The sequence below is a fragment of the Ammospiza caudacuta genome, chromosome 1 (assembly GCF_027887145.1).
Source record: "Ammospiza caudacuta isolate bAmmCau1 chromosome 1, bAmmCau1.pri, whole genome shotgun sequence".
Lineage (NCBI taxonomy): Eukaryota > Metazoa > Chordata > Aves > Passeriformes > Passerellidae > Ammospiza > Ammospiza caudacuta.
This window is the reverse complement of record NC_080593.1, coordinates 84,425,306-84,713,663: the sequence shown is the minus strand read 5'-3', so window position 1 is coordinate 84,713,663 and position 288,358 is coordinate 84,425,306. Positions and strand designations below refer to the sequence as shown.

At 37.9% G+C, this 288,358-nt stretch overlaps 4 protein-coding genes across 7 annotated transcripts; all 4 read right to left on the bottom strand.

The window, feature by feature from the left end:
• Positions 1-65,531: 65,531 nt before the first annotated feature.
• Positions 65,532-241,239, bottom strand: ABCA13 (ATP binding cassette subfamily A member 13). Its single transcript, XM_058813952.1, has 56 exons — positions 241,006-241,239; positions 234,971-235,343; positions 230,423-230,516; positions 229,203-229,326; positions 220,435-220,583; positions 218,781-218,809; positions 217,558-217,721; positions 215,291-215,406; positions 214,044-214,177; positions 212,104-212,268; positions 210,423-210,622; positions 203,815-208,527; positions 202,517-202,623; positions 200,572-200,690; positions 199,116-199,288; positions 197,846-197,922; positions 197,501-197,622; positions 194,784-194,978; positions 192,821-192,985; positions 187,107-187,284; positions 184,769-184,908; positions 181,637-181,750; positions 180,893-180,983; positions 175,052-175,228; positions 172,353-172,653; positions 171,417-171,531; positions 169,894-170,223; positions 168,891-168,960; positions 167,727-167,861; positions 166,194-166,331; positions 163,285-163,474; positions 162,235-162,453; positions 159,909-160,105; positions 159,017-159,174; positions 158,396-158,626; positions 152,396-152,486; positions 135,820-136,066; positions 134,805-134,894; positions 134,146-134,218; positions 132,481-132,599; positions 131,458-131,545; positions 125,027-125,135; positions 115,359-115,413; positions 114,557-114,734; positions 111,842-111,957; positions 107,288-107,444; positions 106,112-106,365; positions 105,633-105,825; positions 103,832-103,941; positions 93,760-93,910; positions 86,271-86,405; positions 83,843-83,946; positions 81,547-81,639; positions 68,217-68,322; positions 67,216-67,353; positions 65,532-65,723 (listed from the first exon to the last, which is right to left on the bottom strand). The coding sequence occupies exons 2-56, from the start codon at positions 235,037-235,039 to the stop codon at positions 65,634-65,636; spliced, it is 12,396 nt and encodes a 4,131-aa protein (XP_058669935.1). The 5' UTR covers positions 235,040-235,343; positions 241,006-241,239; the 3' UTR covers positions 65,532-65,633.
• A 1,269-nt stretch (positions 241,240-242,508) lies between these two features.
• On the bottom strand, positions 242,509-254,177 carry UPP1 (uridine phosphorylase 1). Its single transcript, XM_058815224.1, has 9 exons — positions 254,139-254,177; positions 253,201-253,283; positions 251,465-251,530; positions 248,567-248,684; positions 247,921-248,079; positions 246,797-246,911; positions 246,134-246,343; positions 244,562-244,708; positions 242,509-243,129 (listed from the first exon to the last, which is right to left on the bottom strand). The coding sequence occupies exons 3-9, from the start codon at positions 251,515-251,517 to the stop codon at positions 242,990-242,992; spliced, it is 942 nt and encodes a 313-aa protein (XP_058671207.1). The 5' UTR covers positions 251,518-251,530; positions 253,201-253,283; positions 254,139-254,177; the 3' UTR covers positions 242,509-242,989.
• A 6,195-nt stretch (positions 254,178-260,372) lies between these two features.
• C1H7orf57 (chromosome 1 C7orf57 homolog) lies at positions 260,373-269,897 on the bottom strand. Its single transcript, XM_058819365.1, has 6 exons — positions 269,732-269,897; positions 269,387-269,495; positions 269,098-269,260; positions 263,779-263,891; positions 262,566-262,702; positions 260,373-260,437 (listed from the first exon to the last, which is right to left on the bottom strand). Exons 1-6 carry the CDS (start codon positions 269,895-269,897, stop codon positions 260,373-260,375), a joined length of 753 nt encoding a protein of 250 aa, XP_058675348.1.
• Positions 269,898-273,159: 3,262 nt separating this feature from the next.
• On the bottom strand, positions 273,160-286,505 carry LOC131557860 (myosin-6-like). Of its 4 annotated transcripts, none has more exons than XM_058805333.1 (38): positions 286,305-286,505; positions 285,656-285,799; positions 284,917-285,073; positions 284,721-284,748; positions 284,516-284,624; positions 284,342-284,434; positions 284,156-284,219; positions 283,560-283,658; positions 283,314-283,417; positions 282,521-282,659; positions 282,153-282,421; positions 281,794-281,964; positions 281,347-281,656; positions 281,169-281,242; positions 280,944-281,031; positions 280,742-280,859; positions 280,531-280,654; positions 280,196-280,332; positions 279,980-280,106; positions 279,743-279,871; positions 279,412-279,654; positions 279,002-279,178; positions 278,756-278,901; positions 278,589-278,679; positions 277,926-278,315; positions 277,710-277,836; positions 277,490-277,608; positions 276,887-277,083; positions 276,506-276,689; positions 276,265-276,430; positions 276,059-276,183; positions 275,669-275,977; positions 275,387-275,590; positions 275,058-275,183; positions 274,680-274,955; positions 274,156-274,251; positions 273,262-273,396; positions 273,160-273,180 (listed from the first exon to the last, which is right to left on the bottom strand). In XM_058805333.1, exons 1-38 carry the CDS (start codon positions 286,503-286,505, stop codon positions 273,160-273,162), a joined length of 5,817 nt encoding a protein of 1,938 aa, XP_058661316.1. The 4 variants fall into 4 exon arrangements, with proteins under 4 accessions (XP_058661316.1, XP_058661324.1, XP_058661332.1 ...); XM_058805341.1 differs by having other exon boundaries at positions 273,160-273,177; XM_058805349.1 differs by having other exon boundaries at positions 281,169-281,230.
• Between the last annotated feature and the right edge of the window lie 1,853 nt (positions 286,506-288,358).

Sequence of the window (288,358 nt, the reverse complement as noted above, 5' to 3'; positions counted from 1 at the left end):
TCCATTTTTAATGTATACATTTCTCTTTCTTCTCCATAGCCTGGGTGATTTTGATTTATAAGCACTGTAGGTCAACTATAAAAAAGGTTTTGATTTTCTGAGATCTCTCTTTTAAAATGAAATGGCCCTTTTGAGGAGTAAATCTCGGCATAGAGCAGAGAAAAAAGTGGAGCACATATAAATAAAAATATCCTTGTAGCCATAGAAGGATGATGATGAGGGTTATCAAAACTATATATGACCTTTATTCCCTCTGCTTCTGGCAGTTTCTGAAAACCAGAAGACTTTGCTGTGGTAACAGCTGAAACCCCTAAGGCATATATATGAGTATTATGGTTCCCATACTGAAATGTTCCAAAGCTAGAGAAGTTTTTATTGAGCTGAAATTTTAGAATTAAATCTAAGAAAAAATAAGGCCTACACACCAAAGATCTCAAAGAAACATAACAGGTATTGACAATTAATACACTGTAATTTTGGCAGATGTCATCCTTAGCTGTTTATGGGCATGACACAATGAACCAATGATTATGACTGTGAGATGTCTCAAAATAAATAATGATTATGTTATGTGTAATTGGGCCAGAGTGCATGCAATGAACATTTCAAAGGCCTGTTGAGCCAGGAGAATATTTTCTGAGCTTTTTAGCCTTCTTAAATGTTTCACAATTCCTCCAGTAATTTTCTCTAAATTTTTAACTAGTTTTATTTTCATTTTGGATTAGGCTATTCTAAACAAAATTTCATTTAAAACACTGAGTCTAAGCAGCTTTTAACATATTTGAAACATTTCTTAAGCGAAAAAATAAAGCCAGAATACATGCAGTGGTGTTCATCAGACCTTGTTTTCCACATTACAAAGCTCAATATATTATCTTAATGACTTGGGAATTATTTCTACCAAAACTTCTTATTTTAAAAGAAGTTAAATATTCCTTGTTAGGATTTATTGATCTATCCATTGTAGATTTCTGTGGAGAGCCTGGTTCAAGCATGGCTTAAAGAAAGAGGCCATGAAGGTATACAGCTGATGGAAAAGTAAAAGGCAGCTGTAAAGCAGCAGTTCCCAGGCTTGATTTTGTAAATAACTAGGTTCTCAGGCACCTTTTCTATAAACAGCAGGATTCTCAGACAGTCTTCTCATAACAGTCCTTGGCTGCTCTGGGAACAGATATGAAGGTTTTGAGAACAGATATGAAGGTTTTGAGAAGTTTTCATATCACAGTGAGAACACTAATTTTGGTTTCAATAAACAACCATGGGTATTGTAAACAAAAGGAGGGGTTAGAGTTTTCTCTGTAACCTATCGTGAGCTCGGATTTTGTAATATGCATGAAGTTAATTAACACTATTATAAAAGATGACTGATTTGATCAATAAATTGGAGTCGATGCTGATCAACAACAAGATGGGTCGTCTCCCTTCGCTTTCAACAGATTTCGTTCTTTAATGTTAAACTGTAACTGTATTCTGGGGCATAACTTTATTATATGTTCATTTACTTGCTTTGCTGAGGTGCTGTCTATTATTTTCTAAACAGTGATTTTATGTTTGAATTTTCTAAGCACAGCAGAAAAGCTCTGAGTAGATAAGGAAGTGCTCTGCTCCCACTTTTGCTCTCCATTCCACAGGGATGCTATGACTAGCAAGGGAGAAGGAAAGAAAAAGCTGCCATTTCAGCTGGAAGAGTCCTTTTTCTTCCTACTGTCTCCTCTAAGAGCTAAAATTTAAGTATATAAACAATGTTTTGTGACCTGCATTGTTTTGTGGCTTAGCTGTTCTCTTCTGAGAGGAAAAAAAGCCAAATTAGACAGAATTAATTTTGCTATGTTTCGATGGAATTACATAAACTAGAAAGAAAGTATAAGCAATCTGTATTTTGTCTGTGTAAGGACTGCTGAATCCATGATACTCCATTACTTTTTGGGTGATCTACCTGTTGAATATAAAGTTGGTTGCCTAGTTTGCAGAAAACAGTAAGAAAGGGTTTTGAAGAAATCAAAATCAAACACACTATGTTGTAAAATAGAAAGTAACACAGGAAGAAATTAAAGAAAACCAAGAATGAAGATTAGCCTAAATTGTATGAGCTGCAGCAGAAAAAGCATAGCAGCCATGAACTGTAGGAGGAAGACACCTTTCTTAGTACAGAAACAAAAGTCATCAGTCTCAGAGATAAGGCAAAAAAGCAACATAGAGTTAATAACTAGTCATTGAAAACCTCAACTGAGCAAAGTCTCAACAGGCCTATTCTGAACCCACGTCTTACAGAAAAAGTACAGAATTCTTGACCTTCCAGGAAATTGTTGCATGCAAATGTATTATCCCTGCAACAAATGAGAAATTTCACCAATGGTTTCCTGCATTTTCTCCCCATGCTGTTTGACCACTGCTAATTACAATTTTCTCCAAGTCTACAGATCATTTTCCTGAACATATTCTTTGAATATATTCTCTTTGAATTTAGCAGGATTTTGTGAAAAACCATAATTTATATTTCTGCAAATGAAATAGATTTCATTTTCTTGGTAAATATAGGATGACTAATCAAACCTAAGTCCTCTGTTATACTGTAAAAATATAACTAAATATCGACATCTAACTTAAAGGAAAAATTAAGACAGAGCAATAATGACATATTGTCTTGTATCTGCAGATATTAACGTGACACCATTTTTGCAGCATCTGAGCTCCACCTACTTCTCACATCAGTCATATATTGTTATCTCCTCTGCTAAAAAAAAAAGATTCTCCCATTAAACTACAAAAGAGTGCAGAAAATGATAATTGTGAAAAAATTATATCTCTTAAAAGTAGTTTCACTCTATTAAAAAAAAGAGCATAACATGCTATCCACATCCTACCATGCTCTATAAATTGTCCAAAATGACTTATGAGCCTCTCTTACTGAGCTGGAGGGAATGTGGAAGCACAAGACACTTTTATGCATATTTGGAAGCAACATCCTTAAAAGAAACCATGCTGGCAAGAGATCAGGTAAATTGGCTATAAGATGTGAGGGAAAAAGTAAATAAAAAGGGAGCCTTTTGCTTCAGAGAGTGTTCAGCTTTCACAGTGTGCAGCAATCTGTCCCTTTGTGTACACAGGACATCTGATGAGTCATCCTACATCTCTGCTGGCAGTGAGAAACAATCTTGCTCTGTATTGAAGATCAAAACCACACACATGTGTGGGCTATAGTGAAGATAAAAAACAACCAGCCTTGAAAGGAAACCGGAGTAATTATGCTATTAAAAATAATAATGCATATTAATTATACTGCTGTAAAAGGCATGTGTCTTTCAAGTTTGGTGAAGGCTTTTGCAATTTCAGTGGAGTCTATCTCTATTGGAATTCTTTCCCCAATGTAATTATAGCAGCATAGAGATTTGTGTTTGGTTTGCACTGTGTAGAACTCATCCTTTTTATTTGTACAGTTTAAAGAGAACAGATTTTTTCTTTTAGTAGGACAGAGAAGTATAATCAGTACTTCCCTGCACAGTTTCCAATTCAGTTGAATGAAAGGAAGGTTTGTTGGCAGTAGGGAAGGGTTAGTGAGTACTCTCAAACTGTCACAGCCTTCCCAGCCTTATTCTACAGTCATCCCTACCAAAGACCCTTTCCTGAGGATGCTAAACCAGACAGATATCTGATTGAAGAATCCAAATCCTTGCATCACACATATCATCAATATCAGCTTACACTGAACCCAGCACAGGGCTTTGTGGTTGCACAAGCAATGAAAAAGTTATTTGTTTTCAACTCCAGAAGAGTCAATTTTATAAAGAACAAATATAGTATATAAAAATATTTTTATTCATTTACACATTAAAGTAAAAAAGCCCCAACAAATAAAACCCACCTCTGCAGCTGCTTTAGGACATGGCATTGAACACTCCCCTCCCCCGTTGATATTAGAACTGGTTAAGAAACAAACTTGTTTCAAACAGATTGGAACATATAATTAATTTTTACTTCTACATTGAATAGGTCCTCATAGAGGAGGTAATAAGTGTTCCAACACCAGCAGCTTCTTATTCTGCTTTTCATAGAGATTTATAAACATGATCAAGAGAGAAGCATTCTAGATAAGAATCTAGACTGATCCTTTTAAGATCTTTCACACACAGTCAGAACGGAACACTAGAGAGGAAAACATCACTTGTGCAAGTACACACTGAAATTACCTTAGCCCAGTTTGGATTCCTCTTTTCCCAGGTTAATATTTGTTTCTGCCAAACACTTTCTCCCTTTCCTCTGCAGTTCTGCAGTCTGCTCTAAAATATGACAGAAGTTCATCATATGGCATGCAAATTTGGGGATGTCACTGAAACTGGACTCTGGCTCTTGTCTGTAGATGCAGGCAAGTCCACAAAGGCAGTTGAGCTATGAAGAGGATGAAGAGCATTCCTCAGGATCCACTTCCTCCCATTGACTAGAGGGAGCACCCACAGTGATTAAACACTAACTATAGTACTTCAGCTGTGCAGGGCTGATGCAAACAGTTTATTTACTTACTTAAAATAAAAGGCCCATTTCTCTTCATTGAATATATCTATATATATGCTTGGCTTAAAATTTTTTGAAGTATGATTATTTTTCAAGTTGGAATGATAACTTGAGGTGCATATTTTGGGGTGCTAAATTTGGGTAGGAAAATAAGCAGGGCTATGGAAAATCAGGATGCAAAGGAGAAAATGCCACCAGAGGAGGTCTCATTAACTTTTGTTTTATCCAAATCTGCAGCGAAAAGTTTTCTTTCTGTACAGAATATCACTAGTCTTATCAACATCTGAACAGCTGAGCAACTAAAATTAAAATCAGCTCAGCTTCAGTTCTATTTGCCCTCACAGAACTGCTACTCAGCTCAATTTAATACAAACAAAATTGACACTGCCTTTTTATGAGGGCACAACTGAGAATCTGTACCTTCAAACTACCCCTTTACCTGTGAAACAAATTCACAAAACATCAAAACTACAGCAAAATGCAATTTCCTCTGAACAGCAGCCTATGAAAGAAGAAGGGAATTTGATTAATAGAGACAAAGAGATGAGGTGTCAGTTCCCATTTTGAAATGAGCTATCAAGAGGCACCACTTAAGGAGAGAGATTGAATAAGCATATTTCAGTTCTAACAGCTTTACTCCCTGCAATGTCACTAAACAATAATTATAATGCATTGTAAGTGATCCAGGGAGGTCCTGCATAAAGAGAAAAAAAAACAGTTTAAAAGGGGCAGGAGCTAATGCCTTCTTCAGTTACTGTAATTTGTGTCAGTAGAGGGCTTCCTAACTTGTGTGTTACATAGCTCAGACACCTGAAAATTAAACACTGCAAAATCAGGATTAGATCATGACAAGTTTAATTTGCAAATGCCCTGTCTTTGTTGTCCATTATAGTTACCATTAAAAAAAAAATCATATTATATTTTAGTTTTCTTTTGCCACTTCACAGTAAAGCTTTTATAGTGACAGATGTGCTATTCTGGCAATCTGCAAATGTGGCTCAGCACTTTCATCACTAAGACCCATTCCAAGGGATTCATAACACAGCTTGGAAATAAAAGCTTTTCTGTATACAGGACTCCATCTCAAACTGAAAGGAAAAAAAACCAAACACAAAAGAAGACAATTTTTTTTTCCTGTCTTTCAGAACTGCATGAGATAGAACAAAGTGGATGGAGGCTTTCTCTGAAATATTTAAAAACATGTCTTTGTTTTCTCTACTGTCATGAAATAAAAGACATCTGATCAGGAAAAAGCAATGCACCAGTGATTTTTTCCTTGAACTCATGCACTCGACTCATGTACTTCTTATAGGCTAAACATTCATTAGCATAAAATATGACCCTTGTAAGTAGCAAGGAACCTAACAACTGGCTTAGAAGTCAGGTTTCTTCCTCCTTTCTCCTTCTTGCTGCGAACAGTACCTCTTCCATCTATAATTTATGTGGGATCACAATAACCAATTTAATTATCTTTTATTAAACATGCACAACTCTTTAGAGTGAAAAATAGATGAGAATTTCTTTGGTGTAATACTATAAGACAGGACATTTTTGTGCCCATTCACGCATCTACTTTTGATTTATATGTTTCATTTTGTGCTTTTGAATAGTCACATGCTCTTTAAATTGCAATCACTTTGCTATGGTACCTTTCAGTTTTCCCGTTATGCACAGAAAAAGCAATCCAAATAATAAGATTACTCACACACAGAAATAGCTTACATGACTAAGCAATAAGTGAACAGAGCAATGTAAGCTAACAGTCCATCAGAAAACAGACTTCTAGCTAAAACTCTTTTGAACAATTGGTTAATTACAATTAAGGATACCGAATATTCAAACTTTGAAGCCAAAAATTATATTAAGATTTCCTTGAAAATAATAAAAAAAAATTACTGAAATCTATTGAAACAATTTTTTCAATGAGGGAAGAGAGAGTAAAATCCTGATCAATTTGGTCTGATTTCACAACTGCCCCTGCTTTGAACAAGTTGCATTAGAGTTTTTCTATAGTTCTGTGGAGAAAGGTGCCATCACATAAAATACTAACCAGAATTTCACTTAGACAGTTCTCAAGGTATGGAATCAAAAATTACAAATTGGATATACAAGAGAGAGAAGTTGTTATTCCAGCAGACTCACATTTGATCTTCAGAGAACTAAAAATCACACCATTAAAAAATCACAGCATAAGTTGTAACTTGTGCCAGTTTAAATCACCAGGGGAGAAACCTCTGTGGCCACACATTTGCTCTGTACTGAAATCTTGGCACAATTTATGTCAGAAAGAGTTGCATGAACAATAATAGTGAAGCCGATGGACAAATTTAAGAAGACACAGTGCACTGGATAAATTCCAATGTAATATAGCCTTTAGCAAGAGGAAAGGAGATACCAGAGAAAGATAGATATATTTGAAAACTAATGTTCATTTTTGTGGAAATGGTTTTGGTAATGATGTTCACTTTCAGAGAGTTCAGACAAGTTCTCATTTAAAAGCAAACACAAGACTTTCATAGAGAAATGACAAGATACTTTTTTGGTATTTTGTAAAAATATTTTGGTGAGAATACTTTGTATTCTTTTACATGAACTGGCAGAAAAATGGATCCTTATCTGAGAAGCTCAAATAACCACCATGCAACAACATACATTGTTAGAACAATCTTTTTTAACCTAACCAGAGAGAATATGTCCCTCCTCCCACCTCCCAAAAATACACTCAAAACAAGACAAAATTTCTGAGGAGACAGCACTTCTGTCCCCTTTTTTGCACTGAGCTCCAGACAGTACTTTTCAGAGGACCACAAGTAAGCTGCTATAAATTTAAGCATTCACAGCTTGATCTAAGTTGATTTTTTATTAAAATTTATTTCCATTTTCTTCTTGAAGTTCTGGGATATTTGAAGTTTCTTATGCTGACCTGGTGCTTTGTTTTCAGTAGATTTTTATCACATTACCTCATAGTGAATTTTTCCAAAAAAATATGGCATAAAAAGTATTGTTTCAGCATTACAAAAATAACCAGGATTTTATTTGAATACATTTGAATATTTGAAACATGACCATTGTTGTTTTCAAAGATTTTCTAAAATTACTTGTAACTGAGCAATGATAAAAGATCGAAGAGCATCATGGCATCTGAGTCCCGATTTCTTTCTTTAGTCTGTAGCCTAGAAGAAAATCTCGGTAACATTACAGTCTTTTATATAACACTTACAAATGATGCTCAGCATGAATATTTCCACTTTTCCCTTATGCTTCTTTTTGCTTTGAGACTCTCATCAAATGCACTGATTGGCTTTATTTTGAGAACTAGAACAGAAGTGATATAACTATAAAAATTTCATGTGTATATTTCCACTTTATAGGATGGAACTTTCCATCTTAAAACATTTCAGCTTAGCATTAGTGAGATCATTTTTCACTCCCTTTTTTATTCAGTTGTTTGTTTGGAACCATTCCCCTTGATATGGAAAACAAACTGTTTAAATAGGGAGAACAGTGTCAGTCTGGTAATCAGACTGTGAATTTCTTGCTCTGTCTAAACCACAGGACAGTCATGTCCTTAAGCATTGTCTTATTCCAGCATTACATCAGTTATGGGAAAGTTATTGCCAAACCATTAGATGGCAACTGGGGTTGGTGATTTAAACTGAGAACAGAGGCACAGGGATGCTTCTGAAGAGGCACCTCCTTGCTCTTGAGGAGAGGAAAAAGTGGGGATCTGCTGCTGATTGCCACCAGTGAATTTGAGGTCTTTGCTCTCTGTCCTTGTCTCTGTGATGATGCTCAAATACAGCCTGAGCTGCCCAGATGCTGCAGGACACTGCTGAAGAATGATGCTGTATTTCTACCAGGAAAGCAGTATTAAATCCACACTTTTGCATGTGCTTAAACTTTCCTTTATGTGGACCAGTAGGCAAATAAAAGAAAAACCAGACTAATTTCCTGGCAATTAAAGGAAATTTACATGTGTTCTCACCTATAATTCTGGGGCAATTAACCAAAACCATAAGTATGTCAATATTAAATCGAATAAAAACTATCTATTTTGATAAATCTGAGAAAATTTTGAAGCAATTTGTGAGTATTTGGGAAAAAAAGCAAGAAATGTGTGATAAGTATCGCAGTAATAAAGAACTCATGTCAAACCAAACTATTTGCTTCTCTTGCAGACAGTGGAGAAACCATAAATCTCAACTAAAGGTTTTGAAACTGCTTCAAGGTGGCTTTCTGAAAAAAATAATTGGGTTGATGAGATTTCTAGATTATGGAGCTCAAACTTCCCAGAGCAGCTGAAGTGTAAGACAGGCCAGGCAAATGGGCTGAGGCAGAAGGACAGAGGGAGAGGCATGGAGGGAGCCTTCTGCTTCATTCAGCCTTGGAATGGCTTCGAGCATGGAGGCTTTGTTCCAGGCCAGATACAAAGCTTTGTGTTTGCACAAGCAGAATAGAACTGAAAAATAAATCAGAAGAAGGGAAAGTATTGCCACCAGTATTTTTGAAAGACAAAATAAATATACAAGTCATTACAGTCCTGAAGCATTCAAACTACAGCAAAAAGGGGAGAAAACTTTAAAATTACCATATCTATCACAAATATAATAATCCATCATAAAGCAAATGCACAACACTTTTCCATAAAATCATGCAGAAAAAGGGGAAATAAGATTAAACTAGTAGGAGAAATTCCATATGAATAAAAATAAGTACTTTATACAACAGGCTGTGACCTTCTGGAACTTTATGCCCCAGGAGATTGAGGAGGCACCTGTCAGCGGCACTCTGAAAGGAGGATGAGAGAAATATATAACCAGACAACAAAAGTACCAAACTCTTTAGGAGATTGCAGAATTAGGCATGTACACTCTAGCAGGTGTGGGTGCTGATGAAGTACAAGGGCACAAAAAGCCTAGATGCTGCTGTGCTCTCCCTAAGAAGCATTTCTCTCACAAAGAAATAATTTTCTCTCATGATGCGAGGCATTTCTTACCTTTTCAGGGCGTGTGGGACAAGAAAAATTTATTGAGCAGCCACTCCTTCCAATTACATGTTCTTAGAGTAAAATCTGTAAAACATTAGAACACACAATTTTGATAATTAGGTAAGAAAATTATATTAATTAAATAAAAGAAGTAGAGTTAATTCTGCTTTAAAACCATGTGTGTTTCAAACCTGTGGTGCAGAACCAGAAATATCTTAGGTTGTATTTCACCAAACATGTGCCCAGGGTGACAATTTATGCTGCTTACCAGTCAGTTTAGCAAATAGTTTACCAGTTCAGGATCTGGCTGTACTTTAGAAAGCTAGAATCCTTGGATCTCCCATTGTCTTGCTGTCCAGATTTCTGCTGCTGCAAAATTAGCATTGGCTTAAACAACAAGCTTGCAGGCCTTATGAACAGAAGTGTAGTTTTATTCTAAACTGTATTTGACATTGAAGACAAAAGGAAATTACAGAGAAATCCACAGATATTTAGCCTGAATTTGAACACCATCTTCAATTCCCTGTCAAAAGTTCAGTCAGTGAGGATAGTAGAAACATTTATGCAGATTATCTTGATATCTTGAAGAGAGCTGGGGGCACCAGAGAAATATGATGCTAGTTTAGACACTCTGGTGTGTTACCAGCCAACCCATAACAGTTACCAGCAGCTATAACCACTGTAAAGGCACAATATGTTAGTGCTATAATCCATTTGTATACAGCAAAGTGAGGGAGGATACATTCAGGATACTTAGTTCTAAGAAAATGTAGAAAATAGTTTTATATTTTGCAAGAATAGCATCTTTTTGATGTGAATATATAATATTAATTAAAATCCAAAAGCTTAGCAAGGTGTATCTAAAGCAGTCTGATTCTTGAATGGCCTTGAAAGTAAAGGGAGGAAGCAGTTGATGAATTCATGCTGTCCTTCTTTAGTGCAGAAATTCCAATAAGTTTAGAGAAATTGGCCTAATGACTCAATGAATAACACATTGACTCAATGACTCAATGAATAGCACGTTTCCTACTTCATCTGGCAATGAATATGTAACTCATTGATGCATCAGGTTCCCTAAAGTGTTTTATATATATTTTATTTAAAGCCCCTTAAGAAAAAGTAAAATGCCAACATCATTTGCTACTCTGCTACTGACCATGAGTCTCCACTGACTCTTTGCTCCTTAGAAGATATTTCCACCATAGATTAAGTTAGGGTAGAGTATTACTTTTTTCATTCTGGATACAGTATGTCTTTGGATGAGCTCTCAGTCCCTTTGAAGCTAAGACTAGACAGGGATTTAATTTTGCAATTTTAAGAGTAAAATAGGGTATTGATCACCAGCTTAGCATAGGATATTTAAACAATTAACAGGAGACTGTATATTTATAGGTAACTAACCTCTCCTAAAAGTAGTACTACTTACTGCAGTTAGAGTCATATATGCAATTCCTAACTCTTTATTCCACTTCTGTTTCACAGAAAATTATATATGTGGTAATTTTAAAGAATTAGCTTCTTTTAAACAGTAAAAAAAAATGTTTTACAGCAAAAAAAAAAAAAAAAAAAAAAATTCAAAATTGTAATTACCACATCAACACTGCAAGTTACTTGGGTTGTCTAAATAAAAACCAGAAGGACTGTGTCATCTATATTAAGTACCTGGGCTACTGTATGGCAAATGCAACTTTACTGCAGGTAAATGTGTACAATTTTCAGAACAGATTCAGTGTTGTAATAAATCTATATGCAAAGGTTCAAGAGAGAAAATATAAATTACACGAAATGGAAGAACGATACAGCATAAAGACTTAAAAAAGGCCTCCAGCACCTCAATCAGCTATGTAATCTGTTTCATTTTCCCTGCCTACAATTCCCCATGCAATTTCAAATGTCTGATATTTATCTTCACTTCTTCACTTAAGCTCTTTCAACCAAAGTTTGGGAAATAGGTAATTCACACGTTTCTAAGGACTGAACACCTCATGAGCAAACAGATTCCACCTGAAAATATTTAATTATTCAACAAGTACAGTTTTCTCCAGTTTAGGAAAGCATTCAAAACGTTAACACAGATGAGGAAAATTACAAGCATAAGGGATACATTTTCCTTACTAATATATTCTGAGCAAGACCTGAGTAGAATTTGGAGTCAGCAAAGCTTTGCAGGGCAGAGCACAGCAGAGACACAGATGCCCAGGAATTTCCCTCTATACATTGAATGGCTATGCTGCTTATCATAGAGCAAAAATTCATTTCAGCCCAGTACAATGTCAAGCAGATTTGTCAGAAAACTTCTTGAGCTAAAAGGCTAAGTGGTGGCTTCTGACACTGCCCTTACCTTAAACCTCAGTGAAAGGAATTATGGTTAGCCCACTTTACCTCATGAATGTGATGGTAATTCATAAAAAAACAAGGCCTTCCTCCAGCTGTTCAGTCCAAAGAGTTAAGAGGCCAGGGTGAAACTGTCAATTTATCATGTTTTAACAGATATCACATGTGGCAGTTGCACTCACACTTAAGTCTTTCTGTGAGACTTTTCTTCTTATTTAATGAGAGATGAAAAATGCAAATACTTGCTGAATAGCATTCCCATCATTTATCATTGGTGCTTCCTTCAACAATGTGATAGGACCTCCAATACCCAGAGACAAGATGAAGAGGTTTTTTTTGAGATAAAGGGTGTGCTGGAAAGCAGAATTACGGTGAAATATAACTTTAATCAACATTTATTAGGCATTTGAGAATAGATGGTATTGCTAGAACAAAATGTTAAAGGTTTAACATCAAAAATATTGTGAACCAGTCATAACAGAATGCTTTTTCTACCCATGCAATCGCAGAAATGCAGAAAAAGGAAATACTTTTCAGGTGTGCAAAATAGCATCCTGTATTTTAGTCTCTTGCCCATTGTCATTACTCACTGCTACTCGAGAAAAGACAAATGCTTTGCAGTAGGATTGTAAATCAATTGTTAGTCTGAGAGACGTGATAACCATGGACACATAATAATTACAAGGGAAAATCTTGGAGAGCAGACCTATATCCTGTTAAGGAAAGCTGAAAATGTTTATGTCTTCAACTCATTTGCATTCCAAGTTATCAGCGGCAATAATGACAAAGACCTTAGTGACTTAAAGGAAGTAATAACATAAAATCCAAGGCCTGGTCTAATTTTCTCTTTCCACATACATTCCCCACACCTCAGTTTTCTGCCTAATAGGTTTGGTTATTGCTCCAGAAACAGTTATGTATAAAACTAATGCAGCTTTGGCTTGCTTCTGTCATTTGTTCCTTACAAAACGTTGTGTTACAGGGGGGAGGACCCTCAACTTAGCAGGACTAAATAAGTATTTTTTTCTTCTGTAAATATTTTTTCAGTTACCTTAGCATTTTGCTTCCTTTCCCAGTAGAAAGTAGTTCTTTTACTTCCTCACTTTCATTTTGTATCAGACCAAAATAGAAGTTTCAACTGTGGCATTGGCAGGTCATTTTTAGAAACGAATTTTTAAGAAATGAATTTTTTAGAAATGAATTTGTGATTCAATATCATCTTCATTATACCTATTGTCAATACTTACTGCTGTTTTTCACAAACTTTTCTTTGTATACTTCAATAAACTCTTCGCACGTCTCTACTAAAGAAACATATCCATATCATATTAGAATGCCTTTGAAATAAAGAACTGTTGGCAATGCCCTTCTTCAGTTCAAAAGTAGATTATCAGGTGAGGAAACAGGAGGCTCTCTCTGTCTCAAGACATGAGTCTGTACCAGACTTCTCAAGTGACCATGGGGACATCATCTATGATGGATAGGGATCTTGTCCCTAGGGCTATGTCCATATCAGCCTTCTGTGATTTTTGTGACAAGGATTTCTTTATGCTGACTCTGTTTTCTACTTTTAAACACAGGTATGGCTCACCAGCCTTTGAAAAATACAGATAAGCAATGCAGTGTAAATACCCAAACAAATTATTTTAATTCTTGGTTTCTTGCAATATTTTCTTTTCTGGCATTTTACCAGTGCTTTATCTACATGGTTGTCCATCATCCAGGAGTAGCTGACATACATTTTTCTCAGAAATGAGCAAAAACTCTTCTTGGATATCTGTTTCTTTCAGAGGTAAGATATACATTTGGTAGAAATACAGCCCAGGGAAAAATCACTTTTATTGATGGAAATACTCTTTTTTATGGAAGAAGTTTGTGTAAGTATTGTTTATGATATAAATTCAGCTGAAGTAGTATAAGGGAAACACACCTTTTTGAGTATGAGTGGCTATTTAAAACACATTTTAAGGGTTTTGAATTTTAAAACTCTTCTATAAAAACAGACAAACAGTGAAACATCTGAGATGCATGTTTCTTGGAGAACTTAAGGGTTCTCATGAGGGGCTGTCCTTAAGTCTCACTTGTGACCATCATATGGCAGCAGGATACAGAGACATTAATTTTAGGCTGATCAATGCTACTATAGCAGTCCATCTGTGACAAAACACTTTAAACAGGTCTGTGATCTGGTAAATCCATTAACCTGTTAGTTGTTTAAGCCAGTCTACATTAATGGGGTTTTCCTGTTAATGGGACCTAAGCTGCCTGGCACTGTGTAGCCTTCACAGGACTAGTGGGCAGTACCTTGAGCATTTCCAAGCCACTGAGGCAGGGTCTTGTAGCAGTTTTCTATTGATGGAGATCTTTTTGCCGGGGGCAGCAACAAAGATCATGTCTAATAGCTCTCTTAGTGAATTAAAAGTCTTGTGCATTTCAGTTTCTGATGTACATATTTTTCTCTCTTGCCTTCCAGTCCCTTCAAATCTCTTCAGAAGAAGTCTGGTTCTTTCATCTGGAAAAAGGAGAAACATCTGTTCATGTTACATAAACAAAAAGTCTCAAACAGTTGTAAATACATCAGGACCGTGATTACTGACTCTACTTCCAGAAATCGAATAATATGACACCTTGGTGTAAACTCACAAGTCACTAACTCCCACTCAGAACATACTGACCAATGGCTGAGTCTAACTCAAGAGATATGTTTTAAATTAGGTAATTTCCCATGGCATGTGAATATTTTTCGTGAAGTCTAGCTCCTATTTTCAAGTTACCATGGTAAAAAGTCAAGATTTCTTTAATCTAAAAATATGTTTTCTCACCAGAACTGCAGAACAAGTAAGAGCAACCATATCTCTGTTGCTCCTTTAAAAATAATAATCTTTTATGAATCTTATAATGTCATCATTTATGGAAACACTTTAAGTATTTTAGATTGCATGGGCCTGAATCAACAAACACAATTATTTTATATAAAGCTCATTAAACAGAATAACAGAATAACATTAAACAGAATAATAGTTGTTATTTTTATGATTTCAGCAAGCAGTAGAATTCTGTGAAAGTGTTATCTACCTTTAAAAACACCTTCATTTTCCTTGTACAATTATATAAATTTTCAAATATTACTGCTAAGAAAAAATGGCAAGTGGATTTGATAATAAAAATAGTATTATAGCTGAGCTATATGATCTTCTGTCACATACTTACTGTATAGCAATGCCAAGAAGAAATCTGAAGGGAAATGAGTGAATAGTTTGGGGGCAGGGAAAATGCATCTCTTTCTAAGGACAGAGAGAAAAAATATATCATCAAAGCTAGAATAATTTTTAATTTTTATTCCAAACAGTCATTGTAAGGAGTATTACAATTATGCTCTTATTATCTCTCATGTAAAAAGCAATATAATATATACAAACTACACAGATTTTTGAGGATTCATTCTACCAGTTGTCTACCTCTATAACAAAATGGGAAATGAAGCTTGATTCAAGAACACTTGATATCAAACTGTAACAAATTAGAATCAGAAACAAAATATATCATATTTTGCATTCTCAGACAAATTACCTACTATTTTGCAGCACTGAAAAGTAGGGCTGTGCTGCAGATTTTCTAAATCTGATTTCACAATTCTGAAATAAACAGATAAATTTCCTTGCAAGTCTTGTCGAGAGCAAGTCCAAACAAGATAGAAATTATGTGCATTTTTATTATATATCAGTTTAGATCCTATATTTTTTTAGAAATTATGTTTAACATATCATACCCCACTTTTGGAGTCACTTTTTTCTAAGTTTCTCTAAGAGTATCAGCCTATGATGTAAAGAATGTTTAGATATAGTGTTAATTTTCATTTGTATGCTTACATGATTTGATATTAATTATAAAAAGGAAGAAAAGCAGAAAGCATGTATTGTTTACCTGGGAACAATCCTGTAGATTGTTCTTGAATAACATCTAGAACGTAATGAGGGAAAGATAAGAGCATATATTTCCTAGAGAAATTAGAACGTAGTAATATAACAAGATATTAATAAATCTCATCTAATAGAAGTAAAGATTGTTTTCATTGTAATTCTAGAATAAAATTAAAGATTATCTATTTTGATTACAACTCTCCTTTGAAAATAAAAAATAAATCCTGTTTATTGTTTTCTTTGTTTATTACCACCCACCAATTGATTTCTCCACTGAAAAATGCTCATTCCACATAAAAAATCATATTTCCTAACTTCAAACACTCTTTATATGCAGTAATTTTTTCAGTCCAAATATTGCTGTTATTAGTGCAGATACAGATCAAAGGGTGAACAACACTTGAGAAAATCTCATAAAGCTCATCAGAAAAAACTTCTGTGAATGTAGTGATATTGGCTTTACACATCTTACATCAACAGTCATTTAATTTCATTCTGTACACAAGAGCAGTAGCCTTGAGTGGGAAAATCAGACAATGTTCAATTCCTAATCTAAGGCATGAGTATAGTTTTTTTCTTTCTGTCAACTATAGACTCAAAAAAAAAAGAAATTCCTGGTACTAATTTGGTTAAAAAAATTAAAATAATCCAATTAGCAATACTGTTAAGGGAAAAGACGTGTTGAAACCTGGTTCAGTTTCAACTTTATTTTTTTTTGGCTTTTTGTTTGTCTTTTTTTAAGCAAAAGACTAACCATTCATTTCTGAGAATATAGATTTGCAAATTCATTAAACAAGGAAAAAACTGGTGCTTTTAAATGTGTGAGCATGACATTTGGTGCACACTTTCTGTAAACTCTAACACACTGTCAAACTGGGTGACCTTTCATGAGCATTGATGCAAGATAGGCTTCTTCCATAAAAAAAAGGCTATTCAGTATATTTTAAAAATTTCTGTTTAAATATTGCCAAATTCAATTAAATTTAAATAGTTCTTATAATTAGAAGCTATATTCCTTCAAAAGGCAGAACTTTAATATATTATTGGATGATTCATGAGAACAACACTATTATATATAAATGCAGTAGTGAATCTTTTACAGCCTAATGTTCTTGACTGGTTTTTGAGATAATTGAGTTTGCAGTTAGCTTCAGTCTTGATCTCACTTGAAAAATTACCACAACTGTTCGGAACTAGTTAGATAAAAGGTATGTTAATTTTCTCATTTAAGTTTGCAATATTATCCAGAATATCTAAAACTAGTAACAACATTTTTAAAAGTAGAATTAAATTTCTTTTTTCTGCTATATTTTAAAACCATTTTTCCTGGTTTTGGTTTAAACATATTAAGAGATTAATTCTAGAGATTAATTCCTCACCAATGATTCAGATGGAATGCTTCTGGAGTAAAAGAAGGCTAAAGAGGAAGGATGTATTTAATTTGAACTTTAAGTGAACTGGACTGCTGGCTTTAAAGACAAAAATCTTGCAAGTGAACTTTTAAACTGACGATTGGGGAAAAGCTGAGGTGTATAACAGAGCATGTCTTTCACACAGAACACCAAACATGACTTTTTTGGTGTATGACTTGTGAAAGATAAGAAACAGTCCATTAAGAAATGACAGAATGCCATTTAAATGGGATGCTCAGGGAACCAAAACATGATTTTACAGCTTTGCTAAAAATCTAGGAAATAAGACAGCAGAAAAGGAAAGCTGAGAATGAATAAGCATGCTGGAAACTTGGTGGAATAAAAACACCGTCACTCAGAAATAATCAAAGTACAAGCAAATTGAGAGAGTGGTCTGTACTGGTGATGGAACCCTGGATCTTTAAAAGGCTGCTCCTATTATGACATGAGGACAGAGTGTATCTTTGTGCTTATTTATACATGTAATCACATCTGAGGTTAAAATGAGAGAAGGGCTACAAGATACAGAGTGGCTGCTGGGTGAGAAAGAAGTAAATTGGGACTCTTTAAACTGGACAAGTAACAACAGAGTTTAGCACAGTCAGAAGAGGTAGGAAGCATGTCATAGGATGGGCCTACTGTTTGTGCCCTCTTCAAGGACAAGAACTGAGAGCTAGCAGCCAGGTTCAAATCTAGCAGAAAGATTAAATGCTTCATGCAACAGGATGTTAGATAGAGAATATATAGGCTCATGTTCACAGAAATAAATTAATAAGAGCTACTGCATGGATACAGATTACAAGGTAATCAATCCAGATGACTATTAAATGAAACATGCCTGCCTAATCTTACTTTTCCTCTCTGAGATGCTCATGACCTCAGTTAGAATACACAGTTAGAGCATTCTAACAGTGGGACAGAGGGACATGATCATTTGGCACAGTCTAGTAGAGCTATTTTTCCAATTGTGATTTGAGGAACATTGTATTCACAATTAAGTACTTGCTATGTATTCTTCATAATCCACTTCACAGAGGGTATTGCCTCTGCTTAGCAGATATGGTTCAGACCTGAAGGGGTAAAAAGTTAAACCCTATGAAGTCTGCTTTTAAGCTGTAATTCAAGTATAACTGCAAATATACGTACATACATTACTATAAGCAAAAAATTGGTCCCAGAAGGAACAGGTGTGCCCACAATGAGAAAAGAAATAAGTTTGTGCACCTCTGGCATGTGTAATTTTTTTTAAGAAAGTCTTATTCTGTTGACATTTTGATCTGTTTCTATTCCTCTGAAACCTACTCCATGACAGAAAAGAGGGTGAAAAATAAACCAGTCAGAAATAAATGTCCTTTTCATTTGTACTAAAATTAATTTATTATCACTAGATATAAGAAAACTGGAATATAGGACCAAGTGACTGTACTTGTCTTCACTCTTCCTGAACCTATTTAACCTACACCTGATTTAGCAAAATCAGTGTTTATTACACTATTGGGCATTCCACACAATAGCTCAAATCTTTGAAGGATATAAAGGAAATTTGATGCTCTGAAGGCTGTATGAATCAGAAGAAAGTTGTTAAAATCTTCTCTTTTTTAAAAAAAACCAAAAAGTTGTAATCTATTAGGCTCATGCAAAAGTATTTTTCTCTTATTTTAGGATTAAATACAAACAGCAATGATACAACAATTATCCTGTCAGAGATTGATTGTTTAATTTTACTGACTATATAAGCGACTTCCATAAAGGAGTCGCTAAAAGAGACATCAAGCATGCTTTTTATAGTCTCTAGGTCCCATATATTTAGGTAAATAGTATTATCTATAAGGGTTGCAGAAGCACTAAATGTTGACACCAAATATTGTTATGGTCTCAAGACAAAACAATGTTGTTGTTTAGCTCCACACAGCAACCAAGGCCCATTCAGCTGCTCACACCCTCCCCTACCAGTGGGGCTGGGCAGAGAATCAGCAAGTGAAAAGTTTGAGAACTTGTGGGTTGAGATAATGGCAGTGAACTGACAGATAACAGCAAATAACTAACAGTTTAATAGGGAAAGCAACATCCACACACAAGCAAAGCAAATCAAAGAATTCACTGCTTCCCATTAGTAGGCACATGTTCAATCACCTCTAGGAGAACAGCACATGTAATGCTTAATTAGGAAGGCAAGATCACTCCAAATGTCCTCCCTTTTCCTCCTCCTTCCCCCCACTTTCTATACTGAGCATGATGTCACATGATCTGGAATATCCCTTTGGTCAGTTTGTGTCACCAGTCCTGGCTGTGTCACCTCCCAGCCCTCCATGCACCCATGCCAGCCCCCTCAACAATGTGGCAGTACAAAAAGCAGAAAAAGCCTTGGCTCTGTCTAAGCCTTGCTCAGCAATAACAGAAAACATCTCTTTATCATCAACCCGGTGTTCTGCAAAAATCCAAAACATAGCACCGTCCCTACCAGTGCAAAGAAAACTAACTCTATGACAGCCAAATCCAGCACAAACCCAAGAATCTCAAGGATCAAAATTATCCAACTGGAAGATCAGCAGCTGAGGTTAGATAGATGCCATCTCTTCCATTTCCTTTATATTTGTTATTTGATGTAAGAGGGTGTGTAGTCACAAGCCACAAAGTGTCAACTTCAACCTGTCAAGAAAATATGTGCATGAAAATAAAAACATTAGATGGTCAAAGGGTGAAAGAAAGTGATATATCAAGTTTTTGGTCCTGAAGCTCCACCTGGAAAGTCCATATCTGTCACAATCCTGAAAGGTGGAGGAAGACTATAGAGTTTTGACAGGGTCATTCGGAAATATCAAGTAACATGAGAAACATCCTCACTGCACGTATATCTGATACTGTTCTGCCTCTTTGAGTTTGCAACACCAGCAAAGAATATTCATTAGTCTCCCTGAGACACCTTGAGGTGTACTAGTGTTTCCTGAATAACTGTCTTCAATATTCCAGTTACTGAAGCTTTAAAACAAAAAAAAAAAAAAATTAAACCAAAATCTTCTAAAACACAACCTCATACAGCCAGGCCACCGAGCTAGCAAATAATACATCCTTCCACACCGTGACTTCAGATACTTTGTGTCAAGTGTCTCCTTTACATGAAAACCAAACTATAACCCCCATCTTCTTTTTAGTTTGACTCCATCAATATTTCCTGCTTGCATGTTAGTTTTCCTCGATGAATTTATACTTCAACAATCATAGGGAAGAAGGGATACAATTATCCCACTTATTATTTTCTCAGACTTTTCCTGAGTCCTTCCTTATAAGCATCCTTAAATTTTCCTTGCATCTGCCATTCATAGTTACTGAGACTTTGATACAATCATGATTTTGATACTGAGACTTTGATACAATCTTCTGAATTTCAAAGAAAAATAATAACTCCAGCACAGTAAGTGCCAAGCTTTCAATCACAGGTCCAGCTACCCATATGCCCCTGGTATGTTTTGATCATCATAAACCATAGTTAGTGTTGGTTTAACATCTATTCCCCTAGAAAACTATTTCTGAAGACACTCCTGAAAGCCAAGAGAAAGTGGTAGAACACTATGAATAGGAGGATTAAGAGGGGGCACTGAAATATAAACTGTACTAATAATGATACAAATCAAAATAATGCAATTCTGGCTTTGACACTGAGGTATTAAAAGAGGTAAATTCCCTCTAAGTCGCTATAATGGGGCAAATGCATCAACATCATCTTGTTCCTACTGTACAATCACCCACAGAAATAACTGCATACCATTTACTTCTCCAACTCTTCTAACTCCTCAGTATAAAAGCCCTGTGTTTTCACCCTTTCCAGACTCGGTTCTTGACTGCTGTTCTACACATGACTTATTCTCTCTCTTTCTGTAACACAGTCTTTTATTTATATGCAAGAGGCTCTATTACAACAACTTGGAACAAAGCCTGATTTTGTCAAGTAGTTGATTTAAAGGATTTGCATTTCTAAACATTCTGTATGCATTTTAATGCACTTAAATAAGAAAACCATCTGTGCATTTCTTTCTTTATTTGAAACTATGCTTGGCAAACAATCATTACAATTATAAGTAGCATACCATTAAGCATATGGTTAAATGATAATGTATTTGCTTATTTCAAGATCAACTGTCTTGAAAGCACTGCTTTACTTAATATTGAAATTCATAAATCAGAGTTTTATTGTTATAAAAGACATACACCTATAAAATAATGCTGCTTTGCCTCGGGAGTAAATGCATGACCATTGTGTCTAGAGGTTTAGAGCTGTACATAAAGTTAGGTTGTTGGCACAGTTCAACATCCCACTTGGCCTCCTGCTCAAGGAAACATTTGTTAAATTCTGACAATCTCAGACACGGGGCCTGGAAAATATTTACCACTTTTATACGAACTTAAGGAGACCTCATCTGAGCTGCAATATGTATTACTGCAGTTCTTGCCAGCCCCTAATGAAATGTCACATGCCCCAAAAGAAAGATACTGTATGATTATTTGCAATATCCCACTGCCTCACAGTCATCTTGGACTCCCAGGATACAAGACAAATAAAAGGCAGAAGATCAGGCCTTATTTATAAAAAGGAACTCATATGCAAAATTAATCAATTTAGAGGTATAGGTCCCCTTTAACATTTATTCCTTCTCACTTTATGCTGTGGAAGATGGTAAAGTTTGTCTGTGAATGCCCACACAAAAAGCATAATTGCGCATTATCTCTCAAGTCATGAAAATAACTGCTTTAATTTGAATTAAAAATGTGATTCCATGAAGCTGTTTGACCTGCAAATTCAGTCTGGGATGTGACATTTAGACTACTTTTTTTCTTGCTCCGGTATCACTCCCAGGCTAATATGTTAAAAAATTGAATGAAAAGTGGAATGTCTCCAATACATTGTCTCAACAATAAATTTACTCAACTGAATGAACATGGAAAAATATGGAAGCAAGAGAGAAAAATGGGTATATGGCTGTCTGGTCTCAATCACATGTATAGGATGGTGTTGTATTCTCTTAATTGCACTCTTTACATGTAAAAATTAAATTAATAAAATTATAAGCAGTCATGTTACCTTTGGATAGTGCTGAAGAAATTCCTCTGTAAAACAGCTCATTCTGTTTTACCAGTGAAGGTGTGTAGTCACAAACCACAAGGTGTCAGCTTCAACCTGGCAAGAAAATACTTACCTGAAAATAAAAATATTAGATGGTTAAAGAGTAAGAGAAAGTTATATATCTGAGTTTTTTAGTCCTCAAAAACTCCACTTTGAACATACATACCTGCCATATTTCTAAAAGATGTCGGAAGTCTATGGAGGGTTGTCTGGAGACATCAAGTAACATGAGAAACATGATTATTTGTTTATTAGTAACTAGAAATAAAAGCAGATTGAGTCCTGTTCTCCTTTTGTATAATTTGCCACAGGATAATGAGCAGCTGATGTAAAGCCGAGGTAATGCTCTGAACATTTAAGATTTAAAATCTAGTGTGGTGAAGGACAGTAACAGTTTTCCATCAACTCGATGAACAGGAGCAACATAGGGCACAAAGAGATCTCTCATGAGGAGGTGTTTTGTGCGCAGAAAGCAAGAGAAAACATTTTCCAAGATCAATGCATGAGAGGTTAGGCGAGTCAGCTCTGCTCCTTCAAGTTTATCATGCAGCTTTTTTCCTTTCACTTTCTCTCTCTGTGCTTTTCATCAGAAGAACAGGTATTTTGGTCCTCTTCATTCCTGCCCTGACCAATCTTTTAAACTAACTCCATAAGGAAAACGGATTTTTTGTTTGTCACAGGATGAAGCCAGGATATTAACTAAATCTATTTCTCCTCCTTTCTTGTCCTCTGAAAATGCATTTATTTTTATCAGTGGAATACTCTCAGTAGGAGAGCTCAAAAACCACCCTCTATAGTTTGCTATAACTACCAGATTAGAGCCTTACTCTCACATGTAAACCATGGGTTCACACTCCTTATCAAATCCACTAGACATCCTAACTAAAACAGAACTCCAGTATGATGGATGTTTAGAGCTCTATTTTATTAACAACTGCAAAAGGACAATAAGTTAATTCTACAATATTTGGCCTGTTTTCTCTGTAATTTTTTTCTCTTAACCCACTGTAGCCTAACAATTGTTCTATGCTGCTTTTCACTGTCCTGTCCGCTTTTTTACCATGGCCTCTTTCAAAAAACCTTAGAAGAAATACTGTCTCAGTTCTGAAGCCTTGAAGTTTTTCATTAGTACTAAATTACTAAATGCTTCTGCCTCACTGGTCACAAAATCATTCACAGGACTGCATACACAACTAGTGTCATACGGCATATTTTTCCTGATCTCTCAAGTACATACCATGTAATGGTATGCTTTATCATTCCTTCCATCTTTTCTAATTCACTACTGTGATGTTTTAATTTCTTTCATCAGTGAATTCTGAGGGCTTTTTCACCTAAAAAGTAGTCTTGTCTATGTTTCTATATGTCTAATTTTAGTTCTCTTCTAATGCATTCTTCTTTTTATAGCATTCAGTATTTTGTTTAAATTCTTTTCATGATTTATGTCTTCTGTTGTTGCTTACACTGTTCACATAGCTGTTGACTTTTATTCTTGTCTAAATCAGTCTAGTGATTTTATACTATATTTAGTCAGGATTTTTTTTATGCTGAATAGATATTTATATAAACTAGGATATTTATTACGGAGTCCTTCATATTTCACTCAAGTTCACTTCAGTCCAATAAGAACTTTCAGGTGCTTGTTATGTAAAGGAAGTAAAGGAAGAATACTAATGTCTTGAATCCAGGAAATTATCCAGAGGTACCATCTTCCCCATCCCAATTCTGTTTTCTTAGTATTCATCATTTCACTTTCTACTCTGAACTAACTTAAAATTTTTTCAACATTTATTGTTTCATCATCTCCAAGAAGGATAAATAGCAATATTGTGTCCTTTGGATGAGCCAGGCAGGAGAAGTAGCCTTCAGAACTGTCCCTGACATAAGCTCAACTCTCCAATGTAGGATGCAGGGAGCAGGAGATTTGTAACAATTCAAATGTTTGTTCTGCCTTTTGTGCCACGGGCATGATTATGGGGAACTTGGAGCCAACAAAGATGCTCCATATCCAGAATTATTCTCTGCACAGCCAGAATAAAAGGCTTTTAAATGAACAATGGATCAGGCCTTGAGGGACGATTTTATGTAAACTGTAAATTATAACAGTTTAGACTCTTTCAGGCTGATATTTGATGTTGACCATTAGTCCTTTTCTGCTGTAATGTGAGCCATAATAGTTACATTCACTTTGCTCTTTTAATTATACACATCTAATGAATATTATGAGGCTTTGTTTCCCTGTTGTATTCTGTCTTTTTGAAATATCGTGTGACCTGAACTTAAGACCTAAATAATGGATCTTTAATGATCCATAGGTAATGACCCTGATAACTCTCCCTGCCAAATAAGCTTTCATTTCAGGCAATTTTGTTACTCCTTAGCAATATAAACACAAGTACACCTTTTTTGTTTATGAAAGCTTCCATTCTTGGTGTTTTATCCATCCCTTGCCCATTTAATTTCTACATCTATCACAGATTTTGCAGTTTAAATACCCAGCTAGGACGCCCTTTAGGATACCTTACACAAAGAACAATTGAACTGGCCACTCACTGCTGTCTCATGCAGGGTATTAAGAAGCAAAGGGTATGTGAATGATGATTTAAACTGCTTAAAATCATCTTGCATTGAAATGACCATGTCAGTATCTGGTCTTAGCTGGTGTTAGGGTTTCTGTGCTCCCAAAAAAGAGCAAAGACCTTCATTTACCTCTGCACATTTGGCACTTCTACAGTTCTTTCCTCAGCATGTCTCAGGCTGGGAAAGGCTAGTGCCCTACTAGAGTCTCCTTTTTGCAGTTAGTTTGTTCCCTTTCCCATCCAAAGCACACACTGGTAACACAGGTCTTGGGAACTTGGCTTCACCCTCCATTAACTGGGAAAAAATTGTGATTAGAACAGGCAGAGCATAAAAAACAAACAGAAGTCTACTGCTGAACCACAGAGGGAGGAGGAAACATCAAGCATTTCTGTTGATTGACAATTTTAGTTAAGGCTGATAGGTGTGTTGAACATTCAGCAGGAAATCAGTGCTCCAGCCACACTGTGAGTCATAGTGATGGATACCATTTTATATTTGCCACAGGACTCACTAAGGCTTTTAATGATGCCAGACATTGGATCCATGCATCAGTAGAACATGTGGGCTCCCAGAATCATAGAATATAATCATAGAATATAATCAAAGAATATAAGCAAAGAATATTCCAGGTTGGAAGAGACCTTTAAGATTATCAAGTCCAACCACCAATCCAGCACCAGCACCATAACCCCTAAATCACTAAACCACGTTATCCAGCACCTCAAATGCCTCTTAAACCAGGAACAGCAACTCCACCACCTACCTGGGAAATATATTCCAATGCATGACCACTCTAACAGTGAATATTTTTTTGACAGGATGATTTTCTCTGTCATTTCAATATAAACTAATGACACAAATGCAAGTTCTGGTCCCAGGTGCAATATTCCATCTCACCTGCTCCAGGACGTTAGCTTTTGTGGTTAACTTGTCCCATAGTCAGCTATACTACTGACAAAATATAATATCCATACTAACAGAACTTAGAATTTTTCTTTGCAGCTATTCTGTGCAATCATGCAAAAGAATTACAGGGTATACTCATAGCTTCTTAAAAGGGCAGAGAAGGTAATAACCAGCCATCTCTCTAAGTTCTATAAACAGATCTTTGAAAACAATAAAAATCTCCCACAGTTCAATTACAGAAACAATCTTTACTGAGTGTATCTGTCCACAGAAACCTAAGAAAAGACTTAAGAATATTTGCAACAGCCCCTGCTCTCTTTACAATGGAAGATTGCAGTACTGACTTTCCTGAGCATCAATATATGAATAATACAGAAAAAAAAGGGAGCAACAAATGTAGAAATAGTGCTGACTTGCTATTGCCAGATGTCAGGTTTGTTCTACTAGATAGGGAACAAAGAAAACAAGCAGAAAAATGTCTTTGATATATCTTGATTGCTTAACAGTTTGTTCCTGTCAGCAACCTCTTAGAAACTTCATTGCAGTGAAGAAGCTGTACCCCAGGGATAGATGGTAATATGTTTATTTGGTTGCGAATCACAAAGATTTTTGTACTGGAGCTGTGTGCTGTCATCCATTAGAGGAACTGCAGGACTGTCACAGCCTACTGTTTGCTCTGATTACACCTGCAGCCCTGACTCCAAAATGCTCTGCGGTGTCTCCAACACAGCCCTCTTTGATCTATGCTGCTGTAGGAAGGTACAGAAGTATGGTAAAAATTCACATCAAAAAATGTACCAATACCCAGGGTATTGGCACAATCTGATATCAATGCCCATGAATAGAACTGCTGCCTCCTTTTGGGTGATGAATATCTGTTAGGTTAAAATTGTACCTGATTTATACATGCTATATGAGAATTTTTTTACAAAAGAAAACACTGACTGAAAATCATAACAAATCATGATAAAGTGAAATCAAAGAGAAGATAGGAGGACAACACATGGCTTTGAGGCACAATTGTTTGTCTAGTAGCAAAATCAGCCATAAATTTTGGTCACAAATAAAACTGGGACTTTTTATACCATCATCATCGATGAATCATATTTTTCATATTTATCAGACAGTACTATATCATGCATATGCATGCAAGGTATTTTATTAAATTATTCTTTTCATTATTAAACATATAAATAATATGTTTGCATATTTAGATAGAAATCTACAGCTTCATAGAGAAAGGCTAACTTATCTGTGGGGGAAGAAGATCTACTTATTGTAGTTGTTATTCTTTTACAAAAAATTGTGAAATACAGGAATACTATTAGACCCACAATGAAGGTTAGTAGGATGCACTGTTGCCTGTTACCTTCTTTTACAAGTTCACTAAAGCTTAAACTACTATACTACCTTTTCTTCACACCCCTCTTTACTATCTACTGCTTAATAAAGAAGTTTAGTAAACAAGAAACTCATTCTTAGACATCTAGGTGAGCAAGTTTTTGGAGATATCATCAATCCAGTCAGGCAACTACAAAAAACTTTGTGCATACTCTTAACTGATTGGATGAGAACAGACTTTCCCTTATCTCTAACATCAGCATTATCACTCCATTCCACCTTACTTTAGGAGCACATACTGAGGGCTGAAGTGATAGATACATTTAATCACTTGAATTTAGAGTCACCTCTTCTAGCAGACTCCAACAATTCATATAGGTAGGAATCAGACTTCAGCCAGCTCAACCTCAACCCTTTCAAAAGCTTTGTAAATAAACCTGAGATATTTACTCTGGGACTGATCCTCTATGCAAGACAAACATTCCTCTGAATGTCACCACTATCCTGAAAACACTACTGCTGTAGATTTCACATGAATTTTTACATAGGATATCAATCCCTGGAAGTGCTCAAGGACAGACTGGATGGGGCTTTGAGCAACCTGGTCTAGTGGAAGTTGTACCTGCCAAGAGCAGGGAGGGTGGAACTAGATGAACTTCTCGGCTGCTCCCCTTTCAGATATTTATAGATAAAGATTTAAGAGAGAGTAGTCACCATCTCCATCATTCCTCTTTTTGTACATGATGTTAAATGTGTAGGTGTCCAGACTTCTTTCATTCAGTACTCTCAAATCTGATTTTAAAGTATTTTACTTCAGAGCTGTGTGCCCTCTCCTATTACTTACAACAGGATTAGTACAGAAATGTGTGTCATCTTTTACCACTTATCCCTATGAAATCCCTTTTCTTTACCGAAAAGTATTACTGGCACTTTCTCATTCAAGGAGATTATTCTCAAGCATCACTGTCAGATCTCAGTTGAACAAAATAACCTTTGCAATTTGTGCTACCAGAAAAAAAAAAGTGTATTCTGACATATTTTTAGTGAGATAAAAATGCAATATAATTTTTATAGATGACACAAGAGAAAGAGCTTTAATTTAAAATTTTTAAAAAAATCTGTAACATATAACCTGAAAAATTATATTTTTCAGACAACAGCATTGTCTTCAAGAACATAAATCTGGAATTAACAACGCTTTTATTTGATCTTTCTAGTTCACTTTTATGACAAATTTTTGAACCAGCAATTAGTGAAGTGCAACAACTACTCTGATTACTTGCAGACATCATCTACTGGGAGATGTAGTGATTTTCATGAATGTTGTCTCATGTGGAAAAGAACATTCTTTTGACTGAACGGTCTCCTGTGAAAATCTTATTAAAATTTCTTTTAAAGATAACCCACTAAAATGATTAAGTATCTTGTATGGATAAAAAGCACTTAAATTGTCTAGAAAAACATTTTTCAACTATTAGCTGAATTGTTTCTTGCACATGAAAGTAAAGCTCTGGCCTGGATAATTTCACAGAATCAGAGAATGTTAATAGGTTGGAAGGGATCTTAAAGATCATTTAGTCCCAAATTCCCTAAAATGGACTGAGACACACTTACTGGACCAGTTTGGCCTTATCCAGTCTGGTTTTGAACTCCGCCAGAGATGGGATATTTACAACCAGGGTAACTTGCTCCAGTGTTCCATCATCCCCACAATAAAAAAATTTCTTCCTTATCTAACCTAAATTTTTCCTCTTTTAATTTGTACCCACTACTCCTTGTCCTATCACTTCTATTCTTGATGAAGTATCTCTCTCCAACTCCCCTGCAGGCTCTGTTTGAATACTGAAAGATTGCTGTGAGGTCTCCACACAACCTTCTCTTCTCCAGGCTGAACAGGCCCCACTTTCTCAACCTGTTTTCATAGTGGAGGTGCTCCAGTGCTCTGGTCAACTTCATGGCCCTTGTCTCAACCTCCTCCTACAGTTCCATGTCCTTCTTATGCTGGGAGCATTTTTTTCAACTTTTTGACTTTACATGGAGAACCTGATATTACCTTACATACCTTTTGATGCAGTATTTTCACAACCTCTGTTATACAAACCACAAGCCACAAGTGACCAATTAAATATTTCTACTTTAATCACATATGGGAGAAGCATTCACACCATAACTGCTGCTAAAAATTCAATCTTCAGTATGAGTTTCTAGGCCAGTAGCACCTGACATTACACTTGAATAAGGCACTTCAAGACAACGTGGACACTGAAGGGATTAGGAGCCAAGCAGGACATTAGCTTAAGAAGCATTTCTGCTGCTTTCAATTGCAGTAAGCATTGAAAATCCAGTACTTCCCCACAACCTTTATCTGTGCTGTATGACAGCTCTCAGAGGTTGTCTGCCTTAAATTAATCAGCAACTCATAAAGTTGTTGAAAAGAAACAGGAGCCACTGCAAAGTGCTCACTCCCTCCCATGAGAAACCAAATAATCGCAAAAGAAGCTTCTTAAATTCTCTTTTCAAGCTGTAGACAGCTACAATCAGACCTGCACATGGAGGGCAGAGAATGCAACAAAACCTCCAACAAATTCCCTGTAAATTCAGAAATCCTCAGATTCTATTCCACTAGGGGATACAAAAAAAAAACCCTAGTGACATGAATCTGCTCAGTTGTTCATGGATTAGCATGCTCTCACTGAAAACAAAACAATGGTAGGAAAAAAGATTAATAGCTACTGAAAATTTTCAAAGCACTGAAGTCAGATCTAGCTTCATGGAGATGTCAGACTGTCCAATTGAAAGAGATAGGGGCAAGTTGAAAACATGAGCCATATTTAGCTGTCAGTTTTTCAGTGATGAAAGTGGAATTTTCTTGTGTGCCCTTGGGAAGCTGCTGATAGTTATTAAAGCACATTTTCTTTCCTGTATAACTCACTTGTGCAGGAACACAATATGTGAAAATGCTCTGATAAAAATCTACTGCTTCACCAACATTCTTTTAGATTTAAAAGTTTTGTTAATTCATCAAACTGAGGATGTCCAAAGTTCAAACTACTCTTCAAAATTCTGAAAAACCAACAGTGACATTTTTTCCTGCTCAGAATAAGCCAGCTCTCTGGAGCAACAATTCATCGCACACTCCATAAATTCTATGTTAATAATGATCATAATTGCCAACAAGAACACAGGGGCTGTGCATTGCTGACTTTCAGGCTTGCAACTCTTCTTTTATGAAAGACTACGGTGCTGTTAAAACTGTTTCTTTGTGTATAAATTATTCCACCCTCCCTTTTGATGCAGAGGTTTGATTCTCCTTTGCTTTCACAATATCAAAACTCAAAATTGAGTTTAGAGACACTCTAGAAAACAATGGTGTGAATATTTAAGGCCATGAGCTCCGCAGTCGACATAAACCAAGCAAAATAAAAGCTAGAGAAACCTTCAGTGAGCTGATGCATGTATAATGGTTGCAGTTTGCTGATGCCCTTTAACTGCTTCATTGAAAGAAAGAAAAGTTCTTGTAAAAATGCAAATTGCGCCTTTCTTTTTGCTTCTTAATGCACTGGAACATCTGTATCTAAGGTATCAGTCTACAAGCAAAGACTGAATTGAATAACAAAGTGTCAGATCAGGGACATAAACCTGAGATTATTTAGAAGGTTGTTTTGAACAGTCAGACCTGTGCTATGTCTGAGTTCAAAGCTGATTTAGCTGCAGTGTTTATTACTGTGAAATTGAAGCAGGTGGTATCTTCAGAGATAAAAATATACAAAAATTGTTGTTATCAACAAATTGGAAAAGATATTTGTCATATAACATCCCCTGTTACATGATCCCAAGAGACACACAAGCCCAAAGCTGTTTCAGAGGTAGTAATGGCATAAAACATCATCCTGAGAGATGATTAATCAGAACATCTTATTCCTGTTCTAGGTATCACTAGTTATTCCTGATTTCATCACCAACGGAGACATCCATGTTTCCTCTCTCACTGTATGGTCCTGGGATTTTCAATCTTTTCTAATACAGCAGTTTTTTCAGGTTTTGGGGTTTTTTTTTTTTAAATGTCTGGTTTTCAAATTCCTGTATTCCTAATGTTTTTGTTTATTATGCTTTCCCTCCTTTTTAAGAAGGACTGTTACAGAAGGCAGTTGTTACAGGGCTTACAAGGGTTTTTCAGGGTGAAGAGATGAGAATGTTGACCTCATGTTCAGAAGGCTTGATTTATTATTTTATGATATATATTACATTATAACTATACTAAAAGGAATAGGGAAAAAGTTCTCAGAATGCTAACTAATCTAAGAATAGAAAAGAAAGAATAACAAAGTTCTGTGTCCCAGCAGAGAGCACAACCTAGCTCTGCCGTGAGTGGTCAGTAAATCCAAACATCCACCCGAGACCAATCACGGATCCACCTGTTGCATTCCACAGCAGCAGATAACCATTGTTTACATTCTTTTTCTGGGGCTTCAGCTTCCCAGAAGGAAAAATCCTAAAGAAAGGATTTTTATGAAAAGATGTCTGTGACAGGCAGTAGCTGCAGGAGGGCAATCCTGCCTATGCTTTGCCTATAATGGCAGCCTACCAGTCTGATTTTGACCTGTTGCATTATGTTATATTTAGGCGCCAAACTCATACAGGTTGAGTCCAATTGCCCGGTCCACAAGAGTGCATCTGTCCTCTAGCTGCCCAAGGTGGGACTGCAGCCTGGGCAGGTATAACACGTCTGAACCTGTAGATGTGCAGTTTTGGGTGAGGAAAGGAGAGTGGTACAGCAGAAGCTATAAAGCCCTCCTGAGAAGCCTTGCTTCTGTATATTTAGGCAATCAGGCTAGGCCTCACTGCTTCTAAGTGCACTTTGCTGGCTCATGTCCAGCCTCTCATCCACCAGCAGCCCCAAGTCCTTCTCAGCAGGGCTGCTGTGGAACCGCTAGGGAACTTACTGATGCTTAGGAGCTTACCCCCCACATATAGCAGGAGGGTCCCAGACTGCCTACACTCACCATGACACTTTTCCAGTGAACATCAGGGTGGTTGGAGCCCCCCAGCAGGACAGGAGCCTGGGAGCGCAATGCCTCCTGTAGCTGGAGCAGGGTGGCTTTGTCAATAGGCCCCCTTTATCAGGCAGCCTGCAGCAGATACCAGTCATGAGGTTCCCTTTGCTATATCAGCCCCTGATTCTTACCCACAGGCTTTCAACCCTTTCATGGCTAGTCTTCAGACACATCCTCCCAACTGCCCATGCCCAAAACTCAGAAGAAACTCATCAGGGTTTGTGCAGGAATTTCATTAGTTGTCCCCTTTGTGTTTCAAAAGATAACACTAACGACACAGTGATTGATACTGCACAATTTCGCTTGCTTTGAATTAAATTGAGACGGATAGAAAATGTCTGATTTTGTTTTGGTTTAGTACCTTTTGCATTCAAAGAGTAAGAGCTGCCATTTTCAAGTATAAGAAGCACAATGAGGATACAATTTCTATTTTAAAAATGACAAAAAATTTCCCTTCTTTTATATCATTGTTTTGAACTGCTAGTTTAGGAAGTAAGCCTTGATGATGCAATAATAAACAAAGCCTTCAAGCTTAAAAGATGTCTTCATCTTGTGTTGAACAAAGCACAAACTGAATTTTAAAACAAAAGGGATGGGGATATACAGTTGTATTGGCAACAAATCTAATTTCCAAGCTGCCCTTTGGCATCAACAGCAAAAGAATATTTGAAAGGACTGTGCAGGGGATTATTGTTTGATCCCTGTTTCAAGCTCAGAATTTGCACTGTGCTCCATTCTCTGATGAAGAACATCTCAGCTTTCATAGGCAAAGCCAGGCACTTTGCCTCACAACTCCAAATGCCTTCCTGGAGATTAGGTGAGCTTGCAGGGGCCAGGATGCAGCTCAGAGGATGTCAAGCCATGGAAGAGAAATAAACACTTTTGTGCTATGGTTTTTTGGTTGTTTTGGGTTTTTGTTTTTGTTTTTTGGTTTGTTTTTGTTTTGTTTTGTTTTGGGGGCTTTTTTTGTTATTATTTCAACTCCAACTACCATGGAGTTGAACATGTAGTGTGAGAACAATAGCAAGTCAGTTTACGTAACATTCCTGCATTTAAAAACAGGGCAAATTTACATTTAGGGAAGGAGTGTCTGAGATACAAGGTTTATACCTAATTCCATGTCTTTCGGAGCTATTTGCTTTTGTAAATTTTCTACTATTCATAATATATCTCTATTACTTCCATTATACCTTTTACCTCTCTTTTGTGTTCATCAGGAAATGAAATATTTCCTCACCAAAACTGGTGCAAAGGGAAGGGAAAGAAGTGGGGTGCTGGTCATCTTTGCAACATATAAAACTGTTTGTTTTTGTTTTTTTTTGTAAAGGATTCCTTTAGTACTTCAATTTCAAATATTAGGGGAGACAGTGAAAAACTTTACAATTTTCAGATCAATCCCATGATAATAGTTTTCAGGGGAAAATTAGTTAGTTACAGAAAAAATAGAACACTAATGAGAAGTTAAGCCTGTAAAATTTTCATACATTGTACAGAAGCAATTTTCCAGAAAACATACAAATTATTTTCCTTTTTCCTGCTTATTTTTAACATGTTTGGGGTTTTATATATTTTAATTTCATGCATAATTTTGCTTCACACATGTGTTTGAGATCTAGATTAAAACAATGCTACTTTTTTGCCCTAGGAATTAATCTTAACAAGAGTAATCAATCAATTAATAATTTTTGGTGATGATTAAAAATTTTTCTATAGTTTACTACAGTACTTACCTGTAATGCAATTTGAACTCAGACACCTACGGATATCAAATCAAGATTTCAGGACTTAACATTTAAGAATGATGAGAAAAAGAATCCAGTGAATAATTTTCACTTTCCATGTTATGTTTAAAATGGAAGTACATGAATTGGCCAGAGATTACCAAAATTGTCCCTTGTTCAGAAAAATAAGTCTGTTTATTAACCTCAGGTTATATTTCAGCATTGTGCCATGCTAAGTCAAAATCCTAAAGGTTATCTGTTCTCTCCAGCAGTATACAAACATTTTTGACTTATGCATACAAGCATGCACATACATGCATACATCCATTGTGAGCTCTATTGCTAACTGGAAGATAGAAGGGGAAGTAAAGACTTTAAAGACTGTTCTCAACTTTCACTTTAAACAGAAAAATTCTCTCAGCAGCTGTTGCTACTCATTGAAAAACACTATTCATAGCAGTGAAAAGAAGTACTGTTCCTTACTGGACATTCAAGAGAATTTCTTTGTAGAAAATAGAATTGGCTTGTGACAAAAGGGGAAAGCTTGCAGTGAAAAGAAATGGTGAAGGCACAAGCAGGGTCTCCAGTAGCTTTCAGAGGCTCTAATGATTAAAATTATTTAAAATGACGCATACTTTCTTCTCCCCAAGTGAGCTAGGTCCAATAATTCTAGGCTTACTGAGAAGATAGGCTTCATATTTTGTCCAAGAACAAAATAGGATTCCTATAATAATCCAACTTCATGGCACAGAGAGGAAAAAAATAGTCTGGACAGAAAAAAATTCCTATATTAAAGGACTTTCAAAGCTAACATAAGCCTATCCACAATGGATACAAACTTCACTGGCAACTCGAGGTGACAGTCACTGTAATTGAAGAGATACAGGTTAGAATCAATGATGGAACTTTAAAGTGCTAATCAGAGCTATAGTGCTCATCAATTTTGAACAATTTTAACCCTACTTATCAAATTACCTGGACTGACAATTAAGTAAAATGTTAAAATAATGAGTTCAGGAAGAAAGACATGGTATTGATTGGAGACTGGAAGGGGAAACAGAGAAGAAAAGACAGAACACAGGAATTTCAGAAATGTTTATTTCTTAGGTGAATGAAATACAAGTTCATTACTGCCTAAATATGGACAATAAACAAAAGCTTAATTAGAAAAAAAAAAAAGCTGCATTAAGTTTAGATGGGTGCTGTAATAGAAGAGTGGCAATGAGTATTATTCATCCTGAATAATGTATTCAGAATTAATAAATGTTTTTGTCTGAACATAAATTATCCAAGAAGAGTGCATACATACAGACATTAGCTAGGTATTTTTAGACTCAGAAGCCTTTAGAGCTCTGCAGTGATATTTTCATGAGTTTTTTTTATATCTTTGACCACCTGTAGTTCGCTGCTCCTATTGGGCAAACACCATGCTTCCAACATATTTTCCTGTGCAAAGGGAACTCTGAGGACCAAGATCTGTCCCAGAAAAATGTACTGCCATTTTGCATTACTAAAGTAGCTCTAAGCAACTGCAACCATAAAGATGGGGAATTGCCTTGACTTCCATACCCAAAGAAAAAGTAAAGGTATGTTAAGCAAACATCTATCAGAGACAATACAAACAAGTAATGACATATGAATGCACATGGAGATAAGCTTAAACTAGAACCACTGAAACTGTTCAAGTGGTAAATGTGCAGATTAGGACACTTTCTGTCAAACTGATGCATGTCCACTTAACACAATGCCCTGACTGATGTTGTCCTTTCAAACAATAGGCTGTGAATACAAATAATCCCTAAATAGCAGAGGGTCTGGATTCTGGCACAGATTCTAAATGCTTGCAAACTTGAGAATGATGTTTAAAAATATAACCTTAAACCCAAATTAACACCCATGAGTCACCCCTGTCTGTTCCAGCTAAAAACAGAAGCCACCAGCAGCTTTGAGAAAAAGATTTTCAAAACCTGCAGCAGCACTACCACACCATATGAATTGCATCATCCTAATAAAACTCATTTTACAGATGACCAGACCAGCTATTTGTGGACAAACACCAACACAACTGCACTTTTTTCATCATATATATGGGAAAGACAAGAGGAGAACAAATGGTCCAACAAGCTATGGTCCAACAAGCTGTACTCTGAATGTTTCCTCTTGTTGCAGTTTCAGACTCTTGACTGCAGCACATATTGCCCTTTTTTATCTCTCTGAAATACAAACAGGCTCCCAACCACTCAATGCTTCTTCCAGTTTCAGCTCTATTTTTTGCTGGCTTTGTAGGATAAAGCTCTTCATGGGAATGACAGAGCCTTTAGTACATGCATCAGTTATTCTCTGGCTGCATCAGTAGAATCATTCCTGACCTACTTTCCTTTATTTCTTTGCATCTGCACTTTTGATTATGTTCCTATTTACAGGACTGCCACTTGATGCCTTCCATTTCCTGTTTGAAAATGTCTCATATATGGGAACAATTCTCCACTACTGACCTTTCCAGATTTGATTACTTTGAGACTTCCCTACCTGTTGTGACAAATAATCATGCTGCTTAGGCTAGTGATTAATAGCAAACTCAGAACAGGACAGCCCTGTAACAGTCTATAAAACAGAAACAGAAAATATACAGCTGACAAGTCTGAAGATTTAGATATCAAGGCACAACAGAAAAAATTCCCTTTAATATCCTATTTCAAAAGGAGGGGATTATAGCTTAACCAAATGGAATACTGTGGGCAAGTTGTTCAGTGCCCCTCTGATGGTGCGAAATGTTCTGAAGCATCTAAAAAGAGACATTAGCCTAAAGAGCAGGAACTAGTGGTAGATGCTGAATGGCACTTTCCATAAATTGATGGTAAATATGCTTCCAGAATTAATGCCTTGTTTTTCTTTTTTTCTTTCACATATCATTGAAATTTGAAACCACAGAGCTCCTTTTTCAGAATTCAGAAATCTTAATAAGTGCTCAAAAAAAAAAAAAAAAAAACAAAACAAAAAACCACCATTTTACAAAGTCAATAAAGGTAGATAGTCACTACAGACAGAATTTGGTTAAGTCAGTTTTCCCTTTCCAGTCTGAATTAATCATTTAGGCTTCATTTAGAGATGACAGAAACATTCTGCACCTTTCTAGAGGTTGATTAATCCTCCCTGTTTTATGATGGGAAGCAGGCATCTAGAGATACAATTTACTACAGAGAAAAATAGCGTGACTAAAAGAATTTGCATATTCAGAAAATAAGGCAAATAAAAGGGAGAGATCCATAGATTATACTGGCAGAAACAACAAACACACAAAAAAGCCCCAATGCAACAACACCCATGGGAAAAATAAATAACTTTAGGAGTATTCTTGGAATATGGCATAGCCAATAACAACATCCCAATTTTTGTTTGCATATTCATTTAACACATAATGCAAAATCATCAGCTGTTATAAACCATAATTTTCCCATTAAAGTCAATAGGACTTCATTAATTTACACTAGTAGGATGTTTGCTTAATAAAATTTACAATCAAAGGAAAAATTAGAGCAGATGGGAGACAGAAACTAAGAGATTTTAACTAAAGTAGAGAACATGAAGATGTAATGTCTTTATTCTTTGGAAAATAAACAAATGGACCTCATTCAGAAAATGCTGAAGGAGCAGGGACAAATGTTTCAACATCATTAGAAAACTGTCTCATGAAAGAACTCAGGGTAAAGACTGAAACCTAAGGAACGGTATAGACTGAAACATAATATCAGAAAAGCACACTTTCCTTCAGGGAACCATGCAGAATTCAAGTATATACTTGAGCAAATTTATACAGACTCTTCTTCAGCTGATTCCCATAACCCATAAGCTCCCTGTCCTTTTTTAACCCTGACATGACTGCTACTGTACTTTCATGGGACACCCTGGAATTTAGGTTGCTGTTTCAATACCAGGAATATTTACTGAAGAATAATTGTACACTTCAGTATGATGCACCTTAAAACTGGAGAAAGCTAAGTGCTACACTGCCAAACAGTCTTTACAAGCAAATTACTGTGCAAACGTTTTGGCTCTCAACGTGTCTTTGTAAAAATTTGTACAGTAGGAATTATTTTACTTGAAGAACATAAGAGAGTATGAATCTGTGTATCAGGAAATATAAATAGTTCCAGGACCAGATATTGGCATTCTTGAAATACTTGTAACTGCATTTACAAGAATAAAGCATTGTCACGTGTATTTACAACTAGCTGTGATTTTGTGTACTCTAACAAAGCTCTGTGTGAAAATTTGCTTTGAAAGGCATATAAGAAAGCTAAAACATTAAGAGTGCTTTGCTCCCCTGGGGACATAGTCTATTCTCTTCCATTTTAGCTGTAAATTACAGCAGTCAGCTTGTCAAATATTCTTCAGACATACCAGCAAAGTTTTTATGCAGCTATGCATATCTGACAAACAAGAAGTGTCTTTATCATCAGTCTATTACACCAGACTTTTCAAGGGATCGCTGAAATACTGAGGAGTTTTAGTGGTATGCATGCATGCATGCCTGGGGCACAGATGTGGGCATAGTTACACAAGTACTTTTTTGGTCTAACTCAGAAAAACTCAATAGACTTGATATTTGAAATGAATTTTAGGTTTGCAGATTGTTATTACTCAGAACAGTGCTGATTATGCTAAAATTAGATGGACTTAGGCTACACTGTATTTATCAACCTTTGCATTTAAACTATTACGGACCCTCTTATTAAATCCCACAATACAGAAGTTAAGACTTTTGCATATCTCTTTGCTTTTTAATATATTACAGAATCACAGAATAAGCTGAGTCGTAATCACAAGGCTCATCAGTGTAACTCCTGGCCCTGCACAGCACCATCCTACCATGTGCCCAAGACCATTGTCCAAATGTTTCTTGAGCTCTGTCAAGCTTGGTGTTGTGACCACTTCCCTGGAGAGCCTGTTCCAGTGCCCAACGACCTTCTGAGGGAAGAACCTTTTTCTAATATCCAATCTACACTTCCCTTGACACATTTTCAGGACCTATATCTTCCCTCTTTCTTGTGCTCATTACATACATGATGTGTAAATACATGTATATATATATGAAAGTTTCATATGTATATGAAAGTTACAAAAGGTTTTGTACGTACACTTCTCTCCTACAAAGAAAAGCCCCCAACCCACAGTACTACTCACACCAAGCTCCCCATGCTGCATGGCAAGGCTTCCACCTAGAGAAAGGGAGGAGTGTTGACCTCTGCAGATCATGAAGTGCATCAGGAGTGAGGAGCAAAGAGAAACAGCATTCTCAGACCCTTCCCTTTTTAGGTTCCTGAAAAATCTTTGTATTCTGTCTTTAATTTTCTTTAGACATTCCCCAAGTAAAGATAGCAACATAGCAATAATCACTCAAAACTGGGTCTCAAAACGCTGTGTCTTCACAGGTTTTCTTTGGGTGTCACTTCCTAACATCAATTCTGTCTTTCTGAGTCTTCACATCTTCTCTGTTTGTTTGGCAAACAAGACAAGACAATACGATGTTTGTCTCTGTGTACTGGATAAAAGCTTCCCACTTCCCCTTCTGTCCAATGGTGATGTAGCTACTCAAAACACACTTTCAAGATGAAAAACCCAGAGAAAGCCAGCACACACTATAGAATTTCTGTTCTGTTGCTGACTACAAAATATAAGTCATAGCAAGCAGCAAGCTGCATGCAGACGCTCTGCAGTTGCAGAGAGAGTTTCCCTCGCCGGATCATATATCACAATAGCATTTTGTGGATCTGATTAAATTCAGCCAATTATTGTGTACTCTCAATGTGCCAACAGCTCTGTAAAGTATTCTTTAAATGTTCAGAATTAATTGCCACTGGTTTTGCATATGCAAAAAATTAAACTTATAAAAATCTGTTATTAACTACCTTAAGTAGTATTCCACAGTGACAAACAGAAAATCTGAAGTAGAAAATGTCCCTAAGAATTACTCATAGACCATGCCAAAAAAAAAATCCAATGCAGTAAAATCTGCCAGTTGTAGCATAAGATTGTATGTCATATGACAAAGAGTTGAAGAAATGGTTTAAAAGAAGATAAAGGTTCTCATTACTTGTAGATGGACTTTTCACTGGACTGAAAGAAAGAAGTATAAGAGAAATAAAGGAGGATTCTTCTGTTACCTATAAGGTTTCTTGAGAACATATAAAAGCACCTAAACTGACAAGAAAGGTAGCTGAATGTTTATCAATTACACATTTGTCAGAACAGCTAGCAGAAGAAGCAGGATATTCATCCATATTCTATCCTATAACATTGTGGTCCAATCTGATGTCACATGGTTTCTTCCCTCTCTTTCATGATGAACTCTCAAGTGCCCTTTTCAGAACCAGATACTAAGGCAAAAAGGAATCAGCAATTTCCATTTTAGAAGCATCCCTCCACGTCAGAGGTAGCAAAAACACAGAAATACTTCTGTTTGCAGAAAAGTATGGAGGGCCAGTACAGAATGAATTTACAATTAAAGTCTTTGTGACATCTCTTTCCTCACCTTAGTATTCTCATAGTTTCTAAATACGCTATTGGCAATACTGGGATAAGGCCATAAAAGCATTATATTTAAAAATAAAAATTTATTTACTATCAGAATACAGCAAAAAAAAAAAAAAGAAAGTTGCTTTCTCACATTGAATCACTTCAAGAGGAAGAGATTATACCACTTAATAGAGCAACTGAGAACTGAGGAACACACAGGCAACCCTCAATGCCAGGGGCATAGCTGCTGCCAGCAGAGTTCTAATGAAAACATTTCCTGAGATTTTTCACTCCTTAACATTAGAATTTCTTTAACTTCATTTAAAGGAATAAATGAGGAAAATACAACTATGTCTTAGTGTCTCTTCCTTTCCTAAGTACAGCTGTAAAGAGAAAATAAAGAGCAATGTTCAAAATCAGCCCAGAGGGAGGATGATTAGCTGAGTGAAAAAAATTACCACCACTAAAGCTAAGCTGAACTCATTCAGTTTTCAATTTAGAGACTTTCTTTGTCATGTTGTGGGTATATAGCCTGACTCCACTGGTGCACTTTATGAGAAATATTATGCTTTCAAGTAGTGCTATGGAATTCGTTAAAATTTAGAATTTTTTAGGCTTATCTTGGAGTTCAAGTATAAAAAACTAATAATGCCCAGTGGTAGCTACTTGTATGTTACCATCACAAATATTTTTGTAAAAAGCTCTCCTATGTTCACAAGGGGACAGCTGTTTGCAGCGTCTCTTGTGCTCTTCCAGTAAGGGATAACACAGGAATTCTGTTAAGAAGATAGCACTGCTAAAGGACTACTAATCAAGTGTTCTTGCACTGAAAATTGTTGGGGCTTATGCAAGGAGGATTAAGGGTTCTGTAGGGACTTGTTTTTGTTGGTTTGTTGTTTGTTTTTTCTTTGTCCAAGTAATTCAGAGATGTGCAGCAGCAAATAGAGAAACAGCATGTATATTAGATTCACTTGTGTTCTATGAAAGTATAGGGCAGTGTCAGATCTTGTTCTATAAAAACCATTATTTTGTCTTTACATGACAACAAAAGTTACTCTATACATAAATATCACAACTTGCATTATAGCTGTGGCTTAAACTAGCAAGAAGAGAAAGAACTATTTGCTGTATTTCATTTAACAGTCCCACAAAAGCATACTGCATATGACATTTAACATGCTCTTGCTTTCTTTTTGAATTCCTTTTGAATTCAGAAGCGCAGCTTATCACAGCATTAGGAGAACTGGACAGGAAAAAGCAATGGAACCAAATTAGAGAAAAAACAGCTTGCATGAGGTTGGGAAAAATTCACTATTAGTAGTTGAGTAAAGAGATGCAGTGTCTGAGAATGAAGGCACAGAGCTGACCTTATGAATTCTCTTAATGCTTTTCTGCAGATTCTGTGTGGGATTTATCATAAAGAGCTTAATACTGCTAGACTTTAATACATGTAGCATCAATATCCTGAAAATAACAGCACTTCTGTACCTCAAAAAGATATGAGAGCTGAATGCTGGGTGATAATGTGCAGAACACTGGATATTCTTTTGCATCTCCTGTTTCCTTTATTCCTACATTAGAACAGACCTGTTCTGTCTGTAATTACTTGTGAAACAAGTAACACCCAGAGACTGCAGTTAATGTCAGCCTTGCCCTACAATGATACACCAAGCATGAAAAGATGAGCACACATGCCAAAGATAACTTCACCAGTTCAGGAGATGTTTGCACTCCACCTAAAGCCTTCTCATGTAAAACTTTTCTGCATGTAAGTGCTGTCATTTTCCCTTGCCTGGGGCAGGTTGTAAGACAATTTTCTTCTTGTGTAGGCCCCCTCTTAAAGGATTTCCCTCCAGCTGTATTTAATAGTCTTCTGTAATAAATATCTTACCTATTCCTTACTGTCATTGGTTTCTGCATTAAATGCCATGCAAATAGAAATTATATACCTCTAAAAAGGGTCTATGTCTAAATAAGTCTGGCTGTCTGCAGAACCAAACAATACCTGAAGGTCCATTGATCCATTTTAAGTTGTTATCTTTGTTTCCACTCATCTCTGAAGACCAAAGCAAAGCAATGGGAAGCCAAGGAGATTTGCTGAATTTGGTGTGCTGAAGTAGTACCTTTGGGGCTCCTGATATCACCTTTTGGCCAATCATAGCTGTGCAATAGCTCTTGATTTGAACATTTTTGAAATTTATGAGCATTGAATGGCTTCCATCCAGAAATTCATTAAAACAACAGAAAATTTAAAGTTTCTCAATCAACCTTTTGCCTATCAAAATAGAACTCCCCCCACCACACTTCTTTCAAGAACACACTAAAAGGATTGGAAAAAAATCCTAAATTTTTCAAGGGTCTGAAAGTGGGTGAAATAATTTGTAAAAGTCTATTTGGAACAATGTTTGCCCAAGACTGGATGAAAACATGGACAGACATGTTTGCTTTAGTGAGACAATAATGTAGGAGCCTAACTGTCCCAAACTCCATATATTAGCAACAGACAGACAAACAGAAATGGGCTGAATCATTCCTGGGATGTGCTTATCTCTTCATATTAATTGAAAGACATTCTGTGGCAATCACACCTCTAACTCGAGCTTTACAGCTGAGTGTGTCAAATTAGATTAGGGAAATCTGTGGCAGAGTGAGGAAAGATGTCAGGTTTTCTGATATCACCTGACTAGTACACAATCAAGAGGCAGGTAGAAATCCATATCAAATGTTTCTGATGTGTGTAGTCATGTGGAGCATAGGCTCTGCTCCTGGTAATGAGCATCCTTTTGGTCAAGTGATTTAAAGCTGTACAAGCTGTGGAATACATAAGCATGTGTAGGGTGAATTTACCCTTTTCTTTGCACTAAAGATTACATTAAACTCCTTGGTCATGTAGCGAAGACAGCATGTCTCTTTAGGAATGTGTTAGCACACATTTTAAATATAATTTGAAATAGCATATGAGAATCAAATTTAAACAACAGGGAGAAAAGAGAATACACAACAAAAAGAAAGGATTACTTTATCAGTCAACAAAACAGAGCGCTTATTTACCTTGCTGACGTGCAACACTGCTTTTTGCTCTTGCATTAGGCTATGTGGTCTCAAGTTCATTATTCAAGGACTGAAAATTTTAGTAAAACAAAAAAGACAGGAAAGGTAAACATATACAATTCTTTCAGGACTCCTGCTGAAATCATCTTGAAGGTTAGGTCAGGTTTGACCCTCAAGCTGTCTCCTACCTACTGAGCTAAAATCCTTTAGTCTGAGTTTCAAGGCACAGCTATTCTCCTAGCTATTATGCACTAAAGGCAGAGCTCTTTATGGTTAGCTCATAATGCCTTCCACATCATACAAACTTCAATTCAAGTGTGTCTGGGTGATAGCAGCTCCCAGGGCAAGACATCCTTCTTTATTATTGTTTGGCCTATGAGTTCTGTCTAAAAATCCAACGAAACAAAAAAATCCTGTCCTCAGTCTTAAACTATTATTAACTCAGACTTTTTATTAACAAACAAGCCCATTTCTACTTTACAGCTAGGAGCTGTTTCCACTGAAATAGCTGCTAAAACTCCCACTGACTTGAAATATTCAATATCTTGTTCTTCACAGGAATGAAAATTGCCATCCAGTTTCACTGACTCGGTGGAAGGCCAACCCAAGTTTCAAAAGGACCAGGTTCACCTTCATCATTACAGGTACACATTCTCATGTCTGTGAATGAGAAGGTGATTCAAAACAAGCAGCATGGATTTACTAAGTGCAAATGACACCTGACCAACCTTCTGTCTTCTTCAGGCTGTCTTCTATGTTAAATTTGCTGCAGCCACCATTTAGTCAGACTGCTACCAACACTCTGACACTGACAGAATATCAAGTTGTATTCTGAATCTGTCAGTGTTTTTGTAATGCTGTATTTTATTTTAATTTTCCTGTTAAATTATAGTTCTAACTTAGTATCTCCCACTGGCCTGCTTTCAAACCAGCAGAGTGAACTAGTGGATCAATAAAAAATATCTGAGTGATCAGGCTAAGAGTGCCACGATTAATGGATTATATGGAGCCAGACAGCCAGAAAAAATTGTCATGGTTAAGGAATAGTATCTCCCAACTTAGTGCTGCCTCTGAAACTGCTCCAGCACTCGCTCTTCATTTGCCCTACAGTTGGAAGCAAAAAGTTAAAGATCACAGGTGGAGATAAGAATTTACTGGGAATAGCAATGAGATGAGAGAACAAACAGCAACAGCAACAATACTAATAGCAAAAGTGTAAAAATAGAGGGTGATTTACATGCAAAATGCTCACCAATTGCAGAACAATAAAAATAATGATGGACAGACTCTCTGCACTCCATGCTTTCTCTTCAATGGGAAAGGGTCACCCTTTCTTTCCGGAAAATAAAGAATCCTTTTCCCTGTCCCTGGCTATGATGTAAGGGTGGTATAGAATAACATCAGGGTATTGGTCATGTTCACACAGCTCTGGGCTGTGGCTATGGGATGTAGTGCTGAAAGGAAAGCAGTGAAAATGTGAATTGGCTGCAGTGCTGAACCAACAGCTCCTATGCAGACACTGCCATGGGGAAAGGAACAGCTGGGAATGAACAACCTGGCCAAATCTGTGGATCCCAGTGGAAGGAAGCTCAGCCGAACCCAGCTGAACTGACCAACAGGAGTGCAGCAGAATGGAAAGCAGCAACAGCAGGACTGACCTCCAGCACAGCAGAGCCATAGAAGAAGCAGTTGAGGACCCTGTGGAGACTGGAGCCCAGTGAAGTGGCAATGGGATCCAATCGGATGAGCAGCTTTTGTGGAGTTTGTTTGTCACTGATTTTCATTGTTTTTGGCTAGTGGGGTGGGAAACACTATCCATGGAAGCAACCTTGCCATCTTGCCTTTTCTCTCTACTGTCACATGGGTGGCACATGGGAACAGTCACCCTATTTTCTTTATCTGGGGAAACCATGGACATGACCTGCAGCGACCATACACCATCTCATTTTTGTTCCCAGTGGTGAATACTTTTCTGGGGATAAAACACCTCTCTTTGCAAACTTTTGGTATTATTTTTGTTGTTAATGTGCATTTCTTATTCCATAAGTTTTTGTTTTCAGTAAACTTTTACCTCAACCCATAGTCTCTGCTTTTGTCCCTCCATATCAGAAGGAAGGAAATAGGAAGCAGCTTACTCTTTTTAACCATTTCCTCAAAACTCTCTAACTTTATGAATCCCAGCAATTTCCCTTGGTGTTAAACCACCACCTGGCTTCAGTGAGGAGGATATCCCAGTATCTACAGGGAGGTCATCCAGGAAACAAACCCAGGCTCTTGATGACAGTGTGTACTGCAAGGAAAAGACACATCAGGCACAAATTTAAATAAGAAAGGCTCAAATTGCCCATAAGGAAAAGCTTTTTCACAGTGAGAACACTCAGATGTTAGAGCAGGGTGTACAGAGAGGCTTTTCAAACTTCATCCCTGGAGGTTTTCAAGTCCTGACCAAAATAGTCTTAAGTAACCTGGCCAGACCTACCTGGTTCTGCTTTGATCAGGAGATTGGGCTGGAGACATCCTGAGGTCTTTTTCAACCCAAATTAGGTCCTGAAATATGGATGCAGAAAAACAAGAATAGACGAAGCAGGATAGAAGGAATTGCATGTCAAAATAAAGCAAAGTTAGAGCAGTAAAAACATAGGCAAGAAGGCATTTATTAGACATTCTTTAGAAATCAGGCATACAAGACTCATCTTCATAGGCCATGTTTCAAAGTTTTCTCTCTTGCACACATAAAAGGCTTCCCCCTCCCAAACCTTCCTTCTTCCACTACCAGGGATGCCCCCTTGACAATCAAAGGATTACAGAGAGCCTAACAGCTATGATACTTTCTGACAAATTGTCTTCCTACTGATATGCACCAATCAGTAATTTTATCAAAAGTTAAGTTTCTCATTATAGTAGGAACTGTCTTTCCAAATATTTCATGACAAAATCCCCTGAAAACTATTCTGCAAGATCCCTGCATAGGACAGGCAGCAAATCAATTACACATAAAGTTACTATAAGAAAAACATCTTTAAGGCATTAGACCTGAACAGTGCTTCCAAGCCTTACCTTTTTGAGGTTTGATCTCTGTTAACTCAATTCATACATGCAAGTGAAATTGCTGTCACAAAGGAACTGTCCTTTGATTCCTCAGTGCTTTGCTTTGCAATCATAAAACTGTTTCAAATGTGGAAGATAAACAAAGTCACAGAATGAAACAGGTTGGAAAGGACCACAGTGAAATCTGTGGTCCAGCCTCCATGCTCAAGCAGGGTCATCCCCACACACATGGCACAGAATTGCATCCAGACAGTTCTTGAATATCTCCAGTGAGGGAGCCTCCACAACCTCTCTGGGCAGTCTGCTCCAGTGCTTGGTCATCTGCACAGTAAAATAGATCTTCTTTATCTTCAGGTGAAACTTCCTGTGCATCATTTTCTGCCTGTTGCCTCCTGTCCTATTGCTTGGCACCACTGAGCAGAGCCTGGATCCACCCTCTTGACCTCTCTACCCCTCAGACACTGACGGACACTGATGAGGTCCTCTCACAGGCATCTCTTCTTGAGACTGCACAGCCCAAGTTCCCTCAGGCTCTCCTCAGAAAAGGGATGCTCCAGTCCCCCATTCATCTTTGTAGTCCTCTGCTGGAGCGATTCAATGAACTCCATGTCTCTCTTGGCCTGAGGAGCTCAGAACTGGACACAGCACTCCAGATGTGGCCTCGTGGGGGCTGGGAAGAGGGGCAGGATCATCGCTCTTTACCTGTGGGGAATGCTCTTCTTATTGCACCCCATTGCATGCAGAGCTGGACTCTGCTGGAGCCAGTGAAGGACCCAAGCAAAGGGATGGTCCTTGGGATCATCCCTGCTCATGTCTGTCTCACACATTGGAGGACAGAAAGACAATGCTATCAGACTTAACCCTGCAAGGACTCACGCAGCATCAGTCAGGCTTCGTAGAATTTTTGTGAGTGCCATCTCTCTTAAAATATTTTGCTTATAGAGAACAGCAATGACCCTCTTGAAATGGACAAGCCAGAGTGCATCCATGCCTGTCAGAATTGGTACTTTTCAGAGAGGACAGAAAATTACTCTTTTCTTAGCCATCTTGTCCCATTATGGAGGCAAGATACTTGAAAAACACTTTGACAGGGAAAACAATTTCATATCTTGCAACTATCTTCATGTTATTGGATCTTTTTTGGTATTATCCTGCATTTTTTCTTTCATATGCTGGGATGGTTTAATTTCTAGTCTTTTAAAAGTTTATTTCTTTATTTATTTTCAAATCACTTCTACATACAAACTCCTATAAAAACTTCACAATATTCTGTTTACTATAGAAACAGATAACTTTTTAAATTGAAATTATAATGGTTTATCCCAAAAAGCTCTTTCAAGCTCCCACTTCACCTTTCTTCAATTTATCTCTGAGTTTTTTCAATTATTCTGCCTTGAAATTATGATCAATAAAATTCTCTTATAAAAAGTTTGAATTGCACTTCTAAGGTTTCTTTTCTTTTATAATAACAGCAAGAAAAATACTCTTAAAAGTAGAATAGTCCATTTGATCATCTCTGATATCAAGGTGTTTTCTATGTTGTGTGTTGCAATACAGTTCACTTAGTTGCTCCTTCACTATGTCTGTATCATACCCTTGACAAAGAATTTAGAGATGCAGCAAAATGTCTTCATCATCTACACAGCGTTAAACAGATGGCAAAGTTTCATGAATTCCAGGTAGCTGTTGCAAAATAAAAAATCATGGGTGATTTCCATGCCATACATTGTTGAGTAACTTTGGTGCATTTCAGATTCTAAGATCTGAAATCTAAGATTTGAAGAGAACAAGTAGGTGCTTGGATGGAGTATGTAGGTAGTCAGACATCAGTATGCAGGTGTTTTAGTTGAAGGCAATTAACCCATCTGAATATTCCCACAATGTTGTATTAGTTTTTTACAACACTGCTAATCCCAGGAAGGTATTTTTGTTTCAAGACATATCTAGGTATGAGGATGACTATTCTCAGAAATAAAGGTATATAAATGTGAAGAAATAGTTCATGTCCTTTATCCAACTCATTCACATATGAAAACACAAAAAGGAATCGTGCCCATAACTATTGCAGATTATTTAACAGAGGGATCAATGTATATTTTAAAGGTATGAAGTAATTTTTTTTAATCTCTAAAACTCTAAGCACAGGCAAGCAAAACTAAGTAAGTGCAAGTCCATATTCATCTCTCCTATGTAGACCTGAATTCTTCATAGCTCTTCATACCTGTTGATGCCTAAATGCACCAAAACCCTTAATTGTAAAAATCCCTAACAGGTAAAGTAGTGAGCCAGAGAAAGCTTACAGGAGAAGAGCCAGGAATCTGCTCTTCTAATCTGGGCACTCCGTGGCACTTTATTAAGGTTGACTGAAATCCGCGATTATGTTTAATATCTTCAGAATATGATTCTTGGTGTTATAATCATCAGGGAGTGATTCTCAAATTCATTACTCCAACCCATCTGAAAAGCCTTTTCTGGGCACAGTCTGTAGGCAGCAAGCTGATACATGAGCATGTACTTGATTATCAAAATTCACATGTTCTTGATCATCAAAATTCAAGATGCTCAGTTTAGCTTTAATTAAGTCCCACATTTCATTGTAGCAGATGCAAATGTGTTGCTACTGGTCAGTGAGGGCACAAAGAATTTCAGATTTGCTCTGATATGCTGGTGAAAAATCTGGAAGGATTTACTCTTCTAGTTACTCACATGCCTTCAGTGTAGCTACTGCAACCCTTGCTAGAATAACTGGAGAGAGAAAAAAAGAGTCTATTGGGAACTCTGATCTGATTTACTAAACCACTGAAAAAAAAAAAAGAAAGTATGGTTTCACTTTCCATTGGAGGGCTGTCCACTACAAACTATGGTAAAAATAAGCACAAAATCACATTCCAAGAACACTGATGTCACTTTAAGCTATCTACAAGCAGCGATACTATCACTTCTTTTCTACACATTTATAAAACACATCCTTTTTCAATTACAGCTAGGCTACTAATCAATTATATGCAAAGCAAACTTTTGCCTTCAACTATAATCTTAAGATTCCAGGCATCTTCTTTTTTGAGAAGCCTGTTTTTTAAAATCATGCATGAAAATATTTAAAAAAACCCTCACACTCTGGGTTGTCATTTTCATTGCAATCATTAAAGTAAACTCAAATTATGCCAACTGGATGAACTTTGTGATGAACATTAACAGATCAAAGGTGTTAGCAACTATCTTTAGCATAAGTGGAAAAAAACCCCATTAACTATCTTGGTAGAATTGAAACTTTTATTTTGTTAAAAACACTTCAGACTGTGCCTTATTTGATGTCAAAATCAGAGTTCAGGAAAAAATTGCTAGTTACCTTTTTTGTCAAGGTAATTGGTACATATTGTTTACAAAATATTTATCAATGCTTCCATTGTTCAATGTACCATCATGAGAGAGAGAACATACAAAATATAATATACATTACCAGCAATTTCGAGGAGTTGTGTTTGCACTAGATAAAAAATAGGCTATTACACAACAGCAAAATAAGTATAATATATGAAAATCCTTGCCTACACCTACTAATCTTCATAGCTGCTGGAAAAACACAGCACCCAGACCTGACTCACTCAGAGGTCCAGCTGGGTAGGTAAAGCTTTTCTTTGTGCAGCTGAAACACTTCACTCCCACTTTGCAGAAGCTTTTCACCGGGGTATGTCCATTTGCACCTTGGGCCTTGAACATCTCATTCCACTTGGGCATGCTGGCAGAGCTTAGAGGCTAAAAACATATATAAAACACCTGAAATGTGATCCAAATAAACCCAAAGCTCAGCTGTTTCCTATGATAAATAGTACAAATCTGCAGTAATGGCTGACACAGCATCTGAAAGCTAAAGTAGTTCCATGCTTTATAATGTGGGTATTGCACGGACAAAATGTTCTTTTGACATTTTGTGAACAGCTTAAACACTACAGCCCACATTATCCTGTGACTGGTACAGATGAGGCATGTATTTAATTTCCATGAGCTCAGCTGACCAGAGAGGTCTCTGCATTTCAAATGAGAAGCAAAGCTCTCTCTTCAGGGTGCTGTGTGCTGAATATCTCAGCCTCTCACTCACTTCCACTCACTCCCTTCATATATCAAAAAGAGGGACAGCAAGTAAACTAAAATTTTAAAATATATGCTCAGCTATTGCCTCAAACAACAAGAGAGCACATAGAATACTTACCTTGAGCAACTTCCTTAAGTAAAAAGGTATCCATTTTCCAGCTTGTCAAAAGCAAGTGCACAAGAAGGCACTATTTCTGACAGCAAATATTCAAGCAGAACTAAGCTAATCCTGTCTACGGCTACCTATATGCATACCAAAGAAATCAAGAGCTAGCTCTTTCTCTTTCAATAAGTTAAAAGAAAGGGCACTGGGCTGGATCATTGAAGTTTGTTGCAAAACTTTATTCAATATCACATAGTGGTAAAAAGGCTGAGCATGTACCTTTTTTGACCACAGATGAATTGCCTGATTTTAGTAAGTGCTAAACACCTGCAGCTTTTATACAAGTGGAGATTGTCTCTGACAATATGATGCATAATTATCAAAACAGCAGCATATCTGGCATATGAATATGATGAGCTTAAATGCTGCCCAATTTTAAGAAGCCACATTCACTTAATCATTGCTCTGTAAGTACATACAAGGATTACAAAAATCAAGATGTTATTTACCCAGTAGATCCATTTCACTTATTGCTTCTGTGGCTCCTTAGCCCAAGCAGGGAAGCAATAAATTGAAGGCATGTGAGCAATTTCCACGACTTTCAATAAAAAAAGTTTCTTCTTCTCACAACAATTCTTCTTTTATTTTCAGACTTTTCCAGTCTTCAACTTTATGTAAATGCAGAATTACTCCAGAGTTAGTAGCTATGAGTTCGTATCAGGATAACTGAAAACTTTTCTGTTTTTCTTTTATAATCAGAATATATGAAAGTAAAATGTAGTTCTTTTTTTCCTATATAAGAAATATATAATTTTTAAAGCCCTGCACTTATGAAAAAATATGCAATTAAAATTATAATGAAAATACATAAAGAAAATGTATTCTCTGGCTTTGAAAAAAGTATGAGAGTCTGTAAGTATATTCAAGTAGGGTGCCATTCATTATTACCCTGGATAATACACAAATATTGAGACCTGTTTCATCTAAGGCTTTCAATCATTTCATTCAGAAAACTGCTGGGAAGCTAAGATATATTTTATAGCAAAAACATATGCAGTACACAAGTATTTATAGAGGCTGCCTCCTAGAATGGCTGCAATTCCAGAAACCTTTACAAAAGGGAAAAGAAACTAAAAATAATGCAAATGAAAATTCTTATCATTTTAGCTGCATCGAGATCGCTGCCTTCCATTCCAGTAAGAATGAAAGGCAGCAAAAAAAATACCCCAAACAAGCAGAAAACTTAGACACATTCAGAGCCTATGTTAAGCTGGTCATTTGAGCACAGATGGTAATTCAAGATGGAGAGAGCTCGACAGCTTGTCTGATCCTTCACTCCTACTCACGGGACGGTCAGACAGTTTCTTTAGCCCATGTCCTTCTCTGACTCAAAAAATTACTATGGGCTTGGAGTGAAAGTTGAGCTCTGACCTAGAGAAGCTAGATGATATGATCAGAACAGTCTAAAAACCACTACCCAGCCTATGAACATGGGGCAGCTTTAGTCTCTTACTCTGAGGAGTGTTTGGCTTCAGAAGGAGACAAAGGATGGGAGTTAATGTCTCTAGAACCTTGCATCCAGCTAGATAACTGTCCAAAGATGGATTAATGCCTTCCTCATTCAATGAAACATTTTAAGTACATGTTAAATTCCAGACATGCGTGAAATTGTCATTGATCTCAGTGAGATTTAAAATTGTTATTGAATGTTGCTTTCAGTGCTGTCTTCAGGAGGGACATTTTCTTAACTTGGGATATGAAGTGACCAAGTACCCTGGTTCTGGCCAGGAGAGGATTAATTTTTTGCAGTAACCAGGATGAGGGCATGGCAAGGACATGAGGGTTGTTCTGTCCTCATTCACTCATTTTCCAGGAAGGGGGGAAAGGGTCACTTTGGTTCAGGACAACATGGTAGAGTGAGTGGTCAGGTACTGCAGGTGGTTTCTGCAGAGTGAGAAATAATATTTCTTTTCTTATACACTCAGTCATGAGTATTGTTGCTGTTACTGCTCATTTTCTTATCTCATTGTTGTTTCCAGTAAATTGCTCTTACCTTTTGTGCCCCCAGTTTCCCTCTGCAGCTGCCACAAGGGAGTAGAGTGGAGGCATGAGGTGAGAGAGATGGGGCAGAGTGAGTGAGCAGCACGTGGTTCAAGGTGGCTTCAGTGGGAGCACTAAATTGGAGAATACAGTTCCTAACACTAAGTTAATCTTTAGGGGCAGTGTTGTATTCCTTGACACACTGCAGAGGAATGTGCTTCTGTACAAAACTTTTGTTAAGTGTTAACAGTAATGCTGTTTGGATAAGTAGCAACAGTAATTATTGTGGCTTTATCTTCTCAGAAAAACAACCCTTATTCCAAAATAGCTTAAGCCTCAAATTAAGCTTCAAAAGCCTTCTTGATACCTAACCTGCCGCAGATACCACAGATTTGATTTTGGAATAAAATTTTATTTTCATAAATAAGGGTACTAAGAAATAAATATTGACGCATTAGTAGAGGAAAGTTAAGGATGTCCACCAAAAGTTTGGGCATCAGGAAAAGTCCTGTAGACTGAATTTCCAGCTCAAGGGAAGAACTCTGTTTACAGGGATGGTCCTGTCACTATAGCAGCTCTCGCTCTGCAGCAGGAGTCACTGAGCACAGGTCAGCACCCTATTCACTATATCACTGCTTCACCCAATCCTGGGGTGAGCTACAGTAAAATCAGAGCACTGGTATAAATGGACCTATTTCTGGACCTATTTCTATTTGTTGTAAAAACAATAGCAAAGAAAACTGGGATGTAACAGTGATATTAGCAAATATAATCCAGAAATAAACTGAAAGTTTTACAAAAGGTTGGCACTTCTTTAATTGTAAAGGGAGAATATAATTGCAAGGCAGAAGATATTATAACAAAACTACAAAAGGTGCACAAATATTGAAGTAAAATGTGCTATCTATGTGGAAGATGGAACTATTAAAGAAAGCTCCACATCTCACTGCACACTGGTTTTTCATGTCACCATTGTACCTGTGGTTGGGAGGTGCCACTGCTGCCTGACATCTTGTTGGTATATTTAGAGGAAATATTGCAAGGCAAAGGCCAAAACAGTCAACATGGAAGTCTTGAAGTGGCTATGCCTGCGTACATAAACCAGGTGAAAGAAAACAGGCACTGAGTTTCTTCCCACTTCACCTTCAGAAGAGGCAACTGCATATTGGAACTTGTCTTGCCTCTTGCTGACAGTGTTATAAAGCACAAACAAAGCCTCTCTTGGCAAGCTGGGAGAGACAGAATTCCAGCTCTCAGTACTGGGAACCTCCTGCTACACACACTCTGCCTCTAAGAGCATTCCTCTAGCAAGGGCTGCTGCCACCTGCCTGTCCACAGCTCCCCCTAAGCCTTAGGGGCAAGTGTCACCTCACACTGTCCTCAGGCTGCGCAGATGTCCTGGGTCAAGCATTTCCAAACTTATCCTGCTCTTATTTATACAAAGCAGTGCTTAAAGTTTCCAAGAAACACAAAGGAGAGCAGGAAAGAGAACATTTAAATTATTTACCACCATGATGCTTGTGGTGTCTCATAAAAAACAGGCTTTTTCAGCACTGTAGAATTGTATTTAAAATTCATTGTACTGGCATTGCTGTTCACAAATCCCAGGAGGAATCAGCCAGTAATATCCAACACACTAAGATGAGAATATTCCCCCAAATGTCTGATTTTCCAAAGCTACTGGCAGATTATAATTGAGACAAACATGCAAGTGGGCTAATCCACTTGGGTAAAACATCTATTTATTGGCTCGGGGTCAGTTCTGCATATAACCAAAATGAAATGCTGTGCTCACCAGAATGTATTATTTTATTCTAGAAACAGTTAATATGACTGGGCAGGGGGGACACTAGGGAAAATATTCTCTCATCTGCAATAGCACTCATTGCATATAATTTCTTTTTTTAGTTTTCTTTTTTTTTTGTTTCCTTAGGACAGAAAGATTTAGGTCAGGAAATATTTTTCGTGGAAAACAACTAGTTCATTTGCAAATCCTCCTTGGAAGGCACATGCTCTTGGCAGGTTAACATTTGCCTAAAGGGGTCTCTGATGAGGAGAAACAAGGACTTCTGGTTCAGTCAGACCCAGCCCTTAGCAGCAGCCTAGATCAACACACACTCGGCATTCAGAGATATGAAAACAAAAGCATCCCCTCAAAACAACAAACAAAAAGGGAAGGGGGTGGGGAGGAGAAGGAGAAGAATGATATTAGCGTGCGTACGTGGGAGTTAAAAACAATAATAGGACAAAATATTACAAATTAACAAAATTCCTAAAACCAATGTAAAATATCACTTCAGTTTTGATAATGCTTTGTGTTTTGTTGGGGGATTTTTAATGGTGTATTAGTTTTATTTACCTGCATGGTAGGGTAGACTTCTACCCTAAGGATTTAACCTCCAAATAAGCATTTGCATTTTTGAGAACTTTTACCTTCTTGCTCCCTCTAGTGCTCCAAGAAACCCTGCACAATTTTACATAGTTCTAACAAGACTTTCCTCATTATTTTCTCTCCTATTGCAAGCAATCAAAGTAACTTGATAGGAAAGGACCAAGACTGAATTTATTTTGGCAATAATTTTAAATATAAGCCTTCACTTGGCATGCTGCTATGTAATCCAAATTGTAGTGAGGTCCTTTCCATTGCTCAGATTATTATGGTTTATCATTTGTAGACAAAGCAATATTCAGATTTGAGGTAAGAAGTACAAATATGCACATCCCTACAATTGCTTTTGAACACTTCTTGATGTTGATGGCATAGACCCAAGCTGTGATCATCAATTAAACTTTCCTATTACCAAAAGGAAAAGAATCGTCTGCACGTTGTACTTTGGAACTCGTCTGCATCATGGTGCAGAGCCATAAAGCTAGCCACTCTCAGCTTCAAGCAAACATGTGAAATAAGTTTCTATGCTTAAAGGAAAAGCCAACCTCTACTAGCTGTCACCATGAACATTTGCCACCCTACAGACTGCTAGAGCTGGCAACAAGCCTGAACTACTTGATTATACATGAGAAGCAGCACTGCTACATTTGCACAGGACAGCAGGTAGCAAATTCATCCTATTCCCCAAACACCACTGCTTCTACATTTAAAGAAGTTCACCTTTTATATTTTTTTATTTTAAAGATAAGTTATAAACTTTGGATCTGAAACATGAGCACAGCACAACACACTTACTGCCCATAACTGCAATTGGCCTAAGACAACACTACTTCCAAGCACCTCAGTGGAGAAAGTTAAAGTCTGAAATGCCAAGTTAGCAAGACAAGACAGAGATAATTAGCTTCCTAAGGAGTAGAAGTACTTACACTATAGACATCTACACAATTTTCTGTGGAAAACATTGTTCTGTGATCTAGACATGGGCAGAGCCTAGAAAACTACTACTTGTTTTTCTAGTCTGACTTTTGCCAGTAGCCATCTAGAAATGTCCTCACTGCAATAAAGCATAATGAGACCAAATCTTCTGCTGTAGCAGCACAATCCTCTGCCACTGTGTAAATTAGAGATGGGGAACAGCAAAGCCCTTGATTCTCTTAGTTATTAAACACATTTTTTAAAGCTGTTTTGGCTACACACAGGAATAGAATGGATCAGAACAATATTAAAATAAAACATTATCTTCTTTTTTCTTAAATATCTACAGATTACTGTGTCAATCTTGCATAGACAACAAGGGTCTTAATATATAAATATTGCTTCAACTTTCCATGTCAAATAAACTGTCATATCCTTTAATGATACATCAGGAGGCCAACATATTTTGCTTGCATGACTTCAGTTGAAACTTTGTGTTCTTCACTATACAATGTGCCCAAGTCCTTGAAGGAAGACTTAAGCCAACTGCTATGTAGAAGGAAAAACTATAATATAGCAATGAATACTGGAGAAAGTTTTAGTTACATGTCTAAAGCTGATACAATGGCAGATGCATTTGAGTATCTGCCACAGGTGTACTTTCTGAGAAATCAACTCAAAACACTTTAAATGATACATATAATTCAAAGTCATACTCCTTTCTTTAGAAAATCAATTCAATGTGAACCAAGAAAATGAGTCATCCTTGTTTCCTCTAAGTCTTTAATGTTTCTGGCTGCTCAGAGTTTGGTTTCAGATCAAAGCAAGATAAAAGTGAATTAAAGATTCTTCTAATCTGTTATTCATATCTGATTAAAATATATTTCTTTTTCCTATTGCATAATATGTCATATATTTTGTTTTACTGTGTTTTGGCAAGAAAATGAAATACAATATGTTTGAGGAAAATGAAGTTTTATTTAAATTTAGTAAATCCTTTATCTGCACTTATATCAAAACATAAAATCTCTACGGAGGTAAGTAAATAAGTTAGAACAATCATTAACATATCTGCCACCAAAATAAATAAATAAATGTTTATAATTAGTTGATCAAGATTTGTATGGTAAAAAATAATAAAATTTTCAAAAGAATCTAAGTGATTAAATGTCATTTAGGAGGCTGAAAAAAGAAAAGTATAGGCTTAAGATAATTTTAAAAGATCTACTATTTCACTTGAAAAATTCTAGAGCCATAAGTATTTTCTTTATCCACTTCTGCTCCCGGCTATTAACTTTTCTGCATGAAAAAAAGAAGATAAAAAACTCTATGCAAATCTTACACAAAACAATATGTTTTGTTACCACCCAATTAAAAAAAACCCCAAGTGAAACATTAAAAACCCACAAATCAAAACAAAACAAACAAACAAGACACACACACACTCAAGAAACCCAAAATATGGAAAGAGGAATAACAAGCAAAACCAAGAAGAATTGCTTGTATTTCCCTAGTCTCTTATCAAAGACTATTTGCTATTCTTAGTAAAAGATAACTGTTGATGCTTTTGAGTAGATAAAATTCCACAATTGCAGCAAGATGTCCCTATAAAAAGAACTTACTTTAACAGATGGAAAGTCCATGTAAGGATTTTTTGTTTCCCCAAACCAAACAATAGGGAAAAAGCTCTGTTGTTTCCTCAGTTACAGTACTATCTTTGCAATGCTGCCAGTTGACATAAATGCTTCTGCTGGAAGAAACTGGCTGAAAGGCCAGGTCCTTGGTTTCTCATGCTCCCTGGTACACTGCCCTTGTTATCAGGCATTCCTCTGTCTATGCTACACCTACCAGAGTGGCTTTTCTGGGCAGGTATTGTCTTTGAGATGGCTCTTGCCATCGACTTTGTCTTCATAACATAATTAACTTGGACTGCTGCACCCATTCTGGGCTTCATTAATGCCAAAGGGCAAGATGTAAACATACTATCTGCTTTTATGACACTTTATATTATTGTGATCTAAATTAGTGCCATAACTGTTTTGTATGCTTCTTGGCAACAGAGGCAGGAACTTCAAAACTGGGGTCACCTTGCAGAATTTTGTACATGTCTCCATGTCCCATTCAGTTCAGAAGGAAAGAGTGGACCTGAGGACAACATTCAGAAGTCAGACTGGCAACTGCAGCCTCACTATACTAGTATCAGAAGATTCAAACATTGAACAGAACAAAAAAATTGTATTGATTTCTCAACTCAGTTTGGACCCATTGAAAAAGCCCTAAAACCTGACCATTACTTTTGAGACAGTTTTACTATTTGGACCCTTGATTGTGTCAACAAGGATTGTGGATTTTTCACCACTTTCAAAATGACATGAAGAAAGTGGTACAGCTTTCTTCAGTGAACATGGTAGTCAAGCTGATATTTTTCTCTAGCGCATGAAACCAACTAAAACTCTAATTTCTAGAGTCAATGAAAATTAGTTGCCAAAAACCTTCCATAACTTTCTGCAATTACTGAGGAAGCATGTTCAAACCTGTTCAAAACTGATTAGGCACATAGAGAAAATCTCACTCCCACCCTTGAATACTGAATGTTGACCCAAATAGAATAAAAAATGCTTTCTTTATTATTATCTAATGTTTTAAGCAGTTGTTCTTGTGAACACAGCAGCTAGGAAACATTTTTTAATACATAGACCCCCCCACACACACATATTTTTGTAAGGGGTACAGAGTGTCTCTTTTCCTTAAGGTCTTCCTGAACCAGGTATTTTTTACCTGACACCTACAGATGCACTCTCTGATGGAAGACATGGAACTGTTGGACCAAGTCCAGAGGAGATCCACAAAGTTGTTTAAAAGACTAGAGAATCTCCTCTACAAAGACAAGCTGTTCAGCTTGCAGGAGAGAAAGTTGTGTGGAGACCTCAAGGCAACCTTCCAGTACCTGAAGGGGCCTACAAGGGGCTACTCTTCATTAGAAGTGGAATGATGGACTAAGAGGGAATGGTTTCAGACTAAAAGAATAAGTTTAGTTTAGGTATTCAGAAGAAATTCTTTACAGTGAGGATGGTGAGGCACTGGAATAAATTGCCCAAAGAAGCCACAGATTCCTGCAGGTGTTCAAGGCCAGGTTGGTTAGGGCTCTGAGCCATCTGGTCTAGTGAAAGGTGTCCCTGTCCATGGCAGGGGGGCTGGAACTAGATGATATTTAAGGTCTCTTCCAAATCATTCTATGATTCTAAGATGCCAGGTAAGTGCAAGTGTGAGTTCTGGTACCAAGCAGAATATAGGCAAGACATTGTTGGTGTCTTTGAACTTGCTGAGAGTAGTACATTTATTTAGAGAAATTGCTCCCATGTTTTAGCAGAAGTGAAACAGAAAAATTCCCAGCTTTTCAGTACTCTCTAAAGTGACAGTTTTAGGGAAGCTTTTCACGTCCAAGATCTGGCAACCAATATAGTGAGCAAAAGACAAAACATCTACCAAGGGAAACATTTTCCTCAGACACTAAAATTTTTTCTGCTGGGGTGTATTTAAAGACCTGTATAACACCACAGTATCAAAAAACCCACAAAGCCAGCTGTCACATTACAAAATATGGTAAAATCCAAAGCCTGAAAACACTGATTGCTAACTAAGAACACTAAAATCTACTAAAAGAAGAATAATCTTGAGCAAAGTCATTGCAAATGGAACCTTGGTACAGACAAAAATCTCATCCTTCCTGAAAACTTGTGGCAGTTTCTCTGCCACATATAGATGGGATGGATAGATGTGCAGTCACAGGTATTTATAAGGAAGGAAGGCCTGCAACAGGAAGTTTTTTCAGTTCTTCCTGCAGTCAATACCATGAAGTGGTTAAAAAGAGGGCTCTTCACACTTTGCAGAGACATGCACCCTCCAGTTACAGAGTTACAGAGTCTGTGGTCAGTCTCCATCCCTGAGTTCAGACACGTAGTAGATCTTCAGTGCTCCCGCTCTTCTCAGCTCAAGGTTGTGGGTTAAAGCTATATCCATTCCGCAATTAGAAGCATATAATTATGGACATCTTTATTTGCACTTAGATTTAAAGTAGAAATCTATATTGTATATGCAGAGAAAAACTCAATATTCTCAAACATTTCCGCAAAGACTCTTCTCAAAATTTACTTAACATTTTTATATATAGAAATATTTAAATACTTCTATTTTACTCAGTTGCTAGACACCCAGAAAATCAATTTTTAATTGTGCAGTTTGCAAAGACCTCAGAATATAATTTTATGTATTAAATTTAATTGCCAGTTTGTCTACAACATGCAGGTAGTAAAAAAAAAAAGAAGAGACTACTAATTGATCAGCATGTAAACAGCCTCAGCTCTGGGCCACAAATAAGCATTTTCAGTGTGTAGCTGGCCACTGACAAGTGCCACTTCTAATCACTTCGTTAACTTTGAAAGGGAAAATAAACCCCAACAATACAACACTTCAACGTGCTGTGTGTGACCTTGATTCTTACCTTTCACATTCTGCAAATCCTCTTTTAGCTATATTCAATCTGTTTTGTATTCACACATTGCTAACAGAATTATTTATGATAGCAGACTTCTAAGAAAACAATTTCAGGTTCTTCTTATTAGACAATTATCATTAGCTACAAAGTATCAGGAGACTACAACTCCTCAGCAAGAGCATTACATGCATATTCCATTTGGTTCAGCATAAATGTCACATGCTCCTTCACTCACACACTCAGCTATAATTACATAAGTTTTAAGGACAAGTTCTCAAAAAATCTAAGGTAAAATAACTCCAAAAGCTTTCACATTTTGTGAACATTGAATCACATTTCAAAATATTTTAGTCTCAGGGAAGCACTGAAGTCTTTTGGGGGTCTGGTTACTGCATATAGTAACATAAGTAGAACAGGAATTAAGAATGATGTAAAAATGTTATATGGAATAAAGTTTGCATTTCCCTGTTTCAGCACCTGCTAAGGACAAAAGTGTTTCTAATACTTTTCTCAAATTACATGCATTCCACTTTATTATTAACCAGCATTTATTGCCTCATTAAGAGGGTTAGAAGATTCCTGTTTGATCTTACCTTAGGGGATCCTACATTTTTCTGCTGGGCACATTAGAAGATCTTACATTTTTCTGCTGAGCACCTCATAGCCCATTAATCCCTAGGCACTTTTTAAATTGCCCATGGCATGCACAGGCAGTAAAATTACGTATGTGTAGTGTTCTATAGCTGGAATTAGTCAGTTGCACATGGAAATCTCACCTATTGGTTTTGCTTATATAGCCTATAGTTCCTCTTTCTCCAGCTGTATATCATAAAAAGCAGATATGAGCCATGGTGCTTTGATCAGCCTAAGCTAAAGATGTGCATACACCTCTACAGTGCAGACTCTGATCATGGCTTCTACAGGGCCATTGTGAAAGGAGTCAGAATTTATCACAGCACATGGCTCCATGTAGCAGTAAGCATGAGAGCACTGCTGGAACAATATTAGTACGTGACAGAAAAATTTAATAAAGAAGAAAGATGCTTTGATTTGTTTCAGTGACCCCTATCATTATTCAGCACAGAGAACTCATCGGCTAAAACATTCAGCAGTACCTGGCCCGTTGATAGCAGCAGATTGCTGCTTTCTGTGCAAGAATGAGACAGCTGTGATTTCTGCTCTCTACCTGCTGCCCACCCCCATTGCACCTGCAACAGCATCACTTCTACTTGTAATGTAAGGATCTAATACACAACTCAGGAAACATTTTCTCTTTAGCTGTTGTAGGTCTGAGCCAGTCAGCTCTCAATCACTCTAAGTAAGATCTTTTTGCTGCTAGCTTTGATCTCCCTATTCTTAAGAAAGAAAAATTGAAAGCGCTGACATAAAAAGATTAGATCATATTAAACTGAATCAAAGAAAGTGTCAGCTTTACTACTTACTAGGAAAAGACCAGGAAAGCAATATCCTTACCTAAATTGGTTTTAGACAGATCTGGAAGTTGAGCAGCTCCAGTAAGAGTTCGATTCTGCTTCCAAATGTATGTGATTTCAGACCCCAGTGATTCAAATTTCACAAGGACAAGCAAGCTTAAAAGGCACCCAATTCCTTTGCTGAAAATCATGTTATATGTCTACCCTGGGCAAAATTTATCATCCGTGGTCATGACTGAACCAAACCAGAGAAATAAGTTCTTTCTTTCCAGAAGAAAAAAAATCTGTAATTTTTTAAGAAGAAAAAATTTCTATAATCAGAAATTTAATATGCAGCCATATTCAAAGAGGTAATTTGTGAGTTTTGACATCCTGTCTATCACCCTTCCACCCCCACTGAATTTGTGATACTTTGAATTAAAGTTCAGACCTACTGTTTATTTTGGTCACATCATTCTATTCTATTACTGTATGAGAATAAAGAGAGGGCCTGAAACAATCTGCTTAAAGGTTGGCCAAAGCCCTTCTTTTGACTTGGGCTGTGGAATAGTCCCTTAAAAATATGACTATCATCTTCTCAGTTTTAGTGTTGAGTATTTCAGTTATTCAGTTGATTTCATAACTTTGAGCTTAACTCTAGTTTATTGCTCAGGGTGAAGGGCTTGCTTTCACAGTCAGAGAAATTTCCAGCTGAAATAAAATGAAACTTTTCTAACATGAACCACAGAAGAGAAGTATTGTTAAAATCCTCAGCTGTGTTTGATTCCAAATCCACAGGTGTTATATTTCTTAATGAATTATGAATTCAAGGATTCTTTCATCATTAATGTATAATTGACCTTTTCTGTCCAGACTCCTAGTTTAGTGATTTATTTTGATAAATAAATAAATTAATGAAACAAAAATCTTCAAAATACTTGTGTTGAAACTTGCATACATTAGGAATGCCACAAGTTAAAGAAAGGGAGACAGAATCTGGTACAATGGCACTCAATTAGATTTTGACCTTCTTTACCTATAAAGGATTGGTAGACAGACATTGTTTGCTACTTGCCTGAATTAAATTGGGTCTCCTGAGATGCATATGAAGTAATTTAAAAAAAGAAAACCACTGTTAACTAAATTTACTCAACCATCAGTCTGAAGCAAACCTTATTTACTGTACTTACCTATTAAACTAATATAATCTTTCATATTTTAATCAGAAAAAAGTGACATTTAATTAGTGTTACACAGCTAAGCCTTGAAGAAGCTCCCCTATCTGAGCATTCAGCTAGGCTATCATTTTTCAGTCTCACCACAATGAGTCTTGTGCTTTTATGCTTCCCTTGGTCAAAACAGACTGCAGGACTTTGACCAAGGGAAGCAAACTGCAGGAATTTGACCAAGGGAAGCTGTTTTATTAATTCAGCTGCCTGACACCCTTCCTCAGCAGGAATAAGCGCTCTTTTCACAATTTCATACAAATCACATATTTTGGCTCAACTGCCTTACACTGCAAGGATTGGAACCATCTACTTTCTCAAATCCTTAAATTTCCTAGAGTACATTTCATCATTATTTCAAGGACTTGTGGTGGTCGAGACAGAGATATCAGTTTATAAAAACAAAAAAAAAAACCCAACAAACAAACACAAAGCAAATCAATCAGTAATAATATCAGCGACCTACAGGTCTAGACACACCAACAAAAATAAAAGAAAAAAGCCAAAAGCCCTGTGCACCTGACTGCCATACTTTCCCTTCTACTTTTTTCAGTTAAGAGCTAGAGAAATGTTCTTCTGTTGAGTGGTTACAGACTATGGCTCAGAGATCCTTGGCTGTTCCTTGAATGCTCAGGTTCTTCCATCCTGAGGTGCTGAAATTAAGCAGGTTACTTCAATAATGGCATATTTCTGCTTCTGCCCAAATTTCCTGCATCTGCTTTCCTTGTCCTTTGATGTCCACTACTTCTCTCATGCTCTGCTTTGTATAATAGACTGTTTTTTGTTCTAATTGGGGACCTTAGAAACCTTCCACTCCCACCCTCATGAAGAGATTAAAGATAACAGTTTTCACATCAAACCTGGACACCCCATTGTGCTGTGGCACTTCTACCAGGGTGGTGCCTGTGGGGGTTTAATGGCCCCTAGGTCCTTTGGGCCTTGAGTAGCTTGGCAGAGTTCTGATATTATACCAATCCATTCTAATGATAAAGCACTTTCATAAGCTCACTCACTCTGACCCATATGCACATGCAGCAAAAGCCTGTAAATATTTAGGATTTTATTTATTTTTCAAGGACCTAATTTCATCTTTTTAAATAGGCACCCTGAATTCCTGATTTTAACAAAGCATAATGGGCCAAAGCAACATGAACAAATCAAGCCTCAATAAACAGTCTTCTGAGTCAGCTTGCAAAGCATAAAACACAAATATATATATATATTTAATATTTTATCATTGTACAGCAGGGGATTATAGCAGCAGCTCTGCAATATTGGCCATTTAAAATCAAATTCTCCCATCTCAAAGTGAACTTCCCTCACCACTGCACACCCAAAATCATATTGCAGCAAATAACTTCTAAGTCACTGGTTCTACAATTTCAGCTATTTGACGATGTAGTTCAATAAAATGGCACGAGCTAATTTCATAGAAGCTTCAAAGATTTGTTTTGGAAGAGGCAGCCATTTACTAAAAAAAAAAAAATTCACACATTTTTTTCTCCAAGCACAATATACAAGGAGTTTTTATCCATTAAATGTTCACTTATTTTGCACAAGTACCAGCTGAAGACTGTGGCCTTATCTGAAGTATCTAGCATCATAATATATTTATTGAGAAGTTTATTGATCACAGTCTGAATTTTTATCTTATTTTCCTTTAACATTCCCATTAAACAGCATTTTGACATTCTTTTTGAAGAAAAAGGAAACAAAAAAATGACAAAAACAAACTAGGTCATTAAAAAGGTACTTGAGAATACTTCCAGCAGCAACCCACAGGCTTAGGCTCATTGTCAAGTATGATTTATGCAAACTTATTAAATTTACTTAAGATAACTGGGAGGCAGGCTAGGCTAGTACACTAATAACCTCTTTAACATAAAGCCTTATGGAATACAGTGCATCCTTTATACAACAAAAAGGTTAATTTAGCTTGTCACAACACAGAACTGAATTAACAGGAAAATTGAAAGGCTCTCAATTTGTGTGATTAAATAAAAATACTGGGTGATAGCCAAGCTATTGCTACCATTCAATTGTTTTTTCTTGCCTTATCATGTAAAAGTTAGATATTAAGTGTGCATGCAAGAAAGTACTATAGTCAAATGAATGCAGAGCTATCACAAAAAAAAAAAATCTACTACACACTGACATTTCAGATCAGCCCTTTTTTTTTTCCTATATTAATTGGGCTATCTGTATTTTAAAATTCCAGTTAAATTAAGAAAATCTACTTTTTGGCAGATTTTTTGGTCCTCATAATCAGTTTCTTGCTTAACCAAGAACTGGTACCATTCCTTTGGGCCTACAGATAAAAACTCACCTCTGGTTTTACTATTTGTTTCTCATACACAAATTGCTCACAGTTGAAAAGTTATTGCATGTAGCTTGTGTGTACATATATGCAAACACACACACACACACTCATATGTTATGTTGAAGCTGCATCCTGTTCTGAGCCTAGACTGGGAGATGATCATGATGAACAACAGGAGATCCTTGTGAAGAATGTGGGACTCCCTGTTGCTGTGTCGCAAAATTAATGAATACCTGTAAGACATGATAAAAAGTAGGATTTTCAAAATAAAAGTAATTGAATTCAGACTTTGGGGATATAGATGATGGCATTTCTTACCTGCTCTCCTTAGCTTTTTTTGACAAAATAATTAATAACTCAGGTTGAGGGAACACCTCTAAAAACATGTTTTATAAATTCTAGAAATAACCCCTCTTCCCCTCTCCAGCTAAGACAAGGGTTGATAAATTATAAAAATTATGATAAAATAAGTTACCAGGATTTGAAAAAGACATTTTATGTACAAGTAAATATGAAACAATGGTTTTAATTGTCTTTGAATGACATACCTAAAGAATTTGAGTCTGTTGTCTCTGCCAATAAATATTACTGAGGAGGGTGCAAATATTTCAAGGTGAAAGCACACTTCTGATTCAAAAACTAATGCGCCTCCTTGAATTGGTTTGGGTTTTTTTAAACACAGATCTTACTACATAAAGATTTGTTTCATTTTTAACCACACAAGCATTTCACAGTAAGGCAAGTAGAGGGGAAAATGGCTCTTCTTTATTCAAATGATCCTCTTCACATGCAAGCAAACTTGGGGTGCATTTAAAGTGTGTTTGTTACTGTGAAGAGCTATTTTCCTGTTTAAAACTGACAGTCAGGGAGAGGAAGAGGTGGTAGGTGACTGAGGTGATGCATCACCATGAAAAATGGAGAGGAAGTAAACCTGAGTGAACAATGCCTGAAGAAACAGGTTGAAATTACCTTATATGCAGTCACTCAGTGAATAGATCATTTACAAGTAGTTAGTAGACCAGCACAGAGGAGAATACTTCAATAATGATTTGCACATGGGAAAAAGGAACAAATTCACACCATCAATCACAGAAAATTAATATTTTGACAAGATATGCCTCTCAGTTTGCAGAATGAATAACAAGCAGCTGCCTATGAAGATGATGTGACACACCACAATCACCCAGAAATCCCATGCTTGCCATCAATGTGTTCTTCTTTTTGTCACAATAAGATTTCACAATCTTTAGCAGCTGGGTCTCTTCTGTCTGTTTGTGCATTTAAAATTCTCACAGGAGAATGTTCTGAAGGTCTAAGGTTTACCACGATTTACAGAGACCAATTCAGCCTATTCAAGGACATTGGTAAGATCCCAACTTTTGGACTGTGGAGGTGGCAGTTCACAGTCCTATTTTGTTGTCCCACACAGCTCCAGATTCATCTAAGCAAAGATTATGTTTGTGCACACTACAAGTATCTGGCTTGCTGTGATGCCTTTACTGGCTGTGATGCTTTTACTGTGCTCACCTCCAGCATAAAAGCAGTGTGGCACATGGAATCACTGTGTGACCTGAGATGGCCTGAAACTGCTGGAGTATTGCATACATTTGGGTAACCCAGCAAATGATACAGTATTCTACTACATCAATAACTACAATACACAACACAATTAGGCAAATAAAAAAAAGGGGGAGGGAAAGAGAAGAAAGACAAATGATAAAATACCTGCTCTAATGTAGTTTGGCTAATGGAGTAGTGTTTGATTTGGAGAAAAGTTTTGTGATTCTCTAGGACTCTGAAGAGCTCTGCTAAGCATCCCTGACTTCTTGGTACATGGTACTCAAGCAGGTTAAGATGCTGTCCCTGAAAACAAGCAAAAATTATGAAAACACATAAAAGTGAATGTACTTTGTCATGAAGCTACACTTGCTTACAATCAGTCTACTTTCAATAGGCTCTTATTGCAGATTAATCTGGAAAATATGAGCTTTTAAAAAATAACATATTTTGTCTACATTCATAGAACAAAGAGTAGCTCATACTGAGAGTACAGATTTTGTGAGATGAAATCATGTTAATCTCATAAAAGATATAAAACTTTAAAAAAATTTGAATCTAACAGACTAGGGCTGTTACAATGCAGTCTGGAAAAAGGCTGAACATGCACAGACACACAGCTGTCTGAGCACAATACAGACTTTTACCCACAAAGAGGTTCATATCTAAGACATTGTTTCCCATTATTCTTTTCCTGTACACAGTTAAAGTAAAAGCCTTTGAGAGTGTTGTTTATTGAAATGTAATTGCTATAAGTCTTTTATAAGTCTTTGTATTAAATCAAAGAATCACAGTAAAGGCTGACACTTATCAACTCTGGGCTTTGAAAGCAATCAAAACAAATACTCTTAGTGACTACACTGTAGTCCTGCTTCAGGTGAACACAGATTTGAGTTCAACTTCAATAATAAAAGCTAAAGGAAATTTTCAGTCAGAGAAAAGACCTTTTTATTTACATTGTCTAAATGCCTGTTTGGAGTTGATTCAACCAACATCACAAGTCAAATTTTTATGAATTGCTTAATAGAAAAATGAAAGGTATATTTATATGTACTTTTCCCAAGAAGATAAATATATCCAAATGTTTAAATATTCAAACATGTGCATACTGTTCTTACAAGTCCCAAATTAATCTTGCCATATACTGCAACATGGAGTTTTATATGTACCTTAAACTGTGTTCCAGGAAAATGCATTTGTAGACAGTCCAAAATCATTCTTCCATAACTTATTTCTTTGCTAAGACAAACCTTGACAGAATAACCCTCTCCAAACCTGGGAATGAGACACAGAAACATAAATTCATGAGGACACCATGAAGAAAAGGAGAACACTTGGTTCAATTGATTTTCCTACAGTTATATCAAATATCATGCATTCCTACTGCATATCACTGTGATTTTACTATAATGCTATAGAACGACAGAACTTCAATGAGAAAGTTTTAAAATTAATAATAACAGAGACAATAAACATGTTATGCCAAATTATTTTAGTTACTATTGTGTTTCACTACTTAATATACATGAACTTTTGTTAAGTAAACTATGCTTTAATTGCTGGATTGCTTTGAGTGGTCAGTATAAAACTATGAAGATTACATCACATATACAGAAAAAGAAAAAAAAGTCCTTCAACTTTTCTGATGAGAAAAATGGGCATGTAGCACTATTTTTCAAATCTTTTAACAAAGATGCACCTTCAAAAGAAGATTTCAGCAATGTGAACACAGTGGTGTTTTAAAGATATGCAAAGGCAAGTGCAGGGATATTTAGGGAGATGCAGAAGTTAACAAATTTTCTTTGACTTCTATGACTATTCAATCTCTCTCAGAATAATTTAGGAAATGAACTTCTCTTTCTCAACACAAGTGTGATAAAAGTTAAGTACAGGCAATCTAACCAACACTATCTTTTTTATTAGCCTTATTCACTGCTGATGGTTATTTGGGAAAGTTGCAATAAACCAGTGAATATTGAAATGACAGCTATGTTCTTATGCACATTTCTTAAGCAATGGAGGTTGTGTTGCACCAGTCCCCAGACTGGGGTGCACTGACAGAGCTCAGCAGAGACATGGGACACAAAGGTGCTGGGCTGCACCCTTTCCCTCCTTTGCAGCTACATATCCTCCTTCCTTTGGGTTGTCCTTCTTGGTAAATTGCTAGGGGAAAACACCAGCAGGAGCCACAGCAGACGACCTTTCCACTGCCACAGCTCTTCCCTGTTGCCAGTGAGCAAGGGAAAGGCAGAGCTGAAAGGGGGACAGGGAGCTTGTGCAGCACTGCCCATGTCTCCTCAGAAATCTGTCACTTCCACTCACCACTAGTACCACATCCTTCATTGCAGCATAACTCTCTTTTCTTCCTTCTCCAGTGTGGCAATTGCTCATTGCCAAACCCTTTATTACAGTGGTTTAGTTCCTAGTGATCACCTCTGTAACAAGCCCTTGTGCCAAAATTCTCCTCTCTCGTGCCTTTCCTGTGCACAGCTCACAATTCAGGGCAGCAGCTGGCTTAATTGGGTCTGACTGGTGAGAGGCACAATTTCATGTCATCAAAGCAGAGCATATATCACAGCACACTCTACAATGCTGCCCTATATCAATACATTAAAAAATGACTACAGATTATCAATCAAAAGGTAAAAATGATAGAAAGAACTATTTTGAGATAAATGTCCACTTTAATCAGTGCATGACTGATTCCCAGCAAAATAGCCCACAAGAAACACCACATGTTCCTCACTTATAATAAGTACACAGCAATGTAAGGGCTTTAACTTTTATTTTGCAGTGGGCCAGAAACTCTGTTGTTATAAAGGAAAAATCGGCATCAATTTAAGAGCAATGCAAGTTTTCACAATGAAAAAAATAGACTGCAGATTTGATTCTATTAAGAATTTCACATGAATTCAAAATACAATTTCCAGGGATCTCAAACAAAAATCCTAACTTTTTATGCAGCACAAAACAGTGGCAGCTTTTGCATAAAAATGAAAAGCTCCATCACAGATAAATGAGCATAGGTTTTTTAGCCTTTGGTTGATTGTGGGGTTTTTTGTGGGTTGTTTTTTTTTTTGTTGCTGGGTCTTTTCTTTGTTGGGTTAATTTCTTGGAGTAAGATGCAGTGTCCTGTCTGTTGGTTCCTGAAGGATGTTTCATGAGCTAAATTGTATTGAGTCCAGAGAGTAGGGTACTAAATATTTACTGGAGAGTGTAGCCTGACAGACAAGCAGTGCTGATTCATCAGAGATCCAGAATTAGGTGGAATCCAAAGCAGTGTCTGGCAGATTTGCTGTGCAATGATTTACTATGCTTTAAATAGATCTCTAATTAAATGTTTTAAATGCATAGCATCATCCCTGAAAAAAATACATGCGACAATAAAAAAAGTTGTTACAAAGATGGATATAGCTAACAAGGGTATTCAATTTAGTTGACAGCTAACCTGAGGCAACATTTTACAAGAGATCATTGATTCTGATCAGTTTTTTTGGCATTTCTATACAACGACCATTGAATTACAGTTTGAAAAATGCTGGTTTATGGAGACATTCAACAGTCTCATAAAATGAAATTGTGGTATGCGATGAAGTTTCCAAAGAAAATGAATCAAAATTCTGATTAGCAAAGACAGAGGAGTCTGTGCAACTTTGGTTTAGTTCTAAATTGTAAACGGCATAAGTGCCAGCATAGCACCAATAAAAAAACATTAAAAGATTTTCATCTTTTGGCTAGTTGAGTTATGATGCTTCTATACCTTGATTTTATACTTTGTTTTAGTATGAGAGCTCCCCATATAGAGTGAGATGATCAGCAATAAACATTTCCCCCTGCTATAATCAGCAAGCTGCTTTTGGCAGTGCACTGAGGAAATGGAAACTGAGCTGACCATTTTGCTCTCTGATTCAGACAATTCAATTAATTCAGAAACACAAAGTGGAATTACAGAGGAAACCACAATTTGGTTTGATTAGCACTGTTAGCACCAAACCTTTAGCACCTGAGAGCTCAAGGCCTAAAGAGGAAGACATAATCATTAGAATGGCCTAAGTTGAGCTTGCAGATTCATTCAGCAGCCATCTGCTGCAAAAGATTCTTCATTTCTTCAAAGCTATTCAACAGAGAATGCATTGCGCACTGCCATGTTACTTTAACTACAGCTGCACTTCTATTTTTATATAAACAAACACACAAAACCACATGTTCAAACAAAATGAAATATTTTTCTTCTCTCTATCCTTACAGTTCTTCCTCAGTCAAACTCCTAGTTCATGCTCGACTTTCACCTCATTAGTGGTTCTGGGAGTACAACTTATTGAGTGTTTTTCTGTTAAAATGCCAATATGAGACTGAAGCTAAAATATAAATTCTCAAATTGACTGTAAACTTATTAACTTGACTATTTAAAAAGCATCAGCTGCAGAAGCAGGAGCTTAGCAAAAACTACAAGTCCACACTTCTAATTTATATAGGTCCTCAAGGTATCTGAGCACTCAGATAACAAGGGAGCAAAAGGAACATAAAAAGGTCACAAGAAATGGAAATATTTCCATGCCAGGAATTACTAAATAGGCTAAAACTTTTCATCGTGAAAGAAAGATGACAAGGCAGTCAAAGATATTTTTAGAGAACCCAGAATCATGACTAAGCAATGAAAATAAGAAATAACTCTTCGCTCATATGTTTCTCATGCAAGAGCAAGGGTCATAGTGTTAAATTATAGGAAAAGATACACCAAGTCAGTAAGATGAAGTAATCTTCCTTACACTATGTAGGAAAACTCATTGACATAGGATGTGCTAGATGTCAGAACTTGACAGGAGTAGAATAAGAGACCAGAAAAACTCATGATGGGGATCCACCAAAATCAAAGAGACCAGAAAAACTCATGGTGAGGATCCACTAAAATCACTTCTGACTTAAGAACTGTCTAAAAAAGAAACTGCTGAAGGCAGTTGAGTAATGTGGTAAAGTAAGTTCATGTGCTTATCGTGTTCCTGTACTTTTCCCTCTTGATCACTTTCAGAGAGAGAATACTGTGCTAGCTGGTGTATAATCTGATCTCAGGCTTCTTTTGGTATAAATATCCCCAAGAGGAGGTCAGCCTGGGTAAATCACCTGAATGGTTCCTCTGTTCTTGGAAGTTTTGCAGCCCCACAGCCACACTACCAGCAGTACAAAAATAGTTTATGTAAATCGACTTCAGATATGTATCTACACAATCTCCAGTCACACACTGAAATAAAGTGTAACCAAATCTATACTGAGGGAGTCCCCTGGATGCTTTCCTGATCCTCTTTTAACCTTGCAGTGGTAATGGAAGTGGATTTAGTGGCCCAAAGGCTGAAAATTCTCACAAATATCAAGGAAAGGAGCTGCCACATGGAGCAGGGTAGCTTCTCCATGTTCCCTTCTGCCCATTCCTTGGGGGTCCTGGTTCAGAGGTTTGCATGGGGACGAGAGTCCCCGTTGAAACACAGCTGAGCCAGCATTTGGTCACAAGGAGTCCCTAGAGGATATAACCCAATAGATTTTCTTAAGCTTGACCCATGAAAACCTGTTTTGTGTGAAAGAATGTACATTATCATCAGACTTCTATTTGCTTAAAAAATAAAAAATCTATATTTTCATTTAAAAAGCTTAAGAGTTTGTTCAAATGAACAAAACCAAACTTGGAAACCACTGTTTTAAGTTACAGCAGGTCCAGCATAAACAGTTCATCAAATCACACTCTTCCCAAAGCCTATTTACCAACTCTTCTATCCCCCAGTAAAATTTACTGAATGTAAATTCAGGAAATGAAGAACATGGCCCCATTTCCTAAACTTTGAGGAAAAAGAAGAGCATCTAATCACCCATATGCTTTTCTTTCCCACTAATCAAAGAGTACATTTCCTGGACAATGTTGTGATATATTTATACATATATTCACAGCAAAAAATTTCAGCTCACAGAAAGTTTACTGATTGAAATATAATGTGCATACTTTGTGTATGCACTAGTTCAATCAAAGGACTGCTTCAAAATAACATTATATAAAAAAAATAAAAATAGTAAAGAGAACATTGGCACTTAGTGTCTGCAAGGAACTGCATCTTTTAGAATATGTGCCATAAATCAAAGAGAGGGAATAACATTCTACTGTGCTGTTTATCCCTCTGCTTTGGTTTACACTCATTTGCAGGCAGATATGGTTCTACTTCCCCTAAGTGAATAGAATCACAGAATCGTTTAAGCTAAAATAAGCCTCATCTAGGCAAGGTAACTTAGTTACACCAGTATAATTGCTGAAGCATGGGATACACATCCAAGTCATTCCTCTCATAGCTTTAGACACAAATACAATTTACAAACAGAACAAATCTTGAACAACATTGAAAACAAGGCACTTTGAAAAACATAGTGAAAAAAGAAAATAAAATTTTAAAAAATTATTAAAACAAATTAATCACACTTTAAGATAATTTTAAATCACACAATGTATTTAATTGTTTCATCTATTAAAAAACAAGCAAAGACAATATCAAGGAAAAAAGGTAATTAATTTTTAAATACTTGTATTTTTAATGCTAAAAATTGTATTTGTACTTGTATTTACAATACAATTTTAATACTTGTATTTTTAAATGCTAAAATCAAATGCAAATACCCTGTCACTTTTAAAATGGGATTTCCTTCTGCATTTATTCAGCACCTCAGCCTTGCTGAACAGATAAACTTGATTAGATGCAAACAAACAGACATAAATAAATTATAAAGTCTCTCTTCCATGTACTATTCATAGAGTTTGTTTCATCATTTTTAAGTAATCGTGACTTTTCCAGGGTAACAATAGAAACACAAAAACAGTTATTAAAATGATGACTAACACTTGTTCAGGTATATTGTACATGAACTATTTGTTCACACACACTCAGGCTTTCATATGAACCCATCTAAAGTTAATTTCTGTATTCAATATTATAATTGTCATAACAGTGACAGTCCCAGATTATGAGCAGTGCAGGGTGCAAAATTGCCTTGCTCTCTGTGCTCTTGTAAATTCTTAGATGTGATTTCCAAATATGTGGTGAAACCCTAAAAAAATCTCGATAATTGTTTAAACAGGTGCACACATCTTTCCATATTTGTGCTTGTTTGTCTGCGCATACTGCCAAGTATCAGGAATTTTTTTATTCTTGCATTATTTATATATTTCACTGCCAGAGAAACAAGAGCAGCAGTGCTGTAATCCTGTGTAAAGCTGATGGTACAGCCTATAAAGAACCCAAACTGTTTCCTCAAATCACCTTATGGGGCTCAACAGTGAAAAAGACAGGAGTAAGTAACATTATCATTGTGTTTCTATGACTGGGTTTGGGTGTACTGATTTTAATAACATAATAATCATGATATATGTACTGATTTTTAATAATATAATAATCATAATAATCATGATACACACTGAAATATCTACTAAAAGACCTTATCAACACCTCAAGGTCAAATCTCAACCTAAAGAGTGTTTACATCAATTAGGTCATCACGCAGCACCTTGTAATGAAATCCCTATTGTGAATGCCTGACAACATACACTGGATGTACCTGCTCAGACAACTGGCTTTGTGTACTGCAATGCCTAGAAAATGTTGCAAATGAGACAGCAGATTGATGAGAGAAAGGACGAGAAAGGGAAGAGAGTGCCTCATGGTTCTGGAACACCCTGGGAAACCAAATCTTACCCCTTCATCCTCATACACCTGTGTGGTCTGTGGTGGCTCACTTATAGCACACCTTTCTTTAGTGCTTTCCTGTCTTCTTAGGGGCCTACCTGGAAACCAAGGGCTCCAGTTGGCAGGGAGAATTCACAGTGCCTTCTGGAACACCCACAGCTACAGCTGAAGTTAACTGGAGTTTTGCTTTGAATGCAATGTTGAACAAAGGTAAAATATTTAGTCATAAACTGTTCAGATGGGCTACCCAAACCCTTTTAACTTTAGCACCAATCTTTGGTTACTCCTCTATAAAAACGGGAGTAACTATTTGAAATCAAGTTTCCCAGAAGTGCTGTGGAAAACAAAGATGTTGATGCTTGTGAAGTCCTGATCCAATAAATGCTAATAATACTGTATTTTAGAACAGGTTTGAAAAACTCCTAGGAAAACACATACTAGGGAAAGAGGAGAATATGAAATCTTAAGTAGCTGCTGCTGATTTAATGACTTATTTAGAGATACAATGCACCATCCTGTGAAAAACAGCATAAAAATGCCAAAATAAAAGCATTCTAATGCACATGCACAGTAAGGCTGAATAAATACTGTACAAAGTTTTAGGAGAGTCAAAAGATATTGTTCATTCCTGAGCTCTTAATCTGTGTGGTTTTTAAGTTTTAAGAGCTCTTTCCTTCAAACTTTCCTCTTGAAAGACAAACTAATAGCTATGTTACAAGATTACACATCCACTGCTTGAATACATTTTTCATGTACAACAGAAAGAATTTTTTTGGTCAAGAAGAATGATAATTATATTAATTTTTATATTTTATAGTATATATTAAGCTTATTGCTAGTATGCCAACTAATAACACTGTGTCCACCAAAGGCTGAAATATTGATAAGAACTTTAATTTTAATCCTCTCTTTTCCATATAAGAAAACTGCATGTGTAGGTTTGAGGAAAGCAATAAAATATTCTCAATCAGCCTTTTAAAAAAGGGTAAAATATGAATAGTCTGCCAACATATTTTCCATTCTAAGTCTTTAAGTGCACAGATAAGACTTGCAGACCCCTGTAATTCTCCTTGGGCTGAGAGAAAAGGACAGAGTGAGGACACGTAGAGGAACAACATGAAGACACCAAGGTCAGTGAAGAGAGAGTCAAGTCCCATATAGGAGGGATGAGGAGATGCCTTGACTTTGGGGCTGAAATCCTCTTGTAAAGCTATGGAGAAGAATGTAACTGACACATCAGACTCTTTTCCCCTGTAACTTGTTGAAAGTATGGGGAGATGAAGAGTTCAAATTGTAGATATGAGAAAAGGCATCTATGCTAAAGTAAGCAGATGTTGACTTTGTAGCTGTGATCCCAAGAGATGTTTGAGCAGAGAGAGAGAGAAGAGTGATGAAGACCCTTTGCCCCCAAGGAGAGAAGATCTCTGTTCTCAGACATGATCTCAGAAATAGATAAAGAGAATCTTCGCTCTTGAACAGATCACCTTTAAAATAGAACCCCATAAGTTGACATGGCCTGTAAATGCAGCTGTGGGAAAGCTGTGAAAGATTGAAGGATCTTCACAATTTCAGATTTCCATGTGGCTGCTATTAGTGGAAATTAAAAGCCATGAGAGAATTGTTTTCCTGTGGAGACGTCTCCATAAATTGACAAGAGGGACTCCTCTCCCTCTTCACTCGGGACTCCAAGCTGAATAAAAACTATTCTAGAGATGATAAACTGACTGAATTGTTTCTGCACATCATTAGAGGGAAAGAAAGAAGTTGTGGGGCTGAAGGGGAGGGTAAGTGTTCTGAAGATTTTATTCTATTTCTTATTATTTCTGTTTCTGTTAATAAAGTTTTCTTTGTATCCTTTTAAAATTTTGAGCCTACTTTGCCTTCTTCCTATCTCACAGCAGAAAATGAAGAAGTGTATTCTAGTGAGTGCACTGTTGTTTCGCTGGCACTGAACCCACCACATTAATTGGTGCATTGGCCAGGAAACCTCAAATTGGCAAATCGAAACCACTACACAGCTATAGCAAATGAATTAATTGTTGGGTAATTTAATAAGATGGCTTGCTGATAAAATTTGAGAAAAGACTTGATGTCCAGCGCCTGACAAATTGGTATGGGTTTTTCTGATATGAGAAGTCTGTCCAGATGGCCCTAGAATGAAGGATAATATTCAAAATGTTGTTCTCAGAGAACTGGCCAGCTGTATCTCACATGAAAATGCTTTTGTGAATTTTTTAAAAAAGCATAAAGTATAATGGAGAATACTGAAGAGAGCATTTAAATGTAATCCATTCACAATTTAGAGTAATTGACTCTGTTGGCAGGAGTTGTCTGAAATTAGGCTTTAATGGGCACAACTGTTAACACATCAATCTCAGACAAACTACATCTAGAACTAAGAAGCTAACTTTTGAAAATTGCCCTTCAGTTTGTTCTTCTACCCAATACATTTCTTTATATTTTTTTATAAATTTGCCACCTATAATAAAAAACCTTTATATAGAAATTTTACCCTTATTATTCTGCTGATAAACTTCTGTAGATACTTTAAATCTGTTTAAACATATATAAATATAGTCAAGGTTCAGCAGCTGGGAGCAGAAACCCAAACACCGACATTTGTATTGAGAAGACATTTTGGGAAGAACATTTTCTGACAGGCTTGCAGAAGGTCTGCAAAAATGGATCAAGTCTCACACATTAGAAGCAGCATCACTTTTTATATCCCTATGAAGCATTTATGTCTCACATTAGCATCTTCCTGGAGTTCACCCATACCCTTCATAGCAGAATTTTGTCCTGCCATCTGACAAAGCTGTACTCAGTCCACAATTATGATCTTTCACATCTGCCAAGGGCTGGAAGTGTAGGCAGAGAGAATGAGCTGAATCCTTGAACTCCCCAGCAAAGCAAAGAAGCAAATTTAACAGGGCCCCAAAGAAGACCCATTAAACCTTCATCACATATCCATCAAAAAGGTGATCATAATCTGGACTCTATAGGCTGGAGTGGTACTAAAGAATAAACAAATGAAACAATTTTGAGGACTTCATCAAGACAGAATTCACCAAGAATGGAAGAAAAATGTCATTTTAGTATATGTCCCTACATTTAGAAGAGGAAGAAATTACTTGAGATATAGTAATGGAATCACGTGTAATATCAAAATATGCTTCTATTTCTTACAGTAAAGGATTTAGTCTTTTATAAATAAAAGCTGTATCAAAGTTTTCTTTGGTTTAAGGATTCATATAGTGTTTATATTTATCTCCTTGCAATCTTCAAAGCCAGATCAGAACATGTGTTGATTTCAAAATATTTGCTCAATTTGATTTCTAGAAACAAATTGAAAACAGATTTAAGGATGTCAAGAACAGCTTATAAATAAGAACAATTTTTAAAAAACAAGCTGTAAAATCTTACAAAGAAACCATGATAATCTATAACTCTCACGCCATTAATTTATTTTAGTACCATTCTTTCCTGTTAATATGAATGTGTATATTACTAGCCTGATTCATTCACACACAGCACAAAAAAACACTATCCAAAAATACAAACTTTTAGAGTATTGGTAATTAAATTGAATCAGATGCAACAAAATCAGTTTTGTTTATGCTTTCCTTATATTATTTCATGGAACATTTTTTTTAAACAAAATATAAGAGGTGATGGGTTTTTTACTGTGAGATGGCGCATGGGACAAATATAATAGTGCTAATTGCATAAAAACACTGACAAACTAGGAAAAGATTGGTGATTATATCAGTAGAGCTGGCCGTTAAGGAAAACATCCTTCCTTCCAGGTAGATATTTCCTAATAGCAGCTTAGATTTATTAGTTCTTGTGGTCTACACTTTAGAAGAAACAGTATTTTATTCTGTATGGCAATGAGAATGATAGGGCTATTAAATTGTAGGAAAACTGGAAGGAATCACTCAGTACTCTTCCAAGTCCTGGAATCTTTTCAGGATGTTCACAGGTGGAGCAGAAAGTGAGAAAATGAAGATTTTAAAATTATTTAAAGCTTAATTGTTTCAATGGATTTCTTTGGAATTCTGCTTCTCTGCCCCCTCCCCACCTCATGTAGATGCAGGAATCCTCCATAAGGTAGCATACCAGGAAATGTCTTCAAGTAAGTTTGGAACTTTAGAAAACATTGTAGATTCTGTGCAATTAATCTCCTAACAATTACTTTAAGTGTTAAGTATGTCATAGCCTGGGTTTTATGATAAAGAATCATATTGGCATGTGATGGAGGGATGTTTGGAAGCTAGATTAAGCCAGCAACATAACACAAGTAATGGAACAGTCTTTGACATCTTTCTAGCACTTGTCAAAAGATTTCCAAAGAAAACACAGAAATGTCTTTTCTGAAAGCTTTAGCAGCTGCATGTGTGACACTTTAAGACTGTGCTCTCTACAGTGGTTTTGTTTTTCCAGCCAAGGAAATGTATCAGGCAGTCAGAAAAAATTCAGAAAATTGTATGATTTTAATTAAGTCCTTTGATAAAGCTCACAGGTTTTTTTTCTTAATAAAGGGTTCTAAAATTTTAAAAACATTCAATAGGTTCCTGAAGAGTTAGCATGGAAAACTGGGAGACCAAGTCAATCAATAAGCTAGGAATTAAAGTTCTGCCTTAAATGAAAAATCTTCGGGCAGCTTGAGCTACACAGTTTGTGTAGAAAGTCTCAGCAATATTTATCTCAAGTGCACATATTTTCCCATGTGAAGGTCACTGATGGACATATATTAAAAACTGCCATGGAACACAAACCTGCTGACAGTATGAAATATTCTTAATATAGAGAAGGTGTGCTTTTTACAAAGTTACAACAATTTAAAAAAATAATTGCTATGAACATGACTGCCAAATATTTTTTTATGACCTTGCTTTAGAGAATTTGAAAGAGGCACTCATAAAGCCTTGATTCTGGAATGGCTGATCTGTGAGTATCTCTACAGTAATAACAGTACCAGTATCATCTCAATAAGAAGTAATATGATGATGACACTTCCAGCAGGATACTTCTGCATTGATTTACTAACTGTGATCTGAAAGAAGTTTATCTACAGAGGCAGTGCAGCAAATTGAGAAATGACTGCCTTATTTATATGAATAAGTGCAGACTTATGAGTATGCTTTTGATGTCTTGTTTCCATAGGAGGGAAGATAGAAAGATGCTGCTAAAGGAAACATCAGAAGTGTCAAAAAAATTACAAAGTCACTGATAAGATAAAGGGGAAGGTAGCCTTTGTGGACTGTCTGATTTTGCCCTCTCAAGGTCAAGCTGACAAGACAGAGATATGTACTCAATCCAGAGCTTCTGAAACATAAGTGAAGACTCACATTCCTCCCAGCTAACTTTATACACTCAGCTGAAGTGCCCAAGTAATACCATTTTTCCTGAGTGGGAGGACACGCATCTTCAAATAGCATTTTCACCTGTCTAAGATCTGAACTGTCCTTTACATACTGAGTTACACCATCCTCTACGTATGATCTGTTTCTCATACAAATGAAATAAAGGATGCCTTCACACTCACTAATCTACTCCAGCCAGTGAGATAACAGGCCACCCTATGCTAGGAAATTTGGGAAGAGACAAGATGGCAAAGGCAAAGACCTAGATATGAAAGAGGAACAAACTGCTGCCAATAAACTGACTTCTCACGCCGGCAGAAATTGAAGCAAATAGGCACTGAAAGTTGTGCAAACATGAAAAAAAAAGGTTACAGTCACACAGAATCACCAGAATTAGAGATGCAGATATCAATGTTTTTTTTCAATATCTGGATTGTAATATCTCTAACTGAAAGTTTGCCTCCATGAAAAAAACTTGAAAGGAGGGAGCTAGTGTGAGTCAGGCCCATCTTGTTAATGCAGCTGTGGAGCAAGGATCTATGGTTCTACCCAAAGAGAAGGCCAGAAAGCCAAAAGGCTTGTCATAGCACAAGTAGTTGTCCCAAGCACGTAACTTCTGCCTTATAAGCATGGCAGACAGCAATTCCAAAGCATTTCTGTAGAGCTTGTTCCCAGTATCAAGTGCATCTGCACTTAAGAGAACTAAGTGCTGAGCTAGTACAAAGCAGTGTAGCTTTGCTGCTTGTAAATGAGCTGTATCATCTTACATAGCTGACTGTCCTAACAATTACATTTGCAACTGAATGTAAATGTTCTAGCTATAAGTTGCAGCAACATTCCCCTCAGCTTCCGATCCTGTTTCCTTTATGGTGGTTTGAGCACATCCTCTGAATTAAACATTCTCATTAATAGATATTAAATTAACTCATGAGCAGAGTTCAAACAGAAAAGAGGCTTATGCACATCAGGAAAAGGATGTAGAAAACAGCATAAATATCTGCAATTGTCAGTGAATTTGGTAGGGAGCAGAGAGAGTTCAAAGTAGATGTTTGTACTGGCTGCTGACCTGTTAAAAATGCTTCTTTCTGCTATGAAAAACCCTCAGAAGGAACCAAATTGTATTTCATTGCCATGTTGTAGCCTCACAATGTATTCTTTAGATTATGTGCAGAAGTGCTTCATTTTAGATGCAGATCTGTCTCTTTCAATTACCAATGCAGACTACAAAGCATTTTAGCAATGTCATATGTCAATTTAGCTTGCTAAGTTATCCTAATTGGCTCTTTTTTAAATTCAGTGACAGCAGGAAAAAGATGTTCTTAGCAGTCATAAGTGCCTATGCCTTAGCACTACTAAAGCATCTAGCCAGCTCTTAGATTGAATAAAGATGCAGAAGTTTTGATGTTGATGCATAATACCTGTTTTTAATGTGCTGGGGAGAGCCAAGACACTTGAAAGCTCCATTGACCATAATAGCAAGCCTTGAACAGAGAGCTTCACATTCTTCCATACTGCAAAATAAATCGAGAGGAAAAAACCAAATAATTAGTAGTGAAATCAGAGAACATTTTTTATACCTAACTTCAGTTGAAGTGCAAGAATTTGGACAGATGTAAAACAGGTACACAAAACCTTTGGCTTCAAAGGGTGATAGTCAAAGTTATAACCCTAATCAGTATGTACCAAAAGCTGTTACCACATGACAGCTAGAAGAGAGCCTTAAACCATCATTTATATTTTAGTCCATACCTTATTGGACAATTCTGGTCAGAATATAATCATTCCTGAGATTGCTTATGAGGCGTTTGCCTGTGGTAATGATACTACAGGCAAATGCCTCATAAGCAATCTCAGGAATGCCACTGATGGAGACATGAACTCTGTTATTCTCTTTAATACAGGTTCGTGGTTATTCTGAGCTAAAGGATAAAGGGAGAAGAAGGAAAAGCTTGCTCAGCCTTTCTTTTGCATAGCACATGGCCTTGAAAAAAACAAACACTGGCAATTAAGTTCTGCCCTAGGAACAATTTGCTTATAACATGACAAGGCTGTGGTGAGAACTGTGATGTCTGAGACAGACAGGGAGAGAGCTGACACATCTTCCCACAAATCAGGAAATTCACTGAATGATTCCTAATGCTCCTCTTGGCATAATGCTCCCCAGCTGTGGCAAAATTACACAAATTTAGGGCTCTAGGGACAGTTGATAAAACCTCACTCCTGCCCAGTTAAAACAGAAGCTTTGTCTCAGATTTGTAAGTAAAACATTGTCTCAGAAAAGTAGGTGAACAGCCCTCAAAACCTGATTTTTACACAGCAAACCCTCTCTATACCTTACACATGTATTTGCTGACATGTATGAAAGTTTACTTCATACGTAAAATTCCTGTACTTATACAAGTAAATAATCTCAAAGCCCCAATGGCCTTCAGAAAATAGTATAAATAGTATAAAATAATTTCTCCTTCCTTCACCCTGGCACAACAATGTGAACAGTAACATTGTACTTATGGTCTACTTCAAGTCATTCATTTGTAGAGTTAAATGTATGGTTAGTACAATTTGATGGATTTTGTTTGTTAACAACATATTAGTAATGAGATCACAGGTCTCTTCTATTTAGCTGGTGTTTGACAACTAGAGGTTCTTAATCTGGGCTAAAAAATCAAAGCATATTTTTTCCTGAAAATCACAGAGCTGAATTCACAATGTATAACCCAATTTCTCTAAATGAGTGTGCTGGTAAGCACTTGGCCATCAAACCCAGGTACATGAATTTTAAAATTCAGCTTCTGTAAATAAAACACTAAAAAATTTTTGGAAAATTTTTCCATCAATCATGGACTGGGACAACAAATTCATCTTAACAATATCTAAAAAAAATATGAAAATATAAAACATTGGAGGAAGTTTGGCCACATTCCTTTATTAATTCATCTGTACTTCAAATCTCATTTGTCAAATGGTTCATTGCTGTTCTGATAATTGAATTTTCTCTTCTCTGAACATGTTTTCATGATCTTTCCCTCATTTAAAGGAATTTTTAATATAATTATACATACCATATATATATTTATATACATTACCTGAGGGAACATTTAATTGATTTCATTTCACTATAGATGTTACAAAACAGTATTGATGTTTCCTCCATTAAACCAATATGCCAGTGACCATATCAGAGAACTGACAAGGTATTTAATGTAGATGGACTCTTCTAAGAGGATGGTTCTCTCCTACCATTTCCAGTAATGCATAAGAGAATAGCTGATGCATCCATTTTGAGGATGCCATGGCTTACTCTTTTCACATACTGATGCAAATCAGAAAATTAATAAAATCACAAAATTTTTCACTCACGCCTCCTTTTGTAAGGATTTTTAAGGTAGCCAAATACAAAAAGTAACCTGATGTTCCAAGCAAGAAGAGAAACTACAACACTGAGTAAAAAGAGCATGGAAAAAGAAGAATTACTTACTTAATTACTTATTAATCAGTTTTTCTGTGCCTGCAGCCCCTTGAGCAACACTCTATTTTTAAAAAATTAACTATGAAAAATATTTGGGATCTAAATAGGTTTCTTTTTCATTAATAGGAAAGAATTGCCATAAAATTTCAAGAATTAATCTGTGTTTCACAAAAGAGTGAGCAGGTTTTCAGAATATACTCTTCTGCAGCACAGGACTATGCTGGCTGCTGGGATAAGGGTCTTACCTGTGGGATGTCAGCACAGCTGCACAGCCATCCTGAACTTCCTTCAGGATAGCTTTCCAAAGGTACCGTTTAGAGCAGGGATCCATCCCAGAGCTGGGCTCATCCTACAGGAAAAATGAAAATGACACAGCAGCATGGAAAAAGCAGACCACAGGTTCTGCCCAGCATGAAGAATTAACACAATTCATAATAAAATAATATGTTTTTAAATGTCACATTTTCAGAGGGCCACTTAAGTGACACCCTGATCAAAGTTTTGCTTTAACACATACAGTTTAATGTCTAAGTTTATGGAAGGCACATTTTAGTAAAGAAGTATGTATATATATAAACAATATTTAAATATAATCTAGGTGTACTTATAAATGCTGATAATATATATAAATGCTGATAATATATATATTTTTTATATATCATATATGTATAGCTATAAGTATTTATTAATCTGTTTAATTATATGCATATACTCGTTTTTAAAAGACAGACTTGGAAGTAGTTCTTCTCATTTTCTGGAAGGATTTGGTGACTGTTTCTGACCTGCATATACATCTGCCATGAGCACAAACAACTGGAGAAGTCCTATAGCTCCCAGATGTCTACACTGCCCATCCGACATTCAGGTGTTTGATAAGATGTTTGGATTTGACATCTTATGCCAGTTCTTCCCACAGCCCTTTTAAGAGGAATTTTTAACCACAAGGGAGAGAATTCACAGGATAAAATAACATTAACTCAGTGCAAAGAAACTGGCCAATTTCCCACTTGGATGGCTTTCAAAATCTACATTGCCCCTTCTTATCTATTCCTGCTTTCGTCCGTAAATTTTTAACTTCATCCATTCATAGAAACAAAAGGAATTATATTTGGTTGATAAATCCAGTCTCTGTCACTACAAAACTAGGAAGAAGGAAGCTCTTCCAGTTGCTTTAATCCAGCGGAATTCCATGGGGAGTGTCAGCACCTGGTAGACAAGTATGGCTTTGCCCAGAGTATTTTCAGCAAGGAATCCCAGCTGAAACCTGGAAGCAAAGTTTTCAAGAAACAAAGCAAACAAAACATCCAGTTTGAAGCTAATTTTAGTGCTTCACTGCCAATGTCAGAGGTTAAAGAATTTAGTTCAGTCTTCCATTATCTGTGGATTGCTAACAAAGAAAACATAAAACACAATAAACATGAAGCAACCTACAGTGTTGCTCAAATTAATAGCTATGATCCTGGATGCAATTTAAAAGCAGATTCAGTAGTTTATATTGCTGTCTTTGCTTTCAGATGAAATAATAAAAAACCCCCTCCTTTTAAAATATTGAAAAACTCTTTTAGCTTTCTAAAGCCAGCAAATGTTTTGAAGAATTTTACATGTTTAGATATCTTTCTTTCCTCTTTTCATTATGTATGCAACAGTCTGTGCCCTGCAGCAAAAAGTAGGCTGAAATGGATACTTGCAGTAGTCATAAAGACATTCAAAACCAGTTGGAGCATTTCCTAAGATCAGGAATAAAACACTGATTTAAGATAATCTCCTCCTTTTACTAGCTGAACAAGGGCCAGTTAAAGCAAAAAATGCAAATAAAATGTCTTCTCTTAGAAATGAGGCAACAATAGGCAGTTAGAAGCAGCAAAATATGTCTAATCTTCTGAAACACAAACCCTGGAGAACAACTATTTTATCTGGCTCTGGTTTACCTGCGATCTTTTCCTGGAAGCCCAGGAATCCCCCTGAATTCTGAGGAGCAGCTTTCCTACCCCTGACTGTTTTGAAAGGTTTACTGCACTGGTTTAGCTCTTCCCAGCCAAGTTTTAAGAAAGTGAGGTTCAATATTCTCTAGTGAAACAACAGGCAATGGCATGAAAGAGAATGTAGTGCATTACAATGCAGTTCTCAAAGCTTTGTAGCTCCCTCATCTTCAATACAGAAGGCATTGTTTATGCTGGAGGGGCCAGCATCAGGCGTAAATGGGCAGTAGTATGCAAGAACCAAAACAACCTGGGATAAATAATTCAAATTAATATAATTCAGAAGTATTGCTTGATTGGGTGACTTCTAAATGCAACAAAATGTAAGAACTAGTCAGATTTATGAAATAAATCCAACCTAGTAAGAATTAGGAGTCTCCTGAAAGAGCATGGGTCAATTAAACACGTATTTGCACCGTGGAATACTACAATTGTATTTGTGTTGATGGCTTTTTTTTCTGCTCATCCAATTGCTCCAAGGAAGAATAAAATAAGAAAAGACAAACAATTTCACTTTCTATTTTTGGGAGCACTGGAGAATAAAATTAAAGCCATTAATACAGCAGAACAAAGAAGATAGTTGTACATTAATTACTCACCGACTGATCAGGAAAACACCTGATGTTCCTTAGAGCAACATACACGACAACAAAATTCAATGTAGCCCATTTTTCATAACCACTGTATTACTCACCAGTAAAAGTATTTGGGGTTTACCAACTAAAGCCACAGCAGTAGAGAGCTTCCTCTTTGTGCCAGCACTGTACGTTCTCACCAGTTTGTCAGCATGTGCGTTGAGGCATAACCTGTTAACAAGGTCCTCTGCAACCTGTGGGTTGCAAATTTGAAGGCCAACAAAAATGAGACAGATTACATAGCATTTGTGCATAGATTGAAAGAACATTCTGTTCATGCATGTTAAGAAAATGTCCATGTTGTTTCCTTATTTATCCACACTTGCTGCACATTATTACTTTTGAATCTTAAACATGGGCAAAAAACTGCCCTGGGGCCCCTTTGTTCTTCAAAAATGATAAGGATTTTCTCATATAGAAGTCTGGCTTTGTCACTGCTCAGCACAGTCATTTGTATTTGGTTTATGTCCATGGGTCAATGATCTAAAATGCCTCTCATTTCAATGTATTCTCTTCTATTTATTTGATCAAATACCTGAGTAATTGAAAATTCAAGAAAAAAATCTCCATCAGCTACAAAAAAAGATGAAAATGTCAGAAAACCAAGTCACAGTTGTAGATTTAGAGCTTCTTTAAGACAAAATGTAACAGGATCAAATTAATATAACTTTTTAATAACTGGGTGGGGTAAATTGATCCTAGCTGGATTGGTTTTAATTGCTTCAACAAGAATTTATGATCTGAGCAAGCTGGGAAGGCATGTGAGCATAGCTGGAGACGACGCTCATGCTGTCCCCTATGGCCTTTTTCTTTACCCTGTGTCAGAGACAATCCTGACATACAAGGTTCCCTAAAATACTGGTGCTAGAGAATATTAAATGCAGCAATAATCTTAATCCATCCATATCAGCTACTACTGCTAGACTGTCCATGGAGATACAGCTCAAAACCATGAGGGACACAGCAGAAACTTTTCTGCTTGCTGCCGCCAAATGCAAAGCAGCAGGTGTTTGGCATGGACTCCTGGGGGGGGGCTGTGTCATCAAGGAGTGATCAACCCTATAACAGAGCAAGTGTGTCTTCTACCTGCACGTAGGACAGGTGGAAGATTGTTGTAAAACAAGGAGTTGCATGGTGCTCTTATTGCCCAACATTAACTGCCAGAGCACCCGTGGTAGTATGGTTCATTCTCTTTGCTTCCTCTACATTGCCTTCAGCAAAAAGCAAGGAGGAACTTGAAAGCTTAGTTATATCACATGGACAGTCTCCATTTAATTCAAAATTCCAATTGAAAAACAATTCAAAAGCCAATATTGTGAATTAATATTCACTATCCAACATAAACAAACTGCCACAAGCGTAATAATACTTTCTTATTAGATTTTTATGCAAGCATCTTTGGAAATGATCAAAATATTCATGACCCTTTAAGCAAGATTTTTCAGTTAAACTTATAAAAGTAAGAGACATCTCTGAGAGAAATTTGTCTGTAAGAAGGAACAATGCTGCAGAGGTGAGAATCTGCATATTCTTGTGATGATCCTTGGACTGGTATCCATAGTCACTGTGTTTGGGGTACCTGGATGTATAACCTGACAGTAGTGCATATTCTCATACAAAACCCACATTTCAGAAATATTGCTCTGTCTACTTTAGATGCTAAGAGGTTTAAAAAAATGAAATTATAACTGTTAAATTAGCCACAGGTAATATTATACTGAAAAGTTCAAGGCTTCTGCTGTATCTAAGTTAATTCACAGTAGATTACTTCCAATTAGAGGTTGTAGCTGTGGCTTTAAGAATGGTTAATCACCTAAGCTATATTCTAAGATAAGATAGCTGAGCTTTTTTTTGTTGTGGTTTTTTTTTTTTTCACTTCCAAATACAGGTCTTATTATACACCAAAGCAACACACAAAGTGAAGTCTTCTAAAGCATGTCATAGTCACCTTATCCTGTCTACAAAACTGACTTGACAGCTACTATTGGGAATGTATAAATACTAGTGACTAAAGGATTATCCTCCTAAATATTCACCAACAGTCACACAAATTACACAGAAGATCTCATAAGAATTTAAGAACAGAATGTGAAAAAATATGCAAGCCCATGTTTACATCAAATATACATTTTAAACTTCAATAAGCTTCAAGAGTAATTGAGGACCATGAATCAGGGCTGAAACATAGTCAAAACTATTCTTTAGCTATGACTAGAATCATTCTTTCTGACTGCTTTGAAGTGTCACCTAAAGTCAGCAAAATGCCTTTTATTTTTGTTTTGGAGAGACAACAAATGCTGCATGGGGAAGAATTTGGAAGGTCAAAGAATAGTGCCAGATAAAGAAGAAAGTAACTATTCAGTTAGATGGATCTTGTAGTCTGTAGCCCCCAAGGAGACTCAATCATGTCAGGTGTGAACACAAAGCTCTTTGTAGGGAGCAGCATTAAAATGAACTAACTTTGCAAAATTTGTAATTCCTCACATTGAATTGTCCTCTCTCTGGTGTGTGCTCAAGCATTCAGCATGACTCCACAATCTCCTATTTCCTACAAGGAAGTAAAGCCTGGCAAGCATCCTGCTATAGAAATTTTTAAGACAAGGTTTAAAAGCTAAATAGGTAAAAGAAGAGGGGTGGGAATCATTTCATAGTACCCACTTTGCTGCTGCATTAAATGTGGAGGCCTTCCAAGAAAAACCTTGCATGTCACCACAGTGCACAACACAGTCTGGCCTCATATCCAGGTACACTTCTTTGGTGCAAAACATCAAATTAGAACTGTTTTGGAACTGAATCACATCAGCAACATAAAGGCAGAAGGAAGGGCCAACTTTCTTATTCCTAAGTACTTCCCAGTTTCACTTAAAAAAAAGTCTCCTATTCCTGCTACCTCCCTCAAATCTTATATTTCAAAAGAGCACCGCAGACTATGGTTCAGCAAATATGAGAATATAGAGCTCAATCTTCTTTCAAGAGATGACCCCAGGATTTTTTTCTTTAATGCATATTATAAGATTTCTAGTAATGTTTCAGCTTCATCAATAATACCTAAGCAACAACAAAACAGCAATTTGAATGAAATTAGAAATATATATTAGCTATATTGTAGAGGAGCTTGAATATCTCCATTACAACTTCATTTGTCTGTATAGCCAGTGCTTTTTATCATACTACACTGTAATGTAAATACAAAAATTCCCCTTAAACAACTTTAAATGAAAGTCAGAATTGAGCATGTGATCAATCTGCAGATACAGATACACATTTAGGCAAGAGAATTACAGTTCTAATGATTTCCTTTCTGTAGTGAATGTGAGATATATACACAAGCACCTTCTCTCCTTCCTTGTCATATTCATCATGATGCTCTATTTGAATAATATTTCATTGACCTTCAGCAGCAAAGAGTGAGGAAATACATCAATTTATTTAGTGAGCTGGTAACATTGAGGCCAAATCAAACGCTACAGTTGTATACAAATATATACATTGTAAGCACACTCGAACCATGAAAATATTTTATGTCTATTCATGGCTGTAATAATGTACTTAAATTGTTTCCTTCCTTCCTTCCTCCCCACACCAGCAGTAAAAATTATCACAGACTTCACATCTATCAGCTAGCAATTTCCCAATTTTCCAATATTTCTCAAAATTTTCTTATTTTCTTATCAGTTCTAATATACTTAGCAACAGATTTTCCCCAAAGTTAATTTGGGCTAGTCCACCTAGTTTTAGAATAGGCATTGGAATGAGCCCTTCAATCTGCAGCATCTAAACAAAATTCCCCAATACTTTGTGGAGTTCCTGAAGACAATATTTATTCCAGAAGAGGCAATAATGAGATAATTTTACACACATGCCAATATCTGTGGGAGTAATGGTCAAAACAAGCATGGCCTCCTCCATCCACCAGGGAACTAAGAGATCCATTCCACTGAAAAGCAGTAATTGTGTAACCACTAATGCCTATGGGCTTCCACTCCCTTTAAAAATTACCTCCAATAGTCATGTAAATGATTAAGTTGTGCTATGGACTTTCAGTGTGTGTGTCTTGCAGAAAAACTGGGAGTTATCAATCTATTGAAAGACTAGAATCAATCTATTCAAAGACTAGAAACATAATGGTGTATCAATCTTGAGTTGAAAGGTTGTATCCATCAGTGTATTAGTTTTCATAATTTCTGACGCAACAAATAAAATGGATAACTTCTTGCTTTATTTAAACAAATCCTTGTAAAGCAAATCTGATTCAATACTGAAAATGTGTATCATACCCAGTTGAAATGATAAGAAACATGGATTGAATTTTAGAGTCATCTGAAAAATAACTTTACATGTCCAAAGTAGTAATTCAAAGTTTGAGGCTCTGAGTAAGTGGATACAGTGTAGTTTGAACATCCTTAACATTCATCCTAAGCAATCATTCATCAATTCCACACAAAAAAATATTTATTTGGCTCTTAAGTAAACTTAGAGTTGTTTATTTCTTATATTTGGAAAGTGTATATCCATGGTCAAGTTTCTGGGGAAGAGTGTTTTTTATCCCAAAATCTCATAAAACTGTACACACTAATTCTGCTTGTGGTCTGAAAATAAGTAAACATACAAAGAATGGATGAATTTACAGATTCCCATTTCCAGCACCTATAGAATAAAACGTGTAAGGAAATCATTGAGATTCTAGAATCAGAGAAAAATCTTCCTGGAGAGTAATGAAAAGAGAGAGCATACTGGCACTCCAAAAATGTTACCTCAGAAGACCCGATAAAGCTTCTTTTGAGATTTGCAACAGAAGTTTTAATGCTAATGAGGGATGCCATTTGATGCTATGATAATAATTTTAAATTTTTAACAAGATGAGTACTGTATTTTGGAACATATTGAGATCTAGGAAGTTGATATATTAAAGAAATAAAAATTAAAAGTACTATGCTTAATCAATATCCTTCTAAATAACATAAAAGTTTTACTATAATTTTTCCAATTTTGAACAAAAATAAACTTTCAGAGCAGATTTGTGAAGTATAAAAATTCACATTACATGTGAAGCTTAACACTGATAGTAAATGACCCATTTTTCTCCTCCTTTCCCATTCATTTAATTACTGTTTTGGAACATTAAGTGCACTCAACTTTATGTCAGGCACTTAACTCCTGCTGCTGATAAATTTGTCTAGCAAAGGATTTGGTCCTTGACGTTAGTGCTTCAATAGACAACTTCAGCAGCAGCACAACCTGTGAGTCACCTTCCTGCTCACCAATTTCTTAAAAAACAAATTGAATATATGTTTCTTTTGTTATCAAACCAATGCACTCTCTAGACTATATGTGTCTGTGCATATTAGTGTAATTAGTCACTGGTAAATATTCAGAGGCAGGCCTGGAGTGCTGTATCATAGGAGGAGGGAATGATGAGAAAATAACAGCTTATGTTTCCATACAACTGCTCCTCTAAAGCATTCCAAAGCCTTATTTTCTTTATAGGCAGCTAAAATGCTCACTTTCTCCAGGCACCAGCCATTTCTGAGTTGAAGCACAGCAGCTGTTGAGTGCTTGACAGACGTGCCACACAATCAGGAGGGCTCACTGACAAAAACATTTGTTTTCCTCTGAGAAAGCTGCATTTCAGTTTTTGGTGGAGGAAAACCAGAGCAGCTAAATGTTACTTGCAGGAGCGCTTTGATGCCTTGATCACAAGCATATGGCAACAAAGTCTGCTCTGCAATCCATGCAGGCAAAAAATTAGGATAACTGAAAAGAAGGATGATCTTTCGTTCACAAATGTGATGCTAAGGCACAGAAGGCTGACTATAAAGAATACTCTAAGCACATACCTAGATCATCTGAGGTGCAGGAAGGTTAATGTTTGTCTTCTCTCAGCGCACACAGTAACATAACTCATATCTAAATGAATTATTTTCATCCATTTGAAGTGGGAAGTGTATTTGATGTACCACACCACTTCAGGAACTCTTCCCTAACTGCTATGGAGGAGCTGACACTTCATGGAGAAAACAGGTAATTAATTATAGTTGAGGGCTTTAGTGCAAAAATAGCAGCCATGACTTAATATATTTCTTTTAGATCAAGGGAAATAGTTTCAATACTCTGCTAGTAGTCTGAAGTAAAAATTAACATAATAAATTATCAAGGGTAAACAATCAAACAAAAGACTGTATGACAATTTCTGAGCAGTCTGCAAGTAGCATGTTAAAACAAGTAAAAGTCCAGGCTTTGCCCTGGACAATGGATACTGCCAAAGACAAGAGGCAAAGGCTTGCAAGAATTACTTATTTTGCCCAGAAATACCCAAATTATCAGCTTAAAACAGTAAAAATTCAAAATATTGCCTGTCCTAATGAATACTCAATGACCCTTACAGGAATCCTACTTTTTTTCTGAAACAGCACCTTTCTGCTGAGGAAAAAGAAAGACTACAGAGAATCAGAAAGCAGCCATCTCACATACAGTCAAGGAATTGGTTGCAAACCACTAATGGGACCCTGAGGCAACAGCCAGAAATGCACTGAGTAGTAGGAAAAAACCAAAAAAGCTATTTCAGTTCATGCAGTTTTGCTTCTGGAAAAATGAAAGGAAAACAACAGGCACTATTTTGGAGGTTACAAGGGCAGTGCTACAGCAATATCTACTACTTGGGACCAATCTATACAGCAGGAATTGAAAGATACCAATTTCATGTCACACTACATGTTTTCTCATGTTAATAGAGATGCAATTAAGCAGACAAGACTGAGCAGTTAAAGTCAGGTTGTATTGTAAACTTCCATTTGCTGATCTGGGAAAAAACCCCATATTTTACCCAGTATCTGTTTCATACTTAATTTCTGTATCTGCTGACTTGTTGCCTCATTACTTAAAAAAGTTCAGTCTGCTGATCAGCACAGCTACACCTCTATCTGTAAATCCAAGCTCCCAGTGATATTCCTAGATATTGTCAACTTGTATGCTAGTAAGTTCTCAAAGCATTTTCTTTGGCCTGTTCTCCCTGGACAATCCAAGCTTTGTTTGGCAGCTAGAGCATTTAAGAGACTGCTCCCATCTTGAGAAGTTTAAGACAGCAGAATGCTGACAGCTCCTATCCCAGCACCCAGGTGTTCATTTATTTATAAGAATCATAAAACAATTTTTAGTTCCTTCAAAGTTAAATGGTATCTCTGAAGAAAAGAGTTTTTCAGAGGTACAAGACTCAAAGCATGGTGTTCTCTAACAGTTCCTCATGTGTGATAGTGAAGGCATTGAACCATTTATAAATTTAATTTCTTTAAGGGGTTTTGTGCCCAAGAATTCATTTGCAATAATGTTATTTTACTATCTGCAGTGATGTTATTGTGTTTTGAACTGCCATAACAAACAGAAAAAATCCAAATTATTTAAATAAAATTGTGGCAATGAAAAACCTTATTACTGAAGTCGTTAAGATGAAATATTAGACAGTTTCTCATGTTCAAAAGGTACAATTGTTCTATAAACCCCACAGTGTAGCCAGACTATAGCTCCCCCTGCAAATCTGTTCTGGATAGTTACCTTATGGATATCTTGCTTTGGAATTCCACGCAGTGTGCAGTAATAATAAAGGTGCTCCCAGCCTGTTAAGAGTTCATCCAGGGCATCTTGTTGTGGACAATATCCAATAAGAATACCTTCAGAGCTAGCAGAGAGTATATCCATTTCAGAACTGTTCAAAGAAAAAGAAAAAGATTCAAATGTTGTTGAACAAATCCCATGGCCCTGGGTTCCACACTTGGGATACAAGACAAACACACATAACGTGAAGTCTGCAGATAAAGGAGTTTGAGTCTCTTTGCCCTGGTTACTTAGTGCAGCACCACCCACACACAATGCACACTTTTGGTCCCTTTTGGGTTAGCACAGCCACCGGCATGTCACTGTTGTGACAGCATGTGTATCAAGGTCAACAGATCAACATGTGAAGAGACGTCCATGAGAATTAATGCTCACCAGTTTTACTTCTCTTATCTTTTTGGGTAGTACCTGCTTTAAAGAGACACATTTCAAACCATGCATTGCTCATATTGGATATTATACTATATACAATATTATATTCATATCAATCTCATTGAATGTTGAAGAGGAAGGACTTGAGAGAGAGGGAAATTTTGCTGGGTATTCTTTGTGTATCTATGACCACACACATGCATGCATGCATTCTCTAAATAACAACAGCAAAACAAAACACAGGATATTAAAGCCTAGTAACTTAAAAGACAATACAGGAAAAAGTATAAAATTATCCTGATTTCAGAGACTTTGGCCTTCACTTTGTAGCTCTACAGCATTACTTGAAATTACATTCATTGCTAAGAAGCAAGCTTGATTGCAAGGGTGTCTCATTACCCATAATGACACTAAATCTATCCTATTTATTCTAGCATCTAATTCAACACTCAACGATGCTGATTTACATGTACAGAAAGACCTATCAAAATGAAGATACTTAATAATAAAAAAATCTGAGCTTTGAAGGAAAAAAGTTTTCAAAAGATTCTGAGTAACAGAATATTTTTCCTCTAAGTGGTTTTCTACATTTCTGATTAAAAGAACATAATATATGATTAATCATTTAGACACAAAGTAAATGTGTTAACTGCAGGATCTACAAATACTAGCACTAGCAAAAATATAAATATGTATCTCCTGTTAACAAGATTCAGGAGTCTGGGGAGAAAAAAAAAACTGCATTTTTCCTAATGAACCACAGCATGAAAATATATTTTAATGCTATCAAAAGATAAATTGACATGATTATTACAAACCTTGCCATAGACTAATTAGAATGGTCCTTTGCTGTTAATGGTAAACTTACAAAATCAGGGTATCTTGGCTGGTTTGGATGGTGCTACATAAATTATCTGCCTATAGACACCTCTCTAAATAATGAGTTAGCAAAAAATAGAAGGTGATAGGGGAAAGAGGATAACAGGAGTGTTCCTCATTAATTTTTATCCATCTATAGGACATTTTCAATGGAGTATATCCAGAATTTTTACTGTCTCAGTTTCCAATAGTACATATGGCAAATTAAACCCTTTTTCTACAGTCATGTTTACCATAAGATGTGGATTGAATAATGCTGATCTTATATAACCAGTCAGAAGCAGTGGATTCCTTATTTAGTTAATTCTAACATAGCGAAATACTATTCGCAGTGAACTGTTAACTAACTAGATGCTGTTGAACATAGAGAGATGTGTCTGAGGTTTGTTTTGCTGGGAAGATTCACACACAGGGTATTCTTTTGGTGCAGCTGATGTCTTTTGAGAAAAAAGAGTCTGGGCTTTTGATAATATGCCAAGTTCAGTCAGAAGAGAACAAATCTCACTCAGGGGTAATTTCAGGGACATTTACTCAGCATGAACTCTGGAGCTGGATAGAAACATCTCGTCTGAAATGGGCCCCTACCATGAAGAACAAAAAGTTAAATATGGACAGCTGCAAAATAACCACAGACATCTAATGTTCTTTGGCTAGAACTATATTAGAGCCTCCTTGTCCAGTTTGCATCAGGAAATAAAAAGTGTCCTCAGTGCTAATTGTACACACAGGATTCTAGTGCTCTGCCCATCTAATGCACCCAGTCTTGGGTGAACAGTATCCCAGCCACCGACCTTTAGCTTTCATAAAGTGAGGGCAAAGGGAGAATGCATCATTTAATATTCTTACTCAGTTTGATCCCCTATCTTGCAACTTTATCCATTAGTGCTGACCCTGAACACTTCAAGACTTCCCATTAATGCAGAGATTCTATGGCACTCACTAAAGAACTCATGGACCTTTCCACCTCACTCCTCCCCCTCATCTCTCTATCTGTCAACTCAAAAATAATCCAACCAGAAGACAAAAAAAAAAAAAAGCCATATTAGGATACTTTTTTTTTTTAATGTGCAGTATAATGCCTTGTCTTCCCTTATCAATATCACAGAGTAAATTTCCAAATCAAAATTCTGGGCATTATCATTCCATTTTGTTTAGCCAGGTCCTACATTTTTTCTGAAAGTATAAACAAGATAAATAAAAAATAGATGAGAGAAAAACACATTATCATTTTTAATTAGAGTAGATATTGTACAACAGAAAACAAGCTCCTGTCTTAGCAAATTGATTTTCCTTGAAATTCAATTAATCTGTCAGATTTCATTTTTATGGGTCTGAATTAAATGACCATTTCAAATAGTGATGGCTTGATACCAGAAAATCTTCTCAGTAAATGATATACTGTAAATTTTTTTCCCTTTTTAAAAAAAAATTCTGATTTGATTCATTTAACTAATTATAATGCTTTTCTTCCTTAACAAACATCATCATATATGCTATTATCAGAATCAAATTCAAAAGATATATTTTTAATATTTTCTAAAATATAGATTAGCATGCAGCAAAATGCTGATTCTTTTTTATTCTCAAGCCAGAGAAAAACAGCCATTTGTTTTCTGCCCTATTATTATCAGGATGCCATAATTTTTCACTAAACTGTTCCCATTAAAAACAAGACATACAGGAGGAAAAAATCAGCTCATTTTATAAATAGAGAGAAAGAATATTTAAGAATGAATTCCAACCTCTCTCAGGCTTTTGTCCATAGTACAGTAAACACAATGAAATCTAATGTAATATCTAAAACTATGGGGAGTAAAACACTTTTACACTAAGCTTTTACACTACTACACAACTTTCTGTATCTTTATTATAACACAGCATACTTGTTATCTATAAATTGTTAGTAATTTTGATTGCATCATCTGATCAAGATATAAAACATATTTTCTTCATTTTTCTACTTCATTTTTAGACCACATCCTTATGTTCAGTCAATACTTCCCCTCGTTAGTTAAACTTTCCTTTAGAGTGAACAGCTGCAACAAATGACATCACTGGAATATTTCCAGAAATCTTTATATTTTAAATATAGTCTTAAAGTTGCAGAATTTCATTTCTAGAGCTCCTTTAGAAATGGTCAACAGAACACCTGGCATCCTCAAGAAAAATAGTGGAGTCTAGCACTTGAAGCAGGGAAGATTTTCTATTTTATCCCTGTCTAAGTATTTTGGTGAGAATCATGATATTTTGGTGCAAGACATCCTGAGAAAATGTCCAGGACTCAATAAGACTTTCCTCACTATGGAATGTTCACCTTATAGGTTTATACTATTGAGGAAAGAAACTTGACACGTTTTCAAGATACTGAGATCATAAACCAAAATCAGAGTATAGAAAATTTTTGATTCTGAATTGTTCCTCCACAGACCATTGCAAGGCTTTTTATATTGATCTATTTATTCTGAGTGCTTAAAGAAAGGCCTGCAATCTGATTACAGGTTACATGGCGGTGGCATGGGGCACTCCAGTCAGACGCCTTTGCTGACACTGAAAGGAGACACAACCACTGGGATGAGTGAATATGATCTTGGACAAAACCTGTTTCCTTCTCCTGTAAAAACAGGACCTGCAGTTTCCAGAAGGCAAGTGTGGCTATTGCAGAACTAGATTTGGATCTTGGTTTTCACAATGGTTACTACCAACATTGCTTATAGGTGGTGATGGGCTGTAATTCAAAGGTAAGCCTCAGTGCTGCGTTTCCAGAGACAACTCAGTATCCTGAAATCAGTCTTATGGCTGGTTTTGCCAAAATTCTTTCCCTTTGGGCTCTGCTGTGCACTTTGTTTCACTTTTATATGCTTTTTCTGCAGTTTTTCAATGCAATTAAAAGCAGTGATATATTTGGTACTTACAATACCACATATATATATCTGCTTCTACAGAGAGATAAATTCCATTAATTAGTCAAAATGAAATATAAATTTACAAATTGCAAAAGTACTTAGACATTTCATTGTACTCATAACTGCACATTCAATTCAGTGCATACTAATGCTCAATTAACATTACAAAAATCAAGGTGAAAATATAATTAATGTAACTATAGCTTCATTATAATTAGACTAATTATACTGATATACAGTGTAAAAACAGCCATTTCAGCCATTATATTTATGTAAATTTATTCTTCCTTTCAAGTTAAGCTATTTGAACTACATTTTAATTATTTATCAAGCTGATATCATACCTATCAAAAGAGTTGAAGTTCTAGCTGTAAAGAAATATTTTACTTTTCCTTCTTTGTAGAGCAGTTCTTTGCTCCTATGACTTTGTAATCCAACAGCTGAGATGACTGACACAATTCAAATAGGATGGGGAATTGCTGTCGTGGAAGATCTCGGTGCAGAAGGAAGATGAAAATTCATGGGAGATAAATTAATTACACGACGAAGACTGCCAAATGCTTCAGTCTTTGATGGAGCAACTTATGAATAAGATGTTACCTGGTTTATCTATTTTTTTGCATATGCATCCCACTACACTCTAAGTATGAACTTGAAGTCATCTCCATTCAGCAAAGTACAACAGAAAAGATTGCAAAATAGAGGGCACCAAAAAGGCAAACAAACCACCAGTCACAAATTCATTATTTTACATTGACCTTGCCATGACACATAAAAGGATTTTGATATTTTCTCTTCAAAGCTATGTTTAGTGCTCTTCACTTTAGAGAGCCTTTATGACAGTGTCACTAAGGAGGGTTTAAACACAAGTATAGAAAGGGGAAGAAAACAAAGCTTGGCCAAAGAACACACGAACACAAAAAAGCAAATGTACAGTATCTGCTGATACATTAGCCCAGCAGACATTCAAAGGCTATGAAGACTCATTTTGTTCTCTTTTGTTATAACACTTTGTTAAGTGTCAGCTTTTCTTTGTACATATTCAATGCAGACCTTACTTCTTCAAGCTGTTTAACAAAAATGTAACGACAAAAATGTTTACAGTTTCATTCACTACCTTTCATTTAGACAGCTCCTACACTGCTGACAATCTAGTTATGGCAGTAGAGCCAAGCATGAGATAATTTTAGTCCATTTTTACTCTTGTAGAGCAACAGCTGTGCTACAGAGAACACAAAGAACTCCTCTAATTGTCAGGCAGATCATGCAGTTAATTATTAAACATATTTAAGCTTTGCAACTCTTTAAAAGCCTGTTGGTCTCTTAATGTCTTATACAACCATACTTTCTAAGTACAAGTAAACAAACCTTATTCAAATATTCTATTTTCTAGTAATTATTGGTTTTACTTTTGATATTTTCACCCTTTATGAGAGGTACTCCTGATACTTTGCTATCATTATTTTGTTTCCAAGCCTTCTGAACTAACTGTTTCAATGCTGCTCATTTCTTTGTCACTCTTCAATATTGAGGGGGCAAATATCCCTAATATGGAGACACACTCTCTGGGAGCTAACTACTTTTCTCTTTCTTTTGCACAGATATGTCACTGATAACAGTGATATTAATGAGGTACACAAAACAATTAAAAAGTAAAATCCCCTGTGAAAGGCATTATATTCACATGATTGGCTGTGGTTGGTCATAAATTCCTATTACTTCTCTGACTATTTTAATCACATAAGACTAACAACTAGAATGGTCCTACAAAGGTTATATAAGTAGCCTAAAACATTTTCTGCAGAGGTATATGAAAACTAGAAAAAAACAGGGTTTTTGTAGACTGCTCAGCTTGTATGTTATAAATGTGTGCTGGTCACACAAATTGCAAGATACACAGTTCAGGCATACAGTGCATTTAAAATATCTACTTAATTTGTAGTGTGTAAAAAAGAGAAAACCCCAATTAAAACAGATCAGAAGCTTTCCCTCCCCCAAAATCATTTCCCCACCAAAGAAGTCCTGTAAAAACCAATTTTCAGAAAAGATGAAGTTGGCTTTAGTTTTTCACAAATATTCCCACTTAATGACGCTCTGACTTATGAATCCCCGTGATACTGAAAATTAACATACATAATACCTATCTTCTATGGATTTTATTAGCTTTTGTTATGAAAACAGACATAGATCTCTCTCAGATTCTTAGGAATAAGCTTTTTTTTTTGGTGGTATTAAGCATTCAGCAAACAACCAACCTAGCGGACAACAAATCTTTAAAAGTACTTGAAGATGTTGTGAATCTGCTCTTATGTCCTGTTAAAAAGGAAATTATTTCTCAGAAGATTATTTTAAAAATTTCTTTGAGACTGTAGCAGAAGCTCCTTGAATACAAGTTGATTATTGGTGTTTGAGGTTCTTTCTCTATAAACCCCTGCACTTTTAAGATGTTCTAGGTGGACCTTTCAAAAATTCTTCTTTGTGTTCAACTTATACCTTTGGAAAATCCCATCTTCCATTTCTAGAGTTCATGTTGTTCCAAGGTGCAACTGCTGTCTAATAAAATTCAAGGTCATTATCAATGCACCTGCCTCAAAAAGACACTCCTGACTTCATTTCAAATTCTGTATCAAGCAGGAAAAGGCATGCATGGATTTGTTTGGTTTTTTGTTTGGTTTCTTTGTTTTTTAATTTCTTTTTAAACCAAAAACTTTGAAGCATAGTTGTTCAAGGAAATGGAATCTGTTATGAATTAGGGATTTTCTACACGGAATAAAATTAGTTACGTTCTCCAATGTTTATAATAGTTATTTTACATACTCATTTAATTATTTGATCATGAAGAATACATCATCAAGGTGAGGTTAGATTAGATGTTAGGAAGAAATTCTTTACTATGAGGATGGTGAGTCACAGGAACAGGTTGCCCTGGGAAGCCATGGATGCCGCATCCCTGGAAGTGTTCAAGGTTAGATGTAGCTATGATTAAACGGGTCGAGTGGAGAGTGTCCCTGCCCAGGGAGGGGGGTTGGAACTACATGACCTTAAAGGTCCTTTCCAACCCAAACCATGTTATGATTCTTTGAAGGATCCATCGAAGTACAATGTCTCATCCTCTCGTAGTAACAGAGGACAAAAGATGTATTCCTTCCCATCAAACCCAAAAGAGGTGGGATCTACATCTAAGCTCTATTATTCATCAGGAATAGGTATCAGAGATAATTTTTTTTATCAAATCTCCTTCATGATGTAAATTTTAAACAAAAACTTAATTCTGCTGAACAAGGAATGTTTTGCAGCTGTGATCAGCAGCTGCTTTCTTCTGCTGACTGTAGTCTCTGTGCCAGGAGCAGCAGGCTTCTGAGTACACTACCAGAGCAAAAAAAGGACAAGCCTTCTTACCATACTTTCCTTCATTTATCTGAGACATAAATGAAAATAAATCCACCTAAAATTCCCTGCAAATAGTCATTTTGGTCATTCTTAGCTGCTGAGGAATGGCTCTCCAGACCTGTTGTGGTTACCATCTCACCTCTAGAAGAGCCAGCAAACTTGCCTCTTAAGTGATTTTCAGGAGTACAGCAACACAATGCACCATGATCTGCTCAACAGCAGTTTCCAAAATAATGAAGCAAGGAACAAAGTCAGGAGGGACATAAATTTCTTCTCACAGTCTCAAATAATTTGTTTCTCTAAGTTCAGCTACTGTGTAATAGCAGCTCTTACTTAAGGTTGCCTTCTTGAATTAGCATTAAGTTTTGAAATCTTGGGAATATGGGATTTACACTCACTTCAGCCCCTGCAAACACAAAAAATCCATAAACTCGATTGACACCACCATAATACAAGGCAATAATTAATGTTGTCAAGAGTATTTTGGACACAGAAATTCAATTGTCTAAGGCTTTCTCTCAAGCCTCCTAAAGCGTGTCAAATTTCATTACCTATGTTTTAGTATATGGTAAATAAAATTGCATCTTAATATATGCTTTCATGTTGGATTTATAAAACACAATATGGGAAATGAAAGTGACACACGCGGTGTCCGGGGACAGCATTTAGCCTATTGTCAAAAGCCAGTAGCTGGCTAGTTGACCTCAGAAGCATTTTTAGCCATTTAACCACAGGTACATAGCAACACAACTGATAAAAAGAATCTAGGCACTAGTGAAATGTTTTGTAATTTTTTAAAATTATTTTTGGGGGTTCTAAAAAAACATGTAGCAGTCAGCAAACATACTGTAAGTGTCAATATATATAATAATGAATTGCATTCTTATAACTGTATATTTGCTTTCAAGCGGATGTTAAAATTTTGCAATTTTCCCACCAGATCAAATCGTTTGCCCAAATCCAGATCTGCAACAACATTGCACAGGGATAGTCATATGTGACCCATGAATGCACAGGTAAGAGCCAAGACAACCCCTATTAAAATCTACAGCTAAGTACTGCTCAGAATCAAAACAAAACATGGGATCTTAAATGTCCTGATGCCCTAATGGAGATATTTTATTTAAAAAATATATATTACAGATAATTTCCTTTTTCCAAATCTCAAATCCTCTTCAGACTCATGCTATAAACTTCTGACTTCCATCATATTGTGTACCAGGAGGTAAAATGCCATTCATCAGTTCCAAAGAATAACAAATGTTGATTTTTATTCAATTTTTAATCATTTCTCTTATTTTAAATTTTGATCAAGATCTGAAAAATTCTGTCTTCTGTTTAAGAAAAAAAATTATTTAAAAAAAATTCTGGAAAATTATAAGTGAAAACAACCATCTAAAAGTCTCTCTAACCGTTTTAAAGTCTCACTCACACCACTTCTTCTCTTAAGAATACTTTTTTCAAAATCCGTTTTTTAAAAATCATTTCTGCTTTATGATCTACATTTTGTGTGATTTGCTATAACAGATAATGAGAAAACACTTTGAATTAAAATTATGTTATATATTGGTGATATTGTCCATTTCAAAAGTGCAAATTTTCCAGAAAACTGAATTTTGAAATGACTGAAGCTTCTTATCTTTGAAGTTAAATCTGATGATCATTATCTCTGTAAAGAAGTAAGGAAACACTGACCTATGAAAGTATTTGATTTCTAGGCCAAACAAATGTAACTTGCCATTTTGAAAATTCAAAAATTCTTCTTTTAGAAATTTCTTAATGAAACACTTGACCTATCCTTGTCCAAAAAAGATTTTGAAATGTACATTATTTAGGAAAAGAAAAGAGCCCAAAAGACATTTACGTATGTGTATATACATATTTACTACTGACTGAAAAAAATAACTTTCTTTTCCCTTCAATTTTGCTGAGAAAAATTAAAATTATTGTTTACATCTGACCTAAAGTCCATTATTCTTTTATCAGTCCATCAGAATGATAAATCTCACCAACACTACCTCTTATCCTAATACATAGCATATTGATCAAGTAATTAATTAATGACTCATTAGTGTAAGAAAATATTTTAAAATTACCCACTTGAAGCACTGCTCATCTACCTAAGCCTGGAAAACTCTCAGTGCAGAACTTGTAGGGGGATATATGTCCATGCATTTTAACATATGTTAAGCTTTTTTTAAAAGTTTTAAAAGGATGTATATTAAGCTTTCTTAGAGTTTCTTTTTTGCTAGTAGACAAGTTTATTCTCAATTAACACAGCTGTCAAACAGAATTAAATAATGCTAAAAAGCTTTTCCACAGAGATTTAACAGCAACAAAGCAATATACATTTAAAAGAGAACAAAATGGGTCCCTAGAGTACAGTATAAAAGACTGAAGACATGCTGAGTCTTTGATCATGTGCATTATCAATTAGCACTATTCTGATCAAACCCTGTGTTATTTACCCAGTAGGAGTCCTGATAACAGCACGTCCTGCAGATGGGATGATGTCTCCGGTCAGCATCTTAAATGTTGTGCTTTTCCCAGCTCCATTTGTTCCCAGGAGTCCAAAACACTGTCACAGATATTGGGGAAAAAAAATCAATATGCTATATTGAAAAAATAAATATTACTTCTTCAAATTTCTCCCCTTTCCATGTTTCCTATTATATGTCTGTAAGAAACTATATATGGGTATAATGTGTGTGCTAATTACCAAAAGTGACTTATTTAGCATTCTAGCCCTCCTCTTTAAACCCTGCCCAACAATCCAAACCATTATTTATCCATATTATTAGTAAATGCTACGTTTGAACAGGAGGATTTTAGGAATTGCTTCCAAACTCTGGGTATCAGTCCATAGAGTGAATATTTCTGAGCTTGTCATGAGCTGCTTCACTCTGTACGACTGAATATCTAACATCCAAGAGACACACACATTTTGAACACTTATTTCAGGCCCCTAGCTGAAATAACTTATTGCTTAAGCTAGGATAGGATTCATATTAAGTCTACACATAGCCCTTTATGATTTATAAATACTTTTTTTTGTGAACTTTCTTATTGATTTATAGGCTTTTAATCAACAATAATATCCTCCTGGTTACCTCAGTTACCCAACAGCTAATCAGTAAGTAGCAGGAACATCACTGCACCTGTACTGCCATGTGCAAGTTTCTCAGATTTTCCAATTTCATATTAGCAACCAAGAAAAGAATTTTCTTTCTCAGTAGTTTACAAATTAATATCTGCAATTCCCCAAACCATCCAAATAATGAATAAAGCCCCCAAACACAAACTTGCTCAGCACTAAATTTTGATTTATTGAAATAGTTTATTTGTATATGTTATATTCAAAGGTACTGTTGATAGTAAAAGGTTTTAAAATCATAAAATTCGGGGAATTAGAAAGAAGCTAGATCTAGTGGAGCCCTGGAAAAATGTTAAAAATAGACTCTGAAAATGTTAGGCTTTGTGTTTGCCGGATCATGTGAAACTGCACCTGCGTAAGCAGTATATGATAAATGATATAATTGTTAGATGTGATGATTGTTTAGTAATTAAGTATAATTATTGTTTAATCGTAAGAAGAATCATGAGAAACTACGTTAGAAGTTTGAGGGGGACCATGAGGAGCCTATGCTTGGATGAAATCTATGTATACAATAGAACAATATAAGTTTAATAATTAACATGAAAGTTATATAAAGATAGAATATAAACCATGTTCATCCCAAACCCATGTTGGGGTCAGATTTGGGTTTGTACCTCTGACACCCAGAGCTCTTCAATAAAAGCACCTGCATATAATCACTCTCGTGATAAGTGTTTCTGAATGCTAACACTGTGATGATTTCAGCATGGGAACCAAAAATGTGCTATGGTAACAAATTCAGGATGCAGTCCATAGTTTGCTATTGAGTTGGGTATTCTGTTTTCTCTTTGAACACTAAACTGCTATGCTACATTACTTATGTTACCTTAAAGTAGAGTAATTTGGTAAAGATAAGCAAGAAGTAAAAAATTAAGACTCTGATGAATGTTTAACTAAAAAATAAACGAACAGTTCTTCTTCAGCACCACCAGAGTTTCTTCTTTTATCCAGTTTGCAATTTTCCAATTTTCAGAAATTACTGCAACTGAATCAACTGAATTTTTTCTGCTGCTATCTACTGGCCCTTCACTGTAGACACACTGAATATGTCTCAACAATTGCTCAGAATAAAGTGTTACTTTATAAAAGGGGAAAAAGAAAGACTCCTTTACCTCTCCCCTTGGTATGCCCAAGCTTATGTTTTCCACAGCTGTGTTCTTCTTACTGAAACCTCCATAACACTTCCTGAGGTTGTACAGAAGTAGAACATCATTACCAGTTCTTCCACCAAAGAGTCTCTGTCGCTCCATTTCCACATCAACATCTTCTGAAGGGCTGTCCATGCTGTTAACTGAGCAATGACCCCTACAGCAGAGGATGATAATGAGTGATACATGGAAAATTGGTCATAATTTGCTGCATTCTGTATAACTCTTATTTTCCTGGTTGTAATCCCTTAGCACTTGGTGACCAATTCTCATCAGAACTCAAGGGAAAAACTACTACTTGTATTTTTTCTGTAGTTTACATTAATTCAGGTACACCATGTTATCAGAAGTATTTATCTTCAGTTGTTCAAAGGATCACACCATTTTCTTTCTCCGAAAATTAGTTCAGTGCCCACTGTGGCAGAATACAAATGATAACAAACCTTGATTTCCAGAGGAGATCCCAATGAAGGAAAAGACGTAACAGAAGTAGTAGTGTTCCCTGGAGGGACATTGCCACAAAGATCCAGCCCAGGAAGTCCATCTCAAAGGGGCTCACGTAAGAATCTATTCCAAAGTTCCTGGTCAGGTCAAACTTGATCTGATTGTATGAAAGCTCTATTAAGCCCTGGCCTAGGCAGAATTGTGGGAATATGATGAATGCCCATTTGAGGATATTGTAGATGTTCTGAAAACTCTGTATTAAGACACGGGAAGGATGAAGGAGAATAAAGACAAAAGAGAAAAAAATTAGTTTCCTCCAACAGCCTAATGAGCAGACTTGCAAAACTGGATACTGCATTCAAATCTCACTCATGGTAAACTGAATTCTAAAGTGAACGTATTATGAACTATTTTAGGGTTCAGGGTTATATAATATTGCATTTTAGACTTTCTACAGCCATGGCATTCTGATCAGTTAAAGTTCATAGACAGCATCAAAACACATGTAACCATGATTCTTCTATTTCCTTAACATTTCTATATTTGAATAATATCAAATTTAAATCACGAACTTATACCCAAGTGATTACTGAATTTGCTTACACACTTGCATGACAGATTATCCAGATTTGACTTTAAACATCAAATTTTTGACCTGTACATGAATAGAGTCATACTCATTCTGGAAGTCCTTTCCATCAAGTTGTTTAAATACTGTTATGACTAATTAAAAACATATATATGGAGTGAGAATGTGCTGTATAAATTACTATTCATACATTTCATTAGTGATCCTAGGAATATGCAGCTTATCTCTTATGTCAATATTATTCAAACACATTTTACAATGCATATAATCTATTTAATCGACCAGAACAGCTCCCATTATGTGCCAATTACAACTTAATGGTCTAGAAAATGTCAAAGTTTCAATTAACACTGTTTTTTCATTATTACAGCATGCTTTTTTGGGTTATATACAAGTTAAAATTCAAGATGGTAACAATCAATACAGAAAAATCATGAATATATAAGAACCGTATGTTTTTCTTCAGGAGAAATCTTATCTGTATAAATATATAAACACACACGAACATTCCCAAATATATATATGCCTTTATCTGTGTGTATACATGTCAGTTTTGAAAAAGGTAAACCAAAGATTTGATACTGACCTGCACTTTGGAAATTATAGCTAACAAGCGAGGCAAGAGAGTCACCAGCATGGTACACAGGCCAAACACAAAATTTAAGGAGATATAGGAAATAAAAGCTACATCTGAACTGGAGAAGAATCTGGATGCAAGATACATCCAAGGTAAAGTTGCATATCTGAAAGTTAAAAGAAAAAAAACTGTCACAAATAAGTTATGCTTTTAAAGAAACAAAATTGTCACAAATAAGTTATGTTTTTGCCCCCAAAAAAGTCAGTTATCATACTAGAAAAAAATCACAATTTTTGTTCCTTATTTTTAAGACAGGCGAACAGCTCTTCAGAACAAGTGATTTAAAAAAGGGACCAATTTGGGGTACATATTATTTTAAAAATTGGCTTATACTTCCATAGATGTACACATATTTACTGCCATGTTATGTGCACATATGATCCATTTGTGTGTGTATCAGCTGTAGATATTTACTTTGACTGTTCCAGAAAGCTTGCAATCCTAATTTCTGAATGACTGCAAATCCATGCACCTTATCAAGCCTCTTACACAGATATAGAATAAAATCAAATATTTAAAGCATAAATTGTGGATGCTGAGCCACAATCTTTTCTGAGAGGCTTTCATAGAAAATAAAAAAAAAAAAAAAAAAAAAAAAAAAAGAAAAACGAGGTAGTGAGAAAAGAAAGCAAAGAAAAATAAATAAAAACCCAATAATTTTCAAACTGGAACTAGTATTTGTGCTGGTGATATGTGAGAACTGAAAAATCCTACAGACCATGTTATTACCTTAAGCAGGTTGTCAGTAGAGTAATAGCTGTCAAAAATGAGTCCATAACACTATGAGGATAAGACAGCATGTCCATGGTTACATCATCTTCAATGAGAATGTTTAAAGGAAGGAGGAAGGCACATCCACCATGACAAATCAAATTATGCCTATTCAGAATGGAGCACGTACATGTTTTTTATTTATAAAGAGATGTTTATAATCTCTTTAAAATAAGATTAAAATAAGGTCTAGGCAATCAGCACATGCATGCCATGTAAAGAAAATTTATTTTCCATTCAACTTAGTGCAAGATATATCTGTCAAAAAAGCAGTATACAGACTGCAGGAGCATATGTATCAGCATACACTATCGTACAACAATAAGTATATATGTAGCGTATATATAAATACTTCCTGTATAATATTATATGTAACTGCTTTAATAGTGAGCTCAGTGCAAGAGCAACTAGCCAAAAGTCTGTGAATTCACTTCTTCATTGCCCTAAAGTATAGTTTAGATTACTAAACTAAGTCATAAAAGTCATTTTATTAAAGGACTTTAAATACTAAACTAAGTCATTCCCTCTTGAATTCAGTATTCTGTACTTTATAGATGAATCTTTTGCATTGAAGAATGCCAAAATCCTTTACCTTAAAAAACAGACTTGCAAACTCTGCTGGGAAGTAATATAATGTTATCTTCAGTTTACAGGAAGATAAAGGTTAAATGACTCAATGTTTGGGTCTCAAATGAAATTGTAAGTATTCAAGTTCCCACTATACTTTTCAGCATCCTTTCTCCAGTCTTAATCACACAATCTTTTCTTCCCTTGATGCGCATACCAAAATCATTGTTCTCAGAATAACAATGTCATAAATACAAGTCCATCCTTGGAAACAGCTCAGGAAATAGACATGATTTACAGTGTTGCTGCTCTGCTGTAAATGAAAGCAAAATTTGATTTTTTTGCTTATAACTGCTAAGAAACTAGTAAGACTTTCAGACTCCAAAAGTTATATGATGTTCAAATGCAGTCTTTAAATTTGGGGCCAGTTACACCTACATTTCTGTCCTCTTTCTCTTCCCTCAGCTGCAGTTGCAATTTAGTATTTTCTAAGTATAAAAGACAGAACAGTTTGGACTGCTTAAGCATTTAGACTAGAAAACACCTCTGCAATCATCTAAAAGAGAAAAAGATGCAGTTTAGTTTTATTTTTAAAGGAGGTCACTTTTAAAGTAGCACACTAAGAAACTTGATTATTCTTTTGGACACACCCTCTTCTCTTTAACTTTTTTGTATATAACTGGGCTATTTTTATCTTTGTTCTAGATTAGAAAATAAAATTTTAAAGGAAAAAAACACAGATGGTGATGGCATGCAGATGAAAGAGTATTATATGCCAGTACTGGGGAAGAATAAAATGGCCACAATAGGCTTCATCATATTTTTGGTGTAGTTAGGCTGAATAAAGGGTAGATTAGGAAGAGTGGAAACTGTGAAGTTTATCAATGTCCTTGAGACACGTTAAACTTACAGACAGCTATTGGATCTTTAATATATGTTAATACACAGTGAATACACAGATTTTCTTGTTAAAAATCACTGCAACATCTGTTATGTCAGCCAAAGCTGAACAGTACAGGAGGGATTATATTGAGCTGATTAAGCTGCATCTGCAGTCAACAAAATAAGACCCATTTTCATTCATTGACCTTTTTTTTTCTGAAATATTCAAAGTTTAACTCAACCCTTTGGTTAAAACAATGCCAATATAACTGGCACTTGATAGTACACTGTGGGCAGGGCCAAAACCCATGGCACCCCAGGAAAAACCCTGAAAATACTTCAGTAGACCTACAGCTCTGTACTGTGTGCTTCAATTGCTACTTGGCTAGGGTTTCTATAGAAGCCTATGCCTGGCTAATATGACAGCAACTGGATCACAAGAAGGACTCAGTGGTTGTAAAGCTAATAAAAAAAAAGGTGTGAGAATTCACCTTTTTTTTATTATTCATAGTGTGAAATCTTTGCACTAAGATTGGTTAGAATTTGCACCCTTAACTTGAAGGAATCACTTGATGTAAGTGCAGAAGGAAGGAAGTGAGAGTGGTACACAAGAAAGATACAGAGATGAGGAAATTATGAACTTTGGATGTTTCATACAAGTTATTTACAAAATCCTAGCATCATGACCTCTAGAATAGTTCATGCTAGTTTGGCTATTCACATCCAGGAAATAGGAGCCCAATTATAAGGAAAAATGATAAATAGAATTATGCAAGGAATTTGGAGGTTTTAAGGTTTTACAAGAGAGGACTTGGCTTGTTTTGGTTTGCAAAAGGTGTTTGATGAAGGACAATTATGAATTATGGTTCTGAATAAACTTTGGCTAGAATTTTCAAGAAAACATCCAGATTTGAGGATACCTGAACAGTTTCTAAAAAATGAGTTGCTGGAGGCACAAAACCTTGAAAACAGTTTTCAAGGAGCAATATAGTAAATTTGGGGTTTTTTGAAGGGTTTATCTGAGAGTCTTCCTGGAATAGAACATGACCTGATCTTGTAGAAGGTCCTTTCTTCTTTCCTTGCCTACCATTCTTGTATCTATATTTCATTATCTAAACACCTGTCTTGTAAGATATGCACTCTCCCTTATAAGGGTAGCAACAATTAGTTGCTTGAAATAAGTAATAAAATTCTCAGAAGCCTTTTCCTTTAACAATTAATGTTCAGCATTTCTAACATCACCTTAGTCAGCACATGGGAAGAGTTATGAGTCCCACTATGAGTTGAGTCCCAGTATGTTTCAACAGACCTGGGGCTTCTGTCTTTGTATAAATAAATAACTTCAAAATCAAACTCTGTCAGAAATCTTACCCTGAAATCGTGGTGTATTACAGAAGCTGTACATGTACAGCAAAACAACTTTCATTCTGCCCCTCAAGTGACACAACAGAACACACTATTAATATAATTGATCCCAGGGCTGAACAGACTTACTTTTATAGAAACATCAATTCTTTATTGAACCAGTTATTTTAACCTTCTATTACAGAATTGCTTTTGGTTGTTTTTTGTTTTGTTTTGGTTTTTTTTTCTCTGTTTGTTGCTTTAGGGTTTTTTGGTTTTTTTCTGGGTTTTTTTGTTTGGTTGGGTTTTTTTGTTGTTGGTTTTGGGTTTTGTGGTTTTTTGGTAGGTTTGCTTTTGGTTTTGGGGTTTTTTTCTGTTGTTTTTCATGTTAAACTAAGAAAGAGAGCATGGTAGAACTTTCCTCTCTCACAGTTCTATTGGGAGACAAAACTATCCACCTCAGTACTTCACATTGGACAGACTTCTCATTGGAAATGTAAATTCTTGGAGCTATGTAGAATTACAGAAAATGGTTAGAGCTTTAATAAAAGCTGTTTCTTACTTTCTTGATGATAGTCTGCACAGCTAAGCACTGAAATTCTGACCTATGTTAATATTCCCTCATTTTCTGGAAGATAATATACAATCAATTTCTAACAGTAAACTACTGTTATACAGGCTTAGTATCTTCTAAGATAGTTGCACTCCCTTTTTTTTTTTTTTTTTTTTTTTTTTAATGTGTGAATAAATCTCCCTCCACCTTTTTTGTTTAATTTTCAAACTCAAGTTTCAGTCTGTTTTCTCACTGTGCTCTGGTGAATCATAATCAGCTACAAAGACAGAAAACCATGCATCCAGCAGCAGGTGCAAGCTACATCTAAAGATTTATGTTTGTTTCTTGGAACCTGTAATTCCATAGTAGCATTTCCAATCACATACCCAAAGAGTATCAGCAGGAGAACTGTGGCTGCCAAGTTCTTTCGGAAAGTGAAGGCTGATAGCTGGAAGGCACTAATAACACCAACACACAGGGTGACTGGAATCATGTAAAACACCTAGAAACAGAAGGAAAAAAAAAATTGAGCAGGTGAGCATCTCTTACTGGTCTTGCCTAAATTGCATAGGAGGGTTTTACAAATTAACTTCTCCATACTTTCAGTACAATTATACTATAAATTAGGAGGAAATAGGCAGAAGAGCTTGGAGATTTGATAGTCTGCACTTGCTATGAAACTGCCCCCTACACATGAAACAACCTGACAAGATAAAATCTGACTACAGAATATCCCCTTTAATCCTATTTTTATTGACCTTTTCAATACATCCATTTAACAAGCTGACTCTTCCAGATAATGAGTCCATGTGGGGCCATTGCTCCAAAACATCAAATTACACTGTGAATACAGAAGCTTGGTTTCAGAAACAGCAGTTTTACTGATTGGTGCTGCATTCATGTGGGAGAATAATAATGATGCAATTTTAAAAGAGATTTTAATGAAGGACCATGTGTGCTGATGAAGCAAATTACATATTTTATTTGGAATGTTAAAAATATGTAAAAGCATTACAGCCACTAGGCAACAGGGAAAACAGTTTCTCTCTTTAATCTCTTGACATAATGGTGACCAATACTTAGGGGTGACAAGGTGGGATTGGTACAGAAGATTCATATCCAAGTATTTAAGAGAGAGGGATTCTGCTTGCAAATAGCAATGTCAGGATGTGAAGATCTGTGCTCAGCTCCATTTTCAGTGTCTTCCTGCTCTGTGCACTGAACCTGAGCTCACTAGGTGCTGACTGCCTCCATTTCTGCTTATGTAATATTAGCTTTATAGCTTTAACCTAATAGAACTGAGATTCTGAGATACTACTGCAATAGAGGCAACAAATCAAGGTCTACCTAAATATTCAGTGTAGAAGAACAACATGCTGCAAAAATTATACTTTCATACCGAAGTACAGGGAAAACCTGTTCCAAATTAAACCAGAGGCCATCATGTCTTTGCTACTGGGAAAACATACATTTTTTTTAAGAGAAGGGCAATGGAGTAAAATGTAGATGGATGCAATGTTGTCATTCACAGTGTAGCTTTTCTTTGCTATATACAAGTATCATAGCATACCACCCATAGATATATGTTTCAGTTATCCTGAAGCTGTTTAAAAATATTTTAGAGAAGTCACAATGCATTTGAGTCCCAGTACTTTTCAATAGACCTGGGGCTTCTGTCGAGAAATAACTCAATAACTTTAAAATCAAATTCATTTGGAAATCTTACCCTGAAATCATGGTATATTACAGAAGTTGTGCATGTACAACAAAACAGCTTTTATTTTGCCCCTCTAGTGACACAAGCTTAATCTGAACAAAATGTCTTTATTTCTCTTCGAATTTTCCTAGCACTTACATTTTTCCATTTGTTGAACATAGTAATGAATACCATTCATGCCTATAAATACAGTAAGAACAGCCTGATTCTCATGAGAGCAATATCATAAATCAAATACTTCTGCAGGCCTAGTAAAGATTGTGCTACCAGTAATACAGGACACAGCCAGTAATATTTAAAATACGTAGAGGGATTTAAAATTTGACAGTTCGTATATTCATGTGTTCAGTGTCCCTAAATGATCTGTGGCACAATTAGCATTTAAAGCAGTGTCTATTCTTTCCCACATCATGATTGATCATGCAGTACTGTGTTGAATTTGTGAGAACATTTTGAGAGATTGGCAGAAAATAATGAGGAGTTGACTTTGCTCACAAGGAGAAAGTGAATGATGAAGGACTGTTTTTAACCAAGCCTTCTTATCTGAAGAAGCAGCAAAAAGAAATACCAAGACTGACTGCCCAAGTAAATAACACTTGGAAAAATGTGCTCTTACCACAAGATTGCTCCAGTGTGAAAATTCTGATTTCAAGCATGGATGGGTGAAGATCTAATGTTTCAGAATTAGAACAGTCTAAATGAAAACAAGGTGTTCCAAAAATTTCTGTTCCTGACCAGGGTTCATAAAATCCAACCTAAATGTTGGAAAGGACCTTAAGAACATCAGGTCCAGCCATTAATCCAGCACTGCCAAATCCACCGCTAAATCATGTCCCTCAGCGCCTTATCTACATGGCTTTTAAATACCTCCAGGGATGGTGACTCCACCACTTCCTTGAGCTGCCTCTTCCAGTGTTTGACACAAATAAAAGGAACTAATCATAAGTATCTATCATATTATCCACAACAACACATAACACAATTATGCCTTAAAGTGGCTGACTACTGTATTCAGTTTTCTCCACTAATTTGTCTGGTTTGCCAGTGCATGGCAAAATTCAAAGCATAGAAATTCCTGCTATGAGCTGCTATGTGGAAGATTCTGTCTAGGCTGATTAGCCAATTTCCTTTTATTTGTAAAATAGTGCACATAGCTAAAGCTAGCAAATCATTTACAATTCAACGTTGGGAAGCAAGGAACACAATCCCTGTGCACATTAAAGTAGGAATGGTGGCTTAATGTTTGTTAGCATGTCAGAATGGAGCTGTCACTGCACAATTCAAATCTCATTCATTATCTTGTGATCATAACTCCTTTAACTCATTTATAGGAAACTAGGATAAAGTGCACAGCCGAGCACATGCTGCCTCACACAATACATACCATGTCACAGCAGAAGTTAGCAAGCCAGTAAGTTTTGTAACCCAGGCCTGTGATGTGTTGCAAGCGTTTTGTCCCAGATACTCTGTCCCTCACTATGGCAGTTCCAATGGATGCAGTGAGGATGGAGAATCCCAGCATGATGCACAGCGCTACCCCACACTGACGAACATTCTCCATTCTAGGGTAAAAAGCAAAATAGTGCAATGAAAACACAATGGGGGAAAACCCCTCAAATGCTAGCATTTTGCAGGCCAACCTCTCACCACAACACTAGACATTAGGACTTTAATCCTGATTGCAAACACCATAGAATCACAGAATGGGTTGGAAGGGACTTTAAAGATCATCTACATTCTAACACCCTGCAATGAGCAGGGACACAACGTCTCTTCACTATCAACATCTAATTAAAGAACAGGAACAAGATGTGTTAAGTTACGAAACTATAGGTGAGTTACAGAGCACAGCATGTGTCTGAGTTGTAAAGAGAAGCTTATGCAAATATTTCCCCTTTAAAGAAAACTATAATTTAAACCCTCAAAATCATTTGAAACAGTTACTCTGTTTAAAACTTATGACACAATCAGCATAAATTCAGTATTTTTCTTTACAAAATACTGCAACTATTTTTGGTATAAACAGTGGACTTTACAGACATTTAATAAAAAATTATTCACTCAGTAAAACTGAATTGTGTCTTTCAATTCACAGCATCTATTCCAGGAAACATATATTCTTATTTAATTGATAGTTTTGATTGTCTGCTGATTGCTGCTGTGAAACATTTTAAGAGTTTGCTCACATTTTGTCCTCATCCAACAAGGCTCCTCCATATGGTTGGCTGTAGAGCGTTATCCCTGTGAAAAGAAAAATAAATCATGAAATGTTAAATCTTATTAAGGACTTCAAGTTCTGGAGTATGCTGTTAACACTTGCTACATGTATGAATAAAAAGGCTAAATACTTAGTAACCAACAGAAAGAGGTCAAATACCAGTCTGCAAAACCATACCCATTGAATGAATTCCAGTGTCTGGAACCACTAAAAACTAATGAATAAACATAAGTAGTAGTGCTTCTCTGTGTTCTGAAGTTGGGAAATTGGTTCAGGCTTGTATATTGCTACAGAATCTACATCACAGAAGAGACCAAATACAAAACCTAAAGTAGAATTTGTTCATACACATAATCTTCTGAGTAAGGTAGATTGTTACTGCAATTTATACACTTGATTTAGATTTTAGATTAGATATTTCAGCAATTTTTAGATTACTGGTGTTTTGCTGAGAAAATCTGTTTAGCTAAATTCACAAAAGAAACAAAAGTCACACCTTTGATTGAAGTTGTAGAGCTCTACATTAAAAACCTGCCTAGTTTGGGAGACCTTGAAATGTCCTGAGCAGGTAATGAATTCTTAGGCTTATTTTGGTTCTTGGTGCAATCTAACAAAATTAACTTTGGAATTGGAAGGTAGTTTATGAACAAACACTGTGTCTTTTTGCTTCTTTTCAAGCAAAAAAAGTAAAATTGTGGAGGTTGAAGGTACAAAAATATGGTTGCTGCAAAAGTTGCTGTTCCACTGGACTTGATGCTGCTTGTGACTTATCTCTGCAGGTGTGCCTGACAGATGTGCCAGCTGTGCTGTTTTTGTGCTGGATTGAGTTAATTTTCTCCACAGTAGCTGGTATGGGGGTACATTTTAGGTTTGTGCTGGAAAAAACGTAGATAACACAGGGATGTTTGTGCTGCTATTGGTGAGCAGCACTTGGAGCCAAGATATTTTCTGCTCCTCCCCCATTCCACCAGTGAGGAGAGTGGGGGGTGCACAGGGGGCTGGGAGGGGTCACAGTGGGACAGCTGACCCTGACTGACCAAAGGGACATTCCAGACCATATGGCATCAGGCTCACCCTGTAACATGGGGGAAGAATGAGGAATGGGAGGGATGTTTGGAGGGATGGTGTTTGCCTTCCTAAATCAGTGTTAGGCATGATGAGGCCCTGCTCTGCTGGGAACAGCTGAACACCTTCCTGACCACAGGAAAGGGTGAATTCATTCCTTGCTTTGCTTGTGTGTGTATGTGGCTTTTTTCCTACTTATTAAACTGCCTTTATCTCAACCCATGAGTTTTATCACTTCTAATATTCTCTCTCACACACCACTGGGGGAGACTGAGGAAATGGCTGTGTGAGCGGGCCTTAAGTTAAACCACGACATCAGCATTATTTGATCAGTGTCTAAATAAATCTATGTCATTCCAAATTAAAACAAAGAAACAAACTTAATCCTAACAGCAATTATAATATTTCCAGTAACTTTGATAAAGATATAAATTATTGGTAGCCTTACATTGACTCTGAGGGGCACCACTTAATTGAATTTATTAAAGTCCAGTTGCATAAAGACAAAAAAAATATTCTTCATTCTAGTAACAGGTGAAATTTGACTAAGCATACATTTATTTTGCCCCTTTAATTTTTCATTTCTCATCTTCAAGCCAAAGTAATCTAAACATCACTAAGTCACTGCATGGTAAAAAGCTGAAAAACAGGATGATTAACTCACACATAATTTTTTTACAAAGTAAAGATTTTTCAAATAACAGCTAAATGCAGTACACTGAAGCCCAATGGTAGTTAGAAAAACAAAAGATTGAAGCCAATAACATTTTGATGTATCCCTAACAGATACCTTGCTATTTGTAGAAGTCTTTCATGTCATTTACCTTCAGGGACTGTTTAAAATTTTCCTTTGTTTTTCTTTTAAAGCATTAATTTTTTAAACAATTGCTGCTATTTGTTCTGAAGCAAAACAGGCATATCAAAGAAAAAATTTTTTTCCCACTGGAACCATGGAATTTCCATTTATGTAAAGTAGAAGTAGCATGACAGAAAAAAGTTTTGATTAGTTCCCAGGAAGTTTTTCTAGGCTTTTCTAATGCTTGAATAAAAGTGGGCATATTAGAAGAAATAATCATAAAATATGCAGAATTGGACAGGACCCACCAGGATCACCAGATCCAAGTCCTGACCCTACACAGGACACCCCAAGAGTCACACCATGTGCTTGAGATCATTGTCCAAACACTCCTTGAACTCCCTCAGGCTGGTGCTGTGACCACTTCCCTGGGGAGCCTGTTCAGTGCCCACCCACTCTCTTTTCCTTTAGGATATCCAACCTAAACCTTTCCTGGGTCAACTTCAGGGAATTCCTCAAGTCCTGTCACTGGTCACAAGAGTGAAGGGATCAGTACCTGCCTCTCCACTTCCCCCTGTGAGCATGCTGAAGACTGCAATGAGGTTTCCCTTCAATTTCCTCTTCTCCAGGCTGAACAAACCAAGTGACCTCATCTGGTTCTCATAACGCATCCCCTCCAAGCCCTTCACCATCCTTGTGGCCCTCCTTTGGGTGCTCTCTAACAGCTTAATGTCTTTTAGGTACTGTGGCACCCAAAACTGTATACAGCATTTAAGGTGAGGCCACTTCAGTGCAGAGCAGAGCAGGACAATTCCCTTCCTTGCCTGGCAGCAAGATCTCAGGGGGGAACTAACAAAACTTTCAGATTACTGCATTGGTGTTAAACAAAAGTCTACAGCAGCTGACTTGGGTTCCACATGCAGAACTGCACTGCTTTAACTTTCTTTTCTATTAACATACAGAATAAAGGGAAACCGTGAAAAAGAGGTAATTGCAGGGGAAAATAAAAACCCACGACATTAAACAGAATAATGCTCTTTGCAGTATTGTATCATACAATACCAATCAAAAGTCTGTTACACTGAATTAACTTCCTTCTATGGAATAGTCACAAAAACTAATCACACATCTTAAGAGCAGCAAACATTTTTGACAGTCAATTTCCATTCAAATCATGTAGATGAAGCAAAGGATTACATTTTCTTTTAATTTACACTCACAACTGAAATTAAATTTCACAATGTTGTGGATTACAAGTAAGAAAAGTATGACTGTGCTAAACTAAGTTCAGTTGTGTGCAGAATTCAAAATTCTACCATTGCATTAAATGTGTAAATACTTTCATTCAGTATTTTAAGTTTCTTCAATTAGTCTGGGGCATGAAAATCTCCGAATTTTATACCTTTTTAGTATAATGATTTCTTCATCCCATTGGCAAAAAAAAGATGATTTTTAGATAGAGCCAACAAACTGGCCTGTAATTCATGGAGGAAAAAAGTTCCCTTGAACTCAAGATATAAGTTATTATTTATCTTCCAATACCAGAACAAACCAACAGAGTTAATATATGGTATTTGCTAGTATACATATTTTTTATTTAAAAAACTCTTCCATGTACTTTTATAACCTCTATCTCTTCCTACATTTCTTCTAACCACCTAGATATTTTTTTACACATATCTGTCCCAATACAGCTGTTAAAATGATGCAAAATGTACTTATTTATACTTTCTTGCCTTTATATGCCTTCTTACTATGCAAAGCTGCTATAATGAGGCTCATTAAGTTGAAAACTATCTGCCATGTTTGAGGACTTAAAAACTATAAATGACAGATAAACTAAGAAGTTCTAAATTATAAAGCTACTATAAAACAGATGCTTCTGGTGTTTATGCAAGGATTTTTTTTAAGGACTGTACTTACAAGCCTTGTGTGAGCAGCCCTCAGGGCAAATTTTACCATATCAGTATTCACAAGGGAAAAGCAAGCCAGGCAATAACACCAAATATGATATTATTCAGCACTAACTCTGTCTGCTCCTTTTAATAAATTTCTCAGTATAAAAATCATTACTTCCACATCTGCGGATTGGCGTTGTATTCTCCTGACTTAATCACATCAAAAACTTTCTTCATCGTCCTAAAACATCCTTCATCTATGTCCTCAGCATGCAGTTGGTCACCTTCTTTTTACAGTGATCACTTAGGCTTTTTTATGGGCAGAGGTAAAAAATTGTAACAGACATACATTCCAACTTTTCCAATACCAAGCAAATGCAATTCAGGAATGGGAATATATTTTCTCAGCTTTTTTTCAGCTATGAAGCTTCTCTTTCTTTCTTTTCTCTGTTATTTGTCATCTATAGAGTTAACTACATTTTTGGTGTGTCTTTTTCTTTTTTCCTCATTTTTGTCTTTCATTAATTTAAACGGCCCAGTTGTCATCTCTTGTATTGCTCAATGAAAGACTGTTTTTTTTATACAACTGAGAACAAGGACATTTTTATCAGTCCCGCAAGTCACATTACTATGGAAAAAAGAGATGGGAAGTAGTCAGAATTTTACAGTTTAACTATAAATCTCAGGAGTAGCACAGCTGGGACCTAGGCAGGAGAGTGTATTTACTTTGAAAATGACACTAGGAGCCCCATGCTACATACTTAATAGTAGAGGAAGCAGTAAACTATTCATTGTACCCCCTTCAGCTTCTCTATGATTTCCCTTTTGTATTCTCCCTACCAGGTGGAACAAACCTCCTCCTTTCCTTACATTGCTCTTGATTAAACAAATCTTAGATTCTAATTTGTTAAAAACACATTCCTAACCTAGTGAAATAAATTCTCCATAAAATATTAGAATGATTGTAACGTTTTGTTCAATAAAATATTATACTTCTTCGTTCTGGATAGGAAAGCTCACAGGAAAAAGGAAAATGAGTTCACATTAGACAAGCTTCCTGTGAACATTCTGCATCCTGCCCTGTTGCCATTCAGGAGCTGCATAACTCAGGACACCTTCCCCTATGTAAACATCTTATTAAGAGTCTTCAATCTGTGCCTTCAACAGAAAGTGCTCTAGAACTTTTACCTCACATCTACACCCGCTGACCCTCTGTCAGTAAATAAAGGCACGCAAAATTTGGCATAACTTTAGATGTTTAGATGTTACAGATGTTTCCATACTGTACATGATAAAGAACAGAAGACACTGGTAGTCCAGTCCACCCCACTTGGATGCAACTTTCCATATAAATACACTTCAAAATCCGTGTTTTTTCAGTAAAAATTAGGAAAGTGATATGAAGCCAGCAATACTTTTTCAGTATCAGTTGGAGAAATCCAAATGAAAAAACCCCTAAAGGTCTTGGTCTTCAAGCTTGCACGCCATCACTGTAGATTAGTTAGGGCTGTCCTTAGGTATGTTTTCTGGTTCTGCCATGTATTTTGGGTGTGTCTCTTGGTCCTCTTTTGTAAACTGCCTGTTATGTCAAGCTGAATCTTGCGTGCATAGATCTGTTTAGATCTGTGCTACTGATTCTAAATACCATGATTGTGGCAGACTTGAATAGAAGGCCAATCTAGCTTTCTTTATTCAAGACATTTTATTTCAGATTAATTAAAATATTATGTATTAGAAAAAATTGAGGTAGTGCATGTATATATATATATATATATATATATGAGAATTACAATTTATATGGAGAATTTCACAGGCAGCACCATGATTAATGGTTTCTTTTAGTTTCCCTCACTAACTAGACATGGTTAAGAAGGTTACATCCAAAGGCCATTGCACAGTTTCCTTTGTAATAAGGTTTAAAGTTATAATTTGCAAAGCATTCAGGAAGCTAGGAAGCTTTACAGCCACTTTCCACCAAAATTCAGTTGAAAATTACTCCCTTGATCCCTTCTGCTCTTTTGAAAAATTGAATCTGAAATAAATGAGGATGCTACATGAAAGCTACAATGAATCCTAGTATGAAAGCTTTTTTAAAAAATCAATGACTTCGGTATGAATCCTAAGATGGGGAAGCTGCATTGCAAAAAGCCCTTCTATACTGAGACATTTTGTTCTTTGAACAATGATGTAAGAACATTTTTGACTGCTCTACAGGCAAAATTATAGATGACAACCACTCCTTTTTTCTTTATATAGCCTTACCCTAAGAGTGAGGTTATAGTCCTTCTCCTATACTCCAGCATAATAACCACATTCTGACTCAATATTATACAACTAGGTGTGAAAAATAACATTTTTACTTGATCAAAATTTCTTTCTTAAGCTTAAGCAAAAAATATTGCCTTTTAGTTTTTTTATTCTTCTTACTTCATTATTACATTTTTATTTGCTCACAATTACATTACTTAGTTGCAACAATGCAGCATTTCAGAAAAAAGATCAGAAAACATAATTTATATAAGCTTGAATAACAGTCAGAGGTGAAGAGTTTGGACAAAAATCCAGCACACCTTACTTTCATTGTTGAAGAGTATTACTAATTTTTTTAAAAACTATTTATTAACATATTCATTTTTATCATCTGTCACTGAACTTATAACCCTCTAGAAAACAGAATGCATTTGATTTCTTCCACAGTTGAGATAGATTTTTTTCCCACAGTGGGATCAAAGACTTACATGATGATAAAGGCAGGGGTGAATATCCACATGATAGAGAAAATGACATATTTTTATACAAGAAGTATTACTGAACTGCTGTTCCAAAAGAGACATCTGATCCATCTACTACACTAAACTGACATAAACTGATTGGGCCAATTTCAGTTTCTCCATCTAGTTATGGGCCCTCCAGCTGGGCAACACATTTTCTTCAACAGACACATCACTATTTACGTGAAAATTACAGGAAACAAACATTGTAACTTTCCAAGCATCCTCACAGAGAAATTTACTGATAATCCCAAATTGTTAAGAGACAGGGCTGAGGAGAAATCTCTATACTTGCAGAGAAAGTACTTGAAGATCAGATTACACAATAGCAAAAAGGACTGATATTTTTAATCACGAAATAGATAGAATTTCCTGCTGCTGCATGCTGAAGACTCAGTAACTTGGACTGAGAGAACAAAAAGTAATAATTTTTTTCAAAGATTTTTGAACGTGTATAAATCCCTAGAGATTTAAACCAGCGTAACTCAGCATATGTTCTCTATGCTCTTAGGTAAAATTTTTTCCTTCAAACTTTCACACCAAATCATAAGTCGATATTCTCTGTATCCTCATGACTGCAGAAAACACATTAGATAAAAGCAATTAGCCTCCTGCTCAGCTCCTTTTTATCAAAACCTTTCACAAGCTTGGACTAGCGCCACTGATCTCCATTGAAAGTTACTGGATCTGTCCTTGTGGGCAAAGCAGGTAGAACTCAGCATGTGGCCTGTAATGGCTCTTCCCTCCTCCAAAGATCTTGGGAGAGCTCCTACCGGGGTCATTTTCAAGAAATACACATAGGATATCAATGCAAAGTGAAAGGGCTAAGAAAGTTTCTTAGCTTTTGTATGAGCACTTAAGTGGTTGATCTTGTTGACTTCGCTCAATATTGTTTCAATATCATAGTTGCTGCTGCTGTTTACATCCACGGCAATGCTCTACTCTATTGTAGTAAGCTTCTTTCTGTAAAGCAATATTATTTTTTTTGTGAAGGAAGAAAGGACTTTGTCCTTAGAGTCCCTTTTAAAGCACTAAATTATTTTTATATCACTTAAAAGTAATGTAGAAGCGTTCTGTTGACAGGAAAAAAGTTGTTCTGTGAAATAGCATGTCATTAATGCGAGGCAGAACAACAAAGCCATGTCTCTGCAACATCTTAACAAGCTTCCTCACAGCAATTTCCAACAATATTCTAGAACTGACCTTGCCAATAAACAGAGTTTGGAAGAAGGAAAAAGAAAATCAAAAAGAATAGATTTCAGTCTTGGAGCACAGTATGTGGTTTTCCGACTGCTGACTTACAGGACTGCATATAACAATTTGAATAACAAAAGCATATTAATAGTTCTTCTCTGTTAGAGCAGTATCCTTAAATAAGAGAAAGTTAAACATAAAAGTGAACTGAGTTCAGGTGGTCCATGCAGCACTGGAAAACTGGTTTTTAGAAATAAAATATACATATATATTGGTCTCCAAAAGCGTATACATGTGTGTACACACACAAACATGAGTACACAAACAAACACATATACACAGACATCTAGGTAGGTAACTTGACCTATCTTCCCAAGATTTCTGTCACACCTCCCTCCGCATTATACCTCCAGAGCATGACCAGTCCATCTTCATTGCACTTCTCCAATAGATGAAGAAATAAATAAATTGTTTTCTAGTTCTTAAGCTCTGCTTCTGCAGGCAGCTAACATATTCTGCCACAAGATTATACAATGAGCCCATACTTGTACAGATGTCAGTAACAGACTTGCATTTCTAGAGCGCAGTTGTGCTGGCTGTGTTTCTGTGCCATGCAATAGCAAAAATTAAATCATTCCCACAATCTTTGGGATGGCTATAATTTTCTCTGAGTTCAAGCAAGACAGCAAACCCTGATCCTCCATGATTGATATAAAAGTAAGGGTACACAACATTTAAGTTCCAGAATGAGATATCTAATGGTATAGAAAAAAAAGCTAGCATCAGTAAGACTCAGGAAGTGCAGGGAAAGTTGATTAAAAATTGATTTCTATTAAAAATTTGTTAAAATATCTGATTTCATTCCATTCAAAGTTTCTGTGTAAACATGTTACCTTTGATCCATTCTCATTTTAGAAAATCCATTCATTTTTAGAAAAATGAAACCCCAGCCATCATGAAAGCAAGCCATTACTCTTTTTTCTTTGACACGCCAGAAAGTTTTCTTAACGAATCTCTGGTTTTAGATTTTCAGGATTCCTTCCCCATTTTCATTGTTTTTGTCTTCTTTCTTCATTATAAAAACACTTAAAATAATTTTCCACTACAGAAAACCACCCTAATTTAACAAGAACTCTTAAAATTTGGTCAAAAGCTCTTTTTAAGTTTCCCTAAACCAAATTCCTATTTAACAGAATTTTTAAGAATGAAAGGAACTAGAATGAATAGACGTTAACACATATTTGTGAAGTTAATCAAGCCCAGATTTCAAACTAGATTTCCACACCCACATCATCAATGTTAACAGCTGAGTCTTTGGCAGCAGTCATTTTTTCAGATGTCAGTTCATAAAATTTTTACTTTAACAATTTTTTTATAAAGTTCAGGATATCTGAATCAGAGAATTCACATGCCAGATATATTAATTGCTCTTTTGTTTTGTACAATAATGATATACAGTATCCTTGAGTAACAGAATAATGTGAAACATCACATTGTTCTGTGAATTTACAGGCTAATCTGGATTTACTCTAGATATTTATTTAAGGAGATATAGCAAAGTGCCAAAGAAATTATAAATCCATAGTCTGTTGTGCCTTAGCCATGCTATTTAAGTAAGCCCTAGCTGCAGTTTCAGAGGGACTAACATCCTAAACCAATTTACACTTGCTTATTTCACAGGAATGTCTTTGTAAGGAACTCACATGACATGCTGAGCTTTAAATTAAAATTTTACCTTACTGTGTACTATATTTTCCACAAAAACTTTCTTTATAAAATGTTCATTTTACAGTCCTCCAGAGAAATTGAACTCTGAAATCCTACTGTTAATAAAAAAAATTTCATACTTATTATAGTTTATTTAAAACCTACTTTCCAACACATACGAATATATACAAAGGAAAACTATTACCATACTGTCTCCAATCCACATTAGAAGGTAAATTCAGCCACAGAATGAAGTTATTGAGCTCATTTAAGTAGGATGGCAGTGAATGGAAACCTTTTTGGTTATACCACACCTGGAAGAAAGAATGGATAATGTCAATCAAAAATTAGTTCAATCTGCATGCTGATCTGAAAGTTCACATACCTTTAAGAATTGCTTGAAGGATATCTAACTCTTTTGTTATGACATTTATTTATAGAAGAAAGTCAACCAGGCAGAACAGAATTGCTTGATTTGCATATGTCTTTCAACAGCATGCAGCAGTTTTCTATTGTTGGAGCTGTACACATATGTTTATTACTAAATTGAGATTCTCTGATTTAATGGAACACTATGCCTCTCTTCCTTTACACACATGTGGTTGAACAACGAGAGGGATAAAAATGTGAAAATAACACCTGCCAGTTTGATTAAAAATGCAAAAAGACAAGTAAAAGTATTGCTTAAATTGGAAGAATCACTGAAATTCCAAAGAGACTTTTCTAAATAATACCTACATATGACACACAGCATAAAGTATCTAGGAACAGAATATTCTAGAAAGAGGGAGAAAGAAAGAATCAAGGAAGAACTGTTTACAAGGTATGAAGCTGTTCCATAGACAGAGCTGTTCACTTTGCCTTATGATTCAGAATTCAGCATCAGTGGCTTGTTAAACATGGAGGAAATTGATGCAGACAAACCTTAAGGCAGACAAAACAAGCCAGTCTCTCTGAGGAACAGGGAAACAATTCTGTTGTAACATATACTTTATCTTCAGATCATTCAGATTCACTCTGACTTGATAAAGTACTCTTAATCCACACTTCTACTTGCTAAAACTATTGCTGAGAGCTTGTTATGTCCCAAACCCAAATATACTGAGGTTTGAGTTTCCTCTGCAGTTAGAAACTGATTCTTATCAGCCATTACTGTTAATCATAGTGCCTTAGAATCTATATTATCCATAATGAAAACTTAGTCAAATTATTATGGATGTGTATTTTCAATCTCAGTGACATTTAAAACCATCTGACTACTATCATAGCATCCTTTCTTCTCCCCTTTTTTTAAACAGTTGAAAAACTCCTAACCTTTCTGTCTTCGATATCAACTGTTTGTACTCTGTATTTTGTACATCATAGGTAGGGCAATTCTCATTGTCTCTCTGGACTCTGAATAATAATGCAAAGTGAACAGGGTTTAATATGCATCCTTTTTGTCTTAAAACTCCTCTTCTAAGGCTTCAGTTTTCTTAATTTCATCATTTCTAGACTTGCCATCTATACAGTTACATCTTAGGAACTTCCCTAAAGATTCTCTTATCATTCTTCGATGCTTTTATCATTTACTTGCAGATGATTCTGCCTTTTTTTTTTCTTTTTTCTTATACTATCCAACTACAATCCTTTCTTGGACCCTAGCTCCCAACTCTGACTGTTTTTTCTGACACAGTCTCCTCTATGTCTCCCAGGGTAGGCTGCCTTATCTTCAGTTCTGTTTCCCTCTCTTAATAATTTTCTTCTGATTAATTTTCCTGACTACCTGCTTGTTTGAATCTCCATATTTTTGTGAGGTGAGGTTTACAGTACTCTGAGTCTGTTTTATTTCCACCCATCTATCCTAGATCATAATTCCGAGAACCACTCTGAGGTACACTGTCATTTCTTCTCTCACCATTTAATCTTCTTTGCCACAAGCTCTGTTAGCCATTTTGTAAAAAATTAACAGCTTTGATCTGCCATTCTGCTTGCCTGCCTTATCTTTCACATTTTCTACTCTTCTTTATGTGGCATTCCCAGTTGCTTGAAATCTCAACAGTATCATCAAATCATCAAGGATGGAAGAGTCCTTCAACATAACCAAGTCCAACCACTAACCCAGCACTGCCACTGTAACTCCTAGAACACTAAACACCACCCAACATCAGATCCAAACACTTCCAGGGATGACTCCACCAACTCCCTGGGAAAACTATTCCAATTCCTGACCCCCATAACAGTGATTTTGATATCTAATCTCAATCTCACCTGTTTCAGCTCAAGACAATTTTCTTTCATTCTCTCTGCAGGTGCAGCAGAAGAGACCAGCCACTACTTCACTACACCATTCCTTTAGGGTGTTGTAGAGAGGAATGAGGTGCCCCCTGAGCTTCTTGTTCTCAAGACTAAACAAACCCATTTCTCATAAGACATTCTCTCTACACCCTTCACAAGCCTTTTTACCCTTCTTTGGATATGCTTCAGCACCTCAAGTGAGATGCCCAGAACTGAACACATTACTTGAGGTACCACTTCACCAATGCTGAATATAAGGTGAAAATCACTGCCCTGGTCCTGCTGGCTACCCTTGATACAGGCCAAGATGTCACTACCTGGGCACACATTGGCTCATATTCAGCTGGTGGTCAACCAGGACCCTCAGGCCCCTTTTCTGCCAAAAAGCTCTTAAGCCACGTCTCCACCAGCTGTAGTGCTGCATGGGGCTGCTGGGACACAAGTGCTGGACACAGCATTTCACCCTATGGAACCTTGTGCAGTTGTCCTCTGCTCAATGACCGAGTCTGTGCAAGTCTCTCTGAAAAGCTTTCCTACCTTCAAGCAGATCAACACCTCCATACAGTTTAGTGTCATCTGCATATTTACTGAGGATGCACTCATCCCCACATCCAGATCATCAACAAAGATGTGAAGTAGGACCAACCCCAAAACGGAGCCCTGGGGAACACAGCTAGTGACCAGCCACCAAGAAGATGTAGCACCACAACTCCCTTGCCCAGCCATACAGTCAGATTTTTAGCCATAAGAGTCAGCCATCCAAGCTACAAGAAGCCTGTTTCACAAGGAGCATGATGTAGGAGACAGTGTCAAATGTTTTACTGAGGTCTGGATAGACAACACCCACAGCCTTTCCCTCACCTGGTAGGCAGGCCACTTCATAGAAGGGCAGGTTAACCACGCAGGACCTGCCTTTCATAAATCCACACAGGCTGGGCCTCATTCCCTGGATATCTTCCATGTGCCGTGTAATGTAATGGCACATGGTACTCAAATGCCTCAAACCCCTATGTCCCCATATTTAAAGAAAAGAAAAAAGAACAAAACCTAATGTCTTCTTCTCTTTGCAAAGTCATGAAGTTCCTTTGCTCTTCTCTAGTTCAGTTCCCACAAATTATTCCACAAACTAAATCTCCCATTCATTAATCAACAAGAGCGGTCTTTAACAAAAGGTAGCAAAAGAAAACCTAAGATTCATGAGGAAAACTGAAAATCTTTGCAATGCAGGACCTCCTGTGCAAGTAGCAATCAGGACAAAAGGACAGAAACAAGTGATCAAGGGTAACCTGTCTTTTTCGCAGCCCCATACACCCATCTCCAATTCTATCATTTTTTGAAAGGTAAAAGGTGAAAGGTTTTCATAGAATAGAAAGTTTTACATACATACATACATACATAATGAAACTCCACTGCAATTGTGTCTGTTGTATTGGAAAAAAAAAAAGGCAATAAAAAAAAGAAAAATTCTGACAACACATCCTCATTTAATTTAGGCAAGGGAAAAGCCACAAATGTTCAGAGAGCACCTTTGAAATAAATTAATGCAACCAGTATTGAAATGAATACCACAATAGAGCATTCTGTGTAAGAATATATTTCAATATCCAACATGTTAATTGGAATTATCCTCCAAGCTGCATTATCTAACTGAATCAAACCATGAGGAAATAACCAAATGGATATTTAATTTATTATAAACAGGAAAAAAAGACATTTAAAGTTGTTCATTTCACCAGAAGTTATATTTAAGGTCTTTTTTCTAATGACTTGTTTCTTATTCAAAATTATTAGCAAAGGTAAAATATAAAAAAAAGAAAATGTACTAGCTCTAGCTGAAACATCTTTCATATTTCTTTTGTGCCACACAGGTAATTATTTACAGAGGACAGAAAATAGCTGAGGAATAGAAAACCATAAACAAAATATAATTAATTTTTACTTTATGCATAGTTAGCAAAATTCTTTCCCAAGGAAAAACACAACCCCTCACCACATCAGATTGAAGTTCTATGAAGACATGTTTTACATTATTACATAATCTTTTACTTGCCATTAATATTCCAGAATAAAGTTAGACTTACATTTCAGCTAACATATGGCCTATCAAGAAAATAGGATGAGAAGGAGCAGAGAAGTCCCTCAGCATTGCTGGACCAGATTAATGATTGATATTGAGCTAGAAACATGTAATTTTTTCCTCTAGACACTTAAACAATTACTGTACTGTAAAGCCTCAAGCCCCAACCTTTGGGATTGGAAAAATATACTCTTCCAAATGACATGTGAACAGAACAATTTGCCTTTTGGCAGTATTTAAAATTACCACATGTTCTTCCTATATTTCATTATGTTATAAAAAACAGCAACTCTGAAGCTATTATGGAACAATTTTTTGGCCATGTTACCAAAGGAAGCCAAAGAATCTAAAGTCAAGAATATTAAAAAAATTTGAGAAGTTGTTCTTTTGCTATGTAGCACTGATCATCAATGAATGCCAATAATCAATGTTTTTAATCAGCCCTATTTGTCATGTCATAGATACAGTCTCTCTCCTGTATGCACATACACACATTCCTCATGTGCATGCATATACCATGTATGTATTATACACAGCACAGTATGATTAGGTACAATAAAATAGTTACTAAATAAATATTTTTAATTTGAACAAGAAAAATTGTTGACTTCTCAAGGACTGATAAAGAATGTATAAAGATTCAGAAGTTTTCTAAAATAAAGTAAATCATTCTCTTCTAATGCAAATTTCTCATTTTCTTTCATACCAGGCTATGTAAATGGTACATTCACTGTCTCATGAACAGACCTAAAAGGTCAAAGTAAAAATCTGGTCATTAGTTACTGAAAGGTTAATGCAATAACTTGACATTGCATCCTTTGAAAGACATTTCCAGGAGATGCTTTAGATAACACAGTGCCCTTTATAAATTTACTCCACTATTTGCTTTGGGTCTGAAATATGAAGCTTACTTACTAAGAGTATAACTATAATTTATCCCTGTCCTGATGGCAGGTAGTGCTCTATACCAAACACACTAAAAAAGGACCACAGTGCAAGCATGTCAAAACAAGAATCTAAAATGATTAAAGATACACAGGAAAAATTGGAAGTCAGACAAAAGATATTGCTGGAAACTTTCAGGTCTCTCATGGAGGAATGATGGAACTGGAGTTCAAACCTGTAAAATATATGGGACTAAAAGCGAGATTACGAATGACCAAAATGAAAATCTGTATATGTTCGGATTTGTATATATAATAGGGAGATTTCTAGCAAATTGTATGGAAAAAGCATTAGAAACAGGAAGTTATTTTGCAAAACTAAGCATAAAATTACATTGGACTGGAGAAAATCTGTATTTTTTCCTTACAATTTGTCTCAAAATGGATTTAGGGATGGCGCTTATGTATGCTGTTCCTTGTTTTCTTTTTTTTAAAGACCAAATAAAATCTATATTTACATTAAAATATTTAAAGGCAGAAACATCTTTCTTTCATATCCTAATCTAGAATCTGGAAAATGCACAGGTTCCTTTTAAGAAATCTTGTTTGCCTCAAATTCAAAAACAGAGACGTCTCACTGACATGCATCAATACTTCTCCAAGACTGCTTCTCCTCTACTTGTAATGCATCTACATTTGAACGAATCCCAAAAATCAAAGAAAGATTATTTTAAGCACAATTGAAATAAAGGGCTTTTCCTTAGGGCCTTTTGGTATGCAGTGCCCATGAGAGGTACAGTATCTCCATATTGTGAAAACTTAGGATGAGACCCGGAGGCTAACCATTACTTACCAATGCAGAGCATTTTATCTCCCTTAGAACAATTTTAGAAAGGCTCTTTTGAGAAAAGAATAGTAAGTTTGTTATGCAGAAGGAACTGCTCCTGGAAGATGACTTTACTCTTAGGGGGAGGGTGGTGAGAGAAATGAAGCAAAGTATCCCTTGTAGGCATGAAAAGCATCAACAGCAACCCATTACTGTGATGCTCAATGCGCTTTGGCCAATTCTGACATTGGCTTTTTGCAGAATACAAAAAATTATTATTTGACTGACTTTCTAAAAGCAAGTTTTAAACTTAGATTCTAAAATGAGTTCACTGGGAGAAAAAAACCAAGGTATATCAATTGACTAATTTAAAACAGTTTATCAAATGCAGGAGATTACTTCAAGGTTTATGAACAGAGTTAGATGATAAAAGACAAAGGATTTTTTCCCAATTATTCAAGAGCAAGGATTTCATGTAATGATTTTTTATTTGCTAAGTGCTATGATGTCTGAAGCCTGAAAAAGTAATCAATATATACATACAGATGTGCACACATACATGTAACTCTTACCTTAGCCAGAGGCTGAGATTTAGTGTTATTCAATTTTTTATCTTGAAGTTCAAATGCTTTCATCCCTCCAAAAGACCAACCACCATATCTGATAGTAGAAATTAAAGTAACAAAAAGTTATCTGCCTTAAGCTCTGCAGTTTTCTTGCAAGGGTACAGTTGAGATAGCTGCAATAATGCTTTATTTTTCAACTGAAAGTAAAACTTCACCCCTCACAAATGCCTTCCTTGTTAAAAAGAAGGGGGACAATGTAGTTTTTAATCAGGTGAATATTACTGGCTTTTTTCTGGCAAAGGTATTGCCTTAGATAAGAATTTTTTGCTTTCTGAAAGCTGAAATCTTTGAGCAGCAGGAAGGGGTGTGAGCAAGTGAGAAGCATCTTAAACAGCTTTATTTCTTCCTACATCATTCACATATTAGCTCAAATCGTTCATCCAAAGATGCTTACCTCTATTTAAATCAAATCAGATGTACCTTCTTTTAATATATGAATGGCTAACACTTTCTTCTCCTCAATAAAATCATACATGGTCTAATATTTCCACTTACATTATCAGCAGTGGTTGAGTTGTAAAGGCACATAAATAAACTTCAAAATACAGCAGATAACCTCTGTTGCAGATATCACAGAATATGAAGTATTGCCAGGGGCACACCAGCCCTTTTTACTTCAAAGAAAATATTAATTGGAGCATGTCCACCTCTGTTTGATTGAGTCTCTGAGGAATGGAAATTATTTTGTTCACCTGGTTTAGATATGCATCTCTGAGATGCTGAAATAACTCACTACCTGTAAGAAACACCAGAGTATGCCTAGAGGTGATCGTCATGCAGCTTCTGGAGGGAGTTCTGAGATGTGACCATTGAGGATCTTTCATGTTACCTTGAATTTCAGCCTAACTCTACACCTTGATAACAATCACCAGATAAAGACAATGACCCTTTATATTCTCAGTGACAAATATCTATGCTTTGGATCAGGAGGGACAGAGGAAAAAGAAAGGCTAGACATTTTAAAATTACCTTGTTTTGTTGGAAGACCTCACTAAATACTCTTCCACAGGGAACCCTGAAAGATTATATAAAATATGTCCTTTCTTATTCTTCACATAGGAAGCAGAAGTATTGAAAGTTGGGCACATCTGAAAAAAAGTATATATAAAGTAAGTAAAGCACTTTTTAAAAGCAGTGGCACTACATTTAGCCTTATTTTTGGATTTTGATGTAGATTTTATAGCGTTTCTTTTTAACTTGATTTGTCTTTCCCAGCTTTAACAGATTTTCAATAAATTATGAATATTTTTATGTTTATAAGGCAACTCAAATGATTGTGCCACCTACACATTAGAAATCCCTTTGATTTCTCTTGCAGCCCTGTCAGTCAGTTTGTTTTGAAAACATCAGAACTTGTATATAAGCTTAGGAATGTTTACGGCACTGAAAATGGCAAGACTGCTTTTTACTTGTTTTTCCTGAGAAGAAATACAAAATTGGCACCAGATAAATATGAGATGAAAGCAAAATTCTAATTAATGTTATAAGCTTCTAAAAACTTCATTGATGAGCTGAAGAGAAGAATAAAGGAAGATGTCTTCTAATGATTCAGTGGGACATTCTCACAACCAAGAAAAAGGTGACAAGTATTAGACTCAATTATCTCAGAAGCTTTACAAAGTACTTTATGGCAATCAACTGAAAAATTTTAATGCTTTACATCTCAAACCTACAAAAATAAAAATTCACTCTCAGAGATTGCTCTTACATAGCTCACAGATAAAAGTTCTGCCTCCACTGTCAAGTGACTTTTTTCAGTTTTCATGGTTAATAGACCTCTCCCTGTAAAAGTTTCCCATTTGTATTTTATTCAACCTTCTTTTAATTCCCTTGAGTATTAGAGGCAAACTTATTCCTCGTCCAGAAAAGTAAAAAATAAGTTTCCTCCTTCCATTTTCCCCAAAACTGTATTGCTATATTTCATATGCAACTCTTATTCTAAATAATTATATCTTTATAAACAAAAGAAACTTTTTTTGTAGGATATTCCTTTTTGGGGAAATACATTTGTCACCTCAGTCAGTTTCATATTTTTGTTTATTACTCAACTCAGAGCAAGTCAGCAGGAAAAATAATTCATTAAGAAGATCAGAAATTCATTATGCTTTTCAAAATCCTTCATTTCTTGAAGCCTGTTGTATTTTGAAATCCAAAATCCAAACCACAAGCAAACTCTAACAATTAAATCTCATTCATGTGTAAATTCCCTGGTGGGTTCTACCAGCTAGGCTCACCCACCTTTTCCTCTGAAAGTAGGTGGTCTTCCAGATGTTATGGAAGTGTTATGTTTTAGCCCTGTTTTACATGGAGGTTTTTCTTAATCAGAATCCTATAACGTATTTAAAGTAAGTTGCATCTGCTGAAAATAGTTCAGCTGTCTCTGATCCTGTTATTTCAGATCAATCTATAGCCATTTCTAGTGCACATATATGTTCAAATACATATAAACCAGGAAATTGTGTACAATTTCATTAGGTGAAAGAGAAGTAAACCTTCAATCATAACAAAGTCAGACCTGTGAGGATTTATTTCCTCATGACTTTCACCAGCCCTTCAAAAACAGCAGCCAAGGAATTAGAAGTAATATACACACATACATTTTTTACATATGTAAGTAAATAAAAAATTACATACCTCTTGTTCAGACACACATCTGCATGAATCCTGAGGTGACATAGATTCTGTCTGCCAGCATGAATTATTTTTTCTAATAGGAATAAATGTAATAAAAATTATAACTAGGAAATGAGAGGAATACGTCACTTAACAGAAGAAACCCAGAGACTAATGGGCAGGCCTGGCATGCTTACACCTTCTTAGCATTTGATCACAGCAGCAGCTGTGTCTAGAGTGATACAAATTTTATTCACTTTTATCAAAGTTTATTTATTAAAAATATTTATATAGGCATCAAAATAGCTTCATGTCTCATATTTACAGCAATTATTAAAGCATTGTCGCCACTTCATTCCTGAATTTGGAAATCTAGAATGCTTCCTAACAAATACTTTCTTTATTGTCTGTCCATCCTTCATATGGACACCAGGCTTGATCAAAATCATCCTGAAATTAATCGGAAAACTGCCACTTACTTTTAAGATGTATGGATCAGACCTTTAACAGTAAAGCCTACTTTCCTCTTCACCTGGATGTCAGCTCCTTTATCAGAAACAATTTGTCACTAACACCATGCTGCCAAAAAAAGGCTAAGATAATCCATTACACAGAAAGAAAAAAAAAAATGAAATGCTCAATATTTAAATGAAGGAAATAGTTATATTAGTTACAATTACCCGTGTTGTGAATGCCTGCATCTGTGGTCCCAATCAGAGAAATATCCCAACAGAACCTGAGAAAGTTTTCCTAGGCTATCATCTTCAGTGCTGTTCAAAGAGGACCATAGGGGTATAAGGGATGATGGGGAAAGAAAAATTAAAAAAGAAAAGAAATAAAGACATGTTAATATGGCTCCATTGGCCTTCAGTCTGAAGGTCCTATGTATTTTCCAAGAAATTAAAGGACTATTAAATCCATGCATGGGATACATACCCCAATAATCTCATTTCAAAATACTCAATATGAACATGTAAAGAAAATTCATTGCAATTATGGCTAAACAAATCTCAACATCTACCCATGGGCATTCTTCTTCTTATAGTCATGCATTTCTAACTATTGGCATTGCTAAAGTGTTTTTATGCTTATAAAATAAATTTATATTATATCTATAAATTCAAACAGCATCTTGCTATCTTCATCTGTATATTTGCACCTGTATATGTGATTAGCACTCTATATTGATTGAGTCTATTGATACTGCACATTAAATATAAATAAATAAACAAATAGTTTAGTTGGTTTCAAAGCTGAACATACAGAAATTAGGTTGAGTAAGACGAGCAGCAGGCTTTGTAAATACTGTGTGGTATTTTGAAACCCAAGAATTGTTTCAAGAAAATAACTTCAGACCTAAATAATTTTTTTAAAATGAAGCGTGCAAAGGCTCGTTTAAATACACTTGTTCATTTACATATAAATGGTCATGGCTGGTATTGATTTGAGTTCAATCTTCTCCAAAGTCTTTGCCCTTTCCTCCAGAAAATCCTTCACACAAAGCTTTTCTAATTTTATCTTTCACTTACAATAATCTATAAAAGTGTACTAAACATCTAAAAAAACTGCCAAATAACTATTGTAAAAAGTAATCTATCATTCTTTCTAGAATACAAGAAGGTCTTTACAATAGGAGAACTCAAGGGTAAAGGTCCCAGAGCCCTGGATATTGATGATGATGGATGAGCCCTTTACCTAAAGAAGGATTCTGCATTGCCATAAAGTCTTGGTGTCAGCTGGAGAGAAGGATAATCGATAGCCAGAGGTTTCACACTAAACAAGGCCATTGCCAGTGCAACAAAGAGGATGGGCAGCAGCACATTTGACAGGCTTCCTCTCCAGTCTCTCCTTGTGTGGTGAAATCTCTTCATCACAAGGGCAATAATCTGTGTGAGAACAAGGCGGGCTCCATGCACACTCGAGGCTCCAGCAAGTGAAATACCTAAGTGAGACAAAGAAAACAACCTGTTGACAAACAAGGAAAACCAAACTGAACTTTCACATGTTACTTTGTCAAATGTAGATCATGACAGTCTTTTAGCTGTAATAAAATCAAACTACATAAGCCTGGCATGCTCTCCTGAATGGAATAGTGTAGCCCCATACCACATCACTTCCAAGCATAAGCAATTAACTAATAAACTCTTCCTGCGAGGGAAAACAGATATTCAGTTAACACATCTCTATAGGTTCCCATGCGCAGGTAATGGTTTACTGAATATTATTTTCCCTAGGCACTCCCTGTGATCCTGTCATGGTTCGACCATTCATTGTGCATTATCACCTTTGTTCCTGGACAAATTACTCTGACAAACATGGCCTGTATTCACACTAATGTCTTGATCCACCTTGACTGGAATTAACAGCAACTTTCCCACAGAAATTTCAATGGATCCTCTTCAGAGCATCACAGTTGACAGGCACATGGATTCTCATAAAAGTATTCCCTTCACTTCCCTGCTCATATGGGACTGATAGATTTTTCATATTTGTTAGTCAATTCAGCTTTCAGAGCTCATGGGCTGTCCTTCAGATTCATATGGGAGTGTGTCCACAGCTTATTCAATCAATCAGTTTCCTGATAGACCTTCCCTTAATTTTATTTGATCATTCTCTCTCTGACACTTGTGAATCACACCAATCACTCTGCCTCCGTTTTAGCCCCTAATGCCTTCTTGGTATGTGCAGGCTCTTATCAAACCCTCTTGCCTGAGGCCTTGCCCAATTGAATGTCCTTCAGCCTCTTTCCTTCCTCACAGCATAGCAGAGTGTCTGACAGATTTACCACCACAGGTATTTGTACCGTAGCAAGACTGAATAGCCTGTTTATTACAGTGCTCAAAGTCATGCTATATTTTATCAACACTTGTGATTTGCCTCTTTATTGCCTTCCCTTCTGCTTATTGACAGCACTCTAACCAGCATCTCCACATTTCCTGTTTAAACAATTATGTGTATGGAAGTTCCCAAGTAACCTCAAATTAATTGTCCTTAGAACAGGTTTTTTTTTGAGTTAACAGAATTTTAATCCCAGACCCTTTGCATTGTTCTAACAGAGTATTTTTAGCCAACTGAGGCAAAGAGGGAGAAAAATTAATCAGATAATAAGCCAAACTTCTGACAATGGTCATTGAACAAACAGCTCAAATTCTGCACTCATTACTCCAGGTAAATACAGGTTAATCACCCTCAGTGCCTGGGAAGGTCACATGTCAAATCCTCCAGAAAATGATTCCCAGGATACGAAAAACAAGTAATGACCAGGAATAAACTTGATACATTTGAACTGTGTCACCTGAGAGCTCATCATGAATACAGGACTGGTTTGGTGAAGGATGAGCAGAGTGCACTATTTATTTTGATTTAACAAAGCCTGTGACGTGGTCTCCCACAGTGGTATGGGCTGTGGAGGACAAGGCCCACTGTTGGACTGACAGGCACCACCCTGAAGTCTGGGAACAGGGATACTGGATCCAGCTGAGGAGCAGGTGATTAGCTGGGATGCCCCTTGGGGGCAAAGATGAGCAAAACACTGGCTAAGAGTACCTTTTAACACAGATGTGTGTGCATATCTGCACCTGGAGGGGATCCACTCTGTTTGGAATCACTTTTCTGTCAGGCACTGGGGACAAGGAGAACCTCCTGGCAGCAGGAGCAGCTCTCTGGCAGCATCTAAGAACCCTAGTGATATCAGAGAGCAAAATCTCTGCTCAGGGTAAGGACAAGCTACAACAGGCACCAGCTGGCACCTGGAAAATTCTGATATCATAAATTAGAAAAAGAAATTTCACTGTGAAGAAAACAATCAAAACTCAAGACTGGCCTGAACATGGCACTAGATAACTTGCTCTTGACCTGCTTGACCTGCATTCTCAACATTAATTTCTCTGATTTTAACAGACTATAATTAATTAATTTGGGGGTTATTTTGGGGGGAGGGCAAGGGGGGAAACTCCAATATTTGTTACTTTAACTCTGCAACTGAATTTTATATCTTTTTACCCCAGAAAATCCCACTGAGCAGAAATTCTCTCTTTAAGACATTCTAATCAGTTATAGCTTGCTAATTTGACAGTTAACACAAATGGAATTGAAGATTTTGAATCTGTGGAGAGAAAAAGTACCTTCTGAATTCCAATTCTGATTCAGCTTTCAAGTGCTCTGATCAAGAAGGGTTACATTTTAGGCTTGGAATTTTTTGTTCCGTAAATTGGAGTAGGAGGAGGAGACACTCTTCTTAAGAAATTTTTTTTTGAAGGAAATTTCTTAGGAATGTATTAAGTTCTTCATATTATCATGGTAAGACTCCCAATAGTTGTTACAACACAGAAATTGAGACACTCAGAGGCAGAAAAAATTTCAAGGTAGGAGTGTTTTCAGACTAAAACACACCCAGGAAGTGCTTCCAGCTTAACATCTCTGAAATTGTAAAGTGTTCCATCTCTCATTCATCTAAGTAGTAAAATGCCAGAATATAAGAACAGAATTTGATATTTTCTGTAGTCCCAGATCTCATAAACATGACATGTGAATGAAAGAGTCTTCAATATATTTGACCCTTTGAATCTCTGAAAGGCAACTATGACATCTACTTTCTGGGGACAGAAAGGGAAATCGGAGCTGTCAACCATTCTTTTTTTTTTTTACAAACAGAGCAGAGAGAAATTATAACAATTTAATTCAGATTGCCAAAGGAACGGAAACTGTCATCATGATTATAAATAATTGTCCATTTTGTCCAATATCCTGACTCTTACTCAATATTCATAATGCCAATGAGCCAAGACACACCACAAGAAGATGCAATAAACCATTATAAGTGGAAGTATGTTTGACAATTTAACTGAGGCACTTTAAAGTGATTTATCTTTTCTAAAACCTCATATGTTTATTGTTTAAAATTCGAATTGAAAAGGGTGCCAAATACCTTTCTGAATTATCTTAAATTACCATTTTTGCAACTTTGAATTTTGTCATTTCTTTGTGTCTCAGGTGCAAAACAAAATTCTTGTATACTTGTTTTGGATTTTTTCCATTTGATGATACTGGATGGGTTCTTAAATCTTGCTTTAGGAGACAGGTTACAGAAGTTTTCAATCCATTTTCTGCATAAATAATCCCATCCTTTCACTCTCCTCTTATAAAAATCTTTATAGTCCTAATCAACCTTGCTGCTTGTCTCAAATCCTCTTATATTGACACTGTATCAGTCTCAAGATATAATGTGTTCAATGTAGCTGTCTATCAGATGTGGAAACATTCCTGATTTATATGTTATTATTATCTATGCCTGTACTGGTCAACTTGTTCTCTTTATGTATCATACCACTTCATCTGACTGCAGCCACACTGTGAATAGCAGCCTGCTTTGGGCTTTCCATAATAGACTCAATATGGCTTTCAAGATTCCCAAGGTATTAAATCACACTTTCAACTAGAACCTACAGCTTTAATTTTTGCTTCATAAAGCTTCTAAGTAATTCACCACCTATGTCTGGTATGTATGTCAGGATGCATAAAAACAGCTTACATTTATGGGAAAACAGCTTCTGATTATCACTGAGAGAATGATAAAGGCTAAAAGACAAGACCAGCTGACCTCTCTGTTATGAAGTCAATTTTTATGCAGAAAGCTTATGAAAATATCCTCATTAATAATTTAGATCACAGAATTAAAAACCTGACCCAAATGTTAGAAGTTGTCTTGCTTGACTTACAGTTGCAATTATCCACCAGAAGTGCAATTATGTTCACAATTAACTTTTACTTCCCAATTCATCCAGACTCTCCTTTGTATTACAGACAAGACTTATGCTAGTTTTCAATATATATAGGTTAATATGAGGTACAGGGAAACAGAACAAGACCTAAAATCCAGAAACAAAAATTATCAAAATCCTTGCCTATAGACTACTCTAGAATTAGGAACAGAAACAATTATTGTAAAAGTCTTTAACTTGGTATTATATGATCCTTTTCTCCTGTATTTTTCACTTCTAGAAAACAATGTAATTCTAATGTTTTTCATGGTGCAGAAGCAAAGATGGGCTATGCAATAGATAAACTAACAGCCAGGAGCATTTCATCTTCAATTCTACTTCTGTCACTTTGGCATTTAGGCAAGTCATGTAGAGGAGGTCCAGCATTTGGGAAGGTAAGACTTGGAGCTGCAATACTCTGGCAAAGCAGGTGAGCTAGCTCACATGAAACTGGTTACATTCAGAGGCTGCACATATTTATTGGTTTGTCAGAAGTTTTGTGCCAACAAGTAGTTCTAAGCTGAGCAAGTGAACTGTCATCACTCTGCATTTCAGCGCACACCATACTGGCCCAGAGGCAGTGCTAGCCCACCAATCTTGGGAGTGCACAGCCTTTCATTAGAAGATATAAAAATGTCCTTCCTCTTCTTGCACATTTTTTTACTCATTATAAGAAATTATTACTGTATTGATTTTGTTTCCAGGAGGATTTTGAAGACAAATTTTCATGTGGGGAATGTGAATAAAAGGCATTTTGATGGTGTAAAATATAAAGGGAATACATCTGGTCTGTGTTTCATACAGTGGCTGATTCTTGCTTATATCTAATAGAATAATGAGTTATCTCTATCCAAAGCTGATCAGAAAAATATTTATTTTGGGGGGAATTTCACAAGAGAAGTTCCCATGGGGCATTTTTAGATATAAATTCTCCTATTCTTCCATTCAGACTATTTTTAATTTTAGGCATTGTGAATGTTTCTTCTAAAACATTGATTCAAATTGTTTCCATCTTAAGAATTTCCTGTCTAAGAGTTTCTCCCTGCTCCATACATATTGATTAATCCAATTAAGTACCCTTTTTGAAGGCAAAACATGTAGGCTTTAATTTAAAATTTAGCTTTACATTCTGAGTGCCAGATCTCAAAATACTATTCAGCATAGGCCTGAAGACCTTTGAGACACAGTAATAGAAATCTAGGCAACTGTAGAGTTCTTCAGTAGAATTAACATGTTTTAAAGCCAAGGAATTGGTGTCTGTCACTCCCCAACCTTATAAAGAACTTGCTCCAAAACTCAGATCTCCCAAGCCCTTTTCCTCAAGCCAGACAGTTGACTGATTAGACAATTTCCTTCCTTTATCTAAGATATTATTCTTGTTCAAGATCTGACACACTTAATACTTTATCACACTGAAGACCAGTGAAAGGATAGCTTGAACAATACACCTGACTCCTATTGAAAAATCAAGAACCAGCACAACCAGAAAAATGTGCTGCATATTCTCACTGAAGAAACCCCAACACACAAATCTCACAATCTAAAACCCTGTCCCTAGAAAAACTATTAGCAAACTTATAAAGGAGCCTTTTTAAGCTCTTTTTTTTTTTAATTTATATCCTAGAATAAGGGGTATGAGCGAAAGTTCATTTGTACACAAAAAGTTTAAGGAAAGAACAGGACGAAGTCTTTTCAAACTTATCACTGTATTTAAAAGAAATGCATCCTAAAATTAGGCCTAAGCAGAGTAGGAATTATCTACTCCCAGCAGTGTGTAAGGGGGTGAAGAACTGGTAGGATACAATTGCACTTTAATCCCAGAGGGAGAAATGCCTTACAGTACCCTTACACTTGACATGGAGAGGAGATATATCTGACTTTCACTAGTTAAATCAAAGACAGAAGTGCTAAATGGGTTTGTGCAAAAGAAAAGTTAAAACATCCAGGTGTCAGAGAGCAAAAAGATTTCATCCATAAAATAATTTCCTTTACTCTGACTTGCTGCATTGTTATTCAAGCAGTGACAGAGATGTGTCTAAGCAAGAGCATTTGATCCTGGACATCACTGCAAGATTTTCATCCAGATGTAAACACATTGTACAAATAACATAAGGCACATAATTAAGTGGCAATGGAAAATACATGTCCAAAGAAGGACAATGAATCTGATGAAGGGCTTGGAGCCCAAGTCTTATGCAAAGTGGCTGGGGGATCTGGGATTGCTTATCCTGCAGAAAAGAAGGCTCAGGGGGGACCTTATCATTCTCTACAACTCTGTGAAAAGAGGCTGTAGCCAGGTTGGGGTCAGTCTCTTCTCCCAAGAAACCAGTGACAGGACGAGAGGAGTCCTAAGCTGCAGTAGGGGAGGTTTAGGTTGGACATTAGGAATAATTTCTTCACAAAAAGTGTGATATAACATTGGAATGGGCTGCCCAAGGTGGTTGTGGAGTGACTGCTCTGAAGGTGTTTAAGAAAAGACTGGATGTGGCACCCAGTTTGTATGTGACCCATACAAACACTTCAAGCACCAACCTAAAATATGCTACTCCTCTTGGTCCTTAACCTTGTCATGATATATTTTTCAGATAGGTAACAAGCAGACTGGGAAATAATTAAAATTAGGACTAATTTTTGAGTACTGAATAATCCAGTTACAGAGAATACATTAGGATATACAACAAGATAGCTCTCAAAATAACCTGAATAGAGCACATCACCTAGATTCTCAAGAGCCCATTAAATGCAGCAAATTACTATACCTGTCCCCCAAACTCTCCAACTTTTGTAGATTTTACTAGGTGAATCTACTTTTTCAACATCCAACCACCATCACACTGCTGCAAAGATCTACAAAATAGTCAGAAGACATTTTAAGTGTAAAAATGTATTGTTGTCATCTTATTGTATTTCATATTTCTGGAGTCCCATCCTAAAGTCCATACCTTCTTGCTGGTCCTATTATGCAGCTCCTCTCTGCAGCACAGTTCCTCATGGCTTCCACAGGGGCTCATCCTGGGCTCTCGGCCCACCCCTTTTATCCCAGTTGCCTTCACAAGCTACAGCTGCTGCCCAACTAAGGACTTTGCAGCTGTAGCTCATTTAGAATAGCTGGGACCCACTTATCCAACACATAGATCTTACAGGGACTCTCTCCACAAAAATGAATACAACTCAAGGTCTTTATTTTGTCTCCAGGCATAGCATGGCCTCATTCACATTATGAATATCACCCTTTAATTTCAAGATCTTGCGTTTTCTCAAAGTTGAGCATACTAGAGGTATGAACAATAGATAAAGAGATGAACACTCCTGAATGCAAGGAAAATATTTCTTCACAATTATACAAAGTAGATTAAAACTAAAAATTAGGTTCTAGTTTTCCCTTCCTTTATATGTTTACAATCACAACAACTTATAGCCAACATTATAATTCTATTATATGAAATACGAATTTAAGTATCTGAAACACTCATGTAAGACAGAAAAAAGGTAAGCCAGCCTCTTTAATTAACATATAACTAATACTCACATGCCTACAGAATTTCCTGACTGTTTCAACCCTCTATTTAATGCAAGAATATTCAATCTCATATCAATGCAAAAAAAAAAAAAATTAAGCTTTGTCATCACTCATATTAAATAACAGAAAATCTTCTGAAAGTGCCACATCATGCACCGCACATGTGTGGTAGTAAATAAAAACTTTAAAAAAGATGTACATCAAAACCACATTCTAAATGTAAATTTGAGGAAGCAAGAAAGTCCAAATGGCATTTAGCAAATAAATAAAATAGTCAGAAAGACAGTGATCTAAACCTCTGCTGTGGACCTGCTTTATGCTCATGCCTTCCCAAACCTATTTTTCTCTTTTATCTACTCATTGCATTCAGTCTTAAAACTAGACTGCAAACTGTCAGAGGTGGTAAGGACCTGGGTTTTTTATTCTTACTGTTAGTCTGTAGGGTGTCTGGAACAACAGGGTATGACTTTAGATTGGGTTTCCAAGGCACCGTGCCTCATACAATAAACAACAGCTACCACTAGGAAAAACCTAGGAAAAAACAACACCCTTGTGTTGTTGTTTTTTGTTGCTGCTCAAGTGTGAGCTGGTGTTAAAACACCCCTTGCTGTTTTTACTAGTGTGGGAATGGGCAGGGATACTGATGCCACAGCAGAAACTTGACTGAGCATACATTTATTTGGGAATTTAACACTTCCAGGTTATAAAAGCACTGTCATTACTTTCAATGAAGGGAATTAATTTTCTAGTGCAAAATACTCTGTTTCTTCACCTTCTCCAGCCATAAGAACACAAACAGTACATGAGCATAAGGAAATGGGAAAAAATGGTCCTGTCTCCTATCCATCACCCTACAGACACCATGGAGAGCCAAATACAGTGGGTACACTGACAGGCAAGCTAATCTGGTGAATGGACACCTAAGCTAGTCTGGGCCTGGTGGAAGAGGAGGACACACTACTGAATGCATTGTTACAATAATTCATAAATAGAGGGTTTCAACTGTTTCTACATTTTTGATGCCTGAAACGATCTCTTTTGATCCATTTCCATGGTTTTTTCCCTGCTTTGCCATAGTTAATATCTCTTCATCCTAGCTGGGATTTTTGTCAGCTTAAACCACGCTGAAAAAGAAGTTTGAAATAAACAACAAGTATTTTTATTAGACTTGTGTGGTGAACTCTGATGTGGCCAGAACAACTTCATCATTATGGGATGCGACTATTATTTGGAAATAAAACATAAAGAAACCCAAAAAAACCCAAAACAAAACAAAAATGAAAACACAAAACAAAAAACCGAAATTTTCATTCAGGTAGACAGGCTATCATGTCTTGGAAAAGAAAATTACTACAGGTTTGAAACCCCTAAGTCTCTGATTTTGAGTTTCTGCATGGTTAATTTGCAACATTAACAACTATGCTAATTTCAATTTCCAGGAGATAATTTTGGAAATAGATACTCTTTTAATGCAGTACTATCTCCTCTGCAGCGATGCTCCTGCAATGAATTGCCACATGGAGGAGGAGACAAGTAACGGAAGAGCTGAAATAAAAGTACAGACTGTGGCTACAAAATGGAAGCATAGTTTCACCTTCTGTTTGTACTCTTTGAAGGTACAACAGTAGAAGAGAAGCACATACTGTTAGAATTGCAAAAAATATCCCAATCCATTTAATATGTATCATATCTATGTCAGACTTGGCCAAGAGAAAGAATACATTTGTGCATGCACAGGCAAACAACCATCAGATACATCTTGTCCACTAGAATATACCCTCTAATGACAATAAGCAGCACACTTACTGAGGTTGGTTCCTCTTCTTTCTAGATCAATACTCAGAAAGTTGTTAGAATTTAACTCACTGAATTCAACCTATAAACTCAAGTTACAACATTTCAAGACTGAATCTGATGCAGACCATAGGGCTATACCCCACAGTGCTTTTGCTGTGTCTGGTAAAAAACTGGTAAAAGGGCAGAATAGCAATAAAATCTGAACTTTGCTCTACTACTTCCCATAACATTATGTGTGAGACTAAATGCTAAGTACCTTAGCATTTCCAACTAAAAAGATTAAATAGAGCAACAGAAGAAACAGCTATATATTCTAACCAGGTGCTCTCAAACACTTCCCACTGGTCACTCCCAGAAAGGGAACTTCAAAATAACAACTGTCCATTATTGTACTGCAAATGACTTCTGTCATGCAGCTGCTCAGTTTGCCATGAGTGGCCTTTGAAAACACTATGTACAGCACTCTGGAAGAATCCTCTTTGAATTGCTCAGAGAAAACTCAGACATTAAACAGAGGAAACAACTTCAGCAGGGCCCAGATTTCACCATGACGGACAAGGACATTCTGACCCACTTTAACTTTCAGGATTTTTGCAAGTATTATCTTAATACAAACAAAGTACTTCATCTAAAATACTGCAGCTCCCATTATCAGGAATTTTTTGGACCATATCTCTACTGGAGTTATTCTATTAATACAAAAATCATATCAAAGTTTGTGCAGGGAAACAATTCAAAACTGAAAGTTCTGCAGGAGGCATGTTTTATTCAGACCTGAAGCTCTAGGTCTGAATAAACATTGAAAAAATGTGTTTGATGAATAATCTCATGCCTCAGGCATTCATGTATCTCATAAATAGTAGTATTAAACAACTTCAAGGATCTGGATTAGCAGAAACAACAGCTTCATTTTTTTCTAATGTTTCCAATGAATACTGTAACCTAAATAAACTGTAAAATAGATTTAGAGACAGATAGAAAAAAATTACATGGCTAAAAATTCCCACCTATACAGAAGTCCAACACCAGGTCTACTATAATGAAGTCCCACTTATATTTCAAATGAGGAATTGGCTAGCAACAGTGTAATAAACATCTTGTATCACCCTGTAACAAGTGTACCATATGAAAAGGTGGCAAAAAAAGGGTAGTCCTAAGTGCTCCACATACTGCCCTTCATACTAAAACTACTTTACATGTTGTCTCTGTAACTCCTAAACCATTTTTTTTTTTTAGTTTTGAAGAAAAAAAAAAAAAAAAAAAAAAAAAAAAAAAAAAAAAACCAAAAAACCCCATGTAGTACTGCAGAATGTTGCTAGTATTGAAAAAAAAAAGTGTGAATATTGCTGAAGTCTTTGTGGGCTTTTGGTGCACAAAAGGAATGTTTTAGCAATAGAGCAGAGACAACAATTTCACCAAAAGAGATACTTTTGAGAAGGAACTGGACAGGTGAAAATCTAGTTTCATTAGAAGCATCAGCCTCAAAGAGAGTTTTACTAGCACAACTAAGATGCGTAGCCCACCTCCTACATATCTAGGGTATTTACTCAATAAATGAGGCAAGATGTTAGGAAGATTTCATGAAGCCCCTTCCCTAAGCAATGTTCTGTTTCAGAATGAAAAGTAAGCATCTTACTCTTGATAAGCATTTCTTTAAAAAATTGGTCATTTACATTACTTACGTAATTGAAGTTAAAATATATGTATTCTTAGTGCAACAGCACTAATACAGCAAAACTGCTTTAAAATACTTGTGTTTTAAAGACATGTGTTTACATACACACACACTTTCTTCATCTGTAAAAATATAAATACACAAACACAAAAAGATCTATGAAATATACACTCCACTTGTAAGCTCAAGCAAGGCAAGAAACCATCAGAATTTACTTTCCATATAAAACCTAAAGACTAGCTATTAGCAACAAATACTTTCTGACATCATATGTATGACTTTGAGTTGATTATCTAAGTGAAAATTTTGTCCAGCACATAGGTCCCATATTACGAGGGAGAGAAATAATAGTTTATGTGGAATATGAGGTGTGAGGAAGGCAGGTAGTGTTAACCTACTTTATGTCTCTGAAATAGGTACTTCTAAACAGAGACACTGATGCTTCATGTCTACAATATTCGTCACATAAATCAAGTTACATTTTGCAAGATGGAGTATTGAAGTCATTCCTAAGTTCTTTTATGCAAATTTTACAGGGAATTGAAAGAAATTAGCTCCATTTACAAATGGATGTTAAAATATAACTTCAACGATATTGCAAAAATCACTGTCAAGCCTTTTTTTTTGTAATTACAGTGAACTCAATTAATCATAGTGGATTGAAAAATCCTGTTTAAGAATAGAAGAAGCCACTTGATCATCTTCCAAAAGACATCAAATTCCACTCTGCTTCTCAAATGCAGAAATCAATAACACCTTTTACTGTAGCATATTTTCTGCAAAGACCCAATCTTGTGCCAAATGCACCAGGAGAAGCAACACACTTCCCTGGGTAGAATAACTCCAACTGCTAATTAACTCTTGCTTGTCTTCAGATTACACCTATTTGCTTACTTTTTGCTTCCTTTATTCAATTTCTCTCTTCTGTTTATATAATTCTATAAAAGGTAGAATTATACTTTAAGAGATGTATTCTCCATGCGTTTAAAAAAATAGTATCTTTAAGCAAACCACTTCTCTGTCTTATTTTTGATAAACTATGTTAACAGAGCCCTGATGGTGCCTTTACAAGGACTTCACTGCCAACCTCCAAATATTAATTCTTCTCTGCGCACTTCCTGAATTCTCAATTTCTCCCTAAAGTCATTCAAACTTAAAAATATGGACAAAAAGGTTGTACTAGTATTGTAGCATCAGTCTCATCAATTTTGAATGGATAGTCAAAATGACCTCTTTGCATCATTTTGTACATTTAGCTCAAATATAAATCACCTTAGCTGTCTTAAAGTGGTTCTCAACCAGGATCAGCAGATAACAGTCCGTGTTTTCCAGGATATTACTCCCCATCACACAGACATGCCTAGCATTTGGCTTAATTAAAATACCCTTTATTTAAAATGGATTCAGCTTTTCAAGTGTTCTAACTCAGTCCTTAGGACTGGTCTCACTTATCACCTTTCAGCAGCTGTTTTTCATCACCAAGGTTATGTTTACTTCAGCATCAGTCACGAAGATAATTAAAAGGCAGAGTTGAAACTCAGCTGTAATTCACAAAAGCTCTTCATTTTGATATTTCACTATTAACAACTGCTTTTTGTCAGCTACAATTTCTTAGTAAATTAGCTTTTGGCTGAGCTTTATAAGTACTGTATATTGTTGGTCTCACCGATCCTAACAGGAGCAATCTCACATTTGGCCCAATATGGTTCAAAATGGTTAAAACCAGCTGCTTCAGAGAAAGGGTTAAGCAACATTAAAAGGTAGTTATGCATCAACCTGCTCCCATGCCCACACTTTCAGAGGCTAACTTATCCAAGAAATCCAGAGGCATATTAGCCTTAATAGCACTACTGTTACTACATCTGTTCATATTATACATCCATTAATAACCATTCTTTGGCTTTTTAAAATGTATTGCAATACTCTAAGTCTCTGTAACATTATATGGCAGGAAAATCCAAATGCTACATATTACTGTGCACAAAAATACAATGAATCAATTTTGAATTTTCTACAGTTTAGTTTCATTTTATCTCAAGGGTTCCAACTGTATTTTACTGCCAGAAGGGACTAGACCCAAAGCTGGTATGTCCCAGAAATTTCTAAGACAATAAATGCTACAAAATTAAATAATTTGTCTCTTCCACAAAACATCTGAGTAATTTAATTCAGCAATATTGGTCCCTGAATAAGCCAACGAGACCACTCACTAGCCTATTACCTGCTTTTGCATATGTTCAGATTATTTTGTCATTTATCCATGGATAGCTACTCACCTCTTGGACTTGCTCTTAGATCCCCTGATTATTTCTGTATATGTACTGCCTGCTGTGGATTATGATAATTTTATTGGCCTCCATAGAGTTGGTTTCTCCATTTCTCTAGGCTATTTGGCTTCAATGGTCTTGTCAAACAGTCATTGCAAGCTCAGTCTAACCATTTTTCTGCATCCTCTGTATACATCTACAAAACAATAATTACTGTGTGTTCCAACTGTGTATAAATTAATAATGCATGACTGTACTATAATATATCCATGTACTGTGTCTGCACACACAGTAATCCCTGACTTAAAATTCTAACTGTTTTCACAAAAAGGTGAATTTTACCCTAAGTTTTTGTCATTGGAATAAAACTAAAAATTTTGAGAAAATCTTTCACAATGGAAACAAACTACTATATATTACAGTGTGCTTTGCATCTTTAAAATTACCAATGTTAAAACTGTTACAATAAATTTCATTAATGCACTGCTAATTAACTATAACATTTTCATTCAGAAATGCACAAATACTTCTGAGTTTATTTTACATTATTTTCATTGCTGACTTTAAGCAGCAGTCCAGCACCAAACAGCTGCTTGCCCGTACTCCCCCTCCTCCAGCAGGCTGGGGAAGAGAATAGAAAAAGAGAAAGCAAGAAAAATTGTTGGTCAAGACACGGGCAGTTTCAGCAGTAAAGGAAAAAGAAAGAAAAATAAACCCAAAAGAAAGAAACAAATTAAAAACAAAAAAAAAAAAATCCAACACAAATGATGCAAAGGCAATCACTCACCACCTCCCACAAGTAGACATGCTCAGCCACTGGTAGCAACAGCTAACTCCTCAAAAAAGGTTTTGTTGCCAAGAATGGCACTCTGCAACATTAAATAACTCCCTGGTGAGTTTAGCTCCTCTGTCCAGCTCGTGTCCCCTCACACCCTCTATCTCATCATCAGTTTGGTCATAGCAGGGACATGGGAATAGAGAGAGCCTTGACACCACTCAGTGATGGCCAAAACACTGGCATGTTATCAATACTGTTTCAGTCACAAATCCAAAACACTGCATCACAGAGGCTGCTAAGAAATTTAACTCAATTCCAATCAGACACAGTACACTAAGACACTGTAAAACATAACTAGAAATTATCTCTGCTCTGATTTCAGTGAGGTACTGTCATATTTTGCTGAAATAATGCTGAAATAACACTCTCTTGAGTGTTTTTGGCATTGGTGGTCAGCCTAAATCGAGTACTGATTTTCTGCAGTTTCATTTAAGAAGAGACACACACCTCTCTGCTAAGCCTCCTGGTCCAGGAGACATTAGACAACATTTTGATTTCTGCACAATCCTGGCACCTCAAGAGCTCAGCAGCATTAAAGGGTAGCCAACACCCCTGCTTGAGCTCAGATCTGTGCTTTGTGAAATCACCTCCCTAGTCTAAATTCTTTTATCAAATCAAATAGCAGCATCCTGCGATCCCCACAATAATCCCAGCTGCTTGCTCTAAGGGGTTTTGAAAATTCATTTGACTACTCTGACAAAAGCAAGTTTGACTGTCTTTGAACCTGCTTTCAAAGACAAAGTTATACAAGTCAAGCTATTGCCCATGGAGTATTCTGGTTAACTTTGACAATGATGGATACCTTTCATGACCATTTCCCAGATCCCTAATGCATACATTTCACAACTGTCCTTAATGATGAATGACAGTCATCAGCAATGAGTGACAATTTTCCAGTACTCTCATCCCCAAAGAAATGGCATTATCATCACATATTCTTGCTATAATTTATCAGGGTGAAAAAATACAGTCTCTGATTACTCAAATCTTTATTAATGAAATAACTTAAACAAATACTTCTTTATACATTTTGAGATGCAGATAGGAAAGTATATCAAGTTCTTCAGTAGAATATACTGTCTTCATTACTTTCTAAACTGTAAATTTTACTCTTTAATGAAAATGCAATGTGGAGAAGACAGATTGTTATGATTTGAAACTAGTTCAGATGTCCTAGCTGAGACTTGAATAAATAAATTGACTGTTATAAAATAAGGGATATTCAAAACTGTGTTTTGAATAGAAGCCTCATTCTCACCACTGACAAAAGTGGCAATTTTATTTGCTTAGTGAGGTTATTTTAGTTTTATACACTTGCATCTTCACTGATTCAAGATGGAATACCCCAGCAAACACACCCTCTGGAAAAAGTCATCTATTCAAGCTTGCACTTTGTGAAAAAAGGTCTCACCTTAGACCACCATTGTTGGCAATGATTACTTATTACTGGCAGATTCAATTGAATTTATCTTAACAAATAAAGAAAGCTTGGCTGAAAATTGTTATTTCTGTTACAGTAACATTAAGGGTCTACAGATCAGGTCTTTCCTGTGCCTGTACTTTATAAAAACATAATGAAAAGTATTGCACATAGAACAAAGTGCTTGACATCTAACCATAGAAAACTATAATCTAAATGTCAATCTTCAAACAGAAACAGGGTAAGTATACATGCATGAAAATCCCAGAACCAATGTGAAAACATTCATCAACTTGATGGGCACTGACATGAGAGAACTTGAGTCTTGGATTTTGTAATGACATCACCTTATGATCATTAGTGATGATTAGTGATTCTTCTTATGAAGAGAATTTTTAAAGCAGAAAAATCTTCCTGCATTTTCAGAAGCATTTGGAAGGACCTCCTCCCAGGCTTGCAGGGCAAAAAAAGAGAAAGTATGAAGGGTTTTTCTTACAGCAAGATGTAAAGGAACCTAAAATAACATGTCACTTAAGAAAACTAATTATCTCTTACTACGAGGGGAACCAGCTCTTTTTTTTCTTCTTTTGAATTGTATGTGTATGAACATGAATGCACTTTTCTTAGAGTGCAGGGATTTTATATCTGTGGTATATGTCTGTAATATTTATCCATTTTCAGTATGAGACAAAGAGGATAATTAGTTTCCAGGGACTGGTACAAAGCAATAAGTCAATGCTGCTGCAGTGAGAGAATGCATGTGTACATGCATGGGTGGGAAGATGACTGTGAAGGGATAGAGGTAAATCACAGCAGACATATAAAAACTACTTCCCAAGGCAGACACACAAAAAAGAAATTACCAGATGGTAGCAAGAAGTATTCTCCATTTGCTTGCACATTCCTCACTTTTGGGATCTTCATGCATGCTTACATTTGTGTTTTTGATCTTTATAAATCTAGTTGCTTCAGAAGGCACATAATTTTGTACTTACAGGCTGATTCAGCACCATTTGTATGGTCCACATGTGCTGCCTGTGGAACACAGGGCATCTTCTCTGACTCCTGCAGCAGCTTCAGGAAAACCTTTCATGAAAGTAGAAAAAAGTACTTTAGAATCAATTTTCTAAAACTATTATATATATATATACACACACATATATATATCCTAAACCATCCAGACAGCCAGAAATTACTACTGAAAATCTTGGGGATAAAGGAAATGAAATACATGTCAATAGATGCAAAAACACCCATGCAAATATTGCTGACCCATGAACACTACCATCTGCGAAGATTTTTCAATAGAATTTCTGCCCTTGATTGATTTTTTATGCCCCTAAGATTTGGTATGTGCTGGAACTCAGTTACTGCAGTTTCTGCCAAGGAAAGAGCTTAACTCTCTTCTAATGCTCCAGCTAGAAATCTATGGACACAACTAGAACTAAACCTAATGTACAAACTCCTACAGATCTGAGAAGCTACATATTTCAGGGAATTCACAGTGTCTAGGGACACTCAGAAAATGTTCCTAGATATGTGCAAGGACATGGACAATAACGTTGCTGAAAGACATGTAAAGGACAAGGCAATCATCAGAGACAGCCAAGGTGAGGTGAACAAAGTCTTGTAAAACTCATACTGCAGAGGAGACTGGGCAACAATGTGTATTTTGTAGCAAAACATTAGTGTGCATACCTGAAGAAGTGAAGGGAGACGACCATCCGATTGATGAGCATCGAACTCCAATTTATTGATCCACCATGCACATTTTATAACCGTGTTAATTAAGTTCATACATATTGCAAAACCCGAGCTCATCATTGGTTACAGATTACACATCAACCCCTCCTTTTGTTTTCAATACCTGTGGTTTGTTATTGAGACCAAGACTTGTTTTCTCATCCTATTATGAACGGTTCTCAAGGCCTCCATGTTTGTCACTTTTGCTTTCCCAGACTATCCAAGGACAAAATATTTACTTGTTATTAAAAAACAGCCTGAGAACTTCTGCTGTTTACAGAAATGTGCCTGAGAACTTTGTTGTTTACAGGAACAGGGTTGAGAATTGCTGCTTACAGCTGCCTTTTACCCTTCCATCAGCTGTATATTTTCATGACCTCTTTCTATGAGCCATGTTTGAACAAAGGTCTCCACACATACCCCAAAGTGGATAGAGATTATAGGATCCTGTTACCTTAAATCGCCATGAGAAAAACTGAAATTCCTTTTCTATAAAAGCAACAATCTAAAAATATGCACTAGCTTGAAATTGAAAGGATTGATTTTTCTAAAGTAGGAGAATGCATGTCAGAAGGGACTTAAAATTATAAACACCCAGCAGAATTCACCAACTTCATAATCATGAGATCTATTTAAATGGTATATACGCTTTCCCTAACAGATATGTGTCCAACCTACTATTTCTTCCTTAAACCTGTTTCACAGTTCTGTCCACATAAAGCCGTTTGAATTTCACAGACATGCCTTTCATTTTTCTGCACCTCAGCCTTGCAGAAGCTTTCATAGTGAGCCTTATTCACACACTCCCCACTTCTTGTAAACTCAAATTAAAAACACAATTAGCATTTTCTTATCTTAACGTGAACTGCAATTTAAATAGCGATCTAAGAACCTCAAGTAAAAAGAAAAAAAAAGAAAAATTTACAGAAAATACAGGTACCATGAGCATCTCAAATTAAACAGAAAAAGAACAACAAAATTTTTTCTTTGTCTTGATGAAAGTTTTCTTTTGCTCTTTCGTCTCTGTTTGGGTTGAGCCACAAGACAGATTATACCCACAGTGCAACTTTCAGAAATCATTAAGAAACCATTTATTTCTTCCCACAAAAGAATCTGATCTCAGCTATAACAAAAAATTCCTTGTTTCCAAGGAGCTTATACAATAGACAATAAAACCCAGTCAATGTGAAGTACTTTATAGCTCTTGAAAGATATTTCTTGACTTTCTAAGGTCTGACTGTTACAAAAACCATATTTTGCTTAGTCAATATAATTGCCATTTAACAGTGGTTATTGATTGCATTTGTTACCTGCCAGCTTTCAGGGAACAACTTTGGCTATTAACAACTGCTAGGCCAGAAATTTCTGGCCTGATATTTCTGTATTAGCCCCTGGAGGCAGATCCTGACAGTCTAAAGCCACATTCTAATTTGTTTTCTTGGACCTGCTTGCTGATGGCTATGAACACCAATTCTGTCAAGCAAACCCAACTAAACTGCAACAACTGAATCATAGAATCACTGAATGCCCTGCGTTTGAAGGGACCTTTAAGATCGTCTATTTAAAACCCATCTGCCATGGACAAGAACATATTCCATTGGACAAGATTCCTCAGAACTACATGCAGCCTAGTCTTGAACAGTTCCAAGGATGGGACATCCAGGGCTTTTCTGGACAACCCAATACACTGCCTCACCACCCTCACAAAATAGAATTTCTTCCTGATGTCTAATTTAAACCTATTCTTCCTTGTCCTCTCACTGCATGCTCTTGTGAAAAGTGTCTCTCTGTCTCATAGGCTCCCTTCAGGTACAGAAGGTCACCATTAGGCCACCTCAAAGCCTTCTCCTCTTCCAACTGAACAATCCTAACTCTCTCAACCTTTCCTCATGGGAGAGGTTCTCCACCCATCTATTCACCTTGGTGGCCTACTCTGGACTCGCTCCAACAGGTCCCTGTCCCTCATGTGCTGGGGCCCCCAGAGCTGATGCAGCCCTGCAGGTGGGGTGTCACCAGGGCAGAGCAGAGGGGCAGAATCCCCTCCATGACCCTGCTGCCCACGCTGCTTTGGATGCAGCCCAGGACACATTTGGCTCTCTGGGCTGTGAGTGCCCATGGCTGGGTCATGTCCAGTCTCTCATCCACTGGCACTCCGAAATCCTTCTGGGCAGGGCTGCTCTGACCTGTTCATCCCCAGCCTGTGCTGATACTGGGGGTTGCCCGATCCAGGGGCAGCACCTTGAACTTGGTCTTGTTAAACCCCAAGAGATTCCCACAAGCCCAATTCTTGATCCTGTCTAGCACCCTCCAGATGGCATCCTGTCCTTCAGGTGTGTCAACCACTTGGTGAAACCACAAAGTAACTACACATCTGTAGCTAGGACAGTGCCTACACTACAAAATGTTGTCTGCATATGCTTACTTCAGTGCCAAAATAGCTGCAGACACATTTTCTTATTTAATCTCATTAAGTCACTGTAGAGAGGTTGTAGTTATACCTTAAAAAAATAAACAAACCCACCAAATGCTTTTCTAATACATCCTATGTCTGTTGCAGCTTCATTGACACATACTCTGATGTAGCTATAAAGGCAGGCCACCTGCATTGCCCAGTCCTCCCATGGTATCCAGTTTTCAAACATCCTCTTAAGAGGATAGGAATCATTAGGGACTACATTGTACAGAAGGTATGATAGTTTACCTCATGTTGCATCAGATATTGTGAACAGAAGTGGTATTAGCCTCACAATGTTATTAGCAGAGTGAGTACCCTCTGAACAACACAGGTATGGAAAAGTCAGGATTAGGCACCATGACAGAGACAGTATGTTCTTGCTACATCTAAATGAAGGTGTGTTCTAGACCTCAGCAGAGCATCTTTTCCCCACATGCCTCAGCAATTCCTGCTTGTTCAGAGCATGGTGTTAATGACAGCAAGGTTGTGGGTTCAATCCCTGCATGGGCCATTCACTTAAGACCTGGATTTGATGACCCTTCTGGGTCTCTTCCCACTCAAAATGTTCTGTGAAATTCTGTTTAATTTCTGTTTTAACTAGCGAGTCTATATCTCTATATCTGACTAAGGACTTGTCCTTGTCAAGGACAAAAAGTGCTTTTTGTCCTTGAGGAAAAAAGTCTGGCCAAATGACAATATTACAGAGAGATAGATTAATGTGATTGTGCCACCACCAGAATGTGTTGGAGCACCTTGCATCTCACTAGAAGGTGCACACAATTTTAAATGAGGTATATGGCTTTCCCTGGAAAGTTTTAATACAAACTCTCAGGTCTTTTCAAAGAAAATAATTTTTAAACAGTACTCAATTAACAAATTTTGATGCATCTGATTTTGAAAAGATGTTACAATCATTTTGTTCTCCCCTCAAAGAAAAACAAGAAAGCAATAAGCTTTGAAATCTCCAGAGATGCCAGAAAGTGAAACAGCATCCTCCAGAGAGCTCTTAGTATATGTTTAATTTAATTAACTACCCTTCTACTCTCCTTTTGGTTCTATCAACACTTTGCATTACAAATTTTATAAAATATACAAATACAAATGTTTGGAAAATATATCTAAAGCCTAAATTTGAGCAAATATAATATTAGTGAGATTTAAAGGTGTCAGAAACTGATTTGTTAGCACCTCAAGAGTCCATTGAAATATGAATGGAAGTCCATTTTCCCTCACTGAATAGGATTTTTAGAGAGTGTGAGTGTCCCTCAGAATTAAAAACAATAACAGTGAGTGTATAAGAGAACAAAAAAAAGGATAAAAAGATTATAATACATTTCTTTCTTTAAGACCAAGGCTCTTTGTTTCCAGATTGAATTGCTTGAATAGACTAAATAGTGTTATTATATGCTATCCTTTTAGTTGCCAATGCAAAAAGGCTTTAGATAAGATAATAGAGAATTGAGGTTGTAATGACAACTAATGATGAGGATTCAGAGATAACAGAAATCAACCCAAATCAATGCATTAAATCTTCAAGCTGAAGAATGATACATTAATATCCAATACCACATTTAAAGATGTTTTAAACTTCCCCTTCACAAAACAGCCAAAAGCAAGCTCTCCACTGAGTCACAGATTCAGCTCACTGAGGAATCTTCCTCATATCCATGACAACTTCACATTTACTTTATACATGTCAGTTCTGGAAAGTCCTGTGTTATCTCATGGGGATGGAACCCAAAAGTATTCTTAATATATACATTACCTCCAAATCTATAATTTTTTTGCAGTGAACAATATTATTCTTTGTACCCTGTTAATCATCCATCTTCTATATGAAAATAAAAACTTTATAATCTTTTTTTGCTTGCCTCATAGAATTGTATTGCAGGAATCTCATTTACTTCATAACATTAAATAAAATGTTTATTAAACTTGCAAAGTAAGTATGATAGGAGACATTAGTCTCCTATCATCACTTGAAGTGAAAAAAAATTATTTCTAAAGGATCTATAGTACAGTACTTGGATAGCGGTGGTTTAGGGAACCTTGTTTTTTAGAAATAATAGATGTGATAAAAAGAGTCCAGGGGAAATATCTTCTTGCTGACATGGCTATTTACACTGAGCTAAATTTAGAATTATGAGGATGCATAACAGACTCTCTTCCCTTGATCCTTTTAGTATATACACACACATACATGTACATATATGTGTGTGTATATGTTGACGTATACGTATATGAAAATATTTTGTTGATGTATACATATATCAAAGATTTTGTCTCCCAGTACACACAGAAAATATTCTTTAGGTATTTCATCACACAGTTTGGCTAAGTCCTAAGCTTCAGAACTAGTAAGTTGAAATGTATTCTTGGCATTTTCTTTTTTTTTAGTCCAAAGATCCTCCTGAGCTGCATCACCAGACTTGAAAGCCCAAAGCTTGTTCCAATGCTATGGGCTTAGGACAACACTGCTTCTCAAAGTCAGTGACACATTACATTTCCCTTAAGTTAATGCAGAAAAAAACATTAAAGGGTTACGCAGTTCATCAGTCTTCACATTAGATTCTTAAAAGAAAAAAATGTGCCATAGTGGAGTGGGTGCTGAAATTAACAGCAAAGTAAAACCATACAGTGCAGATTTTACCTGATTTGGGAGGTTTTGTTTGTTTGCTTGTGCTTGTTTTCAAGTTTTTTTGAAAATGTGCTTCTCACAAGAAATTGTGCAACATAAAAGACACAATCAAGATTCTCTAACCAAGAAAATGTCATTACACAGAAAAACTACAAGTACCTCTTCCAAAGTTGTGTCAGAAATGCCATAGCCAGTCACATGTAGATGCTGAAGGCTTTGATCTAAAGCTTGGAAAAGACCTTTAAAAGAGGTCTTATCTGCCCTTTCTGGGATCACATAGGTCAGCTCAGTTCCACTGTTATCTTTCAAGAAGGCTTCTGGAATGTGGGTCTGTACCAGAGAAGTGACCTGAACAATGTGCTCAGGGTCCTGGATTTCAAACACAGAGGGCTATAAAGAAAAAAAGATAATCATGCAGAAAAAAAATAAATATTACCAGAAGTATTGGTCTCAATATTAGAATTCATGCAGGAAAATTTCCACTGATGAAACTGCATCACAGTTGGGATAAGAGACTACCTCCCAGGAATAAAGGACAGTGAGACAAGCCCATTTTCAGCTAAATACTGATACCATTTTCAAAGATGCCATTGTGTCCATCTAAATAGCAATAATTATACCATCCACCCAAAACAACCAAGGAAGCCAACAAAAACATGTTTTGCTCATTCTCTAATAATCATTTTACTAAACATATTACTTGCTGGCAGGAACATACATCTCCCTTAAAATGTACTTGGCAGGGACTCTCCAGTTCAGTACAGCACATTTTTAACTTACCTTTTTTATGAGTGTCAGACTGTGTCCCTGGCCATATGTCTCCCTCAGATAAGAGGGAGAGCCACAGCACCTCAGCTGGCCTCGCTGCAGGATGGCAATGCGATCACTGAGCACCTCAGCCTCGTCGAGATGGTGAGTGGTAAAGATCAGAGTGCAACCTGTATGGCAAAGATTGGTACATGTCCACAAAACCTCGTTTCTAGAGAACCCCCCACAAAGGTCCTTTAGCCTTAGGGAAACATATTTTCAGGACTCTTTAAAATCTTAACTACACAAACGAAATATGCTGTCAGAATCACAGATTGAGTTACATTCAGTTCTAAACTTACTTTGCCCTGTTTTATCCATAGCAAAGAGTATTAAGGCTTTAGAACCTCCGGCTGTTTTAAAAGCTTAAGAAATTCCTTAAAATGACATCGCAGCAGTGTCTCTCAATGGATCACTCAACATGAGTTATTACAGCTAATTGAGTGCTCACTAGCTGAAGAGTTTGCTTCCCACAATCAATTTTAGAATTAGTGTAGCAGACTGATGATGAATATATTTTAATTAGAAGTATATAAGCCTCTATGTACAGGTATATGCAAAATAGGAAATGGAAATCTGAAGGTAATTTTGGGAAGCCGAAGAAAGGGGAGAAACTTCAGGACAGGACTTAGGACTAAGCTCAGTCTTTAAGATTGGGTCTCTTTCTGTGCAATAGCAGATAACTCTTGTAATACCATTTGACTTGCCTTAAAGTTACCAAGAGCAACTTAATGTTTCCTCAGAAATTAATGTATTCCGTTTCCGATAATATTTTGACTACACTTTGACTATCCAGTTTAAATTTATTGGAAAAAAAAATCCAGAAAAGAAAATAAGAAGCAAACAATGCACATAAACTTTGTACCGGCTTTGTACTTCAGAAGAACATCCCAGATACTACGGCGAGAACATGGATCTACTCCACTGGTGGGCTCATCCAGAACAACTGTCTTTGAGTTTCCAATAAAGGAGATGGCAATTGACAACCTCCTTTTCATTCCCCCAGAAAGGGCTCCAACAGGTTTGTACTGATGCTGGCATAAATCCACATCTTCCAGAGCTCTGAAATAGGAATACAGAAATAGGACCAATTTTGAAAATGCTTTTCTAGTCACTTTCTGCCCACTCAGAGAACAAGTACTGAAAAGTCATTGTAAAAGGAAAGCGATAAAATCACTATCTCTGTCTGATGATATACTTTGGTATCAAAAACAAATAGGAAAAAAAATATCTACCTACAAAGCATAGAAGCTTATCATCCTCAGATGCACAGATTTTAAATGATATTTTAAAGGAAAATTTTAAATTAAAGATAATAAAATTAATACTAATTTTTCCAACTACTTCAGCAAACTACAGATTATTGCCCCACTAAATAATGATAAAGACTCCTAGTTTTGGGAAATAAACTGATTAGAGATCCCTGGGTAGAATAATACTATCTAATCAAATTTAATCTAATTCCTATGTTAAAGACTGGGAGATATCTTACACATGTTTCCAATTCAGCCCTCGCCCTTGCAAGATGTTGGTCTTGCATCTGAGCATGGTATGGAAACATGATTAATAAAGGCAACACTATAAGACCTTTAACTTATTTTTCATCACGCTGAGCATACAGTCACTGACCTAAGAGCTTTCAGCTGCTATCAGCTTGGCAAGAAAGACATAGAAGGCTCAACAGTCCTAAGTTAAACTCCTGAATCATTTCAGTGAGTATGCAGTCTGTAAGCAATGCCATTTACCCTGAGAGAATCTCATTTTTAAGAAAACACATTTTAACAGCTGTTCTATAGATATATAGTGAGAAAAATTATTCTTAATCTCTTTAGAAGCCTGCTTTTTTAGCTAATAAAAAGCTTTTGCTTCATTCTTTTGTTGCTTTTCTAATTTCTCTTAAGTCTTTTGAAGCATTTGTTGTCTTTAAAAATAATTTTTCTTAGTAGCAAGGCCTGCAGAGTTCTGAGTGTTCTCATGTGCCATTAGTATGACAGGCTGCTGCTAGGATTACAACTCAGCAGACTAGGTACATTAAGATACAGAATGTTATTTTGCATCAATTTTAAACCATTTACTAAATTTGTTTTTTCTCTGTGGTTCTAGAGAATTCCTTCTGCTGTTTCTGGAGAGAACAGGGTGTCAACACCTGAGTTTGTTCAGATTCAAATTTAAAAGTAACAGGATTTTATGACTGCTACCAAACAGGAAAGCCACTTTGCCACAAATGCCTCTGCATATGCCTGATTGTACACTTAAGGAAGAGTCCCATCAGCTTGACATTTTTTTCCATTGAAGCATGGAAATGCCTAGTGTTTCGCAGAGTCTAGCATGAATCAGAAGGTAAACACAAACTATTAACACTGCCACACCGTTTGAAAAGCATATATTTTATTTCTGAAGTAGAACAAATGCAGTTTGCTATTAATGAACCAGATCTCAGCTTGTACAGTTTACTAGTTACTTTATAAACACTAGGAAAAATTAACATCTAGTCCTATATTGAAGAAGTATCAGCACAAAAATACTAGTAAATGTTTATCACCTGACAAGTGGCAAATCCTCAGAGTTTACGTCAGAGCTCTGACTTATTTTTGCTATTGTGTTTTTCATTTTTAAACCTCATCATTTATTAAAAATATTTGAAGCTGGATGTGGCAAAGGAAACGAGGTGGCTTATTGAAAAATATTGTAGCAGTCACTGCCTTTACCTGGATTTCCTGGTTTTCTAAATTTCCTTCTGCTGCAAGTGAAGGAATAGAGGATAAGAAATGTATAAAGTCATTTTGTTGATTTATTTAAAAACTCGGGGTAAGCAGAGCAGTTTTCTTTCTATCTGCTTCTCCGTCAAGGATAGAGGTAAGGCAGACAGCATAAGGTGGAACCCCTGCAACTTTTACAAGGCTAAGCACCTCCACTCCAGTGAAAACATCATTATTTGATGGTTGTGTATACCAGGTTTTGAAAGAGTGACAGTTCCCTATACAAATATATTCATGTAATAGTTAGAGTCTAGGAAATTTATTTTCAAGTCATGATTACAGAACATGAAATGTGACAAAAACTCACAAAACCCTGCATCTTCCATTGTTTTTCCCTCGTAAGTTTTGTATTTTCTCTTTTTTATTTGGGTGGCTTGCAGCAGTCACTACCAATTTACTTGACAGATTTCAAGGAAAGGAAGGAAAACTCACCCACTGACTTGTTCATCCAACTGTTCTTTTGTCCACGCGGGTGCCTTCACGGACCCATAAAGCAGGAGATGCTCTCGCACCGTCAGCGTGTTGAACAGGACGTCGTACTGGGGACAAACACCCAGCTCTGTCCTGATGGCAGCCAGCTCCGTCCGTATGTCCTTCCCGTCAACAATAATGGTGCCAGAGCTTGGTGGATACAGACCAGTCAACAGAGATCTGATATTAGGAAAGAAAATAAAAAATCAGCAAGATAACATGCAATGAGCTCATCATTTAGATATCCTGAGGCATCCTTAAAGCAACACCAATTCAATCAAGTATAATTATAGAGACATGACTAATGTTTTGGGTTTGGATTTAGCTACTTTTTTCTTTTGGTGGCTTTTTAGGTTTGGGGATTTTTTTGGTTGGTTTGTTTGTTGGTGTGCTTTTTGTTTTGTTTTTTGAACATGATCTCAAGAGTTCTTAATTTCCCTTCTTCCAGAGCATAATCTTTTTTTTTTCCCCAGTCAAATCAAACAGGTGATTGTTTCCTTTTCCACATGGGTATTCTGTGAGGAGTATCCCCAGTTAGGTCCCATCCTGTGTCACTGGCTTGACGAAAGCTGATTATAGCTAACAGAAAGGTAGAAACATAAGCTTCTTAGTTGAGACATTTTTTAAGGTCATTTCTCATTTTATTGCTTAAATTTTTGATCAACTGCCAAGAAAGAAATCCCCTGCAACTTCTAGGGACAAAAACACCACAAAATTCCAAAAAAGAACACTCCTTCAAGATGTGTTCAACTCTCCATCCAGACATGCCCAAGTCCTGCTTAAGCTGTTCCTGGGATATCACATTATGGTTCTAGTGGCACAGAGGACTCCGTTCTCTACTCATTACATTCCTTTTGTCGTAGATATGCAACCTTCACTTTCCATGTGCTTTGGGGAGTTTATCAAATATTTATTGGGGGGGGTGGGGGAAGCACAGCAAAGAGTTCACAAAATTTCAAACTGAAAAAGCATTGCTGAGATCAGAGTAATAGTATTAAAAGTCAGGCTTACATAACTGTTGTCTTTCCAGCTCCATTCGGTCCCAGGAGAGCTGTTATCTGGCCCTTATGGAAAGTGAGGTTGAGATCTTTAACAGCAGCCTTCTGACCATCCACATGCTCTTTGGTGAGGGACAGCAGCACAACACCAATGGTGGAGCCTCCTTCAGTGCAAGGGACTTTCCAGCCTTGAGCTGCGGGGTCTGTGTGGGGAAGAGCAGCAGAACGAGCACGTTGCTGTATCTAAAAATGTGTTTGTGCATAAAAGGAATAACAAAATAACTTCTGCTACCATTTACCATGGCCTAGAACAGATGTTCTAATTGACTGAACTGACACAAACTACTCTGAAATGAAAGGTACCATGACAATTTATATTTGCTAAGAATTTGGCCCATTTGTTACGCCGAGTTATGTGTATGTCTACATATGTCTTTATAAAGTCATAAAATAGTTGCTATATTTTATTTCTAGTAAAAAAATACAACATGACTTGATTTTTTTTATGCCTATAAGCATTAGAATGTTCTAACTGTGTAAGCTACTTCATATATGTCATCCAGTTTTAGGCACACAACATTGACATAACATTCACAGGCACAGGCAGTTAATCTTCTCAATTCCCCTCAGTCAACCAAGCAAAACAGATCTCTGAAACTATGCAGAGGAGCAGCCTAGTCCGAGCGTAATTCAAGGTGCTCAAGGCAAGCAGGTATCCAACAGTCTTCTTGCTGTGAGGTAACATCCTCAGGAAATTGAGGTGCCATCTGACACCAATGAAGTTGCCTTCCTTTCCATGTCAGGTTTGCACTACTTTCCAGCACAGTCAACCAGCAGCCCCATTACATTATTCATGTTTAATATTTTATTGACTCATTACTACTTAGAGATCTGGCAGTGAGTGGGTTTATTTTATTTTTAAGCTAAGGCAAGCCAGATTGGAATGTTGGTCCAAAGAAACAAATGTTATGCCTGAGAATTATGAGAAGAGAGAATTATTCTTTTGCATATACATACACATAAGATATTTATGGCTTATAGTTATATTATTTGCAATACTTTTACGTAAATAAGGTGCAAACATTACAAGAACAGAGAATTATCCTCTACATGAAAAGCTTGAATAATATAAATCAAATTATAAATTTAAAGAAAAACATAATTAGTTCAAAGATTAGTTTGTTCACACGGTGATTGAAGAAGTTGTTTTGCTGCTTTCACACTCAATTTTAAGCTTCTGTCAAAAATTCATTCTAAACTTGAGGTCGCTTGCTAGCAAGGTACTACCAGCAGTTGTGACACTACTGAGATCTCCCACCCATGCACCTCTCTTCTAGGAACCTTTCTGCTGTTCCCTAAATTTCCTTCCTTCAAATTAACAAAAAAGCTTTCAAGTGCAGAGGGGTCTCAGACAGTGCAGCTCAGGGAAAACTCAAGAGGGAGGGCTCCAAGTTGCTTGCAAGCACTAAACTGATTACCCTGGGATTTCTCCAAAGGGGATCTCCAAGAGGGAGCACAGCACCCTGGTCACAGCCAGCCCTGCTGCAGCTGTAGTTCCAGCTGGTAGGACCTACACTCCCAGCTCTTCCCTCACACACCTCTGATTTCCTAAATTTCCTCCGTGCCCCTGGGACCAGCCCCTTACCTGTGCTGTATGGAACAAGGGAAGAAATTGCCTGGAAACAAGTCACTTTGCTGTTCCTAGAAAATTCTTTGTGGCTGCATTTATCCCATTGTCAGTACAATAGCACACAATTCTTTTAAAGGACAGCAAGCTCCTTTGCTGCAGACAGTGCTACCATTCACACACAATTTGCTTTCAACCACATGACATGAGGAAATCACTTGAATAACTTGAGCCAGAAACCACACTAAAACTGGTCAGGCAGAGAAGTTTATGTCTTTGTTTTCTGCACATTATGTGCTGAACCCAGAAGGAAACACTGGAAATTTTCATTTTATGTAAGGACCAAACACAATTGTCTTAACAAAATGGAGTGGTTCCAAATTGCAGAAATTCAGACAAAACTCATACAACTAATTTTTCCACAGGTGTTAAAAATGAACCTCAAGACATTTTGAAGTCTTCTCCAATCTAGGAGACACCTGTATGTAAAAGTGCATCTTCTTCACCTATGCTGCAGACAACTGAATAATTTCTAAGATATTGTAACTCCCAAAATAAGTACAACAACCCATCATGTTGTTCTAAGGCCCAAGATGGAAAGCAGGTGAGAGTGACTTACTCCTTCATTTCCAAAACCTAAATTAAATGTGGGATTGTGCTCAAAGGGACTGGAGAGAGAGGAAAAGGTAAAAAAATCTGAATGAATTGTAAGTAAGTGAACATATGTAGAAGAGCAGTGAAATTATCTCGAGGCTGAAAAAAAATTAGTTACAATAGCAGCTTTCTAGACAAAGGCTTTCTAGGCTAAGAAGTAGAGACAGAAAGAACAGTGATTATAGAAGAGGGACATTAGAAACAGAAGGTAAAGAAATGAACAAAGTTAATTTTTCCACTGAAACAAGAAGCAAATTTTTAAAAAATTTAATAAAGTCCGGCACGTTTGGGATTCATTGAGAGTACGAAAGGGTTCAGTGGCTTCCAAAAGATCCAAACAATCCAAAGTGGCAATACACTGGGAGAGGATGAACCCAAGAGATACTTATTTTACATCTTTCAAAGAGTTTGCTTAAATATTTCTGTTCAATAGTTTTCACAAAATAAATCAATCATTACAGGGGGTAGCAAAATGAAACACTTACTATATAATATTCACAGTATATACTACATAATGAAAGAGAGAAAGGGAAAAGATCTAAACATATAATACAGGACCAAGCAATGATAAAAGCAGATTAACTATGACTAGCATATCATTCAGAAAAAAAAACCATTGTTCAAATTCTATTACTACAAACCTTTTTCTTGGAAGTTTTCATTGAAGAAAAACATATTAGAATTCAGATAATGTCTCTTGCTTCTCTCTGTACCACACAGGTTCTTCCAGTAGGAAACAGTAAAGGGAAAGCACCACCGGTTCTTCAACCCAAATTTTCCTATGTTAGAATTATGATATAAACTGTTGAAAAATTTATAGTCATTTTGCATCTGTTTGTAGACTAAAATGTCCTATTATTGCTTACAATGAGTCAGTTACGCCATTTAATTAGCCCCAATACATTTCTTTACTTAAAAATTTTAATAAAGTGTAAAAAAGTCATTTGGTCATAAAACCAGGTCCTTCCATAAAATAATCAAGCCTCACTGATGTTTTACCCCACCTCCAAATCAGCTTCAAAGTGTAACAGAATCATAGACCTATAATAATCTTGCAACCCATAGGGAAGAAAATTCACCAAATAGCATGCCAAGAGAAAGAGCCTTTTTTTAAATTATAAAAATAGTCCATTGCACCAGTTCTTCCATTAATATCTGCAACTATCAACCAAATCAGCCACCAAAAGAAACACTTATTGTGGCACATAAACAAAAAGGGCAAAAACACAATCCTGTGTACAAACTAATCTTTGGCAGTGCCTGATCTTTTCTGGCATTACTTACCCATCACATAATACACACTCTCTCTGCTTGGAGTGTCATTACGTGGACACTGAAGTGCAAGTGTCAATTGAAGATAAAGTTTTTTTAAATTCAATTGCATATTCCACTCACCCCTATCTTTCAAGGCAAAATTTAATTTTAATTTAATAAACAAAGAAATATAAAGTAGCCAGAAGAAAAAGCGACATATGCAAATCAGAGGAAAGGTAAATCATCAGAGGAAAGGTAAAACATACAGTGAGTCATGAGGCCATGATTAAAAATACATCAATCAACTCAATAAGACTTATAAAACTTGGTTAATGAAAAAATTTAAATAACCACACCACTACTTTCTGAAAATATACTTGAAAATGAATTTGTTTTCTCTATACACTGGACCATGGACTGATTGGGAACAAGATACAGTGACTGTGCCGTCTGAAGTTTTTTTGATCTGAAAACATGCTGTTGTTCATGGGTTTCAGCCCAAGTACTGAGAGGAGATTCACCATTTTTCCAGGAAATTTTGCTTCTAGACTAAGCTCTCTTACTGCAAAGATCCAATAAATTCCTAATTCTATCAAATATTTGTCCTACCCATCAGCAAACAAAAGATATTTCATGTCTGGCTACAAATTCTAGTCCATGTGTTAGCACTACTCAGTATTCATGTATTTAGGAAGATGTTGTTTCCCAGTCCCTAAAGAAAGTCAGACAGTTTTGCACAACAGAACCATAACTCAGAAAAATACATATTTTTGTTTTATTTGCATGAAACCAAGAAAGACAATGCCACAATAAGTGTTTCTTATGGTGACTGAATGTTTACATTGTGAAGACATTAATGGATGAATAATATTAAATAAATTCTTCAAAAACACGAAATAAGAACAAGCCCATGGTCTTACCAGGAAAAATATTGCTGAAATACCAGCCACCAACAAAATATAAAATGGAGTCAAAGAACATCATCCAGCACATCCATCCAAAGGTCATGTATCCTCCTTGTGCCGTTGACTGGTGCACATTATCCCACTGAATTCCTGGTAGTAATAATAATGATTTTTTTAAAGGTCAAAGCTAGATCAACACAGCATTAAAGATCACAAACACATCAACTTCTGGGCCTTTAAGCACTGGCACAAGACAAACCATAGCTAATAACAGTAATCCTAATGAACAGAAAAAAATTTCTATGCCTCTACAAGCCTGTGTTTAGAATAGCAGGTGACACTGCTGCTGGGAAAATGTAGAGAAGATGTTGAAAGGGTTGTTTATGAAGTTTTAGCTGGCCCTTAATTTGGCAAAAGAAAAAGAACTACAACACTGACAAAATGAATCAGTCTCTAAGCCACTCTGCTAATATAAAGAAAAGGATTACACAAAGTTTAATGTAATTTCTATAATGCTAAATCTGGAGAGTTAAATCTGTGAATTCTAACTAAGAAGCATAGTGTACATTTACTGCATTTAGAAGTAAACATGAATGAACTCACTGAATAATTGATTCATAAGATTATTACATTGCAGAAGACACTAAAGGAAAAAAGAAGGTGCAAACACTACTGCTACAGAAAGCTACCATTCTGCTAAATGGAAAACAAGAGTAACAAAGTTGTAAATTTATTTTTAAAATTGCATTTTTTAAACTGCAAATGCTACTTTGTTTGCAGCACAGTGGATCACGATATTGCTTCTACAATTCTTTTTCCACAATTGTCAAGGAAAGTTGTTTCTCCCAAAACACATTTTGCCCTTCCTTCAATAAAGATGAGTAATTTTGATGAAGCGTCTGGTGGGAAATTTAAGTAATATATTCTGCAACTGTCTCTTCCACTCTTAAAAACTGTTGTACCATTATGACAATTTTTCAGTAATTTGAAACATCCACTGTCATGTATATTGTTCTTGCCATAACAGTAAAAAGAAAAGGATTGCATCCATTAATATACCTGAACTTTATCCAGCTTATTAATTTATTAGAGATTTTTTCAGAACAGATTGAAAAACATTTTCAACTCTAGTTTTTGAAATAATAATTACAAAGCTTTTCTCCTAACCAAAGACCTTACCTATTTCTTGGCCCTCAAAATATGTAATGAAAAATATTCCTTGCCCAAAGGCAGTTGTAGACAGAAGACACTGCAACATCAGAGGAGAAAGAGTATGTGAACATCAAATAAAAACATGCTCTTAACAAGTTCCATGAAATAAAATATATTGTGATACTAAAATCAAGCACAAACTAAGTAGACCTTATTTTTCCTCCACACAGGCTAATGGTTGCTATTTAATTTTATGTTTTAACCATACTTCCCGACAAACCTTAGTAGTATTTGCTCCACCTAACAGAGCTCCACTGACCTAGTTATTAATGCTGGAAAGTGTTATTTTATCTGACCAAATGACACTGAAAAAATGAGCATTTTTTAACAATGTATTAATCATTCCACCAGCCTAATTTAGTGGGTTATTTTGAAATAGTGAAGCCATAATGTGCGAAATATGGTTTTCTTTATATGATGGTGATACTTGATGTCACATTCAGGGATGTGGTATTTTAGGACAGTACAAAGACATAAAACAGGCTATAGAATACATAGAACAGGAAAGGACTTGAAAGAACCTACATCAGAGAAACACATACCTCAGATTAGATGGTTGGACAAATTTCTGATATATTCTCAAATTATATTAACAGGAAATGATTTACTAGTTTTTTTCCAAACAAATAACAACTTTGAGAAGTGAAATGTCATCAGCTGATCTTGAAAATTCACCAATGTTACAAATATTTTGAAGTCAAGACATTAAGAGAACTCATGAGTATAAGGAATGCAACTTCCTGATATTTTCTGTAGATTTACAAAATTGCTCTGGCACATTATTTTTCACTCCTTTCTACTTTCTAAATATTTTCTCAGTTGGAGATTTATTAGTGTGATTTATTTCCAATAATCATAAAAGCAAACAGAAACGTGGGAAAAAAGAAATACATTATGGTCTGAAGTTTTGAAACTATAGAAATTCACAGCGTAGTTGGAGGAGAAAAATTAGAAAAGAAGAAATGTTTACCATTATAATCTGGTTGGTGAAACTCAGCTGGTTCTGCAAGACCAACAAAACTATGTAGGGTAAAAAGCTGATCATGTAAACAAGGCTGGCACACAGAGCTGCTGTATCGGCGCTGCTGAAGAACGCTCCCAAAAAGTAGCTTAACATGATGACTGTAACTCCAAATTCCAGGAGAAAAAGGTAGATAAGGAAGCCATTGCTATAAGCAAAGATACCACTTGCTTTCAAAATGATGGCCAGAGCACAGCTGCTTACTGTGAGCACAATGACATTCTCCAAAAACCAAGCAAAGAAATGAATGGCTGGATACACACCCATTGTCTTCATATACTGCAGGACAACAGAGCATAGAGAGCTGAAGTCAGGAAAAAAACTTCCTTTTCCTTTTTCCTTTTTAAGCAAAACATTTTGTCACTGAGACACTACCATCTTCCCAAAGGATTTCATCTTCCCCTCAAATTTCTTGTTTCTTTGCCCTTGTGCTGTGCTCTCTCCTGGATCAGACATGTTATTGAGCAGGGCGGGCTCTGAGATTATCACACATAAGCACAAGGAATCACCATGCTAACCTAAACTCTCTTTTGCATAGGGTTTTAAAAACAGATGTCATATTACTGATTCTTCCAGCTAGGATTTTGCCTTTTTATAATCTAAAAAGTACTGAGAATATCCATAGCAATATATATACAAATATTTTTTTCTCAGCCTGTTACTCTTCTGAAAGAGGTATACAGTTTGTAACCTTTATGTATTACCTGGCAAATAAAAAATTAGCCAGGTATGAAGTACATCCCTCTTTTTCTAAAAATGTGCTTTTGGATACAAGCTAATAAAACTTTTGAAGCTGTTCTCATAAGACCTTCAAAATTAATATTAAGGTGATTTAATATTTTGGAGCATTAAAAAAGTTTACCTTACAACAGAATGATTAGAGAAATTAGATAATTCCTTAATAATTCCCTAAATTAAAAATTATACTCAAGCAGTAATTGGGCTGATACAATGAAATCAGTGTATTGCTTTAAAAAGTGTATTTATCCCTATATAAAACATATCACAAGGACCCTGTCCTTCCAAATGCTTAGCACCTGTGAAGACTAGCTGTTGATAGGAGCAAATAATTGCCTCCCTTTTTTTGGCAGGCAATTATTTCTGATAATTACACAGTTTATAACAAACCCTTAACTTATTTTAGGTAGTTTTATCATTGCTGACTACATAGAGCAAAATATGAAAAAGAATCCAAAACAAAAATCATTCTAATCACAACGCCTTCCCAAATAACACTTTCCAGCTTCAACTTTTGCTTGTTGCTTTTTGTCTCATGGACAATATTTGCATACTGATGCTCAAATAATGTTTTGAAACTGAGTTGGCAGTTAGAACTAGAGCCTACTGCCCAGAGGAAACAAGTGAAAACAAAGCCATCTGAATTATGAGTACTTAAAAGTACCTCACAAATTTTGTATTTCAGTGCACCTAAATTAATAAATTTTCTTTTCAGAGGTTAATTTGCCTCTTACCTCTTCAAGATGAATTTCTCTTTCATAAACCAGCTTACGAACCATACCAGCAACTGAAACCATCCATGTTAACATCATCATAAGTGGGAAAAAAAACCCTATGTTGTTCAAGAATCTATGAAAGAACAAATATGAAGAGTTGTCAGCCCACAAAGGTAAATTATTTTCTAGCAGAATGTTAATGGGTTAATACTGGAACTGTTCTCAAAATAACATCTGACATGAACAATAAAATTTATTCCTCATCTGGTTAGAATTACTTTTTTTTTAATGTAACAAGATAAATGCATGCACTGGTACAATATTATTGTACTAATTTTATATATTATAGTATTTTATACCATACAGCTGATATAATTACTCTTTAGGGCTCCATTCAAAGCCAAACAAAATTCAGATTTGTGTCAATGGCAAAATAATATATTTGGACATCGAGGAATAACATGACTCAGTCAATTTTTACTCCACTTTAACAAATTAGTTACCACTGCCTAATTTTTAAATCTAATAGTTGGGATGTTTTGATGATTTTACAGAGAACAACCCTACACTTTTGCTTCATCAACTTCACCCTTCAAGCAACCAATTAAAGTTTGTGTACAGGACAACTACAGATTTAAAAGGGATCTCTTACAATAATTTAATTGCACACTATGTTGACACAGCCACTGTCCAGCAGACTACTCCGCACTATGGCTGCAAGCATTTTGTAAGGGGTTTTTTGCCAGACAAACATTGTTCAACATGTTATGTTAAACACAGCTGCTGGGCAGTAATTGCTATGCTGTAATACTCTGGCATTGGATGTACTTGGTCAAGACTGTGCAGAGATATATATTCACCCGCTGAAAAGTGGGAACATACTAGGATTCCAAGTTCTCTAGAACTAATCTAACAAGGATAATCATCAAATTTAAAAGCTGAAATTTTACTTACAGATCACTGGTGTGGCAAGGGTAAGGCATGGCTTGCACCTGAATTGCTGTCTCTGAGGTGTCTGTCCCAGTCTGTGCTGAAATAATTGCCCTTTCAATCATATCTTGAAGAGGAATGAAGACATGGTTGTATTTAAACCCATCAGCTGGCAACTTGTGGGGATGGGATTTCCATGTTGGATTTTTAATCAAATCTGTTCTCATGCTGTAGAGAACACTAGTTCTAATTGTATATGAAATGTGTCTTGGAAGGAGATTGCTAGAATCTTGCTTCTTGTCCTCTGGTGTACTGAAGATGATACCTGACATGAGAAGAAAGGAAGCTTCATAATTAAGCTTATATAATTTATGCTATTTCCATAGCTAACTCATGGCTAATTATCATGTGATATAGGATGCATTAATCTGTCACAGCAGGCCTCCAAACTTTCTTGATTCCAAGCCCAAAAATGGCAGGTTTCAGAGACACATTTTTCACTTTCATGAATATGAAATGTAAAAGATGATTCACATGATAAATGGGTTCGTAAAAATCATTTTTATCTGAGGTGATTTGTCTTTTTCTGAGCTGCAGTTTTTTCTTTGCATCCACATTTAGCCCTTTTTGGAGGACTGATATCAGTTCCACAGCAGAAGCAGCAGCCATAAAATGTGTGCATCAAAGCATCAACAGCTTTCATAAGCAGATGACAAAGTAAACAGCACCAACCCACTAAAATTTATTCTGATATTAATATTCAAGTCAATTGCAGAAGTTCTAGTCTAGCACAGCAGAATTTGCATGTTTTTTTTCTCTAGCCCTGTATAAAGGAAAGGAAACCCCAACCAAACCGATGAAAGCATAATATGTAGCTGTAAAGATGAAGCCAAATTCATGAAACTGCTTGCGTTCTCTTTTTGTGTTATCCAGACTTTTTAGGATTTCCTGATAAATGCTAAATGTTGCCCTTTTCTTCCTTGGGAAAAGGAAGAGATATCTTACCTACCAGCTGGTTCTCTGAAATATAATAAAATACAGAATACTGTCGCAGACATGTTTTATGAAAAATTCTTTTGTTAGGATCTTTTCTCCTGAGAAGCTAAGAAGCTTCAGCTTCTCCATGTTTTGCTGTTTTGGAATGTGATTTGGAGAATTGTTTACCCAGCATGTGAAATTGTTTTTACTTGATGGCCAATGACAGCCACCTGTGTCGAGGCTGTGAGCAGTCACAAGATTTTATTATCATTCCTTTCTATTCCTTGCTAGCCTTCTGATGAAATCTTTTCTTCTATTCTTTTAGTATAGTTCTAATATATAATTTTCTTTTAATATAATATATATCATAAAATAATAAATCAGCCTTGTGAAACATGAAGTTAAGATTCTCATCTCTTCCTATGTCGAGACTGCCTGCAAATTCAACAGAATACTTTACTGCAAACCTGATCTCATTTTTCCATTTACACAAACAGTTGATTTTCTAAGACATTCCATGAAGCTATGAAGGCTCTGAAGACCACAAAAAAGAAAGGAAAATTCAATTCCAGTTTAACATCTTTCATTGGAAAGCAATGTATGCCTACATCAGAGCATATAACATTGACATGTTGGACATATTACGTTCCTTAGAACTCCATCTTCTTGATGTCTAATAACATGAGGAGATAATAAGGCCAAAGTACTGAAAAATACACAAAATGTCTTGACTTAGAATATGACCCTTCCCTAGGTAAGTGGAAGAAAAATGAAACTATAATTTGATCATTCAGTTTTCTGAGGGCCAAGACTTATCTGTCTGTTTCTTTCCTTAGAGAGACAAATAGTTTGCCTTCTCCAAAGCACTCCAAAAAATTTTCCTTGTCTCAAGGTATAGCCTGTTTGTTTCATATTGATAGAGGGTGGAAATTGCCAGGGTACTGTGCAGATCACAAAACAAGCATGAGATTCCAGACTGAACGGTTTGCTTCTTAACAAGTGCTTTCTCATGTCTTCTGTTATACACTTTACAGGCATAAGGGGGACAAAAAAAATCCAAAAAGACAGAGGGAAAATGTTGTGGAACACTTTTTATAGACTTAAGGAGGCCTCTATTTTGGAAATACTACATGCAATCTACAACATTTTCTGCAAGACAAGAGGATATGTTAAGGGATAAGAATTTTTGCCTTTTAAAATCTATTGTAAAATTAATTGATTCTCAGCAATAAGCATAATAATGCAGGAAAAAAAGCATAATCCCAAGGAAGAAAATAATTCCTTAAGAACTTATTTACTCTGAATAAACAAGCAAATTTCTCTGAGGGGTTGGTTTAAGAGTAAATCTTAAAAAATCCCCTTCCTTTCCTCCTTTTTGAAAAGTCAAGAATAGAAAAAATATATTTTGAAAGGAAGTAAACTAGATAACCTTGGCATCTTGTTACGTTTCCTCAATATTCCACATTTTTTTTATCTTTTTCTTCTTTAAATATTTATGACCATTCTTTTAAACATTTTGATACGAATAAGATTCATTCATTTGGCCATTCCACAGTTAAAACAATATAATTAGTCTTTTCAGCTTACATTACAGCATTCAAATATGCTTTATGTTGACTGTATTATATGTGATTTAATGTGTTCTTTGAAACTGTGTGACCTTTACCTACCTTATCAATAAACACAGACAACAAATACAAAGTCTGAAATTTTCTGTAAAAATACATTTCACATATGGTACTTACTAGCCAAAAGATTATTTTCCTGCATGAGTTCATGAGCCTTCTCCTCCAATTTCTCTATAGAGTCAAAAGGTTGGAACCGGTCCAGTAACACGCAGGAAGATATATTCACAACAAGCTGTGTCAACAGGTCAATCTGTTTACTTGCTGAGCTGTTAAGCATCTTGCTCGTCATAGTTTCTAAGATGAGGGAACAAATTGAACTTGCTTAGTTTTAATGATCAGAACAGAAAGGTGTGTTGTCACTTGTACATCCTATAAGAGTAAATACTCATTTTACTTAAAAAAAAAAAATTAAAAGAAATAGGAATTTTTGCGTGAACTTGTGGAAGTGCAGTTCATGTTTCAGTGGCTTTTACAAGGCCTCAGCTACTCTTTCCTTCCATTTCAGAGGAATAAAAATGTAACAAATTCTAGCAAAGTCCTAAAAAGAGCCCACACCCTTGAACCATTTCTTACATTTCCATAGCTACTCCCACAAATACAAAGGAATTGCTGAACTTCAGATATCATAATACATATTAATCTCTCATTTAGCAACATAATATTTAGTTCTTTTCTCCTTGATATTGTGAATATTTCAAAAACCATGCTAAATAGAGCATAAGCATTTTGACAGGAGTCCTACATTTAAAAGAATCTGAAAAAAAGCCTAATAATCCCTTCATTTTTACTAGGGATCCAGGAGGAGCAATTACCTCAATCAAAACCTGATTTCTAAAAACAGCCTTTGGAGGAATTCAGATCTTCATTCATTGGTAGAAAATGTAGGGATAATGCTATATCCTTGTGTTTGAGAGAATAATCATAAGGATAGCATGAGCTAGAAACAGGCTATCTAGATTTAATAAAATATCTGAATTTCTCGAGTAATAAACAAGGCTATAAAATGTTCAGCACAATTTTCCATCTTAAATTTTTCAACACTCAATTGAAGATACAATCTTTTAAAAAGGATAGGTGATGATCTCCTATGATAAGAGTGGTGACAGACAAATCCCGGATCATAGACATGACTCAGCATCAGCACAGGAAATATTACAATAGAAAGGCAGATAAGTGGAAAATGTATGAAGCAGTCTGAAGAAGAAGCCTGGTTAACAGTGAGAAGGGTAAAGTGCACAAGGAGAAAAAGCAGAGGAACTGACAGTCTAAAATTCAAAAGATAGGCAAACAATGACAAGGTGAATTCATAGGTTGAGAGAAACCAGAACAGAATAGAGATAATAAACATCTTATTTATGGCTATCCTTGAGGAGGACAAGAAAGGAAACACCCATGCTGCCCCTTTTTTTTTTTTACAGCATTAGAGAGAATATTCCTAACATTAAGCCTGAATGGCAGGGTTTTCATATACATTTTTTTATATGTGTATGTATTTATACAGAACCCTACATGCATTATTTTGTATGAAGAGAAGCTGAGAGGGTTGGGGTTGCTCCACCTGGAGAACAGAAAGATCCAGACAGATCTCATAGCACCTTCCAGATCTTAATGTGGCCTGAAGGGGGCCTACAATAAAGCTGGGGACAGACTTTTTGCAAGGGCATATACTAGTAGGACAAGAGGGAATGGCTTTAAGCTGTAAGAGAGTAGGTTTAGATTGGAACAGGTTCACCAGAGAAGCTGTGAATGCCCCAAGCCTGGAAATGTTCAAGGCAAGGCTGGATGGGGCTCTGATCAACCTGGTCTAGCAGAAGGTGGCCCGGGGCAGAGGGAAGGGAACTATATCGTTCTTAAGGTCCCCTCCTACTGAAAGCATTCTATCATTGAGTGATATATACACACACAAGACCTTAATTTGAAATCAATAATTAGCTAAGAAAAGCTTCTCTCATGAGTTAAATTGTTGAATATTTTAGTGTAAGAAATAACATCCATATTGCTGTTGGCTTGGAGCGTGGTATACATAAATATATGTGGAAAAAATATTGTCTTAATGTACTTCTGTTCTCCATCATAGAAATAACATATACATGAAAAAATGCAATCTACATGAGTGTTTAAAAATCAAGATCTATAGAGTTGAAGACCTTGTTTTTCCCATTTATAAATGTCACTATTATGAAAGAAAAACTTGGCAAATCTGTGTTCACTATTATCTTCATATTTCGTTAAAACATGAAGTCAGCCCTCATCTTTCACTCAGCTTGTTTAACCTATCATTAAGTAACTGGGAGAAAATACAAATGGTTTATGTAAAACCATTGGGTAGAAGTGCTGTTTAAGTAAAAATAAAAAGTTGCTGGAAGAATAAATTAGATTAAATCAGGAATAAATAAATTTTGGTCAGAAATTAGAAGAAAGTCTCTAGGTATCAGAAGATTTGGGTGGTGACAGAGTTTTCAGTGATGGCACTACAGCTGTTTGTTCCCTGCGTTATAGATACCCACAAAACTACATCATTACAATGAGGGCAGCAGAGGGGTAGCACACAGGAAAGCTGCTGGTTTTGGTCTTGTTTTTTACTTTCCCGGCTGTTATACACAGTGTCACATGTTTCCCTCTGTAAGGAGAGCCCTTGACAGTGAAAAAAGAAAATTCATATCTGGAAGAAATCACAGAAGAGGAACAAGAGAGAGACTCAGCAAGTAAGAATTTAAAAGAGGAACTTGCAGCACAATTGTCTCCCAGATCTTCCTGAGGGTTTGTAAGGACTGTGCCCAGCAAGGAGCTCACAAGTGCTGGTGGGTCAGGGTTTATATAAGATCAGTAGGAAATTATTCCAAGTTGCTGGGCTGCGAAGCAAGCATAGAGAAAAACAATTGCCTTGCCCACATACAGCTATCTTACAAAGTAAAGGGATTAAAAAGAAAAACACAGGCTTTTTAGCCTTCAGCCTAAATATTTACCTTGCTCCACCTGAGTAAACATGACACAGTACTTCTTCTAAACAGTTTTAGAAATTGATAACCTTGCAAGGTCTTGCAATATGATGATTTTATAGAGACATTGGAAGAGGTCTACATCTATCCACTCTGTCCATGACACTTTACAGCAGGAGTAGCACAGAAAAATCCACCACTAAGTCTGTTAACATTTTTTATATCATTGTAGAGAAATTAAAAACGATACCAAGACAAGGACTTTGTATTTGAGGATAATTAAAAGTCATCTGTATGTGAGTATAGATGTGATAAAAGATATTTGCTTTAGTTAGAAGACATAATCACAGAGATCAGGAGATTTTAGAAAGCTGGAGCTTTGAATGAAAATTAAAAAGATTGTGAGTGGTAAAACCATTAACATGGATATATTCAAGGCTTTAACTGGATGCAAGCAAGGTAATTACAGGACTGGACAGCTGATGCAATATAAGATTAATGAAAATTTTTAAAAACAAACATAAGAACAGGTTTACAGTTAAGTTAGACATGATTATGGTCCAATAAAATAAACAAAGAGTACACAAGCTAAGATGGAAATAAGAGTGCATATCATTTTTCAAGAAGTAAAACAACCAAATGAATCTATACAAAGAGGCATAATAAATGCAGAGGAGTGCTCTGGTGCTTTGGAGAGATCAGTTTCACAGAGGCATAAATGCTCTTGTGATCTATAGCCCCTATCGATTTTCAGTTTTTATATGATGCTAATTTTACCAATTGTAGTCCCTTAAAATAAGGAAATCCTAGTTTCACAAGCCACTCAAACCATACTTTGTCTTGACCATCCAAACTATTAAACATTTATTACATATTATTAAATGTCCTTAGTTCTGTTAAAAAGCTATAGCTTGAGAAACACAGGTACAGATTTCTTTGATGTTGTCTGCGTCAGTGAAGATGGATCTGATAATTCCAGAGATCATGATATCTATTTAATGAATATTGTTTGTCCACAACCTATCTTGTAGTTCTCAGTGTTAGGTCCACACAAACAAAATCCAGCTATTACTCAACAAATAGATTTAGATAGCTAGGTTTCCAGCACTCCCTGAATCTTAAGAGACTTGTTCTTTCCTCCATCCTATCTTTCCAACATTCTGATTGTGTAAGCTTGGTTTTTAGCTGCATTATGATCCATCTTCACCTCAAGTGGTGAGCTGTGCCCAATCCAGACTAGCCGGCCATTCACTGCTCAAGAAAATCATCTGAAGACAAAGCAGATTTGAATTTGAGTTCCTTGCCTAAGCAGGACACAGAGCCCAGATTCTTTCCAGTCTGAATTCCGGATGCCATTTGCCATTTTTCTTACTGAAAGAGTGCACAGGAAGTCCCAATCTTCAAAGAAAGCCTTCAAACTAATGCCAATTTCTACTAAATCTCACCAGCTGTCTGCTAAAGAAAAGCCACACCAGCTCACACCAACTACGACTGCACCAGCTCAGGGCAGTAGTACAAGTTAAGACTGAGAGCACACTTCATTTACAAGCTCTCAGGCGCCTCCATGGGTTTTGTCCATCCCCTGCCTAGAGGCAGATTCTGAAAAACAGTAAAATTGTATTTCAGGTGCATGTATTTATTTTAGCTGTAGGCTTAACTCTTTGACTGTAAAGCAGAATTAATGACTTACATTTCTGTAAAGTCAATTTTTTCAAAGCAACGAGGGTCACGAAGTTCCTCTGTGGGGGTGCCTGAGAGTTCATCACTGCCCTCCTCCAGAAAGTGACTGGAACAGATTTCTGTTTGGCTCATAAATGATCCTAACAGGCACTGACCTGAAACCACACAGATCTGTCCTTTCTACCTCAATCCTGCTCTGGGAAGTACTCTGCTCCCTTTGTCTATGATGTCACACTGTCTGTTATTGCATTTTATCCCACTTTTGTCTCTTTCTGATTCTCAAAATCATGAACTTTTCTCAAGTGACACTGGAATCTTCTTCAGTACAGAGTTTTCCTCCTGGAACATGCTGGCGAGCATTTTAATGATCGTGCACCTACCTTGCTAAAACCTGGATATACTGAATTTTTTTCAGCTATCAAATTCTTATAAAATCATTAAGTAACATAAATTTACAGCATAATCCTTTCTCTTCTCCTACTTAAATCCTCAAATACCCCAAATCAGTCAAAATAATAATTCCCCTTCTCCTCCATTTGGAACCATCTCCCTTGGGCTGTCTATCTAACCCTGGAGGGTCTCTGTTTTCCTGCCAGGGGTCACTATCATCGCAGAAAAGGAGCAGCCAGGGATGGCTGTGCCCAGGGGGAGGCTGCCAGGCAGATCAGTGAATCAGGGCCACTCCTTTCCCACTAGAGCTGCACAGAGCTGGCACGGGGCCTGGTCCTGCTCCAGGCTGCAGCTCCCACCATTTCACAGCTGACTGTGGACCTGGGCCCGCACTGCTTCCCACGGGATGGTGTCCTGCCCTCAGCACCATTCCCATCCCCAGGGCTGGGACTGACCCAGGCTGCTTCCTACTGACAGTGCAGCTCCCTGGTTATAACCCTCTCACAGGCTTTTCTGAGGCTCAAGGACACCCCACAAAACTGATTCTGAATAAACAGAAAACAAATACAGATTGTTTTTGATCAAACACACTGCATCCAATCTCATTTTCTATTTTTTTCTTTCAAAATTTACTACAAAAATATACTTCTACCTAATGTAACTGTGGCTACTGTGGCCGTTTAAGTATGTATGATATGTTTGAGACTCTCCCATGGCGCTTTCCCACTTCTGACTTGTTACCAATATTGTTTCAATATTTGAAATTCAAATTATCCAGTCATGCAAAAGAAAACAGACAATTACATTTGAGACTAACTCAAGAAGGTAAAGTCTCTTATTGCTTTACTCAAGTATCACTGATGTAAGTAAAATATTCAATTTCAACTAAATGTAGTTCTAAGTTGAAGTCTAACAAAGCTAATCATTAATTGTACTTTCAGATACGCACCATATGCTTTCATTTTTTTGAGGAGTTTTTCCATGTTGATATCCAAATTACTTTCTATGAAATGCTTTACAAAATTGTTTTGCAGTGCTTCCTGAAATGAAAAGTGATAGATGTTACCTCAGGCTTATCTTCTCTAAGAAAATACAAAATATACATTTGTATTAATTCTCAATTCCGTTACATGACACTGCAGAAGTCATTTAGCTTGTCCATGTCTTTCCCTCTTAACAGTTTAACATCATGCATTTTAAATAAATGGCAGGGAGGCAGGGAAGAGATTTAGGAGAGGTGACAGAGGAAGGCACAGATATGTACAATGGAAAAACCTCAGTAAGAAGAATGTTTTTCTTTTATAGTCCATATTTCCCTCATAATTTTTTCAGCAGTTTCATATCTTTCTGGCAAACATAAGCAATGAACAAACAAGTACCAACACCATTTTATTTCTCCTGTTTTTCATTGATACTGGAGCAATATTGGAGATAGTGAGGCAATATTGTTTTTAAGTATTTTCATATCAGAAGTTTCTCAGCATCAGTTTCTAGGTTCATAACATAAAGCAAATCTGCCTCTTTTTCAGCTCTTTTAAAATCTGAAGTCACATATATGGGTGATTTTGCATGTATAGAAATACAGTCTATCAGAATGTGTAGAAATACAGATCAAAGTCTATCAGCATGTGTAGAAATACAGATCAAAGTGCAAAAAGTTGGAAAATTGAAAGATCTCCCACAGTTCACCAACCTGCAGTCGTGAGACTGTGAGGACATTTCCACTGGTTTTGAAAACCTCAGACATTCTAAGCCATGTCTCAGAATAACTCCTCAAGCTTTCCACAAAACCAAAAGTGAAATTAGCCTAGGGAAAAAAAAAATAAAGGGAAACAAATGAAGTGAAAGATGTGCACAGTAAATTCTAAGAAACAGAAAAAAGTGGCATGCTTTAGATCTTGTGCAACTCCTTTCCATTCCATTTTTGATAGTCAGCAGTAAGAATATCCATGTTTAATTTTTTTTTACCTAAGAAATTAAGCATATTTTTTTCTATACCAAGCAAATGAAAGTTTTCCTGTGCTCTGTATGTTTCAACAAAGACTTCTCTATTTTATAATGTCTCTTTCATAGAGAGTATCGTGGAGGTGCTTGAGAAAGACAGAAAAAATAAATAAAGTTGGGACATATTCAAAAGAAAACCTCTCAGTTTTGGGTCTTTTATTCAAACTAGTTTGACTGAGTACATAATAAAACTGAAATTTGGAAGCACAGTTTGGACAATAAATATAACTGATCAATCAATCTCTTTCAAAATACTCTCACAGGGAAAGACTTGAGTAAAACAAAATATTTTCTATCCCAGTCAAACACAGGGTACAATTTCTCTCTTAGTAAACAACCAGCAATTTTTTTCCAGCCTGTTTTAAACAGATCATAAGTATACTCAAGACTAGAAAATATTGCAGAATCTTTTTGTTTAAATTGGTGTTATCAGTCACAGAAGTGCATTTAAGAACAATCCAGCATAGTTGTTATGATAAAAATTGTGACATTTTCCAGCAAAGAGTGTCTGCAGTGAGTTGTAAACTCCAATTTGGGACCACGCTTTTTGCAATAATTCCTGTTGAAAGTATACAATTTCTACCATAATATCTTAAGTGCCTTTTTCAAAATCTCACTCTTAGCACAACATGAGAAAACAATTTCTGGTGGCTCTTTCTTCCTCTTTGCAACACAGAACGCTCTAAAGAGACCTTGCACATAATTTTGTTTATCTGAAAAATATTATGCATTCAACTTCTATGAGAATCCCTATTCCACTTTAAAGTGTGATCATTCATAATGATTAAGGACAAAGTGATCCTAAATGTTAAACCAAATCCTGCTGTCAAGTAGACTGAATAAGTTCTTCTGATCAGAAGTAACACAGAAACCTCAGGAATGAAATCCCCAGACCAGGCACAATGGTGACAAGATCAAGGAGACCAGGAAGGCTACAAGGGTGGCAAACAGGCAGTCTGGGAGATTGCTTTCTCCCCAGGATAGAGCAATTAGTTTTAACACCAGAACACAAGGAGATCAAACTTTCAGACACCACTAGAAACTAGTATACCAAGCAGCTTGTAAGGTCTGGACTTAGTATCAGTAGAGCTTAATCCTTCTTAACTTGAGTCTGTATTGCACAAAGGAATATTATATTTGTTATTATTATTATTATTATTATTATTATTATTATTATTATTATTATTATTATTATTATTTCACTTAAAACTAGTTTTGCTATTTCATTCATTCATTGATGAATGTAGGCATTTGGGAAGTTCTTGTGTCAGAAGCCTTCCTCACACAGAACACTTTAGATAATTTCTTATTGAAGCAGCAGTAAAAAATAAAGTCCTACAACTTAACAAAGTGAACAATAAGCAGTTTCCAGGAAAAGATAATGTCCAGCCAAGAATTTCAAAAGTACTCAAGGATTAAATAGCTGAACTACTCACTGTAGTGTAACCTCCTGATTAAAATTCCCTTGTTATGAGGGAAGTGGAAAATAACAAATGCAAAGTTATAAATAAAGATGCTACTAATGCAGACCAATAATTCTGAAATCTAAGAAAGTTTTAAGAGTGGAGGTTTAGCATGTTAATTGGCAAAATAATGTGGAAATATTTTAAGTGGTATATTCTAAATGTCATTGTAACATAGAATATAAGTTCAAAAACATAAGTAATATTTATCATTTTTTACAACTCATTTTTTACAAAATTTCCATCTAGAAACATCAAGAACAGCTTTATTTTTAACTGACTAGAAATTTTAAATTAATTACACTGTGCTACAGAGCGATAACTGATATTCCCCAAATTAAGTTATTTAACTGCAAAGCATGACATTACTCAATCCTTTTTTCCAATTCAGAGCAGAAACTATAAAGCTACATAGTATCTGCTATCTACAGTGGGGGTTTTGGCTTAGTTTTTTGCTATATTTTTAAAATGCAAATCATAATACCACAAAGTTTTCAATTTAAAGAGAATATAGTTACCACCACATTTAAAGTTATTATGGTCCTTTTGTGTGCCCCTTACAAGCAGCAATTTCTTTTTTCCAAATTTCCATTCTTACAATAACTAATATTGCAGGTTAAAAGTCATGTACTTAGAAGATGAATGCAAAATTTGCAGAGAAATCTAAAACAAGTCTTAAACCCTTCTCTTACAGAAGTGCCTCTAAGCTAGGCATGAAGAAACATGTCATTGTCAACAACCCCACTCAAGAAAGCAAATCAACCACAGCAGAACTGCAGAGATAGTATAACTCTTGAATACCATCATCAGCATCCACACTTACAGCACCTCAGTTTTGACTGGTCACTCAGCTACTGGTGTTAGAAACAATCAATGAGGATGAACTACTGATTACTTAAGATTTTTTTCTTTTTAATTCAGCTCAATGACTCCCTAAGAACAGGGTTTTATTTTTCCCTGGGGCCATCCCTTCCCACGGGTCTTCATGCAGCCCCATTACAGTTCCCATGATAAGAAAATGTTAAAGGCAAAAGCTTCCCTAGAATATGTGCACCCTACACCTCGATTCAGCATGCTAATCTGTTCTTTTTAAACTTTCTATACGTGCTTTAAAGGACTTTGAGCAAAAGTCTGCTTTTCACGCTGAGTTTGAACCACTGTAACAAGTAGGATAAAAGTTAAGAGAAGCATTAAGTTTAAAGTTGGAAACAGGTAAGGGCTCAGGGGGCAGGGTGGATCTATTTTTCTGAAAGGCAATTATCCAATTGCTTCTGCCTACCCTGAAAGAAGTGGACCTTTAAAACGAATTGCAAAGACAAAATCAATACACAGAAATAGTGACATTTTTTGATACTCACCTTCTCCATCACCAGGTCAATCATGCTGATGTTTGAATTGTACAGTATCTTCCCATGTAATAAAGGTTTCAGGAAAGTCCATAGCAAAGCTCCATTAGGAGCCTGCAAAATCTCTTGATAAAGCTTCAAGCAAAAAGGACCTGCAAAAACAAAGACAGATTCACATGTAAGATTGACATTTTTTTATTCAAATAAAAGCTTGAGGCTTATTTCAGAGTCTACCACAGCACCATGCCAAAAACTGTTATGAGTGTTTTGGTAACAGCACCATGCAACTGCCGCTAAGTAATCATTAGAGGTTCCTATAGAAATTGTTTAAACAAAGTCTATGATAGTGTTCAGGATGCAGAACTCTAAACAATGAATAGGAAAAAAATTGGAATCTAAAGAGTTCCTCACATTTCTGAAAAGCAGCCTGTGAATCCGTCTGTCCTAAGTGTTACATTAGTGCATTTTAGAGCAGAAGGGTATATGCAAAACCTCTGCCCACACAAGTGAATTCAGAGGGAAAAGTCACCTTGAAAGAGAAAAAAAATTCCTTCCACACCCTCCATTGCTCTGCAGCTTTAGATTCCTACATAAGAAAGAAGTAGGAATATACAAAACCCTACAGAAATACAGGCTTTCATTTTTGTACAATCTTACAAGAACCTGCCAAAAAGACAGGTAAAAAATTATCATGGCACTCGACTTCTTGATTTGAAAAATCTAATCAATTTTCTTTTCCATTCCTTAATAAAAAATCATATTCCTACATCACATGGGGCTACTAATGCATTAGGGTGTATATCCTTCAGAACTAGGATCTAAGGAATAGTTTCCATATATCCCACTGCATTTTGTACTCACATAAAGGCAATGAGTTCCTATAAGAAACATTTAGATTTTTATGCCCAACTCATGTGTTTGGGGGTTTTATTATTTATTACAAGTGTTTTCAAAATATCCTGTTTCTAGTGCTCTGAAGAAATATTAAATAATATCAACTAACTCCTCAAAGAAGACAAATCTTCCTGCATGATGGAAAACTAGGCCAAAACCATTTAAACTCCTGACAAAAATTTAAAGAAAGAAGTGTCAGAAATGTTTCATCAAGAAACAGTTCTATGCCCAAATTTTTACTTTCTTGAATGAAACAACCATTAGTAAACACGATCCTTGCTAAACAATAGCAAAGAATTAAGAGCCTAGAAGTTAGCCAGACATAAATGTCAATAGACTAAGGACACAGAAGACTTGCTAATCTGGGTTTGTTGTGATCTTCAGAAAGTCATTAGGAAGTATTTGGCATGTGCAAGATACATATAAGTTAATCAGTGTGAAGCAGTATGAAACAAGTTTCTGTGGCTTTAATTTTTGTTTTTAATTTTCATTTTCCATTGCTCCATTTACAAATTAGTGAAATATGGGCAACAGTATTAATTCACTTATGGAAAAGTTGGAACTAACTGATGCCTTAAATATGGCAGAGCCCCATGGTAAAAAGCATAGAAGAATTGTGACAACTGAAAAAAAAAATCATAAAACAGTGCTTCTGGCCTAAACAGCTTTTGAAGAGACCAAGTTCCAAACAATCTGTCTAATCCAGCTGACTTCATTCTTCCAACAGGAAAGAAAAGCAGAGCTGCCTGCTTACCACAACTTGCCACACATGCAAGTGAAAAGGCCAAAGCAGAGCTCTGGCTCCCTCCCAAGGGTCCCAGCCAAGCCAGGAGCAATTTCTGCCTGCAGAAACCAATAGATGACAGAGGCTTCCCTAGTGACACTCTATCACTGTATTCTTCTCTTGCACAGGGCCACCCAAGGCACTAACAAGGTTATTAACAATATTAAAATTAATCAGGGTAAGTCAAACCTGTATTGAAGAAAGGGAGCAAAGGTGAAACTATATGAGAGCTAAGGGATTTTTCTGAGCACTTGACAAACAGAATAGGAATATCAACCATTTAAAAACTCATTCTATCCAGAAGGTTTGTATATTTTACTGCTCAATAATACCACAGCTTTGTGTTCACCGAAGAAAGGTAAGCAGCAATAAATTCTCAATCCTGTATCTGAAAGATATGTTTTTAATACCAAGTGCTTTAAAAATGTTAACAAAAATGTTTCAAAGACAGGAACGCTCTTACTTACTATTTGCAAAGATAGAAAAAACAGAATCTCTTCTGTCTCACTCACAATTATGTCATAGCCACTTAACTTTTATTGATCAACACTTTGTGCTCAAGATGACAGCGTCAACTGAGATATCAGTGAGCATATATACATTTCCATTTAAGTGGAAAAAACTACTCTTAACTCTGAATTCATACTGCTACTTGTCAGATTTTTTTCTTACTTGAGTCTTCAGGAATGCCATATTTTGCCATATTTTCCTCCAGAAGTCCCATGATTCTGGGCATGTCTATGAACAGGTTTGCATTGCTGAAAAATGAAGATTCTTCTTTACATACTGCCTTGATTACAGAATCCAGGGATCCAACAGCTGAACTTCTGAACTGCCCACCCTGCAAAAACTAGAACAAGTGAACAAAAACCACAGATGAATCAAAGTTGCTTTAAGTAGCTTCAAGGAGTAGCCCTGGTGTTCTGTCAATATTGACGTCTAAGGAGATTGACAAAATTAGACTGTTGAAAGAGCCTGTTAGGATGAGGTCCTGCTGTGTTCATTTCTATTCTTCTGATCACCATTATTGTGGGGAAAGGTAATGTAGTTTTAATTGTCAGGATACTCAATGAAAGACAGCAGCATAATGTACCACACTGAAACTAGAAAAACACTGTGTAGCAGTTAGGCAGAAAAGGACTGAAAACATCAAGACAACTAGATGACAGATACCCTGATTCCAATGCCAATTTTCACAAAATGTGCTCCTCTGGTAGATTATTCCTGTGTCACAAAGGCAGCAGAAACAACCAAAGACATTTTGCTACGAACATTTACAGTGAAGACAGTTGCTAATAAGAAAAAAAAATATGCAGATGCCCTAAAAGTCTCTTTTTCAAGTACATCTTTTAACTTGTTAGATGTGCTTACAGTTTTTGCACATCTTGAGTCATACCAGCATTTATTATTGCCATTTGTTCATGACTAGCATACATCTAATGAGGAGACAGAGCAATCTGACTGCTTTTATGGCTTAAGCACCATCATTCACCACATTCAAAAAGGAAGAAGAACAACAATAGTCTCATCCTCTGTGCAGCTCCACTTTTCAAATAATGGGCTTGGATTGTAAGTGATATCTCATGGAAGTCTGTACAGGTGCACAGCTCTAAGAGGACACAACTGCAAGGCATCTTGCTGCTGTGGTGCAAATGAAGAATGCACTGGCTCGCCTCGTACTCATTACTGCAGCAGATGCTTGTCAAGAAAGGCATAACTACACTATCAGACATCATTTGAAGACTCCACAACTGGCAAGTAGAAAAACCACTGTGATACATCAAACACAGACATTCGGCACAAGAAAAAATTAGCATTCTATTGCTGGAATTTTTTTAAACAGAAGAGTCAATTTTCAAAGTAATACAGCACTTTACATAAAGACATAATCACAGACAGTTTGGAAATTGCGCTATTAGAAACAGTTTATCCTGATCAATGCATTTATTGAAGTGCCAGGTGCTTCTTTAGTAATCCTGGAGGAATATTAGTAAGTGTCTTTTAAAGCTCAGTGTTAGCTGCTCCCAAAATCTTACTTTTAGCGTACAGTTTCAGCACAGAGAAAAGTAAATAAGTAATACCCATATTTCATAATAAAATCATCCACAGCCCTTGAATGAATCTGCTGGCATGGGCTTCACTGGAGAAATAAACTTTATTTATGCACAATGCTGTATAAAATTGGTTATGAATCTTTATTAGTGACTATTTGCACTAGAGGGATAAATGAGGCCTATTTCAGTCAAAGAGCACAAATGTGCTAATTAATTCCAGTTCCAATCAAAATAATTTGAAATTGAAATAATGAATATTTATGCGGTAAGCTGCCACTAACAGGCTGAATCTACTTACTGTCTTTCAACTAAATATCCACCGACTCAAAAAAATATGTTTCTTAAATTTGGCTTTGATAAAGTATGAGGAATATATAGTATGGCTCTCACAAAAAAAAAAAAAAAAAAGGGTTATCTTTGATCTAGTTTTAACTGTATAAAGCAGGGCTGTAATCAAGACTGATAAATCCAAACAACCAGCCTCTCCTACAAACTAATCAGTTAAGCAAGCCACAGTAGCAAAGTCATGGAAGAGGAAAGCTGGTATGGAAGATTAAAAGGTTATCTGGAACTGGATTTTAAAATAGAGGCAAAAACTTCATAGCATATGAGCTTCTGACCTAACAGAACAGCTGTATGCCAAAAAATGTTATGAATAAAACCAAATTCACATGGAATAGAAATACCAGTTATTCATGAAAAGAGACTTCAAAGTCATATTGGGCTACACAGCTTTCAAAAAATAAATCTAAAATACATTCTGGATCATTACATTAGAGAGAAAGAAAGAGAGGGAAAAAATAATGCAATTTTCCTGGAAAACTACAAGGACCCTAAAGATAATTCAAAATTTGATGAAACCATAGGGCTAAGGGCAATAAATTCAGACAAATAGATAATCCTAATTCTTGGGAAAAAAACATAAACAGAACAAAGTCTTTTTCATCCTGAAATTGACAGAATCAAGGGAATAATAGCAAAATTGCTGATTTGATTAAATAGTTTTCAGAAACCTATCAAATTTAGATGGCACTATTTGAAAAGTAGAAAAATCATGCATACTCAGGAATGAGAAGTATAATTATCCAGGAAATAATATCTGGTTCTGATGTTTATTAGAGCAAGATATACAGTGATATTTAAGGAGAGAACATTAAAGACAAAAAATATTTGAGAGGTAAAATTTAATGCATTCTCAAATTATCATGCCTGACCAACACAACATATTTACGTGGGAGGGCAATTCCTTTCTCAACAAAATGTTAAAAGTTGACAGTTTAGGTGAACTCTAGCAAACAATTAATGTTCATGCTCCAGAAAGTATTAATCATCAATTAATCCAACTGCTGGATAATAGTGGTGAAAAAAATGGCATTCATATTGCAGGGAGCCTGTTAACAGGAAAGAAAGCACAGGATTACAAAGAAGTTGTTAGTGTTTTTCCTATGAGCCCTGAAAGAAACAAATTGCCTAAATTTACCTATATTTAATATTGGAAGGCATTGCAGGAGAAAAGGAGATGAGAACCCAATGTGGCAAAAAACCAAATGCTTAATTCAAAGCAAGTTGAATAGAAAGATAACCACTGCAAAATCTTATTTATCAACTGAAATCCTGAGAAGTTGCTATAAAATGGAGGTCACCTCAGTATATCACTCATCCTTAATCATCTAAGAGACAAAACTGTGCAGCTTATGAGAAAGTTGAATGCAAGTTTAGAAAAGTCATTTCAGTAGGTATAGACAAGAATGAGCAGCCTACAAGAGTCATCAGTTGTAATACCCCTCATACAATGCACACATTTCTTCTTCCAGACATTCAGGATTACCCTTAAACCAGCATAAAAAACAATGCTAGGCTGTCTTAGGCAACTGAGAGCCCGATAGAAAAAGCTAAAGCAAAAACCAAATGCTAAAATAGGTCACTTGAACCTATCAAAACAAATGGCCTTCCATGCATATATGGGCAAGCCAGAGAAGTTAAAAATGCCCCAGAACATTTTTGATACAAGAATAAACATAGTAGCCACAAATAAACCTAAGGCAGAATTTTGTTCATTTAAAACCCCAACAGGTTGTTCCACAATGATACGTTCAACAGAGAATTTGTTCAAGTTAGTGGCAGGATTACAGAGTGAGGCCACCTCTCACAATTAACAGCATTTAGCAACTCAGGAAGTGCCCTGCAGCTGATCTGCTGATGAGTCACAAGCATCCAAAAAATTAGGTATGAAAATATAAGTGAATGATTTCAAACAGCAAAACACAAGCACAAATCATTATTGAAACCAGCAGTGATTTTCTTCAGGGAGTTATCCATTCACTCAGTGTTTTTAAAAGCAGAACCTGGCACCATATTCCAGTTAATATTGATAGGTTTTACATCATCTTTTATGAAAATACATGTACCTTTTCAATTCAACTTCACATTTTACAGATATATTAAAGTTATTTTCTCCTTTCCAGTTTTTCTTTCAGGCAGAAATCTATGCTGATTAGTATGGATAGATGACAATTACTTTATTATCTCTTTCATTATAGAAGTATTTTTTTAAATTAACCTCAATGGCTTTCTGACAAAGGTCCACATATTTTACACCAAAAACATTTACATTCTTTATCTAATAATCTTTCAATGTCACTGAACTACTTTGCTCTTGGTAATTATGAAAACAACAATACATAAGGATGGGCTCTTTTGGAAATTGAAGAAAACATTTAAGGAGGGAAGTGTGTAAGCAATATACGAACTTCAGAGGAGCACTTACTCAATAGTACGGGTTTGGCCACTATAGAAAAGTAGCAAAAAATAATAATAATTAAAACTTACTGGAAAATATAAAAAAAATCAATTTAAATTAAAAAAAGGGAAACTTTTACTAGTCTTCAAAATTACAAAAAAAAAGTTATGGAGACAGAAGAGCCCTTGAAATCAAAAATGTAACTTATTAATAAAAGAAATAGGCACTGATTATTTTTATCTTCCACAAATTATTAGGTGACCAATAAACCCCAGCAATTTCACAAGTAAAAGGCATTTAGCAAAACATTAGAAAATAAAAATTGTGTGAAAAAAAAAGTGATCAAAAAAGGTTAGAAGTAAAAAAGAACAAAACTTCCAAGGTTAAATCTATGGTAAATTATGGGATATTAGGGGTGGCCATCGAGCAAAGCTTAAAACTGTGAGAAGATGGCCCTCTGCTGTTCGATTTGTTCTTTTGCAAACTTTTTTTGAGCAGCACCTTTTGAGAGGTTCTTTTATCAAATAAGGAACTGTGGGATTTTAGTCCATAAGGAATATTTCATTTACTGGAAGGAAAGTCTGACACAAATGGAGCTAGTTTAAGGAAAGGAGAAAAAAAGGCAAATGTCTGGTGAAAGTCACCATTAATTGCAGCAGCCAAAGAGGTACCCCAAAAAGAGAGGTTCAAAACTGATAGATGCACCAGAACAGCATTTTTCAACATGTCTCTATCACACAAAATAGAAGATCTTGAAAAATGTATCACTAAGGAAAATAGTACTTAGGGCAGTGTTTACTCTGTACTCTAGCAATAAACCAGATTGCACCATCTATCACTGTGGGGTCTCTCAGAGGTTTGCAATTTTAAACCAGATTCAGTCCTCAGGTTTCCACAAAGGACAACAAACCCAAAAAGTAATGCCATGAGGGTCAGCAGGTCTTCCTATGGAATTGGAACCTGCTTAGAGACAGAAATCTTTCTGATTATTCATTTAACACTAGATCCACAACAGTGCTAGCTCTGTAGATGTGCGTTCAGCAATGGCCCTTAAAGGCAAAGACAAAAGAAATACCCTCACTCACACCTCATGCCACTTTTTTATATGTCAAGCAGAACTATCACACAAACCCTTAGGTGACACGAAAAGAAACACAAGGCAGATAGAACAACTGCATAGGCTGTCTTGAACTCATATTCTTTTAAAAAGAAATTTTTTTTATTGTAAAAAAATAACGGTCTGCTCTTACAAAAACAAACAAAAACACACTATTAGCAGAAAACACCTGGCTAGCTATCTCCAAGTCACAGAGTGATAATGTTAGTCAGTTGACAAACACTGAGGTAACTTAGACTAGAATCTCATAAATTAACAAAAAAAGAGATGACAGAAACAACATAACGCTAGTTTTAGAATTACCAGACTGCTTGCAAGAGACCAAATGAATCTTCCTAGGGTTTATGGACTCTTCTTAGCATTCCCTACTTTCTAGGAAATAACTTCTATTAGCGTGCCTCCTTACTAAGCACATATCCTTACCTAATCACTTCACAAGGGGAATTAATTTTGCATATTGAAATCCTCCACATACCTGCTGCAATGCAGAGATGTCAAACACACCAATATTTTGAATTCCTTGGAGGAACACTGGAAGCTTTTCCATGACATGTTGGACTTTATTGAGAAGTGAACTGATGCTAGAAACCACATCCAGCAGCAGATTTAATACATTGCCTACCTCAGGGGGTATCTGGACCTTGGAGAAGAAGGAAAAAAAAAAACACAACAGGAAATTCTAGTTAGAAAGAAATGTTAACCTTCCAATGAAGCATGCAAAATTATTCAGTCTTTTTCCAAAAATGATAATACAATGTTCCCACAAACCATGTTTAACAAAACTCCTTTTGATATAACTCCCCGGTTACTCTCAGATTAAGCTGAAGAGACGTTCTCTGTAATTTACTGTTGGATCTGGCTTATGACAAAACAGAAATTAATATTCAGAAAACATGTTTACAACTGCCAAGTTGAAGAGAGCTTTCCAACACAAGATGCTAATGGGACCTGCAACATTCTATCCTTTTAGAATTCAGTGAAAATAGAAACTTTTCCTTTACCACTTTAAAAATGTTCAGTGCAATAATTTCATACTTTAAAAATAATTTGTAACTTAAATTAAATTTAGAAACCACTTTTATTGCTTAATATGACCCCTACAGTAACTAACTTTCTTGCCACACTCTTCCTGTCTTTGAATTTTTCATGCCAAAAATAATTGTGTGCATTTTATTACCTACTTGACCTAAGTTCAATTGGCTGTTTGCTATTTCCACCATGCAAATTTGTCATTATGGATTTTCTCTCTGTTCCCTTTGCTTTTGGGGATTAGTTAGATGATATGATAATACAAATTGATTCATTGTTACCTGTCTATGCAAAATAATAAAACTAATATAATCTCATTATATAGTTTCAGCGCTCCCTCTGATTATCTATTTTATCCACCTTTGTCTTCCTACTATAATGTCTCTGCTTGATTTTCTCCTCAGCCTTACATAGTTAAGAGAAAAAATTGAAAGACACCCATTAAAAAAAATCTTGTTTTGCTAAAAAATAGTGAACTTCCATTATAATTTAGGATGAGCTGACAACATTTTTTACTCTTTGCTAGAATTTGATTAGGTTTCTGTAGATCTCAGTAGAAACACTCATCAGAATAAGCACTGGCTTATTTTATTCTAATTTTTTTTCCCTAGGTTTGCAGATAATTCAGGAAGTAAAGTCTTTTCTTTCCCCTCAGGCATCTTTACCTACAGTGGGAAATTGTCTTATTTTTAAAATTCTTTACCTAATCTGCTTAACTGAGCATGCAGCAGCCAGAATAAAACATGAAACATCCAGAATACAATCAGAGTCCTATGGCTTTAGAACAAGCCATTCTTCCTCACAATGTTATAAGGATATTTCAGCTATTCATGATCAGATTTTATGTTCTGTCAATCAATTACCCCCAAAAGAACTGAACTAAATGTCTTCTAACTATCCATTCAATAATTCTGCTCTTACAGATAAAACCATTATCTCACTGAATATCCACACTAGATTACAGATTATCTATAGTTATACAGATAAGACAGTTTTGTGCTGCAGACATCCCCATCCACAGTGCTATGAATTCTTCCTAGAAAATAGTTTTGTCATTCTTGTGATGTGAGCACCTATGCTGGTTTTAGTTCAAATATTGTCAGATCAGTGTTCCACTCTTACAAATAATGAAGTGACTAATTGCATGAACTGCAAACTCTGCTAAAGATTATTAAAAATATGTCTTTGACCTCCTGTGTTTTCTGCAAAGCTTTTGTAATTAACTCCTCAGTGATAATTTTCCGAGGAAGCATCTATCAGATCCATTTTTCAACTGTTCTATTTGGGGAGCCAAACAAAGATAAAAGATACCATATGTCTTCTGTTTGCTTTCAAGGAGAAAGAACATCTGAAGAAAAAAACATAATTATTACCTGTATGTTTCACATTACCTTCCAAAAAAAACTTACCTTGTAAATGATGTGACGGACATTCAAATTTTGTATAATCAACACAAACATGGTATACAAGTCCAGTGCCGGTAAAGAGCATAATTCTTCCACTACCAGGGAAGTTCTATTGTTTTCAGGGAGCTTTAGCATTAGGCTAAGTAGTTCTTCATCACATCTTCCAGTTAAAGCTACCACAAAGGCACTGTAAAGAACCTATCACAATATATGTACATTAAAATTTTTTCTCTCTGAAATGCATCACCTTTTTTTATAGTCAATAAGGTGAAAATTTGTGTCACAGTAACATGATAATTTGCAGGCACCAACAGACCTGAAATAATAAACCATACAACTTCATATCAGATTGCTATGTTCCTACTTTATACTCCTTGTACATATAAAAAGATGAAGTATATTTGCTATAAGGATTTGCTTTCATTTTTCACAGGTCAATCATTCATTCCTGAGCATTCATACCATAAGCAGGCATATTTACAATGCTGAGTATACTCCTTCTAGCAGATATACACCTCTGCTGCAGAAACACCTGAAGATCAAAATCTAGGTGTGTGAATCACTAACATGAAACAATATGGTCCTTCCTTCTTACAAAGGACACACAAATTTAACACTTGGGGATGTCTATATGGCATAATATCTGCTCTGAGCCAGCTCACATTTCTCAGTTAAACACTGCTTTAAAGTATTATTTAATAGCAGATAAAGGGCCTCAGCAGACCCTGGATGAGGCTATAATAAAGCATTCTTGGACAATGGTTTGAAGTGCTTGAAGCCCAGATATCTCAGGAGCTCTTAGCTACCCATTTTCAACAAGTCCAGAAAAACTGCAAGTTTTTTAGGAGCCTGTAGGAGCCACAGAACAGGAATCCATTGTACTGCTTAGGACAAAATCTGCCTCTACCACCTCCACTGAATGCATCTCTTGCTGCTAACAGCACCCAGTCAGGAAGAGGATCTTCAAGACAGTCAGGATATGCAGTTTAACTCTTTCATTCCTATGACCATTTTATTTTTCAACTTAATCATTAGACTTCTTGATTTTCAACCTGGAACAGAATTTTTCCTTTGTGATTCTACAAGGTTTTCTATGTATTTAAAGATTCACTTTTTTGTGGGTGCATTCAAGGAACAGAATGCCAACATAATTCTGTGGGCGGTGTAAGATGAAACTGATTTGGACTTCTTGCTGGGGAGGAAATTTGACTGTGATGCAATTGGAAATTAATTTCAAATGTGTGTCACATGTATATCACCATTTCAGTGATATACAGTTTTAACGCATTCTATGTTTTTTCCCCTAGGTTAAGTTCTTCTAAATTTCCTTGCAGCATTCTGAGTACCAGAGCTAATCCAAACTCCTACAATCAGTAAATGAACACTTATAGTCTTCAGGTTACAGGTTTTAAGTGATTTCAAATAATTTCATCACTTGACAATGAGCATGGCCAGCACAAAACATTGTGGCAGAAATTATGGGTAAATACAATAAGCACAAAAAAATTCCCAGGGTTACTCTTACTGTTCCAGAGGAAAGCACAGTAGTAGTATATAATCACAGAAATATAGGGCTACAATGGGCCTATAGCTATCATTAGGTTATCAGACAGTGGCTTTATAGACAATAAACATAATAGGCATGCCTAAAATACAACTCTAGAAAGTACTTGTGCAGCTTTCATAATTAGTAAGAGACATGGGCCTTTAATGCTCCAGTTGGACTGGGGAGGATTTAAGCACTAAGCAAACAAAAAATTCTGCATCATTATCCAAATATGAGATGTGTGTATATATCTAAGCTCTGCATAAGACTGGCAAAAAGTAATGATGGAAAGTAATTTGACAATTCAGCCAATTAGCATTATTATTCCAAAGGATCAAAGGTGCACTGAAACCCATTTAACTGAATTGCTTTCAGATGATTTCTCTCATTACCATTTAGTGGTATCACAATAACAAGCTAACAATAAAGGCAGTCACACTGCCACAGAAGCAGAAGAACAAATCATCTATAAGTAGTTATGATGGTCTGAAATGCCTTTTTAATGCTGCACTTTTCACAAACAGAGCTTGCGGCAAGCGGAGCATCACTGACACCCAGTGGCTGCTTGACTGAGCTGATCAATTTTAACCAAATGCATCCCCAGCTCTTCAACAGTAACTCACAGCAGAGGGAACCTGTTAGGCAGCTGGCATTTCTCATTATTTTGACTGATCACTGGGATCACAGGAAAAAGCAATGGTAACACACAGCCTTTCCCACAGAAAACTTACTCAAAAGTCAACACCTCAAAGTGAAAGTAAAGAAATACAGTGGTAAGATAATGTAAAAACAGTGAGGAACAGACAAAGGAATTAAAAAAATATACACATAAGACAACTCCATACCACAAGGAGCAGAGGTGGTAAGATACAAAATGATATCTCTATAAACCCTCATCTTTTCTACAATACCAAGACAGCAAAGCTCCAATTCTGCATCAGCACAAGAGGGTAAAACATTGCTGAAAGTAATGAAGCAGTGGCATTAGAGGAATAGCACAACTGTAAATTGATCTCTTAATGCATCACAATATTACTTTAAAGTCCTAAAACTCCTAAAGTATTTCATGTGGAAATATAAGATTCCACATAAACAAAATGGCTTGTTTTGCTTCAGCTGGCACACCATGCTGTAGATTAACCCAGTAATTTGACACCTCTTTTTGATCTTTTACCTCTGAATGAGAGACACTGGCTTCCAAAAGGGTATTGACAGTTTCTTCAGAAATATTGACAGAAGAACCAATATCCAGCCTCAGCCGAGTAATATTCTGCACAAAATCTTTGACTTTCACAGCTGGAAGAGAAAGAAAATAGTACCAACAGCACCAAATTTATTAATTAGATTTCCTACAGATTGTATCCTTTCAATTCAATTCACTGTGCATGACAAAATTGCCTTATGTCAATAGTAGTAGTGTAGTAATAAATAGTATCCCTTTGAAGTTGGAAAAACAAAGAAACAGTTATTGTCCTACAAAATTACACTTATAGCAAAAGTGAAGAAAACTGGAACCCACCATTCACAAGATTAAAATTGTTGAGGAAAGCTGCTGCTGGGTTCTCCAACAATTGTAGCTCCAAATTTTCAGTCACCCTGGAATGATAGCCTTAATGTCACAAGGTATCAGAACCAAATCATTGGCATTTTGATGTATAAAGACAAACATGAACAGTGAAACAGGACTAAAAGAGGCAATAGGGTCCCACTGTGCTCTTTGTGCACACACTGTGCACACAGTCAGCACCTCTACAGACGCTCTCATGCAGTATTTACACAGTGCAGTGGTCATCATATTTCATGCCTAAATGAGGCTGCATATGTAGAGATACACATGTGCAACTCATATATATACATATGTAGAGATAGATTCCCATAAAGACTAAGGGCCCTAGCAAACAGCAGCTTACAGAAAAGGGCAGGTCGAGCAATATCTCACTTCCATGTTTCTCACTGAACACACAATTTTAAAACCTAGAGATACAAATCACTGCAGTTCAGGATGAAAAGAAATCTATCTAACTATAATTTAAATAATAAAGTGTATGCACACATTAAATATGGTTTTCTCTTCAAAACTGGATATGAGCCCATGGTGTTTAGGAACAGCCTCTAGGCTCAAGTTCTTTGGTATTATTACTGTAATTCACAGACACCATTCAAGCCTGTTTTGAAAACAATCCAGTGGTCAAACCAGTATAGCAACAATTATAACAATGTCTACTTCTAGCTGATTGCAAATTTGAAACACTCTGTAGTAGCAGCTTTACTTAAAATCTAATGGCTTTCCCCATGCAAATAACAATCAGAAGTTGTTTGGACTTCAATCCCATCAGTTTACAATCACTGTACTGTGTTTCTAACTCTTTGAACTGCTGAACTGATTTGCATGCTTAATATTTCACAAAAAGATAATCAGCTTTCGAGAAGAAAAGCCACATTAAAAGAGCTATAAATAAAAAAAAATTTGGTATCAAAATTTTGACCCAACTTGAGTCAGAGGAAATTGAAAATTTTCTTAGTTGTGATCCAAAGCATTCAGCTGGTGGAGCAGCAAGATCTTCTGCAAGTTCTTTGCAAAAACATGGAAGGGTTTTTAGGAATATCCAGTTATTCTAAATTACTTAAATAATTTCTGTATTTTATCCACTGAATTTGAAGCTAAATGAATAAAGCTTAAAAAGACAGTATCGCTCCTGTAATCACTTAGTTTAGAACACAGACATATGCACAGAATAACGTCACTAATGATGAGGAACCATGGGGCACCAAAATGTGAAAGACTTTACATTTGCAGTCGTCTCTGGACATTCCCCAACATTAGCTGGCATTCACAGCTGTCACTGCTGGTATTCTGCAAAGCTCCCACAAAGCTCTCCAAATCATTGGAAAGTTTTTGGTTTATATATGCCATACTCTCACAATCTCCCTTGTTGAAAGTGGTCAAGTATCTTCCAGCATCCTGCAGAACACAGTGATCACATGGTTAGTAAATTCATGAAATTGTGTTACAGCTAGAAGTGGCAGCTCTCAGCAACTAGATGATTTGAAGCTTCAAATGAGAATTTGAGTAAGATAATATTCTCATAGTCATTGTATGATTAACTGAAACTGAAATAAATGTTTTCAAGAAGCAAGGAATTTTCAAATATCTGAGTTTTGGAAACAATCAGATTGGGAATTTGAACTAGCCTGTCAAGGATAGTCATCCACTAATAGAAATGCCAGTCTTTTAAAATTTGTTTCAAAATTAAATGAGTTGTTCTTTTTCCTTTTTTAATTTTAGTCTGACCATTTTATCTTTTTCCAAAAAACTTGTTTTGAACATCTGTTTTCATTCAACAAACCAAAATATCTGGATCCTCATATCCAAAGTTTTTCATGTATCATGCTCTGCATAGTATGCAGCTCTATGTTTTCTCATGAATATTTACAATGTTAATTTTGCAAAGCTTTTAATATTTACAGTAGTAGGTCATAGAAAGGTGGTGACTACACAACGCATTTGGCCTGCAAAAGTCTGCTTTGAGTGATGCTACTTGTCACTTGTTTAACACATTGCTGTTCGTATCAGAAAAATGTCCAGGTAGACACAGCAGAAGAGCTATTTAATAAAGAGAAGACAGATTCTATACTAAAAAGCATGACTTTAGTACTTTTATCTGTGTACAGCACATTTGCCTGTGTACACACGTGTGCTATCCAAAGGCCTGTTTCCAGCTCTGGATGAGCCTCTATGTGACAAACATTACTCTCACCTGCTAGCAATTTCATGTTAAAGAAAAACAGACTGAACCCAACTGGTAATCATAACTGTTATTTTAGCCTTAATTATTCTGGCTAAGAAGTCTATTTGTTCTTACTTTAATTTTACAAATGTTCCTATGAAGATTTTAAAGTATAAATGTACTATAACTCATTAAATTAGCAGAATGATGGAATTTAAAGAAATTAAAAATGGGCTGCTGTCTGACATTGATTGACAATCCGGCTATCCTAGTTACTGGATTTCTAATAATTTAAAGTCATAATTTCAGCTTGTAAAGCTCACCAATGCTTATTTAAGGAATTTCTTCTGGGTATCTCTATCAGAATTATCAGAGCTATACCTGTTTAAACCTCGGGTTTGTATAGCCACTGTGGGGACTTGTCATTCAGACAGTGGGGAAAAAGGAAACTTTCATTAGTTTCTGAAGTTTAATGCATGCTGTAAAGTACACTTGTAGGTGAGGGAATCATTCAGACCTGATAGTGATCTTGAACCACAGCAATGCCTTCCAAGACAGCGAAGAGCAAGTGACTCATTAATCCGTCTTTACACTTTGTAATGGCACAGAAAATGCTGCTAAAGACAATGGGTTCTTCTGTAAGAGAAAATGTCCAGATTTAATCAGATAAAAAACCAACTTGAAATCAAATTTAAAGTTGGCCAACAAGTAAGGGAAAGAAAATTTGTTAAAAGGAAGGAATATTTGATGTGCTAAGGCACAGAGAAATATTTCTAACTAAATGTATGTATCATTTCAGAGGACAAGAAAGGCTAGTTTGATTCAATTTCAGTTACTCTTCTCCATTACATTTTTATGATCAGTAATGACAGCATCCCTACCTGCTACAGAACCAGAGAAGACCATTTCCTTTTTGCTCTTCATGAGCAAGAGCTCATGACTGTGAGAAGCTGAGTATATTAACCACATCTACCTTTTCCCTGGGCAGGCTCCCCTGATGCTATTTCCCTCTAGGAACACCTGGGTGTTAGTAACTTTCAAACCCAAACTACAAGGGGAGGAAAACAGCATTACACAGGTATTTTCCATAGCTTGGGATAATGAACCCATATAGGGGGACAGTATTGTCTCCCTGGTCATCCATGGAGACTGTTTCTACCCAAGCTTGAAGCCACCATATCCTTGGAAAACGCCTCCTTCCTGCTGTCTGTAGTGGGTTTATACATGGGATAGTGGTGAAGGAATTTGACTTCACTGCTGCATTTTCATTCAGTATCAAGGCAATTTTTAGAACTATGTTTTTTTTTCCTTAAGTTTGTTTCTTAAGTCAAGTAGGAAGAATAATAAACATTAAACACTGCTTCTAAAACAAGCAAACCTTGATCATGCTCATAGAAGCAACACAATACTGTTCCTCAAATCAAACCAAATCAAGCAGTTTTCATTTTTTCTCATTAGGTTTCATAATATTTTCTGTAACAAATGAAACATTATGAAACATTCCCATAAACAGAGGATTGAATTGACAATGACAGAAATTTAGTTCCCTAATCTCAGTTCTCCCAATAAAAAGACTGTTCATCAGAGGTCAAGCACAGAACACAGGTACCTGGCTACACAATTGCAGTATCACTTATCCTAGCTCAACAGCACTACTGTTTTACTCTTTGGAACTACATCCCTCACAGGAGAGTGGAGAAGACAGTCAAAACTGGGTTGTAATCACATCTTACACTCTTTTGGAAATTAATTTGGCATAAGACATTACAGATTTCGTCCTTTGCCCTAGAAGGGCAGGTTAATGTCTCCTAATTGCTCTTTACAAACAATTTGGGGCATAGTTGGCTAAAATATGAGCTCTGAAAAGCACTGGCTTTTGTTTCCCAAAGAAATAATATGAATTTATACTCAGGTCAATATCTATATTGAAAGGTTTTAGCCTTTCTTAAATTCTTAAATTTAAACAACTTGGGAGCATACACATAAGGAATAAAACAAGGTAACACATTAAAATTTGAACAATTTGTTGAGGGTGAAGTTTTTCAGCTACAGGTAGCCAATTCACTGGTGTGACAAGGCCAGAAGTGAGAGAGGCTACTTCCTTTGAATACTTGCCCCATTTTTCCTTACTGTCAAATACACATTGCCCTGTGGCAAGTCTGGCTCATTAAAAAAAACCCCTGTGACCTGTCTAAGCTCACTAGCTGAGGAGGAGCAGCAAGGTCTCCTGCTTTCCCTGGGATTTTAAGTCTACATGAACACTCCAGAAAAGAATGTTTCCTTTGTGTGATCAGTATCAGATTTCTTCGTGTGCCTCTGTTGGTTTAATTTCCAGGCATCAGTATGCTTGCTGTGCTTGGCATCGCCCAAATTACCTTATTTGTACAAAAGTTTGCTTAGAGTAAAGCCTTAACTGACAACACTAACACATGGGTCCCAGAGTCACTACTGTGGTAACCAACCTGAAAAGATTTTGAGAATATTCAAAATGGTAAATTGCAATTTCTGCAATAGTACGACACTCTCAGGGTATAAACGTTGCTGAAGAATGTTGCAGATTTTAGATGCTCTGTAGAAATATCAATAAGAAAACATTATTTTCATTCCAAGGGCACCACAGAAAAATTTCAAGTGACAATGCACAAATACAGTCTTCAATGAACCACACGAGGATTTCAGTTTATTAACAGTTATTACATTTGTTTGAACAATTTCAAAATCAGAATATAATACTTCCATGTTAAAAAACATACCCTAGGAGTGCTAGAAAACACCTTCCCAAGATAAGCAAAATCATAATGGCTTCAGAAGTACTGAGAGGCCACAGAATATGTTCACTTGATGGTAAAGAGCAGATAACCAGCATGTAGGGAAAATAAACCACTTTTCTAGTACTTGCTTTTGATATTTTTCAACAGATTAGGTTAATAATTGGCCCTGATGGACAATGGTTTAATGTATTTACATAAAATTAATCATAAAGCTCAAAATACCAGATCACAGCATCAACTTTACAATGCCATTTTTCAGCTGGTTTATGTCAGTAGGACCAGTAGCCCCACCAGCAAGACACCCTAGAGCTGTTTGGAGCAACCAACTTGTGTCTCATTCAATTTTGTTTAAATGCAGCAACTCTAGACCAGCAGTCTTTTTATAAAGTAAATCTGAAGCTGTTTCCTCTGCTTCTGAATTACATCTGATCTGTGTAATCAGGCAAATATGATTGTGGGCTCAAGATTCCTTCAGACACTGCATTTATTAAACTGAACAACTTAACTCAATAGCCATAAGACATCAACAAATTTAAGTTAAAGAAACTTTGTATAGCTGTATTTGGCTATAGAAAAAAAACTCCACTCACACCACAAAGAATTAGGCCCAAGCATTCTTTAACATTTAGCTCCAAAGGCAAAAATGGCTGTTGCCTGCCAATTAGTGGGGGCTCAGTATTCAGGCTTGCAAGGATTTTAAAACACAAGTATCTTCAAATAATTGTTTCTATAATAGCTCCAAAGAAACCAATTCAAGTATCAACACATATGAATAAACACATATTGCAAACATAAACTAAACACAATAATCTAGTCCATACAATGTGTTCTGACACCAATACAGCTGGTCTGAACAACATAAGTGGGAACAAATCTGAAATGAAACACTAATTAACTTAATAAAAGTTTTGATTGAGCTGTTCATAAACAGAGAGCCCTTCTGTCATTGTCAGCACACTTTCCAAAATGACTACATGTAAAACACTTACCTCAGTTCTGCCATTACATCCTTATGTAAATTCATTAGTAAGAGTTTTATTTTATTCCTGTCATGTTCTGCAGTGGACTGAAATATTACTTGCAAAATCTCTTCCATGATCTCCAGAGTTCTGCTTTGGGACAGAGTAGAAGTGTCTCTATACGGTGCATTATAAAAAAATGAATCAACGAAGTCAACTTTATGAAGCTCTGTATTGTTTGCACACAAAGCTTCTTCTACAACATCAAGATCAGCAATTATGTGAAGGAGGCTGTTTAGCAAGACTGAAAAAGCAGGGTGAGTATTATTCAATTTCTGTCTGCTAAAATGACTGTCCCCAAATAACATACCAGTATAGTCCTTCTTAGACTTATTTTGGAATAGCTCCAGAAAGGCAATAATATTTTTGACAGCCAACAGTAGGTCATTTGATGAACTTTCATTAGTTATAAGGAAAATTAGAGCATGCATCATTTTAGAATAATTTTTATCGTTACACTCACATAGAATGATATTCACAAGGTCTTGTAGATCTTCAAAATTTCTTGATATGGCATCTACAGATGATGTCTTAAACTGCTCTAGTAAGACATCAGGAGACATTGAAGAGGACTGTCCAGTGGCCAACTTTAGTAATTGAAACCTTTGATCTATCACCACAAGGAAGTGTCTAACACTAAAATTCACCAATAAATTTTCTACGCTTGTAACTACAGGAAACAAGAAGTTCTCAAAGTTGTCAGTTAGATTGATGTTCCCACTTAAAGATGATATTTTCATAAGCATTGCATGTGTCTGGTTTCCAACAGATGAGAGCGTCATTAAAGGCTGAATTGCAGAAAGAAAAGAAAGAACAGCTTCAGTATTCAGAAGTCTGGAAACTTCACTGGTCATATTCTTAACATTAGTAAGAACACTCTTAAGCGATGTTCTTGACTCTCTGTTCCAGCTTAGGCCATCATAAAGATTATCCAGCTGTTCAAGAAGTCTTTTGGCCATCTCCATTTCTGACACTGAAATGCTGCCCAGAGTTTCTACGATTTGTAAAGCCATTTGGCTCTTTGGTGTAGAAGAACAATTGATTGCATGTGTATTATTCACCTGCAGTGGCACAGCATAAAGGGATAGCTCATTCCAAAAATCTAGCAGCTCTTTGAGAACTGAGCTATTTATATGATGGAGCTCAGAAAACTTCAAAATTATAGAGTTCCATTCTTTAATCTGATGAAAAAAGCAAGTCAGATTACGAGTGATATCCATCTGAATGTCCTCCATAGAACAAGCAAAACTGTCATCCAAAGTGATGAGTTTAAGCTCCTTAATGACTTCCATGACAGCATTGTAATGCAAAGTAGAATTGGTGTGCAGCATGTCACAGGGTTTAAGAGTGGCATCATTCTGAGGTGTTGCTGTTGTGAGAGTCCAGCAGAATGCTGCAGAAAAACAACCAAAGGCCTCTTCAGGTTTATCAGAGATGTCTGCCAACATCTCCAGCAACGTTAGAAGATCTTCTACTTGGTTAGAGAACTCCTCATCAGTAAACATTGGCATTTTTTCTTCCTGAGTTAGTATGAAAGCATATATTTCAGCTAGTGCTTCTGTAACATTTCCATGAGCCAATCTTTCTGTAAGGCTGATGACATCAAAGAGGAGGTTGAACACATCTTCTGTATTGTAGAGCTCATCGTGTTCAAAAAGCTGTGTTATTTGGCGTACACCAGTCAGGTTCCAGTAACATGATATGTTCTCAAATGCATCCCACCAGTCTGTTAAGGTACCTAACCCAGAGTTCTCAAGGTTAAAAGGTTTGATATTTTTAAAGAAACTTTCTAGGTTCTCCTGGACCTGTTTGAATCTACTTATCAAAAACTCAACATCCATGTTTCTCATGATTTGCACCAAGGCAACCATATGATTTAGAAGCTCCTTTTCATCTCTTAATGGAATGTCGACAAAAGTAGGAGACTTGAATAGTTCAAGTGCCTTCCTTACCATTTCAATATTCAGACCTGCTGTTTCTATCAGTTTCTGAGGAAATGTCTTGTGTTCATTTTGCAAGTTTGAGTCAAGTTTTCTAATCATATATTGAAAGAACTCCATCAGCAAACTGATATTTTTCCCGTGCAAGAAAGGTTCAATCTCATTGTCCAAATGAGAGGTGCTGTTTTCTTGGAAGTCAAAAGTTTTATTTTTCAGAAGACTTTGGATTTCTGACAAGAGTTCCACTGATATAAGAGAAATGTGGTGAAAAGGATTAAGGAGCATTCTTGAAGTTCTGTTGAAACCACGGGTCGACTGACTAAAATGGGTCTCATTTGACATATACAATGAGCTCCCAACTAAATCACTAATAACGGTTTGTATTTGCTCTCCAGAATTATTTAAAAGTTTAAAAATAAATTCAAGCACATTTATGTCATGTTTGACATACAGTTCGGGGAGAATAAATTTCAAAGTTTTTGCTATGATATTGAAATAAACACTTGCACAAACCACATCAGAACCACCTAAGGAACATTCAGGGAGTGTCAAATTAAAAACCAAATTAATGAAGTCCATCACATTCATTAGCTTAGCATCTGTCTCAGCATTTCCCAGAGACTGAAGAAGAAATAAAATATGTTTTGCACTGTCAAGGTGAGAAGGTGACTTGTTTTTTTCAGTGGGATTACTTAATCCATATATCCACGTGTTACAATCCTCTGCTTCATCCATCGTACTGTGAAAGTTTAGAAAGGAGTTAAGATGAGATGAAAAATTTGTTTGCAAGTTGCTTATGTCTTTCAGACTATTATCCAAAATTAATTTGGTAATATTCTGGAAAATGCTGATACAAGCCATATATTTGTCTCGAGGTACACTTTTTAAAAAAGCAGATGTGTCATTTATCTCAGTGAGAATAATTTCAAGTTCCTCTTGGGAGAGCTTAAGAATAGTAGAAAGGGAATTTTCAATGGAAAATACACCAGCACCCTTATCTTCTCCCACAGATGCTCCTGAGATGAAAGCATCAAGCCAAGAATTCAAAAACTCTTCATTAACAATCTTCAGTATAGATTTCTGCATTTTAGTTATCACAGCTCCTATTGTCTCTAAAACACTTTCTAAACTGCTATCTTTAAGCAAGTTTGTGACTTCAAATGCATTGTTAATTACTCTTTGAAAATTAACAAGGAAAGTCTCAAAATCTTTCAAGTCATTTAAATTGCCATGTTCCTGAAAAGCAGCTTTTAAAAACTTCATTGCTGCTCCTGTAGCTTCAACAATAGCCATAGCTGTATTATTGCACAGTTCATCTTGAGTTACATTTAAAAGGTTTTCAGAGAGATATGCCAAATCATCTCTTAGGCAGACAAAAAAGGTTGAATTCAAACTTAAGATTTCTGATGCTTCTTCAAAAATCTCTGTCCATGCCTGAAGCCATGCAAAAGTGCAGTGCAAAGCAGAAGGCACACTTACCTCATCTCCCAAGTTTGTTACATCAGACAGGATACTGTCCAATGGAAGCAGAATTAAGTCATAAACCTCTACTGAATACTCTTCTGAACTTACGTTTGCTAGATAGAAATCAATGCACCCATTATTTCCCAGGCATTCTGGAGGGAGATCAAGAAAGTCTTCCAAATAACATAAGAGAGCTGTTTGGAACTCGTCATCTATAAATAAAGTTTTAAGGCTGCTCAGAATGTCATAAACAACTTGTATATCTTTTTTTCCATTCTGTGCAAGAAACTGTGCTTGAAACTCTGTATAGTTGTAAATTAATAGTAATTTTTCACAGAGAGACTTACTGGTGAGATTCCAGAGCAGATCAAAAGTTTCAAACAGAAAATCAAAAACTAGTTCCTTATTTTGCAAATCATGCCATACTTGAGAAGATGACATACTTTTTGAAGCCTCATAAAGAAGTTTTAACAGAGTGTTATTGCTCTTAATATTTAAAACCAGATCATCATTCTGGTACAGAGAGAAAATTTTTGGAACAAGTGAGGCCACAATAGTACTGTTTAATTTTTGGATATTTTTGAGGAAATCATGCACAATTTCTCCTAATTCTTGTACCTTATACATAAAATTTGGATTGGAGAGCAATAAAGAAGAAGTATTACTCACTCCAGGAATTGTGCTAAATGAGACATTGACACGATCACCAGACAATGATCCAACTTCATAGAGATTTCTTTGGAATTGTTCACTAAAATGTTTTAAATCGTCCAAAGCAGTAATATTTAACTCTGGCCAATCACTCAGGATCTTTTTGAGCAACACCATACTTCTGTTATAGATTTTATTTTCTGTAATGGAAGATAAAATTCTAGATAGGGTCTCAATTACCTCTCCCTCTTCTACTTGACTCAAGAGAGAAAGCCTAGAATCTAGTTCATGGAATACGATTTCCACTATACGCCAGAAAAGTTCTGCCCTCTTTTTTGTCCAGATGCTCTGAAGAGGTTGGAAATTTTTTTGTAGGTCATTATGGAGTTCAGAAACCGCAAGTGAGAAATTGGTGGCAGATTCATCCCCCTCAGCAAAATTTTTTATCCATATAATTGCATTATTCAAGGCATTTTCAATTAGAGACTTATTTGAAGAAACTGCAAAATCAAACATTATCATTCTTTCTAGGACTTCTACAAGGTGAAAAAGATGATCCATTTTGTTTTCATCAGAAACCTTCAAGTTTTCTTCTGTCTTCAAAAACTCTTTGAAAGACGTCAAAATCCTGAAAAATTAATCAATCGTAAGGTTTTTTTTTGTTAGTTACCTAGCAGGCAGCCAAGAATTTTTAACTATATATTATTTAAATTTTAGAATCTAGGTTTATTTACTTAATTCAAGGAAATTACAAATATAATTTGAATAGCAGTCACAAATTAATCACCACAAAATCTGAATTAGCAAAACTTGACAATTGTTTTGGGTTTCAAAAAATGTTAAAAAAAAAATCTCTACTGGAAAGTCACAACCTCATTCAAATCAAAACCCGAATGTAGACAGTAGTGAAAAAATTGTGCATTTATCAGTACTTATAATCGAACTTGCAAGCCACAAGGAGTCCAACACCTTTGAGTACATCACATTTTCAGCTGCTGAAAAGAACAAAGATTTCATGTTCCACAGACTAATTATTTTACAGAAATGAATGTATCAATAAAATAGATCAAAACATCTAATTTTTCCTGAATTGTAAAGAATTTTTTGTTTTCTTATAATTATTGAAACTTAACAAAACATTCCAGTTGACTGCCTGGTAGCTGAACACTGCTATTTTAATATCTACAAAAAACATGAAATCACAGTGAAAATTGGAATGCACCCACTAGTGTTTCTATTGTGTCAGTATTACTTATCAAAAGAAAAAACAACTACTAGCTCTGTAAGATTTGTCAAGAGGAGGTGCATGGAAAAAAGTCTTTGAATGTAGAAGCCTCAAGCTTAAAATATCTTCTCCTTAAAAATATTTTCCTTCTCTCCAGACTCTGTAATCAACAGAGGTAGAGCACAAAAACACTGTGCACTGCAAACAAAAGAATAAAACTGCTAAAAAAAATACTTTGTTGTTGCTTACAACTGCAGCAGCACAGCAGTTTCCTTTCCTAAATTAGAACCAAATTTCAAAACATCCTACTAAATTTTTAAACAATTTGACTGCAATCTCTCTCTTACTAGTTGATAATGGAATCACTCTCTTCCTAGCTGACAAGAAATTACAAGTAATGAGAAACTGAGGCCAATATTATATCTCCTGGAAGTGATGCAAGTCATCCAATGTGCCATTAGAAAGAGGGAATTATCAGTTCCTGTGCTCTGCCATAGACCTTTCTTGAGGCTCTGCCAACTCTGACAAACATTAACTCCCTTTATGTACAGCTTAACTCCTCTGCAGAACCTTCCAGAGCAGGAATATTTGAACAGCTTGACAAAACATATCATTCTTAATAAGTCCAGGGCTTACAGCCAAATCTTCACATAAAGTGTTTACATTTGCATTAAGTCATGAACCAAACAGAGAACTTGAAATTGTAATGAAAGCTCAAAAACATCAAAAGAAATCACAGACTCAGAGTGCCCTAGATGAGATGGCAAATTTCATATGTACAACTAATTCTACGTGTTTAAAATTCTGTTTTCCATAGGCTGTAGCTGTCGATGAAGGCATCTGTTACAAGATCTCCTGCACAACTGAGCTGACCTCTACAACAAAAATTCTAAATATTTCACATGCACTGGACTTGCTATACATGAGAAATATCAGTGAGTCACACCAACTACTTGTGGGAATTCAACTTTGTTTGCAGAACAATATAACGGATTCATGTCCTAGTTCAAAATGCCAATTATCCACAGCTGCTGATTCCTATGAGTCCTGATCATGTAGTAGTCATGTCCTCTGCTGAACCTGTAGGAAGCTATATTCTGAAGCATGAACTTAATTTCTTTTCTAGAATATATAAGCATCAGCACAATTATTTGACTGTATACAAGGTTTTGAACTACAGAATAAAAAGAAAATCGCAAAACAGACAAAACCAGAAATCAATTAAATGCAAAGTAAGACCAATATTCAGGTTGATCTAATTTTGTAAGACAAGTTTCAGAAAGAGAAGTATAACTTACCAATGAGATGGAACATATCCTTCTGAAAAATAGGCATTCGCCTTCTCATCCCATTGCTGGATCAGGGTATTTATCTCTGAAAAAAGTTTCCTGTCTTCCCTGTCATCTAAAAATTGAGACATTAAATTAGCCACGATTCTTCTAAGTTCCAAAAGGAAATTTTGAGAGAGACTGCTGCTGTCGAGCCATTGCTCAAGTACCTAGTGGATTGAATGCAAAACAGAACATCTCATTAATCAAAGCTTTCTTACTTAGGCAGTACACAGAATTTGCATGTTGTTAAAAATTCACACAATCAACAATGATACCAAAATTTCTCCCTTACAACCTGTCTAGACTCTGAAATTACTGACGTGACAAAGGTTGACTTTCAATACAGTTTTGACTGGCATGCAAGTTGGCAATGTAACAGGCTACAGCACACAGACAGCTGACATTCTATGTGGTGCTGACCTTGCCTGCAGACCAAGGAAAGGAAAAAAGATGGACTGAGGCTGAAATCAACCAAAAGCTGACCTCCACAGCTGATTACTCAGGCTTCTTTTACCAAACTTCTGCCTACATTGCCAATATGATGGAAGATAGCAGCCTTAACATTTTTGGAGCCCCATAACACAGAGATGATGAAGCCTGTATGCTCCCAATGTAAAGTCCAGAAATAAGCATTAAAAGGCCTGGCCAAAGCTACTGACTGCTCTCCTTTTCTTCACCATTACCTTTCTTTTAAATGTCAAGTGAATATAACTGATTTACTCCAAGAGATATACTGAGATTTTATGTTCACCAAGATAACTCACAGTGGCCAGCAGCTTACATATCTCTGGTTCCCATAATAAGATCATCAACTCATGCTGAGAGTTTTAAAATCATGACTGAAATTATTACTGGGTTTTCCTACACAGAGATTAGTGCATTCGTTTTGGCAGTCACATTGAATTATTACCTCCTACCTCATACTTCATCATATAGCAGGGAAACCTCAAAGATCACATTTTTGAGGAAATACACAGGAAGATCTACATTTTTTCTTTACATAATATTGCAAACATCTCCAGACCAGCTTGATACATTATTCTTCTTTTTTAATGGATAAAAATATGATGTTTCAGTACAAAAACAAATACCGATGTTAAGGTAGCTAGGTGCTTTTCTTAGGAAACATCAGATATTTAATTCTTTTGTCCATGCAACTACACATATGTCATTACAGAGAAGGCATGGCAAGCTATTCTGACAGATGAGAATTTTAAGATGCTCTACTGGAGGTTTACTTTTATCTTGCTTCAGCCACCATTGCCAGAGACAATGAGGGGAAAAAATTAATTATATACCAGTGGAGGTGTCTAGTCAATTTTCAGTTTTGTTCAACATTCAGTCTCAGGTGGAACAGTAAACAGTCTCCTCTGACAGGTCTCTGCATTGTAGCATATCTCATCACATTCCCTATTACATTTCAAATCTGAATCTCCATTAATGAGAAAATCTGATTAAGTGGGCACATGATGATAGATTATACTTCCACTATAATGATTCTTTATAAGGATTATTTCATTTTATTAGCAAGAAAGTTCATTGAAACAATTTTATAGAGAACTTAGATTTTTTTTTTTTTTAACTGAGTTACTGCTGACAACCTACATGCTAAAATTAGGAATTCAAACTATTAACTTATTAAAGTTACCCGTGCATAGAGTTTGAACTTGCTGACAGCATGAACAAGATACAGTTTGGCCTCATGCTGTGCAGAATTACAGCCCTCTCCATTATTCTCCTTGTTTGCTTCATCTTCTTGGACAAGAGCCAGAGCAGAGCACACAAACTGCTCCAGTGTCTCTCCTGTGGGAATCTGGCAAGGACACAAGAAATTGATGAGTATTTCAAGAGCATTGCTGAATGTTAGCTCTCCTATCAACTTACTTATCTAATGAAAATAAGAATAACACTTAGCCTTTTCAGCAAGAACAAAGCCCATCTAACCCAGCCTCTCATTCCCAGGCACATACTTCAAAGTACTCCACTAGCAGGTTGCTGTATAAAATACCAGTGGCCCCATTAGGGTGCTCATACAGCATGAGAATGATGAGATTTGTATATGCAAGGAATTTTCACCTTGTAGCTACACTAGTATTGCTACTTCTACAGTAATTTGCAGGCTGGTACTGAACTAATTTGACTATGACACAGCACCCTTATAGTAGAATAACTATATTGAAACAACTTCACAAGTACAAAAATTACTGATATAAAAAGCACTTAGTACAATGATGTATCTCAACCAGTGATTACATGCAGCAGAGCAGTTTTAAATTGAGGTTGGTGAGTTTCGAGAGAGTGGCCAAGACAACAGAATTTTTTCTTCATAGACTAATTTTTAAAATCTGTGATGAATGATTTAATATTCCCAAGCCAATAAATTGATATGAATAATTAAATATTCCCAAGCCTATAATTATTAAAGCTTACAGAAATAATGCCATACATTTTAATTCTGGTACTGCCTTTCTGAGATGCTTTGCATTCTTGCTCCTTTCAACATTGACTAGAGAATTCATAAAAAGTTTTGCTGGTGTTTTGACACCAAACAAAAAGGGGTGTTAGATACAGAATTGAAGTGCTCCAAACAAATATTATCCAGGCTTCCATATTTGCTTTCATAGTTTTTGATGGTCTTCAAAGTTCTAATACAAGCACAAAACATTGAGATACTAGTTTAAATAGTTACCAAGTGAGTTAGCCTGGGATTTCACAGTCAGCCACAGTTACCAAGCTGCAGTTGAATGCAGTTCATTTGGCCAAACAGAGCATCACTGATATTTCATCAAAAGGCCATTCAAAAGTCAAGGGTTTTTTTAATAATGTATCCATTTGTTTAAATCCGCTATTTTTACAATGAGCTCTTCTGGAGTATAACTCTAAACTGTACTGCTCTACAAAGAACAAACAGATTTCACATAAATACCAACATGTTCTATTAAAGAAACTGTGGACTTAAGCACAAATTCAAACGTTGTTTCCAGTTTTCTGCAGCCAAACCAGACCACCACAACAGACAACTTGGTCTAGAGGATAGGTTGCCCTATCTGAAGAAAGAGATTTTCTTCTAGATGTGATGCATCACAGGCTATTTGATTAAGAACCACTAAGACAACTCAGTCTAGTACATTCATATCAAGATTGCACAGCTGAGAAGAAAGGACTCTTGGTCTCCCTTAATTTACACACAGAAGAGACAGGCATTCTTTGTCCAGCAAATGAGATGACAAGTGCTGCCAGACAAGCTAATCCTGTCAGACTCAAATCAAGGATTTGGGTTTAAAAGCTTAGTGAAGCAATCCTCAAAAGTCTCTACTTGATTGGTTAATAAACACAGGACTCTGCCATACACAGTTGTTACTTCAGAGGAGCATTCATTATTGTATAAAACTGGACCTATCAATATCTTCATGTGCACAGATTTCAGCTAAAGCTAGTCTTTTATTTGATGGGAATGAAGCTAGGATATTTAACAACCTTGTAGCTGCTGCACAAAACTAAGACTCCGTAACACAAGAAAATACATTCAGGGTACAAATAAAAAAGAAATATTGAAGAGTTAGACACTGAAATTTTCAACTGATTTACCTCTGTTAATTGTGCTGTATAACTTAGCAGCTTCTCAACATGAGGGCCATCAAAACCAAACCTGGATTCAAGTTCTGCTTTCACAGCAAGCGGATTCCACAAAACATCCCCAAAAGAAAGATTGTATTGAAAACCTGAAAGAAAGGAAATCTTTTGTTTATGTAATTCATTCCTTTTGTTCATGTTGTTTCTTGGTGGTTCTCACTTGTTGTGATCCAAGTACCATGTTCCCAGCTTTTTTGAGGACAGCAGGATGCGTGCACTGGAACACAAATTTACCTAGGATAAAACCCATGATTGCACTAGTGGTAAGGTCAGTCAGTGTGATGGCATTTCAGCAGCTGATATGCTGATGGTGGGATGCCCCTGCACAGCAATTGCCAGCAAACTCAGCAGGGTGACATTCTGAACTGCACAGAGGCATGCAAGGTGTGTGTATTGACTGGATGTGAACCACTAGTGAGAGTGAGAGCATTGGGAAAATACCAGAAATTCCAGAGAAATCAAGTTCATCTTTTGTACAAGGGATCCAGCACATCAGCTTTGTCCTACATCAGCCTTCACTTTTGCAGGTGAAGTGGGATTTAGACTGCCTATTACTCTTAGCCTGACTTCCACACCAAGCAGACAGCTGCACCTATACATTGTGTGCTTCAGCTTGCCCATGAAACTTGCTCCTGACCTTTTCTTGTTTTCCTGGGGCCAGCCTACCTTCTCCAATAAAACTCATCTTCCATGGTGAAGCAGCAGATGGAGAAATGTAACCCCCCTTCAGCTGACAGCAGAATTTATGAGAACAGAAGAATGAAGCTTAAAGTAAACCAGTCATAATGCTTAACATGCATGTCCAAGAAAATTGCTGTCCTTCTATCAAATGGAAGAAATTGTCCCTTGCATTGGTTTAGTCTCTCTCTAAAATTCATTTCTAAACCATGATCATTCTAAACACTATGTATTAGACCAGTTTATCTGATGCTTTGTTTCTATCTGATAAACAAAGTATCAGATAAACTGGTCTAATATAGTATCTGTATTAGATATTATCTGATAGTTGCCAGAGTCTGATAAAATTTAATAATCAGTATCAGTATTTAAAAAGCAGATCAGTAGAGAAGTATGTTAGCAGTACAAAACTATAGTTTAGTCTCTGCACATCAAGAATGTAGCAGAAGGTCCAGCAGTTACTATCATATATTTCCAGAATGCTTATTAGGAAGTTCAAGGATAATCTGAAGCAAATTTCTTACCTTCTAAGCTCCTATCCTGTACTGATGCAGCAGTCAAATTCAGTGCCATTTTCACCGTTTCATAGAAACTTTGGCCCAGTGGCATCATAGCTAAATCCTTCAGTGATGCTAAGGTACTGAAAGTGGAAAATAAAACAAAAATCAAGCTCTCTATACACCAAAAAACCTGAAAGAACTTGCTGGAAAGAGACAACTTTCAAGCAACTGAATAATAAAATACTTTTTTTTACTGTTGAAAAACTGATGTTTTATGAAATTAGAGTTTAATTGAACAACTAAACAATTGAGGTTTTACAGTTAGAGTATCTCAAACACAAATTGAAATTTTACAGTTAGTGTATCAGTCAATTTCCATTAAGGAAATGTGTCCTGAGAGGACCAATGTCCTCTAAAAAAAAAAGGAAATAAATGTGGAAAAATAAGACCAAAGTACCACCAACATTCTCTGCTATCCTCACAACAAGGCAGAATCAACACAGAATACTTATATTTTACTTCCCACCAATTTAAATGAAAAAAATTTTAAAGCAACATAATACTTATTCTCACAAGAGATTAAGCAAAATGCATTACAGAATCCATTGATAAAAATATATCTATTGAAATTCTTACAAGTCTCTGTCACCTTAGCTGTGAAAAAAAAATTCTGTGTTAATGACACTGTAACTTACTACATAAAATTTATTTCAAATTTACCAGCTATTTCCAACCAAGTAATCACATTATGCAAATAAGAATCTCATTTTCCAGAGTAAGCCATCAGTTTACAACATTCATAAAAAGAAGGGAAAACAAACAAACAAACAACCCAAAAAGACCCTACCCCTACCATAAAACCCCAAAGCTGGTCAGATAGATGTGAAAAGTTTTGTTAAGTGCCTCTGAGAGACACAGCAAAACATGGTACAGACCTGAAAGTCAGAAATGTAAATTCAGAACCTTTCTACTGGCTTAATTCTTCCTTAGAAAGGACCACTAGAATGTAGCATAGTAATATGAAACTAGTCAAGAAACAAGCATTGGTTTTTGTGCTTTGCTTTCCAAATTGCATTAATGAGGGTAAATTTGGTCACTGAAGGGCACAGAAATCTTAAAAAACCCCAAGAAAATGAAAAGACCAAAACCCATAGGTAAACATCTGATTCTCCTATGTAGTTTTGCATGTTAGTAGCTCAGAGAACAAGGTGAAATAAGGTTACAAATTACTCAGGCATAAGGGAAAAATAATTAAATTTTAAAAATCAAGCACCAACATAGGTGTAATCCACATATTATAAGAGAAACTTGTTTCCCAGCTTGAAAAAAAGTTATGCCATCATATCCTTCTTCTCTGGGTGGACAGCTGTTTTTGTGGATTTTCTTTGATTTGGGTTTGTTTTTTAATTTAAAAAAAGTACAGTGGGATGATAAAGGATGGCAGAACAGCACAGTAATTTCTCATTCATTATCTCTGAGCTCCTGCTTCCCCACGGTCTAAGGCTGATGAGGTGCATGGCCAGTCTAGCGCAGGCACCCAGGTTCAGAGGGCTTCTCTTACTTTATGACTGTGTTATTTGACTACAGTGACAATTGCTCATCAACCTACTACAGCAAACTGCCTACCCTGGCAAACACATATCCATCTTTCACCTAATAATGACCTTATTTTACTGAAAATTCCTGCTGATATGTGTCTTGGTCTATGCTTTCATTCTATGTCTCCCTCTGAACCCAGCTGTCCTTTACCTGATTCAGAACAGTCTCTGGGGTGTTTTTCTTACTGTTTCATTTCTTGCAAGAGAGGACCTAAAGCTATTCTGACAGCAAGAGGCTGAGGAAACAAAATTGAGTAATTTTCCTGATACAGACCAAGAGCTACAGACACTCAGATCTGATTAAGATCAAAACTATTATTTTCTTATATTCATATGTATATGCTCTGTCTTTCAAAGATTCCCAAAATATATTACAAGTTTCAAAGTCATATTATGTGATGGGCTTTTCAGTCATTTCATAATTTCAGGTATTGCTAACATGGAGCTGCTTAACAAAGACTCCTAGGGCATCTCTGTTGAGTTTGGCAAAGATGCAAAACATAGTTACAAAGGAATCAGTCTGGGTGAAAATTCCTAACAAGTTTTATAAAAGCAAAATCTGGTAATGAGAAGAAAATTTTAGCCTCTTTACAATGTAAGGGATGCCTATTTTATTAAGTACACAGTGAAAAGAACAAGAATTCCAGAGAAAATTTTAAAACAGAGCACTTTCAAGAATGTGAAAGTACTTACTTTTGAATAAATTTTAGAAACTGTGTTATGGTAGCTAACTCATCTTCTGTATATAAGCTGTTCAGTTCAAGATGAGGGAGTGAATGCAGGAGGTTCCAGAAATATGGTTGCTTGTACAGATTTTCTGCTCTAGAAATAATCTTTTCTGCTTCATTCAAATCCATCTTTAGGTGGAAAAAAATAAAAATTACATGCAACACTTCCAATACCAGAATAAATAAAAAAAAAAAGGTGCCTTTTATTTCCCTGACCCTCTTGAAGTTTAAAACATTCATAATATTTTTCTGAATGTGAAAACATACCTCTAGATTTGTCAATATATCACATTATTTTGGTGGTATTTTCAGCTCATGGAGGCTTTGTTTCTGATATGTCTCCCTGCTCTGATGGAGAAATGGAGCTGGAACTAAAGCCAAGGCATGTCATTCTGCTCAGAGATGTAACCAAGGGAAGGATTATCTTGGAGCTCTCAAGCCCTGCAATGAATGGGACTGCCCAGGCCTTGCCAACCTTGCCTCACAGCTCTTTGCAAGGCTTGTAGGGGTCTCAAATAACAACTTAAAAGAATGGCTCTTTAAAGGTGACCTGCCTGGGATAAAACAACTTCTTTCACAGGACTACACAATATTTGCTACTCAAAATTAATGTCTCACTAGGGCTTTTTTGCACAATGGTGACATAAGCATGCCTTATACAAAAAAGACTCTTGTGTATATACAAGCTCTGTTTTTAACAATGATCATCTACTGTCAAGTCTAATATTTTCTTAATGTTGAGAAATACATTCTTTCTATTCTATATTGCATTCCAGAAATGAAATTTCATATTGATATGGCTCCTTTCAATCAATGAGATCTTATGAGCAATTAAAATTGCCATCTAATTTCAAGTTATAAACAGGAAATCTAGGTTTCATGAAATAGCAGTAACAATCAATCAAATATGGAAAAAAATACATCTGATAGATGCACCTTTAAATTGCTTCTAATAAACAAACGCCCTTCAAATAGTTGTGGATTTTAGCTACTAACAATCTACACTTGTTCAAATAAGTAATCTAGAAACCATTGAACATATATCAAATTTACGAGACACCATTTTTTCCTTCAAACATTTTTTTTTAAGATAGTCTACTTAAACTTGACAGAGTTTAAGTAACCATTATAATAAAGATCCTCAAATCCCAGAACTGTATTCTAGAAATAGACTGTAAAAATACTTACAGTAAGAAAAGCAGTGATGTTATGAAGCCCTGTAAAATTAAATATTTTCCTTTAAAAAGAAACATTATTAGCTTTAGAAGAATATATATTGTAAATAAGAGCAAGCAGTGCACAAAGGACATTTCTAGAAAAGTAAAAGCACATGAAGCAGCTAGTACCCAAAGAAAGTGGTCCATTTGATTTTCTGTGCTTCCCAATACTTTTACTGCAATCACAAAAACAATTTAAAAGACATTTCTTACTGTCAATTTTTTTTGAGGCAAAAGCATCATGCCAACACTACATGAATGTCCTTGCTACCAGAAGCCAGGCATGCAAACTGTGATTTCACCTAAATCTTTCTGCTTGAAAACTCAGAGAGAGACACAGGGTAGTGGGAGGTGCTCAGTGACCCCTGGTACAGCAACAAGGCTGTGTAGCGTGGTAAATAGGTATGATTCGTGCTGACAAAATTGAAACAGTAATCAATATTGATACAGTAATTAATATTTGGAAATAATAAAACAGTTAAAAGGTGTAATGCCAAGAAAGAAAGGGAGAGGAGAGGTTCCACACCCCCCCCCTTTTCCTGCAGATGGTCAAGGCAGGAAAATGCAAGAGATAACAGTTACTAAAAATTAACAGAAAGAAGGGAAATTCTGCTTGCGTCCCAGGAAAATACTAATTATATGAGATTTATTGCTTTGATGCTTAAATATAATATTATGTTAGTTTTGGCTTACATTATACTAGCTTGGTGCACATGTGTAACCCAAAGGTGAATTAAAGGACATCGAGGAAGAGGAGAGCCTTCATCAGAAAACAACTCCCAAAAAGTGGTGCGACCATCAAAACAAATGGTGGAGCATGCACGGTGAAGGTGGTGATGAGGGCAGAGGTAGAAGTGTGATGAATGGAAAATGGGAGGAGATGGCATTGGCACATGGCATATAAGGGGGGAATCTTCACTTGGCAAGCTTGTGCATGAGGTGGCAAGAGTCCCAGAACCCTGCACTCTGTACCCCGCGGTTATCTTTTGCTTATGCGCTGTTATTGGAACCAAATTTTCCCTTATTTTAATCAAATTATATTGTCAATATTTCAAGTGTATCCAATTTTATGTATTTTCTAAACTATTCAATTAAAATTGCTGCTACCTCTAATATTGTTTGGGATTTTTTATGATGGGATAATTGGGCAAATATTACAGCAGTATGGGTGGAAATGGAACAGGAGACCCCGACCCTGCTATTTCCAGTCTCACTCTTTCTGTGCAAGACTGAAGGTCACCAGGTGTGACATACTGTTGTTTTCCATTCCTATACTCTTTAGTACAACAGAAAAATACAGGGGGGAGCGTTAAATCTCATAAACTACTTTTGAATGCATGTTAGAAAAAGTAACCTTATACTCTGATTTTAATCCTTATCTTTTAAGCTTTCCTCTCATTGTTTTCATAACTCTCAAGTATACAAGGGCACAGTTTCAGAAAGCTAAATTTTTTCTCTGATAATTTTGATGGCCACAATGTTGGTAATCATAAAAGTGGCTTTTTTTAGATCAGCTAAAATTTCAGTTGCCTACTTTTATTTTTAAGATCAAGCTATTCTTTTGTTTGATGTCTATCACCAACCAATAGGCAAAGAAATTAATTTTTAGAAAAATCACAGCTTACCTGAGAGCCTTGAATTTTCTTCCCATAGCTTTTCTAAGGCCATAGCTTTCTCTGTAGTATCAATAAATTCCTTTGCAAGTTCTTCTATCTCTTCCATGAAGTCCAGATCAGGTCCAGTGGCTCTCTCTGGACCACTTTGAGGGCTTGCACTATTTTTTGACAGAAAAAAGAGGGACAGGTAACACACTGAAATCAAGTAACTGAAAAATGTGTATATACTCACAGCGGTATTCTAATACTTTTTTTAACAATTATGTATTCATACAACTTCTATTTAGTGCAGTTCATTAACATGCAAGTTGCAGCACTGGGTCTCAAAACCTCAGGAAAGTGGGCAATGAAAAATTGCTGAGGTCACTTATGCCAATTGTGGCAGCAGCCAAGAACAGACATGTCCAAAAAGTCTTTAATATTTCTGAACACACTCAACTTTTCTCCCCTGGACTATCATGTGTTCTGGTGGCAATTCTCTGATGAGAAAGTTCAAGCTTTACTATTGCATCTAAACTAACAATTTGTTTTTTCAAATACACAGCAACAGATAAAAAGAGTATTTTATTCTTACTACTGGCTTTTTCCTTATTTTAACTTGCAGACATACCACTGGTAAATGTTATCTCTGTTATCTCTATCACATTGCTATCTGGTGACTACTCAACAGCACAATTTCCTAACAATACTTTTAAATAAAACCAGAAGTCAGAGTCGTTTAAATGCCTCTTTACAGGACAAAATTACTTAGACCCTCCTAAAACACCATAAACAAGGGAATAATTATATTTAGCATGTTACTAGGCCGTTGCATTCTGTTTTATCTAATAGGAGATTCAAATTATCTTAAGAGCTAGAACCTGTCTAGCAAAATCATTACTATTTTGCATCAAAAACACAATTAACTGTCACAGAATCAAAGAATGAGTCCAGTTGGAAGGGACCACAGTGGTCATGTGGTCCAACCTCCCTGCTCGAGCAGGATCATCCCAGAGCACACGGCACAGCATTGTGTCCAGATGGTTCTTCAATATCTCCAGTGAGGGAGACTCCACAGCCTCTCTGGGCACCCTGTCCCAGTGCTCAGTCCCCTGCACAGTAAAGTTCTTCCTCATATTCCAGTGCAACTTCTTGTCTGTCAGTTCTGCCCATTGCTTCTTGTCCTGTCTCATTTACAAAAATATAATAAGGAGTTTCATTCCTTTCCCATCGAGCTTATATGCCAGTACTTGCTTTCACCACAATTTTTACTTATTGAAAGAAAAGCCTAATGAGATCAATTTACAAACCAAAGAAAGCCATCAGTCACCACTTGCTCATTCTCTTATTTCTCTTTCCTTCCCTCCCAAATCCTCATTTGTTCAGACACTTCCAGAGCTGTTTGCAACTTCAGATTAAGGGAAACAAAGAAAATTTCATCTTAAAATAATCAAGTTCTTAATTGTTTCAGTACAGCTTATTTTGATCCCAACTTAGCCAACAGACAACACTGTCTTTCACCATCCTCAAATTTTAGTGGGCTAAATGCGGAACAATACCTCAACATATATATTTCCCTTTTAAATGGAGTTTTAAAAAGCAGCTTTCTGTTGTTTAGAAGGTGGGTTTTTGGGAGACTAGAAGTTGCACTTTAGCTGTTGTCTTTGAAAATCACCTCATAAAATCCAATATTACAGAAACTCCCAGTGCCCAAAATTTCAGACAGCTGAGAATACTTGTGTTTGGCAAAGAACTGAAACACTACCTACATACTGAAATCTTCGTAGCACTCTGTTTTTTGAGCATGAACAAGACGCCAGCATTTGATCAGAATAACAGAAGCCACAGTCAGAACATTAAAAAACCAAAACTCTAGCTCACTTTCCATGGGATTTTTCACAGGTTTTGGTTGTCTTGGGGTTTTTTTGTGGGGTTTGGAGAGAGTGGTTGTGTTGGGTTTTTTCCCAATAGTTGCTGAACATAAAATTGAAAACTAAACTCTCCAAAGAAAATAATTTAAAATAAAAAGTGTTCAGAGGAGTGTAGAATTTCAACCCACATTGTTTGCCCTCCAAACTAGACCCAAGCCTTGCATCTCCATCTACAAATGTCCTCATTTCAGAAACATTCCAAACAACAATGCACTGGGGAAAAAGGCCTTAATCACATAGGAGCCCACAGCAGGACTCAATGCTGTCTCCAGAGGATTCTGGGGCTGCCTGGCCTCCCTACCAGCTGCAGGGGGCACAGATAGCAGTGATGGAAGCAATCAGTAATTCTTTCCATTCTATCCCCATCACCAACTCTGCTGCACCTTGGATCTGCAAAGCTTGGCTTGATAAACAGCAGGGAAACAATATAAAAGCATTCTCTTGGCACCTAATTTTATGTGCTTTAGTCACTTGTTTGATGCACAGCAGAAGCCCATTAGATAACACAGGTGTATCACTTGGTGAGGAATTTATGTTTTGGGATTTTTAGTATGTTGTGGATGGAAGCAAGATGGATGGCACAGGGTGTCGTCCTGGGTTTCTTCTTCATGCTTCTTCTTCCGTCTTCTTTGTGGGTTTGTGTGGCATTTTGCAATTGGGCATAAAAGTCTGCATTGTGGGCTCTTTAGCATCAGTTATGGGGTTAAAAGGGGAAATATTTTAAGTGTCAGTTCTTAATTGGATAGTTTACTCTTAAAAGAGCTTGTAACAAGACATTGATAGCCATTTTGTGCCTTCTAATGCAAAGCTGCCAAACTCACAGTAATGAGACTGTTTTAGTGAAAAGAAATAATAAACACCTGAGTCCAAACATGAACTACCATCTCAAGTGCCTTCAATCCAGACCCAGAAAAATTGAAAACTGGGACCTCCACAAGGTCCCATAGAGCATGTGGGGCCAGGGAAAGGAGACTGGGAAGACGCAGACTAGAAATATTAAAGAAAACCTCAGACAGCACTTGGAGCATGGCGGCTCTGAAGAGCTACAGGGCAAAGTGCAGGGAAATCATGTTGATGGTGAAAGTGGAGAGGGAGATGAGAAACTCTAGGGGGAAGTAGATATTTGGAGCATGGTAAAAAGCAAATCCAAGGCATAAGGCCTAGCTATTACAGAAGAGAAGGCACATTCGCCTTCTCAAGCACATGAAAGACCCACAGAAATGCCACTTTCCTAAGCACAAGCCTCTCAGCAGCCCAAGAGCAGCTGTTTGGAATGCTGGCTGTGAGCTGTGTGAGCTATTAGCTTTGTGGGGATTTCCAGGTCAGCTGCCATGTCAGCTAGCTGCCATTTGTGACCCTCTTTGGCCATCATTGCCACAGACCTGCCTCTCACTATTCTTGGATCTGAGCACAGCCTCTTTTTGAAGGGGAAATGGCAACAGGCATGACACTGGTTATCAGGCTCAGTTTTATGAAACACATTAAATTATTACAGAGGTCTTACTTGCTTAATAACTGTGTTAAGATTAAAGGATTTTATATATTTTCAGCATGGTATTAGAGGACTACATTTAGCTCCTAATTAGAGTGCTACAAGTTACTACTGATCTCTTAATTCAGCACAGGTTACACAAAATTGCAGGAAGATGTCAGCATCTTGCCAGAAAGATAAGAAACTACACTTTAAAACCAGCTACAGAGACAGTCAAAGCAAACAATTTCCAGTGAGTGTGCCAATAAAAGTTCTTAATTGTGTTATTGCTACTCTCCCAAACAGCCTTCAAAGTGTGCTTGCTGGAGCAGAGGGCAGCACTAACTCATTTGTGTGTGAATGTGTAAAGGAAGTCCAGCAGCCATTCCAAGGAAATTCCTAGCAGCAGTTGCTAGGAACAGTAAAGAGAGGAAGCAAGGGATAATAAAAAGGACAAAAGGAGGAAGCAGTAATTTGTAGGAGAGGACATACATCATTAGAACTGGGGTGTTAGTAGAAGGGGTTGGGGAATGTATATATAAAATTGCATTATTGTCCATGGAAGCTCTTCCTTCAACTGTACATTTGTGAGAACAGAAATTAAACTAAAGACATACATTGGTACAAACTTTGAATGTGACAAAATACTGCAAAAGAGCAAAAAATTGCATCTCTTTGAGCATGTAAAAGCAATTGTTATTTCCTAAAGCCATGACTCAGAAACATTAATTCTGTCCAATTTACTCAGTTACTCAGGATAACAATAAGAACATTTCAGAGTTCATCTAAGAACTCAGCTGTGATGTGAAATGCCTGATAACAACAAGAACACTTCAGAGTTCATCTGAGAACTCAGCTATGATGTGAAATGCCTTTTAGACTCATGATTTTCAAAAGCATCTCAGCAAACTCTTTTCAACCTCACCCCTGTCACCACATTAATAATTTCTCTCTAAAATTGCAAAGCCCCAGCTGGCTTTCATTCTGCACTATATCAGGATTATAAGCCTGGAGACATCAATACCAGTACACATGCTGGACAATAACATACTGTGTGTCTTTCACATAAAGATCTTTCTCTTCCATGTAGATACAATTATAACCTTCCTAAAATGCAATGGACTAAAATATATAGCAAACTAAAAAAACATATTTTTCTTCATTTGCTCTTAAATTAAGAAAACGTGTTTCAATTTCCTTTTCTCCACAACTCTGGCAATCTATAAGCAAGGTCACAAAAACTGCTTATGTTTTTCAGCTACAGAGCCTGCAACTACAAAAGTTTGCCCAGACCACAGAGTTTATATTGCAGAAAGTTGCTGCAGCCATAAGCTATCTTGAAGAACTATTTCTCATTTGAAGATGTATGTCACTAAAGAAAAATCTGACCCTTTAAGCAATTCTTACACAAGGACTTTTGCTGATGCTTAGACTTTCCTTGATTTTATTCTTCCACACCTGCTGCTGTATCTAAGCTCTTCTGATGCTCCTCCACTGGAGAATCTAGGCGAGTAGTGATAAAGCAAAAAGTTTAGAACAGTGAGAAGAAAGGGGCAGGCATGAGCAGGGCTGCTCCAGGAGGGGGCCAAGCTAGGAGCTGGGACAACCCTGGAACAGTCCATGCCTCAGCAATGGGACAGTGTCCCCCAGGCTGCCTGAGGCAGACACAGGAGTGTGTTATAGGCTCCAGAGACAGCCCCAACAAGGCAGGGTGAGCCCAGGAGCCCAGTCAGATGCAAAAGGAGACAGAGCTACCACGTGGGTACAAGTGGCACATCCAGCAGAGGTGCCAGAGACAGACCTGGGCTTCTACCACATCTACTGGGTCAGGCTGCTCAGGCTGCTACCACCTGTAGCTAAATAAACTAATGTGCTTAGAGAAACAAACTAATAGAGAGAAATAAACTAATGTGCTTTGAAATGACATTTTAGAGTCTTGCTTTAATGATATTTGTGGTTCTAAGTCTGAGAATAGCTTAATTTTCTTTTAGGTCCTTAAAAAGTCTAACTAACATAGATCTATGAGTCTAGACTGCAAGGACAAATCCCATCATATTCTGCAAGATTTGCCCGGGAATCCAAAGGACTGGGAAATCACGATGTTTCCATGCACATTCATGGAATGTGTAAGGCCACAGGACCCCATGGCTGTGTGGGTTTTGTCTTATTTTCATGCTCTCAGTTTTACACTGTGCTCCACTAAGATGAGGTGGGGGGTGGAACATTCTGGAAAGAGCAGGGAAAAATGTCCTTTGCCACGGGAGCTCCGGAATACTTCCTTGTTGCTCTGTCTGAGGGGGGGGCGTGTATCAGGCTAGGGAATCATATCAGCTGCTGCCAGCCAACAGCTTTTGCAGTGGATGGAAAAAGGAGCAAGGAGAAAAGCCACAGAGCTCTTGCAATTAGATGCTTTCCAAAGCAACAGAGGAAGTGGCAAATCTTAATGCAAATCAAAGTTAACATGGTTGTAGGCTCATCTTCTCACCATATCACAGGCTGCTGCCTGAAGGGACAGGGACACATCTGTGAGGGCATGGCCTGCAGCAGGATAACTTCACCCTGGGCTCAGCCCCACCATGGAGGGTGCTGCTCACTGACAAATGGCTATTTGTGGTTTATGGATTCCATGGAAGCTCCAGCAGTAGTCACAGAACTGCTTCCTCCCAAAGACAACTACTACATTTCAAAGTGATAGCACCAAAGTGCTCCATACTGTGAAAAAAATGGTCAAGTGTCCATGCAAACCGTGCAGTCTCTGACTCTCTCTTAATAAACACTACATTATTGACATAAAAAATGTTCCTTTATCAGACTTATGAATTGATATCCTTGAAGGGAAGATAATTGCTATTACTGTTCCTATGACATCCCATCTCTCCAGTCAACAGGGACTGGATTCTGTTATGTTTGACTGATCAGAATGACACTCTATATTCCTAAGGCTGTTGGCAGCCAGCATAAGTCAGAGCAACCCTGAGGTTGATTTAATTTATACTGATGGACCTGGTGGAACAGGCTGACCTCAGAATGAACTTCATCCTACCTTTTTAGTCTTTTTCCTTACCTAGGCTATATGCTACTCACTGCAGCCTATTGAGTGCATAAATATGGATACATGCATGCATTTTATTTTTCACTTGAATAACTGAAAGCCACTGAATAATTTCCCTGATTCTTAAGTAGGTCTAAGTCTGCCTCCAGGAAATTCTTTTCTGATTTTCTATTGAGCTGGAACATAATTTGGGCAGTTCAGTCAAAACAGTGTAAATAATCATGCAGAGCAGTCAATATAGTTCATAGTTTCTAGAGATTTAACACATTTAGATGGCATCTGAACTAGTGATGTAAAAAAAAGCTATACTTTTAGGGAATTTTTTTTAAAGGCTAGAATTAGGGTAACTCTTTAACCCAGTAATATAGAATTTCTACTGCAAGTAAGAGGCACAAGCTTTGTACTGAGTTTGAAAGACCACAGCAAGGGGCTGGCCACCTTTGGTTTGCCTGAACTTGTTTTCATTTTGACTTGGGTTTGCTTTACCTTTTTTTTTTTTATTTTCCTGGCCAGACAACTCTGGCAGTTTGCTCTGTTTTCACTTGTGATTGCCTAACACCATCATAGTTTTACACAGATAGAAGGTGCAAGTGACCATTCAGTGCAAAATGAGATATTTATGGCTAACAAAGCAGTGCCGAAGAACACAGGCCCAGTATAATAGATGAGGCCTTGAGAGGTGGGACAGAGATGAACTGCACTGGAATATAATACTGGAGCATCTGGGTTGATAAGAGGTGGGGCACAGGCAGGCTCTGAGGGCCATAAACAAGTCACCAGTGTTTAGTTAAAATTTAGACCTGTAGCTGGACAAAGCCAATTTCCAAGCATCAAGAAAAAAACAAGATGTAGCTAACATTTGTAAAAGATATCATGTACATTCTGGTTTACCACATAAATTTGAATTTATCCCAGAGCTGCAGACCAATGGAAACAAGCAAGGTATAAAAGCACACTAGCAAACACAAGTGACCTCAAGTCCACCCTCAAGTGAGAAAAGAAGCCATCAACACCACATTCCTCCAGGCAAAGTAATGTCTATCATGACTTGCCATAACAACCCCATCTTCATCCATCTGTAGCTGTTTACATGACCCAGAGTGCCAGTGGAAAGGTGTGCATAACCCCAGAGAAAGGACTGGAAATTCACTGGTCATGTAACAATTCTAACTGTATTAGTGGGAGGAGAAGGCAGAGGAGAATTTTAATAGGGGTATTTTTGTCTGTAAGTATCTTGTGTAATAATGCATCTTGACTAATACTGCTTAAATTATTAAGATTTCAATTCTAGAAACAAATTCTACCTTATGTAGAACGTGTTTGCCCATAAACAAGGTTTATTTTGCATGGTCTTATGTTCAATCAACAGTTCTCTAATAATAACTGAAGCAGACCATCTAGATGAACAGATGAGTATTATGGCCTGTTACTGTGATAACGAAGCTTTCCAACTTGCTGTATGCTGAATTTATTGCTACCTATAAACCTCTACAATAATAAACCATAAATATTTAATACTCTGGCACACCTGGCTCAGCCCTCTAAGATCTTTTGATAGATATTATCAATTTTCTAGGAATGTAAATGTATAAATTTTCTAGATGTAAATGTATATATTCTGATTAGCTGACTGTAATTTGACTTTATTGTTATATATTTTCAAAGGCTGCTTATGACTATATCTTTCAGCCAGTTTGCATAAGTGTCTTTGCATCTCAAGCATTTTTGGAGTAGATGAAATTACTTCATTTCTTAAAGAAAAATTCAAAATTCTGATTAATCTTTTTCTCTTTCTGCATTCATGGATCCTGTGACAAGGACTTCTAATGGGCAACTTCTTCCAAGTTCTTTCTTATTACAGAACTTCTGCTATTCCTTGTTGGCTTTTTGTGGGTCTTATACGAAAGTTATTCTTGTTTTGCTTTTCTGGGTTCACTTATCCCACTACGTATCCCACCCAAACTATTCAAAGTTTAAATCCACATATAATTTTGGTACTCTGCTTCACTCACATATAATAAAAGACTCTCTGGTAAAGGATAAAAGTATGCTCTGACATGGTAGTAGCAAAAGGGAAAGAATATGACAAGGTATACAATTCCAACCCCAAAGAGTGTTCAGTAGCCAAATCCAGCATGAAATGCCCAAGAAACGTAAACAAAAATTAGCAAGAGGTACAACTAAGGCCTTAGACCTTTTGCAGTCATAAGAACACTGAAGGAAGCTTTTAGCACAGAGTAACATTGCTTGTATTTTTCCTGTCTAGAAGGCAGCAAGAACCTGCCTTTCTGTAAAAGCAGATGCAGCGTGGTGGTGGCAGCTCTGTCACGCTCCCGTAACTCACCCAGAGCGGCTGTGTCTCTGCGCTGTGTAGCTGGCATTCCTGCACCTCGAGCCCACGTTACAGAATAGGCTCCGCAGGAAGGGATAAAGGCCCCCACTCGGTAAATCACGAGCTTCTAGGTAACCTGAAACCAAGCAGCAGCAGAAATAGGACCAGTGATATTGCATTTGCAAGCTGTACCATCATGTTGTGCTTCCTTATCCTAAAAATCCTCTTTGTCACCTGCAAGCAATGAAGTTGTATCAATGTCAGGTGTCTCATTTAAGAAAAACTCAGTCATCACAGAAAATGAGTAACCTCTGTGTCAGATTGGGACAACAAGCTATGTGACACTTGAGAGCAATCTTTGAAAAGCTAATTTTCCTGGTAGTAACATTATTGCAGTATCATGTGGTTGCTAGCCCCAAAATCATGTGACCTAGATTGGAATAGACTTCTGCACAAAGTGGTATTTCCTCTTTTCTCACAGGCTTTCAAAAAATGAAGGAACAGGTGTTCAGCAATTGAACATGCATCAATCAAGACCCTTTAAACAGCCATTTTTCCATATCTCTGGAATTATCCACAGCTCTCCATAAAGTAAACATATATAATGCAGGCTACATTCTCTCCAGATAGTTCACTCTACAGATCTAGAATTGTTTCACCAAACTGATTTTTAATGTAGCTAAAGCTGGTTTATCCCCATTTTACTGGCATTGGTGAATAACATAATAATAAACTGAATAGATTATAGTATCATAAAGAATTCTTTTCTAAATGAAGTTATATTTTGACAAGATAAAAGCAAAAATAGCTTTATAAAGTAGAGGGAGTCATAAGTTTTGAAGTGTTAAAGCAAATGGAAGAATTTAACAACATATAAATTCTCAATCCTAGGAAGTGAGTAGGGATAAGGTTCATCTTGTCTAATTGTAAATATCCACCTCTGAGGCAGTCATCTAAACTCCATTACTCTATAGAGAGCAATAAATACAACTAAAACCCAAATAATCTCCCTTACTCCAAAGCTGATGTTTAAAAGTTGTCTTACCAATCAGATATTAAACTTAGCACCTCTTTCCTACATAAATACAGCTGGACAAGATTGAATCCCACTGTAGGACTCTTTCATTGACTCCACTACATTTAACTCCCCCTTCTTAGGATGTGTTTAGTGTTTGCTAAATACTTCTACAAGTAGAGGCAACCAAAATAGAACACAAGCAAAGCAAACATACAGTTTTCCTTGTATTTTGGGGGCTCCTGGAAGCGGATGGCAGCTAGAATCAAGAAAAGTACACATGGCCACAGTATTTCAGTGAGAGAGAGGACCTGAAGAAGAAAATCAGAACATCAGTCTATAGAACATAGGGTTTGGGAACAAATCATTAAAATTCATATGTCATTTACTTTATAATAAAAACAATAAATATCCTCCCTACAACTATTTAAGGAAGAACAAGACCATTAAAGCAAGCTAACAACTGAAACTTCTATTTTAAATCCTTATAACTCTGTGGAATGCACTTCTTTCAGAACAGAAAAGTAGTTTTCATTTCAGTTTATGCTGTTTGTAGATACTTTCCTCAGGTCAAGACAAAGACTGGCAAGGTGGTGATGGTGACCTTCAACTTTCCCATACCTGAGCCTCCTAAGAAGCCAGCAGCATCCTGTACCTTGGTGAAATTCTTCATGCTCGCCTGAGCCCTTCCTGGTAGATACCTCTTTGTCCTTCCCTGACTCCCTGGCTGCTGCCATTACACACTTTCTGCCACCTGCACTCAAATACTCTCCAAAATCCACCCTTGCCATCTCCAGGAGGGAAGACCAAGTGAGACCAAACTAACAGGGCTGATGCTGCCCACAGCCACACTTCTCATATCCCAGTGTTCCCATTTCCAGGGCCACAAGGACAAGGCACACAAGCCAACATGCAGCAGGGCTCAGATTTTGAATGTTGTCTTCTCTGAGCAGAGTGCACATACACAGAGCACGTTCATGCCTCTGCAGAGAGGGCACAAACTCTCAAATGGATTGGAAGGAAGAAAAAGAAACACCAAGAAAAGCAATTGTGCTAATTTTCAGCAACAGAAAGGAGGAAACAGCCATACAGCCAAGTTTCAAAAGGCTCCTAGATTCACTGATAACAGCATTAGGAAAGTGTGAATAGGGACAGAAACACAGTAGAAGTGACAACCACACTGAAGGTCTCCCATTAGGGGCTGTTATCTTTTCTGGAGCATACAGGGGATTTTATTTCTAAACTGCCAGAGTTGAACCAAATCCCATCACAGAAGTAAACTTGGGCATGTCAGAAAAATGCCTAAGAACCATAACATAAGAACAATATCCAGTGGCTGAGTCTTCCCTCTAGAGAAGGACATCTGTGCTGGACATGAGACAAGGAACTAAAGGTTTCCTGAAATTTAGGGAAATCACCATTTATCTAAACTGATCACACTCAAAACAGTACAGAAGCCAATCTAATAAAAGTAGAGATGGTTATTTCAATCTTTCAGGTATCAGCAAGGGCCAGCTGCTCCCCAGGGTGCAGAGATCTTTGTGTAACAGTGCCACCCAGCTGGGCAGGGTCCCCGTCCCAGGGAGCCCAGATGGGGAGCAGGACAAGGCCTGCCATCACAGCCAGCCTTAACCAGGAGTCCAGATCCTTGGTCAATGTCACAGCAGGCCAAGCCAAACAGTGGCCAAGCACAAGGGCTGAGCCAGAGAGCAGTATGACTCTGACTTCTCCCAGGCAGGAGGGCACAGAAACCCAATTTTGGCTTGGGCTGCTCAGAGTCATTAAACTTAGCAGAGGCCTAGACCCTGACAGCATCCTCCCCTCCTTGGCATATTCATCCCCATTCCTCCTGCCTGGGATCAGATGGAGGGCCTTGCTGTGGAGCAGAGCCATTGCTGCAGAATGTCCCTGGGCTCTCTGTGGGGAATGGAGCCAGCTGCAGCAGCTGAGGGAAGGAGCACTGCAGAGGACACTTGGGAGGGGATGTCACCAGGCTGCCCAGAAGGGGCTGGAAAGGGGGCACACAGCTGTCCAGCTATCCCTGGGGGCACACACCACCACCACCATAAGAGCCCACAGTCGGTGGCTAGGGGACCGTCCCACAAGAAATTCAGGTGTGGGGTGGGAGGCCAGAGCTAGAGGGGTTTACAGGCGAAGGGCATGGACAGGCTGGGGTCCCTGGTGCCACCTCGGGGCTGAGGACAAGCCCATCTTGCAGCCAGGGCACAGCCAAGCCAGCTGCTCCTGAAGGGCAGGGAGACAGGAGGGTGCCAGAGCAGCAGGGTGGTGCCAGAGCAACAGGAGGGTGCCTGTTGGGAAGGGCCTGGCCAGCAGTGCCCCAGGGAGGCAGCAGGCTCTGCTGGGATCCAAGACCTCCAAGGTGAGCCAGGGCTAAGGCTGAGCCAGGAATGAGGGTCAAACACAGCCCTGCCATCTCTGGCGTAGTCCATGAGAGGAGGGTTCAGCTTGGATAGGGACTGCTGCTCCTGCTGACAGGAATTTGGGATAAGAACTGATAAGGCAACTGCAGAGGAAACAACAGGTTGGAGGACACAATGAACCACCAGCATGCTGCAGGCATTAAGCATGCAAAACTGATCTTAAGAAGTAAGTTATTTGTTGTAAACATGTTAAAATAATGCTGCTGTATAAGGCTTACTTGTGTTCAAATAGGACAAGTACCCACAGAAGGTCCAAGGAAAGAGTATTTGTGACATTGCAGGATTGCAGTCCCTGCACAGCTGCTTTGCCCAGGCACTGAGGGGAACTGGAGCCTGAGCGCTCATGACATTCTGGGGAGATGCACCTTGGAGGAATGGTGAGTTTTGGTAACAGAGCTGATTAAAATCATCTGGTTTTAATTCCATTTGTCCTCTAAATTAGGGCATCAGAATTTGGGAATCACATTTCATCCTTTACCTAGCTACAAATTTGGATGGCAATAAACATTATTTAAACAGAAGTTAAGAAATGCAGTGATAGAAAATGAGAGTAGTATATTTGCCTGGTAGTGAGTATCTCCTGAGCTTCTAGAATCTGTAGTTCTGAAGTAAAAACTTCTGAAAACAGGAATGCGAATGTGTCTTTCGCACAACTGCAATTTCAAACTCCAACAAGTGAAAATGTACCAAAGAGCCTTCCCTGCCTTTGAATCATGTTGATAGAAGGTGCTGATGCCAGCCTGAATTTCAGTCACAAGAACTGTTCCTTTCAGAACTCACACATCTGCCACAGCCCCTGCACCCTTCACTGTGTAATATGGACTAATGTCACATGGCACTCAGGACACTTGGGTAGTTCAACTTCTCTCACTTCTCTTCCAGCCTTAACTGCTGATAAATAGCCATGAGGAGAAAATTGTCTTACACAGACAGATCTATATGATTTGGAACAGAGCTGAAGCACATCAGATCTTTCAGGAGGTGCTTCTCTTTTCAGATTCACAAGGGTCTCACCACCTCTGCGCAGGTGGACAATGCACCTGGATTTCTCCTCCCGTACTGCAGATGGAGCTCAGAGCTCACAGCTCAGAGCTTGCACAACAGCACACAAGGAGCTTGTGCAAGTTCCCCAGGGCAGCTTCTGCCTCTCAACAGGCAGAACGAAGTTTGCTTTGGATCACCCTTGTAATTCCTGGCTTGGAGAAGTCTGCTCCTCATTGAGTTCTCTATTCCGGAAATCTATCAATTAGACAAACTTACTACTTATATGAATTAATTCCTTCAGAAATATATGAGGGAACACCACACAGAACAGGAGGAGAAATAGATCCACATGCAGGAAAACGGGAGATACAGAGAAGCCACTTGATGCACCCCGACTGAACATAAGAACTCTTCAGGCATGGAGAAGAATATGACCAACAGCATCCTTCCCCCAAAAGTATATTTTATATTAGAAAACATCACTTTCATTAATTTGGGGAAGAAATGCCTCTCTAAATCACTATTTTATTGAGGCTAAATATTTCTAAAATGGAAAGCTGTGTGCTTATTTAATTGAAAGAATCCTATTCAAAGCAGCCAACATGCTTCACTGCAAATCCTCACGTCTTTATAGACAAGTGAAATCTGTGTGAAACTATTAATTGAAGTGACCTTTTTTCCCCACAAAAATGTTCTCTGACTTGAGAAAATTCACTTCCTTCTATCCTAAAAGATTGTTTCCATCACAGTTAAGGTAAAAGACATCTAATTTTCATCATTTTAATTTTGACTTCTGTTGAAGCAGCTGCCACATAATTTTGCATATTGGAATTGGAAAGGTTAAATTAGGCTTTGGAGAGCAGATAAGAAAGGAAATGTAGAGGTTTTTACAATTTTTAATACACAATACATTCCCTGTATCGAGACTTTGATCACAGTCATGCAAGCTTTCTTATTACCTATAAGCACCTGTAATGTGAAGAAAATTGATTTTTTCCCTTGCCACTGCTAACCAGCACTGCTAGTATCTAATGTTTATTAAAAGATAAGAAGTGGCTCTTCAAAACTTTTATGACATTTGTCTCATTTTCAAATTGGGGAGCAATGCTGTATTCAGCCATTTTAGAACTAAAACAACATATTCTCTACTTGTGTTTTCAAGAATTAGGTAACAAAAGGCAAAACAAGAACCACTTGCAGCCAGCCTGTCCTTAACAATCTGCAGTGAAAAGGGAAAATCAATAGACACACTCTCTTCAATACTAAATACTAATATTATTATTTCCAGGTACTAAAAATATTTAAATATTCATTTTTTTAAATTATTTCCAAGCACTCACCGGTTGCCGTACACGGCAGAGCCAATTTTTCCAGAACAGAGCCTTGAATTGGTGTATAGCGTTCCCCATATCTTCTTTTCTTTCCTTCACCCACTTGCAGAGTGGACTTTCTAGCTCAGAATCATCTCACCAAGCAGTCCAAACGTATTATTCAGAAGCTGATTAATTCCAGCACAAATGAATAGTGCAGGAGATTTGCCTGCTTCCTCAGAAATGATGAGATTATGTTTCTGCCTCTTGTTTTGCTTTCGTTGAGGAATCTCATCTTTCTGTTTTTCTTCTCAGTGCAATGAACAGTAAGGGGATGGGTTCATAGAAATGCCTTCAGGCTGCTTTACTCCACAGCATACATTCTGCTCTTGTTTCTACTTTTCTGGAATAAAAATGGATGCAAAAAATGAAAGGGTGGAGAAAGCATATGTAACACACATTTATCTTTTTGCAAAGTTTTGTGACTCTTTGTCACTTTAGCGTTTATGTCTGTTTGTTTGCAGATGCTTATATTTTGGAAAAAAAAATAATAGGAGGAAAATAAATAGGAAAATAACTCTGTTTCACGACATAGCCCTAAAAATGTCAGTTTGCTTCTAGAACATCGTTATAAGTTCACATCTAGCACTGTAGTGGTGCCAATGCCTCATCAGATGATTGTTGAATTTTCTCTTGTGGAGTGCGTATGTCTGACATTTCATTTCATTCTCCTTTACCTACATAGAGGGGGAATATTCCAATAAAATATCTGCTAATTAATTGCCACATGCCACCTGGGATGAAAATCAGTCTTACAGCAGCAGTTCCTTCAACAAAGAGGTGGGAGAGCAATTCATTCTGCAGAAGGGGAGAGTGCAGACCTGTGGTGGCAGAACCAGTGGGAGACCCAGCAGGAATCTGGTGATGTAGAGGATGACCACCCTACCCACCAGGAATGACATTGTGAGCAGAGGAGTAAACTTTTGGGGTTCTTTTTGTTCTACACAAATGAATTGCCTATGAATCTGATCCCCAAAAGCTCTCTCTTGTGGTCAAGGGAGACACACAATACAGCCATTATATAAGGTAATTCAAACCACCTATAATCTCAGTAATGATTCACACACACACACACACACACACACACAGAGAGGACAGAATGATGCCTGAACAAATATTCTTAATTTCTTATTATTGCTGAGTAAATTGCATCACTGCACTTTCTACAAATATATTCCTATTGAATGAAAAACACACCCTAACATCCACAGCTATTTTTCCCCATTAAGAGTAAAATCCCTCAAAATATAAAAACTTTTTGGATACAGAAGTCAACAAAGAGGAATCCAACTTCCATTAGATTTAAGCCAAGGCATCAATTTTAAAAGTTAATAAATCTACTACTTCTGCAATGGAGAACTGCACATCTGCAGGTCTAATTATTTGTGCCGGTTTCTATGGGATGAGGATCAGCTAGTATTTGGTGCCTTAGCTTCCCTTTCCCGGGCTTTGGATTTGGGTCACCCAGCATCAGTTTTGGCCCTTCAGAGCACATTCTAAACTTAGTTACTCCACTTCCTGGGAAACTGACTGATTAGTCTGTTAGAATGTCTCTATTTGAAATGGTGCAAATTTCTGGTTTAATTTTTTTCTTTTCCATGGTTCAAGGAATAGAGAAAAAAACAGACTAAGTAGGTGTCCTGAATTCATCAATTTTACATACTGGTAAAAATCCCCTCCCAAAAAAGCAGAAATCACAGATGAAGTCATGGCAGAGCACAACACCTTCATTTCTCAAATATGGTGGGATTTCCTTTTATATCCTCTGCTCTGAGACTGAAAAACTACTGAAGTAATCATTTAGTTCAAATAGAAATGTGAAAGTCCTCAGGACATACTAAAAAACCAAATAGTTTAATGTTTACCTGAATGACCTAAAGCACATATGTGCCTTTGAGTGAGGATTAACTAATACCTTACCAAGGAGCTCCACCTCACACTTGGGTGGCACTTCTACTTTCAGCCAAGCTGTACTAAAACGCCTGATATTTCAGAGCATGGACAGTCACTCTTCCTGCTAGGATCAAAGGTGACATTCTGTGATAGCAGTGATGCAGATTCTGTGCACAGCAGAAGTATGCATTTTTAAACAAATATTTTTCAGAAACTAAAACTGAAATACTGTTAGTTAATTAATTAATACAACTGTTCTGGAAAGCCAGGAAGCAGAATCTATAGAATGTGATTCGTAGGAAGTTATAAATTACTCAGCATAATGAATTACATGCACCTTATCTAAGCACCTGATACAGAAGACAGCTCCTGTCTGTAAGCGTGTGAGCTAAAGCAGCTCGCATGAATCATCTGCCAAATTATTTTGAACAAGCCTTTCTGCAAAATCTCTGCCCATCCAACTGTGATGTGTTAATTTATTATGCTCTATATAATTACGTTCTCATAAATGTGGCATACTATTTTCACAGAACCAACTATTTTGTATGCAATTAGTGTCCAGTACTAATGAACTACTGACTCCCCCTTCTGCTGTATAAGACACTCAACCAAAAAACACCTTTCACCATCAAGTTACATTGACTTCATTTGTCGCTTACTTCATTAGAGAAGTCTCTCACTACCTATAGAAATTCAATCTTTTGAATTGGAGACACTCTTTTGGTGTCTTCCAGTGGCAGACCTGTTTTTTTCTAGAATGAAATTTAGGAAAGCAAAAGATATCCATTCCACCAAGAACAATCGCTGCAGTGACATTCTGGGAAATTTCTTCTAAAAGTAATTTTAGAAGACACAGATTCTATGAGCTTGATTGTATTACTTTGAATGTCATAGAAATATGAGAATTATTAAATCAAACCATCACCCCCCAACCCCAAACCAAACCCTTGGCACAAAAGATATACTATGAAAATGAAACACAGAGGCAGGAAAATATCAAAGGAGTAATAAATATTTTTGGAAAGATGGATCAACTATATTGCTGCCATCCTGGAAGCTCTTTTGAATCCTTAGGTTTCATCAGAAGAGCATCAAGCAGTATCCCGTGCAAGTACCAGCCTTAAAAATCTATATTAACAATATAATTATTTTGCTATAAACAACAAGTATATTAACTGAATGTTTTCGGGGTTCCTTGACAAAGTGGCTGTAGTCAACAGAAATGTCTCGAGTATTGCAGGGCAAATTAGAAAGGCGTGGATTTCATCATGTGCTCCACTCACTCCTTCTGGAATGGAAACAAAAACAGGCTCAGAATTGGGTCTTTGAGTAAGTACAAGGCAGGGTGACCTGCCCTTTTTTTTGCTTCTGCTTATCTTTAGCAGGCTTTGCCTCAGTTTTAACTCAAAACATTACTTTTATAGTATACAAGTTATCCAAAATCACTGGAGCAGAAAAGGCAGAAAAGCTCCTGCCAGCATCCAGTTCTGGCTTTAAAACTTGACTGCTTTATAATATCATACCATCAACACGCCACGTCTAGCCTGGAGTTTTAATCCAATGTAATTAGAGTAGGCTGGCAAGCACTTTCAAAGAAACATAATTTCATATGTTAAATAGGTTGAAGCCTGGGAGCCAACAATACTGTTTGGTATGGACAGGAATGCAGTCAAATCATGTGAGAACGATGGCTGGGAATCTGGCAAAGGAACCTATTTTCCTCTCACCACCCACCACTTCTTTCAGAAGGTTTATTAAGTGATCACAAGGCTTTCCTTTTAACATTAATAGGAATACTACTTGTAAATATTTACATGGGCCAGACCTGTGTTCAGACAAAGTGCCTGCAGGATGGCATCAATTAGTAGCATCTTTCCTGGGAGACGCCTTGTGTGTGCAAACTTGGGGCCTGGTGAAAAATGTTAGTTGTGGGCCAGGTCAAATAATGGGGCTGATTAAAATGGAGCTATGTGTTAAACCAACAAAACAGACCCAATCTCCCAAGGAGGCTGGTAGTTTGAGCTTCTGGGGAGCTCTAAGAAGTTTTCTCTCATAAAATTACAGACTGATAGGAAATTGAAAATTTTCTCACAGCTACAAGCTCAGCACCAAGAAGAAGCATCTGGAATCAGGCTCATGTGTCATGTAAAACCAGCTCTTGTCTCTTTTGCTGCTGCTTCACTTTGTTTGTAGCCCAAGCAAAAGCACTGTACCTGTCAGCATTACTCTTTCTTCTTATTGTACCACAGAGTTTCAGATTTTATATTGCTCTTTTCAGCAACCTCCTTTCTCTTCAGCAGATTGGACTTGTAATTTAATCCAATTTCCATACTCTGGAGTATAATATTAAATGGTAATTATTTTAGAAGGATAAAACATTACTTTTAGTCACTCAAAGACTGAGAAACTTTCAGGAAAAGCAGACCTCAACATTTTGTAGCAAACTACAACAGTAACATCAAATCACACTACTGTGCCTTCTTGTATTGAGTTGTTGCACGCAGATCCAATCCTCAAAGCCCAGTTTGCTGCTTTGGTTTTCTTTCACCTGTCCTGACAATGGAAATTAAAACCACCCCTGATTCAACCATATAACATTTTATTTAGGAGTATATATTGAGATCCTGACTTGAAAAAAATCCAGTTCTGTTACACATTACACATTGCAAAATCCTGTACAAAGAAGAATGTTTAAAAAATGTGTTGCCTATTGCATGCATATATTTTCAATAAATACTGAAATTATCAAATTATTTCACTTGGTTTTTAAAGGACAGGTTAAAAAATTTGTTGTCTAACCACTTTTGCACATAGGTAATTCCATAATGTTCCTTTTCAGAATTTCTCAGACCTTCCTTTAAAGAAAATCCTTCTCTGAAACATACCAAGATGCCAAAAATAAAAATGCACTCCTTGAAGTGACAGAGTTCCTGCTCTATTTTTCAATCTCTTGCAAATGTAAAACCATTACATTATAGCCTGTCTTCTTTATGATCTCAACCATTTCTTTAATAAAATGGTAGGAATAAGCCAGAGCACCATGAATCACAGAACAAACCATTGGTAGGAACCACTTTTTTCTCCCTTCCTGCTTCCACTCTATTCATACCTTATGCATTCCTTCTTTGCTTTTATCCCTTCTGAGCCCTGGATTAAATGGGTTGTATAGTATTTTGCTAGGTACAGGATGGCATAGAGAACCACAGCAGGCCCTTGATTTGAAATGAGTTTCTGGAGTTTGCAGAATTTGTAAATCTACTAGGAGACACTGCATTATGTAATATTGAACATATATGTAATGCCATATATGTTTTTTAAAATATCACCACTCCAAATCCTGATTCATGTTCTACAGAAAGAATGATAATGGATATATTGAACAATTGACTTGCATATAAAACCTGTAAATATTGTATAACTCTCTGAAACCTACAGGAAGGTAACTTCTTGGCGGGATACACACAAGTGACTCACTTCTTTATCTCCCTGTCCAGTTGCAGTCATAAGGGAAAATGCAATTGTTCTTATCAGGGTAACATTCTGGCAAGTTTCCTCTGAAGTCAGGAAAGGTATTTTATTGCATGTCAGATGTGTCTGTAGAGTGACCTCCTGCATTAGGAACACAGCATCAGAGGAGAGGGAACAGCAGGAACAGGAGGATACTTGGTATCCTTTGATTTCTAATTTTAAGCTTTCATATGTCCCTTTACTCCATGTGGTGGGAAGCCCAGAAGAAAGAAATGTATAGTGTCCTAAGGAACAGTGGGAAGGAGGAAGGACATACGGGCAAAAGGTTAATGGCTCATTTTTCAGAGGCTTCTGCCAGGGTCTTGGCTATTGATTTAATACAATAGTTGCCTCATCCCATGAATGCATGAGCCTTATCTCCAGCTTGGCGAGGCCACAAGACCATTTGTATTTTAGCAGACAGTACATAAGAGTTTTCATATGAGTTCTCAGAATAGAAGCGCCTACATTATTTGACTGTAAATACAAAAACTTTTTGGTTTCATTTAACAGCACACACTATTAAAATAATTATTTTTAACAATTTTCCAGGTTCACTCTATCCTTCCTTTAAAAAGACAAATCACATCATTTTAGATTCATACCTCCAGGACAACTGTAGTAACATGCTTCCCCAGAGCTTCACAGAGTGACATTAAGTGTTTGTTTCCTAGGTAAAGCTTTTTTTTTTTTTTTTTTCTCTTTAGATACTTCTTATTAAGAATTTCTTATACAACAGAAAACTGTCTCATCCAAACCCATGCCCGTCAATCTGGTGTAAGACTTCCTTCATCATAAAGTGCAGCACGCACTAACGTGATCTTGTTTTTTATCTCCTTGTTGCTGTTTTGAGAACAGGACCTTGAAGAGAAAAGATGTGCTTTGTTGCATGTTTCCCAAAGGGCCTCACAGACTTCACACAATGCCTAGGCAACCACCAGGCATAGTTAAACACAGAATTTTTTATTTTTTTTTTTAATAAAGGCAAAACTGTTCAAACAAAATGTGGGGCCATTCCCACTTCTCTCCTTGCCTTAAGCTTAGGGAAAAAAAGATTTTCTCTGATAAATTACCTTCACTGTATATCCTGATCATAAATAAGAAAATGTGGCTTTAAAATTAACAGAAGACTAGATTGTAACTTTGTAAAAGTTACTAATATGTTTTCCAGCTTAAAGACTCATCAAATTTAGGGAGACTGATCCTCATTGGAAATTTCCTGTTCATGAGTCACCCTTCTTTTTTTAATGTTTTCATCACATTGTTTCCAGTCTCTGTCACTTGGTGACTGTGCCTACTACTATCATCCCTCTCTTACAGTTCTAATTCTTGTGCTTTTTAACAGCATTGTAGACTGCAATCCTCACAGAGAAAATCTCATTTTGCTGGGTCAGCCACAGCTGTTCTGAGAGTTTATTCAGACTTTTTGATCTGTGACCCCTGCTAGGACTGGACCCTCCCCCACTGCAGTAGAAAGAAGGAAAAGAAAAAAGAAAAAAAGAAAAAAAAAGAAGAGACAAACACATTTTCTTTAACTGACCAGGTACTTACATTCAAACCACAGCAGCAAAGCAGCAAGGAGTATGATTAAAAAAAAAATCCCAAACACTTAGGCCAATGTTAGTGGAAAAAACTGCAATTGCAGAAGGGATTTTGATGGCATGTAGCACTAAGAGGTATACTCCAGTTCTTCAGAAAAACTGAGAACCATTCCAACAGTCAGTGTTACATCCTGAGAATGGAGATGAATATCAGTTCAAAAAAACAAAAAAAAAGAAACAAAGTAAAAGCAAGAAAAGAAAAGGGCTACCACAATATAGGCTTGTGAACGTGCTGTGCATCTCCTGAATGCCTTTGGTTCCTCTTCATAAGCAGGAGTCTTGTTTCAGCAAAAGATTACTATACCTTAATGCAAAATTACTTAATGCATAAATATTTCCTGGGTATTGATTCAATTCTTTAGTTAAAATATTGCTGGATTGATATCGAGGCAGTACAGCCATTCAACAGCTCAGTGTCAAGTGCTTAATGGTTAGAAACTTCAGTCCCACACTTTGCAATTTCATGAAATTTTAATATATGAAAATAGTATTGTTTATTTGTCAAATTCTGCAAAAAAAAATAAACTGCATTCACTTTAAGTTTTATTTACAAGTGAAGCAACAAAGACAGTTATAACTCATATAATTTTTTATAAGAACAAGAAAATTATTCAAATTTTTAAATTCATTTGCTGGTATGCATGTACTTGGCCCTAAAGTTTGATTTTCTCTCTAGTTTTTCCTTTACAGCAGAGTTAAATAGGTTTTTTTATGTTTTATCACAGCCTTGTCCTTCACAACAGATCTGCTTTCTAAATTCTCAGAAAAGTGAGTTTTCTATCCAGCAATGCATAACTAAGCAAACCTTAAGTGAAGTCCTTCAGCACATTCAGTTCCCAAAGAGCAGCGACATAAATGATTAACTTCCACTGACACACGGAATGCTGTGAGTTACTTTGAGGCAAAAGACCTGCAATGCACAGAAGTCATAACCATGACCAGAACTGTACAAGGGCCTTCTCCTTCTCTAAAACATGAGATGGCTATTTCATACTTTCCCAAGACTTTTCTTAATGAAATATCCCACTAACTTCTGCGGCCTCTGCTGGTACTCCACCAGGACATCGTGTGGGCTGCTGATTTGATCCCCCTCGAGTCGGTTCAGAAGAGTGACACACACTACAGCAGCTAGAAATGAAAAGATAGCGTTAGTTAGGAATGACACTCTTAGGTTTTACAGTCCAAAAGCATAAGCATTTGAACAAACAATTTAAAGAACAGAAATACAAGAGAAAACAAACCCCAAAAAAGTGTGCAGTATACTATGAGATGCTAGGGGACTAGCATGCTGTGGATGACACAAGGTAGAAATAGTTTAAGGGAACCGCTTGCTACACTAATAAAGACAGAGCTCTCAGGCAGCTGCAGACACTTATTGTTATATCACAATTCCTGTGTTTTCCTTGATAGGAAGTACATTTCACAAGTACCCAGGACATGCCTGGCAGGAAGTGCCTGGCACAAGGTTCTAGCAGTCCTGCCCTGAGTGCCTGTGCTGAAGCGCCATCCCTCAGGAAGGAGCAGATAAGCTGCCTCCACATTCATGGACAGGGAACACTGCAAGCACATGAGGACCCCAAGGATCATCTCAGGCTCACGTGCTGCCTTTCAGCCATCAGAGCCCCAAAGGCAAAACCCTTCCTTTCACTCAAGCTCAGGTCTGTCACCCAACCCTGTAACTCTGCTCTGTCTGGGGTTTCTGCCAGTGGCAATTTGCAGAGCACAAACAGTAAATACATATTAGAGACCTACAAAGCAGAGACAGCCAAAGGCCTCCTGAATTGCTCAGGGATAGTACTGGCTGAGTTTTTAATCCCTTTCAAGCCAGTAAGAACTCAGTGTATTTGATATAACCATTGGCTTTTTTGCTTATATTTCATCATTTTGACTTCCTCAATCTAAAAGTAGTTTGAGAAACACCAGTGTTTTAAATCAGCATATTCCTTGCTAAGGAAAGTGAGAGAAGACAGTTAATATGGTAAGAAGAAAGATACTGTATTATATTTTTAATTTCCCTTTTTTATTTAGCATGCATTAAAAAAATTTAACTCATTTTATGATTTGGAATGGTTTATTCATGATGCTACTAAAAATCTTCAACTGTTTAAAAATCATAGTCTTAAGTCTACAGAAAATAATTATGTGTTCCATTTGATATGAAAGTATAGAAACTGAGTATAGTTACATATATACAGATCTGAGAAACATCTGATTGCTTGAACTAAGCAGTTGCTTTCTGTAAACTTCAAAGCTAACTGGAGAAAATAAATGAATGTCATAGGGTAATTACGTACTTTAATGATTTACATGGTTGCCATGGGCTGAAATAGCAAATGACAGAAGTAAACTGTGTAAAAACTGCATGAGGAATTATGATAAGTTGTGACAAAACTGATGCAAATCAAAAAAAAAATGATAGAAACAAAACTAGAGGCAGAAATATCTTTTATACGTATACATGCAGAAGGTATGTAAACATTCCTTTGCAGTTTTTAGCCACAAACCCCCTGCAACACAGAAAATTTCCTATAGCTAGGATAAAGTGACTAAGTTAGTTTACCTTTGACACCACTGAGATTACACATTGCAGCAAATACAGAAGACTCCATCTCAATGTTTCTCACACCAGACTCATAAGCATTCTTCAAATATTGCAGCTTTTCTTCTTCATCATATAAGCAGATTGCACCATCCAACCTGCCCTGTCCTAGAAAGTAATTTCAGAGTGATGAAATCACAGACCAAATTCAATTTTGAAAACACCCAGTTATTACAGTCTCCTCCATACAGTACTCAGCTTTTACTACGACTTTATTTTTGTGCATAAGACAAATAGGACAAAGTGATTCTTAGCTATTGCTAGAGCGTATACATATTATTTGTATTCTTTATAATCATGGTAACTTAGTGGTAATTGGTGAATCATGGTAACTTAATTAGTCTTCTTCATCTTCAATTCTCAAATTCACAAACAGGAAAATGTATGTTGTACATTCCCACACGTACAAGTACCAAAATTCCACCAGAAATTTTAAGTTTTATGAAAGAGCTGTATTTTTAATATGTTTAATCGCTGTCTAATAAAACTACCAGGCTTAAAGATGCTGTCCTGTTTCTACCTTAAAAGGATGAACATTTTATTACTTAGAGGCTTTCCAAAGTAAGAGATTTAGAGTCTTTTAAGCTAACTAGCTATTACTGTTGTAAATTTTGAGAAAAAATTCACTCAAATTATTTAAGAACATCACCTACAGACAAGACAGCAGCAGGCTAAGTGCAGTAGACTTGAAATACACTGTATTTTACTCAGTCTCTTCTTGGGTTTGGGAGATGCAAATTTTTGTCCTCAATCCTGTTCTCAGCTTTTGCTGTATGAGTTGAAAACATCCCTGACACATTTTTAGTGTTGGTTGCACCTGTGGCTGGTGCCTGAGATACACAAACTTACACTGTGTGCTTCTGCCCAAGCTGGAGCACATCGATGAAGATCATTTGTCACCTACTCAGCAGCAGACAGAGAAAGTGGGACGAGGTGCCACTTACAGTCTGTTCTCACAAGGTTTCTGAATGAACATCTAGATTTGGGAGATCAGAAAAGCACCTGAATGCCTGTATGTTTGTCCAAAATAGGCCTTGTCCGTTTGTGTCTCCTACATAGCTGCACTGACACAACTCAGCAACTTATCTTGGTTGTCTGATCACTGCTTTGCTCAAACTAAAACAAGTTCCAACTCTTTTTTCATAAAATATTTGCTTTAGATACTTCACCAGTGCAAAGAAAACCAACTCTAAACAACTCACAAGTAATTCCCACTCCTCTAATCCCCTAAGATCCTTCAATAAATCACAAAATTTTGTGACAAATACACCTGACAGGTACATGAGAAGTGTATAGTAGACTATATGTACTTCAGAGGATCTATTAAAGCTGGGGAGAAATCTCCACAAAATTAAAAGTTTGATGCAGCCAACTGCTAAGTACAATGCTTGATGGGTTAATTGAGATTTGTGAGACAAGCCAGAGTAGGGAACACATTCTGTTAGTGAACTGGAAGCTTAATATTATATATTACTCAATATTTATCTATTGCTGCTTACCAATATTCTTCTGTTAGTCTATCACCAGACTTACCTTCATAGAAATCCAAAGTGCACATGGTGTTTCCAATGACTGTATTGAACTGACCAATTTCTTTACTGCACTGCATCAGCTCCTGAGCCAGCTGTTCATCCAGGTTGGTGCTGCGAATTACTGTCTTTCCCAGAACAACCTGTTCCAGCTGAGGCTTGAAGGTGGCATCGACAGACTGCCTAGTTATAACCACTGAGCCTGGCTCCAGACCTGCAGCAAAAGGAAATAGATATCCCTTCACAATGCAGTTAACTAGTGGTTTCCAGATATGAAACATACATCTTGACCCAACCCTGCTTATCTTAAAGGTGAGGATTTTGCCTCTGAATCCACCAAGAGAATTTTTTGTCCATGCCTAGCTGCTTCAGTTTATTATTACAAATAATTTCTGAAATAATGAATTTTTTCCTTTTTTGCTTACTTCTTATATTTTACATACAGGACAGGAATGTCCTTCTTCTGACATTGTCAGATCTTTAAGTGCATTTTCCCTATGCAAAAGCAGACATTGCCTTTACTTTCAAAATCACAAAATAAAAATTAAACATCTCCTGTGGAAAACTGCTCTGACCATTAGTATCTTACATGCAGAGAGATGCTTTACTCTCCTGCAAAGACACTTTGGTTTGCAGAAAGGAAGAAAGAAATCAAGAGGGGAAATACCTATTCCACCAGAGGTGCCGATGCGAATGATGGTTATGTCGGAGCACTTGGCATGATACAACAGTTTGATCAGCTCGTGCAACATGATTGAAATAGAAGGAATGCCCATGCCGTGCTGAAAAGGAAATAAAAATTAATATTCCACATTCACATACACAACACAAAATATATGTGGAAGAAACAGCTGGACATTATCCCCTGCCTGATGCTGTTTTCCCAAATGCCACCTAACTCACTCCCAAAAAAACCCCAACCTCTGGGTCTACAGAAGAATACTGAAAGGGCCTACAAATAGACTCCTACTAGCTTTGGCAGACTGTGGATGAAATACAGTATTTCCAAAAATCATGAATTACAGGACATTTACATTCTCACAAGTATAGAGTGTCCTTTCCCAATAGCTGACAAAAGCACTTCATCACGGAGCATTTCCTAAACACAAGAAAAACCCCACTCTGATTTTCCACCAACCTGAAAGGCTAGTGAATAGTTAATTTTCTTCAAAACACAGACACCATGGTTTAGTCTTGACATTCAGCAAATATAAATCCACATTAGCTTGCACAATACTCTGATAATTACAGCTTACAAGAAAGGGTGCAAAATAATACTACAGTTTTGCAATTGCAATTGAAGCATGTAATTCTATCTACAAATTGAAGCTATGAATTTCTTTAAAATGCATACCTGGGTTGGTACCACCAGTCCCATGGAATACTACTCTTAAGCACATTTGACAGTGCCATTGCAGATACATAGATCTGGGTGTGGTACAGACATTTTCGCAATACTCCACATGCATGCACCAAGTGACTTTTTTCCCCCATTTCAGGGTACAGAATAAGGATGAGACAACAGGAACTGCTCAAAAAATATGCGAGGCCATTCCTGCAACACCTCAGTTGTACACTGAGGAAAAAGGGATGCAAGAGGGAGCAAAGCTATTAAGAGATTTTACCTTTAAAAAAAAACGGCTAAAAAGAATCCTTAATTATCTGACTGCACTATTTTGAGCACACTGTTTAGGACTGTGAAGTATTTAAAAGAAACATGCATTCAAATTTTCTGCTTTGAGCAGCATCAAAACTGGCCCATGTCCCGTGTCAGAGGAGGGAGGCACTTACGCTGACGGACAGCACAGGCCCCACTTTGTACATGGCGTAGCGGTCGGTGCCCGCGCAGATGTTGGGGTAGTCACACCCGGGGCTCCCGAGCCCCAGCTCCTCTGCTATGTAGGCAATGAAAGCTTTCATCCGGGAAGGGCTTCCTCCAACACACACAAACTGGGGTGGACAGGGTTCAACAAAACAAAGTCAGTTGCGTGATTCCGCGTGTCAAAGAACATGCAAAGAACAATGTGAGTATGCAAACGCCTTCAGTTAGAACAGATTTATCCCCAGATATGGTGCTCCTCTTAATCATTCTAAAATGCCATGAAGAAGAATTATGGGGAAAAACTCAGCTGTCTACAGGACTCAAATGCTTTCACCCTGTTTAAACTAATGAAAGACAAATATTGATATGAAGACCCAACAAACAAAAGTGGTATCTGAATAGACCCTATAACATTTGTCTTTTTACTGCATGAAAAGAGATAGTCAAAAATGATTACCCTCAGCTCTGTTGGATAGCAAAATCACAAGAACCCACAAAATTTTTCCCCTTTTGTATTCCTGGTAGACTGACACATTTAGTCTTATTCTGAAGGCAGCTACACTTTCACCTTCTGCAGAAAAGCTCAGGCTTGCTGAACAAACCAAAGCATCTCACCTTTACATCCCCAAACAATGTTGGAAAATCATGGGTACCGGTCCCAAGAGCAAAATGGTACAGGATGTCTTCTTTCATTTTCTCCAGGTGAGGGTTGCAGAGATGAATAAAATTCTCTCTACCATGAGAGCAGCATTGTGAAACACATAGAATATATACAAATATATATAGAATATATACAAACATTGAACAGATGACAATTCTTCAAAGTCAAGTAGTCAAAAGTTGGGAAATGCCACACATACAAATTATTCTATATTTTTTCCTTGTACATTGTGTTAAAGAAACCCTAAATCCAGAAACACAGGATGAAATTGCTGTAGAAAAGCGCAGACGTTCAGATGCATTTGCAACAGTGCAATCCTTACCTAATTTTTATCTAATTTTCTTAAATAGTATTAAAACTGGGTACCATAGTAGGTCTTTATGGTGAGCAGAGCAATGGGAGCAGGACCAGGGAATGGTCAATAACCCACCATATTATACAGGCAATCTATAGCAAAGCTGAGAAGCAAAGCTTGACCTCTGTTTTGACTGAAACTCTGTCAGCCACCTGAGAAGGACAGGATGATTTCAGCTTTATGGACAAGCACAAACTAGATTTCTGGCACTTCGTCTTACTCTGTCATACAGACAGGAGAAAAAAAACCCTATGGCATGAAACTGATAACAAGGGTACAGAGGATCTGAAAAACAAAAGACAAAAGTGGAGATCTGAAGCAAGGAGAAAACCATAGAATTGAAAAAAAATATTCAAGAAAAAGGAAAAGAGAAGAAGAGGTAAAAATAATTCACTTCTTCCTAAGTGCCTCTTGTAAAGAAATGACACATCTTAAAAGAAAAATAAAAATTAATCTGTCTGAAGAGACGGCAAATGACAGGACAAGGAGGGAAACCTGAACTACTTGGCCTGTGGGATCACATTCATGGAAAATTCAATAGTGGACTAACTAAACAAGCTGAATGATTTATAAAACGTCTGCTTTCTGTGCTTGATGTTTTAAGTTGAATTGAAACAGGTAGGAAAGACTAGTCAACAAGCTTAAGCAGAACACTGGCCAGTACTTCAAAGTAATTTCTGAGAGATGAAATCAAGCAGTAAATAGCTTCCAGACACAAGAAGATGACTTAATAATTTAATGAAGGCTCAGTGGAGGCACAGCATGGCTCAGCAAATTCAAACTGCTTTGTCAGAGGAGACAAACAAAAGACTTCAACTGGACTTCATTCAAAAAATCATTAGGACAACTTAGGAACAACTCTGAAGGCTAAATAGAGGTGTTTAGCACTATTTTAGATGGTCTCAGTCACAAAGTTATCTTATCTGCCTTCTAATGCCTCTCCAGAAGGGAGATAAGGCAGAAAGGACCTATGCTTTCCATTACTTCCTATGCCTTATCTACCTATGCAGGATGAAGGAAATCTACATTTGCCGAGATGCCCGTGCTGAGGTCACTGAACTGTTCCTCAGAACCAAATAGTTCCAACCCAGATATTCTGAGTATAGCAATTTCTTCTGTTCCTGATGGTCTCTCTCCAGCATCATTAATTATCCAGTAACAGCTGCACAACCAAGGAAAGAGGTGTCATGCCAACCCACCCTATCTGTCCCTGCCCACCACAGACAATCACCCTCAGCAACAGAAAGAGCTGCCCACCCAGGCAGCCAGTCCATTCACCCTTCAGTAGGAATTCCCTTCCATCTCCCATGGTCTCCATTTGCCTCTCTTCGTACAAATCCTGCCTGAAGTGGAACCAAATTCTTTGGCTGCCTTTGTTCTTCCTTCCAAGAGACCTGTTTGACTCAGGGAGAACTGAAGAGCACGTTTATGGCTTGTCATGAAGACACAGACAACCTAGGAATTCACCAGCTCATATTAGCAGAATTTCTAGGTTGCCTCCCCTGAATTATTCCTGTTCAGTTTTGTGGGACTCTCTACATTTATTTACTGGGCTACTCACTAATGCAGATCCAGTATCTGATGTCCATTGGAATGGTTGTCACATACAAATAGGATAGGCTATGATTTGGAAAAAAAAAACATTTTTTTAATTAACACTTGCAATAAAAGCCTCTCTCCAGGAAATAAATCAGGGAAAGGCAAGGCCTCTAACAAAAGTTCAAGGGAATTAATGAGATATGTGCCAACACCACTGTTCTCATGCCTGGCCAAAGCACAACCTCCTTCCTCATCAGTAGCTATATTCCACTTTTTCATATCACAGCCCACCAATAGCATTCTCTGACCCACAGCCTCAACACAGTGAGGGGCTGTCACCAACTTGCTCAGCTAATCCACACATCTGATTGCAGACTTGGACCCTGGGGTAAAATGAGAAATAAAAACTAGCATCTAGATATGTGTATGTAAGATCAATGCCATGGATTTACAGGAGAGGCAAAGTTTGCTTGATAAAAATCCTTGGCATGCAAAGCTCAGGAGCAGAATATTTATTTCCCTAAATCTGTTGTAAAGCACCTACAACTTCTAAGGGTGTAAGTAAAATACAATTCCACAGACAAAAAAAGCATGTAGCAGGTTTTAGTAAAATAAGCTTAAAGTAAGAATTAGAGAAACACATTGAAATATTTGTTTGAACTCTTGAAGCAGCAGCCAAAATCAGCATTTCAGCAGCTCATTGGATTAAAATAAAAATAAATGAAAACATCGCCCTGCTTTGAAGTATTCACTGTTGAGAGAAGTTCAAATGGCTCACCAGCAAAGTCCTCTGTATAGGTGTGGTAAAGCAATAAAGCATCCAATTGTCAAAAGATCTGCTACTGGATACTTGGCACTAGTATCATAAAATTTATCTTAAACTAAAAGAGTGTGTAATGAGTTTGGGGAGGAAATTTAAGTGTAAACTTGGACAAAATAATTCATTTGTCAATCTTACTTTGAAGCCTGTCCATCATCAGATTTCTTCTCATTTGAGGAACCAGGAGCCATGTATGTCTTATACCTAGAATTATATTAAAAAAAAAAAAAATATATATATATATAAGTGCATCAGAATAGTCCCATCTGTAAAGCTGGAAGCACTAACAGAGAAAGAAACTTTGTATTGATGACAACTACCATGAATATTAAATTCCCCAAATAATCCAGCCACACTACAGCTTTTATAACTGGAGCAAAAAGAGCAAAATTATCATCTACAATTTTTACAGCTGAGCATCACCACTTTCAAACCCCCAAGCCTAAATTAATCCCTTGCTATTGCAACTCCCACCTCACCACTACCTCTGTTCTGTGGGGTGAGCAGCTGCAGATTCACCAGCCACAGAGAGGCAAGTCTCACTGCTAAATCACTCACCCTCTTTCCTCCACACCTGCCAACAACAGCGACTGCTGAACCAGCTTCACGCCCCTTCCACCTCCAGCTCCAGGTCTCCAAAGCTCAGGTCTACCTGGCAGACACCTGAAACCCAAGCCCAGGCAGCATCTTACTCATAATATCCTCCTCATTAAACTCCTCCTACTGACCTTAATAGCACTTCTTTCCCTTTGCTTTCACTTCAGCATTAAACTCCTCCTACTGACCTTAAGAGCACTTCTTTCCCTTTGCTTTCACTTCAGCATAAAGCAAGGAGCCAGAAACTAAAACACAGCTTCAAAAAGCCACAGCTCTCAGCTTATCCTCTATCCTGAATACCTTCTTTTCTGATCCATTACCTTAACCTATATGCAAAACCTTCTCCCTGCTGCATTCTTCTTTACATTTAAATAGACAAATGTATCACTGAGGCTTTCCTGCTGGTCTGAGGACAGAATTATAATTATAGGATGATTAATTCGTTATTATTTTCAGAAGTGACTAAGGCTACGTGCTGAAGTTGGTACTTTCTGGGAGTGTCTTATAGGAAGTATTGAATCATAACATTTTGCTCTACCCTCCATTAAGAAGGGCCTGACAGCACAGAGATTATAACAGAGACAGGACTGTAATCCTTAAAAACCCCAGGATTACACCACAAGGAAACAGGAAGAAACTGATCTTGCAACAGAATTACATAATATGTGATTTTTCTAATGAAGTGTGCCCAACCTAACAAAATGAACAAGAGACCTACCAGTTAAAAGCCACTGAATAATGGAAATGTATTAAAATTTATAAGGACAATTCATTTTCTTCATTGAAAATATCAGCCTTTATTAAGTAGACCCAAATTTGCAGGTACTAGGTATACCAAAAGTATGCAACCATCTATGATCAAGGAGGGGAAGTATAAAAGTTGCATTTACAATCAACAACACTTCCTTGCAGTGGTATGAAGTATAGTCAGCTACTGCTGGGCAATACCACATACCACACACATCACAGGAAAAATACATCATTTCTTCCTGCAGTGCCACGAGTCCTGATAAAGAGGAGTTAGAAGCTAGGAAGAAGAAACAGGAAAATGATTTTCATGTAGCAAGAAGAAAAATGGCTGCAAATAAACCAAGGATATTCATCCATCTCTTTTTCACAGTATTAAGCATCCACAAGATTTTTAATTGTTCTGGGTTCTGATCCCCTAAGTAATCACAGGTACACTTGACACGGGCACACAAGGTACACAGGCACACAAGTGAATACACTTCAAAAAGCTGAGAACAACGTTCTGACAGTCCAAAGGTCCAGCTTACCCCCTCAAGAGCACCCAGCTGGAGGTGCCTTGGCAGGAATTGAAGGACGGAGCGAGCACAAAGCAGCTTTCCCATGGTAGACCCTGACAGCAATCAGGTAGTTGTTGACAAGCTACCAGTTAATGTAAAACCACAAAACTCTCACGCTGTCTAACCAAATGGAAATTTTTACAGACATGTCAAAAGTTTCAGCAGTCTTCTTCAGTCAAAGTTAAAACTGATGCTCAACAATAATGTGCTCCAAGCAGGGCTCAGATAAAGAATGGGCACAGCCTGTGTTAAGGTGTGCGCACATCCTAGAATGGTTTGGGTTGGAAGGAACCCTAAAGATCACCTGGTTCCACCCCTTCTGCCATGGGCAGGAGCACTTTTCAGTAGATCAGATTGCTCAGAGCTTCATCTAGCCTGTCCTTAAACACTGCCAGGGATGGGGCATCCACAACTTCCCTGGGCAAAGTGTTTCAGTGTCTCACCGTACTCAGCGAGACAGTGAGTTAAAGATTTCTTCCTAATATATCATCTACGCATCGAAATCCTCAGACTGGTGCTTTAAACCCACGCAGAATCCACTATAACTGCCATGTCTCATTTCCCCCTGCCATCCCTTATTTTTGAAGGAAGCCCACAGCCAATGGTTTCAGCCGGAAAAGCTCTTGTTCAGTGTTCGTCCATCATCAGGAAGAGCTGCAAAATCGATTTTACCCTGCCGGTCCCCTCGCTGCTGGCGGGGCGCTCCCCCGGCTCCGCAGACCGAGCAAGCGGCTCCATCCGCCGGCAGAAAGGAGCGCTCGCCCGGACCCACGCCTGCCGCCGCCGCCCCCGCTTCCCTGCCCACCCTCCGCCCCCGCCGTCCAGGGATGGAGACACGGCGGGCATCCCAGCATCCGCCCGGGAGCGGGCCGCGGCTGCCGGGGCGCACGGCGGGACGCGCTTCTCACCGGGGCAGCGGGATCGGCCGCTGGGAAACGCGGAGAGCGGCTCGCTGTTCGCGGGCGGGCTGCGGGAATCCCGGCCGAGCCACATCCCGCCAGCGGCGGCACCGCCCCGCCCCGGGCCCCGTTAACTCCCTGCGCGCCGGGGAGGCTGAAGGAGCGCCGCGATCCGGGGCGGGCACTGCGAGCGGCTGCGGCGGTGATGCTGAGAGAGATGGGGGTGCAGCCCGGGGCTCCGGGCATCGCCGGGAGAGCTGCTGCCAAGGGCACCGGCCTTCGGGAGGACCTTATCATGGAGATTACAGATACAGATACAGATACAGATACAGATACAGATACAGATACAGATACTGATACAGATACAGGTACAGATACAGATACAGATGTAATATACGTTAGAAATAATTCATGCTGTTAAAGAGTGTATGTTATAAAGATTGTAAAATCCGAAACGTGTCTCTGACCACCTACGGCCAGAGAGCAGATGTCTATTCAGATTCCAAAGAATTCCCGGACACGGCTAAGATAACGTTCGACGCTTTAGCGTGAGAATAGACGCTTCCAGGGCGATGATCATCGGTATCTCGAGTCGTCGGAAACCGCCTCAGAGCGATCATCGCTCTGCAGATTACATCAATCAAGATAGCCAGCAACGCCAGAACTATATATCTGAATATACGGCTTCCCCGGAGCCCATCAACGCTGACTCTCCACCTGGAGACGATCTTTGTCCAGCTCTGCATACTGAAAGAAACAGCTATGAATGTGAAGAGTAACAAAAGAAACTGGGACTCCTTCGCCTCGGGCACAATAAACCGTATGAAACCTCTCCATAAGAAGCAGGTCTCGTGCAGGGGGTAGGATCCGATGTGATAGAGGCCGGATCCAGGTTCACCCAGTGCCGATACCAGGCTCGAAGCTGTCTCTTTGGCTGTGGTGGTTTCAAAGACCTTAATTCAGTCGTGCAGAAAGATTAATAAATCTTTTCGCAATTTTTGACAATTTGGCTCACGACTGATCATTTATGTAGTATATGGTGGAGATAATTCATGCTATTTATGTATAAAATATTGTAAAATCCAAGCTATGTCTTTTGACCACCCTGGACAACGTTAGTTCCTGGACAACGTTAAGATTATATCAAGTCTGTTAATGTATGAATGGAACCTTCCTGGGCCATGATGACTGACTTCCCTGGAATGTCCGGGGCACTCAAGAGTGATCTGCACTTCAAAGATTGCATCTACTACCGGCGCCACCCTTTACATGTGAATGCCAACTTCTCCGGAGTGCTATGACATCATCCGGACACCTAGAACCAGACTTTTGTCTAACCCTGTACATGTATGGCCCCAGTTCTGCATGTGAAGGGATACAAAGAAACACTCAGTCATTTCTGCCCCGGGCAAAATAAACTGTATATAAGCTTGCTGTGAGAAGCAGTCGAGGTGAACAGGGGGAGACTCTGACATTCAGGGATCAGATCCATTTGTTCACCCAGCACCGAAACCCAGGCTCGACACTGACTCTTGGCTGTGGTGGTTGTTTTTCGAAATTCTGTTTTGCTGACAATCTAATAAATCATTGCTAAATTTTCTTACAAATTTGGCCCCCAATTTGATCATTTATAACAATTTATAACACAGATGATACAGATACAGATGCAGGTGTCGGCCAAGGATGGCAGAGTCGGCTCGGTGCCTGTGTCTCTCTGTCCTTGCGTGTGTCGGTCGGTGTGCACACACCATATTCCCACTCTCATGGACATGTGGGCACAGCAAACGCGGTACGAGAAAAGAGCAGAGACGGTTTCGGCTACTGGAAGCATAAATTTAACATTGTTCATGTTCATTGTTTCAGTAACTGAAAGCACCAAACCCACAATCCTGCAATGCAATTTTAAAAGTAAGTTTTCACACCAGAACCACTCTGTAGTTTGTCATAGTAGGGAGTACTTGGGAGATGGAGCAACCAAAATCTTCATGGTAGAGAACTTTCTGTGCCTCAGGACACAGAAGGCACAGTAAACACATTAGGCATAAGGCATTGCTGAGATGTATTTCTTTTAAAAATCATGTATAGGGCATTTAGAGTAAAATTTATTCATATCCTATCTCACACCAAAGGACTTTGAATGGGAATATAAGAAACAGAGATTCCTTGCACAGATGCATTTCTAGGCATGAACAACATGCAAGAGGAATTGCTCAACAAACTCAGAAAAACGTCATCTGTTCAGCTTGTTTAGATTTCCAGTGGATGAAACAGAAGAACAGGTTCCTAATCCATCTCCCATTTTCCTGTTCTTTAAATATATGTCAAGACTTCCAAGCTACAGGAGTGGACAAACACCTTAGAAGAGTGTTTAATTCTTTGGAATAAATTTTTCCTTTAAACAGGAATATTACCTACCCCTTCAACTCAGGATCCAGAGAAAAGTCTGCTTTAGATTTCAGGTAATTTTCCATTCAGCTATATATTAAGAGAATCAATGTAAATTGCTTTTTTGTATATAATAATAAGGTTACTATAGTTGACCTTGTCTGAAATGTTCAATAATCTATGCATTTCTATGAGTCTAATAACTGGTAGTAACCTTTGCTCTCAGTTTTCACTAAAAAACTTTAAATCTTGTTTTAGCTTCCTGGTTTTGTAGTGTAGTGTTTGGGTTTTCATTCCATTTTGTATTTTAGTGGGAAGGATACTAATGTCGTTTAGAAGGGTGAAAAATACACAGCCACATACTGGGGTAATAACAACAATATGCGACTGGTGTCCGTTTTCAGGTTTTTCTATTGCATGGGTGAGAATTTGAGCTATGGAAAATAAGGCTGTCTGTCATAATCAAATGTATTCTCCCTTGTGCTCACCATAAACCATTTTCACAGTCAATTGGTCAAATAATTCACTGCAGCTGTTTTACCCACTTCATTTTGATTTTTCAGTTATTCTGGATGTTTTGTATCATGACAGCTATTAATAGAAGGACAAAATGTGCTAAGACTGAACTTCTTTATTTCTATTTCATGCTTTTTCTCCCACAATATAGCATAATATATAACTACATTCTGAAAAAATATCTGCAGGAAAGAGCAAGAATATGAAGCTATTTATTTACAGAAAGAAATTGGGCTTAATCCTACCTATTTTCCAACTCAGCTTGCATATTCATCACAGTTAATAGTATTTAAGAAATAGATAAGCCTAAATCAAGGGAATTTTAGATGCTTCAGAAGCATCTAAAATGGGGTAATTGAATTTTTGTTTGTATTGCTACACAAAGAAAGTTAATGAATATGGACCCTTGATCTTTGGAGGCATGTTTGTATTGTAGTCTAGTCCAAAAAGACACAAGTGGTTAGAATTGTGTATTAGATATATATTAGAGTTCACTACAGTGAAATGGCAGTATATAAAAGGAAAATTAGTCTCCAGTCACTAAACTGACAAGTTATTGTTAAATCTTTATCTGGAATTCTCTTTTAGAAACATTCACATACTCAGTATCTTGGATGCAATTCATAAAATGTAACTGCACTTTTGTTTTATCTTTGGGCTTGCAAAGCAATCAGTATTCAAAAAAAAGAAAAAACTCTCACTACTTAAAGGCATTCAGGGCAGAAATAGAGCACAAGACAATGAAACAAATGTTTCAGCATTTCAAACAATAAGGCAAGATTTCGTAATAAATACCCAGCTTTTGACTTTGGCATTTCTCTGAAAAACAGAAATGGAAAGCCAGAAGTTTCCACCACTTTTACATGGAACTGCTGATGGCTTTGAAAACTGCCAACTGCATGACTGCATTGACAGAAGCAAATAGAACAACGTGATTACTGCGATAAGGTGAATTCAAGCAGCACACTTCCACCCCTGGGTTCAGCTGGAGCTTTCTGATTTGTTACACCACTTTGACTTCATGTCCCTTGGAGAACAGGCAGGTTATGTGTCTGGAGCAGCTCTCTGTTATTCTGAATGCACAGATTCCACAATCATCCTCCTATTCTTGTGAAGAGAAATCTCAGGCTGTTAATATTCTAACTTGCAGTATTCAAACTGTGATCCATTCAGATTCAGTTGACCATCAGTGCAAATCAAAGCTCTCCTTGGCTTGACTAATGAAAGCTGAATACACATTAATGACCATCATTTAAATTGGAAAAGACCACCAGGATCATCAAGCCCAACCTTCAGCTGAGCACCACCTTGTCAACAAAGCCATAGCACGGTCATGTATGGCTGCTTCTTGAACACTTCCAAGGATGGTAACTCCACCACTTCCCTGGACAGCCCATTCCAATGCTTAACCCTCCCTTCAGTGAAGAAATTCTCCCTGATGTCCAACCTCAATCTCCCCTGGCTGTTTCCTCTCATTTTGTCAGTGGTTGGCTGGGAGAAACCTACATCCATCTGGCTACAAACTCCTTTCAGGCACTTGGTGGTCAGGTCACCCCTGAGCCTCCTTTTCTGCAGCCTAAACAACCCCAGCTCCTTCAGCTGATCCTCAAGCTTACTTTCTCAAACCTTCACCACCTCTGCTGCCCTTTACTGGAGTCACTCCTATGAGTTCTGTTCCACCTTATTTTCTCTCCCCTGTCCAGCTGGGAAGGGGAGTGATAGAGAGGCTTGGCAGGCACCTGGTGTCCAGCCAAAGTCAACACACCACAACTGGTCAGGTTTTAATGCTATGGGCTCCAACGCTGGCATCCCCTGATAAGGGTAGCCTAGAAAACTGGATTTCCCCAAAAGCTCTGCTTTCACTTCAAAATTAGTGGTTTCAATGTATCTGGATATAATTCACAACACAAATTGTAAGTGAAAACAGATACAAGGTAATTAATCTCACACACCACTAAAGTTACAGCTTGATGTAAGCTTTTTTTATATTTAGAAAAATTTGCACCCAATAACTGTACATTTAAGCATTTGCATATGTCTTAGCCTTTTATTTTTTAAAATACAATTTAGTTGAATTATTCAAAATAATGGATAGCAAAGATGGACTCAGGTGCTAGGTCTAACAACATCAACAGCAAAATTTCTAGATTTCGCTGAAAATTTTGAGGGCTCAGATTAGCAATGGTTTACCTATTTCCAATCAATTTTTACATGAAATTTCTAAAGAAACAGTATTAAACCAAATACTCTAAACATTCTGTTCAAAGAAATCTAGTTAACAGGACTTCGATTCAAAGGTGTAAAATGTACAGAATGTAATTCTGAAGAGGAAAGTCTAAAAACTAAGAGTTTGCTTTCCATGCTATTAACAAAAGGCACGGTAATGAAATTGCACCCACTTTCTAGTGGACTTTATAATCAATATTTCATTATTAATAAGATTTCAGGGATATATCCTAATCCAAGTAGATATTGAAATATCAGTGTATCTTAACTTTTTCAAAATATTAAAGTACATTTATACATTGCTATTTCAAAGTACAAACTTCTGCTGGTGCGAATAAACACAGTGATCTAGCATATAATATTTTTGCTGCAGTCAAGACTTCAGGATAGATTTTTTTTTTTTATTTAACAGCTGAAAGTGCTAACATCATAGATAGCTGAGTCCATAGAACTGTTAATCCATGATTCAGCTTCTATACTATGAGACTATACCAGGAAATGCCACCAGACCCTAATTATGTAGCTGAACACTATGACTGATCAACAAGTTCTTGTGCAGCAGGCACAGCAATAGAATTGTCCTAGAAAGCTGAGTGGCTGTTCAAACGTGCTTTTGGGATGAAGAAGCACTCTTTTCAGTGAAAGATTGACTTTTTTAACTGCAAATATCTATACCAGTTCAATTCTTTCTATCTACATTTCATCCCATACCATGCAGCTCCCCTTCACCTTTCTTTGTGGCATAATTCATGAGTACAGTGTACTTAACTAATGAAACTTGATTTGTGCACATCAATAGCATGCCTGTGTCTAGTCAAGTCAGCAGCAATATGGTAATCCTGTTTGAGAACAGCAAAGCAGCAGGAGTCTTGTGCAGGAGAAAACCTCAGCTTAGCTTTGTTTATTACATTAAGAAAAGGTCTAGGACTAAGCACTGACAGCTGTTGTCGGTTCTTCAAAATTTGCTGCAATCAAGCCCAAGGAAGTTCACCCATCTCGCAAACATCTCAATCAGGGATGCGTTAAGTTACAAAAAGAATCTAGCCAACATGTAAATAGTGGGCTAAATAAGCAATACAAAGCTTTAGTTTCCCCAAGAATCTTTCAAGTTACTTATTACATCCCTGAAACGGTGGCTTTTAACTCATTGCTTGCAGGTGGTGATTCAGAGTGTTCTGAATCTGCAAAAGGAAAAAAATATTAAAGTTCACAGAGTAACTTCAACCATATTAATAAAAAGGTCAGCTAAAATTTTTGGTTTCTTCCTCATGTCAAAATACACATAAATTCCACTACTTTTAATTTTGAATTAACAAGATATACAAGCTACTTAAGAAATTTGCAAATCTGTACCCCAAAACAAAGGGATTATAGATTTACATATGGAATGGGTTGTATCTCCTTCCTGATGTGTCTTTCCTATGTATTCTGTGCAAGTAAGAACAGAGAAAGCTCCATCTCAAAAAGGAGCTGCAAGGTGCTCATGCTGCCAATTGCTTTGGATGAAGAGAAAAAAGTACACGAGTGGGAAAAAAAGTAAAAGCCCTACCGTCAGCAATCACCATAAAAGAATGAAAAGGACACAGTCAAAACTGAAGGAAGACACACATCTGGATGAAACCATATTGTTAAGAGCATTAAAAGCAATCTCCTTTTACACTGTGATACAGAATCAATCTCAATTGGAATAGCTATGATTGCAAACAGAGGCAATAGAAGCAAAGCAGGTATCACGCTATAAAAAAAAAAAAAAGAAAAATAAAAGCAACTCAAAAATTAGATGTATCTATATGTCAACCTATACAGCACACTGACTTTTCAGAAGCCTTTACAGAGTACCCATTTTCTTCTCTTTTGCCTAAGTGGTATAACCCAACCAATTTCATGCTTACTCTGAAAAATCTTCAACTTTTCTTTATATCTCAGATGTCTCATTAGAGGCATACATTTTAAGAAATCAACTATCACCAAATTAAGGAAATTTGAGATTTTGAAATCCCCTTTAATTTTACTCAGAGTAATGGGAAAGAAAAATGTCAGCACACAAGAAAGTTGAATAGAATCTGAAAACAAAGAAGAATATTCAAGATTTTCTTTCATGCTAAGGAAGAGCACTTTTAGACTTCATGATTGAATTATTGGGTCACTGAACTCTCAAAGCAGCATCCTCTGTATGATCAGAGTTTGGATACTTAAGTTAACTTGAAAAGTGGCTTCTAAGGTTATGCATTCTCCTTCAGATCCAGACCGAGATCTGGCTTCATCCCGTAGTTTTATGACATTTTTTCTTCTGAACAAAACCATATAACTTCTAGTTCCCTGTTTTCTCCTGATACTCACCTGGAGGAAGAGGTTTTGCACACACACACACACAAAAAAAAAAAAAACCGAAAACAACAACAACAACAAAAAAAAAACAACACTGTAGATACATTAATGGAAGACACAAAAATTCATTTAGACACTTCATTTAGAGCTGAAGTGTCAGAAAAATTAAAATACCTGGCCTCTAAGACTTTCATACATTAATATATCAAGGCCAAGATATACAAAAGGATTCCCTGAAACAAATTTAAAAAAAAAATGGAATGGGAGATCCAACAGCATTTCCAAACATTGCTACAGAAAACTGATAGAGCCAACATGGTTATCAAAGCAAAAAGTCTTAGACAGAAGTAAGAGAAATTTTCCCACCCTTTAACCTTTATATTTGTTTCCAAGTGAAGTATTTCACAGCTATTACTATTGTGCATGATAAAGTAAGGTTTGAAAGCATGACATTGGATAACTTTTTTCTCTTAAACTGCTGAAATTCCACTGCCTTTAACAATGTGCATATATTTATTTTGACAAATTTCTACAAGCAGTGCTCTATTTCTTAAACATGAGTATCAATGACACTTGTGACAGAAGCTTTTGGAAAAATATTAGGAGCAAAAGAATATTCATAACAAGGAGGCAACACATATTTTACAGTCTGCCTAAATTTAGGCAGGATGGCTGTGTCTCTGCAGCATTTTATGGAAACACATCACAGAGATGCCCCTGGATCAGAACACAGAAGGCCCTGGATTGGAACAGAGCACACTGCAATTGTAGAGATGAAAAAAGTCCATGAAAGCGCCTGCCTTCACTGACTGCAAACAGGGGCACTCCTTTCTTTAGCTGGTCATAGAGTATTGTAAAGTAAGCACAATAATTCAGTGTGTCTCACCATATTCAGAGAGCCACACAAATACTGAGGCTGCCCTCTGCTGTTACCTCGAGAGCCCAGCTCATTTTAAAAGAAACAGCTTTCAATAACATTACCTTCAGAGTCATCACTATTTTCTGATGTTTCTTCAATCTTTTTTTCCCATCCAGTACACTGCTGCAACCAGTCAGTCCCATAACCATTACTTATTAATTTGCTAAAATTTACTGCTTCAATTTTTCTCTCAGCAGGCCTGTAAATACAAACATATTAAAGGAAAATAAAAGCAAAAGTAAACAGAAATGGGTGCTAGATGGAAAAATCATATTTTTCACAGAGAAGGTGTTATATTAGAATTTATTTCTAATTTAACATCAATTTTAAAATATAACGATTTCTAGCCTTATAATTTATTTATAAATAACAAAACATATATTCTATGTGTAATCACCTAAGAAGAAAAACCAAAAATAAACAAAAGCAAAGAACTATGCCTGATTTAGTACTCAAATTTACATGAGAAGAGACATCTGTTTCATTGGAATTTCACATGTATAATTCTTGCACAGTTCTTGTCTTAAAGACAAAATGTGCAAAAGAATGTGTAAATGAAAAAGACTGACAGTACTCATTCTGTGGTGCACAAAAGTGAAATTATGTTACAAATTTTCTGTTAAATTCATTTGACAGTTTAATCACTTATTTGGCAGCATTACCATAGTTCTAAAACATACTAGGACTACTGATGACTGAGCAATAAATTTTTCAGACAAAGTATGTTGAAACAATTCAGCTGTGCACACAGAGCTGATGATGTGATTACATCACATCACAAATGACATAAAAATTTGCTTAAACCATCTCTTTCAGTTGTTCATGAGAGTATTTTTGCTCTGTATGACCTTATAAAGGCTACAGTTCATGTCTTTCCTTAAAGTGTCAATCCTACTTGTTTCTCTGTAACCTACACTAACAGAATTGACGATGTAGATTATCATTTTCACCTGTTCACTAGTATCAAGAAAAAACCCAATCTAGAATACAAAAAAAATCAGCTACATGAAGATGTGCCACTCTATGCTCAGTTTTCCTAACACAAAGTTATATAGAATAATTTTCTGAGTTAAAGTACTGTTATTTTAGTTGCTTCAGAAGCTTTTAAAACAATTTTAGCATCACATATAGTAGCAAATTTAATAGCAATAAAGATTCACAAGGACCATACACATATCTGCTAAGTCCTGCATTTTCACAGGGAGCAATTTTACTCATATACACGAATAGTTGCAGGCTTAGGTGTTCAATGATTTTCATAAATGTACTACTTACATGGGTGGCAAGGAAAGCTTATTTTCTCCACTAAATTCCTTTGTAGAAACAGTTGGCATTCTGCTTGGATATTTAGGGCTTATAGGTGGAAGCTTTACCTGTGTTAGAGAAATCTTAGCTCAAAGAAAAGGAGTTATGAAAAAAAATGAACAAGAAGATTATATGATAGCATAGCCTTCAAAAGTGAGGGTGATATTAAAGGCCTAAATGTGTTCAAATTTCCATGTCTTATCTACATTATTTCCATTAAGTACAAGTAATGGATTATTGAGGAATAACAAAAGATAAAGCAGTCCCTTAGTTAGTTATTCTACATGAGGTTAGCTGCTTGCTCTCTCCAGAATGTGCTCTACACAAGCCTTTCCCTCACAGTACACTTCAAATTAAGCTTCAAATTCAAACTTATCCATGGCAACTTCTCCTCTTAGTCCATTTCTCCGTATGAAGAATATGAAAACAGACCAGTCTTACTAAAGTCAGGAAAACTAGAAATTAACTCATGGTTTAATTGCTACTTCCTTTTTAGTTTGTTTGGTTTTTGTTTTTAATAAAAAGCATAAAACATCCTATATAATAAGAAAACTGTTGTGGTATATTAATTAGAGGTTTGATATTCAAACAAATACATATATATATATATATATATATATATATATATATATAATATATATAGGGAAGCCTACAACAAAAAATCTATTTTACTTTTATCATCTTTCCAATGACAGGTAAAGAAACTCAGTGTTGACTAAAAGACTGAAAGATGACACCTAGAGAGCCAGGGAAAGACAACACTCACTCCAGACCCCAAAATTGGAAAACCAATAAGTAGTGGAGAAACATGAGCAATACATACCAAAGCTCTTTATTTTAACTTTGATCAAAATCAACAGCTACTAAAGAGTCAACTTACCTCCCTCTCAAATCAAAGCATGAAATTAATATCCTTAACAACTCCCAGATATTTTCCACTAATAGTTGCTAAGAAATTCTGAGTTTTAAAAACCCAAAACATCTTTAAAAACTACTTACAACTTCCATCACTGCACAAAGAAAAGTGGAAAAGGGGGAAGTCCTGAAGATAGCACAGAATTTTCAAAGCTTATTAACAAAGTTTTTGTGTTACACCTACATATCCTTATAGTTAGAACCTACATATTATTTGACCATTTTCTTTTTTAAACATGCAACACAGAAGAGTGCCCCATGGAATAAGAGATGTTATTTGCAGGTTATTTACAAAAAAATCAGGACAGAGTGACTAAAAGTGAAATGTATTGCTCTGTAAATTTACAAGTACATTAAAGATAAAAATACTTTCCACCTATGTGGACATAGATACTGCAATACAGTTAACAGAGCAAAAAAATATGAAGTGCAAAAATTAGATGCATGAACAGCAGTCACACTTGGATTTCAGACACTACAGAACACCCATGAAAATCTCTGTAAGGAGAAGATTCCAAAATGCAAATGCACCAAGGACTTCTCAAGGAGCTTGTGCGCAGCGAGTATGGAAAGAGCAAACAAAAGTATAATGGCCTTTGAACACATCTAATCAATGAACTAATTGGGAAGGCACAAAGAAAAAGCAGATCTGAATGTTCAGAGAATGTGGTTTTTATTATCTCCAAGAAAGTGAAGCCTGGGCAGACAGTTGTACCGATTCTGAGCCAGGATGTCAATGCAAGCACATGCAAAGTCAGTGCTGAAACCCCTTCAGACTTCAGTGGAGTCAGACTGGGACATTTGTCAAAGATGAGATGAGATCAGCAAGGGCATGCAGTGATATCAGAGACAGCTATGTGAGATGAAAAGGAGGGTCTTTGTCCAGCCTGGAGGTTAAAAACCACGTTAGCTGCTCAGAACTGCTCTTCAAGTTTGTTCACAGTGCTTGCTGAAGCAGCCTACTTGTGCTTTACATTTCAGAAATGCTCAACACAGAAACACAAAGTTTGATAGTCAGGATAAACAAATAGCAGATGGAGAGAGATGAGATTTCCCTCTTGGCATCAAACAGAAGCACAAGGAAAGGAGCTCTAGTAATTAAAAAGTTAATTAAAGGACAAAGGGAGAGCAGAAGCCAGAGAGATTTTGACTAGAGACAGAAAAAGGTTCAAACTGTCCAAAATAAAGTCAAGGAAAAGAAAGGGGAGAGGAAAACAAAGAGAAAAGTCTTGAAAGCTGCAAGCAAGAGCTTTTTTTTAAATGTTGCCTTTCTTGGCATTAAATGAGAGGCTAGCTTATACTGCAGGGATCAAAACAATCCCTACTGTTCAAGTAAACTAATTAACAACAAAAGTAGCAATGGAACAAATCAGAATTTGGCTTTGGAGGGCACCTGCAATCCATCGAGGTGCTTTTTTGTTACTTTGCTGGGCAAATTCAGCATTAAAAGCAGACTCTTGTGCCACTACACTTCAATGATTACAGCTGAGGGGGATTTTCCCCTTTGACAAGTCTATTTATTAGCAGCCATCAATTTTCCCAGATAAACCGCACAGGGCATTTTTTTACAAACTACACAGGACATTTTCTTGCTTTAAAGTGTTTTCTCCCTCTGTGAAGAGATGGCAACAATATACTGTAAAAATTACTATGTTTATTATAAATACAGATTAAAGAAACACGACATAGAATATGCACTGTGTCTGGCTAGTATATGAAGAACAATGGATATCTGCAGCCAGCACGGTAAGATAAAAGCCTTTAGATGAAATCCTGGCTGCTGTGTGATCAAGGACAAAATTTCAAATCTCTCTCTGAGGTAAAATCCTGGCCTCAGATGAGCAACCATTTTGCAGCAGCACATACATAGCTAAGTACATATGCATCTGTACACAGACATTTCAGACAAGTGCCTGAAAGAGAGGAGTCTGGAGATGAAGGAGCAATCTTATTGGTGGTGCTGCAGGGATATTTCCAAATGCTGATGCAAGTTCTGATGACATCTCCTACTGACCTCCCACCCTTACAGACCTCCCTTCTTAAAGTTCACATTTTTTTCAACCCAACCCAGCTGGGCCATAATATGCACAGGCAAAAGGATCACTCAATCACAGAATAGTTTGGCTTAAAGATCATCTAGTTCCACCTCTCCTGCTACAGGGACATCTTTCACTAGACCAGATATCCCAGAGCTCTATCCGGCCTGACTTTCAAGACTTCCAGGGATGGGGCATCCACAATTTCACTGGGCAACTTGTGCCAGTGCCTCACCACTCTCACAGTAAAGAAATTTTTCCTAACATCTAGTCTAACCCTACTCTCTTCGAGTTTGAATCCATTCCCCTTTGTTCCATCACTAATGCCCTTGTGAAAAGTCCCTCTCTATCTTTCTCACAGGTCCCTTCAGGTACTGGAATGCCACAAATAGGTCACCCTAAAGCCTTCTCTTCTCCTGGATGAAGAATCCAAATTCTCTCAGCCTTTCTTCACAGGTGAGCTGCTCTATTCCTCTGGTCATCTTTGTGCCTTCCTCTGAACTCCTCTCATAGTTCTCTGCTCTCCTTATGCTGGGACCCCAGAGCTGATGCAGCCCTGCAGGTGGGGTCTCACCATGGCAGAGCAGAGGGGCAGAATCCCCTCCCTCCCCTGCTGGCCACGCTGCTTTGGATGCAGCCCAGGACACATTTGGCTCTCTGGGCTGTGAGTGCCCATGGCTGGGTCATGTCCAGTCTCTCATCCACCAGCACCCCCAAGTCCTTCTGGGCAGGGCTGCTCTGGATCTGCTCATCCCCCAGCCTGTGCTGATAACAGGGGTTATCCCATCACAGGTGCAGGACCTTGTACTTGGTCTTAGTAAGCCTTGTGAGATTTCCATGGGCTGCTTCTCCCTGGGCCAGAAGTCCATTACTTTGCCATGAGCACAAAGGCCAAATCCTTCATGCACTAATACTCTGCTGATTTGCAAAATTCCCATGTAATGGTCCCCTGGATCTCCAGTTCTCTACACAGCAATAACCACAAGGACCAGCAGAGATTTTAATACTTCAGAACAAAGCAGCATAAAGGCTTAAACTTTCAGAGCAAAGGCCCACTTGGGAGCAATGTTTTCCAAACTAAGCAAAAGAGGTTAAATGGTTTTGCTCTTGTTCCTAAGTGCGCCCTTTGGGATTTAACTCCACAATTGCATCATGCATGTCTCTTCTGAATAACTGCTTAGTCACACTGGACTGAAAAATATTTTCAATACATTCAGTCTCATACTACCAGAAATACTTGAGGTAGCTTGCTGCTGCTGTCATCATGAAATCAAATAAATGAGAAATTTAGAAATTTGCCTGTGGTGTTTTGGAATACATTATTCTTACCTTTCAACATACAAGTTGTATGGTGAAAAACTAAAATTGAGACTCTTTGGTAGGGTTAGTTCCATTGTCTCACTTGGAAGGCTCCTAAGAGCATGGGATAGAAACTTCTCAAAAGAGGATATTCAAGAAGTAGCTGTGAAAGAAGCACCATGTGATATTCCAAGATACACGATACACTTTCAGTGTAATGTGAAGCACAGCCAAATGAGAGTTGGTGGTGTGGAAGTAGAGCTAAACATACCAACACAAAATCTGTCTTCCCAGGCACCTAAACTTACAGAAAAAGACTTGGTAGTTTTAGAGCCTTAGGCAAAACTTCAGCTTCCAGGAGAATAGTGCAGATTATATATGAGTGCCTCAGCATATTCACAATCTGAGCTGAATATATAACATACATTCATTTTGTATTTAGTCCTAAATAAAGTACATGACTGGTGGAGTTTGGTTGAGACCCAGTTTCATTCAAAGTTGAAATGACCCTCAGTTCCACTTTACAAGTCAGCACATGGGCTTGAATTACTTTTATCAGAGTTAACTTTGACCCTTAGAGCACTGAATATAATTGGTTCTTAAGTAAGGGAGTGAGGAAGAGAACTTCCTCTCGGTCCTAGTTGAATTCCTTTAAGAGGCACAGCAGCAGGTCAAGTTTTTATTTTCAGTGCCTTAAATCTATGATAGGGAAAAAAAAAAAAAAAAAACCAACAAGATGTCTCTTCACCCAGAATGAATTGCAGGGGAAATAAAGCATAAGATAAAAATGAACTGCTGCTTTTTATTTATACTGACGTATATATACCATTTAATGTGATGGGAAACTGCATTTCTGGTTTTCACACTACACCTGCAGCACTTAAGAAAACGTCTTTCTTTTTGTTCTCTAACTGCAATATAAAAATTGATTCTGGAATACAGAAACGTGGATTGCAGCTTCCCTCCTCTGAGAAGCAACAGAGATGTGTTCACAAGCTCTACAAATAAAGCATCATCACAGCATATCTCTCCATCCTACCTTCTTTTTCTCTGCATTTTCTTTGTCCTCAGCTTCCCGCTGCCAAACATTTTTTGTATCAAACTCAAAAGGCCCTCTTCTTCTCTCATAACTCTTACCATGATGGTCACCAGCCACAAACTCTCTGTGAACCATAAAATCTGGTAGAGAGGAAGCACAGCTCCTGCAGGCAAAGATTTAATGCTTGTTTGTACAAGGTATACAAATCCTGCACTCTAGTACAGAAGCATTCAGAAATGTTAACAGGTGAAGAGGGAGGCCAAGATGTGTTGGGCCCCAGCAATCTTACCGTGGCTTCTCAATCCCTGCAGGACTGGCACAGTGTGTGAACCAGTCAGGGGCAGCATATGCTGCTGGAGGGGACTTCATTACCACAGGAGTGTAGTGCCTCAGTAGGTCTGGAGAGAAAAAGACAAAAGCCAGTACTTTTCTCACTTCTTATCTAGTAGCAAAAGCACTACCTTTGTTTTCAGATTGCTGTTTTGTCAGGAATAAATTAGTTTCCTCATTTTTTCCACAAGTTTATTTCAAAAGTCCAGAGGATCCTTCTGTAGCATCTACGAGCACTTTACACTGTAGTCAAGCAAAGCCAAAGAAAACAAAGGAAAACCAAAGAAGCAAGACAGATGCTCACCAGGTCGGCCTCCTTGCTTTGCCAGCCTGACATAGGCTGAATCAGTCTCTTTGATCCTCTTCCTGTGGCACCCAGGCAGTGGCACTTCATGGGGAGCTCTTGGAAGGTCACTGAGACCCAGAATCTGGGAGGGAAGTGGGCTCTTCTCTGGTTGTTTCAGTGCCATGGGGTATTGTTGTCCTGCAATAATGGAAAATATTTATGGTAAAAGTTAACTGATAACATCCCTTTTTCAGGCAACTTAACAAATTGAGCCCACCTGGAACACGAAGGAGGTGCCATATTTCATCGTGAAGAAAAAAGACAAGGCTTGCTTATTCTGGGGGATGTAGCACAAGCCATTTCTAGAGATCAGATGCAAAACACTTTTGTTTCAGTTCTGAGACAACATTCAAGTTTTCTGTAATGTGCTCTCATATAGAGGATCATGCGTCTTTATTCAGAAAACTATTTCCAAAGACACATCAAAAGCAGTGAAAGGCACATGAGACAACTGAAGACACTTCAGCCTTTGGTTTCCTTTCCTTCACATGTATTATCTAAAAGCAAAGACAGTAGCTGCCCATTGGCAGGTCCTTATTTGTAAAACAAAACCTGATCCCAAAATAAAAAAAAAATTATAAAAACAACACCAAACGCCCTACTTCTCCATACATTACTTTCTCAACTTCTAGTGAGCAAAAGCAAATACAAACAAATCGTTCAAAATGAGAGAATGAACGCAGATACATAAGAAAAAGCCAGTACGAGGTCCTGTGCCATAAAAGATGCACAGGCACTTACCGGAGCGACTCCAGCCTCAGCTGATGCCGTTCGGTCGCTGTAAGGACAGCACTTCCAGGAGCAGCTCGCTGAGGAGCTCCTGGCACACACACACGCTCTGACTGTGCCCACACCCAACCCCAAGAACAGCTCAAAGCGCTGCCGCTCCCCGGGGTCAGGACGCAGAGGCACAGCCCGCTCCTCCCGGGCGGCTCCGTCCCCGGGCGCTGTCCGGGGTCCCCGCTGCCGCCGTGTCCGCAGCCCGGAGAGCCAGGGGCCATTCCCCGAGGGGTGACCCGCACCCCCGGGAAAGCGGCGGGACAGAGCCCCAAGGGGAGAGGCGGGCGGAGCCGGACCCGCCGGGGCGGAGCGGAGCATCCCGGCCCGCGGTGCCTCCCTCCCTCTTCCCGTTCTTCTGCCGGGCTGAAGCTCAGCGCGTTGCTCGCCACCGCCAGCAGCAGCCGGGGCGCAGAGCAGACTGGGGGACGCTCCCGGCTCGGGAAGCGGCGGGAGCTGTGCCAAGACGCCTTCCTCCCAAAGAGGGAAAGACGCTCTCCCACTGTGACCGCCCGCCCGGACCTTGCCCCTACTGAGAAACTCCATCCCAGCTGAAAGTTGGACAAAATCCATCCTTTATTGCACGGCATTTACCGGTCTGTACTATTTAATTTTTGCCTTTTGGCCCGTCCATATACTGAAAGCCTGCTGGAACCCTTTTGAGTCCTTGAAATATCCTGCTCTGAGATTTTCTTTGTGTTCCTGGAGCTGGCAAGCCACTTTATCCACCAGTGCTGCTTCTTCATCTTTCCATGTCTGGGACCTGGAGAACATGGAAGGATGATGGGATATAGTGGGAGAATGTGGAGGGATGGAGGGACGTGAAGAAAGTGCTGGGGTGATGGAACATGGAGCATATAGTGAGACGTAGAGGAGATGAGGGCCATAGGGATGGTGGAATGGGGGCATGATGAGTCGTGAAGATGTTGGGATGTGGAGAGGATGGACAGATAGTGGCACATAGAGATTGTGGAATGTGTAGGGACATAGAGGAAATGGAGTGGTAGAGAGCATATAGGGATGGTGGGATATGATGGGACAATGGCCCAAGGAGGAAATGGAGGGACAGTGCGAAATGGAGGATAACAAGTTGGAGGAGACAGGGCTGTTGGGACAAGGGGTGGTGGAATGATCAATGGAGAGGCCAGACAGCTGAAAGCATTTGGGACAGAAGGACAGTGGAACACAGGGGAAATGGAACATGGTGAGCAGTGGGACAGAGCAGTTGGTGGCTAGGGGAACACTGAGGCCAGAAGCAGCACAAGCTGCAAGCTCGGGAACCAGAAGGTCCCTGAAGGGTTCACCCAGGCTCTCTGCTACATGTGGGGGTACCAGATGCTGCCCCCCACCTCCTGGGGACCCTCCCTTTCTCAGTCCCATATGTGCCCCCAGGCACATCTCTTCCCAGACATGGATTGGTGTGAGGCAGGTTGAGATACCCAGTGAGGCAGTTTGAGGTTGAGGTACACCCCATGGGTGAAATCATATTGCATGTGGGGTGGGCTGCAACATCCTGTGGGGTGCACCAGGTCCACATGGGTTGGCAGTCCATGAAATTTTTAGGGTTGGAAGGAACCTCAGAAGATCATCCAGTCCAACCCCTCTGCCAAGGCAGAGTGACCTAGGGAATTTACACAGGAACATGTCCAGTTGAGTTTTGAATGTCTGCAGACAGGGAGACTCCACAGTCTCCCTGGGCAGCCTGTTCCTGTGCTCTGCCACCCTCAATGTAAAGAAGTTCTTCTTCAGGTTGAGGTGGAACTTCTTGTGTTTTAGTTTATGGCCATTGCTTCTTGTCCTGTCTCTGAGCACCACTGAAAAGTCTGGCACTATCCTCTGGACACTCACCTTTGGCATGCATTGATGAGATCCCATCTGAGTTTTCTCTAGACTTAGGCCCAGCTCCCTCAGTCTCTTTCCCTGGGGAGATTCTCCAGATCCCAGATCATCTTCATGGCCTCCTGGACTCTCTCCAGTAACTCCCTGTCTTTCTTGGGCTGAGTAGCCCAGAACTGGAGCCACAGCAGATGTGGCTTCACTATGACTGAATAGAGGGGCAGGATCATCTCCTTTGACCCTCTGGTCACACACTTCCCAATGCACTCTGGGCACTATGGGCCCTCCTGGCCCCAAGGACACACTGCCATCTCATAGTCAACTTGTTATCCACCAAGACTCCCAGGTCCTTCTCCACAGAGGTGGTATCTCATCTGATTCAGCAGTGCCCTCATATTTTCTCTAATCTTTCTTTTGCTGCTGATACCTTGTTATCCCTTGCCAGATTGAATTCCAAGGTGACTTTGGCCTTCCTTGCTGCATCCCTGAATGCTCTGACAATGCTCTCATGTGGCCTGTCCCTTTTTCCACATCCCATAAATTTTTTCTTCATAAATTTCAGATTTACTAGAAACTTCTATAGGCTCCATCCATATTACGGGTGCCATACAATGGGATAACCCCACCCTCCCCACACAAATCCAACCCCACACAAACGGCTGCTCAATGGTTTTTATTGGCTTTCCAAGCTTGGGGGCTAGGGGGAATTGGGCACTTGGAAGTCTAAATGGGACAGCGGCAAGTTCAGGTAGGATACTTGGAGATCCGGATCTTCACTCTTCATTGAGTCCCTTCTGAGGGAGGAGAAAAAGGGGCTGTTGTGGGGCAGCCATGGGGCAGCCATGAGGCAGCTGTAGGGCAGGGGAAAGTCCCACCTTGGCTCCAATGTCGCGGCTCTTGGCCCGCAGCTTGTTGACCTGGGACTCGGCGATGTCGGCACGCTCCTCTGCCTCATCCAGCTCGTGCTGCGCCTTGCGGAACTTGGCCAGGTTGGTGTTGGCCTGTTCCTCCTGAGGGTGCAGGGACGCCAGTGAGGCTCCCATACAGCTCTGTCTGGCCTCCTGCCACCCCCTCTGCCCCCCATACACCTGACTTTTTTCTTGCTCCATCTGACCCCAGTAGAAACACCTGTTTCTTCAGACATTCCATTTTTGAACCACCCAACCATCTATTCAATGATCCATGCATCCATCCATCCATCCATCCATCCATCCATCCGTCCATCCATCCATTTAATCTTCCACCCACATAAACTTCAAGCCAGCCTTCCTTCCTTCCTTCCTTCCTTCCTTCCTTCCTTCCTTCCTTCCTTCCTTCCTTCCTTCCTTCCGCCACTTCCTTCCTTCCGCCACTTCCTTCCTTCCGCCACTTCCTTCCTTCCGCCACTTCCTTCCTTCCGCCACTTCCTTCCGCCACTTCCTTCCTTCCGCCACTTCCTTCCGCCACTTCCTTCCGCCACTTCCTTCCGCCACTTCCTTCCGCCACTTCCTTCCGCCACTTCCTTCCTTCCGCCACTTCCTTCCTTCCTTCCGCCACTTCCGCCACTTCCGCCACTTCAGCTACTTCCTTCTACCACTTCCTTCCTTCCCACATCCAACCATGATCTCTCAATCCCATCACCAACTGTCTTTCCTCACCCCCTAATACCCCACCCCTTGACCACCTCATCTCAAGGTCTCCTGCTACTCCCCACTCCTGTCCCACACCCTAAACCCACACTGTCCCCTCTGGGGCAGGGGTGGTCCCACGGCTGCCTGCCCAGTGCTCACCGCCTCCTCTGCCTGTCGCTTGTAGGCCTTGACCTTCAGCTGCAACTTGTCCACGAGGTCTTGGAGCCGGATCATATTTTTACGGTCTTCCTCTGTCTGTGGGGTGAGACACACATGGATCATGCCCTGACCCTACCTGCGCTTGGAATCACCACCCAAGTACAAGGGTCATGTAATGATGTTCTGGGGGATTGGCGCCTCCCTAGATCTGTGGGTGGTCTCAGCTGTGGGAGCAGGAGGTGAGATGTCTTCATTCCCTTGATGAGGTCAGGGGATGGATCATGCAAAGACCCCATGGATCCTGGGATGCTGAGAGATGACCTGGGTGGCTCATAACGCAGACAATATTCTGGATCCCACTGCAGTATCAGACATACATGCGGTGAGAGGTCGAATATCAACTCTAGACAGCCTGTGTCTCTCTGGCCAGCAGGTCAGCCAAGTTTGAAGTCATGTACAGCATGAGATATGAGGCCCTATGGCAAAGGGGCAGGAATTGACCTGGGCCAGCCCAGGAGCCCCACCTGGTAGCTGAGTTCCTTGACGCGACGCTCGGACTTGCGGAGACCCTTAATGCTCTCAGCATTGCGCTTCTGCTCAGCCTCCAGCTCATTCTCCAGCTCCCGCACACGAGCCTCCAGCTTCTGCAGCTGCTTCTTGCCCCCTTTCAGGGCCAGCTGCTCAGCCTCATCCAGCCTCATCTGCAGGTCCTTGATGGTCTGCTCCATGTTCTTCTTCATCCGCTCCAGATGGGCGCTGGTATCCTGCTCCTTCTTCAGCTCCTCTGCCATCATGGCCGCCTGCACAAGGAGAAAAGCAAGCAGAGAAGGAGGACCAAAGCATGCTCTCCATCACCCTCCAAAGGAAGGTGTCCTAGATGTTGGTCCCACCATGGCACTCACATCAGTGATGGCCTTCTTGGCCTTCTCCTCAGCATTCCTGCACTCCTGGATGGCCTCTTCCACCTCTGTCTGCAGCTGGGAGATGTCAGCCTCCATCTTCTTCTTCTGGTTGATGAGGCTGGTGTTCTGGAGTTAGAGGACGGGATGTCAGGAGGTGTCCCTTGACCTGCTGGCCCATCCTTCTTCAAGCCCCCAGTATGTAATGACCCCCAACTCCCTGCCAAATCTGAGGGCTTTAAGGATCTGGAGATCTTGGTAACTCAACCCATTAGAAGCCCACACCCATGGATGGAGGTGACCTCTGTCCTTGAAAGTATGTGATGTCTCACCTGTGAGTGGAGAAGCTGGACCCTCTCACTGGCCTCAATCAGCTCCTGCTCAGCCAACTTGCGGGCCCTCTCAGTCTGTTCCACCACTGCCTGCATCTCCTCCAGCTCTGACTGGAGAAGGTTGTTTCTCCTCTCCACAATGGCAATATTCTCCTTCAGGTCTTCATTGGCTCTTACCACATCATCCAGCTGCAGTTGGGTGTCCTGTTGGGGTAAATAAAATGGACATAAGCCAACAGCTCAGAGTCCTAGGAAGACCTCCTTATAGGTGGGTAATCCCACCTTGAGGTGAGCCTGGGCTCCTTTCAGGTGGGACTGAGCTTCAGCAGCCACACGGTTGGCATGGCTGAGCTGAATCTCCATCTCATTGAGGTCACCCTCCATCTTCTTCTTCAGCCTCAGGGCCTCGTTGCGGCTCCGGGTCTCAGCATCCAGAGAGGTCTGCAGTGAGTCCACCACCCGCAGGTGGTTGCGCTTGGCCTGCTCCATCTCCTCATCCTTCTCAGCCAGCTTGCGCTCATAGTCTGCCTTGACCTGGTTGAACTCCAGTTGGGCCCTCAGGATCTTTCCCTCCTCATGCTCCAGAGAGGCCTGGTGGATACAAAGAGAAATTAGTGAGCAACAGAAAGGACTTGGACAACATGGGACTCATGGAGATGTGATTTGGCCCACCTCAGCCTCCTCCAGTGCAGCTTGGAGCTCCAGTTTCTCAGCATCCAGCTGCTTCCGGACCTTCTCCAATTCGTGGATGGTCTTGTGGCTGCCACCCAGCTGCTCCGTCAGGTCTGAGATCTCCTCTGCTCAGATAAGATCTCATCAGACTTGGTGGAAAGTGGTGGAATACAAAAAGGTGGGCAGGGGGAGTCCCACAGTCTCACCTTGGAGGTTCTTGTTCTCCCTTTTGAAGGTTTCCAGGTGCTCAAGTGACTCCTCATAGGCATTCTTCAGCTTGAAGAGCTCAGTGCTGAGGGACCTGGCCTCTTTCTGCGATGCCTCCAGCTCCATCTGTGACTCTTCAAACTTCTGCTTCCACTCAGACAAGATCTGGAGCAAAGCTAGGGGTCACCCTCTATCCCTGTGCCTCCCGTCTGCTCCTGTCTCACCAAGGTGTCCTTGTACCTTGTCAAAGTTTCTCTGCTTCTTGTCCAATGCAGCTGCTGCTGCATTTGATCGCTCTACATCTGCCATCAGGTCCTCAATCTCATTTTGCAGCCGGTGTTTGGTCTTCTCCAGGGAGGAACACTTGGCATTGACTGCCTCCACCGCCTCCTCAGCCTCCTGCAGCCGTTGGGCCAGCTTCTTCCTGCCGTGGGAGAAAACCTGGCTGTGGTGACCCATGGACCACGTGGGTTGGGTCACTTATTCTCCCTATTCATTGGCCAAGGATCTGGATTTCCACCATCTCCAGATCCCTATATCTTCTCCAGATTCTTCTACAGTGGAAGTGTATGCACTCTTCCCTGCCTCATAGAGGTTTCCTTTCATGGGGAGATGACTCACTTGGCCTCCTCCAGTTCCTCAGTGCGCTGGATGGCATCTGTCTCATACTTGGTCCTCCACTGTGCCACCTCAGAGTTGGCCTTGGAGAGTGAGCGCTGGAGCTCAGCCTTGGCCTCTGTCTCCTCCTCATACTGCTCCCTCAGAAGGTCACAGTCATGCCGGGCTGACTGCAGGGCATGGGCCAGTGCATTCTTGGCCTGGGAGGGAGAGGCAAGGAGTAGGTGAACTTGACCTATGTGTATGTCCTCAAACTCAGTAAGCACTGGTATTTCTCAGCCAAACCTTCTCTAGATCATTCCAACCAAATTCAGCACATCTAGACCCAGAGCAATCTAAAGATACTCTAGTGTGGCCCAGTTTTACTTCTCCTCGTCCAGTGCCACCCAACCACCCATAGACCAACCCAGCTGCTTCAGAACTGACCTGCTCAGCCCAACCTCTCAGCTGTTAGACTAATGCAACCCAACTCAACCACTCTTAGATGCAACCACCCCCTGAACTGGCCTGAACTTGAATTCCATTTGGTGCTACCGCTATGAGGGTGAAGGGCACCTTGTCTTGTGGCCCTCTTGGAGACCCTATCAGCCATCCCACAAACCTCACCTTCATCTCCTCCTCCAGCTGCCTCTTCAAGTCCTCCATCTGCTGGGTGTATGACTGCTTGCCCCTAGTTAATTGAGAGACAAGGGCCTCCTTTTCCTCCAGCTGGCGGGACAGCTCTCCTGCAGAGGTAGGGCAGCTTTTCAACGTGTAGCAAGGATTGAAGATGTGGGGCAGGGGTTGAGGATGTGGAGTGAGGGGTATGATGGGTGAGGGTTCGCACCATTCTCAGTCTGGAGCTTGGCCCGTTGGGTGCTGGTGTCATTGAGGACTCGTTGTGTCTCCTCCAACTTGGCCCGGTGTTCAGCTGCCTGGTCCTCCATGGTGCGAGAGATCTTCTCCATGCCCACCTTGGAGGAGAAAAGTATGGAGGGAAGGAATGAAGAAGGAAAATGATGCCCATAGTGGAGACAGGATTTCCACCTTGGCCTCTTTCTACCTTGGCTTTTATGAGTTGCTCCATGTTGGAGCTGAGGTCATCCAGCTCCAGCTTGAGGTCGCTCTTCTCCTTCTCCAGCTTCTGTTTGACGCGCTGTAAGTTGTCGATCTGCTCGCTGAGCTCAGCCACACTGTCGGCGTGCTTCTTGCGTAGCGCAGCAGCCGTGGCCTCATGCTGCAGCGTAGCCTCCTCCAGGTCCCGCCGCATCTTCTGGAACTCTGCCTCCCGCTTCTTGTTGAGCTCGATCTGCACTGATGTGACACCACCCGCCTCCTCCAGCCGCTCGCTGATCTCCTCCAGCTCCCGTGACAGGTCTGAGCGCAGCTTCTCCACCTTGGCTCTTCCTGTCCGCTCTGCTTCCAGCTCCTCCTCCAGCTCTTCAATCCGTGCCTGTGCTCCAGTGATGGAGCTGTTGTCAGCAGACTTGGCTCCACCCAAATCCTCCGCTCAACTGAACCAATTGAGCTGGAGACTTTTCAACCCAACTCACCCCAGTAAGCTGAAAATACTTCAGTTCATGCCAGACATTCTGAACATTCATCAACCAAATGAAACTCCTAAACTCAGCCTAACCAGATAGAGACTATAGAGATTCTTCATGTCAACCCAACCAGCCAGAGGCTCTCCAGTCCAGCCCAAATAAGCAGAGAATAGATCCCTCACCTGCAGCTCTTTCAGCTTCTTCTGGAGCTGCAGAGCCAGAGCCTGCTCATCCTCAACCTTGCTGTTCTGCTGGTTGATCTCAAACTCTTTCCTGCAAATGAAAGCAGTTAGCAGTGAGGTCCTTGCCCTTGCCCCAGTTTAGATTGAGGAAAGAGGTCCAGTTTTACTTCTTGAGCTTCTCTTCCAGCTGCTGCTTGTCATTCTCCAAGTCCATTATGTTCTCCTGGGTCAGCTTCAAGTCACCTTCCAGCTTCCTTTTTGCCCGTTCCAGGTCCATCCGGACCTTCTTCTCCTGTTCCAGGGAGCCTTCAAGCTGTGTGGAAACATGGAAAAGGGGAGAACCTCAGTTTTCCATCATATCTGCCCCAGAAAATGCCTTAGCACTACTCATGGTAGGACCAGACCACACTCACATCATCCACTTGCTGTTCCATCTTGAGTTTGGCCTTTGTCAGGGTGTTGACTTTGTCCTCCTCTGCCTGCAGGTCATCCAGTGTCTGCTGGTGAGATTCTTGCAGGGCCTTCTTTTCCTTTGTTAGCTTTGCGATGGTTTCATCCAGCCCAGCCATCTCCTCTGTGAGGTTCTTGACCTGAAGGAGGAGAAACACTAGGCCTCCAGCTTAGTACCAGAGGTAGGGCAAAGCTGAGTGATGCTGCTGTTGTCCTTGGCCAATGAGGCAACTGCAGTGGTAGAGAACCCAAAGGATGTTGAGTCTTCGTGTAGCCCAGATCAACTAGCCTTGGATCTCCTCAACTCCACACTACCAGGTTGTGTTGACCCAAATCCCCACAACTTAAGGTCAAGGCCTCTCTCCACCCTCACCTTGTTCTCAGTGGCATGTTTCTCCTTCTCCACCTTGGCCAGAGTCAGCTCTAGATCATCAATATCCTTCTTCAGCTCTGAACACTCATCCTCCAGCTTCCTCTTCCTAGCTGTCAGCTCGGCGTTCATCTCTTCCTCATCCTCCAGTCTCTCTGTAAGCTCCTTCACCTTGGCCTCCAGCTGGATCTTGTTCTTGATCAGCTGGTCACAGCGCTCCTCAGCATCATTCAGGTTGTCCTGCTCCTGTATTGGAGTGGTAGATGAAGTAGGATGGCCCTGGAGGGCTGCTGGTCACCCCCCTGACATGGTTTTTTGGGGCAGTCTCACTTACGGCCTGCACTTGGAGCTGAAGGTCATTCTTCTCCTGCAGCATGGAGACCATCTTCTCCTCCAGCTCCTTGCGCCGGGTCTCCGACTTCTCCAGGGCCTCCTTCAGCCGCCCAAACTCTTCCTTCATGTTCTAAAGCAAAGCCCAGGAGACCAGTAGCCACATCCAATCCCCTCTATCCATCAACCCCACCAAATCCATTTTGGATCCCAAGCTGCCTGCCTCATCACCTCCTCTCACCTGCATCTCCTTTTCTGTCTCAGCACTCTTCAACAAGGGCTTGATCTTGAAGTAGAGCTTCATCCAAGGCCAGTTCTTCACCCCCATGAAGGCCCTGATGTTCCACTGGATCACCAGCAGTGAGTCCCTAGAATGGTAAGACAGATGTCACTACACCACCAATCTGGTGACCCACCAGATATCCCTTCTCTAGGAGAAAGACCCCTCCCCTCTCACCGGCGCTCCAGGATCTTCTTGAACTCAATGCGCATGAGCTGTCCTCGGGCCTGAGCCTGGATGCGGGTGATGATGCGGGAGAGCCGCTCGTCCCGCATCTCCTCCAGCAGTCCCAGCAGCCCAGCCTTGAAGAAGACCTGATGGACGAAGGAGGCAAGCAAGAGGGTGAATTGGTTGGGAAGAGTTCATGGACAGATGGATGGGTTGATGGGTTGTTGGGAGAATGAAGCGATGGATGGTGGGGTGGATAGGCAGGTGGACACATCAGTGGTGAGACCATGGGGTCCACATGACCCCATGGGTGGTAGGACCATGGAGACACCATGTGCCCTTACCTTGGTGTGTCCAAATTTATACTGGTTGTGGTCAATGTCAATGGATCCCAGGAGCTTTTCAGCGCCCTTACGACTGTCAATGAACTGCCCCTCAGGGATAGCAGCAGGGTTCAGGATGCGGTACCTGGTGACCAGAGAGGACATGAAAACCCTGAGGTCAGCCCCAGTCGGGTTGTCCACCCCATCCCCACATTTTCTCCTCTGTGCCTACCGCTGTCGGAAGTCCCCATAGAGGATGCGATTGGGGAAGCCCTTGCGGCAGATGCGGATGCCCTCTAGCACCCCGTTGCAGCGCAGCTGGTGCATTACCAGGGGATTGTCCATCACACCTGGCAGTGGGTCAGAGGGGTGGTGTCAGCCACAAGCCACACCTACCACCCTTCTCCCTGCCCTCAGCCCTGCCCTTTGCTCACCCGGCTCCTTCCGCTCATTGGGGATGATGCAGCGGACAAAGTGAGGGTGGGTGGTCTTGAGGTTGGCCATCAGCTTGTTAAGGTTCTCCTGTTGAGGGAGGGAGGAGAGAAGAAGCTGACTAATGAGAGAGCAAGAGAGGGTCTGTGGGACTGAAGGGGTCTTTCACTACTCAGGAGATTGTCCTCCCATTGCCCCAAACCGGGTCCACTATGTAGGTCACTCACCCGATGCAGTGCTGAGACGGTCTGAAAGGAGGAACCTTTCTTCTTGGCTCCTTTCCCCTTCCCTCCATCACCACCTAGAGAGAAGGGGGATAGGGTAACACAGGAAAGAGGGGGACTAGTAGACAGTAGTCTTCTCCATCAACTCATTGCTCCATCACCCCATCATCCATTCACCCACCAGCATCTGCCCCAGCGTAGTTGGAGAAGAGGTTGGCCAAGAGCTTCAGGGCTGATTTCTGGTAGAGCCCCACCACTGTCTCATTGAGAGGATCCTTGTTCTTCTCCAGCCACCCGATAATGTTGTAATCCACTGTGCCAGCATAGTGGACAAGAGAGAAATGGGCTTCTGGCTTCCCCTTGACATTGCGTGGCTTCCCAAAGTTGGCAGACTTGCCCAGGTGATTATCAAAGAGCTTGGCCTTGAAGGTCATGTCTGAGGCTTTGGGAAACATACACTCCTCCTCCAGGATGGACATGATCCCCATGGGCTAGGAAGAAAAGTGGTGGTGGAGGACACCAAGCACAACCCAGCTGATCAACTTTGGGGCCCTGGCAGGCTCCAGCTGAAAGGGCCCTTCCCCCCGAAGTCCTTTCAGCCCCCACGAGACCCTGGGGGAGGTGGTACCTTCTCAATGAGGTCAATGCAGGCCTGGAGGTCCATGCCAAAGTCAATGAACTCCCACTCAATGCCCTCCTTCTTGTATTCCTCTTGCTCCAGCACGAACATGTGGTGGTTGAAAAACTGCTGCAGCTTTTCATTGGTGAAGTTGATGCAGAGCTGCTCAAAGCTGTTGAACTGGGGAAGGAGAGAGAAGATGAGGTTAACTGGCATTCAACAGAATGCCTGATGAGATCCATAGGTGAACCTGAGCCCCAACTGGGTCAAAAGAACGCCCAGTAGTATCGATGAAGTCAACTCAACACCCAAGAGGATCAACACAACCCCCAAGAGGACAAATACCCTGCCACCCCCTCAGTCCTCACATCAAAGATCTCAAATCCAGCGATGTCTAGCACACCAATGAAGTACTGCCTTGGCTGCTTGGTGTCCAGGGAGTTGTTGATCCTCACCACCATCCAGTTAAACATCTTCTCATATACAGCCTTGGCCAAGGCCCCAATGGAGTAGTACACCTGCTGGACATTCTGCCCCTTGGTGACATATTCATTGCCCACCTTCACCCGTGGGTGACACAACCCCTTGAGAAGATCAGCCGAGTTCAGCCCCATCAAGTAGGCTGACTTGTCAGCATCTGCAGAGCATCAAGAAAAAGACGTGCTGTCAGATTCCACCTAAGTGACCCCAAGACCTCTGGTGACCCCAAGACCTATGTCATTCCGTACCCACTCACCTTCAGTACCATCTGGTTCTGCCTGCTCTTCCCGTTGCTTCTGCTTGAACTTCATGTTGCCAAAGTGCATGATGGCACCTGTCAGCTTGTAGACACCAGCCTTCTCCTCAGCTGTGAAGCCCAGGACATCAAAAGCGCTCTGGGTGATAGGGAGAGGGCCTTGCCACCAGCTGTGGTCATGGCTCTCTGCTGGCCACCATTTGTGTCTCTCTGCCCTTCCAGCTCATCAACTCCTCTGTCCATCTGCAGACTCATCCACCCATGGACTCTCCCATTATGGATTCACCCATCCGTACATCCATGTGAGGACTCATGAATCCATGGATCTAGCTGTCCATCCATTCATGGATACATCTATCCATCTATCCGAGGACTACATTCATCCATTTACATACCCATGGATTCTTCTAACCATTCATCCATCCATAGACTCATCCATTTATGGATTCATCCATCCATGGACTGATCCATTCACCATTAACTTCATCCATGCATCCACAGACTCATCTATCTGTTTAAGGACTTGTTCACCCACGGACACATCTGTTCACCTAAGTACTCCCCCACCTAAGTACTGTTTTTATCTCCATCCAAAACCTCCTCCACTCCCTGCCTTCTGTCCTACCTTCTATCCCTCACCCCACATCATCCCACTCCACCAACCTACCATCTTCCACCCTTCCTATCCTCCACCTCTCATCCCTATGTTCCTCCTCTCCTCCACCTATCTATCTTCTACTATCTCAACCATCCACCTTCACGGGGATGTCCACCTGCCCACTCCACCACTTACGTCAGTTGCCAACAGCTCTTCAGAGTCGTCAATGGAGGCCACAGTCACCTCTCCTTGGGAGACATAACTGTAGTCATAGGGGTTGTTCGTGATGAGAAGCATCTCTGTTCCGTGGGGCCAGGATAGAGAGAAAAACTGAGCATTTGCACTGGCTAAACAGCCCCAAATCATCCTCAATTGCCCCAGGAAGGAGTGGAGAATTGGAGAAGAGGAGGTAGAAGACTCAAGGCCAAGCATCCTACTCACCCAGCAGCTCTGGCTTCTTATTGGAAAGGATCTGGTAAAAGACGTGGTAGTTCCTCTCAGCCTTCAGCTGGAAGATAACACGGGACTTCTCCAGGAGGTCTGAGGTGGATATGGAGAGAAGGAGGATGGAGGTTGCGGTGAGGAGATGGATTGAGATGTGGAGAGATGGATGGTGGGATGAGGAGATGGAGGGAAGAAGAGAGGAAAATGAAGGGTCAGATGGACAGTGGGATGAGATGATGGATCCATCAACCATGAAGACAGATGAAGGGATGGACATGGATGAAGGGGAGGCAGGCAAGGAGGGAGAGAGGGAGGTAGACACAAGGAGATGGAGGAACAAAGAATTGGAGGTGGAGGGTCAGGTCAATGGTGGGATAAGGAAATGGAGATGAAGAGGCAACTGAATGAAGGGAAGAAGGGAGATATGTGTGGATGAATGTAGCTCCTAGGTGGATGGATGAAGTTCATGGGTGGATGGAGGAGTTCATACATGGACGAGTCCTAGGATGGATGCATAAATCCATGAATAGATAAGTCCATGGATGGATAATGGACTACAAGACAGCCTCTCACTGGGCTCTCAACCCACTCACAGGTCTCAATGTCAGCTGATGCCAACTTCCCGGTGGCCCCAAAATGGATCCGGATGAACTTTCCCTGGGAAAGCAGTAGCAGGAGGTGGAGGTGGCTGCCTTCATGCAGCAGATCCCACACCATAGATCCTGTCCCACAAACTGTCCCACAGACCCTTCCTCATACAACCCACCCCCAGCACTCACAAATCGGGAGGAGTTGTCGTTGCGGAGGGTCTTGGCATTGCCGAAGGCCTCCAAGGCAGGGTTGGCCTGGATGATCTGGTCCTCCAGGGTGCCCTGCATGGGGTGGGACAATGCTGGGTGTGAATACCACTGGGGTACACTCTCTGCCAAGGGTACATGGACTGAGGAACTCACCTTGCTGCTATTGGTCACCTCCTTCTTGCGGTCGCCAATGGCAGCAATGCTGGCAAAGTATTGGATGACCCTCTTGGTGTTGACTGTCTTCCCCGCCCCGGATTCTCCGCTGGGGGAGCAACAGTAAGATATTGGATAACATCCTGATGGGTCCTTCATCCCACCCCACTGCTCTGGGGCAGGGCTGGGCAAAGCAGGGCCTTACGTGATGAGGATGGACTGGTTCTCTCGGTCTGCCAAAAAGAAAGAAGAGTCAGGTGGGATGAAGCTGGGAAACATACTTGGGGTCTTAGGGTTGAGGCTGAGATCCTCCATCCTCCCAGGTGAGAACCAGTTCTAAGTCAGGAGCCATTTATTGGAGTGGGGTCTTCTAGTTTGAGGTCTTCACAGGACATCCTTACCTGTCAGCATGTTCTGGTAGGCATTGTCAGAGATGGAGAAGATGTGGGGTGGAGCTTCACTCCGCTTCTTTCCCCGGTAGGCAGCCACCACCTCAGCATTGTAGACAGGCAACCACTTGTAGGGGTTGACAGTCACACAGAAGAGCCCCGAGTAGGTCTGAAGAAAACGGCAGGCAGGTCAGAGCCAGGAGGTGCCAGCCCACCAGGTGGGGACATCCTAGGTCTAGGTGGCCCACAGGATGTGGTGACGGAATGTCCTGATCTTGTCTGAAAAGGGTCTGGAGAAGGGACATCTTGGGTCTGGGTGGCCACAACATGCAGAAGGCTGAGACACAGATGGGACACCTCTTGTCAGGGGCCCAAGGGATCTGGGGATGGAACATATTATGTCTTATGAGGGAGCTATTGAAGTGACATCTTGGATCTGGGTGGCCACAGGGGTCAGGTGATGCAACACCTGAGGTCTTGGTGGCTGAGGCAGTCTAGAAATGGGATTATTTTTTGTCTGGGTGGCCCAAGGGGGCTGGAGAAAGAGCCACCACATTCTAAGTGTCCCAAAGTCCATGAAAAAGCCACACCAGGTTTTAGGCTGCCCATAGATTCTCTGGAAGCCACATCTGTACTAGGTATCCCAAGAGCTTTAGGGAAGGGTCACTAGTTTCCATCCATCTACCCCATAGGCTGTGGGGAAGGCCTCGCCTACTTCCCTGGTGCTCCAGGGGCTTGTGGGAAGGCTCACATAGATCAGCCAAGAGGCATAGCGCTCCTTGAGGTTGTAAAGGACAGCAGGCTCATGGAGGAAGGTCAGCATCGCCATGTCCTCGATCTTGTCAAATTTGGGGGGGTTCTGCTGGTGAATGTCAGCTTCCTTCACCGTCACGGTCTGGGGGCAATGGAGAGACATGGGGCTGGGGGTTGGGAGATGTCCATGCCTTGGGGTGTAGGGGTGCTCCATTGGTAGGATTCCTTAATGGGTTGAGAGGGGTCCCTCTCCTAAGGTTTGGAGGGTACCCCCCATCAGTTGTGAGACTTGAATGGGTCAGAGCTCCCACCACTATCAGCCTGGTTTCCCCCTCCTCCGTTTGCTCTCCCCCAAACCTTCAACCCCCCTCCCTCCTTTAACTCCTCCCCCATTAATTTCATCCCATTAATTCCTCCCTCGTTAACCCTTCACCCCCCTACTTCCCACTAACTCCTCATACCCTATGATGCCCAAACCCCTCGTTTTTTCTCTGCACCTGTCATTCCCTATCCCCTATGCCCCCACCTGCCATCAACCCTTGCCATCCTTATCCCATCCCTCCATTACCCTCTCACCCCCATTAACCCTTTGCCCCACATGGCCCCTTGCCCCCCTCCCCTCACCCCCCCATCCGCCAGCTGCCCACCTCTCCCAGCTCAGTCTGCACGGTGGCCTCCCCTCCCTGCCGCCCCGTCACCCGGCCCCGCACGAACTCCTCCCGGGGGTGCGGGACGAAGCACTCGCTGCGCGGGTCGAAGGGTCTGGTCTGCGCTGCCAGCCGCTCCCGCTCCCCGGGCCGCAGGAACGGCGCTGCCGCCCCCAGCGCTGCCAGCACCGCGTCCGCCATCCTGCCCCGCACAGACACGGACCCTGCATCACCCGGGGGCTGCCAGCCCGTGGCCACAGGGTCCTGCCCCCTGTTCCATGGCCCCACACAGCCCCACTGGCCAGAGCCCATTGCCGTGCATGGGCCCCCTGAGCCATGCCCAGACCCCTATGGCAGACCCCAGAGCCAGACACAGAGCTTTGCAGCTGTGCACAGCCCCATGCATGGGTCCCTATAGATGTGCAGGGAGCCCTGTAGCCCTCTGCACGCCCACGTAGTCATGCACTGCCCCCTGCACAGACTCCTGCAGTGATTCAGGGACTCCCTATAACAATTAAAGGGACCCTTTTAACCATTAAAGGACCCCTAATGGTGACGTACAAGACTTCATAGGTGAGTATGGCCCCACGCACAGAATCCTGTAGCCATTCATGACCTCATGTATGGAGCCCTAAACACTGCACAGACTCCCTGTAGCTGTGGGCAGACCCCTATAATCATGCGAGGACCCCAGTCCCATGCACAGCCCCATGCACAGACTCCTGTACTGATGCAGGCACCCCCACAACCCTGGAATGGTGCATGGCCCCCTGCAGCACAAAGACCCCTATAGCCACACACAGACCCCCATAATGATTCAGGCACCCCTACAGTGATGCACAGAGACCCATAGCAATGCAGGGACCCCTATAACAATGCAGGGAACCTTAGAGTCCTGCACAGCCCCACACGCAGACCCCCACAGCAAAATATGGATCCCCTGTAGTGATGTGCAGACCCTTTAGCGACACACACACCCTATAGCAGCATGGCCCCACCACTCCCCCCACCCAAAGCACCCATCCCCATGCTGCCCCACAGCATCACCCTCACCTGGAGTCTGTGGATCTAGCAGGTAAGATGAAGGAAGCTGAAAGAACATGGAGAGGGTGAGTAGGGCTACATCCCTTGCCCCCTATAGACCCTCTTTGCCCCATAGACCCCTTTATGCCCCATAGATCACTTTGCCACATACACCCCATAGCCCTGCTGGTGCCACATAGACCCCCTGGGTGCCCCACAGACCATCGGTATCCCCTAGATTGCTGTGTCCCCATAAATCTCTTTCCCCCACAGTTCCTCGCAGTGATTCTTATAACTTCTTGCCTCATAACCCCATGTGTACCCCACCGGTCCCCACCACCCAGAGAACCCCTATGTGTCCCATAGGCCCCCTGTCCCCCATATTCCCCCTCAGATTCCTGTGTGCCATAGATCCCCATATGCTCCATAACCCTCCTGTGCACCCCATAGCCCCCCATTTCCTCCCCCAGCCCTTCATATCCACATTCCCACTATGTCCCCCACCCTCTCCCTCTCTGCCCCACGCCGACACCTCTGCCAGCCCCGCAGCCCCAAGGCCTTTATAGACCATCATGGGATGGGGAGGAGCATTCCTGGGGAGGGGGTGGCTGATAAAGGAGGAGGGGGGCACCTCCCCCCCGCTTCCCCCGCCACAAGGTGGCATCTCTCCAGTGACTCTGGCATCCAGGACCCACATATTCACCCCACCCAGGATGATCTGTGGGGCAGAGCTCTAGGGGTGAGCAAGGGCTGTCCAGACCCCTTGTGGGGGTGGGATGTGGGGTGGGCTAGGGGGCCTGGATGCCTGGGTCCCTTGTGTAGGAGGTGTCTGTGGAGCCCAGATGTCTGGAACTCTGGTGTGGGGGGCCAGGGGGCGGGAACTAGGGAGCCTAGGTGCCAGGGTCCTTTGTGTGTGTGTGTGTGTGTGTGTGTGTGTGATCTCTGGGGACCAGGGCGCTTTGGTGGCGTTTGTGATAATTCCATGGGTCCCAGATGCCTGGGTTTCTTGTGTGCGTGAGATCTACGGAGCC

Coding starts and splice junctions, on each gene's coding strand:
- ABCA13 (XM_058813952.1), bottom strand. CDS start 235,039: ATGGGGAACGCTATACACCAATTCAAGGCTCTGTTCTGGAAAAATTGG. Junction 197,623..197,845: donor CAATTTTAATCTTGTGAATG/GTGGGTTCCAGT, acceptor TTTCTCTTCCAG/CTGTGAAAGTCAAAGATTTT. Junction 180,984..181,636: donor TCACAGTCTCACGACTGCAG/GTTGGTGAACTG, acceptor TTTTCATTTCAG/GAAGCACTGCAAAACAATTT.
- UPP1 (XM_058815224.1), bottom strand. CDS start 251,517: ATGGCTCCTGGTTCCTCAAATGAGAAGAAATCTGATGATGGACAGGCT. Junction 248,685..251,464: donor GATGATGGACAGGCTTCAAA/GTAAGATTGACA, acceptor CTCTCATGGTAG/AGAGAATTTTATTCATCTCT. Junction 244,709..246,133: donor CACTTTGGATTTCTATGAAG/GTAAGTCTGGTG, acceptor ATTACTTTCTAG/GACAGGGCAGGTTGGATGGT.
- C1H7orf57 (XM_058819365.1), bottom strand. CDS start 269,897: ATGGCACTGAAACAACCAGAGAAGAGCCCACTTCCCTCCCAGATTCTG. Junction 263,892..269,097: donor AAAATGCAGAGAAAAAGAAG/GTAGGATGGAGA, acceptor CTTTGAGCTAAG/ATTTCTCTAACACAGGTAAA. Junction 260,438..262,565: donor AAATAGTGATGACTCTGAAG/GTAATGTTATTG, acceptor TTCCTTTTGCAG/ATTCAGAACACTCTGAATCA.
- LOC131557860 (XM_058805333.1), bottom strand. CDS start 286,505: ATGGCGGACGCGGTGCTGGCAGCGCTGGGGGCGGCAGCGCCGTTCCTG. Junction 285,800..286,304: donor TGCAGACTGAGCTGGGAGAG/GTGGGCAGCTGG, acceptor CATTGCCCCCAG/ACCGTGACGGTGAAGGAAGC. Junction 279,655..279,742: donor TTCAGCTCCAAGTGCAGGCC/GTAAGTGAGACT, acceptor ACTCCAATACAG/GAGCAGGACAACCTGAATGA.